The sequence below is a fragment of the Vulpes lagopus genome, chromosome 22 (assembly GCF_018345385.1).
Source record: "Vulpes lagopus strain Blue_001 chromosome 22, ASM1834538v1, whole genome shotgun sequence".
NCBI classification, from domain to species: Eukaryota; Metazoa; Chordata; class Mammalia; order Carnivora; family Canidae; genus Vulpes; species Vulpes lagopus.
The window spans coordinates 291,351-579,708 of NC_054845.1; the positions used below are offsets into that span (position 1 = coordinate 291,351).

At 38.9% G+C, this 288,358-nt stretch overlaps 7 protein-coding genes and 1 pseudogene across 20 annotated transcripts; 4 read left to right on the plus strand and 4 right to left on the minus strand.

Moving 5' to 3' along the window:
• Positions 1-35,544: 35,544 nt before the first annotated feature.
• Positions 35,545-36,543, minus strand: LOC121480807 (glycine-rich cell wall structural protein 1.0-like). Its single transcript, XM_041737727.1, has one exon. The coding sequence runs from the start codon at positions 36,541-36,543 to the stop codon at positions 35,545-35,547; it is 999 nt and encodes a 332-aa protein (XP_041593661.1).
• A 773-nt stretch (positions 36,544-37,316) lies between these two features.
• Positions 37,317-41,155, plus strand: ASDURF (ASNSD1 upstream open reading frame). Its single transcript, XM_041737246.1, has 4 exons — positions 37,317-37,449; positions 38,725-38,778; positions 40,184-40,259; positions 41,017-41,155. The coding sequence occupies exons 1-4, from the start codon at positions 37,384-37,386 to the stop codon at positions 41,085-41,087; spliced, it is 267 nt and encodes an 88-aa protein (XP_041593180.1). The 5' UTR covers positions 37,317-37,383; the 3' UTR covers positions 41,088-41,155.
• On the plus strand, positions 41,109-45,689 carry ASNSD1 (asparagine synthetase domain containing 1). Its single transcript, XM_041737245.1, has 3 exons — positions 41,109-42,560; positions 42,848-43,029; positions 45,330-45,689. Exons 1-3 carry the CDS (start codon positions 41,109-41,111, stop codon positions 45,613-45,615), a joined length of 1,920 nt encoding a protein of 639 aa, XP_041593179.1. The 3' UTR covers positions 45,616-45,689.
• Positions 45,690-50,028: 4,339 nt separating this feature from the next.
• On the plus strand, positions 50,029-99,111 carry ANKAR (ankyrin and armadillo repeat containing). Its single transcript, XM_041737360.1, has 22 exons — positions 50,029-50,629; positions 56,813-57,250; positions 59,236-59,399; positions 60,239-60,342; positions 64,853-65,033; positions 65,335-65,554; positions 70,690-70,891; positions 71,498-71,706; positions 72,638-72,742; positions 76,114-76,355; positions 77,515-77,683; positions 81,046-81,287; positions 81,663-81,816; positions 81,899-82,060; positions 84,411-84,517; positions 86,233-86,355; positions 90,038-90,196; positions 90,853-90,970; positions 93,319-93,428; positions 94,834-95,030; positions 97,014-97,060; positions 98,351-99,111. The coding sequence occupies exons 1-22, from the start codon at positions 50,029-50,031 to the stop codon at positions 98,596-98,598; spliced, it is 4,302 nt and encodes a 1,433-aa protein (XP_041593294.1). The 3' UTR covers positions 98,599-99,111.
• A 3,049-nt stretch (positions 99,112-102,160) lies between these two features.
• OSGEPL1 (O-sialoglycoprotein endopeptidase like 1) lies at positions 102,161-112,126 on the minus strand. Its single transcript, XM_041737372.1, has 7 exons — positions 111,576-112,126; positions 106,973-107,360; positions 105,971-106,175; positions 105,746-105,894; positions 104,651-104,781; positions 104,473-104,544; positions 102,161-102,615 (listed from the first exon to the last, which is right to left on the minus strand). Exons 1-7 carry the CDS (start codon positions 111,794-111,796, stop codon positions 102,537-102,539), a joined length of 1,245 nt encoding a protein of 414 aa, XP_041593306.1. The 5' UTR covers positions 111,797-112,126; the 3' UTR covers positions 102,161-102,536.
• Positions 112,127-112,578: 452 nt separating this feature from the next.
• PMS1 (PMS1 homolog 1, mismatch repair system component) lies at positions 112,579-222,369 on the plus strand. Of its 12 annotated transcripts, none has more exons than XM_041737365.1 (13): positions 112,579-112,706; positions 134,289-134,425; positions 142,992-143,174; positions 153,920-154,022; positions 161,987-162,150; positions 192,626-192,742; positions 200,766-200,888; positions 201,443-201,586; positions 201,798-202,687; positions 210,865-211,344; positions 214,634-214,764; positions 218,848-219,008; positions 222,139-222,369. In XM_041737365.1, exons 2-13 carry the CDS (start codon positions 134,294-134,296, stop codon positions 222,301-222,303), a joined length of 2,793 nt encoding a protein of 930 aa, XP_041593299.1. In that variant the 5' UTR covers positions 112,579-112,706; positions 134,289-134,293; the 3' UTR covers positions 222,304-222,369. The 12 variants fall into 12 exon arrangements, 10 of the variants coding, with proteins under 10 accessions (XP_041593299.1, XP_041593295.1, XP_041593300.1 ...); XM_041737361.1 differs by having other exon boundaries at positions 134,293-134,425; XM_041737366.1 differs by lacking the exon at positions 112,579-112,706 and adding an exon at positions 131,021-131,103 and having other exon boundaries at positions 134,293-134,425.
• On the minus strand, positions 118,028-131,598 carry ORMDL1 (ORMDL sphingolipid biosynthesis regulator 1). Of its 3 annotated transcripts, none has more exons than XR_005985038.1 (5): positions 130,836-131,598; positions 128,999-129,179; positions 124,795-124,946; positions 123,049-123,174; positions 120,934-121,063 (listed from the first exon to the last, which is right to left on the minus strand). XR_005985038.1 is itself a non-coding variant. In XM_041737374.1 (5 exons), exons 2-4 carry the CDS (start codon positions 129,170-129,172, stop codon positions 124,125-124,127), a joined length of 360 nt encoding a protein of 119 aa, XP_041593308.1. In that variant the 5' UTR covers positions 129,173-129,179; positions 130,836-131,598; the 3' UTR covers positions 123,052-123,174; positions 124,094-124,124. The 3 variants fall into 3 exon arrangements, 2 of the variants coding, with proteins under 2 accessions (XP_041593307.1, XP_041593308.1); XM_041737374.1 differs by lacking the exon at positions 120,934-121,063 and adding an exon at positions 124,094-124,158 and having other exon boundaries at positions 123,052-123,174; XM_041737373.1 differs by lacking the exon at positions 123,049-123,174 and having other exon boundaries at positions 118,028-121,063.
• LOC121480648 lies at positions 134,446-135,885 on the minus strand (annotated as a pseudogene).
• Positions 222,370-288,358: the final 65,989 nt, after the last annotated feature.

Consider the following 288,358-nt stretch of genomic DNA (forward strand, 5'->3'; position numbering starts at 1 on the left):
TCTTTTTCCTCAGCAGGGATCTCAGCCAAGAAAGAAAGAGAGAGGAAGGAGGGAAGAAGGGGAGAAGAAGGGAAGGGAAAGAGAAAAAATCTTGAAATTTAGTGTCTTTTTTTTAAGATTTTATTTATTTATTCACGATAGACATAGAGAGAGAGAGAGAGAGAGCCAGAGACACAGGCAGAGGGAGGAGCAGGCTCCATGCAGGGAGCCCGACGCGGGACTCGATCCTGGGACTATATAGGGTAAATATAAACACAAGGAAATAGTGAAAAGATATGATGAACAGACTCCAGCTTCAGAATAAAAAAAAAAAAAAACTTTACCTGTTAATGATTTTTTAAACATTTTTAATGCTTTTAGAAAAAAAATGGTTCTTCTCTACTCAAGCTAAGCAGTTAATCATATAGGTACTTCGGGGGTGTCTGTAGAGCTGACCCCTGCCAATTATCTCCCTACCTACCCCTCCCAGGCACACACACACCTGCCACAACCATAACCCCACTGAAAAGACCCATCTTAGGCAGCACACGATGTCCCTTCCCTGACCATAGTTGACTGAATCAAGGCCAATCTTCCCCCACTATACCAATCAAGTATAATCTCTCAATTCGAAGCAACAGACACTGATGTTAATTTGGCTTTAATTCATCTCTCTTTATGGACAGAATAAAGATGTTCAAACCACTAACCTGAGTACTATTCTATTACAATACAGCAAAGAAAAAAAAAAAGAAGTGGGGCTGGAGAAGGAGGAAAGGAGGAAAAAGAAACATACTCAGGACTTCCACACAGTTGGAATAAATGTGCACTAACCCTAGATATGTTCCCAAAGTGATTCAAAACATTTTGACCTATCGAAAGCCAAATCTTGTTATTGGGATTGGATATTTATAGATAGTAAAAATATATACTTCAAAGCAATTTACTGGTTTTGAAATGTCTAAAATGGTTTCAGCAGCCTCAATTAAAAAGAAATTTATACCACATCATTCAGTCGTTATGAAAGTAGCCGTGAATTTTGAATTTAAGTATGAATCAAGACAGAAAAAAAATCACTTTCTTCAGAAAATATGGAATAAAACTATTCCATAAAACTATTCCATAAAAATATGGAAGGAAATAAAGCCATTTTCAGGAATAGTTGACAATTTTTCAAATATAAAGATCCGTTAAAAGGTAATGATATAGTACATTTAACTGAGTTCTAGGTAGTCTAACATAATTACAAAAACTATGCTCATGTATTCAACACTTACAGAAATCTAGCATATTCCAGGCCTCTGCTAATCACTGAAGATACAGCGGTGAGCAAAACAGATATAACTCCCTGCCACATGGAGCTCACGTGGTTCAGGGAGAAAATAATAAACAAAATAAAATATGCGATATAGTATATTTCATGGTGATAAAAGTAATATTAAAAAATGAAATAAAGAAGGGGATTGCCAGGGAAATCCTCAATGAAAAACTTACATCTGAGTCAAGGTCTGAATGGGCCTTTACATCCATCCATGTAAACTTTTAAATTGAAGTGATACTAATTTCATGAAAACAGAAATGTGAAGGGTGCTCTTCTGAGACAAGAGCACATTCTCCACCCTTGGAGTGGGGTGCGGTCACTGGGCCTCCATCCCCTGGGCAGGTGCCTCCCATATTCCCGGGCCCTCTCAGCCAGAGTCAATACCCTTTTGTGGCCGACCTCTCTCTCCTGCGTGCAGATGTCTGTGAATACCCGGCTTTCTCCCCAGGAAAGTGCATTCTCCCTGGGTTGGCTGGGGGTTTGTTGGGGTTTGTTGTTGTTTTGGGGTCTGTCTGCCCCACATGTAACACAAGGACTTACTCATTAAAGGCGCTCAACTTTTTTTTTTTTTTTAAGTGAACAGATCCCAGGGTCCAAATAGTTGACAATAAGCATGAAGACCTGGAAGACTGAAGACCTGAAGACCTGTATCTCAACGTTGGCTGGGCTACCCATGAACCAGAGTAAGATGTTTTCCACCTTTAAGTCCTTCAAGAGCTTCTCCTGGCCAACAGGAAAGCAGTCAGGGACCCGGGGCAGGTGTTCAAGCAGCTGGCCCTGCTGGCCCCTCACCCCCAGTGCGCCCCAACTGCCCACCCGGACCTGACAACGGGCTGACTCCCTGAAACCACGTCTCTGAGCTTGCACCCGAGGTCGCGTTGGCCTCCTGGTCTGGCAAATTCCCACCCATCTTAAGAATCTGTGCTAGTTTTACTTACTCTGAAAAGCCTGCCTTTATTTCTCCAAGTAGAATCATCCTTTCCACTGAGGTCCCATTTTCTAAACCTTGGCTACAATATTCATCACAGTGTGGTACGAGCCTGTTCTCACCTGGACTCTCAGCTTGACTGAGAATTCTTTGAAGTTAGAGACCACCTTACTCACCCTTGTACCGTCAGTGGGTAGCCGCGGTCCCAGGTGTGCAGGCGTTACTCAATAAGCTTCAAATAAGTGAATTTTGAATGGATTTTAAATATTTGCTTAAGAACATTCAGCAAGATACTGGCAGGGAGAACAAAAGAAAAGTCTCTAGTGTCTTTTTTCCTAGGTATCATTTTGCACATTGAATAATATGGCTTGCATCCTAAAAGCATACAGACCCAAGCCAGACACATCATGGATTAAGAAGTGGGATCTCTGGAGTTCTGGGTGGCAAACCATGCACGTAGCCTGTGCTATTTCACATGGTATTTAAAGATTTAAAATACATTCAAGATTAGCAGTGTGAAGGGCTAAATGGAAGAATTTAAGGACCTGGTTTTGGCTGAGGATCTTTGGCATTGTCTGGAGTCCCTTTTGTTGTCACAATTTGGGGGATGGAGCTTCCAGTCTTACTGAGGAGAGGTCAGGAATGCCATAAAACATCCCACAAAGCACACTGCAGCCCCCTGCCGCAAAGTTATCTAACCCTAACTGTCAATAATGCTGAAGTTGACCTTTTACCTCAAGAAAATACAATTATTTTTTTTAAAGATTTTATTTATTGATTCATGAGAGGCACAGAGAGAGAGAGAGAGAGAGAGAGAGAGGGAGAGGGGCAGAGACCCAGGCAGAGGGAGAAGCAGGCTCCATGCAGGGAGCCCGACATGGGACTCGATCCCGGGACAGGGGTCACGCCCTGGGCTGCAGGCGATGCTGAACCGCTGGGCCACTGGGGCTGCCCCAAGAAAATACAATTATTTTACAAGTTACTGTAATGACCTTGAGAGTTATTTGGGGCTCCTCATAGGTATGACTTCTTCCCTAGTCAACTGCTAAGAATGCACAACTTCCAAGTAGAATTATAAAACCTTGTACTCTGACCTGAGAGAAATGTCAATCTCCGGGAAAAGGGAAGGGCTGGGCTTTTGTGCTCCGCATCTGATCGTGGCAATTTGAACTCTGCTAAAACAATTAGGTGATAATGATCACCATACTCAATCTCAGAAGCATTTTGATGAACTATTAATAAACATTAATTCAAGTATTAATGCTGATAAAATGGATGATGACTGCGGGGAGAATCAGGAGGCCACTGAGTAACGAGATTACCAACCTTTGTAACATTTTGGCAAATGCATACAAGGCTAAGGAGCTTAAACACAAGGAAACACGTCGAAGCAGAATCAGAAAATATAAGAGTACTCTACATGGAGACACCTAAAGGCCACTAATCGCCCAGACCCCGGAGCACGTCCACAATCTGATGAGGGCGGCGATGCCCCAACCCTACACCTACTTCACTTCAGGGACACAGGAGCGACGTGATACAAAAGCAAATTTCTCCTTCTGTCTTCGGCTCCTTATCAAATATACTTTGATTCTCCACAGGCGATCTTTACCTGGATTTGCCTTTCACATACAAAAGCTAACATTTCAAAACCTGAGCTTATCATGTTCCCATAATAAAAGGAAACTTCTGCATGTTTTCCGGTGGCGTCCCCCAAGTTCTGAGGCCTGGCCTCACAGTCCTGCTATCTTATGCGTCACGGTCTGGATTTCAGCTTCACCATCCAACTACCCTCCAGGTTTGTATCACGAAGTATCTTTTAAATTTGGTCCTTTGCTTCATTTATTCCATTTCATACCTGTCTTTCAAGCTCCTACCTTAACGCAGGTCTGTATCACTTATGCCCAGGTCTCTGTGACAACCTCAGATCGTCTTCTGCCTTTGGTGCTGGAGCCACCACCAGTGCAGTACCAGGGGCAGCTCGAGGCTGCTGTAGGCCGGGCGCCTGCCAGGGAAGGCTTGGAGTCGGGTTGCCCAGACTTCAAGCACTTGGGTATCAAAGTCATTTAATCTTTATAACAACACATTGAAGTAGCTCCTATTCTTATCCCTTTTTTCAAAATGAGAAAGTAGAGGGTGAAAATCACTTGCTGGAGGTCACACATCTACTTAGCGCCACGCCAGGGTGTGGTCCTGTCTAGTCTCTCCAACACCCCGGGCCGAGCCCTAACCACTGCACACACTGCCCATCCTCCTGGCAGGTCCTACATCCATACCATGGGGCCACACTTCCCATAACTGGATCTTATGGACTCAACTTATTTTGTCTTTCTGGGTCACATTTGCACATAAGAAGCTAGTCGTCTTTATTTTGTATACGGCAGTGAATTGTTTTTGCAATTGCCCTCGAGTAGCTTCACTTGTTTATATTTTGCTATTTCACTTGGGTTTAAGTTTTTTAAAAGCTTTGTTATTCTATATTCTTCCAAAGTACCTGGTATAACACCCATGAGTATTAAGTGCTTTAAGACTAACCTTTTAAGGGCAGCCTGGGTGACTCAGCAGTTTAGCGCTGCCTTCCGCCTGGGGTGTGATCCTGCAGACCCAGGATCAGGTCCCACGTCAGGCTCCCCGCATGGAGCCTGCTTCTCCTCTGTCTCTCATGAGTAAATAAATAAATCTTAAAAAAGAAAAAAAGACTTATTTTTTAATCACTTACATGAAAACCCTTCACATAAAAAATATAATGAATAAAGGGGAATACCTTATTTTAGATATTATGAATATAAAAAATCAAATGGAAGATTTCCTAACATAATCAAAGCAAGCCAGATTTAAAGATCCTGAAAACAGCAAAACCTTAAAGCTTCATTTGTTAATTCCAAATATAGAGGCTGACAAACCGAAGACTTTATTTTTTCCAATTAGTAAAAGTGGCCTAGTCACTTCAGAATACTGCCCTGCGTGGAGCATAAAAGCTCCCAATTCGCTCAGTTCCATATGCCACTGGAACTGTAACCTAAACTGGAAGTCATGGTGGGGGATAGTCCTCGTTCTTTGTAAAAGAGAATTTGGGCAACCGAGCTGGGGAAAGGGAGGCCAGCGTCTAGCTCTGCCCAGTACCACTGTGGCTCCTGCGTAGAAATGGTGTAAGAGCTGCAACAGGTTATTATCATAGGTCTTCTTCAGTTTGGCTCATCCATCTTCAAGAAGGGAGGCAGACAAGAGGCTTAGCCTATGAGCGCATGCAGGCTCAGGCTGGATTGCTGTTTTAGTAATTTACTATTTGCTTGTCTGTGAGCCTCGAACAGGCCTGGCTCGCAGGCACTCAATTTGTTGAATTAATTGATGGGTTCAGGAATTTATATTTGCCTTTACACAACAGTAACAACCCCAGTAAGATCTATCACATACTGGACCGACAATATAGGCAGTTAAAACCAGACTGCGTGAATCCACACGCCTGCTGTTTGTCCTTGAGAGAGTTGCTCGACTTTTTGGACTCTTGATTTCTTAACCGTAAAGTGGGCCTACTCATTTTTCTCCTTTCCCCTTTATTCCCTTTCACTATTTTTTATATTCCCCAAATGAATGAGACCATATAATGTTTTTCCTTCTCCGACTGACTTCTATATGTTGGCAAAGTGAACACCAATAAAAAATAAATTTATTAAAAAAAAGAGAAATAAATAAAGTGGGCCTAAGAAAAGTAACTACAGGACTTTTGAAAGGATTAAGGTAGAAACTAGATGTCACACACTTAGTATAATCTTATACATATTAAGTACTTTAAAAATTATAGCTATTTTTGAGTGCCTACTCTGTCGGGCATTACACCAAGGATTCTCAATCTTAGCATGATTGACATTTTGGGCCACAGAGTGCATTGTGAGGAGTTGCTCTGCGCACGTTTAGCACATGCCTGGCCTCTACCCGTCAGATGCCAGTAGCACCTCCCCAGACATGCTGAGCGACCAAAATCAGCCCTACTTGAATCTAGAACACAAAACTGAGCTTGTTACAAATATTTTATTAATTTCTCAAACTACTCTGACAAGGTGGTATGTCGATGCTATTATCTCGACAAGTAAGGAAACGGGGGAGGGGCAGGGGTGTGTTAGACGGGGGATGGGTATTAAAGAGGGCACTTGATGTGATGTATGGAAGTGATGATTCAGTATATGTAATTCACAATATGTAAGGGATGAATCATTAAATTCTACACCTGAAACAAATATTACACCGTATTTTAACTAACTAGAATTTAAATAAAATTTGAAGGAAAAAAAAAAAAAGGAATGGCCGTTCAAAGATGTTACCAATTTGCCCAAATGACCCAACCTGCTGAGATTCTGACCCCACAGAAGGGACTGCATCACGGCCCCCCTATGTAAGCGAGGCTCGTCTTCATGCCTCCCCCTTGGCTTCTCACCCACAGGGGCATGAGCTGTAGGTAGAGGTCTCGGGGGCCGTCAGAGGGTAACACTGAAGCAAAAGCGCACTTCCAAAGGCTCATGAGATGATCTCAGCCACAACCTTATCCACAACCCTCGAGCCACGGTATTTCTAGGCAGAGCAGAAAGTTTTGGGGAATCCCAGGAGTAGGTAAACAAGCAAAAAATGGCATTATTCTAAAAAAAAAAGTGTTCAAGAATGTGAACTAAATATATATATATAAGGACCTATCTTTTTTTTTATAATTTTTTTTTTTTTTTTATGATAGTCACAGAGAGAGAGAGAGGCAGAGACACAGGCAGAGGGAGAAGCAGGCTCCATGCACCGGGAGCCCGACGTGGGATTCGATCCTGGGTCTCCAGGATCGCGCCCTGGGCCAAAGTCAGGCGCCAAACCGCTGCGCCACCCAGGGATCCCAGGACCTATCTTTAATTCCCCATCTCCCTCAGCTTCCCTGGCAAGTCCCTCGGCAAGTGATACAGATGCTCTTCGTTGCTGGGAACCCCACCTTATTCCTGGCCCTCCCTACAGCCCTTGCCAAAGTGCTTCAGGGGTCCTCCCTGCACCCACTCCAGGTCATTCAGCATCCTGCTGCCCGACCGACCTCTCACAGTGACCGGCTTCACCAAGTCACTGCCCCACCAGACAAGAGCTAAAGACCCTTGTTTTCTGAAGCATCGAGTTTAAATCTCATGAACTAACATTCAGGGCTCTTGAAATGCTGTCTCTCCAGAACATGAGAGACTCCTAACTCTGTGAAACGAACTAGGGGTGGTAGAAAGGGAGGTGGGCAGGGGGTGGGGGTGACTGGGTGATGGGCACTGAGGGGGGCACTTACGGGATGAGCACCGGGTGTTATTCTATATGTTGGCAAATTGAACACCAATAAAAAATAAATTTATAAAAAAAAAAAGAGGAGAATGCTAATGGATGCTAAGAAAGGCCATCATCATACAAACCTGAGTGAACACCATCAACAAAATCTGAAAGTAAGTATAAACATAAACAAACATGATTTTAAGTTTTATATATTTTTTTAATATTTTTTTAAATTTTTATTTATTTATGATAGTCACAGAGAGAGAGAGAGAGGCAGAGACACAGGCGGAGGGAGAAGCAGGCTCCATGCACTGGGAGCCCGACGTGGGATTCGATTCCGTGTCTCCAGGATCGCGCCCCAGGCCAAAGGCAGGCGCCAAACCACTGCGCCACCCAGGGTTCCCTAAGTTTTATATTTTTTATGGTGGACAGTCATCATTTGCCCCAAGAGCCATCTGAAGCCAATAGTCCTGATTATTAAAAATCACAAAGTTGTATAAATGCTCTCCTCCTTTTCGAAAGCCATGTTCATTTTCTCTACACGAAACAGGACTGTCTGCGAAGCCTTGTACTGACAACGTAACCCAAGGAGCCAACTTTGGTTCATCAAAGTAGTGACTGAAAAAGAAAGATAAATCTTAATAAACAGGGAGGGCTAGGAACGTTCACATTTTTTTCCCTATTCAGGATAAGTGATATTTCTGATGTTCCCATGAAGCTTACACCTTAGCTTTTATCTATAAAAATTAAGAGATACCAATTACATTCCTGATCCTATGTATTCAATAAACGTTAACCAATTACAGGATGCATAGAAAAAGAAAGAAGAAAAGAAAGAAAGAAAGAAAAGAAAGAAAAGAAAGAAAAGAAAGAAAGAAAGAAAGAAAGAAAGAAAGAAAGAAAGAAAGAAAGAAAGAGGGATCCCTGGGTGGCGCAGCGGTTCGGCGCCTGCCTTTGGCCCAGGGCGCGATCCTGGAGACCCGGGATCGAATCCCACATCGGGCTCCCGGTGCATGGAGCCTGCTTCTCCCTCTGCCTATGTCTCTGCCTCTCTCTCTCTCTCTCTCTCTGTGTGTGTGACTATCATAAATAAATAAAAAAATTAAAAAAAAAAAAAAAGAAAGAAAGAAATGCTGTCTCTCTCTCTCTCATGCTGTCTCTCAAGAGCGCCACCCCCCCTGCCCCCTGCAAACTCCTCACTACCCTACCAATTGGCTGAGGGGCACTCTGGTTTCCCTGTGCCCCTCATCCTAGGCCTTCCATGTTGGGACACTCTCCCTTCTCTGGGCCTCTGTCAAAATCCCGGCCTTTGTTTTGGGGCAGCTCAGGCCAAAGCACCTCCACAAAGTATTCTCTGACAATAGCAGGTGTTGTCAAGATCCCTCTATTTACAGATGTTCACAACCCTGGCAGTCTAGCCTATAACACCTGGCACTAAATTTAACTCTGGTATCTGCTGGAGTTTCATGTTTGCCCCAGTGGTTTATAACCCCACTGTGTGCTGTTACCATATCTTAACCATACGGGCTGTGCTCAAAGAAGGCCTAAGGCCCTCAGTAAGTCCCAACAAACTGACTCAGTGGAAGCCTCCTGCCTGTAGGAATACAGGCAATCCTTCACAGAAACTCATACTCTTGATCTTATCCTGACATCTGGGGCTCCACCCTATATGAGATCACCTCTACGGTTCGCTACTTGGAGGCACAATCACCAGCACACCTGCTTCTTGCCAACTCATTTCCAGTGCAAGCTCTCTGTTGGCCCTTAGCTCTCAAGACTCCTGATCTCCTTTTCTTATCGGCACACCTTAACTTATTTCTGCATCATGGTCTTTGATGCTGTCTTTCTTCTTTGGGAGTAAACCCAAGTCACTATACTGAAGTTAGCTCTTTATGGCCTCATTCCTACACCTCTGGAAATGGAAATTATGACCTCATTTAAGCCAATAATTCCCAAACATGACTGAGACTAAGATCATTTACGGGATTATAAACCATTCTGATTCCTGGACCCTGCTCCAGACCTACTGCATCAGAATGTCCAGGATATGGGTCTAGGAATTGAAATGTTTAATATGCATCCCAGGCAATTTTTCACATCAGAGGAATTGAGGAAACGCTGATCCAAGCTACTGGGTAATGTCTTACCAAGTGATCTAATGACATCGGGCCCAATTGTCAATCAGAAATTAGGATCCTGGGGATCCCTGGGTGGCGCAGCGGTTTGGCGCCTGCCTTTGGCCCAGGGCGTGATCCTGGAGACCCGGGATCGAATCCCACGTCAGGCTCCCGGTGCATGGAGCCTGCTTCTCCCTCTGCCTGTGTCTCTGCCTCTCTCTCTCTCTCTCTCTCTCTCTCTCTCTCTGTATGACTATCATAAATAAATTTAAAAAATTAAAAAAAAAAAAAAAGAAATTAGGATCCTGCAGAAAGAAATCATTGGTTTCGGGAGCTTAGCAGCCCTCTTCCATATCAGTTTCCATTTTTCTAGCTATTCATGTGAGGAACTCTGTCCAACTAGATGGGCCGCTAATATAGATGCTATGTGACCTTGGGCGGGTCACTTAAGAACTCCGAGCTTCAGTTTCCCTTCTATCGGAAAAGGTAGGGTTGGGTTAGATCGGTGGCTCTCTTTCATGGATACACATCTGAATCAGTTCAGGAGCCATACTCTCCCCAGAGATTCTAATTTAATTGATCTAAATGATTATGTTGTTTAGTTGAGGTTAAAATAAAGTGAACTGAGTGATTCTTAAGATAGCTTCTGGCTCCGAAATAATCTGATTCAATGACTTGATCACTTTTTAATTCTTGTGTCAAGTCTCAAAATTTATTTCATGCTGTATGTAAAAACACACCAGACTCTTTCTTTATTCCACTTTTTTTCAATAACATCTTTGTTAGGTATTTGACATTCGTGTAGGAATGAGACTGAATAATTCCAACATATTCTTATGGGTTATTACTACCATGGAAAAAAATTCAGGAGTGTAATATAGTCTTTTAAAATCTGTAGGCCCAGACATGTGAAGAGCAACAACCCAACTGCTAATAAAATCAAATATCAGGGTATACCTATCATTCCTTCAGCATTTCAAGTAGTAGTTATCATTGAGTGCCTGCTGTCTACCCACCCGCATGCTGGTTACTGGGGATTTAAGAAACAGTTCAAACCCAAGTGGAAAGATCAATATCGTTCAAATATTACAAACGTGACTAGGATCACAATGGCATACCGAGAGCTCCAAGAATGCGTAAAGGGGATTTAATCTATTCCGCACAGAAAAGGCTTGAAAGAGGAAGTGAGGGTTAAGGTGAAACCTGAGAAATGAACTAGAATGCCGTGATGTGGTGAAGCAGGGTGAAAGCATGTTGAAAGGAACGCAGGTGGAAGTAGCTTAGAGTATACAAGGAACATAAAGACCAAACAGGCTGGAGCTAGTAAGCCAAGGGGAAAGTGGCACAAGTGAAGGGCCATTTGAGAGTTTAGAATTTATTCTGCAATATCAAAGTGCAAGAGTTTATAGTTTATCCTGAGAGCAAAAACTATTTCAAGAGGGGGGCTGCAGTGATTTAACTCACATCTCTGAAAGTCCCCACGGTGCTGGGAGTGCAGAAATGGCACAGACGCTTGAGTGGGGATGGAGAATACAGGCTCCTGGAGCAGTCAGGGAAAATATGATGGACTAAAGTCGAGTTTGCAGAGAGAGGGAAAGGTGAATAGATTGCAGATAGCCATCTGAGGGGACTCCGAGGGACGGTGATTGGTGAGGTGTGGGAGGTGAGGGAACCTAATGAGTCAAGGTTCCAGGCTTGAATAACTGGGTGAATGGCCATCCATTTATTGAGAGAAGGAAGCCTAGAGGAGGAGCAGGTTCAGAGAGAAACATGAGTTCAGTCTGGAACGCAGTGAGTGTGAAACACCTGTGAGTCAACCAAGTGATTTAAACGGGTCTGCAACTCAAAAGAGAGACCCGGACTAAAATTAGAAATTGAGAGCTATTAGCATTTGGATGATAACAGAAGTTACTGGAGGTGGATGAAGTCATCAACCGTGTCAGGGACTACAGCAGGTACGTGGGCAATAGATCCACTGCATTCAAGTGACTCATAGTCCAACCAATGCAAATGTAATGACCAAGGCCTAAATTTTAGCTCAACTGCCATGAAAAACTACCTTGAATATCCTAATAGGTATACTTTCCTCTGTTCTACTCCCTAGAAGTTCATCTCCCAATTCAATCCCAAACCAGAAATCCAGCTAAAAGTAGACTAGTCTATACTTTATTCTACTTAAGTGGAATACTCACCCAGAGTACCTCCTAAGCCACTAAGAGATTCCACTTAAATCTTAAAATTAAGATTTGCAAGTTGAGATACATTTATATTAAATAGCATTGAACATGAAAATCCAGGGAGCAGATTGCAGGGTTTGTGTGCTTGGTCATTCTCATGGTGATATGAACTTTACAGTTTATAGGGCTGTGATCACAAAGCCCAAGGTCTGTTAGGCCTGTGCCACATGTAAATAAGTCCACAGTCTAAGGGGTACATGGTCTGCTTTTAAAATGTACTTTGTAGCTTAAAAGAGTACTGCACCCAACGGCTAGGCTTTGTTTGAAAGTTCACTGATACCAGGAATAATTGCCAAGAAACATAATGGAGATTGACATTTCTTAGATCTGATTCTTCTAATTTTTTTTTCTTTTCTCCTTTCCTTCCTCTTTCTTCCCCCACTTGTTCCCTCCTCCCTCCCCTCTCTTTCCCTTCTTTCCTTTAATCCTCCTTCCCTTCTTTCATTTCCTCTCTTTTTTCAGTAGTCTTTCTTTCCACAAATAGTTTCTGCCTCAAAGCTTTTATGGAATGAGACAAGGCATACATATATAATCTGCACACCACCTACAACAATGTTAAGGAACAAGGCGCTTTGACAGAAGCACAGCATTGGTATCAGACACAAAAGAGACCTTCTCCAATTCACTCATTCTACAAGAAAGGGGAAACTTCTGTTCCTCTGATGTGCCTGAAAGTCACTTTACGGTTTATTTGGCCATCGTGTTGGACTTCACACAATAATGGCAGACACTCCTCTGTATTATTTTATTAAGTTGGCAGACCTAGAACTATACTGACTAACACAGCTGGCCCCTAGGCACATGGCCACTGAGATGTGCCAAGTCTTGAGATTGCTGTAAAATATACAATGGATTTTAAAGATAATATATTAAAAAGGATGTAAAATGTTTATATTAATTACATGTTTTTGAATATCCTAGGTTAAATGAAATATACTATTAAAATTAATTTTACCTTGTTTCTGTTTATTTTTTTAATGTAACTATCAGAAAATTTTCTATTAATTACATAGTTCACATTTGGTGACTCATTAAAATTCTACAGAACAGAGCTGTTCCAGAATAACAGTGCTATCTCATATAAGTTTATTTATTGGTTAGTTAATATTTCAGGCCAAATACTGAAGGTTCTTAAGCTCATCCAACACTGATAAAAAAAAAAATTCATTCACAAACAAAAATAAACAGGTGGATCACATGTCCTAGAGGGCCCATGCTGAGAATTTACTGGCCATAGCTCAACAAAACCAAAGAATTTAATGATTTGTCCAAGGTTATGTAGCTTATTAGTGCAGAGATGATACCAGGACTATTTATTTGCTCATTGACCTTTTATCATAGAACAGTTCAATGAACAAAATTGTGAAATGCTTTTCAATGGCTGCAAAACTGATTTCACTTGAATTGAACAAATATTTGAATGTCTCATAAATGCCAGGCATTGTGCTAACCAGACTAGAGGACTTTACTTTTTTTTTTTTTTTTAAGATTTTATTTATTTATTCATGAGAGACACACAGAGAGAGAAAGAGAAGCAGAGACACAGGCAGAGGGAGAAGCAGGTTCCATGCAGGGAGCCCAATAGGGAACTCGATCCCAGGTCTCCAGGATCACGTCCTGGACTGAAGGTGGCCCTAAACCGCTGAGCCACCCAGGGATTCCTACTTGTTTTTATTATTATTACTATTATTATGTTCTTAATTTTAATTTCAGTATGGTTAACCTACAGTGTTATATTAGTTTCAGGTGTACAATATAATGATTCAACAATTCTATGTATTACTCAGTGCTCATCACAGTACATGGAGTCTACAATCCCCATCACCTAGTCCACTCATCCCCACACCCGCCTCCCCTCTGGTAACCACCAGTTTGTTCTCTATAATTAAGAATTTGTCTTTTTCAGTATGGAGGTTACTCAAAAAGTTAAAACAGAGCTGCCCTACAACCCAGAAATTGCACTATTAGGTATTTATCCAACACATACAAACATAGTGATTCAAAGGGGCACCCGCACCCCAGTGTTTATAGCAGCAACGTCCACAATAGCCAAAGTAGGGAAAGAGCCCAGATGCCCACTGAGAGATGAATGGATAAAGATGCGCAGGTGTGAACATTAAAAAGTATGCAATCGGGCACCCCCGGTGGCGCAGCGGTTTAGCAAGGCCTGCAGCCCGGGGTCTGATCCTGGAGACCCAGGATCGAGTCCCGCATCAGGCTCCCTGCATGGAGCCCGCTTCTCCCTCTGCCTGTGTCTCTGCCTCTCAGTCTCTCTCTCTCTCTCAATCTGAATAAATAAATTAAAAAAAATACTTATTAAAAAAAAAAGTATGCAATCTTGCCATGTGCAACCATGTGGATGGAACTAATGGGTCCTGTGCTAAGCAAAGTAAGTTGGTCAGAGAAAGCCAAACACCGTATGATTTCACTCATATGTGGAATTTTTTTTTTAAAGAATAGTTTTTTTTTTTAATTTTTTATTTATTTATGATAGTCACACAGAGAGAGAGAGGCAGAGACACAGGCAGAGGGAGAAACAGGCTCCATGCACTGGGAGCCCGACGTGGGATTTGATCCCGGGTCTCCAGGATCGCGCCCTGGGCCAAAGGCAGGCGCCAAACCTCTGCGCCACCCAGGGATCCCTCATATGTGGAATTTAAGAAAGAAATCAGATCAACTTAAGGAAGGAAAGAAAAAGTGAAATAAGATGAAAACAGAGGAGGCAAATCATAAGAGAGGCTGAGCTCTAGGAAACAAACTGTGAGCTGCTGGGGGGTGGAGGGGCTGTAGGGTAACTGGGTGATGGGCATTAAGGAGGGCACTTTAGTAATGAGCACTGGGTGTTATATGCAACTGATGAACCGCAAAATTGTATCTCTGAAACTAATAAAACATTATAAGCAAAAAGTTTTAGGGGGCCCCTGGGTGCCTCAGTGGTTGGGCATCTGCCTTGGGCTCAGGGTGTGACCCCGGGGTCCCAGGATTGAGTCCTGCATCAGGCTCCCTATGAGCCTGCTTCTCCCTCTGCCTGTGTCTCTGTCTCTCTCTCTGTGGCTCTTACGAATAAATCGAATAAATAAACAAAACCTTTAAAAAAAATTTAGGAACCACAAAATCATCTAAATCATGTATTATTCAGTACTAATTACCCTATTTTTCAAAATGTTTAGCTAGTCCATTCAGTTTAAACCTTTATACTAAAACAATGTAATTTTAAAATAACACAAGTTTTCTAAGCCAACACTGTCAAAAAGAAATAGATGAAGCACGTAAGGTAATTTTAAGTTTTCAAATAACAATAAAAATGTAAAAAGGTAAAATTAGCTTCAATCATAATAATATACTTTGCTTAATGAACAACAGAAGAGAGTCTGTTTCTTGGTTTGTCTTTTTCCTTTGATCATTTGTTTTGTTTCTTAAATTCCACATGAATGAAATTATGTGGTATTTGTCTTTCTCTGACTGACTTATCTCACTTAGCATTATTGTTTATTTCCTTCATTGTGCAGAACTTTTTATTTTGATGTAGTCCCAACAGTTTATTTTTACTTTTATTTCCCTTGCCTCGGGAGACACATCCAGAAAAATGTTGCTAATGGTTGATGACAGAGAAATTACTGTCTGTGTTCTCTTCTAGGATTTTTATGGTTTCAGGTCTCACATTTAGAGTAATTTTGTTTTTGAGGTTTTTTTTTTTTTTCATTTAAATTCAATTTGCCAACATATTGCACATCATTAGTTTCGGATGCAGGGGGGCTCAGTGATCCCTCAGTTGCACAGAACACCCAGTGCTGGTCACATCACATGCCCACCTTCATGCCGTCACCCAGTTACCCCATCCCCCCAGCCATGTCCCCTCCACCAACCCTGTTTTCTAGAGTCTCTCATGGCTTGTGTCCCTTTCGGATTTCTTCCCATTCAGCTTTCCCTCCCTTCCCCTAGGATCCTTTGCACTAATTCTTTTTTTTTTTTTTTTTTTTTTTATGATAGAGAGAGAGAGAGAAAGAGAGAGAGGCAGAGACACAGGCAGAGGGAGAAGCAGGCTCCATGCACCGGGAGCCAGATGTGGGATTCGATCCCGGGTCTCCAGGATCGCGCCCTGGGCCAAAGGCAGGCGCCAAACCGCTGCGCCACCCAGGGATCCCATTTGCACTAATTCTTATATTTCACCAATGTATAAAACCATGTGATTGGGGATCCCTGGGTGGCTCAGCGGTTTGGCACCTTTGGCCCAGGGCGCGGTCCCAGAGTCCCGGGATCGAGTCCCGCGTCGCGCTCCTGGTATGGAGCCTGCTTCTCCTTCTGCCTGTCTCTGCCTCTCTCTCTATCATAAATAAATAAATCTTAAAAAAATAAAATAAAATAAAATAAAATAAAATAAAATAAAATAAAACCATATGATTGTCTTCCTCTGATTGAGTTATTTTGCTTGCATAATACCCTCCAGTTGCATCCACATCGGTGTAAATGGTAAGACCTCATCCTTCCCGCCGGCTGAGTGACATTCCATCGTATTCATGCCACATCTTCTCCAGCCACTCATGTCTGTGGACATCTCTGCTCTATCCATAATCCGGCTATTGTGGGCATTGGGGGGGGGGTGCCTCTTCGTACCATTATACTTATATCTTTGGGGTAAATATCAAGTAGTGCAATTGCTGGAGGAGTTTACTTTTGTGCATGTGTAAGGAAGCGGCCCAGGTTCATTCTTCGCATGCACCTGCGCGGTTTCCCCGGTGTCATTTATTGAAGAAACTGTCTTTTTTTTTCATTGAATGTTCTTTCCTCCTTTGCCAAAGATTAACTGAGCATAAAATAGTGAGTTTATTTCTGGGTTCTCTGTTTTGTTTCATTGATCTACGTGTCTGCTTTTAGACCGATACCATACTGTTTGGATTCCTACAGCTCTGCAGCACGACTTGAAGTCTGGAACTGTGATACTGGAAGGCCTACTTTTAATCACTTTAAAGTCTGAGGGGCTGAGATCCCACCTCACCCCAGTGAGAAGGGTGAGAATCAACAAGACAGGAAACCACAAGTGTTGGAGAGGATGTGGAGAAAGGGGAGCCCTCTGCACTGTTGGTGGGAATGTGGACTGGGGCAGCCACTCTGCAAAACTGTGTGGAGGTTCCTCAAAGAGTTAAAAATAGACCTGCCCTACCACCCAGCAATTGCACTGCTGGGGACTAACCCCAAAGATACAGATGCAGTGAAACGCCGGGACACTTGCACCCCGATGTTATAGCAGCAATGTCCACAATAACCACACTGTGGAAGGAGCCTCGGTGTCCATCGACAGATGACGGATAGAGAAGATGTGGTCTATGGATACAATGGAATAATCCTCAGCCATTAGAAATGTCAAATACCCACCATGTACTTCCACGTGGATGGGCCTGGAGGGGATTATGCTGAGTGAAGTCAGTCGGAGGACAATCATCACATGGTGTCCCTCATACGGGGAATATAAGAAATAGTGAAAAGGATTATAGGGAAAAAAGGGGAACTGAGTAGGGAAAAATTAGAGGGTGACAAACCATGAGGGACTAACTCTGGGAAACGAACAAGGGGCAGTAGAAGGGGAGGTGGGCGGGGGGTTGGGATGACTGGGTGACGGACACTGAGGGGGCACTGAGGGGGCACTGGGTGGGATGAGCACTGGGTGTTAGACTACATGTTGGCAAATCGAACTCCAATAAAAACAAATTTTAAAAAATAAAGTCTGAGGGACTTCCCTTGAGTTCTAAGTGAAAAACAAAATAAATTTCTTCTGCTTTCTCATATTCATGATTTAAATATGACTACATTTGGGTGGCTCAGCGGTTGAGCGTCTACCTTCGGCCCAGGGCGTGACCCTGGGGTCCAGGGATCGAGTCCCGCATTGGGCTCCCTGCAGGAGCCTGTTTCTCCCTCTGCCTGGGTCTCTGCCTCTCTCTCTGTGTCTCTCATGAATAAGTGGAATCTTTAAAAGTAAAATAAAATAAATAGGACTACATTTGTGTGGGCATGTTTTCTTAATTTCAAAAATTGAAACTGAACATTTGATCAATGTAAAAAACAAGCCATTAAAAATTCCCTGAAATGCAATTATATTTAATAAAAAAATTAACTTTGGCTTTAAAAATATGCATTAAAGCCATTACTAAATTTTTCCCAAAATAGCCTTTCTTTTTACTATAATTTAAAGCTTAAAATTGAAATGTGATATTCTATTCTTTCCTTAAAGGGTCAGATTTTTTAAAAGATTTTATTCACTGGGTGTTATTCTATATGTTGGCAAATTGAACACCAATAAAAAATAAATCAAAAAAAGATTTTATTCATTTATTTGTTATTTTAGACAGAGAAAGACTATGTGTGAGCAGCTGAAGGGGCAAAGGGAGATGGGGAAAATCTCAAGCACACTCCATGCTGAGCATGGAGGGGCTTGATCCCTGACCCCAAGATCACAACCTGAGCTGAAGTCAAGAGTCAGAAATTCAATTGAGCCTCTCAGGTGCCTTTAAAGGGCCAGATTTTTATATCTGTTGATACCATTTTATGGTCATGTGGTTTATAAGTGTTTATCTGTTACTAAACAGTAAATTTAAGTTTTATCAGGCAATTTTTCTAAATATCTTTGGTGAATTTATATTAATTGCATTTTATCCAGAGTAATTCTCAGTTGTAAGTATATTAAAGGAATTACTTTAATGACTTGCTTTAAACCTCTGGACTATTGCTTAATTTTCCAACATCTGGGAGGCCTGGGTGGCTCAGTGGTGGAGCGTCTGCCTTCAGCCCAGGGCATGACCCCGGGGTCCGAGGATCGAGTCCCATGTCGGGCTCCCCGCAGGGAGCCTGCTTCTCCCCCTGCCCCTGTCTCTGCCTCTCTCTCTGTGCGTCTCAAAAGTAAATAAAATCTTTAAAAAACAAAATTCTCCAACATCTTGGCTTTATCTGTCATTTAGGTTATCAACAAGGAAACCCATTCTTGTAAACTTGGAATAAATTCTATTTTGCTATTGTCTTCTTCCAGTTTGGTGATGGATTCAATTTGTTAATATTCAGTTAAATATTTGGATCTATAATTTTTTAAATCAGATTTTTAGTATTTAAGCCATACTAGGTTGAAAAATTTTCAAATTTACTATTGAATTACAAGTAATATTCTCTTAAAAATACTAATTGCTGGGGTGCCTGGGTGGCACAGTCAGCTAAGCACCTGACTCTGTTTCAGCTCCTGAGATCCACCCCGCATTGTTGGGCTCCTTGCTAAGCAAGGAAATCTGCTTAGGACTCTTCCTGACCTTCTCCCTCCTCCTCCACCCCCTGATCTCTCCCTCTCAAATAAAGAAGTATTTTTTAAAAATACTAATTGCCTTGCCCCTAATAGCATTGTTGTAAGGATTAAATGAATTAAAACATGTAAAGTTCTTAAATCATTGCCTGACCTATTATGTTAAGTCCCAATAAATTTAGCTGTTGTTATTTATATGCACATATTCAAATGCCGAGTATAAAAGCACATTACTTTAATTGTGTAGTTGGATTAAACTTTCCTGATTGCTTCTAAGTGGTTTCATTGGAGTAGATAAATGAGGGTTCATATAATGGTTAAGTGTCTCATATTTTGTTACTAAGAAGAAAAATTAACACTATGCATCACATTTTCCAATTATTTCATTTGGTAATAACAATAGATTATAACAGACAATTGCTCTTGAAAATACATTATAAATAAATACTTTTGTATTTCAACATCATCCTTATTACCTTCAATTTGTTATATAATTTAATTTCATATTAGAAAAACCAAGAATTCCAAAAATAGAAATGTCTGGTAAAATTATATTACCTTACCCTCTCTGCTCTAAGATCAGACCCTGAAATCGTATTACATACACATGATCCTTTCCCAGTAAGTGCAGAAATACCAGCATTCAACTGCTTTCCAGCTGCACAATAAAAGTAACAGACATGTCTGCAACTGTGTGGACTATTCTATTCCTTCTGACTTTTCTTGCCCTTCTATATATTTTTTTTTCAAACACGCTAATTATAGTAACACAGAATTTTGTTAAGAAAGCTGTTAAGTTGCTTTAAAAATCTAGGTTATATTTTCCTAGCAGTCATATTGGTATATCAAATCTACTCTGAAACATTTTGGTTGACTTGGTTGATATTTAAAAACATATCCTAAAAGTTTGTTTTAGAGACTCTAGGTTCTCTCTGGAGGACTGTTTTAATATATGCCTTCTTTCACCATGAATGTCTTTTTTCCAAATCCCCACTGCTACAAGTATAATATTCTGGTTGGTTAGTAAATAAAATTATTTATTCATACTTCTGGCAAAAAATTAATAAAGACCTATGTACCAGATAAAACAAGCAGCAGCACAGTCCCTACCCTCATGGAAGCTAAACAAGTCATTATACATATAAATGTGTAATTACCGGCTGCTATAAATGGGAAAGAAATAAAGGGAGCCTAATTTAAATCAGAAGGTCAGGAGAAATCTAACATTTAAACCCAAACCTAAAGAATGGTAATGAACACTGAAAAGAATAAAGAGGACCCTGGTCCAGAATGAAGAAAGGCCTGGGGTGCTGTGTAGCTCAGTTTGTCGTAAGAAAAAAAATACAGTTAAACAAGAATATAAAGAAGGAAATGAGTGGTGGAAGTGAGTCTACAGCCACAGGTGGGACCTTGTAAGTCACGTAAAAGATTTCTTATTTTATCAAAAGCCATTAAATGGTTTTGAACAAAAACAACAAGCCTGATGCTGATAGTTAGCAATGGCATCCATTTTCCAGTTGCACACCAAGTGCATTAAATGAATTATCTCCTTTGGTTCTCACCCAACTCTATGAAGTAGAGCTATTTTCACCTCCATTATATAGTTGAAAAAAACTGAAGTTTCAAAGGATTTGGTGATTTGTCCTGTAAAAAACCGGGGTGGAATTCAAGCCCAAGTTGAAAATAACTCATGGGGAACTTTACTACTTTATGCACCATATGTGGGTATATAGTAGTCAATGATCCCATAAATGATAAAGTAGTATTGTTCATAAAAGCAAAACATGCTGGCGAGCCTGGGTGGCTCAATCAGTTAAGCGTCAGACTCCTGACCTCAGCTCAGGTCATGATCTCAGGGGTGTGAGGTCGAGCCCCATGTCAGCTCCATGCTGGGTGTAGAGGCTGCTTACGAGTCTTTCTCTCCCTCGCCCCCTGCCCCCCACCTCTGCTTCCCCCTCTAAAAATTTAAAAATAATTTAAAAAAAAAAAAAAAAGCAAAACGTGCCTAAAATGATTAAGGAAACTGGGATTCCTGGGTGGCGCAGCGGTTTGGCACCTGCCTTTGGCCCAGGGCGCGATCCTGGGGACCCGGGATCGAATCCCACATTGGGCTCCCGGTGCATGGAGCCTGCTTCTCCCTCTGTGTCTCTGCCTCTCTCTCTCTCTCTGTGACTACCATAAATAAATAAAAATTAAAAAAAAAAAAAAAGGAAACTGTACTATGTCAATCTAGTGGCAGGCCTACAAGCAAAAAAAAACCCCATAATTGTATGACTACATATGTATATGGACATGGTTGGTACATGAAAACTCTACATTTAAATAGTTTTGTTTATAAAAGGCTAAATATAAAATAATATGTGCAAACTATCTGCAAGTACTTAACTTACATATTACATAATCATGCATACATATGCGGGCATATATAGATAGGATATATTAATTAAAATATTACGTGTTCTAAGTGTTAAATATATAAATTATTGCTTTAAATATCAAAATGAATTCTTTCTTAAATCGTACAGAGAAAATTAATAAGACATAATTCTAACAACATATTGACTATAATTGAGGGACTATTCAGTGCTGGGTTCCTCAGGATATTTTCAGTGTTTAGAAACATACTATTAAATAGGAACTATTATGCCCATTTTCCAGAGAAGACTACTTAGGTTTAAAGAGCGTAAGTAACTTGCCTAAGTTCACACGGCAAGAAAGTCAGTAGGGGTGTCGGATATAAAGTTAGGTCTTTCTGGTCCCGTAACTCCATTCGTTTCCTATGCCACACGGCCATACATGCCGCTACTTAAGTTACCCCTTTCCTATATGCTAATTTAAGGCTGTATGAAAATGCTTCTCTACCAATGTGTGCATCCCCGTTGCCTTCATACATTATGTTTATGTTATGATCTCAGTATTGCTCGCAAGAACACATCATTAGAATGTATAATCGCATGCCCTGATACGGTCATTTACAAATAAAAATAAATAATTGCTCCTGAGGAAAACAGAACTTCCTATTCCTTTGCAGTATGCCTTTGGATAAGTTACTGAATTTGAGTCGCAGATTCCTTATCTATAAAACAAACAAAATAATGTCCACCTCATTTAGACGAAATGATCTATGTTAACATGCTTGTAAACTGGAAAGTGTCTTAAAACTTACTATTATTAGGGATAGTATTTTAGTTTTCAGGATCATTATATATTGTTTCTGCAAAGATCACTCAAGTTTTCTTGGTCTCACAATTCATCTCTTCAAAACAGCATCGTAACAAAAGATAAATAAAAGACTTTGCCTAAAGAAGATATGTCAGATTCAATATATTGAATGAGAAATCACTGAAACAAATACTTTCTGGATGTATTATGCCCTCACCTAAACAATATTTACAATTTTCCAATTTTTATCCCTCTCTATATAAAAACTTTACATAATTATAGAAAGTTCCCTCAACACGGTGTTACATCTACACTAACCCATGTGTCTAGACATCCCATTGGGTGGTAAGGACCGACAGGGTTTCAGAGATAAAGCTATAAATTACTAACCAGTCGGACCTGAAATGTAAAATATTTTCAGTTTTTTTTTTCAATGAATAATTCTGCGACATTTCTTCAGGCATAGCTTTTTTATTTCCCTTTTAAATTATACCCTAAAAAGAACAGTGGTGTGTTGATGACGCTCAAAGCTGCCCCTGTGGGCTGGGAAGGAGGAGCGGGAGCCGCTCCCATTTGCTTCCTTTGCCGATTTCTGTAGCGCACATTCTTGAGCCATGGCCAGTTTCAAGCTCCAATGGCCAAAGATTGAAATGGAAACCAAAGTAAGAGCAACAATAATCATAAAGTAAAACTTAAAAGGTAAGTATATCCTGACAAAATGATATGAACCAAAAAATTCCCATGCCTTTTGGTCCTTTAATTTTGTAACTAAAAATTTAGCCTTGGGAAGAGTAGTGACTGGAGCCAGCTCAACCTGGCTGATTGTTAAATTTTCAGAACTTTTATAAGCTAGTTGTTAAACATGACCATTATTTAAAATTAATTTATGTAAATTTACAATTAAATAAATTATATTTATTTAGTGTCATCATAATACCTATTCAGTCCCTGTTTTTGTGGATTGTTTCTTTGGACTTCCTCTTTCTTTTACAGGGTTTATTGCAGAGCTGGTTTGGTGGTCACATATTCCTTCAGTTGCTGCCTGGCTTGGAAGCTCTTTATCTCTCCTGTTCTGAATAACAGCCTTGCTGGATACAGTATTCTTGGCTGCAGGTTCTTCTTATTTAGGACCCCGAATATACCCTGTAGCCCTTTCTGGCCTCCAGGTCTCTGTGCAGAGGTCTGTTACTAATCGGATATTTCTCCCCATGTAAGTTAGGGATGTCTTGTCTCTTGCTGTTTTAAGGATTTTATCTTTATCTTTGGAATTTTCAAGTTTCACTATAAATGTTGGGGTGTTGAACAGTTTTTAATGATTTTTTGGGGAGGAGACCTCTCCATCTCCTGGATTTGAATGCCTGTTTCCCTCCCCAAGTTACGGAAGTTCTCAGCGATGATTTGTTCAAATACACTTTCTGGTCCTCCGTCCCTCTTAGTGCCCTCTGGGACCCCAATTAAACATAGATTCTTCCTTCTGAGGCTGTCATTTATTTCCCTTAACCTTTCTTCATGGTCTCTTAATTGGTTTTCTCTTTTTTCCTCAGCTTCCTTCCTTGCCACCAACTTGCCTTCTATGTCACTCACTCATTCTTCTACCTCATTAACCGTCTTTGTTAGGACCTCCAATTTGGATTGCATCTCATTCAAGTGATTTTTAATTTCTGCCTGATTAGATCTAAATTCTGCAATCATGAAGTCTCTTGAATACTTTATGCTTTTTTTCCAGAGCTACCAGTAGCCTTATAATTGTGCTTCTGAATTGGCTTTCTGACATTGAACTGTAATCCAAATTCTGTAACTCTGTGGAGAGAGTACTGTTTCTGATTCTTTCTTTTGTGGTGAGTTCTTCCTTCTAGTCATTTTGCTCAGTGCAGAGTGGCTGTATGAGCGGGCTGAGTCAAGAATATCAACCATGACCTAAGTAAATTTCACCCTAGATGATTCTGATGAGATCAGAGACCAGAAAATGAAAATAAAGATCAGAAAAAAATAAAACAAAAGGACCACGGAAGTGAAAAACAAATTTTAAAACAGAGTAGTAAAAAATAAAAGACCAAGAATCCCAAAGAAGAGAAAAAAGAAGAGAAAAAAGCAAAAGTAAAGAGGAAAAAAAGAGAAGGAAAAAGGTGGAGGGACTGGGAGATGGTGGTGGTGAAGAAGCTGTATGGAGGCAGAATGTAGTCTACCTGAGGGATCCTAGAGGGTGATTCTCTTGGTTCTGAGTATGTTAAGTTCTGTGTGTTAGAAGATGCTCAGTCCCAAATTTTATATAAACCAGCCATATTTGCAGAAAGCCCCACCATTGACCACCAACACATAAACAAGATAAAAGAGGGGGGCAGAATGGAAAGGAAGAGAGAATATAATCTCACAGAACGAACCACACAATGTACCACTTGGTTCTAGGTGCATGCTGGTCATGTTCTTGAAGGTATTAACTTCTGCCCTTGTAGATAGAACACAATGAGGCAAAGAAAACAGAAAACACCAAACAAAAACCCATATCTCGTATATCTCCCAAAATTAAATTGAGTATGTTGAAGGGAATCTAGAAGTGGAAAATACATCTATGACCTGTAATTGTAGAAATATGAAAGTCAAAAAAGAAAGTAACTTTAAAATGAAGAGGTGGTTAAATATTGTAGTTAAGGTTGAAAAGAGAAAAAAAAAATGGAAAATTTTTAGTCTGATATAAAAACGAGTTGTACTGGGAAAAGGTGGGAAAAAAAAGGATGGGTGCTCTCTAGTTCTATATACTATTTTCCTTGGTCCTGAAGCTTTCCAGTGCTGCTTGGTCCAGAACTTGCTCTTCCCCTGTCCTTCCAGCTGGTCTTCTGGGGGAGGGGCTGCTGTGCTGATTCTCAGGTGTGTGTACCTGGGGAGATGCCCCCCTGCCCTGCTCTAGGTGCCGGGCCCAGTGGGAGCTGTTTGTCCTGTGAGGCCTCTGTCCCCTGCCCACCCCCACCCCCACCAGGCACACGGTGACACCAGGAGGAACCACCACACTAGCAGTGGCCAGGTCTGCAGCTCTGGAGTCAGCTCCCCCAGTAACCACCGCAGCTCCCAGGTGCTCCCAGGGCAGCAGGGGAGCTGACCTGCACAGCTTGGGGGCGCCCAGGGGCAGGAGTGTCCCCGCTGTCCTGTGCCCTCCCCGCCTCCCCCGGGCACCTGGGGGCAGGGGGTCCCGCTGTCCTGTGCCCTCCCTGCCTCCCCCAGGCACTTGGGGGCAGGGGGGGTCCCCACTGTCCTGTGCCTCCCTGCCCCACCTGTCCCTGGGGGAGTGCAGGATCAGGGGCTGTGTCTGCTCGGCGCCCTGGGATCTGGGGTCCTGTGTCACTGGACCTGCGCTCCCGGGGCCTCCTCCCCCTCAGGGATTGGGCTCAGCCCCCTCCACCCGGAGCCCCCTGCCTGACCCACCGGCTTCTCCGAGGCCCCCCGGGTACAAGCTCCAGTCCTTTACCGAGGTCGCCGGGTATGCAGTGCGCTCTCCCCGGGGCGCCCTCCTCAGTTAGTGACCCCGGGAGACTGGGGGCCTCCCTCCCCTCCTGGGGTCCTGCCCGAGCTCCCTGCTGAGCACCTTTCCATCTGGGAGGAATCTGGTGAAGATTGTTAAAGTTCCCGCTTCTGCAGGACTGGGCTTTCCTGACCCGGAGGCTCTCGCTGCCCGGCCTTAGCCTGGCTCCTGGTGGGGGGTGGGGGGGCTTCTTCACTTGATTACCCCCCCACCCCCCACCCTCCTTCTCTTGGTTCCCCCCTCCCACCCACCCCACGCTCCTCCACTTGGTTCCCCCCTCCCACTCCCACAGCAGCAGAGTGCACAAAACATACACCAGAGACACATCCTGAAACACCAGGCCCTAGGCAGTCTATGCCCTCTTCTTCATAAAGCCATTACTCTCAGGAGCAGGAAACAGAACAGGCTTTCCTAACACAGATACCTGGGCAAAATGCCAAGATGGAGGAATTCATTCCAAAAGAAGGAACAAGAAAAGGTCACAGCCAGGAATCTAATCAAAACATACATAAGTAATATGTCTGAACCAGAATTTAAAGGAATAATCATAAGGATAAAAGCTGGCCTTAAGAAAAGCACAGAAGAGGGGATCCCTGGGTGGCTCAGTGGTTTGGTGCCTGCCTTTGTCCCAGGGCTCACTCCTGGAGTACCAGGATCAAGTCCCGCGTCAGGCTCCCGGCGTGGAGCCTGCTTCTCCCTCTGCCTGTATCTCTGCCTCTCTCTCTCTTTGTGTCTATCATAAATAAATAAATAAATCTTTAAAAAAAAAAAAAAAGAAAAAGAAAAGCACAGAAGACACCAGAGAGTCCCTTACCACAGAGATAAAAGACTTAAAAACTAGTCAGACTAAAATGAAAAATGCAATACTTAAGATATAAATCAACTGGATGTAGTAGCCACAAGAATGAAAGAAGCAGAGGAATGAATAAGTGATATAGAAGATAAAATCATAGAAAATATTGAAGCTGAAAAGAAAAGGGGAAGAAAAATGTTAGATCACAAATAGAGACTTAGAAAACCTGGTGACTCCATACAGCATAATAACATTTATATCATAGGAGTCCCAGAAGACGAACAGAGGGAAAACAAGGCAAAAGGTTTATTTGAGGAAATTATAGTTGAAAACTTCCCTGATCTGGGGAAGGAAACAGACATTCAAATGCAGGTGGAACAGAGAACTACCATCAAAATCAACAAAAGCAGACCAACACCAAGACATATCATAGTTAAATTTATAAAATATAAAGAAAAAATCCTAAAAGCAGCAAGACAAGAGAAGTCTCTAATCTACAAGGGAAAACAAATAAAGTTTGCAGCCAATCTATCCACAGAAACTTGGCAGGCCAGAAGAGGGTGGCAGGATATAATCAACACATTGAATGGGAAAAATATGCAGCCAAGAATACTCTATCCAGCAAGGCTGTCATCCAGAATAGAAGGAGAGATAAAGTTTCCCAGACAAACAAAAACTAGGAGTTAATGACCACTAACCAGCCCTGCAAAAAATATTAAAGGAGAATCTTTGAGTGGGAAATAAAAACCAAAGTAACAAAGACTAGAAAGGAACAGAGAAAATCTCCAGAAACAACAACAAAACAAGCAATGACACTAAATTCATACCTATCAATAATTACTCTGAATGTAAATGCACTAAATGCTCCAATCAGAAAACATAGAGTATCAGAATGGATTAAAAAAAAGTAAGATCCATCTATATGGATCTACAAGAGACTCATTTTAGACCTAAAGACACCTGAGATTGAAACTGAGGGGACGGAGAACCATTTATCATGCAAATGGACATCAAAAGAAAGTTGGAGTAGCAATACTTATATCAGACAAAGTAGATTTTAAACCGAAGACTATAACAAGAGATGAAGAAGAGATGATTATGTCATAATAAAGGAGTCTATCCAGTAAGAATTGGAGTCTGTCCAATTATATTTATGCCCCCAAGCTGGGAGCACCCAAATATATAAAACAATAACAAACATAAAGGAGCTCATTGATAATAATACGATAATAGTAGGGGACTTTAACACACCACTTACAGCAATAGACAGATTAAGCAGAAAACCAACAAGGAACCAATGGATTTGAATCACACACTGGGCCAGATGGACTTCATAGATATATTCACAACATTTCCTCTTATAGCCGCAGAATACATATTCTTTTTGAGACATTCCCCTAAATAGATCACATGGGACATTCTCCTGAATGGATCACATATTAGGTCACAAATCACTCTACCAAAAAATTGCCTCAACAAACACCAAAAGATTGAGATCGTACCATGCATGTTTTCTAACCACACTATGAAACTTGAAGTCAACCAAAAGAAAAAATTTGGAGAGACCCCAAATACATGGAGGTTAAGGAACATCCTACTAAAGAATGAAAGGGGCAACCAGGAAATTAAAGCAGAAATGAAAAAATACATGGAAAGAAATGAAAACAAAAACACAATGGTTCAAAACCCTTGGGGAATGAAAGCAGTCATAAGAGGGAAGTATATAGGGATCCCTGGGTGGTGCAGCGGTTTGGCGCCTGCCTTTGGCCCAGGGCGCGATCCTGGAGACCCGGGATCGAGTCCCACGTCGGGCTCCCAGTGCATGAAGCCTGCTTCTCCCTCTGCCTGTGTCCTGCCTCTCTCTCTGTGTGTGTGTGTGTGTGACTATCATTAGTAAATTTAAAAAAAAAAAAAAAGAAAGAGGGAAGTATATAGCAATACAGGCCTATGTCAAGAAGCAAGAAAAATCTCAAATATGCAACTCTACCTTACACCAAAAGGAGCTAGAAAAAGAACAACAAATGAACCTGAAGCCAGGAGAAGGAAAATGATGAAGATTAGAGCAGAAATGAATGATACAGAAACAGACAAACAAAAAAACCCAGAACAGATCAATGAAGGCATCATCATAAGAAAAAGCTTCTACACAGTGAAGGAAACAGTCAACAAAACTAACAGGCAGCTGACAGAATGGGAGAAGATATTTGCAAATGACCTATCTGATAGAGGGTCAGCATCCAAAATCTATAAAGCACTTCCCAAACTCAATACCCAATAAACAAATAATTCAGTCAAGAGATGGGCAGAAGGTATGAATAGTCATTTTTTCCAAAAAAGACAACCAGATGGCTCACAGACACATGAGAAGACGCCCAACATCACTCGTCATTGGGGAAATGCAAACCAAACCCCACTGAGATCCCACCTCACACCTGTCAAGAGTAGCTAAGACAGATGTTGGTGAGGATGCGGAGAAAGGGGAGCCCTCTTGCACAGGGGTGGGAATGTGAACTGGTGCAGCCACGTTGGGACACAGTATGGAAGCTCATCAAAAGTTAAAACCAGAGCTACTCTATGATCCAGCAATCGCGCTGTTGGCGATTCACCCAAAGGACACAACAATCCCAATTTGAAGAGACACATGCACCCACTGTTTACGACAGCATTATCAACAACAGCCCAATTACGGAAAGAGCCCAAATGCCCAACAACTGATGAGAGTGGATAAAGGAAAGGTGTGTGTGTGTGTGTGTGTGTATAAGATAGAATATTGCTGAGCCATAAAAAGGAATGAAATCGTGCTGTTTGCAACAACATGGATGGAGCCAGAGTGTGCTATGCTCGCAAAATAAGTCACAGAGAAAGAGAAATACCACATGATTTCACACATATGTGGGATTTATGAAACAGATGACTATGGGTGGGGGTGGGGGGAGGCAAATCATAAAACAGCCTCTTAACTATAGGGAGCAAACTGAGGGTTGCTGTAGGGGAGGTGGCGGGGATGGATCACACGGGTTACGGGTATTAAGGAGGCTGCTTGTGATGAGCAGTGGCTGTTACACGTAAGTGATAAATCACTAAGTTATACTCCTGAAACTACTATTACACTATATGCTAACTAACTGGATTTATTTTTAAGATTTTATTTATTTATTGAAGGGGGGAGAGAGAGAGATAGAACGAGCCAGCACGTGCACGAGTTGGGGGGCGGCAGGAGAGGGCGAGGGACCCCCACGCCCCCAACTGAGCACAGAGCTCGCCCAGGGCTGGATCCCAGCACCTCGAGGTCATGACCTGCGCTGAAGTCAGATGCTTAACCGACTGAGCCACCCAGGTGCCTGACTGGAATTTAAATAAAAACTTGAAACTACCAAAAAAAAAAAAAAAAGTAAACAACAAAAAAGAAATTTTCATGCCTTGATAAAAAATTTTCTTTAGTTGAACCAAGCACTTCAATTAAACCACGTGGCTTGCCGGGAGAAAGCCCCGATACAGGGTCATGTGCGTGGGCGATTCTACTCTGAGCAAAACCACAGGCCGTTCAAACGCTAGTACCAGGCTATGAGTGTGATTTCCGTGCTCACGGCCCAGGGCCTCCTGGCTCCTCTGCCTCCTCCCTCCTCCCTCCTCCCTGGCAGATCCTTTCTTCTGCCCCAGCTTTCAAGAAGCCTCAGCCACACAAGCTTAGCTGCAGGGGCAGCCACATTCATGACAACCATCAATCTGCAAAAAACACACTTTAGTCATCCAGCAACTAATCTCAGCCTTGCATGCCCAACTCCCACTACAGAACCATGGGAGCTATGGACACGGACCACGTGTCGTGCTGTGTTGTTTCCCCGGGCAAGCCAATAACCCCATAACCCCCATAACCCCAATAACCGCAGCTCAGCAGCGCTCATAGTACTGAAACAACAGAACCGACAAGCAAACTGACATAAAGTGAACGAACTTGTTTGCTTGCTTACCCTGTGACAACACAAGGAGAGTTTTCCTGGTAGTTGCTTCACAAAGAAAGAAAAAACAACTTAAGACACCAAGGTAGAGTTACACTGTTACCATAAACAGAACTTGAGTGATAGCTTTGTAAAACTTTATTATAGCTAACAATCAGAACTAGGGTAAAAAATATCCAGCTCTAAAGAGCTCTGCAAAAAAATAAAAAATAAAAAAAAAAAAGATGAAATAAAGAGCTCTGCATTATAAGGAGGGCATCCTATGAAGAAAAAGATTTTCCAAATATATAAATATGCATCACTAACATATCATTTACACTTTATTTTTTCCTGTTGACTCACTCAGATACACATTTCTGCATGCTTTAAAAGCACCTAAATGGGGATGCCCCAGGGTGCTCAGCAGTTTAGCGCCACCTGCAGCCCGGGGCGTGACCTCGGGGCCCCGGGATCAAGTCAGGAATAAATAAAACCTTTTATAAAAATCTTTAAAAAAAATAAAGCTTCTAAATGCAAATTTGGTAACAAAGGCCCAATCACTTTAAAATTCTTCAGATATTAAGAATGTCATAACTTTATCCAATTGACTTAGCTATTCACTGGAAACTAGCTCCAGAGATGGTTATGTTTAACTTTGTTTCTTCAGTAATGTTGAACAAAACTTTTTTTTTTTTTTTTTAAATTTTTTATTTATTTATGATAGTCACAGAGAGAGAGAGAGAGAGGCAGAGACACAGGCGGAGGGAGAAGCAGGCTCCATGCACCGGGAGCCTGATGTGGGATTCGATCCCGGGTCTCCAGGATCGCGCCCTGGGCCAAAGGCAGGCGCCAAACCGCTGCGCCACCCAGGGATCCCTGAACAAAACTTTTTAAGCATACTCCTAGTCTTGAGGAATCGGATGAACATATGGCAGAAGTTATGGAAGAAGCTAAGATGATTTTAATCAACCTTTTTCTTAACTGTCAGAGACATAAAGATGCTTGGGTAGCGTAAGAAGCATCTCCCACTGCTGTCATCCGCAAGCCACATTCCCCTACAGTACAGGCAGTCCCACTAATAATGAAGTGTTCGAATCCAGTTAGTCCAAGAGCCGGGCCCAAATATAATGAGGTGTATGGAAGACCTAGGGTGGAATATCTAAAGAGGTGTTCGTTGCAGCATCCCAAAAGTGCGTGCATCCTTAAATTTTGCACCCAGGTGTCTCATGTGTCTTCCTCTTCTCCCTGCCCTGCACAAGAGCCCCAAAGTGATGCTGGCTGTAGGAGCCAAGGATGCCCTATCTCCACATTCCAGAGCTGAAACTAGTTTGCAGAACCAATCTTATCTCTGGTTGAAAGTCTTTAGTCATGTCCAGGCCAGTGCTTGGAGACTCAGTTATTTCCCTAAGTGACCAAGATCAGGCTGGTGTGCTCTCCACTAAGCTAAGACACTGCCTCCTCCGCACAATCCTGTACAATAAGACCCATATTCCCCCTTCCAGGTACCAGAGCCCTGCTAATCAATCCCAGTCCACTGTCTTGGGCTTTGTCACCTTCTCATGGAATTCCTAATGCAGCTTACCTACTTGGGTTACAGTATTACCTCCTCCTCTGTTATTTGGCTCCCGAGCGTAGCCAAGATCCCACGGCATGCGATTCTCAGTGCTGGATGATTGCTAAGATGACCTTTTAGCCTGCTAGTCCAGGCTTCTTAAAAGTCTGTGGCTGTTTGTCTTTCAACTGGCTTCCTATTAGTCCCACCTCATCACAGTGAACAGAACCATCCACTTACTGTGACAACCGAGATAACCAACGGTGTCTCCAGCCTTAGCCCTGTTGAGAATCCCTAGAAGAGAGAACATACCTTCAATGAGAAATAGGCCACACATTTTGGGGCCTGGTTCTTTCCAGTCCATTGGTTCATAAACCCTGCTTGTACCAAATTCATCTGGGGAAACTTCTAATTTACCTTTTTAACACAGATAGTGCTTACTAGGTGCCTGAAACTGTTATAAACACCTGACAAGTACTAACTCATTCAACCTTCATAACAAGCCTTTGAGTTGGGCACTATCATTTACTCCCATTCTACAGATTAGGAAACTGGGGCTTGAGAGGTTAATGACTTACCCAAAGTCACACATCTGAAAAATATAAGCCTAAATTCAGGCCTAGGAATTTTGGTTATAGGGTAAACGGTAAGCATTTTGCTATGCAGCAGACAACCGTATCCCATTCCCAAAGATTTGATCCAGTGAATCTGGAGAAAGGACTGAGAAATCTGTACGTATATGAACACAATTTTCCGATGAATTTTACATAGTTAGAAGGACACCCACCTAGGACTGCTTTGTGGGAACCACAGCACTATTCCATGCCTCATTTGGGAGAGACAATGTAGCTAGAAACAAACGTGCGTTGCAGCATACCAAGAAAGCAAGGGAAGATGGTGGTTGAGGGAACTACTCATTCAAAACTGCGGAAGGCAGGGTGCAGTATCTTGGGCTTTTATAAAATGGCCAATAGTGAATTACGTATTGTTAAACAGAATGAAATATGTTAAGGATGTAGCATGAGAGGCAGAGTATGATAGCATTAATAAACATGAAATTATCTTGTTAAGTAGGATACATGGCAGTGATGGACTTAAAGAGGGAAGGACAGCCTAGCTAGTTGTATGGTGAGCTGCAAATGTCAGGCAGGACAGATGATAGCAGGTAACCCCAAAGTGTGACTTTAAGCAATGTAGGAATTATAGTAGTTGAGGAAGGAAATAGAAGCAAGTGGATAGACATGAAAAAATAAGAAAATGTGAAACATTTCTTCCAAAACAGTTCAGCACCATACAAATATGACTATCACCACTTTGTTTAGTAGTAGGTCACCTTGAGAAATCCCCAGAAATTAAAAACAAAGACAAAAACAAAGACAAAAAACCCACCCACACACAAAATATCCAAGCCAGGTAGAGGCAAAAGCAACAACTCACCACCAAAAGGGGGCAAGCAGGTGCAGACTGGTCAGCAGTATTTCTGACCACTCAGAATGGAAGCAATCGTGGGTCAGAGTCAACTCACAGTTGAACCAGGACTCCCACTCTGCAGCCACTGCCATAGAAAGTGGAGAGCAAAGAAAACCAGTATACTGGAAGGCTCAGTCTCCAGCTTTATAGAAAAGCCTCAACTTCGCCTCCAAGCACAAGCACAAATTAAAATAATATCCCATGTGTCAGGAAAGGTGTGTTCCCCAGTTCCCATCAGCTCAGCTACATTAAACCCTAAAGGTTTTGAGGACTGGAACCAGGAAGAGAGTTAAAAGATGCAAAATTTTAGTTTTTCATTAATACAATTTTTTTTTTCATGAGACATACAGAGCAAGAGGCAGAGACACAGGCAGAGGGAGAAGCAGGCTCCTGGCAGGGAGCCCGACGCGGACCGGATCCCAGGTCTCCAGGATCACACCCTGGGCTGTAGGTGGCGCTAAACCGCTGAGCCACCCGGGCTGCCCCATTAATACAAATTTTGTAATAAAATAGTTAAAGATCATCTTGTGATAATGTACTTTGCCAAAACTCTAACATATTTCATAGTTTCTTTTCAGGTCCAGGTATTATAAACCAAGGCAAATAAAATCTACTTTCATCAAACTTTGTCCAATTTGCTGTATTTTCTCAAGTTTTGTCTGTCACTGTGCTCTTTCATGTTCTGGAATAAAGTGACATTTTACAACTTCTTCCTTGCAAAACAAGACTTAAATCCCGTTACCTTGCATTCCCTATTGTTCTTTCCCCTAATGAGATCTTAGCCACTCATTAATTAAACTTTTAATTTAATAATTTCTATTTCATAGAACTGGAAATAATTGAAAACTGTCACATGCAAACATTTTAGAAGACAAATAAAGCTCATAAGTAACATAACATAATACAACTATCTGCAGGCAGTCACATTCCTTTTACATCTTCTGAAAATGGCAAAAATGAATGTCCGTTAACGGGACCCCCCTAAAAACAGCATTCTACGGTATTTAAAAACAAGAAACAAAAGCATATAAAACTGAAATTATTCTTCTATTAAACAATGTTTCAGTATTCGAGTCTTGAAAATAAATTATCTGCTTATCTCATGATCAATCATGAATTGTCCAATTTAATATTATCTCAGGATTTTAAGTGACCTAAGGATTTTGGAGTCATGCTTAAACTTATATGATACAGAACATACTAATGTTAGTATAAGAAGTCTGAATATTTACTCATTTTAGTGGACATAACTTTACATTTTCCATAAACTTACATATTTTATAGCAGTAATGCTAGCTTATTTATCAGTAAACCAATATAAGAAGTTTAGGAACTTCATAGCAGCTAATCTCTTCATGAGAAGGCAAACCTAAATATTAAGAAACCAAATACCTGTATTTTACTTAACATGGACAAAACAGTGGAAAGACATGCAACTGCTTTTTTTCTTTCTTAAACCAAAATTATTAATCTAACCTGATTTCTCCAAAGACTCATCTTAATTATATAAACTTATATTCTTTGAATGTGTATTAACTAGCAGTTTCTGTAAGAACTTTTTTTCCTCAAAAGTCCAGCACATATCAGGTGTTAGACATTTTGAATTTTTTTTAATTGGAGGGGGTCATGCCAGGGCACCTGTATGTCTACAGAGCAATCAGACCAGTTCTTTAATTTACGAGACATAATAATGGAATTTATTAAAACCACCCAGAAGCATGAAAACATCTTACGCTGAGGCAGACAACCTGTAAAAGTCCTAAATTAGTCACTTGGACACATAGCGAGTCTGTGGCTTCAGTTTTCATCTCAATCCCGGGTTGAGAGCAAAACAAATCCCAAAACTCACTAGCCCAGAACTCAAAACTCAGTTCTCCTTCCCGGGGCACACAAAGTTAGTTAATTTGAGCTCACAGAGAACAAAGAAAGACCAAGGAACTGGATTTCTCCGTCCCTCTCCGACGAGACACTAGGTCCCCATCATCCCGGGACGCGCGCGAACCCGGGCTCGCAGTCGTCGCTGCGAGAAACGTCCAGGGAGGCGGACGAGGCGCGGGGTCCACACGGGGTCCCTTCAGGAGGTCCACTCGGGGGTCCGCTCTGCCAGCCGGCAGCCCTCGCCCCCGCCCCCGTCCGTCCCCGGCGCCCGTCCGTCCCCAGCGCCCGTCCTCCCCCCGCGCCCGTCCGTCCCCGGCGCCCGTCCTCCCCCCGCCCCCGTCCGTCCCCGGCGCCCGTCCGTCCCCGCGCCCGTCCTCCCCCCGCGCCCGTCCGTCCCCGGCGCCCGCCCTCCCCCCGCGCCCGTCCGTCCCCGGCGCCCGTCCGTCCTCGGCGCCCGTCCTCCCCCGCGCCCGTCCTCCCCCCGCGCCAGTCCGTCCCCGGCGCCCGTCCTCCCCCGCCCCCGTCCGTCCCCGGCGCCCGTCCTCCCCCCGCGCCCGTCCGTCCCCCGCCCCCGTCCGTCCCCGGCGCCCGTCCTCCCCCGGCGCCCGTCCTCCCCCCGCCCGCGTCCTCCCACCGCCCCCGTCCGTCCCCGGCGCCCGTCCTCCCCCCGCCCCCGGCCGTCCCCGGCGCCCGTCCTCCCCCCGCCCCCGTCCGTCCCCGGCGCCCGTCCTCCCCCCGCGCCCGTCCGTCCCCGGCGCCCGTCCTCCCCCCGCGCCCGTCCGTCCCCGGCGCCCGTCCTCCCCCCGCGCCCGTCCGTCCCCGGCGCCCGTCCTCCCCCCGCCCCCGTCCGTCCCCGGCGCCCGTCCTCCCCCCGCGCCCGTCCGTCCCCGGCGCCCGTCCTCCCCCCGCCCCCGTCCGTCCCCGGCGCCCGTCCGCCCCCCGCCCCCGTCCGTCCCCGGCGCCCGTCCATCCCCGGCGCCCGTCCTCCCCCCGCCCCCGTCCGTCCCCGGCGCCCGTCCTCCCCCCGCGCCCGTCCTCCCCCCACGTATGTCCTCCCCCCGCCCCGTCCTCCCCCGGCGCGCGTCCGCCCCCCGCGCCCATCAGCCGGTGCTCCCGCCCGACCGCGCTTGTAACGTCCAGTACAGGACGCCCCGTCGGTCGCGCAAGTGTAACGTGAAGCTACTTCAAAGCTTTATTCGATCCACTGATTGGAGGAATCGGGAAAACGTGGAAACCACGGGTCTACGGGGTCTCCGGAGGGCGCAGCCGTCGGGGGCGCCGATGCTCAGCCGGGGAGGGGATCCGGCCCCGGGCGCCCTGCCCCCCGCGCAGCCTGCTGCCCCCGCCGCCTCTCCTGCACTTCCCCTGCCTGAGCGCTACCAACAATATAAAATCTTAATTTAAGAAGGGGGGGCTCAGCGGTTAGCGCCGCCGGCAGCCCGGGGCGTGACCTCGGCGTTCGGGATCGAGTCCCGCGTCGGGCTTCCGCACGGCGCCTGCTTCTCCCTCCGCCTGGGTCTCTCTCTCTGTGTCTTTCATGATTAAATAAATAAAATCTTAAAAAAAAACAAACAAACAAGCCGCCCATCCCCCGGCGCTCACACCTGCTGCGGGGCGGGCACCGCGTCCACCTCCGCCGCCGCCCAGCAGGCGACCTTTCCCGCGCTCCCGCCCTCTGCGTCCCCGCAGGGGGGTGCACGTCACGCACGACCACGTAAGGCCACGAGGGCGCGCCCGCCGCAGCCGCCGTGACCCGCCAGCTCCCACCGCCGGGCCCACGCGCTCCCATGCGCACGCGCGCAACGGCCCCGTCGCCGCCGCCGGAGGGCGCGGGCGTTCCAGCCAGTGCGCAAGCGCCGCGAGGGAGCCTGCCGGGAAGGGGGCGGGTCAGGGGTGCGCAGGCGCGGAGGCGGGCGGGGGGGCGCGGCTGGCGGCGAGGAGATGCCCGGCGGGGCGCCGCGGCCCGAGGAGGGCGCCGCCGGGGGCAAGGACGAGCTCGGCAGCAGGGTGAGTGTGGGGCCCTCGGCTCTCCCGGAAGCAGGAAGGGAGACGCGGGAATTGCCCCGAGATGAGACCACGCGGCGTGGACGGAGATCGGCCGCGGCCCTTTCCCTCCGCCCTTTTCTAGCTTAGAAACCCCGCCTGCCCCAGGCCGCAGCCGCGTCTTCCGCGCGGGAGAATGCCGCGCCGCCCGCTGCCCTGCCCGAGCCGGTGGCCGGGAGCCCAGCTGGACGCCGCCGACCCCTGCTCTCCGGCAGCCCCTTCCGGGAGGCCCCCTTCCGGCAGCCCCTCCCGGAAGCCCCTCCCGGAAGCCCCTCCCGGAAGCCCCTCCCGGAAGCCCCCATCACGGGGCGCGCCCGCTGTCGGAGCCGCGAGGACCGGCCGGCTTTGGCTCTGCACCGAGCCTCCCCCCCGCCCCGTTTCCGCGTCGGAGCCCGTGGAGTCCGCGGAACGCGTGCCGGCTGCTGCTGACGCGGACGGCCGCGCTGTCGGCCCCGGGACGCGGGAATCCAGCGGGTGGCGCCTGGGCCGGGCCGGCGCGCCGGGAGCCGCTGCGGTCGCTGCCCGTGTGCTGCTTGACACTCTGAGGTGCGCCCGGGACACAGGCCAGAACACCTGCCGCGTCGTGGCCCCAAACCCCCCTTTACGGACAAGGGTCGGAGGTTGCGCTTCCGCCCAGCGGTGCCCCATCCTAGTGGCCCCAGGGCCGGCGCCGCCCTCCTGGAGGGGAGAGGGACTCAGCCGAGACGGAAGGGGGACCGCCCCGGTAGGGCTGCGGCAGGCGGGCTGCGGCTTCACGGCCGGTCCTCCACGCGGGGCTGCACCACTAGCACGGGACTCCTGAAAAGCATTGATGTTTCGTGACTTATGCTATTAAAAGAAAAGCTAAAACATAAAGGAAATAGTTGAAAACTGGTATTACTTTTGGTGCCATGTTGTCTGGTTTAAATAAAAGGTATAAACTTTGTTTAGTGCCTCGGCCTTTGCATGAGTGCTGGTTGCCAACACCAACCCCTTGTCTGGTTCTGGCGCCTTTGAGTGTAATCAGTTCCTCTCCCAACCTACTCGCACACCATACCTGCACCCCCACACCTGCACCCACACACCTGCAACCCCAGGCACTGCTGTTCAGAAACGATCTGTATACTCGCAGACTGCTCGTTTGGACAGTCAGTGAATTACAGCCCCTTATCCCATCTCTCTAGTTTTAAAGGGCCCTCAATTGAACATATTTTGCTAATCTCTGATTTAAGAGCTTTTTTTTTTTTCTTATTTCAATAGATTAAAGAACAAAAAATTGTTGTGGATGAACTTTCTAACCTGAAGAAGAACAGGGTGAGTTATTAGGGTAATTCTGAATTGTAGGTGGGAAGGTCTGGTTATATCTTATTAACTATATACTAACGTTGTAAGAATTATATGTAAGATTTGTATTTACATTAAAATATGCAAGGTTGCAGCATCTTTTTTCTAGTTACAGAGCAGAAGTGAAGTGTCCAAGATTTTATACACATATGTGGAGAGCTATGTGTTAACTATAGTTGATGGTATTTCTTACTCATCATATGTAATTTGCACTCCCTTTGAACCAAAAGATACAAATTACACAATGGTATCTTGGAGCTGTGGTCACTAATGGTATCTACTTATACTTGAGTTTGGTGTTTTCTTTTGAAATAAATAACTCTTATTTATATGAAGAAAGGAAACTATGCCTTTAAGTGAATGTGAATAATTGTTGAAAAAAATGATAAACTGCTTTCCTCTTCCCTGATTTTTTTACACAAATCTTCCAAATATTTAATGTGGTTATATTAGTGCCATTTCATTAATGCATTTATAAACAGCAAGCTACAGCTTAATGTGTATACTGTCAAAAATTACATTTTAGGGATCCCTGGGTGGTGCAGCGGTTTGGCGCCTGCCTTTGGCCCAGGGCGCGATCCTGGAGACCCGGGATCGAATCCCACGTCGGGCTCCCGGTGCATGGAGCCTGCTTCTCCCTCTGCCTGTGTTTCTGCCTCTCTCTATCTCTCTGTGACTATCATAAATAAATAAAAATTAAAAAAAAAATTACATTTTAAAGTTCAGGAAGAAATGGTTTTGAGCCCTTTAAAGCATTTGATAACTGACAGGTTGGCTAAACATTTCTGATATTGTCACTTTGGGAGTTTTAGAATTTAAGGCTATCCTGATACAAACTTTTTAGAGGGCGAGTTAGGGGAATGTATCAAAGCCTTAAAATTATGTAGCACTTTGATCCAATTCAATTTATAGGAATTGATACTTGGGAATCATGGGAGTGCACAAAGATTTAGTTGCAAAGAACTTCATTACAACATGGATTCATAAAGTTGGTAATATCTTAAATGTCTAAAACTTGATGACTTATCAAATAAACCGTAATGTTATGCCCACACAGTAATGTTGTAAAAGGATATGTAATGATAAGAAGTGTTCCCAAGATATTGTTCATTGATAAGAGCAAATAAGTCTGTATTAATAGTAAGTACCTTTTTGTTCAAGGAAACTGGTAGTTAGACATACGCAGAGAAAAAACATTTCACTTCAGTGTTAATGGTAGCAGTTTACAGACGGTAGGATAATAGGTGACTTTTATCTGTATTTGCTAAGGTATTATTCTCAATATATGTACAAGAATATAGGATAAAAGGGTTCAGAGTTTTGACATATACTTTTTAGGTCAAATCATGACATTAGCCTAAATTATGTTTTGCAGAAAGTATATAGGCAGCAACAGAACAGCAACATATTCTTTCTTGCAGACCGAACAGAAATGCTTTCTGAAAGCAAAAGTAAGTTTTTGCAATATATTATATAGAAATGCATGGAAAGTGTTTTCTAGGCTTTCTGTAGAAACTTACGGTATTGTCTAAATTATACTGTCTATATCTGAATGTTTAAATATATATCTGAAGACTGGATGGTGGTATATCAAGTCAAATTAATGCCATGCTTTGGAAAAACAGTAAAAATAAAATAAGATATATAAGTTGTATTACAAAGTCATGATTATTAATGCATTCTTCAGCATATTTGGCAGATCTAGGTACAAAAACTGCCCTACCACTTCTCCTTTTGTGATTTTGAGCCTCCAAAGTTTTTTGGGGATTTAAACAAGGAGGAATGGGATGCCGCCTGGGTGGCTCAGCGATTGAGTGTCTGCCCTCAGCCCAGGGCGTGATCCTGGAGTCCCGGATCGAGTCCCACGTCGGGCTCCCTGCGTGGAGCCTGCTTCTCCCTCTGCCTCTGCCTCTGTCTCTCTCTGTGTTTATCATGAATAAATAAATAAAATCCTTAAAAATAAATAAGCAAGAAGGAATATATGAAGTTCATAGCCTAGAGCCTGGGCCAAAATAAGCATTTAATAGACTGAAATTATTTTCCTGAAAGATAAACCTTGATCATTAGAAAGCTGTTGTAACACAGCAAATATACTTAAATGGTTTGATCTTGGTAAATAGCCTATGTTCCTATGTTGTTCTATGAATTATTAGGGAAAGGTCCAATAATTTTTATTTTATTTAATATTTCTTTTCCCCTACCCCACAGATATATTGGATGAGCTGAAAAAAGAATACCAAGAAATAGAAAACTCAGAGAAGACCAAAGTCAAGAAATAGTCAACTTGATTTCACATAAGAATGTGTGGCATTTGTTGTTCTGTGAGCTTTTCTGTTGAGAATTTCAGCAAAGATTTGAAAGAGGATTTACTGTATAGGCTTAGCCGGCGGGGACCCGACAGTAGTAAACAGTTGGTAAAGTCTAGCGTTGCCTACCAGTGTTTATTTTCTGGTCATGTCCTTCACTTAAGAGGTGTTCTGACTGCCCAGCCTGTGGAAGATGAAAGAGGCGATGTGTTCCTGTGGAATGGAGAAGTCTTTAGTGGCATAAAGATTGAAGCTGAAGAGAATGATACTCAAATCATGTTTAACTACCTTTCCTCTTGCAAGAATGAATCTGATATTTTGTCACTCTTCTCAGAAGTGCAAGGTCCTTGGTCTTTTATATACTATCAAGCATCCAGTCATTATTTGTGGTTTGGTAGGGACTTTTTTGGTCGCCGTAGCCTGCTTTGGCATTTTAATGATTTGGGCAGAAGTTTCTGCCTCTCTTCAGTTGGTGCCCAGACATCCGGACAGGTGAATCAGTGGCAAGAAGTTCCAGCCTCTGGAATTTTCAGAATTGATCTCAAGTCTACTTCCATTTCCAAATCTCTGGTTTTAAAACTGTACCCTTGGAAATCTATTTCTGGGGAGAATGTTATCAAAGAATGTGTTCATAGCCTGATTCAAATTTCAGCAAACTTGCCAACATTTGTATCAGTGGTAGCAAATGAAGCCAAACTATATCTTAAAAAACCTGTTGTTCCTTTAAATACGATGATGCCACAAGCTCCACTTGCAATTCCTTGCATTAACATCGCTGGTGTCCTACCTACAAGGGAAACACTTCAAAGGCTTCTTACTGATGGACACATGAAGGAAGTAGTTCAGCAGTTCGTTGACGTCCTGAGTGTCTCAGTAAAGAGACGGGTCTTGTGTTTACCCAGGGATGAAAACCTGACACCAAGTGAGGCTTTGAAAGCTTGTGATAGGAAAGCAAATGTTGCAATCCTGTTTTCTGGGGGTATCGATTCCATGGTTATTGCAGCCCTTGCTGACCATCACGTACCTTTAGATGAACCCATCGATCTTCTTAACGTGGCTTTCAGGACTAAAGAAAAGACCGTATTAACGGGTTTTAACAAAAAGAGGAAAAAACAGAAAAGTCATTGTGAAATACCTTCTGAAGAATCCTCTAAAAATGACGATGATAGTCCTGATAAACAGTTCTGTGTACCAGATCGTGTCACAGGAAGAGTAGGCCTGAAGGAACTGCAAGCGGCTAACCCTGCCCGGATTTGGAATTTTGTTGAAATTAATGTTTCTCTGGAAGAACTGCAAGAATTAAGAAGAACTCAAATATGCCACTTAGTCCAGCCCTTGGACACAGTGTTGGATGATAGCATTGGCTGTGCAGTCTGGTTTGCTTCTAGAGGAGTTGGTTGGTTAGTGACCCAGGATGGGGTGAGGTCCTATCAGAGCGCTGCAAAGGTAAGTCACAGTAGGTCTGCTCGGAGGAATTCTGAGACCTAATTTTGACCCTTTAAAGCTATTAGTGTGTAGATTGCAAGAATATAGCATGTTTTAATTGCGTTTATAAACTGCAGTGCAACATGTAAGACTTTTTTTAAATTGGGCATACTTTACTATTTTATGGCTTTCCTTGTATTTTGTCAGAAAATGTTACTGTTGAGATTATAACTTTTTAGGCTTTGCTTTTATTTTAGTTATTTTCTTTATCTTGTACGGAAAACGTGGATTTCTTTAAACTGTTACAGGTAGTTCTTACTGGAATTGGTGCTGATGAGCAACTTGCAGGTTATTCTCGCCATCGCATGCGCTTTCAGACACATGGGATGGAAGGATTAAATGAGGAAATTGAGATGGAACTGGGACGAATATCGTCTAGAAATCTTGGTCGTGATGACAGAGTTATTGGCGATCACGGAAAAGAAGCAAGGTAATTCTAATTATCTAAGTGCTGTGGCTAGTTTTGTCAAAACACTGCACCATAAAAGGAGATTTTTCAGTTCCTTTTCTTTGGAGACTGTTCAAATGAATAACAGCAGCACAATAGTATCTTGGCTTTGTGCTACACACCGTCCATCAGGGGGAGAGCTGCGGAGGGGCCGGGGGAGCCCTTGTTTTCCAGAACTCATTCTCTACGAAATGTCTTTCCAGTAATTTTCAAAGGTAATACACTGACGTGATTGTTCTCCATACTACAATGAAAAGGTCTATAAACCTGAGATAGAGAAATGCTGAGATGAGGTACTTAAAGGGTAAGAGCCGAGGCCTAGGAGGCCCTAGGCCGACACTTCCCCCTCCAGGGTCAGAGCACCCAGCTTTGCCTCTGGACGTTCCTGTAAGTATCGGGCCAGACTGACGTAAACGGTGGTTCCAGTACTGGATTCCCCTCTGCTGTGTGTTCTGAACTCCGTTTGTTCTGATGTTGCAGATTACCTAAAACTTTCAAAGAGATCAAGGCACTTTCATATGTATATTCTTTGTTAATTCGGGAGTTTATTTTTACCTATGCTGTATCTGATGGTGGCAGACAAGAGCTTGGAAACAACTTTTTAAATTATTGAAGATAAAGATACATTATTTAATTCTAGAAAGCAGAAGTTTGGTCAAGTATGTTAATTTATTAAGTGTTAGTTTATTACAAGCGTACAAGCATGTGGAAACCAGGAGTCCAAATAAGCATTGTGAGAACTGGGACATCGTAGTACAACTACTCCAGCACGTCACTGTTTCTTAACTCTACTTCAGCTTTTTACATCTTTTTAGTGTGTGTATATATGGTTTTTATAATGCAGTATGTAATATGTATAAATACTATAAAATATTTTCCTTTGGAGGTTATATGTATTTGAGAGAGAGAAATTCAGTCCTTTATTTCAGGTAGGTCAGAGAAAAGGGATTTTATTTTATTTAGTAAAAGCAGTTAATTCTAAAGGCCCAATATGATAATGTAAAAGTGCATATGAAGAATGTTGGAGACAGCGAATACAGAATTGTGATTTAACAAATACTATGGTAGTGGCTAGATCTGAATCAATTTATTATGTATTTTGGCATACATATTAACAGCGATTGATTGATTAGATTATCTTATATATAAAATTGTTTTTGCATTTCTTTTTAATATAATATTCCATATAACAAATGCCTTTACCCTTCCCAGACTCTATTTGAGCAAGAATAAAATGTAATGAAATAGAAACACTACAGTATTGCATTTAAAGAATTGGAGGGAGAGTTGTAAAGTATTTTAAACAAAAACTAGAATTTTGTAGGAAATTAGGGAAGCCAAGGGACAGAAAGTTGTTTTTTTTAATCTAATACTTTGTTGTGTTATAGCGTTTATCTCCATTTAAAAATGGCTTAATGTAATCAATTTTTAAAGGTTTATTTCTGAGAGTGAAAGAGAGCAAGAGTGGGAGGGGCAGAGGGAGAGGGAGAATCAAGCAGACTCGTTTGCTGCTGAGCATAGAGCCCCATGTGGGCTCAGTCCCATGACCATGAGCTCATGACCTGAGCTGAAACCAAGAGTCAGACACTTAACCGACTGTGCCACCCAGATGCCCCAACAAACTTTTTTTTAGAGATTTATTCATTTCAGAGAGAGCGTGTGTGCAGGAGCTCGAGCAGGGGGAAGGGCAGAGCAAGAAGGGAAGGAGACTCCTTGCCGAGTGCAGAGCCGGACCAGGGCTCAGTCTCCCACTGGGAGATCATGACCTGAGCCTAAGCCAAGAGTCGCACCCAACTGACTGAGCCACCCAGGCACCCCAAAACAATTTCGATACCATAAAATTTTACCATAAGTAAATGCTTTCCAACCTCAGGATTATAGAGCCCTTCTGTATTGATTTCATACCTCTCAAATCCATTTCATTTGACGTGATAAAGAGCAGACACAGCTTGAATAATTGAGTCAAGACTGTAGTTGTTTTCAAGGCATCCCCAAAGAAACCTTGTAAAACAAGGATTGTTCCTTCCCATAGGCCTGATTTATTTATTTTTTGAGGTAAAATTCATTTGGTAGCATATGTATTAAAATTAGTGGCATGAAGTAGTTGTTAATGTGATTAAATTTCACCTGTGAAGTTGTGTAAATAACCAGAATATTTTTTGAGAAAAAGTGTCATCAAAAATTAATTTGATGGTATAAATTTTAACATTGAATAAAATGCTGAAGAAACGATTATCACAATTTTTTTTCATATAGTAGTTATATTTATCTATTTATTTTAGATTTCCTTTCCTGGATGAAAATGTCGTCTCCTTTCTAAATTCCCTACCAGTTTGGAAAAAGGCAGACTTGACTTTACCCCGTGGAATTGGTGAAAAACTGATTTTGCGTCTTGCAGCAGTGGAACTTGGCTTAACAACCTGTGCTTTTCTGCCAAAACGGGCCATGCAGTTTGGATCCAGAATTGCAAAAATGGAAAAGAATAATGAAAAGGCATCTGATAAATGTGGAAGGCTCCAGGTCATTTCCTTAGAAGACCTCTCTATTGAAAAGGAGATTGAAGTGTAATATTTCACGACGTAACAGCATTTACTGAACAATGATTGTGTAAAAATAAAACACTATGCTGCTTTATTATCATATAATGTAGTGGTATTGAGGTTCATTATATGAGGGCTTACTTAGCTATATAACTTACCAATTTAGTCAAATTGACACTGGAGAAAAAGATAATACTTGAAAGAGCAACTTGGATGATTAAAGCTGTGACACAACATCCCTCTGAGCTCTTCGTGGTCGGGTCCCACCGGCAGCACTAGGAGAAGACGCCCTTTACCAGCTCTTCATGGTGGCTGTGTCCAGAAATAGCTCAATTTGTGGCTGTTGTCCGGGGCCTGGCATAAACAGGGCTCTGTTGGACAGATGAGAGCACCGAAGTTCAGAGAAGCTGTGCACTTTGCTTGAGGTTCACACTCCTGAGCGATGCCCGTCACTTCTGTTCCATCTCTTAGGCAGCTAATTTTCCCCTCTCAGAACTTCTGACTCTTAAGCGTTCTGTTCCACAAATCTCTAGTCTCCCTCCCTTTGCCCTGTTCTCAGCTCATAACCTGAGCTGCTCAGAGATTTCAGTTTTCAGGACAAGAAACCCCTCCGCTCTCCAACATCAGAACTTCTAATGTACGTGTAGGTACAGTGTCCTTTTCTCCCTTCTCGTCCTTAGAAAGGGAAATGGGTCCATCCACCCATCAGAAGGCTGTGCCTGTACCTGTTCTCTGTATCCCCACTCTTCTTGTCCTACCGGAACCTTATACTCTCCTCTCTGCAGTGTCTTCAGCCTCTTCTCTGTAGGATCCTTCCTATCATCATTTAAAGTGCTCTGGCCTAGCCAACATAGAATGCACATGCCTGGTTCTGTGTCTTCTCTGCTCATCATCTCTTGCGTCCACTCTCACTTCTCCACCTTTTCATCTCCACTCCACTCCCGCCTAATGGTAGTCCACTGAGAGCACCATACCAAGGTCACCAGAGTCTGTCCCCAATTAGGGCTGACACCCTTTCTGGATCTGGACAAACTTTGGTTCTTTTCATCTTGGCAGGAAAGCAGTTTTAGGATATTGACAAACAGAAGCCTGTCAAAGACTTTCAAGTGCCCTGAATCGATCCTCTGATAAATGCAACGTTCAAACCGTACTGAAATCTTACTGTAATAGCTTTTATCCCTTTACCTGAGGGTAGACCACTTCAAGTCTCTATGTGGCCTGAGCACCAGGTTGACATTGCTGCTATCAGGAATAGATAAACTAGGAGATTTGCCCTCCAGCCTAGATTGGAATATAATCATAATTTTTATAATAACAACATAGTTCAATACTGAAAACATCTATCATTTCTATAGTGGTGATTATGTGGCGGGCACTACTTTAGGAGCCTTACATGTAAATCCAGGACAACCGCTAGGGAATTTCCGGCAGAATCCTGCCTGCAGGTTGTCTCTTTAGTCCCCAGAGAGCCTGATTCTTTAGAACCTTCTTGCTGCTTCATCCCATGAACCCTGGGATGCAGTTCTGTGTCCGTCCTTAAACAGCTTTCCCAGATTTAAGACGCTTAGCACAAGCCATCTGGGTCCCTGAGCAAAAAACAAGCAGAAGGAGTTAGATATATTGTAAGTGCAAGCATGCAAATCTGTGAAAGAAGCTGACTTACACCCCTGCCCTGGAGCAGCAAGCATCAATTTCTGCTACTACGTCTACAGCAGCTAAAATTGTGACTTGGTTGCACCAAGAGAAATTCTGCCCCCAAATTGTCACTGAAACATCCATGTTGGTAAACTCTGGACAAGTTAAGTTACCCCCTTGACCCAGTGGCCCGATGAGACTGGGCGGTCCCTTATCGATGGAACACTTCTGGCTTCTGTGCCCAGTCTCGGTTTTCCTCCTGCCTCTTGATTGCTTTTGGTGGTTTTTGCTGGCTCCATTCTCTTCACCTGATTTTTATATACTGAATTTCTCAGGTTTCCATCCTGGGTTCCAAACTTTTCTTAACTCTTTCCCTTGGTCACTTTCCCTTTTCCGCCAGTCCTTGGCTTCACATGCCCTAAGCGTCCCCAAATGTATACACGTCCCCCTTCCTGCTGTTCCTGGCCAACACCTAAGTACTTGAGCTGGACCTGGCATCTCCACCTGGTTCTCATTGTTACCCTGAGGTCAGTCTGTCCACAGCTGAGCTAATCTTGCCCGGATTCCCCATTTCCCCTGACAAATCCGTGTCATCTGGACCACCTTTCTGAAAACACCGCACCCCCACTGGGTCTGCGGCCACCCCATCGTTTCTCCAGCCCTTCCCCGCCTGCACCTCCACGGCCACATCAGTCTGCACATCCGCTGCACCAACCGAGCCTAGACTTAGGAATGAAGTTCAGAGTCATGAGCTCAGCAACCTAGTGTTTAGAGCCGCAGGTGCCTCCACGACCCGATTTGTGCCCGGGTCTCTCGCTCTTTAAGCAGGGTTTTGTGGGGTTTCTCAGGAAGCTCCACTGTGCTCTCCGCGGGGCTCTCGTCACCCGTTTCCCGTCCCTGGAAGGCTGTTCGTGGGCCTGGCAGCCCCCTCCCCGTGGGGCCCAGTCCGCAGACCCAGCTGCCCTGGACCCTGCCGGCCTCCTGGGGAGCCACCCTTGCCGCACCTGTGTGAGCCCGTTCAGGGAACCGCCCTGCGCTCCGGGTCCCCGCGGCCCGTGCTGCCTCACAATGGGCCGCTGCGTGGACGTTCGCTGGGCTCCGGGGCGACGCGGAGGTGGGATTCGGAGCCGGGAGCCCGCACCTGTGCCCCGCACCTGCGCCCCGGGGTTGCCCTAGAGGCCAGGCGGGCCTTGAACGGTGAGGGGAGGAGACCCTGCGGGCGGGGGGCTCGGAAGGGAGGCCGCCGCCCTGTCTGCGGTGGTCCTGCCCACCCCACGCCGGCCGGGCGGTGCCCATGGGGTGGCCGGACCATCCCCGCCCCCGGGGTCCTCCTCTCTGGGGGTCCTCAGCCCCCCCCGTCCTCCCCTCCTGGGGTCCTCCCCCCACCCCCGGGGTCCTCCCATCTCGGGATCCTCAGTCATCCTCCTCCCCATCCTCCCCGCCCAGCATCTGCCCCCCCATCCTCCCCCTCCGCCCAGCATCCTACCCCCTCGTCCCTTCCCAGCATCCTCTCTCCCGGGTCCTCCCCCTCAGAGTACTCCCCCCTCATCCTCCCCTCCCAGGGTCTTCCCTCGGGTCCTCCTCTCCTGGGATCATCACCACCCAGGGTCCTCCCCGCCCAGCATCCTCCCCTCCCCAGTCCTCCCTCTGGGTCCCCCTCCGTCCTCCCCCCCTCAGCACCCTCCCCCCCGGCTCCTCCCCGCCCAGCATCCAACCCCCTCCCAGAGCCCCGGGGTCCTCCTGGAGTCCTCCCCCCGTCCCCCCCCCCCGTCCCTCCATCCCTCCCCCCTCAGCATCCTCCCCCCGTGAGTCCTCCCCACAGGTCCACCCCCCTTTACCCCCCAAACAAAAGCCTACACAAGGGATCCCTGGGTGGCGCAGCGGTTTGGCGCCTGCCTTTGGCCTGGGGCGCGATCCTGGAGACCTGGGATCCAATCCCATGTCGGGCTCCCTGCATGGAGCCTGCTTCTCCCTCTGCCTGTGTCTCTGCCTCTCTGTCTCTCTCTGTGTGACTATCATGAATAAATAAATAAAATCTTTAAAAAAAAAAAAAAAGCCTACACAAGCCCATAAATACAGGGAACAGATGGGTGGTTGCCAAAGGAGTGGGCCAGGGGGTAGGTGAGGCTTGAAGGGGGGCAAAATACAAGCCTCCAGCTGTAAGACAAATAAGTCACGGGGGCATCACATGGGGCACGGCAACTATAGTTAACAATGCTGCACTGCATTTTGAAAAGTTGCTGCAAGAGCAAATTTTAAAAGTAGGTATCACAAAAAAAAAAAAAACCCACAATTTTGTAACTATGTATGGTGACGCTGCTGGCCAGGCTTATTGTGGCGATCACTTCAAAATACGTACAGATCTTGGATCACTGTTCTGTAGACCTCAAACTACCGTTTGAATATTACACCTCAATCGTTAAAAATGTTCTTTAAAAAAATTGAAAACATGGGATCCCTGGGTGGTGCAGTGATTTACTGCTTGCCTTTGGCCCAGGGCACGATCCTGGAGACCCGGGATCGAATCCCACGTCTGGCTCCCGGCGCATGGGGCCTGCTTCTCCCTCTGCCTGTGACTCTGCCTCTCTCTCTCTCTCTGTGACTATCATAAATAAAAAAAAATAAAAAATTAAAAATTAAAAAAATTAAAAAATTGAAAACATTACACCATGAAATGACTTAATAAAGATAACGGTACAGATTTATTTCTTGACAAATCCAGCTTCGTCACCATGGCAAATTTCATTGCCTTTTCCTTTTTGTTCATTGCAGGAACTTCAGAAAGGCCACGCACAATTAACATGAAATGTTAAGATTGCCCAAAAAAGGGTTACCTAGATTTGATCAAAACCAAGATGAAGAAACCTACCTGGAAAACTTGGCAGTACAGAGAAATGCTTCTGCTTTCTTTGAAAAATATGATCGGAGTGAAGTCCAAGAATTGCTGACCACCACCCTGGTCAGCTGGTTGTCCGCCAAAGATGACGTCCGCTCTCAGTTGGACCTGCCGTGTGGAATCATGAGCCAGATGAACAATGTGGGTTTCTCCACTGCAATCCTGCTGACCCCCATGGACCCGACAGCTCTCTTGGACTACAGAGAAGTCCATCAAATCATACGGGAACTGGCCGTCGGGATTTACTGCCTGAACCAAATCCCCTCAATCAGTTTAGAAGCTAACTACGACCAGAGCTCCTCCTGCCAGTTGCCTCCAGCTTACTATGATACCCGAATTGGGCAAATTCTGATCACCGTTGACTACATGCTGAAGGCGCTGTGGCACGGGCTCTACATGCCCAAGGAAAAACGGGCCAGGTTCTCTGAGTTGTGGCGGACTGTCATGGACATTGACCCAGACGGAAAGCCGCAAACACACAAAGACATTTTTGCAGAGTTCAGTGCGGCAGGTAAGAGAATTTAACAAGCGCTATCTTTATTAGAAGCCATATTTTTAAAGTGATTTATCTTTGTCTCGGTTGGAGTTTTCAGCTGATGCCTTTTGTCTTACAGAGCCTCAGTAGGAAAATGCGAAATAGGGCCACGAGTAGAATTCGGGTGCGGAGAGAAAAGTCTCCAGACTTGCAAGCAAAGTGCCAGGTTGACGAGGCGTTGCCACTTTAGCGACCTCAAAAATGAGTGACGTGAGAGTTGCAGTCAAGGACGGACGGGCATCAGCGCTCAGATTTGGCCATTTAGTGGCATTTGTTTTAAGAAGCAGTTGTTCTTTGACGTTCACGTGCATGGCAGGAGCCAGCAATAGGTTTTAGGGAGGCTGTAATCTTGTCTGCAGCTAATAAGGCCGACGGTTTGTCCTCTGGGAATCGACCGTCGCTCGGCGTCCCCTCCCTGACTGTCCTGAGGACACATCTGTTGCCCGGGTAGCGCGTCGCTCGGCTGCGCTTGAGGAGGCTCCGGTCGGAGACAGCCTGGTGGGTCCCGCGTGGCCTCGGTGCGGTGTAAGTTCTGGCGACCTCAGGCCGAGGGGGACACGCCTAATGCTCCCCCTAATTAGCGGGTTTCCATTGGCAGGATAGAGCTGATGACGGGAACTCTTCATGGTATTTCAGGTGGAAGTGAATCATTTTTTACCTGAATTATCCATGTAAGTGGGGACAACGTGGCCTCAGGGTCCCTTGAGTCCCTTGACGTCTGGCCACTAACGCAGACTTCACTTCTTAGCTTTTCAATAAGACGCGGAACAATTATAACCACTCGATAATTAATATGGCCAGTAGGGTTAGGGAGTCTGACAGTTGCCCCACGGTCCCCCCACCCCCGGCCTCATCAGGGTCTACACACGCACATACAGGACGCACAGGCATGCTCCAAGCGGACTCTGATCTCTTCACTTTTCTAATTCTCGTTGAGCTTTTATTTCTAGCGGAGACACACAAGTCAGTCTGACGTCAAGGACCATCACACGGTCCCCTGGGGCGCACAGGTCCGGAAAAGCCGCTAACCTGCGGGCTCAGCCTGCTTCGGGCCCAAGTTGCCGGCACAGCGTAGGCGCCATTGGTGTCCTTAGGCGGCATCAAGGGGCTGGATGGGTGCCCACCTGCTCTGAAAGATTTACCTGTGTCTTCAGTCACCGGAGAGCGAGGGACAGAGCGGGATGGTGGGGCCTGCGGCGCCCGAGCCCCACGAGCCCCATGACCCTGGGTCACGGCCTGGCCGCACAAAGTGAGGTCACCCACCTGTCCCCCCACCTGGGCCCCGGGGCTCCCTGCGTCGGGCCGTGGGCTGCAGGGCTGTGTGGGGCGGGGGCTGTGTCTGGGGTGCTGTGCCCTGGGTGCTGTCCCCTCGGGTGCTGACCCCTGGGTGCCGACCCCTGGGTGCTGACCCCTGGGTGCCGAGCCTTGGGTGCTGACCCATTCGTGTTGACCCCTGGGTGCTGTCCCCTCAGGTACTGACCCCTGGGTGCTGACCCTTGGGTGCTGTCCCCTGGGTGCTGTCTCCTGGGTGCTGTCCCCTCAGGTGCTAACCTCTGGGTGCTGACCCCTGAGTGCTGACCCCTGGGTACTGACTCCTGGGTGCTGTCCCCTAGGGTGCTGACCCCTGGGTGCTGTGCCCTCGGGTGCTGACCCCTAGGTGCTGACCCCTGGGTACTGACTCCTGGGTGCTGACCCCTTGGTGCTGTGCCCTCAGGTGATAACCCCTGGGTGCTGACCCCTGGGTGCTGTGCCCTCGGGTGCTGACCTCTGGGTACTGACCCCTGGGTGCTGTGCCTTCGGGTGCTGACCTCTGGGTGCTGACCCCTGGGTACTGACTCCTGGGTGTTGTCCCCTCGGGTGCTGACCCCTGGGTGCTGTGCCCTCAGGTGCTGACCCCTGGGTGCTGTCCCCTCGGTGCTGACTCCTGGGTGCTGTGCCCTCATGTGCTGACCCCTGGGTGCTGACTCCTGGGTGCTGTCCCCTCGAGTTCTGACCCCTGGGTGCTGTCCCCTCGGGTGCTGACCCTTGGGTGCTGATCCCTGGGTGCTGTGCCCTCGGGTGCTGACCCCTGGGTGCTGATTCCTGAGTGCTGTGCCCTCAGATGCTGTCCCCTCGGGTGCTGACCCCTGGGTGCTGACCCCTGGGTGCTGACTCCTGGGTGCTGTCCCCTCGGTGCTGACTCCTGGGTGCTGTCCCCTCGGGTGCTGTCCCCTCAGGTGCTGACTCCTGGGTGCTGTCACCTTGGGTGCTGACCCCTGGGTGCTGTGCCCTCGGGTGCTGACCCCTGGGTGCTGACCCCTGGGTGCTGTCCCCTGGGTGTGGCCCCGAAGCACTAGGATCCTGGCATTTAGACCCTCCGGGGCCACTCGGGTGACATGAATCAAGCGTCTTTAAATCAAGATGTCACCTTGGCCGTTGAGGCCCCTCGGGCCCGGGGCTCATCCCTGTAGGTCGGCAGGACAGCTGAGGTGGCCGGGGTCGCCAGCCTGCCCAGCTGCTCGGCTGCTTCCGTGACCGACGCAAGGCAGGAGCTCGGTGAGGACCGAGCTCCGTGCAGGTGAAGGAGCAACAGCAGCGACAGTGGCTTCCGGGGACGTTTGAGACTTGACCATCCTGACGGAGCTGGTATTGGCTCTTGGGTCCCTGCGGCGATGGTGCTGGAAGCTCGTTCCCACCAGCGAGGCCGCCCGTGGGCGCTTCCCCCCGAGGAGCAGAACATTGCTTCGAGCTTTGGACCTTTAGGGGAAGGGCCCGAAGGAGTCTGTGTGCACCCTCGGGCGGGGGTGCGCGGGGTCCCCGCCTGGCCGAGCCCCCAGCGCCCCTGGCCGTCTGCTGACCGAGTCGATGATAAAGGGCAAGACCAGCAGGAGGTGGCAGCGGCCGGCGAGTGACTAAGAACACAGACGACGGGAGCGGGCCCACGGAACGAATCCGCGGCCGCCGGCTGGGCCTGGGGCTCCTGGTGCCATCGGGGCCACCCCAGGGACCTGTCACGGCCATGCTCCCAGTGACAGTGTCACGGTCGCAGTCTAACGGGGCGCAGGGGAGCAGGGCCACCAGGACTAAGGGGCCTGCAGGCTGTGCGAGCTCTGGCTCAGCGTGGCTCCGAGCAGTGATGGCCACGGGCAGGGCGCAGGCACCCTCCCCGCCGTCCCACGTCGCCCTAGGGCCCTGCGGCTTCCAGGGACCCCAGGCTCAGAGCTGCTCGAAGAGCTCGGGCTTCGCACAGCGCGTCACCAGACGAGACAGGGGTCAGTATTTCATGGCCAATGCCTGGGGACCCGGGCCAGGCCATCGAGGCTCAGGCTCCTGCCCGCTGCACTTGAGCGATGCCGCAAGTGTCCCCAAATGCAGCCACCCCTCCACGTGCCTGCTGAAGCCCTTCACAAGACCAGCCGCCTGGCCACGAAGACGAGCAGCACCGGGCAGGGGCTCCTCTCCTGCGGCCCTGGGAGTCCTCGCGGGCCACCACCGCCACCCAGGCCTCCAGGCCTGCCCCAGGGTCCTGTGTCACCCAGGCCTCCAGGCTCCCTCCTCGGTGTCACCCAGGCCTCCAGGCCCCCCCTTGGTACTGCACAATGATGGGAACTAACCGAGGAGAACACCCCGCAGACATTCTGGGGGACCCACGAGGCAGGAGGACTCGTGGGCTCCCCATCACTTACCGCATCGGAGCATCCCTGTGAAACCTTGCAGGCCTGAGAGCCAGGCCTGGGGACGCACCTTGACTCGGGCTGTGGCCCTTCATGCCACAGGATGCAGGAAGCAGCAGGTCTGGAGCCGTAGGGGAGCAATGTCTTCAGCCCAGGCTGCCCCCCAATTTGCACCTGAAAGGAGGGCTGAAATCGGGGTGGGTTACAGAAATGACTCCAAGGAAGGGAAGGAGGGACAGGAAGAGGTGAGTGCAGGGGGCAGCAGTCCCGGGAGCCCCGCTGAGCTTCCCCGGCTGTCTGGGGAGTCGCGTGGGGCCACCCTGAAGCTGGCGCCCAGGGGCGAGGGGGGCAGGGTGAACCCTGGCTCGGGTCCCGGGGTTGCCCGGAGCCCAGGGACTGGCGGCCCGGGAAGCCACCCAGGGATGGGGGCGGTGCGGCCCGTGGGGGCAGCACAGCGTAGGGCTGTCGGAGGCCACAGCAGGGAGCAGGCGGGGCAGGGCCAGGGGGCGGCGAGACCCCAAGGTGCCCACGCCGGGGGACGCCCGTCCTCCCAGGGCTCCAGAGGACAAGGAATCCGGCCTCCGCTGCCTGGGCAGGGCCCTGGGGGCCAGTGTCGCCCTGCAGGGACAGGCTGGTGACAAGAGGCCCGCATCGCGGCCCCCCCCCATGCCTCCTGCCCTGCTGCCTGCAGCCTGGGTCCGGAGAAGCAGAGAGAGCAGGCTTGGGGGCAGGAAGGAGGTCACGGCTCGGGCACCTCCGTGACCTTCGGGGGGGCAGAGGAGGCCTCGAGGTCAAGTCCAGGATCAGGAGGGGGGACACCCAGGGTGCCCGTCGCCGCCTCCCACCTCCACGACATCTGATTTTTAAAATTCGATCCTTTCTTGTTTTTGACTTTATTATGACTTTGCACCTATGATCTGCATGACGTGTTGTGGTCACATTTCCGTTTTTTAATGACTTTTTGTCTCTCGTGACACGAACTGTGTCATTAAGAAAATTAGCTGAGTTCTCCGATGCGGCCCCAAACTTTAGACCAGGAATCTTGAACTCCTCCCAGGAACTGACATAGGAGGCGGCGCAGCGATTCTGGGGCTCCCTGGGCCGAACCCCCGAGTGTTCAGGCACCTGCCCTCACCCCCCGCCCCCCCCGGGCCTTGGCCCTACCCTCCTCCCTTCTTCCCTCCTCCCTCCTCCCCTCCCATCCTCCTCCCTTCCCCCTCCCATCCCTCCTCCCCCACCCCCCTCTCCCTCCCATTCCTCCTCCCACACCCTCCTCTCCTCTCCTCTTCCCCCTCCCCCTCCCATCCCTCCTCCTGCACTTTCCTCCCCTCTTCCCTCCTCCCCCTCCCCTCCCTCCTCCCTCACCCTCCTCCCATCCCTCCTCCCCTCTCCCCCATCCTTCTCCCTCCCTCCTTCTTCCTCCCCTCTGCCCTCCTCCCTCCCATCTTCCTCCCTCCCAGCCTCCTCCCTTCTCCCTCCGGTCCCTCCTCCCCCATCCTCCTCCCTCCCTCCTCCCTTTCTTCCCTCCTCCCCCATCCTCCTCCCTCCCTCCTCCCTTTCTTCCCTCCTCACCCTCCACCCTCCCTTCCCTCCCTCTTCCCTCCTCACCTCAGGCTACAAAGTTCGAGAGATGTCAACAACACCTTGGTTTATGTTCAGATTTTTTTTAATTGTTAGAAATACGTTAATTTCTTTATAATTTCTTAATTTAACTTTTGCAAAAGGAAAGTGAATCATAGTGGCCATTTAAAAATCCAAGTGTATTCTAGCATTTTGCGCTTGTTTAATAGATTTGAGGAAAACAAAAAGGAAAAAGAAAGGGAGGCATATTGATGTGCCATTTACACTTTTAAGGTGTCTTGTGTTACAGACTCCAGATGTTCTACGCATTTTATGATTTTGTGCAGTTTTCTCAAGCTTAGATTAAGGGTAACCTTACATGTGTAAATGTCCTTAAAAAGACAACTTGACAACAAGGAAGTCCTTAATTTTGTCATAAATGGGAAGAAAATGAAACAGGATATTTGTCACTTATAATAGAGTAAAATCAAGTTTTAATTCTTATTTAATCACAATTAGCAGGAAAGTTCTGTATCACATATGTTTAGCTTCCAATATCAGCAAAAACAAGAAATGTGAAAATGATACTTTTTTTTTTTTTTAGCCAAGTGAGAAGCTGAATCCCTGCTTAAAGGGAGATCACATTTTTTGTTCTTCCATAGTTAGCCTGATTAAGTATGGGGCTTACATTGTTTCCATGGTACCGTATTTGTATTTCCTCCAAAGGTCATGGAAAGTTAATTCTCCAAGCGTCCATCCTTCTAACTGCTTAGCTACCACTCCTCCACATGCTATTCATCTTTAACAATTTTTTGGCATCTCACTATTCCTTTATTGTCACTTTAGTAGGATTTCAAGATGAAGCTGAGTGTTCAAACTACTCCATTTATCCAGAAGCCACATATGATGTTATCATTATCTAAAATTTTTCTTTTTTACTGTGAAGGTTTGGTTGATATTACAAAAGATCCAGACTTTAATGGAATCTATGATGAAGACATGAATGAAGATCCAACATATGATCCCAATAGCCCTGAAGAAAAGGCTGTTTTTATGAAATATGCTGAAAACATTATGCTAAAGTTGACATTCAGTACCACACAAGTTCAACAGTATGAAAATGTCTTTATATTTGAAACAGCCTATTGGCTTACTAACGCTATAAAATATAATCAGGATTATCTTGATATTTGTACCTACCAGAGGCTACAGCAAAGGTTATATCTTCAGAAAAAGGTTATTCAAAAGCACTTTGAGAAGAAAAAAGAAATCAGAAAAGGGATAGGATACCTAAAGCTAATATGTTTTCTGACTCCATTTCTACTGAGTTTAAAAAAGAAGATGAAAGTTCCATATTTAAGTAGTCTACTTCAGCCTTTTTCAGGTAAGTATATCACCAAAAATCAAATATAAAATAATTATGTATGTGTGTGTGTGTGTGTATAACATATATACATGTTAAATTTATTTTTTTACTTTGTTAATTTTTTTGTTAAATTTATATTTAAATTCAATTTTGTTTGTAGTGAGTGAGTCCAGGCATGTGATTTTGCTGTAGCCTGTTAAGAAAAACAAAATTTAATTTCTCTAAAGTAGTTTAAAATACTTGCTATATGTACTTGATATATATTTATACCAATTATATGGGCTATTAGAAGACTTAAAACAAATTCTGAAAAAAATAGGGAAATATGGCATGTTCATGATGGCACAACCTGTGAATATGTCATATCTGATCGATAAACCTACAAATTCAATGCACTTCTATGCAAAATCCCTATTGTGTTTTTCATGAAAATTTGTGAATTGACTCTGAAAGTAATATGGAGCAGCAAAGGATCACGAATGGTATTACATTTCTGAAAAAGAGATGAAAACATATTTTAAAACTTTACTAATGCGCTAGCACTGTTCTACACAAATAAACCAATGTAAGAAAATAGAGAGCAGAAATAGGACTGTACTTACGTGGACTTTGACAAGAATGTAGTGCAAACTATTCCTCCCACCCAGGTTAGCACACAATTTATATATTTTCATTGATGCCCAAACATGTAGACTTATCATGGCAGGCTTTCTATTCAGGTGGCAAGTTTTCAGTAGAAATTTTGCAAATCATGTACCGAAAATTTGTATCATGGGCATTCAAATGGTCAAAATTATTATGCTTATCTGTGTGTGAACTACTTACAAATGGGCTCATGACAATTCTCGTCCTGGGGTGCAGGTAGGAGAGCAGTATGTGTAGAACTGAAAGGTCTTTGATTAAAGAGAACGTTAGCTATATCTGTAGTGTTTTATTACTTAGATTATTGAAAGCAAATATGACTAAATGTTAATAGTTAATTCCAGGTGGTGATATTAAGGTGTTGTATTATTCATCGTAGTTTTCTGTACCTTTTACATTTCTCCAAATACATTACATACCTTACACTGATGAAACTGTATTCTGCTAATAAGTCAAAATATAGAACAAACCTAATCATTACTGGAGCTTTAGAAAATTATTTTTCTTTTTTTTTTTTTAAAAAAGAAAAGAAAAGGTGTCTTTTTTTTTCTTTCCTTTTTTTTTTTTTTTTACAAATGACTTAATCTTGTATGTAGAAAATCTTAAGAAATCTACCCAAAAAAGCTACTAGGACCAAGAAGTGAGTTTTTAGCAAGATTGCAGGATATAAAGTCAATATAAAAAAAATTTGTTTTTATACATCAGGTACAAACAATTGGAAATAACTCAGTACTGTTACAATAGCTTCCAAAATAATGAAACTTTTAGGGATAGAAAATTATTTTTCTAAAATAAATGTTATATGTGTGGTTTTATTACTTTCCAACAAAGTGAGCTAGTTATTTTTGTCAGTGAGAAATACCCACCTATTTCTTTTCTTAATGTCTCTTTTTGCCTAAATTAGGTCAGGTTAAGCTTTTATTTAGCCAAGGATTCTCTGAGGCATAGTTTGTTTTATTTTTTGTTTTTTGGGGTTTAGTCAAAAATTCTCTGAGGCATAGTTTGTTTTTTGTTTTTTGTTTTTTGTTTTTTGAGGCATAGTTTTAAACCTTTTCTGACAATTAGAGGTAAGACATTAGTCTTGAACTCACATATAAAAATCAATAAGTAGAATAATGTTTTGACCATTCTGTTAAAATGTGTATACAAACTATAGAAAATGCCCAAAATGAATGATATAAACATACTGTTGTGTTTAAGATATGCACTAAGACCATGATTCATACACTATAATTGCCAAGATTTTCACTTAATGGAGATTTTTTTTCACTTGGTTTGTGTAAATGAAAATCTAGATCTTCAAATTTTGATTGTGTATGTGTTTTCACTTTTTAAATGAAACTTTGTTTTCATTGTTGGAGATGACAAGGTCAAGACAGAGCGAGAATTGCCTCCATTTATTTATGGACGAGACTTTAAATGCCAGCACTTTCACTACAAAGAGGATCAATATTTTCATGTTCATGGAGGAATTGAATTTGATATCAGCACACCTTCAATTGAGAATGCTTTGGAAGATTTTAAGGTTTAAATTATTGTTGTTCCTGAAATTATTGTTTGTCACTTCACAATTCATTTTATCTTATTCTCCATCCAGAAAGAGTCTCTGTTGGCACAGGCACTAGGCCGGGCTCCCAATGGTTATCTTTCTAACTCACTAATTTTTTCATACATCGTGTAACATGCATGAGTTAAGTGCAACTGCATCTGAGGCATGTTAGGTGTCAGAGATAAAATGATAAATAAGCTAGGTACAACGACCTCTTCTCACCGAATTAACAGACTTTTAATCATAGTTGCCCTGGGATCCCTGGGTGGCGCAGCGGTTTGGCGCCTGCCTTTGGCCCAGGGCGCGATCCTGGAGACCCGGGATCGAATCCCACATCAGGCTCCCGGTGCATGGAGCCTGCTTCTCCCTCTGCCTATGTCTCTGCCTCTCTCTCTCTCTGTATGACTATCATAAATAAATAATAAAAAAAAATTAATCATAGTTGCCCTAAAAGTTAATCAAAAGTATCGTAGAAATCCTTCAACATTCGCTACATATTCTTCCATTTTCCTTGAGGATTAGTATTAGAAGAGAGACCCTCTAGAGTTTAGGAACAACAATCTAATCTAGAATTTAATATAAACATTATAACATTTGAGTAATTGTTGCTTTTCTACCTTCTTTACATTGTCTTTTCTTTTGTATTTTTTCCGCATTTCCGAAGGTAGGAATTGGATACATGGAGTTATCGTTATAGTCTAGTGGGATATTATACTGAAATTTATCATTTATGATATAAAATTTCATCTAAAAGAAGTCATAATTGTTTAAAGTTGTTTAAAGATATGTTTTTAGTAACGTAACTCCTATTTTAGAACAATTTAGAAAAAATACGGGATTGTGCTGCTAATACATTTGCAGAAGATTCAGGATACAAAGAATATTACTCGATACCAGTCATGGAACTTAATGGAAAAAGGTAAGGAACTTTCAGTAATTACTCACAGTAGCCACAACTTGTTGAAATCTAGGAGAAAACAAGGAAAGTGTCAAAATGCAAAGGCTAACTTAATACCTCAGCATAAGATGCTAGGACAATAACCCCCATGAATGAAATATAGACTCAACAAAATACTGAATAGCGTATTTGTTACTCATGTTCTTTGTTACATTCTGTGTAATAAGCCTTAGACGTGGGGATCAGTTCTTATGACTATCGCCGGGGTTATATGGGGATGGAGGTAAGGATCAAATCCTGTGGGCCTGCTGAAAAGCAGTGGACTCAGCACAAAGCCCTTTAGTTCCATAAAAAATATGGCTGAGAATTCTCTTCCTCTGCTGGGGCTTGTTATGTGGATCATCTTTTGAAGTTGGATGTTTCTCAAAGTTTGGAATATGGAAAGTTTGGAAGTTTGGAAATTTGGAAGTTTGGAAATACGGAAAGTGGAACTAGGGGCATTGTTATTAGAAGGTGGAGACTTGATATTTAGAAGCATATAGGAGAAGTTTCTTTTGTTTTTGGTTTTGTTTTTGTTTTAAGGCATGGAAGTGGCTCAGAGGACAGGACCAAGTCTAGAACTCTGGAGAACCGCAGCTTTTAAATGGGGCGGGGAGAAGCTGAGGAGACAGCCAAGGAGACTGAGAAGGAGTGATACAGGGAGAAGCACCAAGAAATAGGATAGAGTGGAAGCCAAATGGGGAGAATTTTTAAAATAGAGACATAGTTAAAAGCATCAAATTCAACAGAGAAAAGGGCCACGTTGACTTAAGACTAAAGAGAACACACTAAATTTGGCAATGACTTGGCAAGAGAATTAGTTCTGGTTAGAAGCTGCGTGTAGTGAGCCGAAGGGTAAAGTTGGGGAGCGAGCGTTCATGAGATGTGACGAAGTAAAGACAAAGATTATAAATTTCTCTCAAGATGCATGGCAGTGGGGAAAATACCAGAAACAAGGCAGAGGGTGAAGCAGCATAAACAATGAAAAGTAGATCTTTTCACTAATACTGCCTGGATGTGCACATGATACTAGGCCATGCCAAAGACCGTGGGGCTAATGACCTTCATGATTTTGGAGAGAATTAAGTAATAGACCCCCATGCTTTTAGAATGGACAGTTGGCATGCGTCTCTCTGGGGGTGGAAATCTCTCGCTCGGGGATCCAGCACCTGTTGACATTCTCCACGTACAACCCTTGCCAAGCTACATGGTATCATGGAAGCACTTGTGAATAATGCTCTGTTCGCCCGGGTTGTAGAGTCTGGCTGGAATGCAGAGAATCCGGTGAGGTGAAATCTGCTTGGTAAGAGGTGGGCATGGACGCAGGAATATGCTTGACAGGAGCTCACTGCCATTGACTCTAGGGGGCTCAGTCCCCTTGTTGGAATGGGGTGCCGTGGTGCAGGCAGCTCTACTTTCTGACTATGCACATTTGCTCATCAGCGTTGGTGAGTGGTCAATAGCTGGGTGTGCACTTGCGGGCTTTCAACGCCAGCAGGAGCGTGTTTCCCAGACCCAGCCGGCATGGGGAGTGGAGATCATCAGTGGTTTCCCGGTTCCTGAATCAATTCCTAGACGACTTTGAGTTTCATGATCTCCACCTCCAGTGATTCCTAAGACTCCAGGCGCTCCTGCATCAGCTCTCAGGTCCCATGAGCCAGCTGTCCTTTCCTCCTTTTCTCGTCCGATCCCCTGCTGGGCTCCTGGCGCTCAGCAGGCCCCGTGAAAGCAACTCGGCGCCACTGCAGGCACTGCTGGCTCTGTTGCTTCTGCTGGTGGGTCTGGTGTTCAGGGTTCGGGGCTGGCTCCTCCTCATGCCCGCTAAGTAGCTCGCATCAACTGTGAGGCATGTTGAAGCCAATCCAACGATTGGATTGTAAGTAAGAGTCAGAATATCTGTTCCCCAATGAAGTGGGAAGAATTTCATTCCTGATTTTTTTTATTGGCTTCAAAGAAGTGCTACCTTGAGGCCCCCCCCCTTGGTGCAAAAACAACTCTTTTGGTCATTTTGCCAACAGTTGTTCTTTTCTGTGATGCAGGGATCATTCTGTGTTGGTGCTGGACCAGCGAATAGTCTGAATGATTGAAAACATGCATCTTTAAAATCTCCCCTCTTTGATTTTAGGGGCATTGTTATTGGACTGGGCTCATGTATCTTGGTGTTTTCTTTCCTAGAACACTGTATCTCCTGGGAAACCCGTGGTCCCTTATAAAAATAGGATCAGTTCTGCTGGCCCTCCAGGCATGCCTGGGAACATCTAAATCCTAGATTCATTTTGGTTCAGGTTGGGTTCTCCTACCATACTAGAATCAAAAAGTAGGGGCCACAGTTAGATACTCAGGATTTGGCCACCTGTAAAAGTATAAGAACTCATAAATTATTAAGGTGACAATAACTGGAGCAAAAAGATTAATTTATGCCAATACTAAAATATCTTTTTTTGGAGGAGAGCGTACCAGCATTATGATACTGTTGTGAATATGAAGAGGCAGGCCGGAAATCATCTTTATGTGATGGGGTGTATCAGGGATATAGGAATGTAGAAGCTCCTTAGAAACTGGGTACAGGGACGCCTGGGTGGCTCAGTGGTTGAGCAGCTGCCTTGGGCCCAGGTCATGATCTCTGGGTCCTGGGATCGAGTCCTGCATCAGGCTCCCTGCATGGAGCCTATATCTCCCTCTGCCTGTGTCTCTGCCTCTTTCTCTGTGTCTCTCATGAATAAATAAATAAAATCTTAAAAAAAAAAATAAGAAGAGGCCGGGTACAGATTCCCAGGCAGAAGAATATGAAGGGAGTTACTTTAAAAGTGAGGCTCCCCTATGGTCCCTGCTGATGTGCAGTCCTTGGATGAGGTCTGTCTCGTAACACCTGCCATCTGAGCTTTCCATGCTTCCAGCATCATCTCTGTGTGGGCCAGCATAGGTTGTGTATCCAACTTTGGGTGGGGGGGGCTCACAAAATTCTGTGGTGAGAGATTTTCTCAGGGTATAACCACCTTCACCACCTCTTGCTTCTCCAGTTTCTAGAGTAGGGTACCCCCTCTTGGTTCTAGATGCTTGATGGGACAAGTAAATTGAATTTCTAAAAGAGGCCAACTCACATTCCATTGGTATTTGTTAAATCTGTGAGTCTGTCATTGCCCGAGCCGTGATCTAAGAGTGCAGCACTGAGTACCCGGGCCCGAGGCATAGTCAGCCACTTCCGGCCTCATAGTCACTTATCACAGCCAGAGCTAGCTCCCTGGAGCAGCACGTAAGAAGAGCTTGGGGGCCCCAGGACTCTGTGGTTGACGCCGGGGCCACTCAAAGACCAAAGGATGTCCTTTGTGTGCTCCCCTGTGCCTGCACCTCTAGAGGCAGTCTTATGGGACTTGGGGTATGTGTTTGTGGTGTCTACTCCTGGTAGCATGTAGGACACTGAGGGAAGTGGTAATTTAGTCATGCGTCATAAATCAAGCATCTAGGGATGATTCCCATGGCTCCTTAAGGCCCTAGAACCTACCACTACTGTGATTTGAAAGCCTTCAAATCTGAGTAAGAGTCAGAATATCTGTTCCTCAATTTTGGAGGCTGGGGTCTAAAAAGTTAGGCAAGTCCCCAGTGATGAAGGCGGCACGTCCACAAGTCAGGGCCCATGGGAAACATGACAAGTCCCACCACCTGGGCTGGCACTGTATCTGAAGGTGCGGGTTAAGACAGCCTTTAGTTTATATTTTTGTGGTCTAGTTTCCTTTTGGGAGGAAAGGATGGTGGACGGGAAGAGTGACAACCTCAAATAAATGTGAATAGGTCCCCAAATATGCCTCCATCCCTGCAGAGATCTATTATATTCAGAAAACTGGGATGGAAGTAAAGGTCAAGGAAGAGAGTACATTAGCCTCTGACCAGCTCATAACAGAGCATTTCCCTAAAACCTCCTTTTTCAATCAAGTGCAATTTTTTTTATTTATTTATTTTTAAATTTTTTTTTAAAAAAATTTTTATTTATTTACTCATGAGAGATACACACAGAGAGGCAGAGACACAGCCAGAGGGAGAAGCAGGCTCCATGCAGGGAGCCCGAAGCGGAACTCGATCCCAGGACCCTGGGGTCATGCCCTGAGCCAAGGGCAGAGGCTCAACTGCTGAGCCACCCAGGCACCCCTCAAGTGCAATTTATTTGTTTTTTTTTTTAATTTTATTTATTTATTTATGATAGTCGCAGAGAGAGAGAGAGATAAAGAGAGGGGGGCAGAGACATAGGCAGAGGGAGAAGCAGGCTCCATGCACCGGGAGCCCGACGTGGGATTCGATCCCGGGTCTCCAGGATCGCGCCCTGGGCCAAAGGCAAGCGCCAAACCGCTGCGCCACCCAGGGATCCCTCAAGTGCAATTTAAACTACAGTTTTATGTTTAATTGTTATAGAAAAATCCAGGTTAGTCAGCATAGGGAAAAAAGTAGCAAATGACTTCAAACACAGAAAGATTTATATTTTTTCTTTATTTTTTTATAGCTACTATGTGATCTGTTTTGAACTTGAAACCTTCTATCATCAGCTATATAAGACAAAGTGGTGGGGAGCCATAAATGAAATCGTGAATGTTCTGAAACCGAAAAGACTTCCACTAACAGATGCTCAATTACATGAACAATTTAAGAAAAAATTTGGATTCAAAAAAGCTATGAAATGCAAGGTATTTCAGTAATCATCACATAATTGGTATAGGAAGCTATTATAGATAGTATGTTATTATAGATAAGTACATGTCTCAAATTTTTTTTTTTTTTTTTTATGTCTCAAATTTTTATCTTAGGGATAAATATTAGGTTAAATAAAGTTTTCAATATGAAATAAAAATTCCACATTTTGCCTGTGTGGAGGCTATAGATTCCTGGATCATACATTTCTGGTAAGGTATATTTATTGTCATTTCCTTAAGCTAAACTTTAAGTGTATTTTGAAAAAATTTATTCTGGGCCTCTTAATAATTTTAGAGCATCCCGTTTGGTATGAAGTCTGCTGTTGAAAGAGGATTATCTGCTGTTTTCCATACATTTAGCCGTAAAACCTCAAGCTCGACCATCAATGTTTCAGATGAGGCTGGTTACACTATTTTCCATCATGCTGCTCTACACAACAGAGTCGCCGTGATATGTCAACTGTGCAACGCCAACTTCAACGTCAACCAGAGACGCTATATTATGTTTAGCCAAGGTACCACAAGGTTCTTGAAATTTAAACTGTTTTTCTTTTATTTATTACCACTATTCAGAATTAAGAATATGTGTTAATTTTAGAGCAAGATTATAATTTGGTCTTGGTACCTAGAGCAAAGTGGAGAGTTTTGTTTCTCTTATGTCAGAGGGGCTCCTTGCAGTTCTCAAAGTATCACCTATGGCTCTCCTATAGTAGTATTTATTTGTTTATTGTGTCTCCCTCACTTAAATATGAGCCCCATAAAAGGCAATGACTTGGTTTACTTTGTTTGCCACAATATCCGAGCGCCCGGAAGACAGCCCAGCATCGTAGGTGCTCAGGAAGCCGTTGTTGGGTGAACGCATGGAGGGGCGGATGCAGGGAAGCATTTGATAATCACTGTGGTAATTAATATGCAGTGATGTCCTATAGAAATTCAGAGAAAAGGTGGATAAATAGAGAACACAACAGGACATCAGTTTATTAGCCCAGAGTTCTCAACCAGGGAGTAGTTTCTTCAAAATACGTAAAATTAAATTATAATTAATAAAAAATTATCCATAATAATATTTTTTTAGATTAATGGCTCCTTTAAGGCTTAGCTTTGACTTTAAAAAACCCTTTTTTTCTGATTATTAAGTATGCATACTGATATATGCATTCACGAGAATAAATGTAACCAGTATAAAAATGATAACGTTGAAAATGAAAGCAGAAGACGTCCATAACTGAAGAAGAAAATAGAGATAAAATATCCGGAAAAGCTGATGCCTCAAGACTGGCAATAAGAAATTACAATTTTATATTTTAACTAGATTTCTTAAAAAGTTGTGTTAAATTTTCATACACCGAAACAAAATATTCTGCCTTCATCCTGTTGACTACAAATAAATTCTGTTCCCTTATCAATGTAATTAAAATGTCCTGATAGTAAGACACTTCGATTGATGACAATAGAGCACAAACTCAGTTAAATGTAGATGCAATGAGTACGCGGCTTTTTACAGACGTACCATAGTAGAAGCCGTTTTTGGTGTGAAAAAATTCATTTGTAAATTGAAGTCTCTCCTTCATCTTGTGACTGTTTGGATTTCCATTTGGTAAGAATTGGGTAGATTTTGAAGTATGGAAAATGTGCAACTCTGCCTGCAAGTCTGCGCACAGGACCGCACAGCTCAGAACCGCGCAGGCCTCGGGGGCGCCTGGGGACAGTGACCCGGGCCACCCCCACCCTCTGCGGGGTCGGCCTCACCGCCTCGCGGTCCTGGTCCAAGCGGTCCCGCCCTCGGCAGCTGGACGTGGCCGCTTGTTCCTATTCCCAGGAGTCTGTTTTGACTAATGTGGGGGAACTGCTGTACATAAATGATCATACTGCTGTTTTCCTTTAAACAGAGTCATCAAAAATGGACACGAAAAGAGAAAGAAACGGTAAGACGTAAGTAAAGTCGCTGGTGCTCGGAAAGCTTATTGCACGTGTTAAAACTCTCCTTACGCTATACAGTCTACCAAATGTCCCGTCACAGGACAATGTCACATAATGATGTTTTTGTATATATTTTGAAGTATTTTTCTGTCCATGGTTATTTATTCATATTTCTCTTACGTCTTGTTCTTTTTTTTTTACCTGTGGAATTTGTAGTTACCTCTACTATTTTTATAAAATCAGGCCCCAAAGTGGTTTTTATGCCAAAAAAAATGCAGTGACTATTATCCAGATACGCTGCCATCTAGCGACAAAAACGATCTGTGAGGTCTGAGGATGAGGCATTCTTGACTGAGCTGAGAGATGGGACCTAACTATTGAATACGGGATGAGCACTGGGTGTTATGCTATATGTTGGCAAATTGAACTCCAATTAAAAAAAAAAAAAAAAAAGGAAGAAAAAAATAAATAAATTAAACAAAAGCCTACCTAAAAAAAAAGAATATGGAGATTCAGAAAACATGTTAAAGGGCCCATCTTCCCTCTATAGATGTCTCTGAAAGACCCCCATGCCTTCATACTCTACACAGGATGATTCAAGAGGGGCTAATTTTTTTCAGGTTTTAGCCATATTTAATTGACCAGTGACAACCAGCTTCAGCTTGGTTTCTTTAGAAAAACCAGAACACACAGCCAGCAACACAGTGAACCTGACATGAAAGTCTGAATCATAGCATAATGTAGCCATTCTTCCAACTCAAGAGTTTAACTTCTTTTTTAAATTCCAGCATAGGGATCCCTGGGGGGCTCAGGGGCTAAGCGCCTGCCTTGGGCCCAGGGCATGACCGCAGGGTCCTGGGATGGAGTCCCACCTCGAGCTCCCCACAGGGAGCCTGCTTCTCCCTCTGCCTGTGTCTCCACCTCTCTCTCAGTATCTCTCATGAATAAATACATAAAATCTTTAAAAATAAATTCTAGTACGATTAATGTACAGTTTTATATTAGTTTCAGAGGTATAATACACTGATTCAGCAAGTCTATACATTACTCAGTGCTCATCATGGTCAGTGTGGTCTTTAATTCCCGTCCTCTACCTCACCCATCCACACTCCTCCCCTCCAGGAACCACCAGTTTGTTCTGAATATTTAAGAGTCTGTTTTTTTGTCTCTTTTCTTCTTTGTTTGCTTTGTTTCTTAAATTCCATATGTAAGTGAAATCATATAGTATTTGTGTTTCTCCAATCTACCTATTTCACTTCACATTATATTCTCTAGATCCATACATATTTGCAATGGCAAATGGCATTGCAATGGCAAGATTTCATTCCTTTTCATGGCTGAGTAATATTCCATTATATATATAAAATATATAATCAAATTATATTATATAATTTTATATGCATATATCACATATTTCCCCATTCTTCTATTAATGGACGCTTGGTCTGCTTCCATATGTTGGCTATTGTAAATAATGCTGCAATAGACATAGAGGTCTGTGTAGCCTTTGAATTAGGGTTTTTGAATTCTTTGGGCAAATGCCCAGCAGTGTGATAATTGTATCAGATGGTAACTCTATTTTTAATTTTTTGAGGAATGTTTCCATACAGGTTTTCACAATGGCTACACCAGTCTGCGCTCCCACCAACAGTGCATGAGGATTCTTTTTCCTCAGCCTCCACACTAATACTTGTTTCTTATGTTTTTTATTTTACTCATTCTGATAGGTATGAGGTGATACCTCATTGTGGGTGTGACTTGTATTTCTCTGATAATTAGTGACGTTGATCTCTTCATGTGTCTGTTGGCCATCTGGATGTCTTCTTTAGAGAAATGTCTGTTGGTGTCTTCTGCCCATTTTTAAATTGGATTATTTGTTTGTTGGGTGTCGAGTTTTATAAGTTTTATATATATTTTGGATATTAACTGCTTATCAGTTGTATCACTTGCAAATATCTTCTCCCGTTTAGTAGGTTGCCTTTTAGTTTTGTTGATTGTTTCTTTCACTGTGCAGAAGCTCTTTATTTTGATGTGATCCCAATAGTTCTTTTTTGCTTTTGTTTCTTTTGCCTCAGGAGACATATCTAGAAAGATGTCATTGTGGCTGATGTCAGAGCAATTACTGCCCATGAACTCTTCTAGGATTTTTATGGTTTTAGGTCTCACATTTAGATCCTTAATCCACATTGAGTTTAATTTTGTGTGTGGCATAAGAAAGTGGTCCAGGTTCATTCCTCTGCATGTTGCTGTCCAGTTTTCCCAACATGTTGAAGGGATTGTCTTTTTCCCATTGCATCTTCTTGCTAAGGAGGGATCCCTGGGTGGCGCAGTGGTTTGGCGCTTGCCTTTGGCCCAGGGTGCGATCCTGGAGACCCGGGATCGAATCCCACATCAGGCTCCCGGTGCATGGAGCCTGCTTCTCCCTCTGCCTATGTCTCTGCCTCTCTCTCTCTCTGTGACTATCATAAATAAATAAAAATTAAAAAAAAAAAGATTTACATTTTGCAATGACGGATTGAAGAGCAAGAGCAAGGTGGGAAGCTTAGCGTGGGCGGTGGAGGCAGCAGAGAAGGTTCTAGAGGTGCTTAGACTTGGTGACAGACTTGCTATGGAGGTGAAGTGAGAAGGAGATACTGGGTCCCCAGGTTGCTGGTTAGCAGAGCTGGCTGGATGCTGCCGGCCTTCGGATCTTGGCCGCAGAGGAAGAGGACCACGTTGGTAGGGAGGGAGAGACCGTTCAGTTTGGAGTGTGTTACGCTGAGGCGGTGTGGACACAGCTCGTGAGATGCTGGAGGTAAAGACGTGGAACTTGGAGAGAAACAGTAGATCTAGAGACGGAATCCTGGGAGTCATGAACTCTTAGGTGGTAGGTGAAGCCACTGCAAAGATAAAAAGGCCCAAGACACACCGTAAGGCTCACGTAGGCGTCAAGACAACGAGAAGGTTCAAAGGAGACTGTGAAGGGGTAGCCCGAGCGGTAGCAGAAAAACAGGTGGCGACATGGCATCCCACAGGCCATGGGGAAACAACTATTTTAAACAGGAAGAACCTTACTGTTGAAGGTAAGATAAGAATTGAAAACACCCACTGGAGCTAGTGACCCAGAAAGGCCTTTGTGAGCGTGTTTTTCCTTCAATTTCAGAGGATCTTCCTACTAAAAAATGCTTACATAAAATAGGATTTCCTATTTTACAAGAAACAGCTAATTTGATCGCACACTATTTTATACATGGACTTAATTTTTCATGTATGTAATAGTTTCAATGTTATTTGTTCTTAATTTATGAAGAAGAAGGGTTAAATTTTAACCGTCAGATGTCCTGAGTTAAAGGAATTCTAGAATGGCCTGAATCCATGCTTGCGGTGCTCTTCTTGGAGCTTTTATTTACTTGTTTTCTCTTCTTGGAGCTTTTACATCCCAGCACCAAGGTCTCTAGAGCCTTTATTTCATGGCACTCAGCTCTGTGGATGGATATGGAAAAGGTGTGGGGTTTTTTTATTTTTTAAGATTATTTATTTATTCATGAGAGACACAGAGAGAGAGAGACAGAGACAGAGAGAGAGAGAAAGAGAGAGAGACAGACAGACAGGCCCAGGCGGAGGGAGGAGCAGGCTCCTGCGGGGACCCCAACTCCCGCCTCCATCCCGGGTCCCCGGGGTCACGGCCTGGGCCGGAGGGGGGGGTGGGGGGTGGCCGGCCGAGCCCGGGTTCACCTGAGCGCCCCCCCAGGCCCGACGCCCCTGCACCTGGCCGCGCAGGCCTGCGCCCTGGAGGCCACCGTGTGCCTGCTGAGCTTCCGCGCAGACCTCACGCTGGCCGCCGGCCGGGGCTGGCTGCCCATCCACTTCGCCGCCTTCTACGACAACATCGGCGTGGCCGCCGCACTCTGCAGACGGGACCCGGCGCAGCTCGAGGCGGAGGCAGCCGCCGGGTGAGTCTGGGCGCCCCACGACGGGGGTTCGCGGCCCGCCCCGGGGCACCGTCCTCCTGCGCTCCTGTCCCCGGGCCCGCTCAGGCCGAGGTGCGCCCGCACCTGCTGCGGGGACACGCGAGGATGCGGCCTTGGGGGCAGCACACAGGGCCACCCACCTGCGGGGGAGCCCTCGGACCATAGGGGGACGGAGGGATAGGCGGGGGGGGGGGGGGATGCACCTGTGGGGAAGCCCTCAGACCGTAGGGGGGCGGAGGGACGCGGGGGGGGGGATGCACCTGCGGGGGAGCCCTCGGACCATAGGGGGGCAGAGGGACGCGGGGGGCGGGATGCACCTGCGGGGGAGCCCTCGGGCCGGAGCGGGGCAGAGGGATGGGCGGGGGGGGGGAATGCACCTGCGGGGGAGCCCTCGGACCGTAGGGGGGCGGAGGGACGCGCGGGGGGGGGGATGCACCTGCGGGCGAGCCCTCGGACCGGGGCGCACGGGGACAGGGTGTGGGCGGAGTGGGCGCCCCGAGGGCCGCGGGTACAGCTGCCCCGACTGCAGGGCGGCCGCCCCAGGGCCCTGGTCACTGCGGTCACCGCGGCCTGTCCCTCGCTCTTTAGGAATCAGTGCACCCCGCTGCTGCTCGCTGCCACCTCGGGGGCCCTGGACACGATCCGCTACCTGTTGTCCCTCGGTGCTAACTGGAGGAAAACCGATACTAAGGGCAATAATATAATTCACCTGTCGGTGCTCAGCTTCCACACGGAGGTCCTCAAGCACATAATAGGGCTGAGCATCCCTGAGCTCCCCGTGTGGGCGACCCTGGTCGGTGAGTACGCGGCGCGGCCCGCAGCGGCCTAGGTCACCAGCAGCCTGGGTCACCGCGGCCTGGGTCACCCCAGCCCAGGCACCTCCGGGCGCTGGGAAATAGAGGGAATACTGGACATGCCCCCGGGTCTCCAACAGTGAACTATCAGAGACGTTTTGTTAAGACCACAGATACAAATAATACGGAGCTATATTTCATGTGTACTTTTATTTCTAAATTAAAAGCAAATAATAATGACCTGGGTTATATTTTATACAATTTATTTTCAAAGGTTTTATTTATTTATTTGAGAGAGAGCATGAGAGAAAGGGAGAGAGAGAGAGAGGGAACATAAGCAAGGGGAAGGGGGAGGGGGAAGGGGGAAGCCAGCTCGTCTTGGGCAGGGAGCCTGGTGTGGAACCAACCCCAGGACCTTGGCCCAGCTGGAGACAGACACTTAGCCCACTGAGCCACCTAAGCGGCCCAACTTTCTCCAAAAGTCTGTCTATCCTCTTCTCCATCAAATAAGCAAATTTAAAAAAAAAAAACAAAACAAAACAAAACCCAAAAACAAAAACAAAAACAAAACAAGGAAAGAGGAAGGAAATTAAAACTGAAGTGAAAAAGTTTCCCTCTGGGACACCTGGGGGGCTCAGTGGTTGGGCACCTGCCTTCGGCTCCAGGAGTGACCCGGGGGTCCCGGAATCAAGTCCCATGTCGGCCTCCATGCAAGGAGCCTGCTTCTCCCTCTGCCTGGGTCTCTGCCTCTCAGGGTCTCTCAGGAATAAATAAAATCTTAAAAATATATATTAAAAAATGAAGAAAAAAAGAAAAAGATTCCCTCACATTCATTCCCTCCTAATTTAAAAGATGATGGGCATTGGTTCAGCACCTCACAGAAGGCAACTTATAAACACTTACAACATGGATTTTTCTGTTGAACATTTGCCAGAAATGTTGCAGTGTGAGAGCTATAAACGAAGGATGATGGCTGTGATGTCCTTGGAAGTAATTTGTTTAGCAAATGATGGATACTGGAAGTGTATTTTGGATGCAGGTAATAAAAAACCTATTAATTGTCTTTTGCTTACACTATTTTATGTAAGGCTATGATTATATTCAATCACTTTAAGATCTATTTTTTTAAAGATTTTATTTATTTTTTGAGAGGGAAGGAGTGAGAAAGAAAGGAGGAGAGCACAGAGGGCGAGAAAGCAACAGCCTCCCTGCTGAGCAGAGGAGCCCACACAGGCCTCAATCCCAGGACTCGGACCAGACACTTAACTAACCGAGCCACCCAGGTGCCCCTTAAAATCTATTTTTAATTGTAGAGGAAACTTTTTAGTTGATTTTAAGTTTCTATTTTTTTCTAAAATCACTTCCTTTACCTGATAAATATATTTATATTTATATTTATTAACTTATAAATATTATACATTTATATATTTTTAATTCAGGTATAGTTGACACACAATGTTATATTAGTTTTCGGGATACGACATAGTGATTCAACAATTCTGTACATTTTGCTGTGCTCCCTGTAGGTGTAGCTACCATCTGTCACCATGCAATGCTACTTTCCCCCCAATTTTTATTTAAATTTCAGTTACTTAACATAAAGTGCAGCAATGGTTTTAGGAGTAGAATTCAGTGATCGGTCACTTACATACGACACCCGGTGCTCATCATGAGCGCCCTCCTTAACCCTCACCACCCGTCTAACCCATCCCGACCTGCCTCCTCCATCACCCTTCAGTTTGTTCTCTATCAATAAGAGTCTGTTATGGTTTGCTTACCTCTCTCCTTTTTTTCTTCTCCCCTTCCTGTATGTTCACCTGATTTCTATCTTAAATTCCACATATTAGTGAAATCATATAGTATTTGTCTTTAACTGACTGACTTCACTTAGCGTAATACAGTCTAGCTGCATCCACATCATTGCAAATGGCAAGATTTTGCTCTTTTGATGGCTGAGTAATATTCCACTGTATGTATACACCACATCTTCTTCTTTTTTTAATACTGAATTTATTTTTTATTGGTGTTCAATTTGCCAACATACAGAATAACACCCAGTGCTCATCCCATCAAGTGCTCACCTCAGTGCCCATCACCCAGTCACCCCCCCGACCCCCGTCCACCTCCCTTTCCACCACCCTTAGTTCGTTTCCCAGAGTTAGGAGTCTTCCATGTTCTGTCTCCTTTTCTGATATTTCCTACCCATTTCTTCACCCTTCCCCTCTATTCCCTTTCACTATTATTTATATTCCCCAAATGAATGAGACCATATAATGTTTGTCCTTCTCCGATTGACTTATTTCACTCAGCATAATACCCTCCAGTTCCATCCACATCGAAGCAAATGTACACCACATCTTCTTTATCCACCCATCAGTCATTGGACATTTGGGGTCTTTCCGTAATTTGGCTATTGTTGATAATGCTGCTGTAAACATCAGGGGACGCGTACCCCTCTGAATCTGTATTTTTGTATCCTTTGGATAACTACCTAGTAGTGCAATTTCTGAACCATCGGGTCATTCTATTTTTAACTCTTTGAGGAACCTCCACACAGTTTTCCAGGGTGACTGCACCAGTTCACATTCCCACCAGCAGTGCAGAGGGTTCCCCTTTCTCCACATCCTGTTGTTTCTTGTGTTGTTAATTCTAATGCTGACAGGTGTGCAGTGGTAGTTCATTGTGGTTCTGATTTGCATTTCCCTGATGATGAGTGATGAGCATCTTTTAATGTGTCTGTTGGCCATCTGGATGTCTTCTCTGGGAAAATACCTCTTCATGTTGTACTTGCTGCAACTCTATTACAATAGCATTGGCTGTATTTCCTATGCCCAAACTTTTATTCATAGGATTAACTCATTCCTTAACTGGAAGTCTGTAGCTCCCATTCCCTTTCACACACACCCCCCTTTTTTTTTACCCATTCCCTCCACCTCCCTCCACTCTGGCAATCATCAGTTAGTTCTTTGTTATAGGTCTGATTCTACTTTTTGTTTAATCACTTATTTTGGTTTTTTACATTCCACATAGAAGTGAAATCATATGGTATTTGTCTTTCTCTGACAACCTCTTATTTTATTTTTCACATGGAAGTTGCACATGATCAAAACACTTTATAAATTCCACTTTTCTAAAAATTTGCAAACTTAAAAATTATATTAAATTACTTATTGTGCTACCTTTTGTATTTACTTTCACTTAGCAATTATTCTTATTCTGTATCTACACAATTTATTTTTTTAATTAAAAATAGAAGTTTCTTTGTGATGAGCATTATCATCACATGGTATTATATGGAAGTGTTGAATCACTCACTATATTGAATGCCTGAAACTAATATTATACAGTATGTTAACTAGCTGGAATTCAAATAAGAACTTTTAAAAATAGCAGTTTTTGTGTCAGCCCTGGGTTTGTAACTAGCTCTGAATTTAGAACTTAGGCTAATTGCTTGCCCTCTCTAACCCTAATTTCCTCATTAATCAAATTATTTCTTACGTCATTGGGTTGTTTTGAGAACACTATTATTCAATATAACTTTCTGAAATGATGGAAATATTTTATTTGCACTGTCAGTATGGTATCCACAGCTCTAATGTGGGTATTGGGCACACATGAAATGATCCATAAATATTTGTTGAATGAATAAATGAATGAATACAAAATATAAATTGTACCCCAAACTAACCGTTAGTGTTCCTAAAAACATGTACAAAAAGCTCTGTGTCCAAAAAATGAACCATAGATAAGTCACGAAGGAGGTTTCATTTCAGGTAGAGAAGTAAAGACCTAATTATACCCATTCTATTTTTTCCAGCATTTCTTGTGCTCTAGAGTGTTATTTTCCTTTCTTTCACATTGAACTGATACAACAAGCATCTAGCTGAAGCCAGATTCTCTATTTTTCACCAGACCCAGTGATCTCCATCCTTGAACCAATTGTAATTAGTGAAGCTAAAGTTGCCTTTTAGTAGATTCAGCACTTTTTGTCTTCAGTTGCTTGCAAAAAAAAAAAGGGGGGGGGGTAAAATATAATAAAATGCTCAAACAATTGCATAAGCACTGCCACAAAAATTGGATGAAATACCCAAACCGAACGCTGTCATATGGTAGGTAGCTCAAAGAATCTATTCCTCCATTATCTTAAGCCAGAAGTGCATGGTTCCAAGGTGGCTGGGAGTTACCAGTATGAAACACAGGCTTGTGTGCTGTGCGGAAATCCAATGTGTGAACAATGAGAACTGCCTGAATTCTAGAGAAGCCTGAAAAGTATATTCATATAGATTCAAATAATTTTGTAAATACCTCTAGAATTACTTGCTAATTGTTTACATGGCAGTGACTATCGTAATAAGTCGACTATAAATGGTTACAGATAATTCATACCTTTTCTTGATCTCTTCATTGCAGGTACCATCCCTGCCTTAATCAATCTATTAAAAGGCTCCAAAATAAAATTGCAGTGCAAAACAGTTGGGTTACTGAGTAACCTGTCGACCCGGGCCAGTGTGGTGCACGCTGTCGTGGCGGCCGGAGGCGTGCCAGCTCTCCTCGGCTTACTGGCTTCCGACGAGCCTGAGCTGCATTCTCGTTGTGCTGTCATTTTATATGACGTTGCCCAGCTGGAAAACAAGGATGTTATTGCCAGATATGTACGTTTCTTTCATAGAATATCATTTTGCCTGACAGCAATTCCTCCAGGGCAGAGGCCCTGCTGCTGAGCCAGGGGGGACACCCCCAGGGAGGAGCGCGGTTGGGGTGGCAAGGAGCAGGCCTGGTGCCATCCCTCGGGGGCCACGGTGAAGTGGCCTGGGACAGTAGCAGGGCCAGCGCAGCGCAGGGTGTCGGGTGCCTGTCCCCTTCCCCAGGGCGGCACCAGGGTGCGGGAAATGCTACCAGCATTGGCCTGTGGCTCCACAGGGGCCTTGGCCCTGGGAAACCTATCACTTGGCCAAGGCCGCCTGTCGTCTGTCTGGAGGGAGGCGTCAGTGGTCCTGTCTAGGCCACTGGCTGCAGGAGGCGCTGAGGAATGGCCAGGGAGAGCTGGTGGCTCTCCATCCTCTCTGGCTCAGCTGATCCTTCCAAACACATCTGGTCCTCATGACTCGTTCACCCTGGCCTTCCTTAAGTTTTGAGCCTTTATGTTCACTAGGCCCAGGGCCTGCTGACACCCTGGTCCCCAGTCCCACGGTGTCACTCAGGGAGGCGTGTATCTCTGTGTCTGCCCCCAAGAAGGAGGCAAGCGGCCCCTAGGACAGTGGCCATGGAGGGGCTCATCCCCGCGGGAAGCTCACCCACACTTACGGGGCCTCAGCATTACAGATGTGTCCTGCCGTTATTGAAAATGAGGCTACGTTTACCTTTCTTACAGTTTTGCATTATTTCTGTTACTGGAGAGAAAGCCATCTTTACTCCAATTAAATTAGGAAATTATATTAATATTTAAAAGTAGTTTGTGTTGCACCAATATAATTACCAATTACCAGCACAATGTCTACAATGGCAAATATTTCCAAATTGGCAGTGTATTCAATTGATCTTATTCAGTTGCTTTACTTTTTAGATATTTATCACATGTTGCAGTGAACTTGTAACCTTAACTTATTTTGGTGTAGAGGAGGCTATTTTATGCCTAAACTTGTATTAACTGTCATTTAATGTGACACCAATAGACACATTTGTTTATGGGCATTCTCTCCTACATAAGCAGATTATTATAGTAAGAAGACTATAGATTTATGTTTTTAAACAAAGATTGCATAAATCTTAAATAATTCAATTGTAATGAATTTTTTGTTTCTTTATTTTTAGAATGGAATCCCAACTCTGATAAGTCTTTTGAAGTTAAACATAGAAAATGTGCTAATAAATGTAATGAACTGTATACGGGTATTATGTATGGGAAATGAACAAAATCAAAGAGCAGTGAGAGACCATAAAGGCATCCAATATCTTATCACATTTCTGAGTTCTGAGTCAGGTGAGCCTCAATTTCTGTATTATTTCTAAGTGAGCAAGTATATCAAGTGAAGCAAATACAGGTTAGACTTGTCCTACCTGAATACATGTCCTGGATTTATCTTAGAATGGAACTAGACATATATAATATACACGAAGTATCTGGAACACTCAAGTTCAAATGCCAGGTTTATAAAAGGAATTGACTCCCAAAGCCATAGTCTAAAAAAAATTTTAATTAGATTTTTCAATAAATGGAAAAACTGGCATAAATCATGAAAATAATGTAATGTGCCCAGGGACTCGAAAAGATAACTCCTTGTGTGAATAACACATATATTGATCATTGGGAACATTTTATAAGTTACAGCAAAAACTTCAGATTTGCTGTTAGATATTGGATATCAGATTCTAGATCGTTAGGCCAATTACCACACCTGAGGTACGCATCAGCACTAAGAACAGCACAAGCTATGGGGTAACTCTTGAAGGCACAGCAAATGGTCTCTTAGGTTCTCTAAGAATTTTCTCATTTCAGTGAGCATACACATAAAAGGGTGAGTTTCAAATCCATGGTTTTCCCCAAATTTGAGGGGATAAAAAAATTGTGGAGAAGCTTTCCTATTTTTCTTCCTCCTACTTTCATCTTTCTGTCCTAGTTCTCTAGGAATAAATACAGGAAAAATGTGTTGGTTAACATGTAAGACAGGGTTATGGAAAAGGGAGTTGTTGCAGAAAGCTTTCTTTTACTTTAGAGCTTCAAAGTTAAGGAATTATCATCTTCTAAGAACCTCTCTTGTATAGGGAAGTCATTTGAAAGTCCTTTCCCTTTATTACAAATCCCTAAGGTCGTCTGCTCTAATCGGCCCTCTATCAGTAACTGTGCTCTACTTTATCTTTTTTGGTGGTGATGGTAGGTAGGCTCCATGCCCAGGTGTAGCCCAGCACAGGGCCTGGATTCAGGACCCTGAGATCAAGACCTGAGCTGAGATCAAGAGTCAGACACTTAGCCCACTGAGCCACACAGGTGCCCCTCCTTTATAATTTTTAAGAATAGCATTAGAGATAATGCACAGAATCATCCAGTCACTATGCGCTGCTACTCAGCTGAGACTAATATAAACTGTAGGTCAACTATACTTCATTAAAATAGCATTAGAGAGAGCCAGCTTTTATGCTTATTTTAGCCATAGAATTTTTACTTTTTTATAATTGTTCTTTATTGTATCGTTTGTGTTTTATCTCCTTGATTAAAATTTAAAGATGGGGGGGGTGGGGCGCCTGGGTGGCTCAGTTGGTTAAATGTCCAACTCTTGATTTCAGTTCAGGTCATAATCTTGGGGTTGTAAAATGAGCCCTGTGTCCAGTTCCATGCTGGGTGTGGAGCCAGCTTAAGGTTCTCCATTTCCCTTTGTCCACACACCCCCCCCAGCAAAAAATGTAAAGACAGGGACTAGTTTTTCCCTATCCTTTTTTTTTTTCGTCCTCCCAACCCTAGATGCTAGAACAAAGCACAAATTATGGAGGCAATTTGAATAAATAAGCAGGACATAAATTCATGAAAGAAAGCTATAGAAATAAATTGTTGAAATTGTTTCTTTGTGGGCTCTAGCCATATCTAAATGAAAGTCACTTATCCTATACTGTAATCTATATTATCTCCTCATTCCAAGGAAGATAATTTTGAAAAAAAGTTAGTTATTTTATTCTCTTCATTTATAATTTATAAATGCTTCGTTTATAATTCTAGTGCTGTAACAAATAATTCTCTTGGCTGTTAGCTGGTTGAGCTGTAGGGGATCACAAAGGAATTTTATTAAGCCCAATATTGTCTTAACCATTGTCAACCACTCTAAGATTTCATGGATTAAGGTAAAATGGCCCCAAAGCAAGAGTCACATGCAGTTTCTTGAGACTATGGATTTATTAACATCTCCTTAGTCTTGACCCCCCATCTCTAGGAGTTCCTCAACCTCTGTTGAGTTTGGTTTGTCTTAAGCCTTTGCCTCACCCATCTTTAAATCTTTAGCTGCTTATTTCACACTCTAGCACTCATGTTTGTGCCTGTGTTCATATTCTAATTCCCAGATTTCATCTCTTTTATTGCACACAATTGTCCTGCTCTGTGTTGTTAACAAAGGTCTGTATGACACCACCATGGAAACTGAAATATGTAACAGAAAGTATACAAAATGCTTTTCAAATGCAAACTATCTGAGGAAAGCTTACAGAGCACTTCATCCTTCTTAGAATGATTATTCACACATTTCAGTGCAGATGTGTTTTCTCCACACTCCCTGGGATCTTCGGTCATATTTAGTATACGCAATCACTACCTTCTAAAATCTGAAAACGTTGGAATTCTGTTCACAAGAGTTTTAGATAGGGGGCACCTGGGCAGCTCAGTAGCGAGCATCTGCCTTCGGCTCAGGTCGTGACCCCGGGGTCCCGGGATCCGAGTCCCACATCAGGCTCCCCACAGGGAGCCTGCTTCTCCTTCTGCCTGTGTCTCTGCCTCTCTTTCTGTGTCTCTCATGGATAAATAAATAAAATCTTAAAAAAAAAAAGAAAATGCTAAAAAAATAATGGAAGTATACAAATTGTTGCTAAATCCTGAGGGAGTTCTCTAACTTATTCTTACAAATTTTCTGTAAGTTTTAAAGAGAACAAATACAACTGGTTAATAAGATGTATGAAACTATTTATTCAGCAGTAATAAAAATATGAAATAAAATGAGATGATATTTTGCTTATCAAATTAGCTAAATTTATGTATTTATTCTTAATATCAATTCTTAAAAAGATACAGCAACATTGAAACTCATACTCTGATGGAAGGGTAAGATGCATTATCATTTTTGAAAAGTAATTTGCTGTGATGCATTAAATTATTCCAGTAATTCCTGGGACTCTATATTAAGGGCAAAAACAGGAAGGAAAAATAGCTTATGTGCCAGGATTTCTCCTAAACATTGTTTAAAACAGTGAAAAGTTGGAAATGATGTGTATTTTTTTTAAATGAGTGGATAAGGAAATGTAATACACTCATTAATGGAATATTTAGGAGACACTGATGTTCATAAAAATGGGAAAATGTTTTACTGGTAAATTAAAATTCAAGATAGTGTACATATAGTGCAACTATATTAAATATGTTTACAACATTACTTAAATATATCTTTTTCTTTAAAAAGTGAATGAGATTAAATGAAGTATTTATGTTTGGGTGGTGAGAATCTGGACAGTTTTATTTCTGTTTTTCTTTACTTTCTAAATTTTTTATACCGTCTGTAAGTTTGACTTTATAATATGGGAATCTAATGACAAGTTGCAATTTTATATTTTTAAAAGATTTATTTAACTGTTTCTTGAATTCATTTGAAGATGTGTTGAAAGCTGTATCTTCTGCTACAATTGCTGAGGTTGCACGTGACAATAGGAGTGTTCAGGATGCTATGGCAGCGGAAGGAGCCATCCCTCCACTGGTGGCTCTTTTTAAAGGGAAACAACTTAGTGTCCAAGTGAAGGGTGCAATGGCTGTGGAATCACTGGCAAGTTACAACCCATCTATACAGAGGGCATTTCTGGAGGAATCATTAAGTAAATATCTTTTAAAACTTCTCAAGGTAGGAATTTTATGATGACATTTTTCTTAGACAAAGTATTCAATATTGAACTTAGGTAAAGTGAAAAGGTAACTAAAACCAATTTTAGAATAAAACTTTAAAAAAAGATTTTATTTATGTATTTATTTAAGAAAGAGAGCTCGTGCATGTGGAGGGAGGGAGAGAGAGGGGAAAAGAATCTTGAGCAGATTCCATGCTGAGTGTGGAGCTCAACATGGGCTCAATCTCACAACCCAGAGATCATGATCTGAGCCAAAACCAAGAGTCGGACGCTTAAACAACTGGGCCACCCAGGGCCCCCTAGAATAAACTTTTTATAAAATATTCCTACCGTGTTCAGTCAATGCTTATTGAAAGAATGAATTTTTTTTATAGGCATTTCAAATAGATGTTAAGGAACAAGGAGCTGTAGCCCTTTGGGCCTTGGCAGGACAAACCCTGAAACAACAAAAGTATATGGCGGAACAGATTGGATACAACTTCATAATAAGCATGCTTTTGTCACCATCTGCTAAAATGCAGTATGTTGGTAAGTCATGTTCTATGCGTCGATTTGCAGTGTAGAGCAGCACATTGAAGCATCAGACCTACTTCTTGTTTTTCTTTACCAGGAGGTGAAGCAGTCATAGCCCTAAGTAAGGATAGCAGGATGCATCAAAATCAAATATGTGAAGGGAACGGAATTGCACCATTGATTCGCTTACTGAGGATTAGTAAAATAGCCGAAGGCACACTTCTGAGTGTCATCAGAGCAGTGGGGTCCATCTGTATTGGTTTGTAAATTTTTTTCGATTCTTAAAATATCGGTAAGATACTTCCCTTCCTCTCTGTCTCCATTGATAAAGCCGTAAATCATATTTAATCTATAAGAGACTTAACCTTTTTTTTTATTTCTCTAAGACCTTAATGAGTAAAAGTGGTGTAATTATGAATTTTTAAAAATCAGTTTTGCCCTTCATCTCTGGTTAAAAAGAATAATGAGGACAGTGAGCCTTGGTTATTTTGAGTTAAAGGAATCTTATTTTTTTAAGTTTAAGAGAGAAATATTTCTTCTTTCGAATCTCAAGAACTATATGTTTTATATAGAGTTTCTAATGCTGGGGCACATTTTTCAATTCCAGTCTTTTTCCATAACGATTCTTTCTTTTTATAAAGTAGCCAGTAGGTCTAGTTGTTCCTTTGTATTTCCATATAATTTAAAAAATTAATCTGTCAATTTCTGAAAAAAACTTCTATTATTTATATTGGAATTACATGAAATCTATAAATAAATTTGTGAAGAACAGACATCTCAATAATAGTAAATCTTCTGATCCATAAACACAGTATATCTCTCGACTTGTTTAGGTCTTCTTCAATATCTCTCAGCAATGACTCCTAGTTTCCAGTACACAATTCTTGTATATATTTCATCTTAGGTATTTTGTATTTTAAAACTGTGCATAATAAGTTTTGACTGAATGCTGGACATTGTGAGTTATAAACTCATCAGCACTGGATTTTATTGTTTTCCTTTAAAGGGAGGTATGCTCTGTTGTGGCATGCAGTTATCCTACTTGGGATCAGTTAAATCCTTTTGCAGCTAGTTTTCAAGCTTTATTAGGACAAGTCTAGAGCAGGGTTTTCTCTGAAACTAACTTACCTCCACTATTAAGATGATATCCTTCCGAGGACTTGATTCTTTGTATAGCGCCTTGAATTATGAGGTATCTGAACTCTGGTTACAGAACACAAGCCATTCCTAGCCCTGTGCGAGCTCTGAGAATTGTTCAGCCTACTGCTTGTGGTGGTTCTTTTCCAAACTTAATGGAGTTTCATCCTATTATTAACACATGAAGATTCAGTCAAAGATTTGAGGGTATTCTTATTGCAGTACCATCATCATTTTCCTAATCATTATCATTAAAATATTCATTTGGGGGGACCCATCTCCAGCACCTTAACCCTTGGAAATCTCCCTGCTTATTCCTTTTCCACCTGCTCTGAAGTTAGCAATCTCTTTTCTTTGCTTCAACGTATTTTTCTATACCCCTGTTAAAGCACTTATTGCTTGTGCTGAAATCATGTATTTGAGTAGTTGTTTCCCCTATAGAATATAGACTCCTTGAGGACAGAGACTCTAATTCCTCTTTTCCACTTTTTTTTTCTTTTAAAGTAGGCTCCACACCTAGTTGGGAGCCCAATGCAGGGCTTGAACTCACGACCCTGAGATCAACACCTGAGCTGAGATCAAGAGTCAGACACTTGACTGAGCCTCCCAGGCACCCTCTAATTCCTCTTTTTACCTCTACTTCTTACTTCAGTTCCTGATGAATTAGGCATTCAAAACCTGTCAGCTGAATCAAAAATATTCATGTGATCAATGTCTGTGCACACCCCTGGGTGGCCAGTGGAGGGGCGGGGGGGAGTAGGATAGGCGACAAGGAAACAAACAGGTTCTTTGCTACTTCTATTTCCTCCAGTTCCTTCAAACTTCCCCAGATGATAATAAGTGCCTTCTCTTTATTGTTCAGAAGAGAGGTCCGAACTTGTATTTATATTTAAGTATATAAACCTGCTGTGTACGTGTTGTGACTTTTGTTGGCAAAATAAGAGAATTAGAATTATTTGTACATCTACTAGACAAAGATGACAAGTTTTTATACTGAGATTAGGCCTACAATTTAAAGCTATTCTGTTATAAAGGGAGATAGTAAGATTATCTTTTTAGTATGTGTATTTAAGGAATCTACAAATTTTAACCAGGTGATTTACTCTATTTTTTTTAAAAAAATTATGTAATACAATAGTAACTATAAGCATAAGTATCTTGCAAATAATAAATTTTTAATAAATGATAGCTATTATATCACTGTTCTTTGATAGACTAACATTTCTTACTTCTTGGTTTTGTGACTATTAGAAAACCATCCACACTCCTAATAGTAATTTTTCAATGTTTATTCATTTTGCCTTTAAAAAATTAGTTCAGGTAAAATAGTGTTGATATAGCATTTCCATTTGTAATTTATTAACCGTATTATGCTAGAACACTTAACCAACCCAACATATCAAGCTGTGTTTGACTTTACCATTTCTAAGATGGAAAGAAATATTATCTTACTGATGTGTATATTCTTATAGGTGTTGCCCATACAAGTAATCCTATCAGTCAACAATTCGTTGTACAAGAAAATGCCTTCCCAGTACTTCTTCAACTACTGAGAAATCACCCTTCACCTAACATCAGGGTAGATAAAAGTCTTTAAGGGTTTTCTTTTTTCTGATATAGTAAAAATGAACAGAAATGTGACTTTCTGAGAATAATTTGTATCTTTATGTGAATTCACAAGTATAATAAAAAATTTAACATTTATTTATTTATTTTAAATATTTATTTATTTATTCATGATAGAGAGAGAGAGAGAGAGAGGCAGAGACACAGGCAGAGGGAGAAGCAGGCTCCGTGCCAGGAGCCTGACGCAGGACTGGATCCTGGGACTCCAGGATCGCGCCCTGGGCCAAAGGCAGGCGCCAAACTGCTGAGCCACCCAGGGATCCCCAAAAATTTAACATTTTAAACAGTATCCTAGAAGTTTTAAATTAAAAAGTTGCTATAAAAATGGTAAAGATAAAGTAAATTTTATTAAAATATTAAATTTTCAAATAATTAAGCCTTATGGTTTACTTGTCTAATAAATTTTATTCCTCAGATATTTGATTATTCACAGAATTTCTTCCCTACTTCCTCAGATATTGGTTGCTAAATCTGGGTGGGGATAATGAGGATGTGTGATTTATGTAGCAAAATTTCTCAAGTATAAGTGATTCCTATCAGTATTGCACTATCAGAACAGCTTTACCTTCTCCCAAGCAGCCTACGTTGGCCAGCAACAATAGTTTTCTCAATATGAATATTTTATGAGTTGTTTGAGTCATTCACTATTCTATTTACTTTTAGTAAACTGCCTTTAATAAAATGACATTCACATCTATTCAAATCCTCTACCAAAGCTTTGGAAGTTTAGGACATCTAGAGTTAGCCAGGCAGGAAATTATAACAAAATATACATTTTCTCTTCAAAATTTGCTATGAGTTTTGTTGGAAATGAGAAAACAGAAATATGTAAGTAAATACATCATTATTTCTTTTAAGGAATGTGTTATCAGAAAAGATGTCATGTAGCTTTTCTGGCTATGAAAGAGATTATTCTATCATAGGAGTTGATTAGGGAAACAAAAAGAAGGACGATAATGCTAGCAATTTTTTGGCTTGAATTGTATGTAAAAACTGACTTTCAAAGTACAAATAAATTTCATAAGACTATGGAAAATGCCATTTAAAAATATTTTTATTTTAAAACATGCAATTTCATGGCAAAACGCTTTACTTCAATTGCGTCCACCCATATTTCAGTATATATTTTCTTTTTTTTTTTAAGATTTTATTTATTTATTCATGAGAGACACAGAGAGAGAGGCAGAGAGACACAGGCAGAGGGAGAAGCAGGCTCCATGCACCGGGAGCCCGACGTGGCATTCGATCCCGGGTCTCCAGGATCGCGCCCTGGGCCAAAGGCAGGCGCCAAACCGCTGCGCCACCCAGGGATCACCCCGCCTTTTTTTTTTTTTTTTTTTTAGATGTGGAAGGGATACAACTATGCACTTAAGAGCATACCTTCTCACATTTCCAGCTGGCTCTGGTTGCTTCCCCCCAGGCCTTCCAATGGAGCTGCGTGGTTGTGCTGGCACATGGAGGAAGGATATTTTCCCAGCTTTTAAAAATTATAAGGGACATTTCTCCAGACATTATAAATGCCACTCTCTAAATATTAGAGAATTATAATCAGTGAACTATATAGTATCTTTGGATTAGTATATCCTATTTAAATGTTTATATAATGAAATATGTCATTTGATAAACCATGAATGAAAAGAAAATTAATTTCTGAAATCAATTAATTAGGTTGAAGTGGCATTTTCCTTGGCATGCATTGTCCTAAGGAATGATCTGTTACAGAATGAATTACAAGAAAACGAAGGATTTAAATATGCCGATGTCCTCTATCTTCTTCACTCACAAGATAAGGTAATATCTTCATAAAATGTTAGAGCTCATGTAGGAAGGTTCTTAGACCACATAATCAAATTACAAGTCTTTTTAACAGCAATGTTTAAATATATCACATAAGATGTAAAATCTTTTTGGTAGGTCATTAGTTTGTAATGATGAAATACTACTGTTCCATATTTTCCATAGTTGTCATATTTCTTGAAAATGTTGCAATTTGAATGCTTGAAGAACCAATAAGTCTCTTTTGTCTTGGAGGTGTTGAAACTTTTTCCTAATTTTATGAGTTTTCCAGTCTCAGTCATCCACTTCTTACCCAGTATTCTAGAGTGGTGCTTCTCAAACTATTTATGGTTAAGGAAAGCTTTTTCCCCAGCAATCTGTTATACGGAAGATAATTAAAAACAAACAAAAACTTTAACTTTTGAAATAATTTTAGATTTTCCAAAATTTGCAAAAATAGTATGGAGTGTTTCTTTTTTATTTATTTATTTATATTTTTTTAAATTGGAGTTCAATTTGCCAATATATAGCACAACACCCAGTGCTCCCCTCAGTTCCCGTCACCCAGTCACCCGTATGGAGTGTTTCTAGCATATCCTTTATCCACCGTTCCTGGATATCAGCAGGGAAATTAACATTGATACCATAACTATTAACTCATCTCCAGATTTTATCTAAACTTCACCAATTTCTTACCAATGTCCTTTTCCTCTTTCAGAATCCGATGCAAGACCTCCTATTACAGCTAGTTGTCATGTCCCTTTAGTCTCCTTCAATCTCTGAAACACCATCCTTTGTCTTTCATGACTTTATGTCTTCCATGATTTTGACATTTTTGATGAGTCCATGCCAGTTACTTTGTAGAATGTCCCTCAATTTAAATTATCTCATGTTTTCTCATGATTAAATTGAGTTGGTGTGTTTTGGCAAGAACACCACAGAAATGCTGTGGTCTTCTCCACTCACCTGCCCAGTGCATCATTTCAGGAGGTACAGGTACATGCTGCTGTTACATCTTGTAACTGGCAGTGCTAACCTTGGGTTCTTGGTTAAAGTAGTGCCTGCCATATTTCTCCACTGCAAAGTCACTGTATTTCCCTTTCTCAGTTAACAAGTTTCTCAAGGTGAGACACTTTGAGACTATGCAAATACCCTGTTTGCATGTACTTTTGCTCACCAATTTTAGTATCCGTATACGCAACAATGATTATGTGGTATTGGCCTAATGGCAATGTTAAAAAGTTGTCTTTTTTTTTTAAATCAAGTTTTTATTTAAATTCCAGTTAGTTCATACAATGTAGTATTAGTTTCAGGTGTACAATTTAATGATTCAACACTTTCACACAACACCATAGCTCATCACAAGTGCCTTCCTCAATCCCCACACCCACCGAATCCTCCCCCTACGCACTGCCCTCTGGTAACCATCAGTTTGTTCTCTATATTTAAGAGTTTGTCTTTTGGTTTTCTTCTTGCCCCACCCCTGTTTGTTTGTTTCTTAAATTCCACATATGAATGAAATCATATGGTGTCTATCTTTCTCTGACGTATTTCACTTGGCATAAAACACTCTGGCTCTGTCCACGTCATTGCAAATGGCAAGATTTCATTCTTTTTATGGCTGAGTAATATGCCATTGTGAATATAGACCATATCTTCTTTATCCACTCATTAGGTGATGGACATTTGGGCTCTTTCCATAATTTTGTTACTGTTAATAAGGCTGCTACAGACATCTTCTTCTTTGTATATTTATTAGTTGGTATTTAACTATAAGAAGAGCTGTTACTTTTGAATGCTAACTCCCAGTTTCTGCAATCCTCTTGTCAACCATTTTGTGGACTATCACTGGTCCATGGGCCACACTTTGAATAGTACTAACCCCAGAGAAATTTGATACCTTTTGTTGTCTGCAGTGCATTTAGCCATCAGGGAAGAAAATTGCCAACTATCTCTGTCAGTTCTGTTCTGGGGGACTTAGGAGGAAGAAAGGAGGACCATAAGGAGAGAAATGAACTCACTGTATTATTTTCTTAAATATAGAATTCTACTCTACTATAGTATATGAAAAGATGGAGATGTGCTGCTGTAATAATACGGGGAGTAGAGGGCAAAGAGCCTGAATTTGTGTCTGACTAACTCTCTAAGCCCCCTTTCTTCTCTGTTCATTCATTCATTTTAGTCTCATTACCCTATTCCTCAGGGACACCCTTCTCCTTTTTCTTCTACTCTTAATCATGCTCCTTTTCTTCCCAGCCTGTTCCCACCTGCTTCACCTACTGGACCCTATTTCTTTGCATATTCCTAATACTTTACTTCTTACTTTATGGCCAGGTGACTACTTTGTGTGTACATAATTTTTATTATGGAACATTTCAAACATATATAGAATAAAAGAGTAGCACAATGAACTTAAATATTCCTATGACCCAGCTTCAGCACTGGGTCAACTCACGGTCGGTCTTATTTCATCTATATACCCACTCATTCTTCCTAAATTATTTTTTTAAGATTTACTTATTTATTAGAGTGAGAGACAGGGGTCGGGGGAGCAAGAGACAGAGAGAGAATGGGAGCAAGTGTGCACATGCACAAAGAGGGGAAGGAGGCAGAGGGAGAGAATCCTTAAGCAGACTCCCTGTTGAGCACAGAGTCCCTGCAGGGCTCTCATAACACTGAGATCATGACCTGAGCCAAAATCAAGAGTCAGACGCCCAACCGACTGAGCCACCCAGGAGCCCCTCGTCGTATGTTACTTTTGAAGCAAATCTCAGGCATCATATAATTTTATTGGTAAATATTTTAGTATGTACATGTAGAGCTTTTATATAATGATTAACAGTGCAGAAGAAAACTCATTAAATTAATGGTTCTTTCTGTACGATACTGTTCAAACAAAATATTAAAAATAAGATTTAGTGACAAAATTCTTTTCGGTATTTCTGGAAGATCTACCATATTTGTTCATCTTTGGCAAATGAACTGATTCTAAGGAAGAATGGGCTTTTGCTCTGTTTACCAAGTCCAAGAATATTAAAACGTGATTTTTAAATCATCTTTCTTTTTATTTCCCCTTAGGATATAGTACGGATTTTTACAAGTGAACTTATTTTAAGAGATGATAGAGATCATCCCACAAGGCCTAAAATGTAATATATAGCATGCTATACAAGGGAAGTTCTGATTTATCAAATCTACTTTGAAATGTTGATTGAAAATAAAAATACGGGGATCCCTGGGTGGCTCAGCAGTTGAGTGCCTGCCTTCAGTCCAGGGCCTGATCCTGGAGTCCCGGGATCAAGTCCCACGTCGGGCTCCCTGCATGGAGCCTGCTTCTCCCTCTGCCTGTGTCTCTGCCTCTCTCTCTGTGTCTCATGAATAAATAAAGAAATGCATCTTTAAAAAAAAGAAAAATCGATTAAAACAAAAATATCGAGGGTTAATGAAATTATGGTATTTCTTGTTACTATTTATTTATTTTCATACTCATTAGCCTACCACAGCCCACTTCTCTATTTTATATGTTCAATAACATTCTGGGTTAGCTTTATTACCTGTTTTCCCCAATAGTGTCATATTTTACTCCCAGAGCGAAGAATGAAATATATTTAGATGGGCAACAATTTGAAATCTATTACTTTGAGTAACATAAAAAATGAACTAAGTTAAAGATAATGCATGTTTCTCCTATTTCTAGGATATTTGTTTAAGGGCAGGCTATGCATTAACCCTTTTTGCCTTCAATAATCGCCTTCAACAATACCTGATATTGGAAAGTGGAGTAATGACCATATCAATTTTTGAACCTTTTCTTGAATCAACAATTGAAACAGAGAAGGCAATGGCAGCATTTCAGGTATAAAATTGGAAGTTAAAACCTCAAATCAATAAATACGTCATTTTAGTCAAAATGGAAAAAATCAGAAAAAAATTGATCTGGAAAAGCATTTACCAATTTATAAAATTCACAGTGTTTTTCGCACCAGCCCTTTGTACTTCATAAAAATGCCATTATTTATGAGGGTATCTTCACTTATATACAATTTTAGAAGTTACATGGCACTTTTTGCCTCTGTACTTTGTCTAATGCTCCTAACAAACCTGAGAGGTTGATGAGCAGATAGTATCACTGTCGTCATCCCCATATTATGGGCAGAGAAACGGTAGATAGAACCCAAGACAAGTTTTCTAACTGCAGATCACACTGATTCTTCAAGCTATGACAACTGGATGTATCTGGGCGCTTCTTTTTCTATCCTATGACCTTTCGGAGAAGTATGTTCTGTGAGCCCATACTTCAAGGATGCAATACAGTGGCCTGCCATGTTCACCACAGTGATCAGAGTGTGACGACTACTCTAATTCAAACCCTTTCCACTTGCTTTCCTTCTAATAGATCATATTAAATTACTCCCCTTGGCTTCCAGAGAAGTACCAAAAAAACATAAAAGCGTAATTAGAGAAGCAGAATGGAAAATGTTCGATGATTCTATGCTTCTTTTTTGTTTTCAGATTATCATCTTAGCTAAAGTCATTATAGATGTGGACCATATTACGTTGTCTGCGAGAGGTGTTACTATTTTAGTTGCTAGTCTGTATTCAATTCATTCCACTACTATTGTCCTGACAGGTAAGAAATAACTAGAAGATAGCTACATAAAACGACATCTGCATAAAGCTATTTTCAAAAAAACTTGTAATCTGAACAATAATAATAAACCTGGTAATATGTCACATGGTTTGAAGAAAGAATTGGTGTAAGTCTACATGGAACAATGGGAATCTATTCTGCACTGCAAATAGAAGCAGGGTAACGCTGAACATGGACTTTTTGATTTCCTAGTTACTTTTTCAACCCCCTAATTATTTTCTTAAGAATATAAAATGAGAATTCAACTATGAGCTACTAACAACAAAATTTACACACTGATTTATAATAGTAATGGCAGACTTATACTGCTATATACCTCTGTCTGGTTTTCTTTTGATCAACTTCACATTTTGCTTAACATTGAAGAGTTCCTTATGTTGCTAGGCAATAAAGCAAAGCAAAACAGTCCAGTAGAGTTCTTGGCACATTGAATGCTACTTGTGTAACTCTATCTACTCCAGAGCTAATTTTCCAGATGAATAATAAATTAATTGACTTGATATATCGCTCTAACACAACATGAAACAGTATCAGAATGACAACCATATGGAATGACTACTACCAAAAAAGTAAATAAGGTCTTTATTTTTTAACTGAAATGAGTAACTGAAGGAAAGGAAATTATACTTGTTGCCACAGAATATTTTTGCTTGGCATGGAAGGAAAAATTCATGCAAATGAAAACTTTCTGATGGAAACTAGCTAGGAAAGAAATATGTTTAAAGCAAATTATTAAGTATATTTTTATCTAAATAGCATTCTTAATTCAAGTCATAGTAATTCTGTGACTCTGAAAAACAATTGTAGTGGGTTTAAATTTTACTCCACAAACTCTTGTGTGCAAAAATACTATCTTTTTAAAAAATTTTTTTAAAAAGATTTATTTATTTATTTATGAGAGAGAGAGAGAGAGAGAGAGAGGCAGAGACACAGGAGGAGGGAGAAGCCTGTAGGGAGCCCGACGTGGGACTCGATCCCGAGACTCCAGGATCGCACCCTGGGCCAAAGGCAGGTGCTAAATCACTGAGTCACCCAGGGATCCCTGCAAAAATACTATTTTATACTAGCTTTCAAATATTAATTTTCTCAGGTTGGTAGGAACTGAATCTCAGAAATGACTGGGCTTTCTCTGCACTCCACCACCATAGTCTGATGCATCTCGAGTCACGTACATGTCGGGTATCTTAAGCAAAGCACAATATTCGGGCCTCAGATATAATGTAAAATAAGTGGTGTGCTCAAGGTCTAAGTCGACTAGGTTCCCAAAAAGAGGCTCCAAAGGCACAGAAGTTTTGCAAGGACTAGGATTTCTGTTGCCAAGTGTCAAGTGCACCACATAACCAGTCTCCCCACATGGCTCCTGTTCCTACTATCTCCTTCTCAATCCCAGATTCTCTGCTTGCCTCCATTTGTTTCCCATTTCCTACTCATCTTTAAAGACACCTTTCTCCCTTTCACCTAAAATAATGCCCTCTATAAACATAGGCTTTAGAAAATATATGCCTGAAAAAAGGATTATTTTTAGATACTTTTTACGTTAAGACATGCAACCCATCCTTCCCCATCCTGAAACAATAAATACAAAGGCCTTGGTATGTAAAGAAGGCCAGAAAAAAATATGCAAAAAATACAGGAACAAAACCCTGATAAATATCTTAGTGAATTATCCATCCACATTTATATGAGTGGATACACTTATATTTTAAAAATATGATGCACTTATTCCAACACAGCAACAATATTGTGAAAGAATATCACATGAAAGCTCTAAAAATAAAACACATATCCAAATGAAATAGTTTTAAGTTGGTAGTTGCACTTTTAATTACTGAATTACTTTATTATTTTCAATCCCCAAACATGTCTTTTTATGGCAAAAATTTCAATGATTTTAAATTTAAGTAATACATTGCTTGGGCGTAAAATAACATTAAGATCTTAACACAAAGCAATCTGAACTACAAAAAGGACATACTAATTTTTTTTACAGTAGTACAATCATTATGTTCATAGTTATTTAAAAAAAATCCACTAAACCTCAAAACAAAATATATTCTGAAGCCATGGGGAAGAAAAGCTGATTTTCAAAATTTCCTACTGTTAAATAAAGCTAATTATATTTTACTCTTTATAACAGAAAATCAAATCAAAATTTTGGGGAAAGAATTCTACATTTCATATTATATACATGCTTTTTCTTGGCTCTTCTTCATTAAGAGAGTCTTGTGACTGGACCCTTTTAAATAATATGTGTAAATGAACAAAAGTACACGATGTCAGTTTGAACCAATCACATAACAAATGTTTTTTTCTTGTTTAATTTATAGGGAATTTAATAGCCAGCCTGGCTCATTCCAGAGCTGGTATTCCAGAAGCATTTACCACATTAGGGACAATCCAACGACTCTGCTATCATTTGTACTCAGGGAAAGAAGAGGTAAAAACAAAAGTATTCTATAATTAAATATCTTAAAAATGTAATTGCCTCCCTTTAAGGGGCTAATTTCTCTACGGGTTAGCTATGTCATATACTAGTTCGTTACTAACTCAAAATTAGATGATGTTTCTAGTACTACATCTGCCATCCGTAATTCTCATTCCCACAAAATGTGCCCATTTAACTTCAATACTTGATTCAATATACAAGTAAGTACATTGATGATATAGAAATTTGTAATTAGAATATTAATAAGTCATTTCTATGATTATTCGGAATGCATGAAAGTGGAACCCACTGGACAGCTTTCCTTATGTGGCGTATGGAGGAGGCTAGGCTGCTCCAGGAGTGGTCTGCCTCTGACTGGTGCCCCCCACTCCCTCGGGGGCAAGGCAGTGTTCCTCCAACTGCAGGGCCCACAGGAATCACCTGGAGGCCTGGTTGCACCATGGATTGCTTGGGCTCCACTCGCAGTGTTTCTGACTGAGTACACCTGACATAGACCCTAAAATGTGCATTTCTAACAAGTTCTAGAAGCTGAAGCTACTAGCACAGGGGCCACACACGGAGAACCACTGTTCAAGGATGGAGACAGATGGGCACATTCAGCAGTCACAGGCTAGCGTGGAGACCAGCGGACTGACCCTCCGGTACCCGCCTGGGCCTGGCTTACGTTCATGCGATGGCGTTTCCTAGGCTGCCACTAACAGGTTTCACAGGAGCGGCTCAGGAATACACCCGAGCTCATATGAACAACCTCATTACCTCGGGGTTACAGGCCGCGGGTATTCCCTTCAAAAAAAGGAGACATCTACTTTTTCCGGGGTCCTGTAGCTGATACTCAGGCTGGTTTCCTTATTTTTGGCAGTAGAAAACTGAATTGTTTTCCTGAGCGTCTTATTTTTAACTTATTTTTATCCTATAGTCATTTACCTGGTTTCCTATTACAATCAACTGAGCAGTTCTGAAAAATCCAGCGTCCAGGCTGCACCCCCAAATAATTAAATCAGAGTTCCCAGGGAGGGGAACCCAGGTACCCAGTAACTTCTGTGACCAGCAGGGGGATCCCATGCCCAGTCAAGCCTGAGGCCCACTGTCCTAGGTCAGGCTCAGTGCTTCTCCCTGACTGCACGTGGGAACCACCTGCAACACTTAAAAACAACACGAATGCCCCGCTTCTACCCCCAAGGAAGTCTGATTCAGTTGGTGAGCTTTTTTTTTTTTTTTTTCGTTTTCTTCCTCTTTTCTCTTTTAACTGCTGGGGATTCCAAAATGCAACTGGGACTGGGAACAACTGTGGAAATGAGGGGCAGCTGACAGCTGGGCCACACTCCGGGCGGGGCCTTTGGGAGAAGGCCTCTTGGAGGTTCAGAACACAGCTCAGCAGGAGGGTCTCTTCCTGTAGGTCCGTGCAGCCTGCTCCTGCGCCCTGGGCTACTTAACTTACAACGCAGACGCTTTCCGCCTCCTCCTCAAGGAATGCCGCAGGAGGCCCAGTCAGTTCCTCCGCCTAACAAGGAACATCAGCAGGGACGCGAGCGTTAACCCGGCCTTCCTAAGGGAGTTTCAGTGGCAGCAGCAAGTGGGACTTCCCTCCTTAAGGTACTGGGTCTCCAGCTGAGGCTGCGGGAGGGGAATCGCCACAGGGGACTTGTGAGGGAGGGAGTTGAGGGAGGATGGAAGGAGGGAGGGGAGCTATTCCTGGGAGGAGTGAACGCAGGCCTCGCCCACGAGAGGGAGAATCCATCCTGAGTGTCCACTGCCAGAGCCAGTGTGAGTTCTGACCGGCAACGGCACCGCGTGTGCAGCAGGCGTACAACCAGGGCTTGCGGATCCTGTTTGGCCAAGGTGATTCACCTTTCAAAACAGCTGTCTGGGATTCTGCTTGCCACCAGGTCTGCCCCAGGAGCCCATTTCTGGGACATACTTGAGAGGCCCAAGCCAACCAGGAAAACCACCATGACCTTGGCATCAAGAAAACTCGGGGGGTTCTGAAGACCTCTAAACTTGATTCAAAGCTAGGCCAGACTCCCGGGGTAGAAACAGGGCCAAATCAGACCTGCGGCCAGAGTTAAGGCAGAACCTGACAGGCACTTACTTCCTCATCCAGGATCTGGCGTCAGTGTTGGGGTCTCATCAGAGCCAAAGGTTCTGAATGGAGAGGAGACTCTCTAGGATGGGCGTTATGTTCTGTCTTTAGTCGATACAGCTGAACTACAAGTCTTCTCTGTAACTGCCACGATTTGTGTAGGAAACAGAACTAGTGGATGATGCAATATTTACACTCCAATAATAGAACAGGACCCAATACTGCATCATGGTTCTGTAAATCAATTTTCAATATAGAGAAAAAGGAGTCCACCTTCATTTTAATTCTTGGAAAAACTGAGAACCCAAAACGATCTGATTTTATGTAAAAGACAGGGAAATCTAAATTAAATTCCTGTAACTGGCAGTGTTAAAGATACTAGTTCAAAAAATTAATTTATGGGACGCTTGGGTGGCTCAGTGGTTGAGCACCTGCTTCCAGCCCAGGGTGTGACCCTGGGGTCCTGGGATCCCACGTTGGGCTCCCTGCAGGGAGCCTGCTTCTCCCCCTGCCTGTCTCTCATGAATAAATATTAAAAAAACCCAAAACCCAAAAAAGTAGGATAAATAATGAAAAGTATAATCTTATATAGTTGCTCCCAGACTAGCCCATATGGCAACTTTTCAGGAATTAGAGAAAGATGACCCTTTTTCAGGATACTTTACTGTCATCTGCTGGAAAATAGGTGTAATAACTATACAAATCCACAGCAACTGAAGGTGAATGGCACCCCTTGGAATTGTGAACACTCAACTTTTGGGATTGGAAAGAGTGACCAGTTATCAGTGAACTTCTAAGCATGGTTAACAGGGGTGGTGAACTGGTAACTAATAATTACTCTTATAACCAATAGAGTCATGAACTCTTCTTAGAGTATTTACATGGACTATTCCCTTTATTTTCCATGACCATTCAGTGAAGGAGTTTGATTAAGTGAAACTATGGGAAATGTGCTAAAGATGATTAAGTTTGGAAACTCTGGGATGGGTAACAATACCCTTCCACGAAATATTCCTTGATACCACTACTGGCAAGTACAGTGATTGTGGCTGGAAACATGAAAGCATTTTTTGGGTGTAAATACCACTTCTCTATTCCCATCCTCCAACCAGCCCCAAGAGCAGATTAGAAAAGTCTCTGGATATGCAAATTTTGGACTATGGAGAGAGACATAATTTTACTGGTGTTAACTGACCCTGTATGAAAGCCCTCAACCTAAATGCTAACTTTCACGTTACCCTGTGGCCATGAAATTAGCACATGGACAGTTTGAAGCCTAAGATTCATTAAAGTGGGAAACAGCAAATGTTCCTCATCAAATTAACCAGCTACACATTTGTGATACCATCTTTAATGTATTAACTTTAAGCCAGACTTAAATTTTATTTTATACACATTAGTTACGTACACTCTGTTACTCGTTGGCTTGAAACACTTTATTGGTAAACCACTGCTTTGAAAATAAAGTCTTTGTGATCAACATGTTTTCCTTTTAGTTTAGAGAGAAATGGGGGACCATCCGTAACTCCTGTCTTTAAAAAAGGTAATGGATTTTTCTTTAGTCTCTGAAGTAACTCCTAGCCCTGAAACCTTACAGTTCTGTGTTCCACTTCTAAAAATCAGAATGTAGAGGTTATCCCCTAAAAAGTTTACCCATAAATTCTGCTTCTGTCATTTTGTGTATTTAAAATATCTTCCCATTTACAAAACCATGGTAATCATTTCTTTGAAGGCCTTCTCTACTAGATCACTTGGCAGAAACCCAGTCCTCACTTGTTCTCATAAGCCATGCATAGAAATAGGTCATTATTGAAACAAGTATGGCTTAAATTACGATCTTGCTATTATTTTGTTTCACGTACAACTTGTCTTTAAATTCTTAGGGTAAAGAAGCACACTTTTCCCCAGTGATACGCTAGTTTTATATATACTTGGTAGTTGTTGGCTGAGCGATTTAGACTTGCAGGATCGGAGTACAGACCTTACAGAGTTACTCACCGTTTCCTATTAGACAGGTAATAGGGAAAACATTACTTTTTGACTTCATTTATATGCTTAGTGCTTATTCATGTGTGCTTAGTGTAGGGCCAATATCAGTCTTTTTTTTTTTTTTTTTGTATATTATCCGATAGTTAAAAGCCAAGATTTGTTTATAAGTCACAAGTGGAAAGGGAGAGAATAAAAGAGAGAACGTCACTTATTCAGGGAGTGTCTGAGGAAAGGTAGGTTTGTGGGAGGTTAAATATATGAATATCATGAGTAGAAGAATATGTTTTGTTTCTTTTTTTTTTTTGAAGAATATGTTTTACATAGCTTCTTTAGTGTAAGTTATTTACACAAAGGAATAAAGTCAGTCGTTTATTTCTTCACTTAAATATTGTTTTCTTGTTTTGTTTTTTTAACATTGATTTTTACATAGCAATCTGTGTACCATTAATGGTCTGATAATGTCTTCACAGGCTTATGATAACAAAAGAAAAAATAATGACAATATAGCAAGTTTCTGATAAAGTTTCATTTAATATAAAATGTGAGATAGTACTTTTACACTTTCTTTTGAGTGTTAAGATATCCCTTCTTTTACAAAATGACGTTGGCATTTGTTCTTTTATTAGTCCCAATTTGGCATACTAAAAAGTTGGCAACCATATATTGGCCCCCACAAATTTTGCACTCTGACGTCTTAAAAGTCTGGAAGTTATGGATCCATTCTCTTAGTATGTTTTAATGATTTGAAGAAAATAGAATTATATAGAACCAAAAGCAATGAGACTAAATCTAGGACTCTTGGGCTTAAGAAAGAGATATTTAATTGTGACTGTCTAATTTTCAGGGAAAGAGCACCAAAGAAAATTAAAACCTAAAATTCAACCAAGAGATTCTTTGACTTTAATCCCTCCTATAACTAACTTCACGGGACTCTTCAAAACAACAAAAAAGACCACTGTTTCTCACAATATTTTTTCCTTTTCTTCTGCAATTCCATCAGACATCACAGAAGTATCAAGACCAAGAATAGTGTTTTTGAACCAACTTGGGAAACATGTACAAAAAGCTAATTCAGAACCTGCAGAAGGCTAATTAAAGCATTAATATGAAAGTATGAAGGAACTCCTGAGTAATCCTTTTAAATTATTTAATAATTTATGCTTTAGTAATCTCTACAATCAATGTGGGGCTTGAACTCACAACCCCAAGATCAAGAGTCACATGCTCTCTACTGACTCAGCCAGCTGGTACCCCCAAATTTTTTACTTTTGATTTTAATCTAGTTGTAGTAAAAATATATATAACATAGCTGAATATAAGCAGTTTAAATGGAAGTTCTTGATATTGATACTTTAAAAAAATATTTTATTTATTCATGAGAGACACAGAGAGACAGAAACATAGGCAGAGGGAGAAGCAGGCTCCCTGCAGGGAGCCCGATGTGGGACTCAATCCGGGGACCCTGGGGTCTCATCCTGGGCTGAAGGCAGACGCTAAACCACTAAGCCACCCAGGTGCCCCTTGATTTTGATACTTAATAGATTTTCTCTAGCCTGTTTACTGAAGTTTAACTTTAGGTCAGAGTTATAGTTTCAAAAACTAAATACAATTTTCTTGCACTTAAAACTATTAAAATATAGCAACTGATACAAGTGGCATAAGTAGTATATCTTTATCAAGTGTTAGAAACATGTAAAATTGATACGCTGGGCTAAAGAGGCCTGATTCAAAATAGCCCACATGTTAACACTCATTGTAATACCCTGAGATATTTAATGATAAATACTACAAATGCATGAGGCTTTAAAACGCAAAATGTAGAAATGTATACTTTTAGGACTTTAAAAAAAAAAATCTGAAATCACTGCCCACCAAGTATAAAAGTATGGCTAAAACCGTGGCCACCAGTATTGACCATTCTCCATACTTGAAGTATTTTTGGTTTACAACTGGAAAGTATAATGCTCTGTGGCTTAGAATCATGTGATGTCTTTGCCCAAAGAGGACCGTTTCCAGTAAGTACAAGTTTTGATGTACATCTGCTTCTATTTTACAGCAGGTAGATTTTTTTTTTTTTAAGATTTAGGGGATCCCTGGGTGGCTCAGTGGTTCAGCGCCTGCCTTTGGCCCAGGCTGTGATCCTGGAGTCCCGGAATTGAGTCCCACATTGGGTTCCCTTCATGGAGCCTGCTTCTCCCTCTAAAATCTAAAAAAGATTTTTTAAAGATTTTATTTATTTATTCATGAGAGACACAGAGAGAGAGATAGAGAGGCAGAGACACAGGCAGAGGGAGAAGCAGGCTCCATGCCAGGAGCCCGACGTGGGACTCGACCCTGGAATCCTGGGATCACGCCCTGAGCCAATGCTGAAGCCACCCAGAAGTCCCAGGCAGGTAGATTTGATACAAAATCAAGCTGCTTCACTGTGTCCTTTAAAGCCCTCATTTTTCTCTGTCCAATTGCTCAAGTGTCTCCTTACAGTCCACCTGGGCTGCACTGAACATATATATTACCTAGCAGTTATTTTCCCTAATGTGCCTTAACACAAACAATAATGATAGTGATGATGGCAGCTACAGGAACTTAGGGCTTTCCATGCAGAGTCTGAAGCCTATGCTTTTAGCCACTGGGCAGGAAGAGACCTCTCTAATCTTAAAATTTAATTCTAATTCTGGTGGATGTGCTAATATAGGAATTATGAGTGGGGGGAATAGCTTATTCTATTTCTATCTAAGGGATACATAATGCAAATGGTAAGAAACTGAGTCATTTATTCAGCACTGTTAAGGATAAGTATTCATATTAATGGAAATATTAAGCCTCTGTAGATGTAAAACAAAACCCTCCAAACAAACAGAGTTTTGACACTGGCCTTCTGGTGGACTAAAGAACATATTTTATGAATATGTTCAGGGTTGAGTATTAGGGATTCTTTGTATTCAATAATATGAGATACTTCCTGCGTTTCTTGGCCTACCAAGGCCATCCTACCACTCCGAAAACTTAAAGTATTTTTCCTGAAGTACAGCTCCTCCAGTAAAGATTATTTTTATTACCCTACATTTTTTCTTTTTAAAAATTATGTATGAGGGGCAGCTCATACAGTGGCACAGCGGTTTAGTGCCACCTGCAGCCCAGGGCATGATCCTGGAGACCCAGGATAGAGTCCTATGTTGGGCTTCCTGCATGGAGCCTGCTTCTCCCTCTGCCTGTGTCTCTGCCTCCCCCTCTCTCTGAATAAATAAATAAATCTTAAAAAAAAACAATTATGTATGAGAAAGGCCTCAGGATAAGAGGATTTCAGCAAATTGCCTGCCTTCTACCTGTACTATTAGCTAAGTCTACGACATACGCTTGCCCACATAGAGGTCAGTATTTCTCCCTTCCTTATCCCTTCCGTATTTCTCTCTTCTTTCTCTTCCCTTATTTCTTATGGCCAGTACTGAAGGCCCACAGATGTGGGATTTTTTCTCAAATTGTTCATTTACCTGTAGTTTCTCTTATTTATAACATGAACTCAATTTTGACATGTGTGCTTGTGGTACCTGGAGCAATTTTGATACTTAAAAATTTTTGATACTTATAATTGTTAAAAAAAAATTGAGATATCATTGTATAATATTGTGATAGTGGGAAGAAATTTTGGTCAATTTCCTTCCATACTTTGAATGCACTCTGATTGTGAGAGTCACAGGAAATACTTAAATTACTTCTCTGTGAATTCACGTTCACATGATACAGAACTCAAATAAAAATGAAAAGTGTGAATTCACAAACTAATAGTTTCTTCTAAATAATATTTATAAACCAATTCTATCATAGCTATACCTCAACAGCAAAGAATACAAAGTTTTACAAATATTGTCTGTTTCTATATGTTCCCTCATATGAATATTTTCTATTTCCAAATGGATAATTACAAAGCAATACTCTATGATCACAGTTCTTTAAAAAAAAAAAAAAAAAAAGACAGTACATTCAGTTACTTTAGACAGAAAAAAAGTGATTACCTGGTATAAAGTTTCAGATTCAAAGAAAATTATCAATAAACAAAACCAAAAACCTTTACATCTCATATATTTTCATTGATTAAATACAATTTCTAAAATAATGGCTATAAATATATGTGGTCAATCATATTTCTTAAAATCTCAGATGCATTTTAAGAAATGTATAGACAGACATCCCAACTGCTCCAGGGAAGACACCTAATAACATATTTTTATAATTAATAACTTGCATTTTGTTAGAGAGTCACCTTTTGTCTTCATTTAGAATTCTCTGATTTGACATGACTTTGACTTGGCTACTTTTCTAAAATTGTTTTCTCATTAGAAAAGTCAGGCTGTTTCAAAAAATAGCTTCTACTGATAACCATCAGTTTGCCAGGTGGGGAGGGGACTAGGGTGAGCAGGTGAAATAAGTGAAGGGGATTACGAAGTACAAACTTCCCGTTATAAGTCAAGGGATGAAAAGTAGAGTCGAGGGAATAGAGTCAATAGCACTGTGGTAACTTTGCATGGTACAGATGGTGAGACTATACTTAATCATAGTGTCATAATACATATAAATGTGAGTCATTAAGTTGCACACTGTAATATAATATTGTATGTCAACTGTACTTCAATTAACTTAAAGTAAGATACATAGAATATAATCTAAAAAAAAATAGCCTTTATAATCCTAATATGAGGAAAAGAGAAAAAAAAGTCTAAGCCTGTTTAATATGGGGCCAAGATTTAGCAGAATCATTGTATATCTTCCATGGTTTTCTTTCTACTTGCCAATATCAGTACATTCTTTTCCCCACAAGATGTTTTACTTTAATTTTGATAATAAAAAAATTACACTCCCTTATAAGACTATGACATTATTAACAGTCTTTCAGAAGAGGTTAAATATCAAACATAAAAAAACAAAAGAAAGTCTTGATAAACAATTAGTATTATGTATCTTCCAAAATTTCATACACAAAAAATCACAACTTAATGTTGAAATACTACCTTAAGAGATTTTTTGAAGAACAAAAATCAAATCTCCATTTTTAACCGTGGTACTTTTATGGCGGCTTCTCCAACTTCTTCTGATATATCTACTCCAAGAGGACATCTGCATTATAACCAGATAAATCTCATTATTTCAAATACTTGCTTCCTGATCTGTTGCTAGTTCTGTAGATTATTTGCTTAGAATTCTGACAAACACTGTATGTGTCTAATGTATAATATATGATGATGGTTCTTGAACACAAATACAGCAGGAATAATAGGTGAACAGAAGGCCAGTTCCATGAACAAGAAATCTAAATTTCAGGATTTTTTTTTTTTTTTAAAGATTTTTGTTTATTTATTCATGAGACAGAGAGAGAGAGAGAGGTAGAGACACAGGCAAAAGGAGAAACAGGCTCCATGCAGGGAGCCTGACATGGGACTTGATCCTGGGTCTCCAGGAATCACATCCTGGGCTGAAGGTGGTATTAAACCGCTGAGCCACCCGGGCTGCCCTAGAATTTTTATTTTTTATTATTTTATTTTTTATTGTATTTTTTTTGTTTTCTTTTAATTTATTTAAATTTCAGGAATTTTAAAAAATACTTTGAGGTATAATTGACATGTAAACAGCTATACATCTCTAATGTATACAACTCAAGAGTTTGAGAATTAGAAGTTTTTGAAAGAAATAGTTTTACTGTTCTCATACTATGAATAAAAACTTAAAATGAAATCGAAAAATGACAAAAATGCCTTATAATTCTCTTACAAAGCTGAAAGGGTAAAAACAATTTACCATGCAGCTAATGTCAAATCTACATCTATTTCTACTTTAGAAATTCCCCTGGTTTTTATGGATTCTTCTCTGAGGTTTCAAAATCTGGCTTGCTTCCTTTCTACCTTCCTCTGTCACTCCTGGCAAGGGAGGTCTGAGATCCTACTCTCTTTCTCAGTTCTTCCTCAGTAAATAATTTTGGCCTTAGATTTCTGTTTTACAACACTGTCCAATATTAAGGCTTCAACTGGACCCTAATCTGAAAAAACCCATGGTCTTTCAGCCTCAACACTGTCACAAGAAGGCGACACCAGATCAGACAATATATTTAACCTGAGGCTAGGCCATCAATATAGGAGATTCATTCTGCCAATACTAACTAAATTCTGTTTACGGTAAGTTGTGTTTTTTTTTTTTTAAGATTTATTCATTTATTCATGAGACATACACAGAGAGGCAGAGACACAGGCAGAGGGTGAAGCAGGTTCCATGCTGGGAGCCTGATGTGGGACTTTACCCCAGGACCCCGGGATCACGGTCTGAGCCAACAGCAGATGCTCAACTGCTGAGCCACCCAGGCGTCCCTGTTTTTGAGAAGTCTTAATAAGTCTATGGTTCATGTAGCTATAGTTATGGATTAAAATGTTGAAAAATTTTAAAACATCAAATAAAATCATGTTGAAAACAGAATTACGGCAGATTATGAAACATAACCATCCTTTACTATTTTACTATTCCAGAACTAACCTAGACCAGAAATTGATAACAAATTGAAACACTGTGCTATTCTTTTGAACTCTGATCTGAGAGGAAATAAGGCTTTCAGAAAACAGGTATCTTTTGGCCCTCTTTCAGCTGCCTGTGGAGAAGCATACTCACAAAGCAGTCTCACACCTGACTGCTTTGTACACCTCTCCCTGACACTCCCCAACATGCCAGCTAGTCCTGAGATTGCTTGACATTGCAAAAGTCCAGGCCATGGACATGGTTTCTATTCTGCTACTAAATGCGGGAATTCATCACCCCTACCCGCCACCTATTTCTAACCTATGATTTGTCAAAATATTTATAATTTGATACTACAGGAGAGATATTTCTTAGAAGAAGAAATTTCATGAAAGAAATCAATGTGATCTTTCTTCAGGTCAATGAAAATCTTCTACTGCAACTTGTACAGAGATTATAAAAGATACTACGTACTTGGGTTCATAGCGGATACCTTCTGTGTTGTATAAAACGCCCACACCAGCACGCAATCTTTCAATACCATTCCTAAATAAGAATCATTAAAATAAAATAAATAGACCAACAGTTAAAAGAAGACTTAGTATGATGAAATGGCAGATGATGAGTGAAGCATATATATCCTGTGGCTCACCATGCAATCATAATGCCATTGTCAGTGCACAGTCTGGGAGGAGGACACAACAAAGTGCACTGTGTTGCGTTTGTTACAATTTCCAGAGCTTTCCTGATATAGAAGTTACTTGCAACACCTCCAGATGCAACCTGAAGGAATTGAAAAGACCAAAAGTACCAAATATTATATATGGATATGAACCAAACTGTTAGCTACACCTGGGGAAAATACCAGCATTATACAGTAAAAAAACAACACATTTTGATAGGTGTATATATGTATATAATAACAATTTGGACGAAAAGAAAATCAACAATTTCAGTATCAGCATATGATGATTGATTTATTGATTTATTTATTTAGAGGGGGGCAGGGAGGGACAGAGGGAGAGAGAAACTCCATACTGAGCATGGAGCCTAATCAGGGGTGGATCTCATGACCCTGAGATTGTGACCTAAGCTGAAACCAAGGGTAAGACATCTAACTGACTGTACCACCCAGGGACCCCTGACCACTTTCATTTTTGTACATTTTCTTTTTTTTTTCCAATTATAATAAAAGTACAATATTTCAAACCCTATTTTTATTTATAAACATTTTTCTCATTTTACATTATTCTTAAGCAATTGCCTTTGATATTCACATAATATTCCATTTTGTGAATCATTTAAATATTCTCTCATAATTTTCAAAAGGATGAATTTTAAGATAAACAGGAAGTTTACCATGGCTTTTATGCAGATTTAAGGGATTTCATCAAAAGAACATAAATTCAAAGGAAGCTAGCTTATTTTTCTAAATATAATGATAGCAGTTACTGCATTTCATTTCTTATTGTAAATCCACTTCCAAATTCAATGAGAAGATGAAGTCTTGGAGGTTTTTGCCACAAAGCCTGTACAGATGTCCCATAAAGCTGCCACACCTATATAAGAATTGGTTATTAATCTTTATTCTGTAAAATTTCATACTTTAGGGCTAGTATATGATATAAAGTTATTTTCATCCTAGAAATTAAGCTCAATTAAGCTCCTAGAAGAAAAGTTACATACTGTAAAGTATTAACCCTATTGTTAGGAGACAACTAAGCTTACCAGTACTGACTAAGCTTACCAGTACTGCGTTACTTTGAGGTAACAAGTCTCTCTGCTTACAAAACAGAATGGCACGATGTGTTCTTTTTGCAATGTGGCACGCTGTTGTGTGCTGTACTGCAGCAGCAATGTGTGCAGCTGAAGACAGGATTTGTCCCTTCTGGATCCCTGCAGAAACGAGCAGGTATTTTTAGGCACAATCCAGCATTACGTATTTTATCAACTCTATTAATTAGAAAAATACCTTCCTCTTTTTCCTTTTGTGTTATTATCCTATCAGTAACATGCTGAAGTCCAGTAAAAGAAAAATCACAATTTTTAGCTCGTTGCATGGGAGGTTTGATATCAAAATGCAGTTTATTTCCTTGTTTGGCCAAATGTTCTATAGCCTTCCCACCACTCATGGTGGAGCACTCTGGATGTTTTATCAAAGACAATCTTCTTGCTACCTATCAAAAACAAAAGTTTTTGTAATGAGTCATAAAATTGCAATTCTGAAACCAAGGTGCAAAGGAAATTAAATTTACTAAAAAACAAAAAACAAAACAAAAAACCAGAACAAATCTGGATGAGTAAGACATGGGATGCTTTTAAAATTTGGACTACAGCTGGTAGTAAGGACAGATTCTCGCTCCTTCTGACAGCCTGATCAATAGTGGCCAATCACTGCTTCCCTATCACTTCTGCTCTTCTATTGGGAACGAAAAGTAAGTTTGAAGTTCACAACGACTGCTTAATGATAAACTTCAAAGATTAGAACCTGTCAATTTCTTCTAATCATTTCAGCTGTTGGCAGTAGGATTTCTGCATATAGCAGTAGCCTCAAGGATTCATAAACAAAGGAAAAAGAAACCCGCTTGTTAGTGTGGTCAGCAATTGTGATGTTTAATCATAAAACTTTGTGCAGCTTTATAGTCTTTACGTTATCTTTATATACCCTCTTATTTCACATTTTTATAGTGCTTTACATAGCAATTTCTTTCATATATTTTTGATTAAAAACATAACTGCAAACATCTGAGCCTTTATGTACTGATGAAAACCTCTTACCATTTTATTCATAATGGGTAAGAATCTCTTATAAAACTATGTACTACTCTTTTTCTGTTTTTCTTACTGTGCATAAATTTTTCAGTCTAATATATTAATCAGAAATATTTGGATAAATGGTAGCAGTATATCTATTACTATTTAATTGAAAAAGGTACCTTAACAGAAAAGAATGGAGAAATTAATTCTTAATTACCTTGTCAAGCATGTCACCCGGTGCTATGTCCAAAGACTTTCCCAGAAGCAGAAAATCTGAAACTCCTCTAACTAATGCCAATAGACAATGGCCTCCAGAAATCAAAAGAACTAAAAAGGGAAATTCTACTTTATTTAACAACCTAATAGTAAGTGCATGAGCCTCCATATGATGAATGGGAATGAAGGGTATTTTTAACTGGTCTACTAGTCGTAAGCTAAATGATAAGCCTACTCCCAAGCTTAACGCAAGTCCTGGTTTTACAGTAGTTGCAATTGCTGAGAGTTCACTTGGAGAGATTTTACTGGTAGACAGAGCTTCTTTCACTATTCGTTGGATATTTTCTCTGTGAAGCTGCTGAGCTACTGGAGGAACAATCCCACCTGTTCTGGAAGAAATAAAAAAACTTTATAATTAAAACCTTTTATAAACTTTTTATCATTAAAGCTTTTTATAATTTTAGGATTGTGAAAATAGAGTAAGAAAAGTTTTATATCAGGGCTGAAGGCATGTTTTCAAATTAATCATTATATAGGTAAAAATGTTAGTCAAGTATATTCAAATATGTGTGCCTTATAATGCAGCTCACTATGAGAACTTAGTATGCAGTGATTAATAATGTCTGACGTTTCAAAATTGTACACAACAAATTCCTATGGATTTGTTGATGAATTAGATCACCAAAATAATCTTAAGAAGCATTCTATAGAGGATGTCTTGAACAAGGACAGGATAAAATTGGATTTTAGAAAAATTAATCTGTCTGGAGACAGGGAGATTTTTTAAAGAAGTTATTGTAAGAGTATTCGTTTACATCATAAACTGCGTGACCATGGGATGTGAAAGAAAGGAACAGAAAGCCCTGAAAACTGTTATAATGGACTGGCTGTATGAGGGAGGGGGACCAAGGCAACCAAGACCATTCAGATATTGAGCTGGAATGACTGGGAGAAAAGAAATACTAACAGAGAGAAACATAAAGTCAATTTTGTGAAGAAGATGAGTTTATTTTTAAAACACACTGCACTTGAGGTCACAGCAGGACAGTAGACAGCTTACAATCCTGAAATACAGTTTGGGAATCTACTGCTTAGGTTGATCATTTTGATTTGGGGTCCATGTAGGATAAGCAGCGAATGACTGCTCCAAATGTTGAGAGTGAAGAAGTAGGAGGCAAGGTTGCTAGCAAAAAATTTGCCAGCATGTGACTGACTTACAATCAGAGAAGCAGAGCAATAAAATATAGAGTCTGTAAGATGCACCTCTAATCTCAAAAAAATCTTCAAATATTTGATGCTGCAAGTTTTATACACAGAAATGAAAACCCTCAGTAGGAGCATTCAACTAGGACTTATTTAATAGTTATGTATTGTATCAGCCAAACAGGGAAACCATAAAACAATCTTGTTCAACACATTCATATAGTAATACTATTTTCTTTAGTTCTTTAAAAGAACTACGTAAGTTTTCTCTTCTATTGTTCAACTCTGCTAATGGCATTAAACTTTCTAATCACACACACACACACACACACACACACACACAAAAACAACTTTCTAATCACTTGGATTTCCAGCTTCATCTTCATCTCCTTTATCTCACTTTCCACAAATAAATGTATCACCATTCCCACTGCTGCTATCAAATTCAGAAGGCTCTCATCATCTCAAGTCTATTCAAAGCCTTCTAACCGCAATTCCCTAGATAGATTTTCTGATCCCTGCAGTCCATTCTATATTGTGTTGCCAGAAAGTAAAGCACAACGTAAAGCTGACCCCATAACTTGCTTACTCAAAAGCACGATCTTGACATTTGGGTGACTTTAAGTCCAAATACTTTCCTCCACTAATTCTTCCTTCACCCCACTTGCCTACCTTCCTTCCTATCTGTACCTCCTGTATGTATTTTATCTTCAAAGGATTATGCTAGCTATGCACCAGAGACAAAAGAGATGAGTAAGACCATGGCTTTATTCTCAGAAGAATTAATTTGTACACAATATGGAGAGTAGGTGATTGAGAGGCCAAAGCTAAAAAAAGGCAGGGAAACCATCTGGCCTCAAGGTAGGAGCCAAGAGTCCAGAGAAGAGACAATAAGGGCTTGAACTGGGGCACCCTGGGTGGCTTAGCACTTTAGCTCTGCCTTCAGCCCAGGGCCTGATCCTGGAGACCCGGGATCCAGTCCCACGTCGGGCTCCCTGCATGGAACCTGCTTCTCCGTCTGCCTGTGTCTTTGCCTCTCTCTGTGTCTCTCATGAATAAATAAATAACATCTTTAATAAATAAATAAGGGGAAAAGGAGAGGAATGTTTGAAGAAATATTTGGGAGGTTACTCTGACTGGATGACCGATTTGACACAGAGTATTGAGAAGGAAGTTAAAAGACTGTCCTTCAGGTTTCTGGCTTGGAAGAAAGCCCCCCCTGCCCCCCGCTGTCCTCCATTAATGCATTTCATGCTGTTTTACAAAGACATGTTCACCAATCTGCCTTCTTCACTCATTTATATCAGTAAAGAAGTACTACTGTTACCAATAATAGCTTTTTTTTGAGCTCTTGCTACTTGTCAAGGACTGCACTACACATCTTGGAAGAATTCACATTTAATTCTCACAATATTATAAGTTAGTTGTCATTACTATCCCAGTTTCAAATATAATAAGGAAACCGAGGCGCAGAAAACTGTACAAGGTCTCATGTTGACCCAGAACGTGGACCTACACTCTAAGCCACTTTACAGGGTAAGCTGCTCAGAGACAAGGATCATACATCTTAGACATATTTGTACCTCGGTGCTTCAACTGCTGCCTGGCAACTGAAGGTATTCAGTAAATGCTGAGATGAGCTGTGTAGATGGTACCATACAGTTTACTTGCCTGTGTACTCCTCTCAGGTGACCTAGGCACTAACTAAATTGAATGTCTACCTGTATTTTCTCTCCTCTTTGCCTTTGCTATGATGTCTACTCATGCTACAGTATTTTTTTTTGTCTCATTCACTGAAGGCCTACTTACACCTGCAATGTAGCACATGCTATGCTGGCTATCAGGCACACAGTAGGGATTAATAAAGATACAGCCCATCACCATGGAGTTTGGAGGCTATTGGGGTACAGACTGTACATAAGTAAACAAATGTAAAAATCATCAAAAAGATGACGAAAATAAGCAGGGTGTGGTGATACAGAACAAACATGGTGGGAATGTCGAATTTAGATAAAGTAGTCGGGGAAGGCCTTCTACACAGTTAACATTTTTATGTTCAAAGGTCCAGGACACTCAAAAACACAGAAAGAACCGTGGTAGAACAGTTACTGTTCGCACCACTTGTTATATGCTTACTTTACGCTGCCTTGTACTGCATGCTCCGCGTTCCCTTGTAGCTCTGCCTATCATTGGGCCAAACTCCTGAAGGCAAAGACTCTCCTAGTACTTCACCCTTTCACACGGCATGCAACTGCTAGAGGCCCGCTCTGTCTCTCCACGTACACTCCTCCTAACTGCAATATCCTGTATTGTTTCTATTCCCTCTCCATGACCCTATCAGGCAGGTATTATCTTTCCCACTGTACACATGTGAAAACAGAGAGGACAAGGAACTCGCCTAGCATCAGAGTCACCACCGGGTGCCTAATTCCTAACTCAAATACAGGTCTGTGATCTCAAAATACTGACCTTTTCCACTAGTCACATATTATAAATTGATGGCTCAAAGACTTATTTGATCTGCACAGCATTTTAACACACTTTGAATCAGCAACTAATCTTAAAATCTAGAGCTAGTAGTTATATTCTAGATTTCCATTTTCTCTTGGGAACACTGATGATCACGTGGCACAGGGCTGGCATTTCTGCATGGCAACAACTGGCTGCAGCTGAGCAGTTGCCTCCTCCGGGTATTTCCCTCTTTGGGTCCAGCCCACTTATTGGTGTAGCCTGACTAGAGTCCTCTGCAAACAGAGGACTTTACAAACCCTGCGCTGGCCTGTGCTTTAACACAATCGTATTTTGTTACTTATTTGAGTGCCAACATGAGTTCTATGTATAAATGTGAATAGGATTTTTTTTTTTCCCTGTGACTGACACAGTCTAGAGATAGGGTGATGTTCTCCTCGGACTTTAGTTGGGACCATGAAACCTACAGGTGGACAGAAGCAGGAAAAGCACTATTGAAGGGAAATGATGCCTAAATTGTGGGGCTGGGAATGAGCTTCGCTGTTACCGCAGGGGGGCTCAGCAAGGGCTGGGACCTCCCTGTGCAGACTTAGAAGACACTCGAGTGGCTCAGTGGTTGAGCATCTGCCTTTAGCCCAGGGCATGACCCTGGACACCCAGGATAGAGTCCCACGTTGGGCTCTCTGCATGGAGCCTGCTTCTCCCTCTGACTGTGTCTCTGACTCTCTGTGTCTCTCATGAATAAACAAAATCTTTAAAAAAAAAAGAAGCCACATCGAAGGGTTTGAGGTCTTCTACAGCAGCGACTAGAAGCCTTTCCGCAAAAGAACTCTGCTCCTGAAATTGCACTTACATATGACAAATACAAAAGAATCATTTCATTTTCCTTTTCCGCCAAAAAAATGTGAACTACCCAGGTAACGTCTACTTACTTTAAGTGGACTTCAGTCTGGGAATGTATGGCTTCTCCCCAAACCTTTCCACTTTCATCCACCACCGCAGCCGCGGTATCATCACAACTGGTCTCAATCCCCAGGATTAGTTTATGAAGAAACAGTTTTCCAGGATCAAAGCCAAAACTTCTTAAAAACTCACACATCCTGCTTCTTGACGGCTTAGGAAGAGCCGCTGCTGCCTTGTGCAACGTTAGCATACCTACCCTACAGACAACTCCTGGAAAAGAAATGAAGAAACAAACTGTCCGGAACTGACGCTGACCACCAACGCATCCAATTAAACCCGATTCTGAGAACCTGATTCTTCAATATAATAGTTTTGTAGGATTATAAGACTGTACAGAAGTCAGCAAAAACTGTTAAATGTGCACAGGTCGCTACGGCCTTTAACACGCAGTCCCGGCGCCCCCGTCCCGGCGCGAGGCCCTCCGGACGGTCGCCAAGTCCCCTCTCTAACGGCAAAGTGGGTCCATCTGCAGTTCCCACTGCTTCGCGGCGGCCACGCGCCTCAGGACGCGAGCGACGAGCGACCGGCCGGCAGACGACCGCTGCGGGGAGCGTTCCACCCGCCCAGGGCACGCCGGAACGCCCCCGAGGGGCGAAGCGCGCAGGCCGACGACCGAGCGCCCAAGGGGCGCCACAGCTCCCGCAGCTTCCGGCCCGGCCCGGAAGTGACGTCACCGGCGTCTCGGCGCGGCCGGGCCCTCGGGGCGCCGCTGCGGGGCTCGGCCCTGAGCTGCCCGGGGCGCGAGCCTGCGCTCAGGCGTCCCCTCAGGCTAGGCGGGAGCGGCCCGGCCGGGTGGCGGCAACGTCACGCGGCGGGGTCGCCTGACGCTCCCGCACTAGGTTCTAAGCACTTCGCTACGTTACGAGAGAATTTGGGTTTGCCTTCGGCCGGAATTGGGAGCCGCTGTGAGGGAAGGCTGGTGCGGATCGCCGGCTTCCGTCTCTGAGGCGCTGTGGCCGAAGCAGCTGAAGACCGCAGGGCCGGCGTGGAGGCCGCGGGACCGGAAGCGCCGCGGGACCGGAAGCGTCGCCGCTGGGGTGACGTGTGGCGCCGCCTGGTCTGTGGTTGAGGAGGCGCCGCGGCTGCGCCATCCGCCCGCCGTGAGTAGACGCCGCCGCCTGTCGTGGCCGCGCCGAGGCCCCCTTCAGCGCTTGGGTCGGTTGTGGGCCTTTGGGGTTCGCGTTTACTGCCGTGACCTTGCCGCCCTGGGCGTGGACACATTTAGCCCAGAGGCGCTCCTCGCCCGCTGGGGCGAGCCGACCCAGCCAGGAGGCCGGCCCCGTGTGCTGCCGGACGCCGTCGGGCGCTTGGTGCGAGGAGTCACGGGGACCGTCCGGGGACACGCGCCTGTGCTCGCGGCCGCCGAGGTGCTGGGGGTCCCCGGGCGGGACACATGACGGGCGGAACCGCGACCTCGGGGGACAGCTGTGCTGTACCCGCCAGGTGCCTCCCGCCACGTGCCGACCCCCCCGGGTGCCTCCCCGCCAGGTGCCCCTCCCCGCCAGGTGTCCCCCGCCTGGTGCCGCCCCGCCTGGTGCCTCCCCGCCAGGTACCGCCCCACCAGGTGCTCCCCCCCCCCTTCCGCCAGGTGCCTCCCCACCAGGTGCCTGCTGCCCTCATCTCCCGGATGAGGCAGCTGGACCACACAGCTGGATTTGCGGGCCACACAGTTCTTGGAATTTGTTTCCTCAACTTCCACAAGATAAAATAACTCCTATTTTCCCCTAGGACGTGCTGCTGACCCACAGAAGACAAAAAGAGTAAGACCCAAATGTCAAGAAAAAGTAGTTATCCTGGCTGCATGATTAGAGGTTCCTTTCTGTTAACTGCTGAAATCTAGTCTGACCGCAAAACCTCCCGCGTCAGGGATCCCCGGGGCGTGACCCGGGCGTTCCGGGATCGAGTCCCGTGTCGGGCTCCCTGCATGGAGTCTGCTCCCTCTGCCTGTGTCTCTGCCTCTCTCTCTCTCTCTCTCTCATGAATTAAACAAAACAAAACCTCCCGCCTGTGGCATTTTCCTAGTTTGAATTTCGCTGGGCAGGTGCGTCTCCACGCCCTCAGGGATCACGGGCCGCAGGACTCCTGGCGGACTCCATCCGGGCGCTCGGCTGCTGTGGCCCTAACGCTGCTCACCGGGAACCTGACCTCTAGGACACAGGAGGGAGGAGCTCCTTCTTCCTCAGGGTGATGGCACGTGAGCAGCAGAAAGAATAGGTGCCTCTACCAGGACCGCGGGTTTGGCAAGTGATGGTTTCCGTGCCCTTTACTGTTGGTGGAAAGGCGTTTATGCCGTGGCCTGACTGGGCCTTCACACGGGTCACGTCCGCGGTGTGAGTGCCACTCCTGAACGGTCCTCGAGAAATACGGCCTGACTACTGTACCTTCCCCCGGAATCCAGAATCAAAATATGCCCATCAAAATATGCCCATTTTGTCCGTGCTATTGCCTGATTCTTCATTTTTAAGTTTCAGAGGAAAATTATATGTTGAAGAATCTTTTAACACTCATTTCCTAATTACATCTTACTGAATTGGATTCTATTTTCATTTATTATTTCATTTATTACATATTGATTGGATTCTTTTTTTTAATTTTATTTACTTATGATAGTCACACAGAGAGAGAGAGAGAGAGGCAGAGACATACGCAGAGGGAGAAGCAGGCTCCATGCACCGGGAGCCCAACGTGGGATTCGATCCCCGGTCTCCAGGATCGCACCCTGGGCCAAAGGCAGGCGCCAAACCGCTGTGCCACCCAGGGATCCCTATTGATTGGATTCTTTACGAACTTCATCAGTTGTTAGAGATAAAAGTTAGGATCCACTCTCTATCTTCAAGGAACTGAGACTAACACTAGGTGATTACGATGCAGCATTATGGAAAATGTGCGCCCAGAGCGGGAAGTCCGTTGGGGAGGGTGGTGTCCTTGCCACAGAAGTACCCGGAGCCTAGCAGGACCTTGGTGTGCTTACTGTTTCAACACCTGATGTTCTAGGCTTCACGTTGGTTTGTCAGATCTGGAAGTGACTGGACTTGGGTGCTGTCACACACTCAATCTGCTCAGAAACTGCTTTGTGAAGACCATAGACTGATGTGTTAATTTATAAAAAAAAATGTAATGATGAAGGAGGTAGGTTACTTAAGTTTGCTGTCCTCACCTTCTCTGTATTGAGCAAATGACAGTGAAAGCCAGATCCAAATTATAATCAGAATTTGACAAATATGGAATGGAAGCAATAGAAATGAGTTTGGGGCTCTTAATGGTTAATATTTCAGGCCCGATGCATTTCTTTTGAGTCCCCTGTCTTACATTCTTCATGGGTTGGATTGTGCTAAAAATAGTCATTTGTCTTTCTCCTTTTTAAAGAGTTTTTTTTGCTGACAAGTAAGTATCTCTTTAGAAATCGTTTCATTAATGGTAATACAATCAGTCACGTCTCATCCTTGGAAGATATTTTGCTTTTTTTTTTTTTTTTTTACTTAGCCATTATGCTTATTTAACAAATTTATTTATTTTCAAATAAATTCAAAGGATTTATTTTACTGTTGTAAAATATATGCAACAAAATTTATCATTTTAACCATTTTTAGGTGTACGGTTCAATAGCATTAAGTATATTCACATTGTTGCGTAAACATCTTTATCAACCATCTACAAACCTTTTTCATTTTTCCCAGTTGAAATGGTACCCATTAAACACTAATTCTATATTTCCCTTCCTGCTAGCGCCTGGAAACCACCGTTAGGTCTCTGACTACTCTAGATACCTCATATAAGTGGGATAATACAATTACTTGTCCTTTTGTGACTGGGTTATTTCACATAGCATTAACGTCAAGGTTCATCCAGTGTGGTAGCATGTGTCAGAATTTCTTTTCAAGTGGAATAATAGTCTATTGTTTGTTTGTATATATGTTGTTTATCCATTCATCTGTCAATGGACACTTGAGTTGTTTCCACCTTCTAACTATTCTGAGTAATGCTCCTATAAACATAGGTCGCACAAATACCTTTTCAAATCCCTGCTTTCACTTCTTTCGGGTATATACCCAGAATTGGAATAGCTGGATCATATGGTAATTGCTTAATTTTTTGAGAAATTGCCTTACCCAGATGATCTTATTTTTCAAGTGCATGGGGGTCTATGTGTATTTTTGGCAGGGGAAGGAGGGGGTGAATCTTTTTGTTGCTCCCATATACTCCCTATGACTGTTAAGTACCATGATAGAAACATATGACTTGATAATCCATAGGAGGAACAAATGTTTCAAAACAGAATCACTGCTTCAGGTTTTCTGTAGTAGGTGATATACTGGTGTTTTCTCAGCAATGCCAGTTATATCATCTGGCCTTTCTGTTCCCATTTAAAAAATTATAACACGAATAATGAATGCTTATTTTCTTGATAATACACTCAACAGTTTTTTTTTGCAAAATCTGGACAGTTTTCAAAAAATGTCAATAGAAATGTGTAACATTTGGAAAGCCAGAAATTTTACATACTATAAAACTCCTGTCACAGTTTATATTTTAAAGAGTTCATTCTACAGTGTTAATGATATATATATATATTTATATTTATATATATATGTGTGTATATATATATAATTCATGAGAGACACAGAGAGGCAGAGACACAGGCAGAGGGAGAAGCAGACTCCATGCAGGGAGCCTGACTTGGGACTCGATCCCGGGTCTCCAGGATCACGCCCCTGGCTGAAGGCAGCAGTAAACTGCTGAGCCACCTGGGCTGCCCCTGATACAGTTTTTTTTACTATAGTTCTTATAATTGAGAATTTATTTTTATCGATATAATTATTCAGTTAAAGTGAACAATCATAGTGATAAACGTGGCCTATCTGCTAAACTTAGAATTACATAGAACTTTAGTGCTACAGGTTAAGTCATTTCCATATCATTAGTTATCAAAGGCTTGAATGAGTCAAAAAATGTAATAAATTAACAATGCTGAACATAGAATCCAAATGTATTTCTCCTAAACTGTTTTATGAAAAGATTTCAGATTATGAAAATGTCAAGAATACTATCAAATTCTGTGAACACAACACTTAAGAGAAATGTGGCCCTATACAGTTGAAGTCTTCTATGTACTGCATACCTAAGACATTCAGTATTCTAAATGAGTTTACAATTTTCATGTGTTCATTTGAAGCAAAATGAAAAATTTTAAACCCCATATAAAACTACCCGTTGAATCATTTTTTAAATAAAGATTTTATTTATTTATTTATTTATGAGAGAGAGAGAGAGAGAGAGAGAGAGAGAGAGAGAGACGCAGAGACACAGGCAGAGGGAGAAGCAGGCTCCAAGCAGGGAGCCCGACGCGGGACTCCATCCCAGATCCCAGGACCACACCCTGGACCAAAGGCAGGTGCCAAACTGCTGAGCCACCCAGGGATCCCCCCCATTGAATCATTTTTAACTGGAACTGAAATTAGGGAGTAAATTCAAAACCTGAGGCATTTCAGAACTGTTCTTTTTGACATTAGACAAAATGAAGGAGAGTTTATCTTTGCTATTCTCTTATCCGCCTTCCTTCCCTGCCCATTACTACTACAAATTTCCTTTTAGATTATTTTTAGACCTGTCTTTCCAGTACTGAGCCTGTTTACATTTCCTACCTCAACACGTAATATCCATAGTAATTGTTTTGAAAATTACTCTATCTGTCCTGTTGGAAGCATTACAAAACTACGTTGGTATACACTGGGTTGCTGCATTTGTCTTTTTCAAGATTAGCATGAGAGCATTTTGGGGTTATATTTACTGGTGACGTATTAATAAAAGATGTAATACAGGAGAAATACATTGCATGACAATAAGTTTCAACTTGAGCTAGATGAGATGTATCAATAGGCTAAAATCTAACAAGATGAGGTTCCACAGGAAAAAGAAATCTTAAACTTGGTTTAATAAATCCATTAAGTATATAGAGGGAAAGCCATCATTTAATGGCACTACATGTTGAAGAGTTGAGGTTTTAGTGATTGCAAGGTGAATCAGTGATATGTAGCTGCCAGAATAGCTAAGATACTAGGCTATATTAAAAAAAAAAAAAAAAAAGAAAAGAAAGATCCAGAACAAGGGAAGTGGTACCGTTGTAGTGACATCACCTCTTGTAGTCAGCTCTAGTGCTGTATAACAATAAACTGCAACTCAGAGTGGAATTAGTAGGAGAGATTTGAAACCATAGCGTATGGAAAATGGTGAAGACTCTGGTAATGGTTATTCAGTGCTATTGATAACAGTTTAAAAGTTGAACAGTTGAAGAGTTATATAGAATGAGGATTAGATTTTGGTTCAATGTAAAACAAGTTATAAATTCCATTACAAAAATGCAGCCTTATAAGTCTTCCTTTATTAGCACTAACACAGAACTGAATGGAGGTGTGATGGTTAATAAAAATTCAAGGTAAGGTAAGGAGTTGAAATTACATAGCCTCTAAGGTCTTTTCCAACTGTTAGCATCATATAACTCGATAAGGCTAATTCATACAGGTATTAGTTAAGGACATCTTGTTATGCCCCTTAGGATCTTTATAGTTTAGTAGACCATAGTGCCATAAACCTAAAAAATATAGTTCTATGTTTAAGAAAAAAAGGGGAGGCAGATCAAAAAGATACAGAAACCAATTTGGAAATTACCACTGGGAACTTTGACTTCCAATGGCTAAATCTGGAGAACCACTTGGAAAGACTAATAATGACAATAATGAATTGTAAACCAAAGAATAAGGTATGTGTAAGTCCAAAATAATACAAATGATTGAATATAAGGAAAAGGAAAAATCTTCCTTACAGAATTCCAATAAATGTAGGAATAGGGAAGAAGAAAACCACCATGGAACTCCATAATGGTTGCAGGGAAAATTCACCAATGAATGCTAAAATTAGTGGCACTCCTGAGCTCCTGTACATTTAGAAACTGCCATGGTTTCCTGACTTGAAAATAGGAGCCATTATAGCATAGCAATTAGTTTTGTTCGAAGTAATAGTCATTATAGATTTTATTTTTAAAAAAGTTGTTTTTTTACATTAAACTGTACAGACTTGTGAAAATTGGGAAGTTCACTTAGGTGTTAAGAACAAAAAAACATATCCCAAATTTGATCACTTCCCAACCACTCCATCAGCTATTCTCCTAGTCTGAGCTACCTCTTGCCTGTAGTAGTTTCCCAATTATTCTTCCTCCTTCCTATTCCTTTACACTTTATTCTCAACATTAGCCAGTAACCTTAAAAAAAAAAAAAATCAGATCCCTTTAATGATCTATGTAAAATTATCCAATGGCTTTGTCTAGCTTAGAAGAAAATTTGCTTATTACTTTGGCTAACAGAGGCCTATATATGATCTGGCTCTTACCTATTTCTCTGACCTCATTTGTTACCATTCTTATCCTCATTATTATTACTCCTTTCTAGTCCAAAAATCACCTTAGGAACATTAGAAGACCTAAGGTAGGCTCCCCTGCCTTTTACCTGCTTAATTTTTTTTTCCACTCATTTATCACTACATGAAATAATATGTTTTGATTCATTTTTTTTTTAACCTGTTCTCCAATTTGAATGTAAGCTTATATGGGGAAAGATTTGGTTTGTCTTACTTACGAACTGTAACCACAATACCTAAAACATACCTACACCAGAGTGAGCCCTCAAACATCTATTGAATAAATATTTTTAAAACACTGAAGGGTGGGAAGTGGGGAAAAAAGGCCTGTATTAACAGAACTTCCATCTCTGAAGTCTGTGCAAAAAATGTTAAGCCTTTAATATAAGGAAAAAGGAATATTTTCAACTACCTTAATTTTACAAATTCAGTTGCTTAAAAAAAAGCCTTGAAAAAATGACACTGCTGAGTGAATTTGGAGATTATTTGCAAGAATTTTACATGAAAGAAAAATTTTATTCAAGTACAGATTACTGGTTTAAAAAATACAAGGGAAAAGACAAACATATAAAAGCATTATTATACAACTGATTTCTAAACTCAATACTTTGGAAATACAAAACAATGATCAATACCCCTAGAAAGTCAGTTTATTGAAATAAATTGATTTTTCAGTTGGTCTGTAACTCTCTTCACTCAGGTTTACAAATACTACTGGATTTTTCAGTTTCATCCCATATCAGAACTTTGTTTTTGACATGTTTTCTTCTCAAAGTAGTATATAGTTATTTGTGGCAATTAATGTCAACTATAGGAAGATTCTCTAAGTTACAGGAATTCAATATGGTTGCGGCTTTGGAGACAGTTACCACTTGGGTTAATCTACACCAAGACTAAGACCCATGTAATGAAAGGCAAAAAAAATTAATGGGCAAAATATGGGTATTGAGAGCAGGGCGTCTAAGAAAAGACAATGTTTTCTTATACTGCAGATCTGCTAGAGAAGACTCCATTATTTACTTTGGTATTACTGCTAGAAAAGCAGTTTCTGCTAGACCACAGGTTGGCCGTATAGTTCTCCATTTTATGTTTCTTTTTCTAAACAGCAGCAGACTTTAACAATTAGACTGAACAATCAAATAAACAGACACCTTTAAATTACCATATATCTTAACTGTGAAATAAATTATTTTCTTAATTGGTTTAGCAGCCTTGTGTCTGGAAAGGCAGCAAAACCCATTCTGTTCCAAAATTAGAAGGCTGACTCAGAGGCTATTTGTAAGATAAGATGCCTGGCTGTCTTCTATCACCAGTCATGAAGGTAGGGCCTCATGAACCCAGTAATTAAATAAATGTAAAATGACCTCATCCATCAATACAATGTTGAACCAGCAAAAGCAAAAAAGTACAATCATAAAGTAGGGATTGGCCTGTATAAAACAAGAGGGAAATATCCTCTTATATGACACAAAAGGAATACATATGGTAATAAAAATTACAATAAACTTATGATTCTGGTTTACACGCATGTCTGCTTAAACTGAGTGATTGGAAATTTTCTTTTCCTAACATAATGCCCCCTCGTTATAAGCTAAGCTGGTCTTAGTGTCTTATGAATCTCTTATTCCTTGGATTTATCTACTATACCCTCACTTTACAGCCATTTAACTTATAAGCTGGGCCTGCCCAGCCTGCCTATAAAGCCTCTCTTCAGAAAGATACCACATGCATTAAACAGCGGCATCTTCTAGTAAATATCTGCACTTCAAAACAGCCTATGAAGAACCAGCAACTGGCCCTCCAATGTAAATACTTCTCATTTCACATTTTCACAGAAACAGTGCAGTTTACTAACCACTCCTTATAGAAAACTGAGTAGCTATAAAAATTTTTGTTCCATTTCAAAACACTTCAATACTTGTTAATTCCAAAGATCCGAACACCATGTAGCTGTGGCATTTTAGGAATCAGCACACTCAGGAGGGAAGCCGTGTTTAGGATGAAGTGAGTTGGATCATACTTCGTATAGAAACTTGCCAGAAAATATCTGTAGAAATAAAAATTAAAAATATAAAACACATAACATGTAAAATCTGTAAAAAAAAAAAAAAAAAAAAAAAAAAAAATTAAAGGTAAAACAAAGGTCACTAAAACATAAATACCTAAAAGCAGAATCACTTCTGAGCACTAAAACAGTTTTACAGTTTGGGGCCTGAATTAATTTGGGATTAAAAATTTTTTTTTTTCATTTGTTTTTACTGAAGTTCAATTTACCAACATACAGTATAACACCCAGTGTTCATCCCATCAAGTGCCCTTCTCAGTGGCTGTCACCCAGTCACCCCAACCCCCGGCCCACCTCCCCTTTGCAACCCTTTGTTTGTTTCCCAGAGTTAGGAGTCTTTCATGGTTTGTCTCCCTCTCTACTTTTTCCCCACTCAGTTCCCCTCCTTTTCCTTACAGTCCCTTTTACTATTATTTAAAAATAGTAGTGGAGGCATATATGCACATTTTGCATTTCTGCAACTATGTTGAATGCATTTAAAATAATGTGCTTGTGGGGCGCCTGGGTGGTGCAGTCAGTTGAGCCTCCAACTCTTGGACCAGGTCATGATCTCATAGCATGGAGTCAGCTTGGGATTCTCTCTTCCTCTTCCTCTGCCCCTCCTGCTCATGCACTCTCTCTCAAATAAATAAATCTCAAAAAAAAAAAAAAAAAAAAAAGAATACGTTTGCACTTGGCAACCTTTAAAGCAGTGGTCTTCCAAATTAGGGTTCAGACATTTTCTGAAATTTCAGGTATAGTTGTATTTGTGTGTATGTTTCTGAAGAGAAGTTCCAGTCCAAAACCTCTATCATATTCTCAAAGGGTTTTCACTAAAAGGTTAGAAGCTATGGCTATAAAGTTGTGAAAAATGGGGTGTTAGTACATTAGTACAACTCAGTATCTTTGAAAGAAAATAAATACTTGATTGCCCTTTTGATATTCTCATTTCCATACTGTAGCTGAACAAGTCGATAACCAATTCAACTGGAAAAAGGCACTGTGGTAAAATTCTAGCTGCTTGCTGTAACTGAATGTATGTACACATTCAAAGACATTCAACATCTGAGAATTTGTTTTAACAAACCTAGGTTACCTCTAGGACCATAAATCAAGTCAGAAGGTCTAGTTTTACCCAAGGGTACATCAGAGTATGGACACATCATCTGGCCACTGAGAGTATCCTAATATCAATAGGATGTAAAGACTAAAACATCATACTTCACTGGATCATAACTAAGAAGTTAGTCTGCATATGGGTATTTGTCTAATTAGTACAGTACTTCCTCTAAGTACTGTTAGTAAGTTCTAGGAAGGGGAGAAAAACGTCTTGTGTATTATGGTTAGAAAAGAACTGCTATTTTCAGGTATGGCTAAAAACATCACAGAGAGCTCTATACATGATTTTCAGAACCATCCAAATTGAGAAATTCTTTAATTTTCCACCAATTTTGCAACTATAACCAGAGAATACTTCTTGAGAATAAACCATATTCTTCAATCTTTAGTCTAAACCCTTTCTTCTAGCTTTCATATCCTTGACAACTGTTTTTACACTTCCTTCACTGGTATCACTTGCATTTAGTAAGCTCATTTGATTTCCCATAATCATTATGGGCTTAATCTGTAACCTCTTATGTTGGAAATATTCTATCTTTTTGGAATGGCCTCTCATCATACTGTAGCGTATGTCCTCCTTTATTCTTTTAATGAAAATTAACTGTATGTGTAAATTATATGAAAATTACTTGGTTCTTACACAAAAACCTACACAACCCTCCAAGGGGATGCAAAACCAAAGCAGGAACTGTGTAATGGCATTTATTTGCCAGAAAGTATACTGGAAAGAGACCTGTATTAGAAGCTAGAAGTTTAGGGTTTCATCTGGGCTCTGGACTCTAACTAGCTGCAAGATCCTGAACAAGGTAATGCATTTGAGCCTGTTTCTTTATCTAAAAATCTGGGATAACATTGCATGCCCCACCTACCTGACAAATGATGATCAAATAAGAAAATATGAAAGCACTCTGAAAAGTATCAATGCTATATAGATGGCTTTAATGTTGTCTCTTCAGTTATATATGGAATTTAATCACAGAAATTTGAAATCATACCTGTGGGTCAAAAATATATTTTTAGAAATATGGATGTACACAGGTACATCTTAGTTGACTATTTTGTGATAGCTCTTATTGAAAATTCAGGATGTCAGGTGTTTTACATTAATTATAATGCACCTCAATATTTTATAGATGAGGAAACCAAGGCTTTCAAAGAAATGGCCAAAAGTCACACAGCTACAAAGCAGTAGAGCTAAAATCCAAATGTAGGGCTGTTTAAATAACTATTATTACTGTTACTGCATTTATCTTTGCTAGATCATACAAATCATTTAGCTTTTGATGTTAATTTTATATAGGGCTGAAACAAAAATTTTAAAAATTTCCTCAAAGTGCTATCAATATAAGAAAAAAGAAACCTACCACTTTATCAATTTATTCATTTGAATATGCCTCCCTTTCTCTGCACATCTGTCTAAAATCTGCCCTCCCTTACCCAGTTTAAGGAATCCTAATGCCTCCAAGAATTCTTTCCGGTTACTCCAGACTGCACTGATTTTATCATGGATGCGTTACTACATATAAGCTACGTGGTACACAGTGTTTGATTAAGATGTATTTAAAACATCTGCTATACGTATGCAACTATACTGAGTGTGGAATTCAAAGCAATCTATGTACTTATAAATTTTTTGCAGAAACAAACCATTTACAAAACCGGAGATAATACAAAGTGGCATAAATAACAGATATGTAATAATATTAATGATGTTCAAAACAGAGCATTATTACTTAAGGTTGGGTGCTAAGGAAAAGACCTCATTGAGGAAGTAGGACTTAAATCTTGAAAAAAGAGTAAAAGAAGGATAAATTAAGAAAGGAGAAGATATTTCAGGTGGGAGAAATGATTTGAACAAAGGCATAAAAATAGGACTACACATAAGTATCAAGAAATGCTGCTTAGAAGACTTACACCAAATGGGAGTTGGGTGGCAGTAAAATATTCACATAAAGGTAGGAACCATTTTGTGGAGGGCCCTGAATATCAAATAATAGGAGGTAATATAAGGTTAGATGCTTTAAAGATAGATATTATCTAATTTATTTCTTATGACATCATATTGAGCTATGTACTATTAGCTAGAATTTCATTTATGAGCAAACCAAGCAAGCTGGGTGATAAACACAGGATTCATCCCAGGTCTGTTCTACAATGAAAACCTAACTTTTGTTGTTTATAAACTATACAGCAGTCTCTCCCAAGGAGTTTGAACATCTAAAGTGGGGTGGGGGAGGTGTGGGTCAATGAAATTCATCTGAAATTATCCAAATCCTTGTTTAGGGAGATTAATCTGAACATAAGACAAAATAAGATTATGTGTAGAAGTTTCTTGTAAGCAACTCAAAAAAAAACTAGAATACATTTTGACCTGTATATCCTAGAATGTTTAAACATACTGATGGGCACATTATACTGCCTCCATATATTATTGACTGAAGTAAAAAATGGTTTATTACCAGCCTGTCAAAGATTTTGCCTGTATTTTATGCTCTAAGGTAGCTATTTAATGGTAGAAGTTTCAACAAATACTGTTTCTAATTGAAATTCAACATAATAAAAGGACAGCTTCCTCTTATCCGATCTTCTTCATACCTAAGATTTCCATCACTTACAGAATTATTGGAGAAATTGTGAAAAACTTCCGTGAAGATGTAAACTGTACTCCATAGTCCAGTTGTTCCCAGTGAGTTAGAAGCCTTGCTTTACCCTGGTCAGGAGTTTCAAAAGGTGTTCCTTTTACTGCATGCAAAAATACATACATCCCCTGGAAAGCAAACAAGGGGACATATATTCAATATTAACATAAGCAACCAGAATGTAGGGCAAAAACTGCCATCAAAGGTACAATCAGAATGTTCAACCAATAAAGAGGGAAAGGTTTTTTGTTGCTGAGGCAAAAGCCATGATGCTACCTTGTCAACTAATTCATTCTTGAAGGATAGTAGTAGCCTATAGGCTTATATGGAATTTAATTGAAAATATTTTCATTTATAGCACAATATTTTGTTAGGATTGATTACATGTTTGTTCTCTCATTAGCCTGAATACCTCAGGAACAAGGGTTGGTACACAGCAAGTATTAAACATTAAGCCAAGATGACAGTAAGCTAAGGAATGTTTATTCTGTAAGCATAAGGAAACCATTTTCACATGGGCTTTACAGGAGACAATAAAACAGAAATGGAATACTTTTAAATTCTGAGGAGTATGTGTGATCCAAAAAAGTTAATTTCTACTCTAATCCACGCATGTATTAGAATCATTAAAGAGAAAAACCACCTCTATTTCCTTCAAAGTACATGTATCACCAGTGTTTAGAATATTCAGAGTATCAGATATCCTTTTCAGTTAAACAGAATAAAATCTTATCTATCATATATCTTCTAGCCCATTATTTTTAATAGGTTTTCTATAAAATTTAGTGATGGATGATTTATACCCCAATCAAAAGAATTGGGGAAAAAATATGTAGCTCATGGTTGGTTGTTAATATTTACTGGCTCAAACTGAAGAAAATTCTCATTCATGTTAAAAGCCAGCCTAAAAATTTCATGAAATATTAATACCTCTATTTTTTTAAAGATTACTTATTTATTTATTCATTCATAGAGACACAGAGAAAGAGAGGCAGAGACACAGGCAGAGGGAGAAGCAGGCTCCATGCAGGGAGCCTGACGTGGGACTCGATCCCAGGTCTCCAGGATCACACCCCAGGCTGCAGGCGGCGCTAAACCGCTGCGCCACGGGCGCTGCCCATATTAATACCTCTAAATGTGAAGTATAGCACTGTAAAAATGAATAAAAACAATCACTACAGATTTCTACTGTATGGTTCAGAAAGGCAAAGACAGTATTTTTTCTAACCAGGGATAACAACTAGGTCTGTTTTCTCCCATTTAAAAGCGTTTACTATGTATTTCACATTTTTAATTGGTTGAATGTAGTCTATCTTCAAAAGGAACTTAAGTTTGGAGTCACGTTAATTGCTACATCAATGGCTGGTAGTTAGGTTTTTAGTGTGGTGGACTAATAAGTCAGAAGTTTGCTTCCCAACATTTTGTCAATTACCTATGCTTTCCTCATGGCCATATACTGTGCTTCAAAATCTCAACTAACTTGAAAACATCTGGGCAAGGGGAGAGGGTGACTCTAAAGTACATTTAATACATCTGCCATTGGAGAAGGGAAAATTATGTAACAATACAGACTAATCCAGCAAACATTTATATAGATCTTCAGAGACATGAAAATAAAAAAGATAAATTCTCAATTATAAAACTATGATAAATACAGGATAAAACAATATAGCATGGGAGTTCTATAGCCTCCTAGAAAACGAGATATTTGAGTTTTCCTGGATGAGGAGAAATCAGCCTGCAGGAGAGGATGGAGGGAAAGTATTAAAAGAGTGGATAAAGAGCTTAAGCCACAGCAAAAAGATGAGGGCAAGATAATTTTCATTATTGTTAGAGCAATACTCATGTTTAGAGATACGTTGAGGTAAGATTGAGTCCTTTTCTTGCCTCTGTACTGTTATCCACTGGTCTTATATGCCACGTAAGGAACTTGTTATTTTACTATGAACATAATAGAGAATCAAAGAAGAACTTAGAGCATGATTTGAGTATATATGCACTTTGAAAATAATTCTAAAAAAAAAAAAAAGAAAATAATTCTATGCCAAGTTGGAATGGAGAACAGTAGAGGAACATCAAGGAAACCATTTGATCTACTGGAATAATCCACCTGAGAAAAAAATAAGGGTACAAATTATAGCAATGCCAGTGGGGATCAAGTTGAGAGACAGTAAAGCAGGGCTTTGACTAAATGGATATGGAATACAGAGGAAAAGGAGTTAATCTAAGAGTAGAGTGACCACGTATCCTAGATAGCATGAATGGTCCTGATTTACACCTATTTCCTTAGTTATTATTTAAGCTCCCTTTTACTCTCAAAACAGTATCAGTTTGGATAATTCATTATATGAGTTGCTTCACTTTTCACATTCAGCTATCTGGTGTGACATATTGGGCAGACAGTGGTGCCTTTAGATTAGATCAGGAACAAAGTCAGAGGAACAGGTTTTGAGTGGTAAGGGACAGATCAGGAATGAGTTCAATTTATAATTGCTTGGCTTAAGGTGCACGGTAAACTGGCAATATTAATGTGAGCATCATCATTCTACAGATAGAAACTGCAAATATGGACAGATGAAGTAATCTTAATAGCTCATACAGCATAAAAAGAGATGAAGAAAAGAGCCTTGGGGACAGCAGCATCTAGGAGAGGAAAACAAAAGGAAGAATATGCAAGAAACAGAAAAGGAAAAATCAGGGAAAAAAAAAAAAGTGATCCCATGAAAGCCAAAGGAGATTCTAGTAAAAGGGATATATTTTTTGTCAAATATTTCAGAGAAGTTACTACTTAAAAATAGCCCTATCAAAGTCCACTGCATAAAATGGACTAAATGGACATTCATATATTTTTACCACCACATTATTCTTGTCCTCCTCCAAATTCAAATACTCTTCACAAGATAGGAAAAAATAGTATTAATTAAAGAAGAAAAAAACCTATTTCCCCTGCACTTTCCTGTCTTATTGTTCCAAGTTCTTCATTTTCTGGATATCTTTCAGCAAATATGTAATTAATCTGAATTCAATTAAAAATCAACTAATGGATTTCTCACCCTTTGTTCTGCTGTCATATACTGTTAAGAAAGGTCACTATCAACGGTTTTTTAAATAGACAATTTTCAAGGCTGCATAACATGGTTAGTAGAATCAACTGAATCTCTGATACTTTTGTAGAGCTATAATACAAAAGAACCACAGGCAACATGAAAAAGCTAAGGCAACATGAAAAAGCTAAGGCACCATAAGTCCTCAATCACACGAGATATGATTAAGCTCAAAATTTCTTTTTTTTTTTTTTAAATTTTTATTTATTTATGACAGTCACACAAAGAGAGAGAGAGAGAGGCAGAGACACAGGCAGAGGGAGAAGCAGGCTCCATGCACCGGGAGCCCGACGTGGGATTCGATCCCGGGTCTCCAGGATCATGCCCTGGGCCAAAGGCAGGCGCCAAACCGCTGCGCCACCCAGGGTTCCTTAAGCTCAAAATTTCTATACTGAAGAAGGAAAGCATACTTATACAATTTAGAAAGGACTGAAGTTGTTTAAACAAGGACTGAAATCAAAGATGGTTATTAATCAAAACCCATAATTATTTCTGAAGCATTCTGGTTAATCAATATACAATAGTAGCTTGAATTAGTATCTTGTAATTTTTGCTAAAATGACCTACTATTTTCTAGATTCCATAAAGCCAAAAGGAAGAAAAAAAAAGTGTTATTTAGGAAAAAAGGCCCAATGTTTAAATATGAAGTATTAATAGAAAAAAAAAATCATCTCCCAGATTAGAAGTCTTCAAAATTGTCACATAATTTAAAAATCACTGAACTGTACTATGTCAGCAAATTTTATATTACATAGACTATGAATTCTATCTATATAATAAAACTGTTAAACTAAGACACATGTTTTTCTTTATAACATAAAGCTGTAACCTTTTAAAAATTGTTTCAATATATGTAACATAAAATGCACCACCTTAATCATTTTTTGGTGTACAGTTCAGTGGTCTTAAGTACATTCACATTGTCACGCAACTGTCACCACCATCCATTTCTAGAACTCTTTTCCTCTTGCAAACCTAAACTGTACCCATTAAACAGTAACTCCCTATTTCTTCCTCCCTGAGTCCCTAACAGGCACTAAACTTTGTAAGTGCTTAGTATAAAATGAAATGCTTACCAGATTATGTATAACATTCGTTAAGGTCCAAGCAACAGGAACACTGAAGAAGGGAATACTGAGTAGGACAATATGAAGCAAGCCAACTCCTAACCCGTATGTCAGCCACATACCCCGGCTGTTCATTACACGGGTATTTGGATTCACCTCGCTGTGAGCAACTCCAACATTCATGTTTGCTCTGTAGGAAAGAAAGGAAGTGAATCAACAATGATAGAACTGGGAACCTAAACACTCTTTATTCTGACAAAGCAAGTGCTACTAGGATCATTCTCTAGTTGTTCTGAAATAGAACACACTCACCAAAATATGCTATTTGCAGATGCTGATGAAGGTAATAAATAATCCTTAACATCTGACTTCATGGTAAGATGGACAAGACTTATTTTTATGGTTCTTATTGAAAAAATAAATTAAAATCCCTTTCTTAAAGCTTGTGTTCTACCATGTTAAGTTTTACATGAATCAGGGACAGGAAAACTCAAACTCAAAGAGAAAACCTACAATTTTCTTCTATCATGAAACCAAAGTGAAAGCTGAGGACCTAACGTACTAACAGAATAAACTAATCTATATTTAAAAAAAAAAAAAGCAAAGATGCAGCATTATTTACAACAGCCCAGATAGAGAAGCAACCTAAGTGTCCACCCACAGATGAATGGATAAAGGTGTGTGTGTGGGGGGGGGGGGGGTGTATACATATGTGGAACAGAATATTACTTAGCCATAAAAAAGAATGAAATCTTGTCATCTGCAACAAAGTGAATGGACCTAGACAGAACAGAACATTGTTATATCAGAAAAACAAATACCATATGGTTTTAAGAAACAAAATGAAGAAAAAAAAGAGATGAAAATACACTCTTACATACAGAGAACTGGTGATGGTTGCCAGAGGGGAGGCTGGTGGAGGGGATGGGTGAAATCAATAACGGGGATTAATACTGTTATCCTGACGAGCACGGAGAATTGCTGAATCCTCGTATTGCACACCTGATATTAATATGTTTGTTAAGTATACTTGAATTAAAGACAAAAACGGCAAAGTGGACCCAGCCAGTGAACTGTGAGTGGTCAGCCTCTGCCACCCAATGTCCCGTCTCCCAACAGTGGCTGGGTTCAAATCACTGCTTTTTAAATAACCCAGCCTGGGGGGAACATGGGAGGGACATGTACGTGGTCAAGGGATGCGGTTTGTTTCTCAATCTCGTGACACGATAAGGTTAAAACAGTCTTTCTTCCTTTAACCCGTCAACTCCCCTAAAACTTTGGGTTTTTTCCCAAGTGTTCCCGTTTATGAGATTCAGATGACACCACCGCCAGAACGGGTATCCGTTCCCGCCGCAATGCTGGCGTTTCCTCGGTTCTCAGAGGCCCTCGAACAAAGTGCCAGTGACCGGGGAACACCGGTCATCCCGAGAAGCCGGCGGCGAGGCCGGGGGCAGCCACGGCACGTGTGGGACGCGCACGAACGGTCTCCCCTGGAAATACGCGAGTTTCTCGTAACCGCGTCCAACAAGCGTTTCCGGGGTGAGTGCCCCAGGCCGCCGGGGATCGAACGCGCGCCACAGCGTCCGGCGGTCACGGCCGCTGACGCCAACGCGCAAGCCTCTGAACGCCGCTCGGCGTCACGCCGGTGTTCCCAGGCCGTGGCTTCCCATCTACCCCGGAGATGCCGCGGCCCGACGCTTCTCCGGCTCCTCGCCGGCTGCCGAGAAAGCTGCCCGGCTTCGAGGTCCAACTCTTCCCCCCGAGCTGGAGGCCAGGCGGTGCGGCTCCGAGGCCCCCGGGGCCGCCGCTCCCCCCAGCCGCCCCCACGCGCGCCCGGCCCACTCACCCGGAGGCCGGCCGGCACCGGAGCAGCCCCGCGGCGGCGGCGTCCCCCGAGGCCCAGCGGCTGGCGGAAGCGTCGCGGGCCCAGCGCGCCGCCCGGGCATTGGCTGCGGGCCGCGCGCAGCGCACGTTACCCGGCGGGGGGGTGGGACTAAGCGCCGCGCACCGGGGGCGGGGCCTGGGCGGGGCCTCACGGGGGCGGGGCCCAGGGGGGCCACAGCCGGGGTCGCCGCGTTGCCGGAGAGTCGCCGCCCGCCCGCGCGGGCCACAAGGTAGCGTCGTGGCCTCCCCGGCCGCCGTCCTGGCGCCCTCGCGCTCGCGGCAGCCCCTCCCGTCGGCCTGTCCGCTGTGGCGTGAGCGCGCCGCCGGCGGGCGAGAAGCCGACGGAGCCCGGCTGTGGGCGCGCGCGGGCCGCGGGCTCCGGGCAGGCCCGCGCGTCCTCCCGCCGCCGCGGGGCCGATCGTGCCGCTGCCCGCTTCCCAGAAGCCGTGGGCCGGGCGGGCCGCCCTCCCGGAAGTGAGGCCTTGCTGCGGGGCGGAGGGCCGTCGGGGAGTCCGGGGCCCCGGGGGTCGCAGGGCGGCGCACGCGGTCCCGCTCTCTCGGCGCCGAAGCGCGGTTTCCGGTGGCTGCGCGGTGCCTGCTTGTCCCCAGGGACCGTGGTGGGCCGACTCCCCGGACGGTGCCCTCAGGTGCGCCCCGCCCCCCGGAAGCGGCCCGCGTGGCCCGCCGTGCGCGTGCGGAGGACGCTGCTGTGCCCGGGCCGCGAGGTTAGCCGCAGCGCGGGGCCGGGCGGAGGGCGGGAGCCCGCGACGGCACGTGGTGGCCCCGAGTAGGGAAGACGCATCCGCGCTTGAGGTTGGCGGCCTCGGGCGACGGGTGGCCCGGGGCGGAGCGGCGTCCCGGGGCCGGCGGGAGGAGACGCCGCGGCCCTCGGCGGGCAGCCCCGAGGCGACGGGGTCGCTGGCCCGCGCGTGAGGGTGAGGCCGGGAGGCGGCGTCCCCGCGGCGGCCGTGCGTGTCTGACTAGCTTTGGGATCCTCAGCCTCTCGGTCTCGAGCCTGTAAACCCCGGAAGTCCCGTTTGTGGCGGAGGCCCGACGGGGCGCGGGGAGACGGAAGGGCTGGGACCACCCGGGGCGCGTGTGAGCGGGGTCCTGAGGGCGTTCCAGGGGCGGCACCTAGAGGGCCCCTGAGGATGAGGCAGCAAGTCCGGGCGGGGCGGGCGAGGCGGCCGGAGCAGGTCGGCGAAGCGAGGGAGCTGTGGCGGTGATGACCTGGCGGGGCGCGTCCGGGCCCAGGCCGCTTGCTCACCGACAGACCCGGGTGGCCCTGGGTCCGCGCTCCCCAGCGCCTGCCGTGACCGAGGCGCTCCAGGCCCCCGCGTTGCCGCGGAAACGCGTGGCGTGTAACCGCCCGCACCGCGGGGTACGGGTCAGGACCCGGTGCGGCAGGTCGGAAGTGACGCAGGCCGGAGCCTTAGGGATGGGGGGAGGAGGATCGGGGATCGGGATGATCGGAGGATCAGGGCCCTGCCGCAGGTGGCTTAGGCCTGAGCCCGTGTCACAGACACAGACGGGGCGCACCACGAGGAGCTAGAGGTGCGGGTTCGGCGGGGCTGCTGCCAAGGACGACGCAGGTGTTTGCTCCTAGTCACTAGGAGAAGAGCAGAATGAAGCAAAGGCACGGGGATGGCAGCAGGAAGAAAGTCTGTTTTATAAGCGTTTGTTTTTAAGTAGCCTTGACGGCGATTGTGAGAAATGCAAATTTTAGTGTGGGAAGACCGAGATCTCTTGGTGGATTGATTGATTTTTTCTTTTAAGATTTTATATATTTATTCATGAGAGACAGAGAGAGAGAGGCAGAGACACAGGCAGAGGGAGAAGCAGGCTCCATGCACCGGGAGCCCGACGACGTGGGACTCATCCCGGGTCTCCAGGGTCATGCCCTGAGCCGAAGGCAGGGGCTAACCGCTGAGCCACCCAAGCATCCCAAGATTGATTGATTTTTAAAGATTTTCTTCATTTATTTGAGACGTTGACACAAGCAGGGGGGAAGGGCAGAGGCAGAGGGAGAGGGAGAAGCAGACCGCCTGCTGAGCAGGGAGCCCCATGCGGGCTTGATCCCAGGACCTGGCCATCGTGACTTGAGCCGAAGGCGGTCCCTTCTGACTGAGCCACCCTGGCACCCCGGGAGAAAGGGGGGGCGGGGAGAGAAAGAAAAAGAAAGAGAAGATAATCATTGGGGTAATAGGGTGGATGGAAGATTTTATTTTTGCTTTGAAGGTCAAGATGTCTGAGGGGGACTGGTTAAACTAGATGAAAGGTCTTAAGAGAGGAGACCTTGACCTGAGAGTTAGGGGAAAAAGTGTGGGCAGAGGCATAAACGTTTTAAGAAACCAGAGGACATGGGGGTTGGGGGAGGTAAGAGGTATGTGAAGGTAGAGTTTGTGCTGCGGTCTGCCTTGATCTCAGAATGGGAACAAAATTAGGGATTTGAGGGAAATACAGGAGATTTTGGAAAAGAGATTATAGAGAATGAGGCAAAAATGTTGAGGGTAATGAGATTGTCTAGAAAGAGTAAAAGGTGAGATGATGCTGGGTTTCTGCTCCAAAGTTTGATCGGTGTTTTCCTTAGATCTTGGCATTCTCAAAGACAGAAAACCTCTTGAATCTAAGCCTGGTCTGATTCCAGGTCATGGGTTAACTGCTGGGATAGTGGGGATTAAAAGGTGGGTGGGGAGCCTGTTCATTTTGGAGTTTAGAGGAACCTGGTGTGGGCCAAGTATTCTGGGATCTTAAACATGTGTATGCCGTGTTATATAATAAGTTATGTTCAGTGGCCCCTGGGGGGCTCAGCGGTTGAGGGTCTGCCTTCTGCCCAGGGCGTGACCCCGGGGTCCTGGGATGGAGTGCCGCGTCAGGCTCCCTGCAGGGAACCTGCTTCTCCCTCTGCCTGTGTCTCTGCCTCTCTGTGTGTGTCCCTCATGAATGAATAAATAAAACCTTAAAAAAAAAAAAAAGACATTGTAATTCATGAAAAACATATAGATGACTAATGTTTGAGATTGCCATTAAGGTTTATCGCTGCCTGAAAATTTCCACGTCCCAAGGGGGCAGCACCACTTGGTCATTCCTACCCTGGTGGGTCATGTATTATACTCATTGGAGTTTAATAGTATAATGTTTTTCTTACTCTTCTTTATTACCATAGTATGATTTACCAGCTAACCTCTCTGTGCCTCAATCTTACAAAATGGAGGTGATAATGCCACCTACTTTAAAGAATATTATAATAAATAAATGATTTAATGCTATGTGTGCTTATAGGAGAGCCTAGCATAGTGGGAAGCTCATTAATGTGAGCTACAGTTGATCATTGTTGTCACTATCAGATCTGTTAGGAATGTTTAACAATTTTATTTTTTCGACTTAATTTTATCTTTACCTACCCTACTAAAAGCTAGAATGAAACAGTTGCCTGCAGCAACAGTGCGCCTCCTTTCAAGCTCTCAGATAATCACTTCAGTGGTCAGTGTGGTAAAAGAGCTCCTTGAAAACTCTTTGGATGCAGGTGCCACAAGCATAGATGTTAAACTGGTGAGTGTCCCTAAGAAGCCAAATACCTTTAAAGCAAAAAAGGGCTGGGCAAATTATTTCTTCTTATAACTATTACCTTTCTCTTCTTTTTTTGTATTAGTAAATTATTTTTAGGATATTGCATTTTTTGTTGTAAGAGTAAATTCTTAAAAATAAATTTTAACTTAGATCTGCACTACAGTAACACTAAAGGAAAATTTAAAAGCAAACTTATTCTTTAGGACTCCATCATACAAAATTAAAAATCTATAAAATTATAAATCTAATTTGTTATTATTTTCTACTAATTATTCTTGGTTGTTCATATTTACTTGCCTTTTGCTCATTTGCATTTTGTCTTTTCCATCTAATCTAATTTCAAAACTATATCCCGGTTGGCTCATAGTTTTCACATTAAAAAAATCTTAAATGATGTATATTAAGTCATTTGAGTTAATATGATTTATGACATTTAATGATAGTTTGTTACAGTTAGCTTGCATGTGTACCTTCCTTATTATAAACTTGCAATTGCTCCTTATAAAAACTCTTAATTACTACTATCCTTTTTTTTTTTTTAACAATAATTAAGGTTCTGATAACTTGCCCAAAGTTCTATAATTAGTACTTAGTAGTGAATCTGAGATTAGAGTTCAGGTCTTTCTGTTTCTAAAACCTATTCAAGATCGTTGCTCTGTGCTAGTGGGGGTTTTTTTGTTTTGTTTTGCTTTGTTTTTTCCTGATAAGGAAACAACTACAGAAAGCTTTTATTTGTTCAAAGTAACCAGTGCTATAGATGCAAAAAACCCCAACTCCTCCAACACTACTTCAAAACAAACATATCAAACTTGATTTTCATTAGAATATTATTTCTTCACACCAACAAATCAAAAAACAAAGACATATATAAAGCAACACAAACAATTGTTGAGCTTCATCTTCTGGACAAGAATGCCAAGTTAGTCTCTCTTCATAAAACGCAATTACAATTTGAGGACACTTCATATTTGCCTCTTTTGCCAGCACCGAGTCTGCCTCATCTGAATCTTTCCATTTCGTGAGAAACATTAATTCTCCACTGCTGTCCGTGGCACCAATTATTCACTCAGGATCAAGACTTCTGGGAAAGCCTCTTGTTTTATCAGCAGCATCTCTTTTCTTCTTTGATTTGCTATCATCAGATTCACTGTCAGATAAAGATTTTCTGTTAGTACCATCTTTTTCTTTACCAGCTTTTTGGGAATTAAGAAATGCTTCAATTAACTCTGGACAATCTAAATTTTCTTCATGTTCTCAAGTACTGTCAGCGTCTGTAAATCCCTTCCACTTCAGGAAATACTCCACCTTCCCATACTCACCCTCCTACACAGAGGTCCAGTACTTTTTCCACCACAAATTCTTCAAGCTCCACCTCTTCTACTTTTTTCTCTTTCCATTCTGTGTCTTTCCATTTTTTGCAATGTAGTTTTACTGAGGGCCATTTTTTATTGCAGACTTGAAGAGCTATTATTCACCACCTTCAAGCTACCCCAGGTCCTGGGTCTCTATGCTAGTGGTTCTAATAACATTTGGGTGCGTCAGAACACTTTATTAAAGTGTTTATTAAAACTGTTACCAGGCCCTAGAATATCAGATTTTATTTGGGGCCCAAGAATTTACATTTGTAACAGGTTTCTAGTTAATGCTGAGAACTGCTGTTCTATACCATATGAATGCTGTATTTGTTCTAAAAAAATATACATCTGGCCCTTGAACAACACAGGTTTGGATGGACTGCATGAATCCATTTTGACATGGGTTTTGTTTTTTGTTTTTGTTTTTTTGGTAAATATAGTACAAGTACTATAAATGTATTTTCTCTTTCATATGATTTCTTAATAACTTTTTATTTTAAAATGTAATTTATTGTAAGAATGTAGTATATTAATATATATAATATACACAATATGTGTTAGATGACTTTATTTGTTATTTGTAAGGTTTCTAGTCAATAGAAAACTATTAAGAGCTTACCTCATGTCATAGATACAACTCGATAACACTCACGTCAGTGTAAATAACCCAGAAAAGACCTGAAGTCTGGCAAAACAAACTCCATAGCTAAAGATAAAGAAAAGGCCACATGAAGGAGTAGAAAAGGCAGAAATGCTTTCGGGAGTGAAACAGACCATGATGGTCCATGGAGGGGAGAAAGCTGCAGGCATGGAGAGAGGAGAGAAAGACTGTATCACATTTGGGAACCTGCACAGGGAAGGTAAATCATCATAATATTTGGCTTTGAAAGCCAGAGGGATTGAATTTGATGAATTCTTAAAGCAAGCAGGTTTTGAAGCCTGGAATTTTAAAAATCAGCAGGCTCCATTCTGGGAGAACCTGGAGGGCAGGCAATAGGAAGCTGAATCCCCACCCTTAAAGAGAGCACAACAAATAGCCCTCAGTTACAGCTTAGAAGCAGCAGTTTGAAAATGGGAGGGAGAGTACTGGTTTCAGAGTGTGTCCTAGAGGGCAGGGATCACTGAGGGACTCCTCCAAGGAAAAAGGAGTGAGAAGACACCATTACTCTCCCATACCCCTGCCAGCATGAACACACAGCCACCTATAAGAATTAGCCACTGACATTTTCTTATACCAAGGCCCACCCCCCAACCCCTAACACCACACTTCCATATATCCACCCTTCCCACTTACGTATGACTCAGTCCCAGCATTTCAAGTCCACTCTGCCAGAAGACCAGGGCACATCTTCCTAATACCACATCTGCCGTCCTATGCATTTGGTGGTGCCCAATTCGGCAATGGCAGCAGGTCTCATTTTGCAGCAGACCAGCACTCATTTTATTAAAACTGCATTCCCACCCCAGCCAGGGACCAAACATCGCCCATAGTAGACAGAGTTTCTGCAGAGCACTGCAGTGAAGGGAGAAGTGGCCAGGACACAATAGCAGGGTGCATGCAACACATATAGGAGATACCCCCTGAAGTGCCAGGTTTTGGTGAACAGGGGCTGCTGCACTACTGATGCACCATACTGATGCTGATAGGACTTCTCCTTCACAAGACCGGGACTTTCAAAAGCAGGACACGTAGGTGACTTGCCAAACATACAGAAACAGAGCATTAGACACAATGAGGAGACATATATCCTGTCTCCAAATGAAATAACAGAGCCAACCACAGCAAGAAACCTAAGAGAAACATAAAAGTAATATTAAAGTAATGACCATAAAGACACTCCTTGGACTTGAGAAAAGACTGGAGCACATCAGTGAGATTAAGGATCTCACTGATCAAAGAGATGAAAAAGAACCATGTATGAAGAACACAGTAAATGAAATTTAGAATACATTAGATGGGTTGGCGAATTGAATTTAAATAAATAAAAGTGTGCTAGATGGAGTAATAGCAGGCTAGAGGATGCAGAGGAGGAAGTTAGCAAACTGGAACACAGATTAATGGGAAGTAATCAAGCTGAACGAGTGAGAGAAAAAAAACTATACAGAATGAGAACAGACTTAGGGAACTCAGCGACTCCCATCAAGCATAATAACATTTGTATTACAGGGATCCCAGAAGAAGAAGAGGGAGAGAAGGGGGAAGAAAATTTATTTAAAGAAATAACAAGGAAGCACACACCAAGACATGTAATAATTAGAGTGGCAAAAAGTAGCGATAAAGAGAATTTTAAGAGCAGTGAGAGAAGACCGTTAAATATGAAGGAAACCTCATAAGGCTATCAAGGGATCTTTCAGCAGGAACTTTGCTGGCCAAAAGGGAGTAACGCAATATATTCAAAGTCCTAAAGGGAAAAAATGTGCAGCCAAGAATATTCTATCCATCAAGGCGATCATGTAGAATAGAAGGAGAGATAGTTTCCCAAACAAAAACTAAAGGAGTTCTTGACCACTAAACCAGCCCTGTAAGAAATATTAAAGGGAACTCTTTGAGTGGAAAGGAAAGAGCAAAAGTCGGAGTAAAAAAGTAGAAAACACTAAAGCAGTAAAAATAAGTGTATCTCTAAAAATCAATCAAGGGATTTACAAAAGGAAGTAAAATATAACACCAGATACCTATATGGTAGGGAGAGAAGTAAAGAATGGCTTGAAACTTAAATCATCCACTTAATATAGACTGCTATATGTGGAGGATGTTATATACAGACCAAATGGTAACCATAAATCAAAAACCAGTAATAGATACACAAAAAATAAAGAAATCCCAGAATATCATTAAAGCCAGCATACCTGGAAAGAGAGCAAGAAGAAAGGGCCAGAGAAGAGCCATAAAAACAACCACAAAACAAGTACCAAAATAGCAATAAAGACATAGCAGTAATTATTCTGAAGGTAAATGGACTAAATGCTCCAATCAAAAGACATAGGGTAATGGAATGGATAAAAAAAACTGAAACTCTATTGAACACAGGGATGCCTGGGTGGCTCAGTGGTTGAGCGCCTGCCTTCAGCCCAGGGTGTGATCCTGGAGTCCAGGGATCGAGTCCCACGTCGGGCTCCCTACATGGAGCCTGCTTCTCCCTCTGCCTGTGTCTCTGCCTCTCTCTCTCTCTCTCTCTCTCTCATGAATAAATAAAATCTTAAAAAAAAAAAAAGACTCATCTATGATATCTACAAGAGACTCATTTCAGACCTGAAAACACCTGCAGATTGAAGGTGGGGGATAGAGAAGCATTTTTCATACAAATGTATAGCACAAGAAAGCTGGGGTAGCAATACTCATATTGGACAAAACAGATTTTAAAACAAAGGCCATAATGAGGTGCAAAGGACACTACGTAATCGTAAGGGGACAATCCACCAAGAAGACAATAATTATAAATAATTTGGAGAGCACCCAGATGCATAATAAACAGTTGATAATAAACAGAAAGGAACAAAACAATTATACAGTAATAGTAGAGAACTAAATCCCATTTACATCAGTGGACAGGTAATCCAAACAGAATCTACAAGGAAATAGTGGCTTTGAATGACACGTTGGACCAGATGGATTTAACAGATATATGTGGAATATTCCACCCTAAGACAGAATACACATTCTTTTGAAGTGCACATGGATCGTTCTCCAGAATAGATCACATATTAGGCCACAGAACAAGTCTCAACAAATTGACAGAGATCAGTCATACTCTGCATCTTTTCTGACCACAATGCAATGAAACTACATAGCAATCACAAGAAATAATCTGGAAAGAGCCCAAATACATGGAAATTAAATAATACACTACCAAGCAATGAACGGGTCAACCAAGAAATCAAACAAGGAATTAAAAAATATATGGAGACAAATGAAAATGCAGTACAAAATTTTGGGGATGCAGCAAAAATGAACCTAAGAGAGGTTTGTTGATGTTTTTAAGGTTTTATTTATTCATTCATGAGAGACACAGGCAGAGGCAGAGGGCGAAGCAGGCTCCATGCAGGGAGCCCAACGTGGGACTCGATCCTGGATCCCGGGATCACACCCTGAGCCGAAGGTAGATGCTCAACTGCTGAGCCACCCAGGCGTCCTTAAGAGAGAAGTTTATAGCGATACAGGCCCATCTCAAGCGAGAAAATACCAAATACCCTAACCTTATACCAAAAGGAGATAGAGAAAGAACAAATTCAAAACCAAGAGAAAGGAAATAATAAAAGCTAGAGCAGAAATAAATGACATAGAGACTAAAAAATTAATAGATCAGTGAAACCAGGAGCTGGTTTTTTAGAAAAGATCAACAAAAGTGTTGAACCTGTAGTCAGACTCATTAAAAAAGGACTGAAATGAAATCACAAACGAAAGAGAAGAAATAACACCACCACAGAAATAAAAAAGGATTATTTGAGAATATTACGAAAAGTTAAATGCCAACAAGTTCGACTACTTAGAAGAGATGGATAAATTCCTATAAAGGTATAAACTACCAAAAACTGAAACAGGAAGATAGAGAAAATTTGAACAGACTGATTATCAGCAACAAAATTGAATCAGTAATCAAAAAAAAATTCCCAACATTAAAAAAGAAATTACGAATGAACTGGCTTCCCAGGGGAATTTTAACAGACATTAAGGATAATATTACAAAGAGTTCAGACCTATTGTTCTCAAACTATTCTACAAAATAGAAGGGGAAGGAAAAATTTCGAATTCATTCTATGAGGCCAGCATTACCCTGATATCAAAGCCAGATAAAGACACCACTTAATTGTGGTGAGAGAACTCAGACCAATATCTCTGATGAACATTGATACAAAAATTCTCAACAGAAGATTAGCAAACTAAACCAAATAATACATTAAAAAATCATTCATGATCAAGTGAGATTCATTTCTGAGTTGCAAGGGCTTTTCAATATTTGCAAATCAGTCAACATGATACATCAATAAGAGGATATAAACCTTATGATTGTTTTGATTTTAATAGATGCAGAAAGAGCACTTGACAAAGTACAACATCTATTCATTAAAACCCTTGCCAAAGTAGATTTAGAGGGAACATACCTCGATATATGAATATATCCATATGGTATATGAATATATGAAAAATCTACGGCTAACATAGTGGTGAAAAACAGCTTTTTCCTAAGATCAGGAACAAGACAAGGCTGTCTACTCCCACCACTTATTCAACGTATTGGGATTTTTAGCTACAGCAGTCATATAGCAAAAAGAAATAAAAGGCATCCAAATTGTTTTAAAAAAAAAAGTAGAACTTTCACTTTTTGCAGATGACACGGTACTGTATATAGAAAACTCCAAAGACTTCACCAAGAAACTACTAAGATTGATAAATGAATTTAATAAGGTCACACAATACACAATCAATATACAGAAATCTGTTGCATTTCTACATACTAATAATGAAGCAGCAGAAAGAAATTTAAAAAACAATCCCATTTACAACTGCACCAAAAATAGTAAAGTACCTAGGAATAAGTTTAAAACCAAGGAGGTGAAAGACCAGTGCTCTGAAAACTGTAAAACATTGATGAAAGAGATTGAAGGTGATATAAGGAAATGGAAAGACATTCCATGCTCCTGGGTTGGGAGAACAAATATTGTTAAAATATCTATGCTACCTGAAGCCATCTACAGATTTAATGCGATCCCTGTCAAAATACCAACAGCATTTTATGCAGAACTAGAAAAAATAATCTAAATTTATATGGAACCACTAAAGATCATGAATAGCCAAAGCAAACTTGAAAAAGAAAAAACTGGAGGTATCACAATTCCAGACTTCAGGTTACATTATAAGCTATAGTAAATAAGGCAGTATGGTACTGGCAGAACAGAGAACCTAGCACTAAATCCACAATTAAATGGTTAGTTAATGTTCCACAAAAGAGTTTAAAACGTGATGGGAAAAAGACAGTCTCTTTAACAAATGGTGCTGGGAAAACTGGACAGTAACATGCAAAAGAATGAAACTAGAGCACTTTCTTAACCACATACAAAATAAACTCAAAGTAGATTAAGAACTTAAATGTGAGACCTGGAACCATAATCCTAGAAAAGCACACAGGCAGTAATTTGGCTTCGACCATACCAACATTTTTCTAGATATGTCTCCCAAGACAAGGGAAATAAAAGCAAAAATAAACTAGTGGGACTACATCACAATAAAAAGCTGCTGCACAGCAAAGGAAACAATAAAACTCCCAAGTGGGAGATCTTTGCAAATGACATTTCCAGCAAATGTTTACTATCCAAAATATATTAAGGACTGATAAAACTCACCACCATAAGACCTAAATAATCCAATTTAAAAATGCGATGTTCACATCATTCATCATCAGAGAAATGCAAATCAAAACTGCAATGAGATATTACCTCACACCTGCCAGAATGAACAAATTCTAAAAACTAAGAAGGAACAAATGTTGGCAAGGATATGGAAAAAAGGAACCCACTTGCCCTGTTGGTGGGAATGTTGGTGCAGCCGCCATGGAAAACAGTGTGGAGGTTTATCAAAAAGTTACAAATAGAACTACCTTATGATTGACTTATCACATACTGAGTAACCAAAGAAAACAAAAACAGTTACTCAAAGGGATACATGTGCCTTTGTATGTTTATAGCAGCATTATTTATAACAGCCAAATTATGGAAGCAGCTTCAAAGTACATTTATAGATGAATGGATAAAGATGTGGTGTATATTTGCGACAGAATATTATTCAAACATAAGAAAATGAAATCTTGCCAATCTTGCCATTTGCAAAAGCGTGGATGGAGCTAGAGTATATAACGCTAAGCAAAATAAGTCAGAGAAAGATAAATACTCTATGATTTCATTCATGTGGCTTTTCAGAAGCAAAACAATGAGCAAGGAAAAAAAAAAGACCAAGAAATAGACTCTTAACTACAGAGAAGAAACTGATGATTACCAGAGGGGAGGTGGCTTGGAGAAATAGGTGATGGGATTAAGAGTACACTTACCTTGTTGAGTACTGAGTAATATATTGAACTCTTAATTTCTTATTATTAAGATTATATAAAAAATAAATGACACAATTATTTTTCTGGTGTTTCTATTTCTTTGACAACAGTTTCCTGTCTTTATATACTAAAAGTTTCTTTAACTTTTTATAGGAGAACTATGGATTTGATAAAATTGAGGTACGAGACAATGGTGAGGGTATCAAGGCCATTGATGCACCTGTAATGGCAGTAAAATACTATACTTCAAAAATAAATAGTCATGAAGATCTTGAAAATTTAACAACTTATGGTTTTCGTGGAGAAGCCTTGGGATCAATTTGTTGTGTAGCTGAGGTAAGGTAATTTATATTGATTTTCATAATCACAGAGTGGTAGGTAGCATTAGGAGAAAATGAACCCAGTTTTGGCAAAGAGTGTAGAATATACATAACCCAAAATTTATCATTTAAACCATTTTTAGGTGTACAATTCACTGGCTTTAAGTGCACATAGCTGTCCATGCTGTGCATCGCCAGAACTACTTCATTCCAAACTGAAACTCTGTGCCCGTTAAACAGTTAGGTCCCCATTGTCCGTCCCCACCTCCTGTCCCTTGTAACCTCTTTGCTCCTGTCTCTGAATTTGACTAATGGAACCGTATAATATCTGTGCTTTCGCGTCAGGTTATTTCATTTAGCAAACTGTCTTCAGGGTTCCTGCTTGTTGTAACATATATCAGAATTTTCTTCCGTCCTTCCTAAGGCTGAATGATGTATAAATGTATAAATGTGTAATCATGTTTTGTTTATCCTTTTCTGTTGATGGACATTTGGGTTGTTTCCACCCTTTGGCATTTGTGAATAATGCTGCTGAGGATGTGGGTGTCCAAATGTCTATTGAAGTCTCCGCTTTTGCTTCTTCTGTGTATGTACGCAGAAGTGGAGTCGCTGGGTCGCATGGTAGTTCTGTCTGATTTTTTCAGGAAGGGCAAATTATGTTTTATAATGTTAATATTTATATATATATTTTAAAGATTTTATTTATTCATGAGAGACACAGAGAGAGAGGCAAAGACACAGGCAGAGGGAGAAGCAGGCTCATGCAGGGAGCCCGACGTGGGACTCGATCCTGGAACCCCAGGATCACGCCCTGGGCTGAAGGCAGATGCTCAACCGCTGAGCCACCCGGGCTGCCCTAATGTTGATATTTATAAAAGGAAAAAGTAGTTTAGTGACCCACTGGCTTGGGAAAAAACATATTAAATAAAATTAAATTGTAAGCTCTTCTCAGATTTTCCTATACTGAAGTGCATCATGAACCTCTCAGGTTGATGGTTTATGGTAGTAACATTTCCCTGCGTGTACTTGACAATGAAACCCTTGTATTGATAAGCATATCACTGTTTGTTGTGCTGTGTGGAACCACCCCGGAAATGCCATTCTAGTAAATACAGATAGATTGGGCTCTAGAGATGTGAATCGACTTGATCTAAACCCTAGCGAGTTAGAGGCAGACTGGGTCCCAGAACTTTGCTCTCCTGACCCTGGTTAGGTGCCTTTAATGTTTATAAACTCAGCTCAGTGCCTGACCAACTTGTTGGCATAGTACTAATTACACTTCACTGCATCTGCACTAGATTTCATAACTAGTTTGTGGCAAAGCCTGTCTAGAACCTTGATCTGCTCATTTCCATGTGTGTCACTCACTACTCTGGACTAGTTTGTGTTATACTATGTTATTCTGTGTGTTAGGCTCTGTTTTATGGTGTGATAGTATCTGTGTACCATGTGTGCCCACTGGCTATGTATCTCTGCTTCAGCTGGCCGACTATTTGGGTGAGAATGCTCAGGTACAATTAAATGATGGGACTTTACTTACGGTCCAGAAAAGTGGCATGTACATGAGCTACTGTTGCTCTCTCTTCATCCCTTCTTTGGACGTCTGTTTAGTATCTTTGTCTCCCTAGCAGTCATATACTTTCCATGCTTATTATGATCTTCCCTCTTTTCTTGTGCCCTTAGAGTGCTGGCGTAGTTTAGGTTTTCTCCATTTTTTGTGAAAAGAGTCACAGCTCAGTGTTCACTTTTCTCTTTTGGAGCTCTGTAAGGTGATACCTAAGTCACGAAGAAAAACTGTGGATAGGGGGTTGGAGATGGAGTTTAAAGTGGGAAAGTGTACTTCTAGTACAGATGTAGACTAGGGGCCCTTGTGTGTTAGGATCCAGATGTTCAGGGGTCTCCTGGGAGGCTCAGTTGGTTAAGAGTCCGACTCTTGATTTTGCCTCATCATGATCTTACTGCCTTGAGATGGAGCCCCAGCATAGGGCTCTGTGCTGAGCTGAGAGTCTGCTTCAGATTTTCTCTCCCTCTTCCTTTTCCCCCTCCCCCTCATGTGCCTGTGCACATGCATACGCTTGCATGAGCTCTCACTTTCTCATTTAAAAAAAAAAAAAGAATCCAGAGGTTCAGACACTGCTAAAGGAGAAAAGGCCTTGTCCTTCCTTAAGTGCATTCTGGTTAAAATCTTGCATACCCGGTGCTTCACTATCTGTCTGAGCACTTGCTTTATTTAGAGTTCAGTGAGTCTTCATATAGATTTTGGGGAAAAACAAGTAGAGGGTACAGCTAACTGGGCGTCACCCATCTTTCTCCCTAAAGACTGTATCTGGGAAACTACAGCCTTGGGGTCTTATAGAAAGTGTGTTTTTTAAATGGGCTCAGATTTGTGCCAGGGAACTTCTGAAGCTCCCAGTGCTAGCACATACTTTTATTGGACTCTTGGTAGCTATTTTGGAAATCATGTAATTTATTTGAGAACATAATTATTTGATTTTTTTTAGCTGTTGTCCGAACTTGGTAGTCTTTAGGATATATTTTGGAAGAGTATTGTTGAATAATATGTAGCATTTCTGGGTTTTCAAAAATTATTTTTTAAATTTGAGTGTAGTTGACACAGCAGTGTCAGATGTACAACATAGTAGTTTGACAAGTTCATACATTATGCTGTGTTCACTCCAACTGTAGCTTATGTCTTGATATATATCACTTTATAGTATCATTGACTATATTCCTTATGTTGTGTCTTTTATCCCCGTGACTTAACTCAGTTCATAATTGGAAGCCAGTATCTCCTTTCACTCAGAGGTGGAATCTACAGGGGAAAAAAACCACCCCACATAAGAATAAACCAAAAGGCATTTCTATATTTTCCATAAGATGTTCATAACCTTTCAGAACTGAAATTGGTAATTATCAGCTTTGTCTACTAGATGGCAGCACAGTACTTACTCTTTTAAAATTCATGGTAATAAGCCATATGATTTATCCAAATCTTTGCTGTAGTTCTGATTTTAAATGGCAGTTTTGCAAGTCTCTGTCTAGTGGTATTCTCTATTTGTTTCTTTCTTTGATTACTTAAGCCCTCTTGATATATTTTGTTTCATTTTTGAGGGATTCAAATGCCTTGAGTATACTTAAAATAATTTATCATAATTACAAGAGGAATAAAGGAATTGTCAAACAACCAGAATAATATAAAACTAAATGTTTTAAAAATTATGTTCAGTTTACACATTGTAATGTCAAGTGTTTATCTTACAAAATATTAGCAGCATTTTATGTAATCTCTTTTCTTGTAAATCTTTGGCCAAAGCACACGTAGATGCGTGTGTATGTTTTACATATGTGTATTCCAGGTCAAGATACATACTGTGGTGAGCCCCCGAAGGTTCTCCTATGCTGCCTCCCAATAGGTAACAGCTTTCTGACTTCTGTCAGTATATATTAGTTCCACCTGTTGTTGAACTTGATCTAAATGCAGTCTTAAAGTATATGTTATTTTGTCACAGGTTTTATGATTTGGGTTTGACTGTTTTCTGAAAACTAAAGCAGTATCAAAAAGTCTAGAACTGGAAGGGATCCTGTAGTCGTGGACCCTGGTTCACTGCTGATTCCCCTGTCGGGACTGAGTACCTGTTCCCCAAGTTGCCAAGTATTGGTGACTGACTGCCCAAAGCTTAGTCTCTGTCTGGAGATTGCCCTCACTTCAGCTGGACAGCAGCTGCATCCAGTGGCTGACTGATGAGGGGTTATAAGCGTGCTGTTCCAGTCCAGAACAACTCAGCCCTGCCATGCAGTCCAGGATGACCCCCTCCCCCCAAAGGTCAGCCGAGCCCTTGTTTGTGACTGCAGAGCCCCACTTCTCTTCTGTCCTCCCAAGGGATCTTGGGAGTGTCCCCAGGGAACTTCCTGCTCACTGGTTTCCCTCAATCTGTGCTGTGGGCCAGCCGCCGTAAAATGTAGGCCTTCTATTGTTGTCTCCTCATATTACTGATGAAGATACTTGGGTCTTGTGATGCCAAATGCCAGGACTTCGTATTCCAGCTTTGAAACATAGTCTAATAATCAGTCCGCTACTATTTAATTGTATGCAGGGTGCTGTGCTAAGTAGTTTACTTTAGAATAACTGTGCAGAGCGCAGTTAATGGAATACAAAAATTGTGACCTATTTAGGGACATATAAATGTGACAAAACCGAGAACTCAATTCCAGTATCATGAGCTTTTCACAGTAGGTCATGCTGCCTTCTTACCAGTATGGTTAGAGAGGTATATATTAGTTTAGAAATACCTCTTATTAAAATAATGAATATACTCAGGCCTTAGTGGTAAGTTCAATAGATGGTATCAAGGAGTAGTCAAGTTGAAACTTAGGTGAGAGGATTCTGAATAGTATTTCAGAAATACTGTAAGGTCAGTTAGATTTTTAAAAAAATGTTATTTAGGAATTACTGTTAATGAGTACTTTTTGGGGAGAAAAATTCATTTTTAAATTTGGTAAATATTCTTCACTCAGAACAAATTTCATATATATAGAAGTTGCATTTTTGGGGTGGCTCAGACTGTTGGTTTCAGCTCAAGTCATGTTCTCACAGCTGTGGGATGAAGCCCTGCATCGAAGTCTGTGCTCAGTGCAGTCTGCTTCAAATTATTTCTCCCTTTCTCTCTCCCTCTCACTCTCTCTCTCTCAAATAGATAAAATCTTAAAAAACAACAACAACAACAACAAAGTTGCATGTTTATTTTAAAGACTCCAATCTTTGGGCAGAGATTACATCTACATAATAAAAATTAGTGGTTTGGTTATTTTATCTGCCAGACTAACTGATGCAGATAAATTTAAAGTCATATTGATGTAAATCATCTCAGAAACAGTAGATTGATGATATGTAACTGGAATATAATTTTGTCATATTGCTAAACAGCTATCATCCAAAATTCTGATTGTTGAAATTATTTTTATTAGATTACTTTAAAGGTATTAATTTTAATTGTAAAAAGAAAAATTAAGTAGCCTCTTAGCAAAATTGGCTGGAGGAATTTAAAGCACATCTAACTCTATATTCTTTATTGATATACTTTAGAAGAATGGGCATCTTTCCTAATTTGTCAATTTTAAGATGACTTCCAGTTTTGTTTTATTTTTAGATTTTATGTATTTATTTGTTTGTTTGTTTATTTATTTGAGATAGAGAACAAGTAGGGGGAGGAGCAGAGGGAGAATCAAACTCCCCACTGAGCAGGGAGCCCAGTGTGGGGCTTGATACCAAGTCCCTGAGATCGTGACCCGAGCCCAAGGCAGACAGCCAACTGAGCCACCCAGCCACCCCTAAAATGACTTCCAGTCTTAGAATTAACTAGTACAAAGGAGTAAAATGTTTTTATACCCACGGAGTATCCTGTTGGGATTTAAAAGTGGAATTACTGCTTTCCTAATTTATAATAGATGTTATCAGACACGAATTGATATGATTTTCTTTAAAATCACATCATCAAGTGTAACTTCTCTTGAAATTTGTTATTTATAGAGCAGTGATACTGACTGGAATGAGCAAGAGATAGTGAAAATTCTGTTTTGACCTGTTTGTAAAATTTTTGTGAAGGTTTTGTATATATTCTTACCACATAATAAAACATGTAAAAAAAGTTGTATTTCTTTTAGTTTGATTTTTTACATACATTGTATTAAAAATGATCTTTTTCCCTTCCAAAGAAATGTTTAAGAAACTCATAAGATTTTTTCAACTGGATGATTTTTTTTTTTAGATTTTATTTATTTATCTTTGAAAGACACACACATACACACAGAGAGAACGAGAGAGAGAGGCAGGCAGAGACGCAGGCAGAGGGAGAAGCAGGCTCCACACAGGGAACCCGATGTGGGACTCGATTCTGGGACTCCAGGATCACACCCTGGGCCGACGGCAGGCGGCCAAATTTCTAAGCCACCCAGGGATTTCCTCAACTGGATTTTATTTTATTTCATTTTATTTTTTTAAATTTTTATTTATTTATGATAGTCACACAGAGAGAGAGAGAGAGAGAGGCAGAGACATAGGCAGAGGGAGAAGCAGTCTCCATGCACCGGGAGCCCGACGTGGGATTCGATCCCAGGTCTCCAGGATCGCGCCCTGGGCCAAAGGCAGGCGCCAAACCACTGTACCACCCAGGGATTCCCCTCAACTGGATTTTAAATAGAGGCTAAATTATACCTTAGTTTTAGGAGAAATACCAAACAGTTTTGTTCTCTTAAAATCAGAAAAACTCTGAAAAAAGAATCAGAACCCTAATTCTCATTCCCAAGTGTTTGAAAAAGAGACTTGGCCAAAGGCATAAAAAGCAGGTTAACTTTTCTGAAAGTCATTGAGGGTGATAATGATTTGAAGGTCGAATGAAATAATACATATGAAAGTATTTTTAATACAATCATGTTCCCTATAGATGAAAGTTATTTTCACTCTGGACTTGAATGTGAAAAGTAGTATGCACTTCTATCAAGTTGATAAAAATCATCAGACTTGTTCATTTCTTTGTTGGCAGGCAATATTTCACCTTACTTTTCAAAGTTTATGTAGACTACTCACCATTTTTGGGAAATCCCCTCTAATAATAGACATTCCTAGGTAAATTCCTTCTATTTCACATAAAAGGTCTTTATTCTATAGCATAAGTTCATTATTTTCTCTTGTTTTTCCCTCTGAAAAAGTGACAGAGCCATTCTCTGCATAACATTCATGTTGACTGATTCATTCATCCACCTTTTAAGTGGTTACAATGTTCTGGGTATTATTCTGATCTATCAAGTTCATTATACATAATTTTGTGATGAGATTACATGATACGCATGTTTGTTTTTGTTTTACATTCCATTAAACCTCCATGGCTTAAAGGGGGTGGAATGAGAAGCTTTGTCCTTCTGTTTTGAAATTGAAAGTTGGGACTTCCTTATTTGTGGCTGCCATAGCTGTAAAAAGGTAGGAGGAAGCCCCTAGCATCATTTTGATAGTTTCTCCCTCCTGTTCCTTAGTGTAGGGTACCTCCTGTGTTCTTTAAAGCCGTGGTGGTAGAGCTTTAATTAGAATAGGCAAAGGAGTTTTCGAAGCAGTGGGGTATCCTGCTTTCTAAGTGCAGCCTCTTCACAGGTAATAGAACTCTGTGGAAAGGAGAAAAGCCAGAGCCCAGAGTTAGTGTCTTACGGTGAATTATCCAGAAGAAGGTTCTGAAGTCAGAGCTCTTATAGTAGTGTACAAGGATGCGTAGGCAGGCATATTCACACACCGAAAGAAAAAGACACGTCAGTGATCCAGGTAAAATTAATATTTCAGCTGAATCATGAAGACCATTTACCTTAGTTTTCAGTTCTATTTCTGTGGCAAAGTATTCATCGATAAGTCAGTCAAAAAGTAAAAAACTTTAGTATAATTACCCTAAATGAATGATTTCTGCATGAATTAACAGGATGTATCCTAAGTTTTAAATTTAGTTTTATCTAAAACATTGAAAAAATTATACTTATTTAAAGTTCAAATGCTAGTATGTAATGTAACTTGGTGTTAGTATTAAAATTCCTTGAAATTCAATAACTGGACCAAAAAGTCAGTTTTTAATAATTGATATATAATCTGTAAGGTTCTCTGAGAACTTCTAAAACTTTACGTTTTAAAATAAACTCCTTTTAAAATTCTTAGAATAAATTTATTTAGTTCTCTTGACCACTAGATTGATTCTACCACAATTCATTAATGTCTCTAGTAAGAAGCACAAGTAATAATCTGTAATATTGGAGATGCATCTGATGGTAGAGTTACTACAGGCTCTAGTATGTTAGCTGCTGCTGAACTAGCACGTTCTAGGCTTGTGCCTGGTCCAAAAAAAGGTTTCCTGCCCAGGACACAGGGTCATATGATGAAATGAACTCTTGAAATACGATTCTTTCCTCTGAGGAACACATTGTATTTCATGAATTTGTGAAACATGCTTCTGTCTTATCCTTCACTGTCTTTCACAGTGAATTGCAAAGCATTTCCTATTGAAATAGATTTTCATCACACCCTACACATTCTAATTTTTAAAAAAATTAATGTTAGAAAATAATATTATATTCTATTTTTTGCTTTCTTACAAATATTGCAGTATAACCACTAAGATCCTATTTTCCATTTTAGTACATCAGTTTATTCATCTAGGTTGGAGGATGTTCATTATTAACATGTTTAAAGGATGAAGAAGCTGATAACTATAAGATGCTTTGAGAGTAGTTAAAACAAAAAGCCATGTAACCTTAATAAAGTATTGGCATCATTTTCATCTTACCATTGCCCTCCCCTTAAAGATGATATAGTTATCATTTATTCAGGACCATCTAACAAGCCACTGGCATAGTTAGTACTAGAACTCAGAGTTCTGGGGCTACTTTTGCTCCATCACACCAACTTTAGGTTAGGTGGCTAGGTGGCTAGCCCTTTGGAGAGGAGAAATAGAAATCAGTTGACCTTGGCATTTTTGAGAAGCGGTTGGATAAACGTAGGATTGTTTTTAAAGAGACAATTATAGAATAATTAAATTAGAGGCAACTAAATTTTTTGTAGTTTTTGTTTTAGGCTTGGCTAGAAAAAAATCATTACTGGACAGAACGGAGTCGGGATATAGCAGGGAAGATGAAGATTAGTTATCAGGAAAACTTTTAAAATGATATGACTTTTGAACCATGGAATATATTTTTAGAAGAAGCAGAAGAGTTCTTTAAGATTATATGGAAGCTCACAACTTTGTTTTAGATGTGGCTTTTTTTGGAGAAAGGTTTTTATAGAAATGGCAGCTTGAGGCAGTGCCCCCGGTAGGGGTTTGATGGACGTTACCCTCAGAGAGACTCTAGTAGATCATACTAGTCCGTGAGCTAGAGAAGTCATTTTGGGGTGACTGCTATTTCCTGTATGGTACCCTCGTGTTCTCTAGCCATATGGCCTACTGCAATTCAGATCACGGTTAAGATGAGGTAGCAGAACCATCGAATCTTCTGTAGATCCACCTGAATCTAGATGAGTCTCAGCAATGGAGCTGGATCTTTGTGGCTTCTTCCTAAATTACACAGTCGGCTCTGCTGAGTGCAAGAATGGCCAAGAAATACTGCTCCCAATTTTGTGTCATCGGTGCTCCCAAAATGTGTGAGGAGGCTACCTTTTTCTGAATCCACTGTGCTTTCTTAGAACATCCCCACTCCCCAAGTGTGGTATTTTCTGATAGTGGAATCATTCATTTACTATTATTTTACTCTCTTGCTAATCTCACAAAATAAGTAAACAAAAAGCTGTAGGGAAGGTTAGCTCGGAATAATGTAGACATTCTTTTTTTTTTTTTTTAATATTTCATTTATTTGAGAGAGAGAGCACAGACAGGGACAGGGGCTGAGGGAGAGGGACAAGCAGACTTGTTGCCAAGCAGGGAGCCTGAAGCTGGCGCCATCCAGAACCCTGAGATCAGAACCTGAGCTGAAGGCAGATGCTTGACGGACTGAGCCACCCAAGCACCCTGAATGTAGACTTCTTAAATTTATATTTCTGTGCCTAACATCTTAGGAGATATTTTTATGGTCAGTGAAATCCTTTCTTTTTTTTTTTTTTTTTTTTTTTTGTGAAATCCTTTCTTATACATACATGTCTTCATGCTAAAGTTTTTTCCAATTAATAGAAAATTTACATTTAAATCGTTCATAAGTTGGTTTTAAGAAAAATTATTCATAAATAAATGTGTATGATTTATATATTTTGTTCTTTTAAATCATTAGCTTGAAAGACAAGTGCAGTTTTTAAAATTTTATTTAAATTCAGTTGATCAACATATATATTATTGGCTTCAGAGGTTGAGATCAGTGATTCATCAGTCTTTTTTTTTTTTAAAGATTTTTTAAAAAATTATTTATTCATGATAGAGAGGCAGAGACACAGGCAGAGGGAGAAGCAGGCTCCATGCCAGGAGCCTGACGCGGGACTCGATTCCGGGACTCCAGGATTGCACCCTGGGCCAAAGGCAGGTGCCAAACCACTGAGCCACTCAGGGATCCCCTCATCAGTCTTAAATAATACCCAGTGTGCATCACATCACGTGCCCTCCTTAATATCCATCACTCAGTTACTCCATCCCCTCCCCTCTCCCCACTCCAGGGACCCTATTCGTTCCCTATGATTAAAAGTCTCTTATGATTTGTTTCTCTCTCTGATTTTGTCTTGTTTTATTTTTTCCTCTTTTCCCCCATGATCCTCTGTTTTGTTTTTTAAATTCCACATATGAGTGAGATCATAGGATAATTGTCTTTCACTGATTGACTTTTATTTCACTTAGCTTGAAGTGCAGGTTTATACAGAATATGAAAAGGGAGGGGATTATCTTTTTACTAAAGGATTTTTATAAAACAAGTATATGGTGTCTTTTAAAAGCAAGTTTCCCTAATGTAAATAAAATACTTGGTTTTACAGATATAAGTTATATATTACAAATAGTCATTTCAGATACTGATTTGTGTATGAGTATTTTAACTAAAGTTAAATGCTCAAAATAAAAATATTTTGCCCTGTAAAAAAAAATATATATATATATATATGGTGCCCTATTATTAGTATAATTAAGGGAATATTACAGAAGCAGTCATAAGAGCTTAACAAGTAAAACTTTTTTCAATCTTAAGTAAATGTATAATGACTATAATCTAATTTGATGATGAAACCACTGCAATACCTAAAATAATATATATTTTTTTATATTCCAGGTTTTAATAACTACAAGAACTGCTTCTGATAATTTTAGCACCCAGTATGTTTTAGATGGTAGTGGCCACATAATTTCTCAGAAACCTTCACATCTTGGTCAAGGTAAGAGAGTAGCTATGTATCTTTGCCTTTCATGTTTTGTTTATTTTTAAAATACTGTTACTGCTTAAATGCACTGCTTCAGGTTTGGTCTTGATAAAGCCTAGTTTACTTCCAAGTGAATATTCAATCTTTATGTTAGTCACCAATCTCTTAAATACTTAGAGGTGCTCTCAAGAGGAACTGTGTAAAAGACTTAGGACAAAACTATGGATTAGTTACCCTTCTGTAAAAACTGTAAGAGCAATTATTTTACTATTGTTGGATCACTAGTGTCTTCTTTATATGTGAAGGATGATATTTTATTGAAATGCCTAAAACATTGACTTGGTAATCATTGCTAATAAACCATACCATCAAGATACTATGATTAAATAAATAATTAAAATATATTTATTTATGGAAAACTTCAAATGTATGTGCAATAAAATTGTCTGCCATTGCTCAGTTTCAACAGTTGTCAACTCATTGCTAATACAGTTTCATCTAATACCCTCACCTACTTCTTCTTTCTGTATTATTTGAAGCAAATAAATATATCAATTATTGTTGTTTGTAATACGTTTCTTTTTTTTTTTTTTTTGTAATACGTTTCTTTTTTTTTTTTTTTTTTTATTTTTTTTTAAATTTTTTTTTTTTTTTTTTAAATTTTTATCTATTTATGATAGTCACACACAGAGAGAGAGAGAGAGGCAGAGACACAGGCAGAGGGAGAAGCAGGCTCCATGCACCGGGAGCCCGACGTGGGATTCGATCCCGGGTCTCCAGGATCGCGCCCTGGGCCAAAGGCAGGCGCCAAACCGCTGCGCCACCCAGGGATCCCTGTAATACGTTTCTATAGTGTTTTATACACTTGTAATTTTACCACATTTTATTTTTTTTATTTTTTTTTTATTTTACCATATTTTAAATTTTTTTTTTATTATTTATTTATGATAGTCATACAGAGAGAGAGAGAGAGAGGCAGAGACACAGGCGGAGGGAGAAGCAGGCTCCATGCACCGGGAGCCCGACGTGGGATTCGATCCCGGGTCTCCAGGATCGCGCCCTGGGCCAAAGGCAGGCGCCAAACCGCTGCGCCACCCAGGGATCCCCTATTTTACCATATTTTAATTGACATCTTATATTTTTAAGTTCTGCCACTATTATAAGGCAAAAGAAAATCTCTTACTATTATAAGGAAAAAGAAAAACTCAAGGAGTTTCATGCATCTCCCTTCATGTTTTTCATACTGCTAACTTCTCATAATGGGATGTTTAAAATTGGGAGAATGTTGAAGATATGACCTTAGAGTCATATTCAAAAGAATTATTTGATCTGAAAGGAACTTGTGTTTTTTTGTTGCTGTTTTCCCTTCTCTTCCAATTAGTATTATAAATTCATTTTTTAATTTTGTGTTTCTGTTGTAATTTATTGAAGTACTGTTTTTTTTCTGTAGTCTCCTAATTTTAACATTAAAGTATTGGATTTATATTTTTAATGATTACCATTTTTTCATTGAAATATATTGTCTTGTATCTTAATACTGATAACCAACTTCACTTTATTATTTTGTAAATCTTCAAATTAGTTACTAATTATTTATGCTTATTAAGAAATAATATTTTTATACCCACATAAAGGAAAGAGTTAATAAGAACACCTCAGAAAACACTTTTTTCTCATTTATTCAGTTAATAAAAATGAGCTCATTTAGTAGCTGTTTAATTTGATATATAATAATACTGTACATATTTCAATTAAAAATAATAATTTTTAAATTATTAAATTACAAAAATTATTTTATTAAATTATTATTTATTATATTATAATTAATTATATTATATTATATATTATAATATTATATTATGTTATAATTATATTATAAATAAATATTATTTATTATTATATTTATTAAATTATTAAATTATAAAAATTATTTTATTATTTTATATTATATTATATATTATATATTATAATATAATTATATTATAATTATATTATAAATAAATATTATTTATTATATTTATTAAGTTATTAAATTATACAAATTATTTTATAATTTTATTATTAAATTATAAAATTGATTATTTTATATATTGAAGATTAGGAAAGAGAAAGCATATTTTTTAATATGGTCCCTTTCTAGAAATGCTCTAATAACCCCAATTTTTAGGAGTTCACATTAAGAAACCATTAGGAGATATTTGAGTGGTTATCCAGTAGAGTACTTTGAAGTAATCTAGTCACCTTATAAAACTTGAATGTATTTATTTTTATCTTAGTAGTATCCAATCTAATCTGGATGGCCTGTTACTCTGTATCACTCATACTCCTCATGCTTTCCTGTGTTCATCTCCATGGGAACTGTGAGAGAGCAATATTTAAATATAGATCCCTCTGATCTTTGCCCATTTGCTGATTGATTTTTTTTCTGACCTGTCTTCTACTTTCATTGAGATTAGGTATGCGTAAAGAATTTCTGCAGCCAATAAATGAACCTTTTTATAAAAAAGCATATTCCTTTTATCTTGAGAAACAATATACTTGGAAGGTCATGTTGTAAAACTAGTAAATGCCTTTCATGATTCATTGTTATCTCCTCTAATTATAGGTGATTGGCTTGAAAAGCAACAATCAAGCTCTTGTTTCAAATTGTTATAGATGGGCATGTTATAGAAATCTGTAAACACTTTCAGAAGCCTTTTTACATTCATATTGCCCTAGTGCTGATAGTTTTTGAGTGATTAAATCACAGACTCACATTTCACCACCAGCTGTCATTCAACTTCCATTTAAATATTTTCTGTGTAAGATAAAACTACAGTACAACCATCCTAATTAAATACCTGTACATTTAGGGTTCTTGTAGATTAATTTCTGCAGTGGTATGAAAATCCTTGCTTAGCAGTTACTCCTCATGTCATCTGATTGGATAATGACACCTGGAGACAGCCTAACTGTCCCTAGATGTAGGGACAGCTTACAGCAAAATCTTTTTTAGGCATTGGAAAATCTGTTACCTCTTTAAAATATATATATTTAAAATGTTTAAAAATAGTTTACTAGCGATTCCAGTTCTGGTTTTTCTGGGTGTAGGTATTTATTTTATGGATTACTTTAGCCATTTAAAATGATATACGTGCTTAACAGTATGTCATTTTAAATTGCCCTTCTGTTCACTTCTATTTTAAGACATTTTAAAAATCAACAATGTAAAAGTAAGTCCCCAGCTTTTATCAGTAACTTACTAAATTATTTGTTTTAATCCTATCTTTTTTCTTTCACTACTTCTGTTTCTTTTACCCTAATCAGTATAAGCTTTCTAAATTGATTTACCCTCCTGGACAAGTTCTTTTAACACCTCCTAGTACTTCTGCCTTAGGAATTTCTCAGTTATCAAAAGTGGTATATTTAAACTAATCAGGGTAGTTCCCTTTCCTTACCCTGTTATTAGAGTAGAGCATCATGTTCTTTTCGAATCCCTGCTAGGTATGATTGTGCATGTATTGAAAGATTTTTTCATCTGGAGAATGAACTTTACTCACTAAATGATTTAAGAGTAGTTTAATATATTCAAGTAACTGTACCTCTTTACATTAGGAATATAAATAGCTGCATTTATAAGTGGCATAACATAGGGTCATGTAAAAATATAACAGGGAGCATACTATAGAACTGCAGTTTAATTCTGGTGTTTGTAGAATGTGCTAAAGTTAGAGAGGTGAGCCGTTCTCTTGTAAAATATGATAGTATACTAGGGCCTCCTCCCTATTGGCCAAAATGACTAGGTACTTTTATTAAGGGTACACATTTAATTTAGAAACAGCAAAGTTTTCTGTCATTAAGTTTTTGTTCAAACGTATATAATTCTTGGCTGAGTAGTAATTCTCAGTTCGCTCTGATAGAACATCTTAGCTGCTGAAGCAATTTATTAGTTAATATATGGATTAATTGTAGTGTGGTCCTTCATGTATAACATATGTTTAAAAACCAACAGGTATCTTTTCTTTTCATAAACACATTTATATTTTGCTTTTCTGATTTCTGCCTCCTTTTCTTCCCACTGTCTGTCCATAGCTACAATATATGCCATTAAATTTGTCATAGCTAGTGAAGAACACAGATGCATTAAAGGAACTCACGGAGTAGTGGAGAACACAGTTGACTGAATAACGACAGCAAAAAGAAGCTGTCGGCTGCCTAGAGGAAGGTTAGGGAGTTTTTCAGAAAAGTTATCATTTGAGTTTGAAGATGTAGGGAAGAAGGGGTGGGAGTTTAACCTTGCCACAAGAGAAGAATGATGAGGGGAAAGAGCACATACTTGTATTTTATTTTTTAATTTTTAAATTTTTATTATTTTTTAAAGATTTTATTTATTCATAAGAGACCGAGAGAGAGAGAGAGAGAGAGAGAGAGAGGCAGAGACACAGGCAGAGGGAGAAGCAGGCTCCATGCAGGGAGCCCGACGTGGGACTCGATCCCGGGTCTCCAGGATCACGCCCCGGGCCAAAGGCGGCGCTAAACTGCTGAGCCACCTGGGCTGCCCTTGTATTTTTTTTTAAACCCACTGAAGAACTATGTCACAAATAAGACAAATATGATTTCGTCCATATGTGGGATGTAAGAAACAAAACAGATGAACATAGTGGGGAAAAAAGAGAGAGGCAAGGGCACCCGGGTGGCTCAGCGGTTGAGCATCTGCCTTTGGCTCAGGTCGTGGTCCCAGAGTTCCATGATCAAGTCCCGCATCGGGATTCCCCTGCAGGGAGCCTGCCTCTCCCCCTGCCTGTGTCTCTGCCTCTCCCTGTGTCTCTCATGAATAAATAAATAAAATCTCAAAAAAGAAAGAGAGAGAGGCAAACCATAAATCAGACTCTTTACCATACAGGACAAACTGAGGGTTGCTGGAGGGGAAGTGAGTGGGTGGTTGGGTTAAATAGGTGATGGATATTAAGAAGGGCACTTGTGATGAGCACTGGGTGTTTTATGTAAGTGATGAATCACTAAATCTTAATACCTGAAACTAATATTATGCTACATGTTAACTAACTGGAATTTAAATGAAAACTTGTGGGAGGGTGTAGGAAGAATAAGTTCAAGAGAAAAATAACCCCTCCTAGACGAGAAGAGACTGGTGTGCCTACTTCTATCCCTGGGAGTATTAACTGACTTTGGGGGCATAGGTGGACAAAGGAACAAGCCTTTTGTGAGTAAGGGATCTTTTATAGGTCTAGAAGAAACCAGCTGAACTTTTAGCGGCCGTATGTGAGCTGACATGACAGATTGGAGGATGGGAATCCTCAAACACAGCGCTGGTTCACCCCAGATGCTAAATCTCATCAGGACTTCTGCTGAGTAAGAGAAGTAAAGAAAATTGGGTCTGAGCTAGAGAGACAGAGATCTTAAAGTCTTGTAGTGCTTAGATCCCAAAGCCTTGCTAGAGGAAAAGACCTGGTTCCATCCTTAAGACATTTGAAACTGAAAGTGAACTTGAGCTAAATAAAGGGACAGCTCAGCTTCAACCCAGATACATTCCTAATTTATATTGAAGAGATCCTCTTGTCACTCTAGCTGCTTGAGAGAGGAAATGAAGTGCCTTGTCTGAGGGAAATATTTACTTCAGTATTTATTTTTCATTTGTATGCAATGTCTGGCAAAAACAAAAATATTGAGCAACATAAAGGATAATGGGACCTGTAATCAAGAGAAAAAAAAAAATAGTTGAGATAAGCAAACACAAACATGATCTAGATGTTTGAATTAGCAGACAAGAACTTAAACAATTACGCTAGAGAATTTAGGGGGAAAGATTGTTAAAATTGGTAATAAGATGGAGAATTTCAGCAGAGAAATGAAACTCTAAAAAAGAACCAAGTGAAATTTCTAGAACTGAAAGTAAAAATTTGTACTTCTTTACAACCAACAGCCACTGAAAATTTTTAGGTAAAAGGCAAATATATTATTTACAGAATTAACCAGGAGAACCTTGTAACTTTTACCATAAATTATATCTTGTAAGAAATGTCCTCTTGAACTAAGTTTTGAAGGAAGGAAAGGGACTTGACATAGATTTGAGAGAGATTTTTAGTGTTGAATGGATAGGCCTAGAAGAATTAAGCACTAAGAGGTAGAAGGAAGAATCCGTTAAGTCTAGAATATCTATCTGCCTTGGGAAGGTTGGATGTCAGTGCCCATATGAGAAAGAGAATAGGTGTAAGTAGCAGACTCAAGGGGGAAAATAAAGAGTTCAGGTCTGAGCGTGGTTGGTTTGAGGGGGCTTCGGAACATCCAGTTTATATGTAACTTGAATGCCGTGGGTCCAGATATATACCTTAGTCCATTCTAAGATGCATGTTCTGTCACATTCTGACATCTTTGAAAACAAGTTGTGGCTTATAATTAATGCCCCTTCCCCAGATCCTTTTTGGACAGGGAGTTTTGTGTATTATTGGTAATTCATGTGTTGATTGCAGGAATAAACAATAGTTTCAGAAATAATTTCCTGTAAAAAACAAAAACTATATGAGACCTAAAAAGAGAAAACAGACATAAATGAAAAAAGCTGGGTCACGTACAGAGGGATTGCTATCACATGCTTCAGTTGAAATTGAAGACACCAGAGGAAATTGCCATACCTGTGGGGATAAAACAAATGTCTAAGCAGTGGCAGGCTGGTGTGACCAGTCCACGTGTTGCACAAGACTGTTGCTAAGGCATTGAATTGTATCATGATTTAATTGCCATGTTTTTCTTTTTCAGAGATTGATAAAAGTGTGGTGTTTCTTACAACTTTTATCTAAAGAGTCATTGGCATATAGGTAGTAGTTGAAGTTTTCAGCCTTTCTCATTTCATTCACAGTAAGAAATACATTGAAATAGCAACGTAGTTCATGCAAATCTAATCAAAGCAAAAAATTCTTGATTTGTGTATACCCTTAGAATGTGTGATGTACTCTGTTTTCTGTTCTTGTTTAGTCTATTTTAGACTTTATGTTACTTTTTTAAAAAGTGCTAGTTGCTATACAGCAAATCAGTAATTCTCAACCAAGGGTAATTTTGCCTCCCATGAGACATTTGGCAATGTGTGGAGACATTTTTATTTATCACGACTGGGTTGAGTACTGCTGGCATCTAGTGGGTAGAAGCCAGGGATGCAGCTACATAGCCTGCAACGCACAGGACAGCCCCCTAAACAAATGCTAGTAGTGCCAAGGTTGAAAAACTTTACATGAAATTTATTTTTGATTCCTCAGTGCTTTCTCAATGCTGGCAGTACATTTATTAGAATCACATAAGGAGATTGATATACTAAATCCAGATTAGCTGGTGACTGGTAGTTTTAAAAGTTCCTCAGTATTTGAAAAACATAAATTTATAGTACAGTCATGAGAAAATATACAGTCCTAATTTCATGTGTTGTTTTTTTTAACAAAAGCTGATTATTAAACTGATATGTAAGCAGTATAATTTTTTTTACCATTATTTAACTTTTTAAATAACTTGACTAATAAAATCCTTGTGTTAGATTATCCTGTGTTTTGAATATTTGTTGTTTAGAAGATGGTATTAAACCAGGCAGTTAGATATTATTTCAGGCAATAATTTTTTTTATGGAGTAATTACGGCTACCATATTTGCCTTATACCACCTATATGTTGTATTTCAAGGTGCAGAATAAATGTCATTCCCAGGTTGTTTGAGTATCAGCAGATTTCTTAAGATATGACATTCTAGTGAGCCCATGTTTTTCTTTTGTGGTAGAAATGAGATTATTCTTGTTTAGATTACACAGAAGAGATCATACTTAGCCAGGCCAGTCCGAGTATAAATAGAAGAGTCTAGCAAAGGATCAGCCACCTTTGGGTTCCCAGGGTTGGGAGAGGACCAGCCTTCAGTGATAGGAGGTAAATACTGGTTGTATATAGATTTGAAGATCTGTGAAGTTCTTTTCGCACCTAATATGCCTTCCTTTTATCTGCCAACAGGTACAACTGTAACTGTTTTAAAATTGTTTAAGAATCTACCTGTAAGAAAGCAGTTCTATTCAACTGCTAAAAAATGTAAAGATGAAATAAAAAAGGTCCAGGATCTCCTCATAAGCTATGGTATACTTAAACCTGAGTTAAGGATTGTGTTTATACATAACAAGGTAAGCTTTATTATGCTTCTATAAGATTTTTTAGTATGTGATGTTATAAAGGAACAATGTATTTTATCTTAATCAGTTATGTAAAGTCTTCTTGCAAAAATTTGCTCACATTTGTTTAGTTTTATCTTTATTATACAAAAAGCATCTTTACTTTATCTGATATTTAAGTGAAATCTGATTGAACCTTTCATTTCTTAATTTCTAAGATCAGTGGTTCTGCCAGTCATTCAAGAAGTGTTTGAGTACTTCCTAAATATGAAGATGAGTAAACCATGTTCTTCTCCTTTAAGGAGTTCACAATTTAGTGACATTTTTCACCCTTCATTTTATATATATATGTGTATGTATTTATTCATATATATATTTATATATTATATATTATATATTGTATAATATTATATATTTATATATTTATATTTATTTATTTATTTATTTATTTATTTTTAAGATTTAATTTACATATTCATGAGAGACACAGAGACATAGGAAGAGAGAGAAGCGGGCTCCCTGCATCACCTTCTATTATAAACTTTTTTCTTTGGAAGAATTTTTCATTTTTTTTTTAAGGAAACTACCTCATTTCTTCTCACTTTTCAAAGTGAGGATGATTAAGAAATTCTTGTTAAAAAAAAAAAAGAAATTCTTGTTGCTTGATGCGTTTTAGTGGAAAGAAAAGTTAACATATTTTCTGATTATCTGTTTTTCATAAAATTACACGTATACACTTGAAATACTTAATTAGAGGAGAGCAGAACCACACAGCAGAAGTGTGGAACCCCGATGGGGTGTTGAGACTTAACGCTTATTGAGGGCCTGTGCTGTGCTACCTCATATCCTTGCTGTATTAAACTCCTGAAATAGGGATCCCTGGGTGGTTCAGTGGTTTAGCTCCTGCCTTTGGCCCAGGGATTGATCCTGGGGTCCCGGGATCGAGTCCTGCATCAGGCTCCCCGCATGAAGCCTGCTTCTCCCTCTGCCTGCTTTTCTCTGTGTGTGTCTCTCTCTCATGGATAAATAAATAAAATCTTAAAAAAAAAAAAAAAACTCCTGTAATGCAGCAACAAATAAGTGACATAGACGTATTAATTTGCTGTTGTCCTTTGAACTAAAGTCAGAGGGGCTTAATACTTTGTGTCTCACAGCTACTGAATTATTGAGATGGGATTTGAAACTTAACATGCCTACAGAATTAGGCTCTTTACACTCTGCCCTGTTTTCCCATTTCGATGCTAGGTTACGTTTATATAGTTCTGTTCCAGGTTCCAGAACACTTGTAATAGCTTTATAAGTTAGGCAGCATCCTCGATTTGTATGAGGAACCTGAAGCTCAGAGTAATCAAAGAAATTGTTGTATATTTTACGATAATTAATAGTACGGAGGTCAGAACCCTTTTTCATCCAGTTGCCTTTCTACTCTATTCTGTTTACTTGTTATTAAGATGATTCTGTGTTAAGCCAAGCTGTGGGAGAATATTTATGATCAAAATCTCTCATCGTCTTAAAAAAACAAAAAAGAAAGAAAAACATTAAGATTAGTCAGCCACCTGTTCCTGTGGCCCGAGAGCTCAACCACATGATACCTTGAGATCTCTTCCAGCTGTACCATGCGGTGATTCCTCAGGATGTTGATGGACGGAGGCTCATCCTGTAGTATAAATAACCCCATGACCTCTTGATCCAGAGGACACTTAGCAATTAAAAGGTAAATGTGCCCAAGTTAAAAAAAGATCAAGGACAGAAGAGTCAGTGATCAGGAAGGGAAAACATGTGGAAAAAGGTAAAATATGAAGATAGGAACTATATATTTTTAAAAGAAAAACAACTATAAAGAGAAAAGTTGTGAGTATGAGAAAATAGAATAGAACAAGATTTCTGCTTCATGTAATGGAAGTGAGTATTTAAAATCAAATACATATTTTCTGAGTTTTGGATAAGTTTATGTAGATTTTCCCAACCACTATAAGATCATCAGTGTAGGAATTATCTTTTGAGAATGGAAAGTAGTATTTTCTAAAATGCTGCATTTTATTATTTTTGGAGGACAGCACATCTGAACTGATATTGAACAAACACAAGTCCCTTGATAGCCTTCAGTAATTTCAAATGCAATTCAAACCCTGGATTATGTTGAGAGTATTATACCGTGAAAGTAATGTATGATTATAAAAAATTTTATAGTAAAATTAAGTATTAGCTATTGTTACACAAGGAAATCAAGGACTAAATTAGAATAAGCAATCTGTCTTCCAGCTTTTTTTCTCTTAGTACAAATTATTGTTCCGTGCTTTTATTTCTTGCTAGTACTGTTGTGCCTCAAATGTTGAAATATATTGTTAAACCTCCCAAAATAGCAATGGCACATGTCATAAATCTCTTTGAACATTGAGTCCTGCTCCGCTCTTGGCCTTTTTCTTTTGAACATGTTTATCGTTCTTTATGTGTTTTTCTGAAGAATTTTTTGCCTTTGCCTAAAATTTAAACATGACTATATTGACATCTTCTTTTGGAATTTTTTTCTTCTTTAGAAAAAAACAATCATATTGCACATAATATGAGAAGTACTATTGCTATTTTGACATCTTGTATTAGATAGTGTTCCTTCTTTTTATGAAGGTTTAACCTGCCAAGACATTCTTTGAATACTGATAATGTTGATGTTCTTGCCAGTATGGTTATGTTAGAAAGAGGTATTTTTCTTCTTTCATCACCATGTTCCTTGAAAGCATATTGAATAATGAGACAGCCAAAGGGAAATAATTTACAAGTGGATTCAGTGACTTTATTTAAAGTAGATATTTGGAGAAATTGCTAGAGCCATTCCTTAAAAAGCACTATAGTCTTCAGCTTTCGTTATAATAACTGAATTCCTGTGAGGTCCTGCTGTGTATATTTTCACTTATAAAGTAGTTATTTCCTAAAATTAAAAGTTTTTCTCAATGTGATAATATGTGAAACTAATTTAGTATTCTAGCTCTTTGATATGTGCATGGATAGTTTGGTAGACAACTAGTTCAGAACATAATGTTAAATTGTGATTTCAAATAGGGGATACTTTCATACTTCATACTTTCTGAGTTTTGTGAATATTTTCTTCTGCCGAAAATACTATCTGTGGTTTTAAATATAGTTTTGAATTGAATTTTATCTTGATAATTAGAGGCCCACTGTATTGCAAAAGCTGACTTGAATTATACTGATACAAGGTTTTAACTGTTACGAGAGAAGTAATTTAAGGAATGACTTTCCACCTACCTACTCCACCTCCTTGTTAGAATCAGTTTATTTTTGAGGTCTGGAAGAATGACGACAATGCTTTGAAAAGTTGAGTATCTCTGGCAACAGTCAATCTGGGAAGAGGCAGGCTCTTAGCAGGGGACAGAAACCCAGTAAAGTAGCTGTGGAGATTTGGTAGTGAGTGTAGTGACTTCCTCTCTTGGCGTACTTCTCTGGCTGTCTAGGAGAGAAACTCTGGGGTAGTGCCTGAAGATTTGGGAGGAAGTGTGTGACCAAGAATAATTTTTAAAAAGTGGGGAACACATATATTAAATTATAAACTGACTATAAAAACATAGTAGCCTATAATCTGTATCCCCAACATTCATGATATTCTCTTTGTTCACTTTATTCTTTTTTGCATCTTTGGCCTTTTTTATAGCGTTAAATGTCTCAGTTTTGTTTCAGCTGTGCCATATGAGGAATCAAGAGAAAGTCCACTGTTGGACCAGCATTAAAGGGTGCCCCCCACCCCGCCCTCACGTCCCAAGCAAGGTTGTGGAGGCAGTATAGTCAACAAAAAATTCCAGTTCAGGATTGTGGTTCAGATGCCCTTTCCTTATGAAAAAATTATTCTTCTACTTCCAACCTTGAAAGTTTGGATGGGTTTTGTTTTATTTTGGTTTTTTAATTAACAACAGTGGAGCTCTATTCAAATATAGTTTTAAGCTTAGCTTGAAGCTGACTATCAATCTTGGTTGGTTGGTTAGGGTTTTGTGGGTTTTTTTGTTTTTGCTCCTTAAAATTCATGATATCTACATTTTTAAGATGTTTCTCATATTCTGTTATATTCATTTTTTTCACTTTTCACCTAATTTCTGTGAACTATTATACAGAAAAGATGAGACACAGATGTCACATTTTACTATAGTTTATTTATGATTCTGTTGTTTAGCCATTCTATTGAAGGGTCTCTGTATTCATCCCCATCCCCAGCAAGACATAGTTATAACATTGTTTGCGTGTTTCTGTTATGTCATTTTTGTTTGTTGACAGTGATTTGCATCCTGTCTCCCCTTCTCAGTAGACTCTTGTGGGAGGGAGAGCTGTGTATTCGTATTCCCCTTAATACTCAGTGCATAGTGCAGAGTAAAATACTAATGAAATAGGTGGTGCTAAAATAAAAATCACATAAATTCATAATTTTGAACACTCTGGCCTTTTAGACCTTTCTCATATTATATAAAATGAATTACTTTGAGGATTCATCCTTTTGGATTCTCAAGTGTCCTCTTTTTACAGAGTATATTCCCCCTTGTACAGATATATACTATTCTCGTCTGTTTCTTTTCCTGGCGAGTAAGTTATCGATATGTTTTCATTAGAATTAGTCCGGAAATATGTAAAGACTGCGTGGATGGGACAGTGGGGGCAAAGGTTGACAGGAACTTGGTCTTTAAGAGCCATCAATTTATGTTGTTTCTATTACCTTAGTTAAATGGAACTATGTATAATTCCTTTACGGATCCTCTAACCAAATACATCTTATATATTTACTATTTATCCCAATTTATTTCCCTAATACAGTAGACTTCTCTTCTGATTAAGATCCATAGAACTCTGCACAAACCTAGCTGTTTTTGAGCTTAGGCCTGTAAAAGTTGATACCTAAGGCCCCTTTTCAATAAATTCTTTTTTTTTTTTTAAGATTTAAAAAAAATTTTTTAATGGAGTTCTATCTGCCAACATATAACACCCAGTGCTCATCCCACCCAGTCCCCCCCGCCAAGTGCCTGTCACCCAGTCATCCCATCGCGCAGCCTACCTCCCCTTCCACTACCCCCTTGTTCGTTTCCCAGAGTTAGGAGTCTCTCATGCCTAGTCTCCCTCTCTGATATTTCCCACTCATTTTCTCTCCTTTCCCCTTCATTCCCTTTCACTACTTCTTATATTCTCCATATCAGTGAAACCATATAATGTTTGTCCTTCTCCGATTGACTTATTTCACTCAGCATAATCCCCTCCAGGTCCATCCATGTCAAAGCAGATGGTGGGTATTCATCCATCTAATGGCTAAGTAATATTCCACTGTATTCATAGACCACATCCATATCCATTCATCTTTTGATGGACATTGAGGCTCCTTCCACAGTTTGGCTTTTGTGGACATTGTTGCTAGAAACATCGGGGTGCAGGTGTCCTGCCATTTCACTGCAGGGTAAATCCCCAGCAGAGCAATTGCTGGGTCGTAGGGTGGATCTACTTTTGACTCTTTGAAGAGTCTCCACGCAGTTTTCCAGAGTGGCTGCACCAGTTCACATTCCCACCAAAGGTGCAGGAGGGTTCCCCTTTCTCCACGTCCTCTCTGACGTTTGGTGTTTCCTGTCTTGTTAATTTTCCCCATTCTCACTGGTGTGAGGTGGGATCTCATTTTGGTTTTGATTTGTATTTCCCTTATGGCCAGAGATGCGGAGCATTTTCTCATGTGCTTGTTGGCCATATCTAGGTCTTCCTCTGAGATTTCTGTTCATGTCTTGTGCCCATTTCATGATTGGATTGTTTCTTTGCTGTTGAGTTTGATAAGTTCTTTATAGATCTTGGATACTAGCCCTTTATCTGATAGGTCATTTGCAAATATCTTCTCCCATTCTGTAGGTTGTCTTGTAGTTTTGTTGACTGTTTCTTTTGCTGTGCAGAAGCTTTTTATCTTGATGAGGTCCCAATAGTTCATTTTTGCTTTAGTTTCCTTTGCCTTCATAGATGTATCTTGAAAGAAGTTGCTGTGACCAAGTTCAAAAAGGGTGTTGCCTGTTCTCCTCTAGGATTTTGATGGAATCTTGTCTCACATTTAGATCTTTCATCCATTTTGAGTTGATCTTTGTGTCTGGTGTCAGAAAATGGTCTAGTTTCATTCTTCTGCATGTGGATGTCCAATTTTCCCAGCACCATTTATTGAAGGGACTGTCCTTTTTCCAGTGCATAGTCTTTCCTCCTTCATCGAATATTAGTTGACCATAGAGTTGAGGATCCACCTCTGGATTCTCTATTCTGTTCCATTGATCTATGTGTCTGTTTTTGTGCCAGGACCACACTGTCTTGATGACCACAGCTTTGTAGTTCAACCTGAAATCTGGCATTGGGATGCCCTGAGCTATGGTTTTCTAAATATTCCCCTGGCTATTCGGAGTCTTTTCTGATTCCACACAAATTTTGAGATGATTTGTTCCAACTCTCTGAAGAAAGTCCATGGTATTTTGATAGGGATTGCATTGAAATATGTAAATTGCCCTGGGTAGCATTGACATTTTCACAATATTAATTCTTCTAATCCATGAGCATGGAATATTTTTCCATCTCTTTGTGTCTTCCTCAATTTCTTTCAGAAGTGTTCTGTAGTTTTTAGGATATAGATCCTTTACCTCTTTGGTTAGGTTTATTCTTAAGTATCTTAATGTTTTTGGGTGCAATTGTAAATGGGATTGACTCCTTAATTTCTCTTTCTTCAGTCTCATTGTTAGTGTATAGAAATGCCACTGATTTCTGGGCATTGATTTTGTATCCTGCCACACTGCCAAATTGCTGTATGAGTTCTAGCAATCTTGGGATAGAGTCTTTTGGGTTTTCTACATATAGTATCATGTCATCTGCGAAGAGGGAGAGTTTGACTTCTTCTTTGCCAATTTGAATGCCTTTTATTTCTTTTTGTCGCCTGATTGCTGAGGCTAGGATTTCCAGTACTATGTTGAATAGCAGTGGTGAGAGTGGACATCCCTGTCTTGTTCCTGATCTTAGGGGAAAGGCTCCCAGTGCTTCTCCACTGAGTATGATATTTGCTGTGGGCTTTTCATAGATGGCTTTTAAGATGTTCAGGAATGTTCCCTCTATCCCTACACTCTGAAGAGTTTTGATCAGGAATGGATGCTGTATTTTGTCAAATGCTTTCTCTGCATCTCTTGAGAGGATCATATGGTTCTTGTTTTTTCTCTTGTTGATATGACCTATCATGTTGATTGTTTTACGAGTGTTGAACCAGCCTTGCATCCGGGGATAATCCCACTGGGTCATGGTGAATAATCTTAATGTACGGTTGGATCCTCTTGGCTAGTATCTTGTTGAGAATTTTTGCATCTGTGTTCATCAGGGATATTGGTCTTTTTGGTGGGGTCTTTGGTTTTGGAATTAAGATGATGCTGGCCTCAAAGAGCAAGTTTGGAAATATTCCATCTCTTTCTATCTTTCAGAACAGCTTTAGTAGAATAGGTATTACTTCTTCTTTAAATGTTTGATAGAATTCCCCTGGGAAGCCATCTGTCCCTGGACTTTTATGTCTTGGGAGGTTTTTGATGACTGCTTCAATTTCCTCCCTGGTAATTGGCCTGTTCAGGTTTTCTACTTCTTCCTGTTCCAGTTTTGGTAGTTTGTGGTTTTCCAGAAATGCATACATTTCTTCTAGATTGCCTAATTTGTTGTTGACGTATAGCTGCTCATACTATGTTTTTAAAATTGTTTGTATTTCCTTGGTATTGGTTGTGATCTCTATTCTTTCATTGATGATTTTATTAATTTGAGTCTTTTTTCTTTTTAAGAAGGCTGGCTAGGGGTTTATCTATCTTATTAATTCTTTCCAAGAACCCACTCCTGGTTTTGTTGATGTGTTCTGCAGTTCTTCTGGTCTCTATTTCATTGAGTTACACTTGAATCTTTATTATCTTTCTTGTTCTGCTTGATGTAGGTTTTACTTGCTGGTCTTTCTCCAGTTCCTTTAGGTGCAAGGTTAGCTTGCATATTTGTTTTTTCCAATTTTTGAGGGAGGCTTGTATTGTGATGTTTTTCCCTCTTAGGCCTGCTTTTACTGTATCCCAAAGATTTTGAACCATTGTATTATCATTTTCATTAGTTTTCATGAATCTTAATTCTTCTCTAATTCCCGGGTTGACCCATTCATCTTTTCATAGGATGCTCTTTAACCTCCACGTGTTTGAGTTTCTTCCAAATTTCTTCTTGTGATTGAGTTCAAGTTTCAAAGCATTATGGTCTGAAAATATGCAGCAGACAATCCCAATCTTTTGGTATCATTTCAGACCTGATTTGTGACCCAATATGTGGTCTATTCTGGAGAAAGTTCCATGTGCACTTGAGAAGAATGTGTATTCAGTTGCATTCGGATGCAAAGTTCTGTATATATCTGTGAAATACATCTGATCCAGTGTATCATTTAAGGCCCTTCTTTCTTTGGTGATGTTGTGCTTAGAAGATCTGTCATTTGCAGAAAGTGCCGTGTGGAAGTCTCCCAGTATTAGTGTATTATTATCTAATAGGTCTTTACTTTGGTTATTAATTGATTGATATACTTGGCAGCTCCCACATTAAGGGCATAAATATTCATGATTGTTAGGTCTTCTTGTTGGATAGACCCTTTAAGTATGATATAGTGTCCCTCTTCATCTCTTACTACAGTCTTTGGGATAAACTTTAATTTATCTGATACGAGGATTGCTACCCCAGCTTTCTTTTGAAGACCCATTTTTTTTTATTTATTCATGATAGACAGAGAGAGAGAGAGAGAGAGAGAGAGAGGCAGAGACACAGGCAGAGGGAGAAGCAGGCTCCATGCCAGGAGCCCGACGCGGGACTCGATCCCGGGACTCCAGGATCGCGCCCTGGGCCAAAGGTAGGCGCCAAACTGCCGAGCCACCCAGGGATCCCCTTTTGAATACCATTTGAATGGTAAATGGTTCTCCATCCTTTCATTTTCAGGCTGGAGGTGTCCTTAGGTCCAAACTGAGTCTCTTGCAGACAGCATGTAGATGGGTCTTGCTTTTTTATCCAGTCTGAAACCCTGCGCCTTTGATGGGATCATTTAGCCCATTCATGTTCAGAGTAACTATTGAAAGATAGGAATTTAGTGTCATCATAATACCTATTCAGTCCCTGTTTTTGTGGATTATTTCTTTGCACTTCCTCTTTTACAGGGTTCCCTTTAATATTTTTTGCAGAGCCGGTTTGGTGGTCACAGATTCTTTCAGTTTCTGCCTATCTTGGAAGCTCTTTATCTTTCCTTCTATTCTTTTTGTTTTTTTTTAAAGATTATTTATTTATTTATTTATTTATTCATGAGAGACACAGGCAGAGGGACAAGCAGACTCCATGCAGGGAGCCCACCGCGCAACTCGATCTGTGTCTCCAGAATCAGGCCCTGGACTGAAGACAGCGCTAAACTGCTGAGCCACCCGGGCTGCCCTCTCTCCTATTCTGAATGAGAGCCTTGCTGGATAGAGTATTCTTGGCTGCATGTTCTTCTCATTTAGGACCCTGAATATATCCTGCCAGCCCTTTCTGGCCTGCCAGGTCTCTGTGGAGAGGTCTGCTGTTAATCTGATATTTCTCCCCATATAAGTTAAGAATCTCTTGTCTCTTGTTGCTTTAAGGATTTTCTCTTTATCTTTGGAATTTTCAAGTTTCACTATTAAATGTCGAGGTGTTGAATGGTTCTTACTCATTTGGGGAGGAGACCTCTCTATCTCCTGGATCTGAGTGCCTCTTTCCCTCCCCCAGATTAGGGAAGTTAAGTTCTCAGCTATGATTTGTTCTAATATGCTTTCTGGCCCTCTGTTCTGGAACCCCAATTATACGTAGATTCTTTCTTCTGAGCCTGTCATTTATTTCCTTTAACCTTTCCAGATGATCTCTTAATTGTTTTTCTCTTTTTTACTCAGCTTCCTTCCTTGCCATCAACTTGTCTTCTGTGTTGCTCTCTCTTTCTTCCACCTCATTAACCCTCATCGTTAGGAACTCCAGTTTGGATTGCATCTCATTTATTTTTAATTTCGGCCTGATTAAATCTAAATCTGCAGTGACAAAGTCTCTAGAGTCCTTTATGCTTTTTTCCAGAGCGACCAGTAGCTTTATAATTTCAGTAGCTTCTAAAGCTTTCTGACATCAAATTGTAATCCATATTTTGTAACTCTGTGGCAGAGAGTAGTTTCTGATTCTTTTCTGGTGAGTCCTTCCTTCTACTCATTTTGTTCAGTGCATAGTGGCTGTATGAGCAGGCTAAGTCGCAAATTTCAACCACAACCAAAGTAAATTTCACCCTAGATGATTCTTAGGAGGTCGGAGGCCAGAAAAGATTAGAACAAAATAAAACAAAAGGACCACTAAAGTGAAAAAAAAATTAAAACAAAGCAGTAAAAAATAAAAGACCAAAAAGCCCAAAGAAAGAAAAAAAAAGAAAGAGAAAAAACACTTAGTAAAGAGGAGAAAGAAAAAGAAAGGGGAGGGCGGAATGTGAAATGGTGGTAGTGAAGAAGCTGTATGGAGGGAGAATGTAGTCTACCTGAGGGATCCTAGAGGCTGATTGTCTTGGTTCTGAGTGTATTAAGTTCTGTATGCTAGAAGATGCTCAGTCCCAAATTTATATAAACCAGCAATACTTGTAGAAAGCCCCACCATTGACCACCCCTTCTCTCTACAGCATCTGGCTGTTCTCTCTTTAAATGTCAGATCAAATTCATAGGTGTTCAGGATGGTTGAAAGTTATCCAGGTAAGTTGGGGGGACCAGGTGAGTTAAGGACCTCTACTCTTCCACCATCTTGCCTACCTCTCCCATCTTGCCCCACCCTCTCAAGATTTTATTTTTAAAATTATCTGTACACACAACATGGGGTTTGAACCCCAATATGAAGAGTCATATATTCTACTGACTGAGCTAGCCAGGTGCCCTTAAAAATCTTTGATTTTTTTTTTAAATCTTTGATTTTTCAGGATGTCTACATATATCTTGAGCATTTCCATTACTTTTTTACAGAATTGAAGTTTCACATTTCTGTCACTTAGAAGTTCTAAAGAAGTGATTCATATTTCAAATCACAAAATAATAGGAATTTATACCTCCTAGATTCCTAGATATTCACATCTGGAAGAGACCACTGAAAACTTTTTTTATTCTGTCCCAGACCTTTTAGCAAGCAGAGTATTTTTATTTCGGTCCTTTCCATTTTATCTTCATGTGACCCCAAGAATTTGAGTGGATTGCCCAATAACTTGAATGTTTAATGTACTATAGATGAGCTAAAGTTCAAATCTCTTAGACTTTCTGCAACATTCATTCTCCTTTGCTATATAGCTTTTCCACAAATACTAGATGCAGAGCTTGGAGTAGGTGCTATGGAGTAATTACATGATGGCCTATGGAATAATTATGGGAGGGGAGCTTACATATAAGCTGTGAAATGATATAAGTGAAGAAGATATGAAAGTATGTGAACATTTAAATAAATGAAAAGAATAATGAGAACTTTTTAAATAATTAAATGATATTGATAAGTACTATGAAGAGTAAGAGAAGGGACAGATTACTTCAGGCTAGAATAGTCAAGGAAGACTGTTCATCCATCAGTGGATGTGTTTTGATCTGTATCTTTGTGTGGATGTTTAACAAGTGTCTTGGCTGGAGGAGGCTGGACTGAGGCTGATGCTGGGATAGATCAGTGTGTGGAAATACATTTCACCCCCATACACCAAAGTCCTCTCTTGCTCTGGACAGGTAAAACATTGCTTTACCTGTTACAAAATGTTTAGAGAACCTGCCTAAGGCCTAAGAGCTTCATGGAAATAAACTTATATCCTCTTTATAGTTGCAATTTAATTCTGTACTAAATATAGGTGGGAAGGCAGGAGACGTTCGGCAAAATCTCTGGAAAAAACCCCTATGAGTGAAGGAAAGTATATCTAATATGTAGAAGGTAAAACTTCTCCTTAGGTTTTTATTGATTAAGAGTCAGATGAGAACTCAGAGCAATGGCGTATAGATGTCCATTGGTATTTACCATTAGGGAAACTTTGCTCTGAGAACTAGACTATCCCTCTCTCCTCCATGCTTTTTTTTTTTTTTTTTCTGGTGTCAGATGGGATTCCCAGAACTCTCAATCCTGGCAAGACCCCTCTAGCCTTTCCCCTGAAAGTCTGAGTCTTGTGATTGCAAAGTGCTTTGGGACTACCAGCCCTAATCTCATCATGGTTTTTTTTTTTCTTTTGTTTGTCAGTCATCTCAAGAAGCCTGAGTCTTGGGGATCCCTGGGTGGCGCAGCAGTTTAGCGCCTGCCTTTGGCCCAGGGCGCAATCCTGGAGACCTGGGATCGAATCCCACGTTGAGCTCCCGGTGCATGGAGCCTGCTTCCCCCTCTGCCTGTGTCTCTGCCTCTCTCTCTCACTGTGTGCCTATCATAAATAAATAAATAAATAAATAAATAAATAAATAAATAAATAAGTAAGTAAGTAAGTAAGTAAGTAAGTAAGTAAGTAAGTAAAGTAAGTAAGTAAGTAAGTAAGTAAGTTGTAAGTAAGTTGTTAAAAAGAAGCCTGAGTCTTCGCAACTCATCTATTACCTCCCTGGTCTGTCTTTGTCTACAAATCATTGTTTTCTCTAACTCTGTCTCTCACATATCCCCATGTTCTGAAATGCCCCATTTCATGATTAGTCATGAGTAAAATCCCTATTTTCTTAGCCTTTTCTTTGATCTTCTTGCTGTGAAGTCTGGTTTTCTCTGAGAACACTCTATCTTCTGCAGCCCTTTCAAGTGGTGACTGATTTTTGTCATCTGTTCATCACCTCATCGTGCCTCATTCTAGCTTCTAGACCACTCCTTTTCCTCTGCAACCCAAAATCTCATTCAGATTTAAATTTCAGACCTTTAGACTCTTAGCTCACTATTACTCTGGTAATTTCAGTATCCACATAGTCCTTCCTAGTTTCTCAAATCTTTTATCTTTTCTCCAGTGATTTTTTTTTTTCCTCCACCTACCTCAGCCATTAATTCCAGTGGCTATACCATAGATCTTGTCATTGCCAAAAATTGTACTTCCTCCATAATTCCAGTGTTAAGTATTTCACTCTCTGATCCTCACCCTCTGTCTCTATAGCTTACTCCCTTCCAACAGTCCAGACTCTACTGGATCTTTGATCTATTGATCTGTCTTTTACCTGTTTCTTATCTGTGATGTTTACAGTTCTCTTCTTAAATTATAAGGGTGATAATTATCAATTGTTTTTCTCTCACTGAACTGTACATGTTTGACTAACCAAATCCTGGTTAAAGCCATCTTTTTGTCTTCTTGGTGCCTGAACCAAGCTGAGTGTGCTGGAAGAAAACACATTCATCCTGAGTAGTGTCACTATAAATTCATGATCACTACTCTCAGTGCTGCCTGGTAGTCATACTGTGTTTCTCCACTGCATTTTCTTTACTGGTCACCTACTTCAGAATGTAATGTGCATGCAGATCACCTGGGGTCTTGTTAATATGAAGATTCTTAATTAGTAGGTTAGGGGGAGCCTGAAATTCTACATTTCTAACAGGTCTCCGAGTGATGTGGTTGCTGCTGGTCCATTGAATGGTGAGGTTCCCAATGGCTCTTTGATCTCTTCTCTCCTCAGAAAGCCCACACCTTTTCCTCTGTCTTCACTGTCATCTGATCTTGCATCCTATTTTAGTGAAAAAATTGAGACAATCAAAAGAGAACTACCACAATCCACCCACCTATCTGCATTTGTGCCCATACATTCAGCCTTCCCTTCCATCACTTTGGATATACTTCCCATGTTCCTAGGAAAAGCCAATTCCTTCACTTGGGCAGTACTTGTTGAATAGTTGTCTTTATTCATTGTGTCCAGTTACTGTCCTCCCATTCCCTCTTGAACATACTTTCTCTCAGGCTTTCTCTACCAGTCTCTCAAAACTACTGTTGTCACGGTCACCATTGACTTCCACATTGCTAAATCCAGCGGTCACTTCTCAGTCCTTATCTTACTTAGCATTTGCCACAGTTGATTTTCCATACTTGAAACACTTTTTCCCTTGCCTTCTATGTCCACACACCTTGATTTTTTCCTATTTCTGTTTCTCTTTCTACTAACTGTTATCAGTCCTCTAGTTCATATCCTAATTTATAAATTTATGGTGTCCTGGAATTTACTTTTTTTTAATACAGACTGAAGACTGGGATCCCTGGGTGGCGCAGCGGTTTAGCGCCTGCCTTTGGCCCAGGGCGCGATCCTGGAGACCCAGGATCGAATCCCACATCAGGCTCCCGGTGCATGGAGCCTGCTTCTCCCTCTGCCTGTGTCTCTGCCTCTCTCTCTCTCTGTAACTATCATAAATAAAAAAAAAAAAAAAAAAATACAGACTGAAGACAGCAAGCAAATATATATTTTTTTTCATTTTCTTAGTCTATTTATTCAGTTTACTTACTTTAGATATCGTTTATATATTGATGACTCCTAAATTTTTTTTAAAGATTTATTTTTATTTATTTATGATAGACATGGAGAGAGACAGAGAGGCAGAGACACAGGCAGAGGGAGAAGCAGGCTCCACGCTGGGAGCCTCACGCGGGACTCCATCCCGGGACTCCAGGATCGTGCCTTGGGCGAAAGGCGGGCGCAAAACCACTGAGCCACCCAGGGATCCCCCAACTCCTAAATTTTTATCTCCTTTCTAAAACTCTCCCCTGAACTCCAAATTCACATCACCACCCAGAACACCTCTGCGCATTTTAGTAATAATAGACTCCTTATATTTAACATGTCAAAAACTGAGCTCTATATCTCCTCTCCTGGAATTACTTTTTCCACATCCCTTCCCATCAATACTTGAGAACTCTGTTTTTTCAGTTAATAAACCAAAGCCTTAGGATTATCCTTGATTACTGATTCTCTATCACTTTGATTCAAGAGTAAATTCTGTAGATCTACTTCTAAATATATGTAAAATCTGACTAGATTCCACTATGTCTATGACTACCACTGTGGTCCATCATCTCTCATTTGGGTTTTTGTAATAGTATCCTAATTGGATCTCCCCATTTCCTTCCTTGTTGTCTTTAGTCTATTTCCAGCCCAACAGCTAGAGTGATCTTGTAAAAATGTAAGTCAGATCATGCAACTCCTCTTTAGTGAGTTTCCATCTGGGTAACATCAAAGCCTTTATAAATGGCCTATGAATTCTATATCAGGGTCAGTAAACTTATATTTTTTAATTTTTTATTTATTTATGATAGTCACACAGAGAGAGAGAGAGGAAGAGAGGGAGAGAGGCAGAAACATAGGCAGAGGGAGAAGCAGGCTCCATGCAGGGAGCCCGACGCGGGTCTCGATCCCGGGACTCCAGGATCGCGCCCTGGGCCAAAGGCAGGCGCTAAACCGCTGCGCCACCCAGGGATCCCAACTTATTTTTTTATAAAGAGCCATATAGTAAATATTTTGGAGTTGGTGGGCTATACAGTCTTTTACACCTATTCAGTTATGCTATTGTCGCATGAAAGCAGCCATAGACAGTAAAACTTCAAAAAAAAATTTAAGACAGTAGTCTGGATTCAGCCCTTTGGACTGTAGTTTGCTTACCCCTGTTGTAGATGATCTGACCCATCACTGATGTCTGATCTCATTTATTTCTTTCCTCTTACTCACTTTGCTTCAGCTGAACTAGCCCCCTTGTTGTTCCTTGACCTTGGCAGTCATACTGTCAACTCGGGACCTTTATATTTATAGTTTCTTTGCCTGGAACATTTTTCTGTGTATCAAGCTTAATCTCATCTTTTATAAGTTCTCAGGTTTTCTTTAGTCACCCTAAAATTGCAACCATTTCTTTTGCCGTCTCCCCATTTTCCTGCTCTATTTTTCTTATTAAAACTCATCACCATCTGATATGCTATATGATGTACTTAATCTGGATTTACTGTCTCTAGAATACAATTTCCATGAGGGGAAAGGTGTTTTACTTTTGTTTCACGTCTGTATTCCTGGAGCCTACAGTAGTCTTTCCTGTAGGTGCTCAAAAAATTTGTGGTACATGAGTGTAATCAAGGGTTCAGAACATGGAAGAAAGGAGAGCTCTATCACATCGGTAGTACTAGTGCATTTTAGGTTGTGAATAATAGGTATTTAAGCACTTAAGATATTGGCAGATGTGGTCACTAAAGATTAAAGACAGCAACTGGAACAGGGGTGGCAAGATAGCAAGTTTCAGCTCTTAGACCCGAGACGCTTCCTTTTCCTTCTGGGTACTCCTAGAAAGCTCAGAAGAGGGAGGGCTGACTTTGGTCACTAGGCAAAGGTGAGTGTTACTTATTCAGTGGAGTAAACACAACCTGTAAAAGTGATCTCACCCAGGCGCCCCCCCCCGCCCCCCACTGTGGGTGAGTCATAGGGGTATTCTATTACAGTATTTGCTAATAGATTATAGAATTTGTTAATGTGGATAAATAGATCAGGATCATTCTAGGTAGAGAAATAGTGTGAACATAGAAGGTAGGAAGGAGTAGGTAAGTGCAGAAGCACAGCTAGAGGCAATTAAGTCAATTTAGGTGAATCAGGAGTAGAGGAAGATAGTGAAAAATAATTTGAGATTAGATTATAAAGGGTCTCGAATGCTAAGCTGAATCATTTTTGTTTTCCTTTTTTCATAGAAAATTAGAAGTAGAGGGGTTCCTGGGTGGCTCAGTCAGTTAAGCATCTTCCTTCGACTCAGGTCATGATTCTGGGATGGAGCCCCGTATGGAGCCCGACTGGGGCTCCCTGCATGGCAGGGAACGTGCCTCTCCCTCTTCCTCTGCTCCTCCCCCTGCTTGTGCTCTCTTGCTCGCTCTCTTTCTCTCTCTCAAATAAATATTCTTTAAAAAAAAAAAAGAAAGAAAGTTGAGAGTAGAGAAGTGACTTGATCAAGTAAACTAACAATTAATTTGGGAGTAGTGTGCACAGAATAATTCTAGGAGAGCTTTTAAGCCATAACAAAAGTCCAGGCACTGAATTAGGATAAATACATTGGACATAGGAAGCAGAGTGTGTCTGTGATAGATCCTATGAGGAAGAATCAATGAAACTGGTTGACTGTGTGGAAAATGAATAGAAAAGATTTGAGGGGGCAGCCCCAGTGGCTCAGCGGTTTAGTGCTGCCTTCAGCCCAGAGCATGATCCTGGAGACACGTGATCGAGTCCCATGTCGGGCTCCCTGCATGGAGCCTGCTTCTCCCTCTGCCTATGTCTCTGTCTCTGTCTCTCTCTCTCTCTGAATAAATAAGTAAAATCTTAAAAAAAAAAAAAAAAAAGAAAAGAAAAGATTTGAGGATACCTGATTAATTTACAGGCTGTTAGGAAAATGGTAAGACAACATCCCTTTTTTATCCCTGGATGAGTGTATCTGACTTTCACTTTTAACATGTATTTACCTTCATGTGTAATACTCTGACATAATTTTGATTTCACTCTAAAAAAAAAAAAAACTAATATAATATAATTGAACCAGAATTGAAGTTTTAAAGTGAAGTTATTGTTACCTCATCCACAGAGGTTTTGTTAACCAGTCAATGAAGAAAGAAAAGCTAATCATTTTTAGGCTGGTTATTACTTGTAAGCCTTAAATTAAGACTTACTGCTTGTTTTCTAAAAGGAGGCACAAAATTAGAAAAATATTATTATTGGGACATTTATCCTAATATAATAGGATCCATGGGAAGAGAAAGACCATCAGGAAGTACCAGGAAACCAGCTGATGGGAGTGTTGGAAGCTCAGAATCTGTAGATTTGGTTTTCTTTTCTTTTCTTTTTTTCTTTTCTTTTCTTTTCTTTTCTTTTCTTTTCTTTTCTTTTCTTTTCTTTTCTTTTCTTTTCTTTTCTTTTCTTTTCTTTTCTTTTCTTCTTTCTAAACATTATTTTGTTAAGAACACTTAACCTGAGAGCTGCCCTCTTAATGTTTTGGGTGTACAATGCAGTATTGTTGACTAGAGGTACAGTGTTGTACAGCAGATCTCTAGAAAGAACTTCTTAAATTGTTCTTACCTGAAATTTGATGCCCATTCTTTTTTCCTCCTCGCCAGCGCCCCCCCCATAACTACCATCACAATTCTTGATTCTATGAATTTAACTGTTTTAAGTACCTCATATAAATGGACTCCTGTAGTATTTGTCTTTCTGTGACTGGCTTATTTCAACTGGCATAGTATCTTCAAGATTTATCCATGTTGCTCATACATTGTAGAATTTCCTTCTTTTTTAAGGCTGAATCATATTCTATCAGATGTATATACTGTATTTTCTTTAACCATTGATCCATCAGTGGACATTTAAGTTGTTCCCACATCTTGGCTATAGTGCTGCAGTGAACCTGAGAGTGCTAATATTAATATCTTTCAGACCTTGCTTTCAGCTCCTTTGAATAAATACTCTGGCATGAGATTGGATTGCTAGATCATATGGTAGTTCTATTTTTAATATTTTGAGGTACATTCATACTATTTCCATAATATTTGCATTCCCATAAATAGTATACAAGGGTTCCAATTTCTCTACATCTTTCCCAATGTAAAAAAGACAAAAGTTTGTCTTTTTTTTTTTTTTATAATAGCCATTCTTACAAGTGTGAGGTGGTATTCTCAGTGTGGTTTTGATGTGCATTCACCTGATGATTAGTGAGATTAAGCAATTTTTCATATATCTGTTGGCCATTTGTATTTTCTTCTTTGGAGAAATGTCTGTCAAGTTCTTAGCCATTTTTTAGTTCTGTTATTAGTGTTTTAAATACTGAGTTGTTGGGACACCTGGGTGGCTCAGCAGTTAAGCGTCTGCCTTTGGCTCAGGTTGTGATCCCAGGGTTCCAGGATCGAGTTCCGCATTGGATTCCCTGCATGGAGCCTGCTTCTCCTTCTGCCTGTGTCTCTCTCTCTGTTTCTGTGTGTGCGTGTCTCTCATGAATAAATAAAATCTTTAAATACATACTTACATACATACATACTGAGTTGTAGGAATGCCTTATATACTTTGCAATGGATCATTAGATACATGGTTTGCACATATTTTCTACCATTTCATTCGTTGCCTTTTCATCTGTTGAGATAGCTTCCTTAGCTGTGAGGAAGGATTTTTAGTGCTGATGTAGTCCCTCTTGTCTGTTTTTCTTATGTTGCTTGTGCAAAAATTTTGGTTTGTTATCAGAGAAATTGCCAAGATTGGTGTCAATGACGCTTTTCTCCCATCTTCTCTTTTAGGAGTTTTACAGCTTTAGATCTTATATATAAATCTTTCATCCATTTTAAATTGATTTCTGTGTATGATGTAAGGTAAGGGTCCAGTTTCATTTTTTTGTATATGGATATTGTTTTCCCAACACTTATTAAAGAGGCTCTTCTTTACCCATTGTGTATTCTTGATGCCCTTGTCAGACATTAGTTGTTGACCGTATATGTGTGGATTTATTTCTGTACTCTCTAGTCTTTTCCATTATCCTTTGTATTTGTCTTTATGCCAATACCATACTATTTGCTTACTGTAGCTTTGTAATATATTTTGAAACTTTGTAATATATTTTGAAAACCAGTTTTGTTCTTTATCTCTGGATTGATTTGGCTCTTTGGTGGCTCCATGAATTTTAGTGTGTTTTTCTTTCTGTAAAGAATGTCATTATGATTTTTGGTGGAATTATATTGAATTTGTAGATTGCTTTGGGTAGTATGGACATTTTAACAATATTAAATCTCCTTTTTTTAATATTAAATCTTCTGACCCATAAACATAGGATGCCTTCCCATTTGTCATCTTTAATTTCTTTCATCAGTGTTTTGTAGTTTTCAGTGTACAAGTCTTTCACCTCTTTAGTTAAATTTATTGCCAAGTATTTTGTTTTATTTTATTTTTTGGTGTTCCTGTAAATGGAATTGTTTTTCTAATTGTTTTTCTCAGCTCATTGTTAGTGTATAGACACAGCTGTTTTTTGTATTTTGATTTTTTTTTTAAAGATCTTATTTATTTATTCATGAGAGGCAGAGACACAGGCAGAGGGAGAAGCAGGCTCCATGCGGGAGACCGATGTGGGACTCGATCCCAGGACCCTAGGGGTCACCCCCTGGGCTGAAGGCAGGTGCTAAACTGTTGAGCCACCCAGGGATCCCCTTGTATGTTGATTTTTGTATCCTACGACCTTACTGAATTTCTAAGCTCTAACAGTTTTTGAATGGAGTTCTCAGGGTTTTCCTCATTTATAGGATCATGTCATCTGCAAACAGGGACAATTTTGCATCTTCCTTTCTGATTTGGATACCTTTTATTTCTTTCTCTTGCCTAATTCCTTTAGCTAGAACTTTCAGTTTTGTGATGAATGGAAGTGGCAAGAATAGGTGTCCATGTCTTACTCTTGATCTTAAAGAAAATGCTTTTCAGTTGAGCATGATGGTTATAATGGAGTTTTAATAGATGACTTTTATTATGTGGTGTTACTTTCCTTCTATTCCTTTATTGTTTTTAATCATGAAAAGTGTTGAATTTTGTCAAATGCTTTTTCTGCACCTTTTGAGACAATCATGTGATTTTTATCCTTTATTTTGTTAATATAGTATATTCCCTTAATTGAAATCCATATGTTGAACTGCCCTTGCACCCTAGAGATGAATCCCATTAGTGTGTGATTTGTTTAATACTTGTTGGATTCAGTTTCTAGTGTTCTATTGAGGATTTTTGTATCTGTATTCATCAGGGATATTGGCCTGTACTTTTCTTTCTTCACAGTGTTCTTGTCTAGCTTTGGTATCAGGGTAATGCTGGAATCGTAAAATGAGTTTTGAAGCATTTCTTCTTTCAGTTTTTTTGGAAGAGTTGGGGAAGGATTTGTGTTAAGTCTTAGTTAAATGTTTAGTAGAATTCCCCAGTGAAGCCATCTGGTCCTAGGCTTTCTTAGTTGAAAGGTTTTTGATTATTGATTCAATCTCTATACTAGTTGTAACAATCTGTTCATACTTACTCGTTCTTCATAGAGGTTTGGTAGGTTGTATGTTTCTAGGAGTTGAGCCCTCTCAGTTATCCTGTTTGTTGGCTTGTAATTGTTCATATAGTCTCTCATGATTTTTTCCCCCCTGTGGTATTAGTTGAAATATCACATCATTTCTAATTTAATTTGGGTCTTTTTTTTCTTATTCTAGCCAAAAATTTGCCAATTTTGTTTCTCTTCAAAAAAACAAGTCTTAGGGATCCCTGGGTGGCGCAGCTGTTTGGCGCCTGCCTTTGGCCCGGGGCGCGATCCTGGAGACCCGGGATCGAATCCCACGTCGGGCTCCCGGTGCATGGAGCCTGCTTCTCCCTCTGCGTGTGTCTCTGCCTCTCTCTCTCTCTCACTGTGTGCCTATCATAAATAAATTAAAAAATTAAAAAAAAAACAAAACAAGTCTTAGGGTTTTTTTTTTTCCTGTTGTTTTTATGTTTTCTGTTTTATTTTGCTCTGCTCTAATCTTTATTTCCTTCCTTCTGCTAGCTTTAGCCTTAGTTTGTTGTTTTTCTAGCCCGTTGAGGTATATATTAGGTTGTTTATTTGACATCTTTTTAAATGTAGGCATTATTGTTATGGATAAACTGTACTGCTTATGCTGTATCCTGTAAGTTTTGGTATGTTGTGTTTTTGTTTATTTCAGGTATTTTCTAATATTCTTTTTGTTTCAAGACAAAAACACTGTCTCTGGGTTGTTTAAGAGTGTGTTATTTAATTTCTCCATACTGTGAATTTTTTCCACTTTTCTTCATACTGATTTCTAGTTTCATTCCACTGTGGTTAGAAAAATTCTTTGGTATGTTTCAGTCTGCTTAAATTGAAGACTTGTTTTGTCTTAACACTTGGTCTGTCCTGGAAAAGGATCTGTATGAGTTTGAAAAGAATATGTATTCTGCTGCTGTTGGGTGGATTGTTCTGTACATGCCTGTCCATCTGTAGTGTTGTTCAAGTCCTCTATTTCCTTATTAATTGATCTTCGGTCTGGATTTTCTGTCCATTATTTCTCTGAAAAGAGAACTAGAGAACCATGTGGAGGATGGAGTTGCATTTCAGGAGAGATGGTTGAGGTAGCTTCATTTAGAAGTATGAACAAATTTGGAAAAGAAAAATCTCATGAAAAACAAAATTAAGAGGTAAAGTGATCTTCTTCAGTGGGAGAACAAAGAGGAAGAGCCAAAATGAGATAGTGCTATAAAGCAGTAGTAGCTTGATTTGCACATAACCTTTTCTGTAAAGTTAAGTATGGGTGGAAGTAATGATTGCTTCAGGGTTCTAAGATGAAAGAGCTTATCAGAAAGGCCAGCCTGAAGGGTTTTCTGTAAACAATATTGAGAAGTATGGATATTCTGGAGGCAGTTATTAAATGCATCTTGGGTTCAAAAGGTTTTTCAGTGGAGGAAGCCTTAGAAATTAGTTTTTGAGAAAGATTAGTTGGGCAGAGGCATTCAAAAGCCATGCAAGATCAAAGAGTCCTCAGAGGTCAGAGAAAGCCAGTATATAAAAATAGAAAATGAGGCTGGATAGGTGCTTAGGTCTAGATTCTAAAGGACTTTGTTGTATACCTTATATGGGAGTGTGGACTTCTTGCCATGTGGCCAAAGGACGTAAGTAGTTTCTTGTTGGAGGAGGTAATCAAGAGTATGACCTCCTGTTGACCCTTGAGCTGGACCCTGAACAATCAGTAGCTCCTCAGTGGGCCCCTCCCGTTCCACCTTCCCCCAATGCCTGCCTTGCCTACCATACCCATAATGGGAGCTATTCCAAGGACATAGCCTTAAGAGAGTAAAGTGTTGTTGAGACCATATGGACATTGTATGAGACAACCCAGTTAAGGCTTTATACAGACGTTTTAAATTCGGGAGGGTAGGTGCATAGATCTACATGTCTTGCAGCCACCCAAAACCAGCCTCATGAGTCTCCTTGCTTATTAAAACCATTACCTACCAATCTGGGGCGGGCTACCTCTGTCTTTAGGATCTCTTCCTGCCTTCTGCTTACAGGGGCCGGTTTGATGTTATACTGAGGAAGCTCCTAAGGAGGTTGTGAACGAACACTTAGGAAACTAAAATAAGATAATTCTCATTGCAGTTGGAGGATGGGCCAAATTATGTTTAGTGATTATATAAGAGAGGTAGCTGGTTCAGTACTCAAGACAGTTGCAAAGCATGGAGAAAGAGGGTCTAGCAAGAAAAACATTTCTGATAAAATTAATCCAATCTTGGAAATAATCTTACTTGTTTTAAAGACCACAAGGAGTAATCTACAATCTCCTTTTGAAAGTTTGATAAAAATTAACTTTATGTTTTTAAGTTTTTATTTAAGTTTTAAAATAAACCCTACCTTTACGGGGTTCAAAAACCAAAAAGTATGAAAAGATACGGTGAAAAAATTACTCTCATTTTTGTCTCTTATCTGCCTACCTCCTGTAAGCCTCCCTGCCCGTTGGTGAAATTACTTGTTACTAATTTCTTTATAATCTTCAGGAAAACTAGTTTTGTATACTCTATTTCAAAAACTGAATATAAAATAAGAGATACTTGAGCTGAGTAAAAGTAGGGATAAGAGATATTAAATTCAGAATTGTGCTGAATAAATTTTACCAAGATAGAATCCTTTTTAAAAGTCTGAATCTGCTTAGCAAGAATCAAATCATATGAATGCTTACGATGTTAATAGAATGTGATATTCTTTTAACAATAGTAATGATATTGTAATGGAAGTAGTGAAAGCTTTTTTAAAGAAATTCAGATGTGAACTTACTAGTATATCTGTGCATATAATTTGTATGAAAGTTTGATTGCACTCTAGGCCAATATATATACTTTTTTATTACATATTCTAGGAGTCACCTGTGCTCAGGCAGTCTTAGTAGCACTGCGCTTTTTAATTAATTGTGTATCATCTTGTGCGACCTCCTCTTTCCTGCTATCACAAATTGCCTTCACGATTGAGGTTTACTAATTTAATACTGAGTATTGTCATCTAATCATTTCCTTCAAATAGTATATGTCAATGAAATAGGAAGAGTGGCAAGATATATTTGGCTAATGTCAATCAATTACTTGATGTGCATGTAATAATATATTTTTTATTGAGGTGTTTTTGCACTGTCATCATACTGACTATCATTATACTGACTAGAGTCAGATTCTTACTTGGCACATCCAGATGCTCCAACTTTGTGTGACCTAGATAGAAAACATATGGGAGTATGTGTGTGTATTTTTAGCACATGTTAAGCTTTTCAGCCTTGGGGCAAAATATATGCAAAACTTTAGGAAGTGGAAAGAAAATATCTGTTTTAGAAAATAATATAGAATTGATGGAGAAAGCAAACTAGAAACTATTTGCTGAAGTAATAAGTACAGTATTTAAAAATTAAGTTTCTTAAAATAAAGATCCTTAATTTCCACTTTTTAAAAAATTTTAATCCACTGTTTTAATAATGGGTTCTGTTTATGAAAATGAACTTTAATTACCTAAGCAATAGCAAGGATTTAACTTGTTGGCAGACCTCTGTAATCATTTATTGCTGTCCCAACTGCAGCTGATTTAGAAAATGCTCCTAAATTAGTCCCTCAATCTGATGCAGTAATTGCCTACTGTGAAATAATGTTCTAGAACCACTAGCAGTATTTATTTAAAAATGAAATTTCACATTTAATGATTCTCATGTTTGACAGCTTTTTTAGAACCCATTTCTTCAAGTGATCTTTTTATATTTCTGTGCACTAGCTACCCAAGAGGTCAGGCAGTGAAATAACATCTTTGCAGCTGCTAAGATTTATATCTTTAGGCGTTACCTGAGGCAACACTCTAATCTAAAATGTTTACATTAGAACTATCACAGGCTTTGTATCTGTATTCAGTGTAGGAAATTTTGGAATTTTAAAACGTTAGTTTTCTTGAAATATTTTCTTGACTACTTTAAATATATTTACATGTATGTATTAGAGATGTAGCATAGCTGTAAAGAGATAAACTTTTCATGAATAAATTGTTACTATTCAACTGTTAGTTGTTTAAAGTACCTGTGATATGGAAGGTATGAAGCAGGGATACTTCATTCCATACAGTTGCAGATTAATCACAACCTTACCTACTTTCTCTCTTTTGAATATTGTTCCTTAAAACACCAGCTACTAACTGGCTTAAAATAACAGCTGTAATATCAGAAGCCATCATTTCTTTGTCTTTTTACGCTCATACACACGGGAAATGCAAAGATTATATGCTGACAGTTCCTCAAAAAAGAGTTACCATATTACCCAGCAATTCCACTTCCAGGAATATACCCAAGAGAGATGGAAATGTATTTCACACAAAAACCTGTACATAAATGTTCATAGTAGTATCATTCATAATAGCTGAAAAGTGGAAACAACATAATTGAAAAGTATACCCATAAAATGGAATATTACTTAACCATTAAAAAAGGAATAAGATGCTGATACAACATGGATAAGCCTTGAAAATGTTACGTTAGATGAAAGAAACCTTTCACAAAAGACTGTAATGTATGATTTCATTTATATGAAAAACCTAAAGTAGGCAAACTTATAGAGACATAAAGTATATTAGTGGTTGTCTTGAGTGAAGGTGGCAGGGAATGGAGAGTGACTGCTAATGGGTACAGAGTTTCTCTTTGGAATGAGAAAATTGTTCTAAAATTAGTTGTGATGGTTGCATAACCCTGTAAATATACCAAAAACTATTGGCTTGTACACTTAGGATGGACAAACTGTATGGTTTATGAATTATATATCAAGCTATAATATTTTAAAAAATGAAAGAAAAACAAAGGCTGCTTTGGATTTCTTAAAGGAGTAGACAAATACTATAATTTCTAGCACATGTAGTGATATGACAACCAGCAGTCTTAATTTTTAAAAATAGATAGTTTTCAATTCTACTAGGGTTACTGTTTTCCAGAAAAATGTATTCTATAACTGTTCACTCTGTCCACAGATTGTTTATTTGGCCCCATTGGGTACCTGACCCTGTTCTTGATACCAGGGACTCAGTCACATTCCTAATTCTTTTCTTCCTCCCCACTTACAGTTACCAAGTCACATCAAGTCTGTTTCATATCCTTTAGTTTATCCCCGTGCTCGTTCCCTCTTAGCAATATGTTTGATTCTGTTACCTCGTCCAGTGAGTCACAGCCACAGTGGGTTTTTTATTTGAGGGCAAGGGGCAGAGAGAGAGAGAGAGTCTTAAGCCGTCTCTGTGCTGAGCACAGAGTCCAACGTGGGGTTCGGTCTCTGGACCCAGAGATCACGGCCCAAGCCAAAACCAAGAGTTCACACTTAACCACTGTGCCACCCAGGTATCTTTCAGCCACAGTATTAATATTAGTAAAGTACCAGAGCTTGCAAATGTTTTACCTTAAAAAAATTAGAGGAGTAATCTGTAATTGCCACTTTCACTAACTTGCATTTCATTTTGGCTTTTTGTAAGTGGAAGAAGAAGTGGTAGCATTAGAGCGAGTGTGTCAGGAATTACACACAGTCCTCGGTGTCTATGGGATGTTTTGTGAACATGAACTTCGTCCATTTTGCATGTCCTCGGTAAAAGTTGGGAATCTCTACGCTGGATTAATGCAATCACATTTTAAAATATCCATATTGCTTTAGTTTCAGTTCTCACTAACTCATTCTTATAAAAGATCTTTTTTATAAGAATATAGTTGACATGTAACATTAAGTAAATTTAAGGCATATAGCATGTTAATTTGATACATTTATATTGCCATAGTAGCAATAATTAGCATCTCTATCATAATTACCATTTCTTTTTAGTGGTTGGGGTAATTAGGTTGTAGTTTCAGGAAGTTTGATGGTTATTATACAATACTGTTGTTAATATTGACTGTATTGTGCATTAGCTCTCCAGGACTTTCTTTCTCCTCTTTGCAAGTGTGTACCCTTAAACAATATCTGTCCTGCCTCCCTATCTTCTATCCCCTAGTAATGATCGTTTTATTCTCTCATTTTTACAAGTTTATCTTTAGATTCCCCATATGAATGATATCACAGTATTTGTCTTCCTCTGACTCTTTCACATAGCATAATGTCCTTAAAATCCGAGATCTCTTTCTAGCATCCATATCTGATCAGGCATTTTCCCAATTAGCTTTTTCTCCAGTGACTCCGCATTGCATATAAAATAAACTGTAAACTTCTTACAATACGATCGGTTATTCTTGATCTTGCTCCTGTCTGTCCAGCCTCATTGCCAGCAGCGCATATTCTCTGTGCTTCCATGCCTTTGCATGTGCCCTTCCGTCCTGTCGGCACTGCCTGTCCTAGGAGTTGTAGGCGGCAGACTCCTTTCAGTTCTCACTGCACAGGCAGTCACCATGTGACATAGACTGAGTTTTCTACTACAGTGCCTCCACTGTGTTTTGTAATAGTGTTCAGCTCTTGGTTTTGCCTTGGGTCATAAGATCAAGCCCCACTTTGGGCTCCGCACTCAGCGTGGAGCCTGCTTGGGATTCCCTCTTCCTCTGCCTGTCCTCCTGCTCATCCTCTCTCTCTCTTTCAAATAAATAAATCTTAAAAAAAAAAAAAGAAGAAGAAGAAGAAATATATGCATTGAACCTAGACCTCAATTTTTTCATTGTTTATAATTTATTTTTATACATTGATTTCTTCATGTACTTTATATATTCTTTTCTAATTCAGATCACTTTGAAAGCAATACATAATAGTGAAAAGGTGAAATTTAGGATCAAACAACAGTACCTAAATTGTTTTCCTAATTCTGTCATTTTTGCTGTGTACTTTGGGCCTAATTACTGCACATCTGTATTTATGTGCATATTAATGAGTGAAAATTATTGGAAATTTAGAAATCGCTAGGTATAACAATCTGTATAATAAGATTAAGTTTAGTACTGACACTGCGCTCAAAAATATTTTGATTTTAGGATGCTAGGCTAGTAGTTCCCAATCTTTTTAGACTTCTGTTTTTCTGGTGTAGTTTCTTTGATTTGGGGACCCCAATTATTTATTTATCTTTATTTTTTTATTTTTTATTTATTTTTATTTTTTGATTTTCTTTCCTTTATTTGTTAAAAAATAGATTTTTATGGAAATAGTTCTAGGAAATATATTTATCTTTATTTTAAATGAATAGATTAAAAATAATTTTGGTTTGAGAATGCATTAGTACCCTCAAGTTAGTTGGAGAGTAGAGAGTATATCACATGGCCATGGAAGGTAACCATACATGAAAATGCATTTGTCTTTGAGAATTCCCAGTTAGGGTCTGGTGTTGGTTTTGACTTAATTACTGTCTTTGACTAGAGATGGGAGAGATGTTAGCAGAGTAAAAATATAGTGAGTTTGGAGCCAAAAAAGTTGGGCTCTTTTTTTTTTTTTTTTAAAGTTGGGCTCTTAATTATGGTTTCCTGACCTACTTAGTTTCTCTGGGTAGGTCAGTCTGTCTGAGCTTCAGTTTTTTTCTTTATAATGAGATAATAGAACTTATGTGAAATAGTTGTGAAAATTAACAGTAGTTTCTAGAATACTAGTGCCAAGTAAATTCCTCATAAATCATAAGTCCTATTTGACTAGTATTAATAAAACCCTGAGAATAGGTAAAAGGTTTTCCTGTTACACTAAATATCATGTAGTTTGTCTTGTTCAGTAGTTGTTGTATTGCATCTGTTTTCCCAAGCAGGTTCGTCTTTAAGATTGTAAAAACAAAGTGGTTTACAGATGATACACTTCAACATGCAGAGTCATTGCTAATTGCCATATCCAGAAGGCCGTTTCCCTTCACTTCTATCCTTCAGCATGCCAATTAGAGGACAACATGAATCCATTTACTTCACCTTTCTTTGTTTTTATATATAATATTGTTAGTACTTCAAACTGCTTATATAGGTTCCTGGTCATGTCAAAGGAGCTCATTTGGCCAGAATCCTTTAGTCTAGTCTGGTCTAGTCATAGTCTCTCTCTCTCACCTTCTTTACAATCAGATTTTTTTTTAATTTTTATTTATTATTTATGATAGTCACACAGAGAGAGAGAGAGAGAGAGAGAGGCAGAGGCACAGACAGAGGGAGAAGCAGGCTCCATGCACCGGGAGCCCGATGAGGGATTTGATCCCGGGTCTCCAGGATCGCGCCCTGGGCCAAAGGCAGGCGCCAAACCTCTGCGCCACCCATGGATCCCACAATCAGATATTCAAATCACTGTGCTTTCACTCAAAACAAATAACTTTTCTACATTACAAGGAAAAAAAATAAAGGAACATTCTTAACCTCTAGCCATTGAATCTACAAACCTACTTGTTTATACACCCATCTTCTTCACTACTTTTGATTCAAGTGTGTCATTTGAGACCCACCCTTGATCCACAGTTGCCTCTGGTTATTGCTCTATCTGCTTTTACTTCACAGTGAACCTTCTGAAATGCTATCTAGGTTCAGATTTTTTATGTTCTTCCTATAATTACTATTCAGTCATTAAAATTTGGCTTCGTTTGCTCTCCTTGCCTAGAACTGCTCACATCCTTCTGATTGCTAAGTCTTACTCTGGCAACATTGCTGTTCATACCTTGGTCTCTTGACATTAGTCATATATGACTACTTTCTTAAAAGTTTTTCTTGTTCTCTGCACCAGAGTGTCCTATAGCTCTAACTGCCTCTGTGACTGCCACTCCTTTTCAGTCTCTTCTTCTTCTGCAGATCCCTTGAATATTGATGTTTTCTCCTGGTCCTTTACACATTTTTCTCAGGATTTAGGAGGTGCCAGGTGAATATTTGTTGAATGAACAAATTATGTCTATATTGATGATTTCTCAAGAGATTTGACTATAATTGCATCTTGTTACCTGAACAAATTGCAGTGTATCATGCCTGATGGTGCACTTCACAAACTTTGGTCCAGTCTCTCTTTACCATGATTCTCTTAAACTACCCTAACTATATATTTCCAGTGAAAGAAATCCAAGCTCATTCAACCTTTATGTATATGAGGTTCAGTTAGTATTTTTTACTAACTTTTTATATCAGTTCAACTATTAACAGAAATCGTATAGCTTAGTTGTCCATCCTCAATAAAATTGTAATACCTTACTTAAAGTAACAATTTAATTTAAATATGCCCTGAAGGATATGCTCTATAAAGTCTAGGATTGGGCACTGTCCTTTCTGTTTGCCTAAACCATATGTTTTCATCTTTTAACAACTCTGGGAGATAAATATTCTTAGTCATCTTGTAGAGAGGAGAAAACTGAGGTTAGGGGGAAGTTAAATAAATTTTATACTATAACATGGATAGTCACTAAAACTCAGAGGCTGACTTTATAGCCCGTGCATCTTTTCTAAGTGATACTGAAAATACAAGCTGGGGATGAATGCTAAATATAGAAATCAATTGGACAGGTACTAAAGTTTAGTAAATCTAAAGTGTGATAAAAGCTACCTGTATCTTTTTGTCCCTAGGCAGTTATCTGGCAGAAGACTAGAGTATCCGATCGTCAGGTGGCTCTCCGGGCTGTTCTGGGGACCGCCGTGATGGGCAACATGGAACCGTTTCAGTACCACCCTGAAGACTCACAGGTACACAACAAAATGCTCTGTAGTGATTCTGGTTTACCAATGAAACTGTCAAACTATTTTTCTTTTGTGGGATTGAGGTGGCAAGAAGTTTTTCTTATAACATTTTAATTAAATATATGTATAGGGCTGAAAAAGAAAACATGTAAATAAAGAGTTGAACTCTTTTACCTTTGTTTTCCCTCTCCCATTCTAAATATATTTTCCAGCTTCCTTTTCTTGATCTCTCAGCTTCAGACAGTGCTTCTTGAGTTCCTATAATGCTAGATGAGGTTAAGAGCATGCCTACCCTTTTACTTGCTCTTCCTTCTCTCGATAGTGTCAGTTGTACTGTAAGTTATCAAGCTTAATAACTTTTCTTTTATAACCATTTTTAAGTCTTCCATCTTTTGTTTGAAAATTGATTATAAAAGTTGAAAACTTACATGGAGTATATTCTATGACTACAAATAATTTTAATTGCAAGCTAAGTATTGTGCTAGGATTACATTTCCTAAGAAACCATATTATGTGTCCATGCCATACAAATGAGAATATTTCTATTGTTCCAATTAAATGGAATCTACTTTCTTGTTCTCCTGTCAATTGTGCAAAGTTTGTCATATTTTTATTTGCTTTATATATGGACTATCTTACAAAGTTTTTGCTTTTTCTGGGGTTCCCTAGGTTTTGGGTTTTTTGTTTTTTCCTTTTTAAGTGAATACATTTTCTTCATCATGTCAGCAGTAAAACCTAGCTCTTTTACTTACTCTAGTTACAGCTGGTAATTCATTCTGTTCCATTTTCTTTTTCTCAAGGGGAAGGGGGTAAGGGAACGGGGGTAACTGGGTAACAGACATTAAGGAAGGTATGTGATGTAATGTTCCATTTTATTTTATTTTATTTTATTTTATGATGGTCACAGAGAGAGAGAGAGGCAGAGACATAGGCAGAGGGAGAAGCAGGCTCCATGCACCGGGAGCCCGATGTGGGATTCGATCCCGGGTCTCCAAGATCGCGCCCTGGGCCAAAGGCAGGCGCCAAACCGCTGCGCCACCCAGGGATCCCAATCCATTTTTTTTTTTTAAACATTAGATTTAGAACTTAATTTCTTATTTGGACTTATTACATGTCAGGTGTTCTGCACAGCTCCCAGTCCTGGAATGTTTTTTCATAGGAATACTAGTTGTTTCCACTATTTCATATATCTCATGCCCTCATTCTTAGTTTTAATTCTCAGTTTCTCATATATATTTTTAGTTAACTTCCACAGAAAGAGGACATGAGTGGTAGACTTTTATGTACGAGAATGATACTTTGCACTTTCTCTTGTTGACAGCCTGGTAGATCTAGAATTCTAGACTGAAAATACCGAAAATAATTTTTCGGAACTTTGAAGATGTTGTTTGAATATATCCATTGTTGCTGATGGGAAGATGAATGCATTCTAATTATTTCTTACTAGCTGATATGTATTTTTCTTTCGGAACGTTCTTAGGATGTTTCATTTCTGTTTCTCAGCTTTTCAAGAGTGTCTCTAGGTGTGTGTCTTTTATTATTCATTTGCTTATTATACTGCGTACTTGTGAGACCTTTTGAATCTGAAAGACCTTTTCAGCTCTGGGTTATATACTTTCATCTGTCATAACTTTGATCATTTTTCTCTTACTGTTTTTCTCAAGTTTTGCATCTTATCTTTTTTCTGTAAGTTTTTGGTGATATCTGACACTCTTATTCCTTCTGGATTTTTTGGAAACCTTTTTGTTTAATTTTCAAGAGCATTTTTTTTTTTTTTTTTTTTTTTTTTGTTAACAGGCTCCATGCCCTGTGCAGAGCCTGATCCCATGACCCTGAGATCATGACCTAAGCTGAAATAGGAGTTGGATGCTCAACCAACTGATCGAGCCACCCAGGCACTCCTCCAAGGGCATTTTTAAATTTTACTGCTTTTTTTTTTTTTTTACAACTTTCTATTGTTTTTTGGATACAAAATCTTGAATCTCTCTAGAGATACTAAGTTTTATTTCTATTTTTAAATTATTTGTTCTTAGATTATCTGTTTCTTAGGAGGTTGGTCTGGTTTTCCTTTTTAGGTCTTTTTCCTCCATGCCATCTTTTTCTGTGAATAGGAAGTCTAATTGGGACCTCAGTGTTTGTGGCTGGACTTACTGAGTGTCAGGCTTCACTTGAGTATTAATTAATCAAGATCCTGGTCCTGTTCCCAGAGTCTGGGGAAGTCACAAGTGCCATCATGGGGTGGTGGCTTAGCACAGGGCACCCATGCTCACTGCTCCAGTTCTCAGTAAATGCCATGTCATCTCTTTCCTTCTATCCCCCATTCCTTTCCTTTCTCTTTTTTTTCCTTCCTAGCACAAAATTAGATTAATTGTAATTAGTTCATGACAGATTATCCTTATTCAGTTTATTCATAGAAGAATCTATAAAATAGAATCTGTTTGATTTTGCTTGTCTGCTCACTTTAAGCCTGAAGGCTCTCTATTGTGTTGTACAGTTGGTTTCTCTGTTCTTCTTTTTTCATAATTTGTTGAAACCACTTTTCTGTGATCAATAGTTCTTCTATTCTCCTTGCCATATTTAGTTCTTTATTATTATCATTTTATTAGTCTTGAATGGAAGCTTGTGCTCAGTTGATGTTCTCCCTGCCTGAGGAACAGTTCGGGCCAGCCTTAGTTGCCCGCCACAGTACCTGGAGCATGGCCATGATCTGACATAGATTCTGTCTTCAGAACTCCTTTAATAGTTGTTCAGTAGTTTCAGTATACTCTAGTGCCACTTTAGACTGGTTATGGTGGCTGACTTGGGATAATAAAGGTGCTGTCTTGGGATAGTCAGTTTCCCCAGCTTCCTTGTGGCTTTGTGGGACCTTGTGGCCTACCCTGGTAACCCAGGAAGCTTGTGACAGGAGATCCAGACTTGGTATTCTCGGTATTGTGCTCCAGGTATTCTAGGTGTCATGGTTTGGTCTGAAGACCAACATCATTGGTATTAACCTGCATGCTTGTTAGAAATGAAGGATCTCAGGGCTCATCCTAGACATAGGGAATGAGAATCTGCATTTTAACAAGGTCCCCACATTCACATTCAAGTATGAAAAACACCAATTTAGATTTTGATGATGATTTCATGTGTGATTGGAACTATCCTGTTAGTCAGTTTCACAATTGGGAATTTTTTTCTGTGATCTTTATTGACGTGTTGCCAGATGTATGCTTGCCCATTGGTTCTTCAATTTTCTCTTGAGATAGAATTGTATGAGAACTGATGGTGATCTATCATAGATATCAAAACTTTTGCTGCTACCTTAATGCGGTTATCCTTGCACAGGGGAATGGAGGAATTTAGAAAGCATGTGTCGCTGAATAGTTCCAGTCTCATGGATTGTTAGAATGATAAACTTTTGAGTGTGTCTCTAGTGAGAGTGATCATCTATCCAAATCCCTCTTCTGTTTATGTGCTGCGTATCTAAATGGGTGTTGTATTTATGTTGCCAGTAGCTCCCCATCATCACTCCATGCTTTTTGGTCCTGCAAGGAGGGTTGTCCTATACCAGAGTTTCGTTGACCCCTTCTCATTCCTGGCCAAAAGCAATCCTAAGTTGTTTACCAACTGCTAATAGTTGCCCCATCTCACCACACTTCGGTCCTCATTGCATACTTTAAGTTGTGAAACTTGGCCACCAAGACCCCTCCACTGTACTGGGATGGCAGATGGATTGGTCATTGGGAACCTTGGATATAGAGAATATTTATATATCTCTTCCCATAATGTCGAGGGTTCCTTTCTTTACTATAGCCACTTCATGTTGGAGAATCTCTTAATTATGGAAAGTGATCCCAGCTCAACCACTGCTGTGTTGGCATTTATTAGGAGTTCCCCAGTGTGGCTTTGTTAGCTTAGGGAAGCACCTCAGATTTTATTTTTTCATGTTTGTTTTTTGTTTTGTTTTGTTTTTTGACATCTATCTTTTCTTGATATTTTTTTCTCTGCATTATGCCATGCTAAGTTCTGGGTGAATTCCTCGATGCTGCCTGATTTTTATTCCCAAAACTATGTATTTCCAAGATTCAGAATTTATTCATTTTCCTATTCTCTTCTAAACTTGTTTATAGCTACTAGTCTTGATTTTTTTTCATCTGGTTTTTTAAATAATGGATGTAATTTTTCTTTACTCTTTTGAAAGCACAGTACACGTAGTAATTTCAGAGTGCTTTTCATATTACTCTATCATTTCTATTTTCCTGGAAGAATATTCTCTCATTCTCTGCTGTTTTATATGCTTTGAAACTTTAATTTGCACAATCATCGTGAATGCAGGTTTTTTGTTTTTGTTATTTTGTTTTTACCCACTCCACATTCTTCCTCCCTGTGGTTTGGCAGATGCCAGCACCCTCCCGGCCTCAACTCCAAACCAGGTGCTAATATTAGTAGTTCATGCCTTTTGTCCTGCCAAGATTAAGAGACCCCTTTTCCTAGCTGACTTGGCTTAGCTTTATTCTTGGTTTTGGAGTTATCCATACTTTTTGTTGTGACCCTTGCAAGCAGTTTCATAAACAGTGGTCACAGTGTTTTTAAGCAATTTGAGAGGGAGGAAAAGGACTGTCTCAGCAGCCCATTTCATATGGAAAGACTGGTTTTAATGTCTTGCCTTGTATGTGTTCTCTGTCCCTATTTCAACATTAGAATCCAATTTCCAACTGACACAGATTATTTTTTTGAGATATAATTGATATATAACATTATTATTAATTTCAGGGGTGCAACAAAATGATTTGTTATATGTATATATTATAAAATGATCATCACAATAAGTCTAGTACATCCATCACCACACATACTTGCAAAAAACTTTTTTCTGACATAGCTAGTTTGTGATCCTAGAGCACATAGAGCTTTTGATTTCAGTCATCACTCTCATGTTTTGCATCCATAACATCTTTATTTTGTTCTACTTTTTAAAAAAAAAAAGATTTTATTCATTAGCAAGAGAGTATAAGCATCGGGGGAGGATGAGAGGGGGAGGCAGGCCGCCTGCTGAGCAGGAGCCCCTGTGGATCTTGATCCCAGGACCCTGAGCCGAAGGGAGATGCTTAACCAACTGAGCCACCCAGGCGCTCCTACGTTGTCTTACTTTTAAATGATTCACTCTTTTGAGATTTTTGTAAAAAATGATTTTTTTCTGTTGCTGTTATGTATTTGCAGTTGGGATGGGGGAGAAGGACTTTCTGCATGACCTTATTCCACTGTCCTGAGCAGTAACTTACATTATTGCTTTAGAAACATAACTTCGTGTTCTTGAGATTAACTGAAATAGGAAACTGTTAAGAGACCAGTCAGGTTTACTTCAGTAGAAATCAGAGGAGAGGAGAGGTGGTGGGTTTGACAGATTGGGTAGGTAGCAGGACTCATTATTATGCCAAAGGATATAGGAGGAGCCAGTTGTACAGCAGGGCAGCAGTGGTGTCAGGTATTTTATCAAATTTTGACTGTGATGAGAATGATAAGATTTTTGTGACAGCTAGTTAAAAATAGGGGTGAAAGAAATAGAGGCTGTACATCTGTATCTTAGTATCACTGGTATCCGTGTATAGATGTGAATGAAATTACTTGGACAGTAAAGACCAAGAAAAAAGGCTCTGATGCAGGAACTCAGGGCCATCATCATTTATAGGTGGTAAGCAAAGGAGAGAAATCAGCAAACTATACTAGAGAGGAAGTGTCAGGGAGGAAGCGGAAAGACCAAAAGAGAAGGCAGGAACAGGGTGATGCTTCCCAGATGAGAGCATTGTCATTGGTGCCTGGGTCTGCAGAGTGTCAAATAAGAGAAGACTGTGTGTCTGTTGGAGTTGGCTATTCAGGTAGTAGAAACCAGATTATGGAGGGTTGGAGATGAGGGAAGGAGGGAAGAGGTCCATTGTTGCATAGAAGTCAGGGGAGAAGTATTGCCTTCATTTTTGCTTTGCTTCCTAGGTTGAGGAACACTTAGGTACAGAATTTTGTATGGTCGAATATTTTATTTGGTTGCACTGATTTGGTATGTCTGTCTCTCTCTCTCTCCTTTTCACTGATTTGGTCTCTAACAGACATTCTCTTTCCATAACTACTCTGATTTTCATTTTTAGTGCATTGTATAAGACTTTGCTCTTTGATTTTACTTTTCCATATAACTTAAATACACTTTGTTCTTAGCCATTTTTAAAGCTCAGTATTTGGAAATGGTAATAATTATTCAGTGGATAACTAAGATGGCGTAAAAGGAAAACACTAGCAAATTACCAATCTTTGCTTCATTTTATTTTTCATTCTTACCTATTTGGGGCAATTTTAAGTCCACAAACCCAGTAAGTCTTTCAGAGACTAAACAGGTGCTTCCTGATGCTCAGCAGGCGCTTTAAGAAGGGTCTCATGTTACCTGGTAAATTATACAACCATTTCTAAATACTGTGAAGTTTTTATAGTTAAGTAGTATTTTGTAATGAATTATCCAGCTTCATTAATTTATTTTTTAAATTGGCACAGTTTGGCACTGTGACTGTAATGCACTTAGTGCTCTAAAATTGGTAATGTAGCTCCTTAAATACTTACTTCCAGGGGTTGGGCTAGCTATAGACACAGATGGCAGCCTACCCACTGTGTTGATAAAGAGCCTCATGGTTTCTGCTTTACCTAAAAATAGCATCTTCGCTGACACTCACTTTTCTAAGCCTGAGCTGAAATTTTACTATTAGTGTTTCTTAACAGGTTAATATAAACACATCTGTATCTAGCTGTTTCAGATAAGAATATAGGCTTGTATTTTAAATAACTAAGATCTTATAGTTAGTAGAGTAGAGCTAGGATTTAAATCAATTTGTCTCTGTCCCGTATTATTAACAACTCTCTATATTACCTTTAAAGGTGAAAAGTAGGAGCATTTTTCTTGGCTTCTATCTCCTCAGTCTCTCTCTTTTCTCTGGTATTTTTTCTAGGATACTTAATCATTTTCTCCTTTCTTTTCATACATTTATAAAATAGAGAAAGAGCATAAAAATAATTGGTTTGATTGTAGGAAAGTTTTCTAAACAAAAATGAAAATAAAGTACTGCAATCAGTGTCAAAGAATAAAAGATTTTTTAATTGAGAAATGAAAACCCAGTTATATTAGCTCCACAAGATAGAAACAGCCACTTCTTTATAGGAAAAGGTGGCTAAAAAGGAAAGGACGAACAGCTAAAAGAAAGTTACAATATGAAGAAGCTTTAAATGATAAAAGAAATTTTAAGAAGAAAGAAGATAGGGTTGAACGTAGAACAGTATTTATTTATACTTTATGTCCTATGACAGTAAGACATATGTCCATTCATAAAGCTTTATGAATGCCATTTTTTTTTCCCTTAAAATAGAGTTGTAGGGCAGCCTGGGTGGCTCAGTGGTTTAGCGCCGCCTTCAGCCCAGGGCGTGATCCTGGAGACCTGGGGTCGAGTCCCACGTCAGGCTCTCTGCATGGAGCCTGCTTCTCCCTCTGCCTGTGTCTGTGCCTCTCTCTCAGTCTGCATCTTTCATGAATAAATATATATTTAGGGGATCCCTGGGTGGCGCAGCGGTTTGGCGCCTGCCTTTGGCCCAGGGCGCGATCCTGGAGACCCGGGATCGAATCCCACGTCAGGCTCCCGGTGCATGGAGCCTGCTTCTCCCTCTGCCTGTGTCTCTGCCTCTTTCTCTGTGTGTCTGACTATCATAAATAAATTTAAAAAAATTTTTTTAAATAAATATATATTTAAAAAATCTTATTTTATTTATTTATTTTTTTAAATAGAGTTGTAGAGTTGTTGACTTAGAGGCCAAGAACACCAATGTAATATGCTTCAGTATTTTAGTTAAGGTTAATGTTCAAGACATGGTTATCTGCAAGTATATGACTCTTGAGACCTAAAGATGAAAAGCAATTTTATTTTTTTATACCTTTTGTATTGTATACAGCCAGACCCCTGGAACAACCTTCATTGTTGACAATGTATATTAGTTCTGTAACTATTTATTATAATTCCAGATTTATCTAAGTGGATTTCTTCCAAAGCATGATGTAGACCACTCTTCAATGAGTCTGTCAACCCCAGAAAGGAGTTTTATCTTTATAAACAATCGACCAGTACATCAAAAAGACATATTAAAGGTAATCTGTTTTAGGGGGAAAAAAAGTACTACTTGGATCAGAAATAAAAACTCTGTCATTTGTCAACTTGTTATAAGGGCTACTTCCAAGGATTTGCTCTAAAATAAAGAGAAGGAGATAAACAGATATCGTAATATTTACTAACCAGTGTACTAGGTGTCTTACTAGGACTTGACAACAATTCTGTGATGAATTATTATCCTATTTATAGTGAAGAAACTGAAATGTTAGTGAATCAATTAGCCCATTATAGCCAGAAAGTAACAGAGTTTGGGTTTGAACCCTGGACTTTGAAAACACTCATGATACTATGATCTTTTAACCATGAAGCCAGTTGCACTGGATATTTATTTTTCTTAATGAATGCTTGTGCTTCATGTAATTTCATGGCCTCTGAATGAGTATTACCATTTAGATACTGCTTTTCCTAGTAAGCTGTTAAATCCACTCAGTTTCTCAACTGACTATACTTTTTTGGTTATATTTAAGGATGGCAATACTATCTTTTATTTACACGGTATTTTTATCTTTTCTTTATTAATATATATTTCTAGCTAATCCGACATTATTACAATCTGAAGTGCCTAAAGGAAACCAGTCGTTTGTATCCCATTTTCTTTCTGAAAATTGATGTTCCTACAGCTGATGTGGATGTAAATATAACACCAGATAAAAGTCAAGTGTTAATACAGAATAAGGTAAATTTTTGGATAACAGGCGCCAAACCGCTGCGCCACCCAGGGATCCCGATAATTTTTTTTTATTTATGTTATTTACAGACTTACATAGTCCTAACCATATTCACATGGGAGAGTTGCTGCTTTATACATATTTTTTAACATTATTTTAAATCTTGCCTGTTTATTCTTTTCACAATTTTTCCTAACATTTGTTAATTTATATTTTTAGGAAGCTGTTTTAATTGCTCTTGAAAATCTGATGACGACTTGTTATGGATCACTACCTAGTACAAATTCTTATGAAAATAATAAAACAGATGTTTCCTCAGCTGACGTGGTTGTTAGTAATACAACAGAAACAGATGTGCTTTTTAATAAGATGGAATCATCTGGAAATAATTATCCAAATGTTGATACTTCAGCCATTCCTTTCCAAAATGATGTGTGTAATGATAAATCTGGGAAAAACACTAATTATTGTTTAAATAATCAGATAAATGTTGATGACCATTGTGATGATCATTTTAAGAGTGAAAATTCTAACATTGATAAGAACACTAGAAGTATATTTCAAGAGATCCCAATGAATAATTTATCATGTGAGGATGCCCAAAAGGAATGTAGTGAAACTTGTTTTGTAGTTTCTGTTAAGCATACCCAATCAGAAAATGTCAATAAAAGCAATAGAGATGAGAATAGGAAAAATGAGGAAGGAGCAGTTCCTGAGAAGCCTTTGAAAATCTCTGCAGATGACTGGAGCAAGGGAAATACACTTAAAAATTCAATGGGAGAAAACATTGAACCTGTGAAAATTTTAGTGCCTCAAGAAAGTTCAGCGTGTAAACAAAATAATAATACTTATCCAAGTCCTGAACTAAAGAATCTCAGTGAAAGTTCCTGTAGCAAAAAATCAAATGTGGTAGATAACAAATCTGGACAGCTTACAGCATATGATTTAATCAGCAGTCGAGTAGTCAAGAAACCCATGTCAGCAAGCGCCCTTTTTGTTCAAGATCATCGTGCTCAGTTTCTCACAGAAAATTCTAAGACCAGTTTGGAGGATGCAACAGTACAAATTGAAGAACTGTGGAAGACATTGAGTGAAGAGGAAAAACTGAAGTAAGTTTCCAGAGCTTGCATGTGACCTGATGCTGAGATATTTCCATTCTATATGACTCACTGGGTTAAAAAAATTTTAAACTTCTTATTTATGGAAAAGCAGAATGGAAAATGCCTTTTGGTTTGGCTAGAATACCTTTTTTGGCATCACTTTTTTATATTTAGAAGTTTTTAGTCTTTTGTTTTTTGTTTTTGGTACAAGCCTTAAACTACTTTCTTATTATTAAAATTTGAAGTGAAAGGTTTTCCATTATTCTTAATTTAAAAATACTATTTTCTTCTATTTTTTTATATTAAAGAATCTTTCTATGACAGGACTTTCTCTTTTTTAAGCTTATGTATTAGAGCAATTATAACACTGGTAGTTTTAAGAAATATCTTGATATCCTTTTTATTAAATTGGTCTCTAAGATACATAACACAATATGAAGGTTACATTATTTTTACAGATTCGGTTTAGTGGAGTCAGTACTGTCCCTATTCAGTATAAACTGAAGACTTCCTTCTAAAATATTTTATTTGTTAGCAACTTATAAACTATGGTGGGATTTTTCTGGTAGGTAAATAGGTGGTTTGATCTGCCTTTGATTAAAATAACTACACATTACTTGCCATCTTTAGATGATCTAAATAAATATTATAAAATAGTATGATGAATGTTTATAGTTGACTTAGGGCACTTATTATAAATACAAAATACTATGTCTTGAGTAATCTAGCCCATCAGAAAATGAAAAGGTGGAATTATACTTCCAATCACATATTATTATGTAGGGCATCTCAATATATGTTAAACATCTGGAAAAAAAATTAAATGTAATTTATTCACAGTTTATATTTTATGACAAACATGAATACTTGGCCGATTTTTTTAACCTTTTCATTAGCTTATTCAGTCTTATAAAGACACTATCAATTTAATAATGCCCATTATTAACAACAACAGACAAAACCTTCATAAATTAGCTTATCTCTTTACCTTTTTCCTTCTTTTATTCCTTGGTGGGGATGGTTGTGATTTTTCTTTTTTCAGGCATACACAAAAGTAGACAAAACAGTACAATGAACCCATCACCCTGTTTCACAAACCATCATCTTATGGTCAGTTGTGTTTTATCCATACCTCCAGGAACTTCACTTCCCCTTTTTACCATTATTATTCTGAAGCACATCCTAGGATAATATCATCAATTTCATAAATATTTTAGTATGCAAGGCAAAGATACTCTTAATTTAAATATAGCTGTAATACAATTGTCATAATTTTTAAAACAAGAATTCTTTAATATCATCAGATATTCAGTGTTTGAATTTCAAATTACTTTGTAAATATCAGATGTTTTAAAGTTTATTTGAATCAGGTTGCAAATAAGGTTCAGACATTGTGATTATCTTTAGTTTTATCTAAATGACATATGCATTTTAAAGATCAGTGCATTTAACTTTTAGTACAGCAAGTCCACAGGAGTTAAATTGGTCAATACCAAAAAGGTGATGAATTGAGTAATATCTGAAAAGGAGGGGAAAAGGCATCGATGTTTCCCTCTCGTGGAAGGTAGGGTCAGTGTAACAGCTTCAGATGGCTGTTCCCTTACGGCTTCACAACAGCAGATATTGTTATAGTTGACTTTTGGGGAGTGTCAGCATTGTTTCTTCTTGTAGGCCCCAAGGTGTCAAAGTATGGATTAGGGTTAATAGGCCTCAACAAATTTAATAAAAATTTGTTTATCATCAGTCAGTATTCTGGAATCCAAAATTTTCTCTATCTTCTTGCCATAAGGTAGACAAAAGAGGCAGTGTTGGTCAAGAGCAGACCTCTGAAACTGTACAGGGGTTTTAACTCCACTTTCCTTTTCTGCTAGCTTTTTGTAAAACTGTGTGGATAATATTTCCTAGGATTGAGAATTAAATAAGATATTGTGTGTTATGATGTAAGAAAGGATTAAATAATATATTGTGAGGATTAAATAAGGTGCTGTGTGTTATGATGTAAGAAAAATGACTGGCACATTGTTCATCTTAGAGTTTTTAACCTGTGAAAAGAAAATTCCTCTGTTGTGATTGACATTTTCCCCTCGCTTAGTCAAGATTCAATTTGATTTGGAGGCCAGAAATAGAAGAAAATATAGGTATTTTGGAATCAAAAAGCTTACTGTATGTCCCAAACTGTTGTGTTAGAATCTTCTGAGAAAGTAGAGCAAAAAAAATGATACTACACCCAACAGTCACACTACCGCTTTCCTGTAATATTTATGTTGGAATTCTTTCCTTGACCCTAAATTCTATAGGGAGTGCTAAGGGATATCAGAGTAGACTCCTCTTCTATGGATAATTAGTCTTTCCATCCATCCCCCCTTCACTTTTTTTTCCTGTTCTTCCTGTTTCTTCCCCTTCTTCTCCTCTTTTCCCTTCCCTTCTCCTTTTCTTTTCTTTTTTTTTTTTTAGTATTTCTTTCCTTCTCTTCTTCCCGACCCTTCCCTTTCTCCTTTACTTTTCCTTCCTTCCTTCTTTCTTCCCTCCATCCCTCCCTCTTTTCCTTCCTTCCTGTCTTCAGTTGGGAAATATTTATTAAGGGCATTCTGTATACGAGGCCCTATGTACTCAATCACTTCAGACACAGTGATAAATTTTCTCTACTCATCAATGAAGCAATGTGTGAGGAAGACACAAACACATAGTAATCATAGGAAAGGAGTTTTAAAATAAATCTAAGGAGTTATAAAAACACTTAGCAGTTGGGCTTAATCTCATCTGAGACAGGAAATGATTACCTGAGTAGGAATTAATCAGTATGGTGTAGGGAATTTTCTAGATAAAGCAGCCAGAAGGAAAATAGTGTTATTGAGGAAATAAAAGATGCCCTCTGTGACAGGAACAGAATATGAGTGAGTATATATAGGAAAGTAAGCTGAGGGAAGGCAGGACAGTTTCTGTAAGGTTCTATAAGCCATAACAAAGAGTTTGAATAAGCCCTAGGATCAGAGTTTTTCTGCCTAGAGCTTAGGGCAGTCTTTGGAGTAGGGGTACTTATTTTTTTGTTCTTCTTTTCTGGATATTTTCCTTTGGTTTCCTTCTCCTTTCCTCTAGTAGATTAGAAACCAGATTTAGGCCATGTGCCTTGGCTACTGGGGTTTCAGCCAATTGATGTTAATTAAAACTTTTCATTTGTAGTAGCTATGAACAAATACTTATTCTACTTAAAATAAGTAAGAATAATATTGTAATTGGGGTATTGAAAATGGTAAATAAACTTTATGATTACATTTAATCTTTAGTCACAAAAACTTCTTTTTTTTTACACAAACACATTTTAATTGATTACTGGTCAAATCAGAATTAATGTTTTCCATTCAGGTTACTGAATCTCTTAATGACAGTAAAGTGAAAGATAGCTGTTTTTACTTAACATTTACTTAATATTCCTTTGGACATAGCTTTTTCTGTTTCCCAAGGAACTAATAAATTGACTTCTTGAGTAAATCACAAGATTAGTACCATATGTGAAAATTTACACATTATAATTAATTACAAATGGTGACCTTTATCTCGAACTCATTATTCACCATAAGGGAAAAATCTTGAATTGGAATGTCCAAGAGCTAAAAATACTTACTTATAGTACCTACTGAAAGTAAACTATTGAAGATTGTGTGTTTTATGTAGCTAATCCAGAACTTCAGATTCTAAGTAGAAACGGGAGAAAATAATGTATAAAATTATGAATATAGCCTGGTAAGTAACCAGAGAGGCATTTTTCATCTTATTTACAGTGAAACAAGGTCTTTCTTACATTATTATCTAGCTAACATTATTTAGCAAACATGTACTGAGTACGAACTGCACAACATGCTCTGGTCGCATGTTTCTTAGTCTCAATTTTAACATTTACTACAGTTCTCCCAAGAATACAATTTTTATTTCCTAACACATAGCTATCTAAATTTCTCCCTAAGATTGTTTTGCGTATATTACCTATAATAGAATTTAGCCAGTTTCTTAAGAGTTACTTAAGATTAGAAGTGACATTAATTCTCCAGTCTCAAATTTAAAACTTCATTTAAAAATTGTTTTAGGGGATCCCTGGGTGGCTCAGTGGTTTAGCTCCTGCCTTCAGCCCAGGGTATGATCCAGGGTCCTGGAATCGAGTCCTGCATCCAGCTCCCTACAGGGAGCCTGCTTCTCCCTCTGCCTGTATCTCTGCCTCTCTCTCTCTCTCTCTCTCTCTCTCTCTCTCTTTCTGTCTCTCATGAATAAATAAAATCTTTTAAAATAATATTTTGAACATAAAATCTTTTAAAATAAAATTGGGTAAAATGTAGCATTGTAAAATACACAGATCTTAACTATATATATAGTTCAGTAGATTTTTATATGTGCACACTCATATAACCATTGTCCCCGAAGTACAGAATACTTTCTCACCCCAGAAAGCTCCCTTATGCTACCTACCAGCCAACTTCTGTTCACAGCCACTGTTTTGACTTCACCACACTACTGTGGTTTTGCTGGTGCTTAAACTTCATGTATATAAAATCATACAACGTGTACTCTTTTATGTCTAACTTCGCCTAAACAAAATATTTTGTGATTCCCATCCATGTTTGTTGAATATCTCTGATACCTATATCTCTGTATAGTTTATTCTTTGGAATTGATACATAATATTCAATTGTATAAATAAAGCAAGGTTTATTCAATCTCCAGTTGGGTGGTTTACAGTTTGGAGCTATTATGAATAAAGCTGTGTTGTTTGGTTTCTAAATACTTGGGGTATTTCTAAATATCTTACTGACATCTAATTAATTCTGTCATGGACAGGGAAAATAACTGTCAAATTCCAATCTTTTGAAATTTACTCAGAATTAAGCACAGGGTAGGATCTATCTTCACGAGTGTTCCAAGTGTATAACACCTAAAAGGAATCTGAATTCTGCAGCTGCTAAATAGTGTTCTAAAATGTCAATTTAATAAAGGTGGTTGATAGTATTCCTAAGATCTTCTATAGCTTTGCTGTTCTTTATTTTTTGGTCTAGTTCTGTCAGTTAGTGAGAGAAGGGTATTAAAGTCTCCGACTATGATTCTGGATTCATTTCTACTTTAGATCTGTAAGTTTTGATTTATGTAACTTGTAGCTTTGTTATTAGATAACGTACACATTTGTGATGGGTATACCTGCCTATTGTTAGCCCTTTCGGTCATTCTGAATTTTCCCTCTTTGTCTGTGGTATAATTTCGTTTTGAAATTGATAATTGATTTCACCTTATATTACTATAGCTATTCTTTTATATGCTTATGATTTGCATGGTGTATCTTTTTATTCTTTTACTTCCAAACTAGTATTTGTGACTAAAGTATAACTTGTAGACACACATAGCTGGATTTTACTTTTTAAATTCAGGCTGACAATCTCTGCCTCTTAGTTGAAATATTTAGTCCATGTAATGTAATAACTGATGTGTTTAGGTCTACCATTTTCTTACTGGTTTCATCTTTGTTTTGTTCCTCTGTTCCTCCTTTTTGTGGGAGACAGGCAGCCTTCTTTAGGGTTAAAAGAATATAATTTCATGTTTAGTTTTAATTCTTCTATTGGCTTTGCATAATTTTTTGCTTTGGGGCATATATTATACATCCTTAATATATCATAATCTACTTAAGAGTTAACTAGATTAACCCTATTAGGGTTCCAGGTACAGAGAATATAAGAACTTTGCAAGAATAATCCCACTTACTACCCCTGTCCTTTGTGCAATTGATGTCATATATTTTGTATCTATATACAATATAAAACTCACCTTAAAATGCTTTATTTTTGTTGTTTATTTAAATTCCATTTAGTTAACATAGTATAATATTAGTTATATCTTAGTAATTCATCACTTACATATAACACCCAGTGCTGGGATCCCTGGGTGGCGCAGCGGTTTGGCGCCTGCCTTCGGCCCAGGGTGCGATCCTGGAGACCCGGGATCGAATCCCACATCAGGCTCCCGGTGCATGGAGCCTGCTTCTCCCTCTGCCTGTGTCTCTGCCTCTCTCTTTCTCTCTGTATGACTACCATAAAAAAAAAAAAAAAAAAAAAAAAAACCACCCAGTGCTCGTCATAGCAAGTGCCCTCCTTAATACCCATCGCCCATTTAGCACATCCCACCGCCCACCACCCCTCCAGCAGCCCTCAGTTTGTTTTCTTTGGTTAAGAGTCTCTTATGGTTTGTCTCCCTCTTTTTTTTTATCCTCCCCTATGTTTGTCAGTTTTATTTCCTAAATTCCACAAGAGTGAAATCATATGGTTAAAATGCTATTTTTAAAAAATTTAAAGTTATCTTTCAAAGAAATGAAAAAATTTTTTAAGATCCATTTTTTCTATTTACCTACGTAGTTAGCATTTTTGGTGCTCATCCTTTTTTCCTATAGATCAGTTTCTATACGGTGTCAACTCTTTAATAGTGCAATTATGCTGGCAACAGATTCTAAGCTTTCTTTTATCCAAAAATGTCTATGTCATCTTCATTTTTGAAAGACATTTTTGCTTTGTATCATTGAATTCTGGATTCTGTTGGCACTTGAAAGATGTTATTTACTCTACATTACTTCTGATGAAAAATTATATCCATCATTTGTGGTATTCTTTTTTTGTAGTTCCTTTTTTGTTCCTTTCACTGATTTCAAGGATTTTGTCTGTCTTTGGTTCTAAGCAGTTTGAATCTAATATACCAGGCTGTGGATTTCTTTGTATTTATCCTGCTTGAAGTTTACTGACCTTCTTGGATCTATAAAATAATTCATGTTTTCAAATTGCCTAATTATCAGCCATAATATTTTTCAAATGTTCTTTTTTTTCTCTTCATCTTTATATTTTTCTATCTGGGACTCCAATTACATTTATGTTAGGTTGCTTGTGCCATAGGCCACTGAGGGTTTTTTTTAATCATGATTTTTCTCTATTTTTTTCAGATTGGATAATTTCTGCTCTTTCTTCAAGTCTGTTGGCCCTTTCTTTTGCCATCTCTGATCTGCTGTTAAGCCTACCCAGGGAATTTTCCATTTCAGATAATGTATTTTTTAGTTCTAGAATTCCCATTTCCATTTAGTTCCTCTTTATAATTTCCTTCCTCTGTTTAGGATCCTCTTCTGTTCTCTCATTATGATCATGTTCTCCTTTAAGGGCTTAAATATTATAAAAACCTATTTAAAAAATTTTTTTTTCAAATTCCAACATCTGAGTTATGTTGAGGTGTTTTTTCACTGACCCCTTTTTCTCTTGGCCATGACTCACATTTTCCCATTTTATTGCTTGAATGATAATATCATATAGTGGACATTGTGGGTGATATGTTGAAGAAATTCTAGATTCTGCTGCCTTCTTCTAAAAAGTATTGGTGTTTGTTCTGCCAAATATTGAAGTTACTGACAGATAACATTGAGTTTGTGGAGGCTGTTTTATACTCTCTTAGAGAGAGACTGTTTAAATTTTGCGCTTAATCTCAGGGCAGTTACTTTAGTTCTAGGACATAGTTTTTTCCTTACCCTAAGATGTAGCTCTCCTCCAGTTTTAATTTAAAGCCCAAAGTGTTTACTAAACCATCTGATTATATAGAATTCAAGCCCCAAATTCCATTTGCTCTGCAGTAGGCAGTCACTAAAATCTCTGTTTAGCTCATTTAACATTCTAGCAGTTGTTTTCCTCTAGGCTTCCATGTATGGGATTTTCTCCTTCAATTTTCAGTTGTTTTGGAAACAAGGAACTCTGTTCTGGTGATTGAAGCTAATAAGAGTGCAACTTACATAATGTAATACTAGGTGATATAAAAATAATAAAAAATTACAAACTTTTTTAAAAAAAGAGTGAAGCTTATTGGTTGAGTTCCTGGCACTCCCTTTAATGCTGGGGAGTGCCCTCTGGGTAAAAGCTATATAAATATGGATCTCTTTTTTTGAATGTTGAATCCATTCCCATATCTACCTGTTTTTTGGTTACTCTTCAGTGCTCATTTTCAATAGTTGATTTTTATATTTTGTTTGGAGTTATTCTAGTTATGTATGGGAGGGTTAATCCACTACAAGTTCCTTCATCATCAGACTTGGAATACCAGCTCTTTATTTTTCATAAAATTTACTTCAGATGGCTAATATATTTCAGATTATGACCTCATGAGTTCTATTTTTTCTTTATTCATAGATATGAAGAAAAGGCTACTAAAGATTTGGAACGATACAATAGGCAAATCAAGAGAGCCATTGAACAGGAGTCACAAATATCATTAAAAGATGGCAGAAAAAAGATAAAGCCCACCAGTGCATGGAATTTGGCACAGAAGCACAAGTTGAAAACTTCATTGTCTAATCAGCCAAAACTTGATGAGCTCTTTCAATCCCATATTGAAAAAAAAACTCAAAACATTAAAGTAGTTCAGATCCCTTTTTCTATGGAAAACTTAAAAAAAAATTTAAAAAAACATAAATTTGACTTAGAAGATAAGGAAGAACTTTGCTTGATCCACAATCTCAAGTTTCCTGATGCGTGGCTAATTACATCCAAAACAGAGGTGATGTTATTAAATCCTTACAGAGTGGAAGAAGCCCTGCTATTTAAAAGACTTATTGAGAATCATAAACTTCCTGCACAGCCCCTGGAAAAGCCAATTATATTAACAGAGAGGTATGGTGAAATAGTAGAATTCTTTTTTCAGCTCTCAACGCATTTATCAATTAATACTAGGTAGAAACTGACAGTAAAAAGTTGGAAGTGTCTTCCGATAGGGAAAAGTTTATCAAAGAATATTTTTAAAACTTGATTTTCTAATCTTTAATGGAATTGTTTTTAAATAACTGTAGAATATTCTAGATAGTTTACTTCTGCAGTTAATAACCACCAGTCTCAGTTCTCCTGTAATTTAGTGACTTGTCTCTAGGATAACTTTGAAGTTAGGTTACCATGACTCTCTCATCTCATTGTACACTTGTTAACATTTCAGACACATACCAAAATAGAATTATATAGTGAGAGCCTTTATGAACAGTTATCAAGATTTTGCCACATTTGTCTATTTGTCCTTTCAAATATATATATGTATATTATTATATATTCATGAGAGACACACAGAGAGAGGCAGAGACACAGGCAGAAGGAGAAGCAGGCTCCCTGCAGGGAGCCCAACCCAAGACTCGATTCCCAGGACCCCGGGGTCACGCCCTGAGTCAAAGGCAGATGCTCAATCACTGAGCCACCCAAGTGTCCCTCTTTCCTAGTCTTTTAGACAGTTGCCACCCAAATATCTTTCACTTTCTTTCTCTTAAAAATAACTTGCCTAACCACAATGACTTTTTCTTATTTTTCACAATATTAATTTCTTGGAAGTGTTCCTCATTGTCTCAAAATGTCTTTGTTACAGTTTTTAAATTACTAAGTTTAGTTTATATCTAAAACAAGGTCCAGGTATTAAATTTCGTCTGTCTCTTAAATCTCTTCTAAATACCACACCATTAACTTGTTGATACTAAGTCACTTATTCATTAGAATATTCTACTGTCTCCGTTTATCCCTTTGCTACTTCATGGTGGTGATCAACTTGTTTTTTCCTCTCCCATATGTAAACAGAAGTTAGCTCAGGATGGTTGAATAGATTTAGAGTCTACTCTCTGGTAAGACTGTTTAATAGGTTGTGCTATGTGCTTCATGTTTCATCACATCGAAAGGTACTTATCACTGCGTTCAGCCGTTGACAGTCTGCTCTGATACCTTAAAATTCTCTATCAACCTTTCCATTTAATGATTTCCATCAATGGTCCATTGATGATTGTTGTCTGAACTGATTCTGCTATAAATTGCAAAATGGAATATATCCCTTTTATATCCTACATGAGCAGATTGTTTTCTGTAAAAATAAATAGCTAACAACCTATTAACATTTCCCTTTTTTATATTTAATATTTCTTTTATGATCTGACACAAGAGAGAATCATATGGATGATAAAGGAGATAAAAACCTAAAATTAGAGATTGAGGGTTTATTCTCTAGGACACATCACTAGATAACTGTTTAAGAACTCCCAAGAATAAATTTTAATAAAATAAATTTTTATTTTATACAGTATATTAAAACTTGTGTTAAAAAGCCCTGCTACAGGGCACCTGGGTGGCTCAGTGGGTTAAGTGTCTGCCTTTGGCTCAGGTCATGGTCCTAGGACCCTGGGGTCAAGCTACACAATAGGCTCCCTATTGTGGGTCTGCTTCTCCCTCTTCCTGTGTGTGCACGCACTCTTCTTTCTCTCAAATAAATGAATAAAATCGTTATAAATATATTTTCTTAAAAAGCCCTGCTACGAGAAGGGAAAAACAGGGCCAGGACATAGGAAAACATTTGTCAGAGCTATCTTTTTAATTAAGGCAACAGTATTTGCATTCACCAAAATCCAGCATCTTTCATAGTATTCTCTTAAGATTGGCTTAGCAAACTGTCAAAGATTAGAAAAAGAATTAATACAGATTTGAGCTATATTAACAGTTTAAAAATCTGATAAAAAATTTGGTTCTTTCTCTCTGAAAGACCAGTGTGTTTTAGTTTTCTTCAGATAACTGAGCTGGCCTTATACACAGAGGTGACCTTCATTGTAGTGGGCTCCATCCAGCCAAGCTGAAGTGGCCAGTTGTCTTGAGACTTTTTTATCACTAAGAACCCTGCCTCTGGTCCACCTGAAAGCTTCAGGCCCAGCTGGTCCCCAGGTCTTTGAGTGGTGCTGCTCTTTTCTGGTGGGTTTAATGTTGACTTACTGATACAAACAGCTGCTGCAGCTCAGGGCTTGAGGCAAGTTCTGAGGCCTGTGCTATTACCCATCCCAGGATTGGTGTCTGCACTCACTTGTCTAGTAGGGCACTTGGGGGCAGGAAAACCTTGCCGCTCAACTTGAATCTCCCTTTGCAAGGGGAAGAAATAAAGTAAAGGAGTTGTTGCTCCCTAAAAAAAAAAAAAAACAAAATACTTTCTTTTCTTAAAAAGAGCTAGAGTGTATCTGAATTTTTAAACTTGATATACTTTTCTTAAAGATATTTGTGAACTTTCACTTATATCTTAAAAATCATTTTGTACTTATATAAATTATATGTATTTAAAGATGTTTTCCTTTGTGATATTCTGTTACTCAAAAACAAATACATTAAAAACTATTATTTGGGGCCCATACTAGCCTGACAAAGCTTTCTTATTTGAACATGGACAGCAGTAGGCTGAATTCAAAATTGTTTTTATCCTTCTTTTGGAATGTGACATGCCCACCACAATTAATGTAAGTTTTTCAAAACTAAGTCAAAGACAGGGTGATTATGACTTGGGCTCAGTTTTCTCACCATGGTTCTAATGCGGACTCTGGTGTTTTTCTCTGAATGGAGTAATTTAGGTATCTATAAAATACAAAGTAAGAGCTCAGTAATAATGACAATAGCTACTGTTTGCTGAGGATTTACCATATGATAGGAACTTTACTAAACCCTTGATCTTATCTTCATAACAATCTTATAATATAACTGGCATTATTTATAAATAAAATTTCATTTGTATTCTATAGAGAGTGCACAGTTTTTGATTTCACATTAATTTGTAATGTTCTAAAAGATAAAAACTGTCTTTTATGTCCATTCTTCCTCCTTTCTATACACTGTATATAGCAGGTTTTCTATAAGATATTACCAGAGATAAAAAAGCAAAGTTTGTTACAGCGCTACTTATATCATTTTAGTTACTGATCATTTTTAAAGGGCCTTTGTTTGTTTTTTTAGATATTGATGTACATTTTATTAAACATAACATATAATAATAATATACTATTATATGCAAACTCCTTCCTGCTTATGACCCTGCTTTAGGCCCTACTGGTTCTTTAAAGGGCCTTTGAATTAAATCTTCTTCATTTTACATATTTAATAAGTTAAAGGACCGTAATTTCTTTTACAGTCTTTTTAATGGATCTCATTATTTAGAGATGTTATGTAAAATGACCACAGATGATCAGAGATATAGTGGATCGACTTACCTGTCCGATCCTCGTCTTACAGCAAACGGTTTCAAGATAAAATGGATACCAGGTATGATGATGTGGTTTACCATTTCCTGACTAGGAAAAATAAGTCTTGTTCCAGAAGTTAGATTTGAGTTTCATATACATATTAGGGTATGGTTTTGTCTCACCAAATGTACAGTGTCAGCTATGTAACAGGCATTTCAAAAAGGTCATCTCTGTCTGAAACTAGTAAATCTGGCATCTCTTTCAGTCTGTTACCTTGCATTTGTGTTTTCATAACTGAGTAGTTTCACTGTAATTTTTAACATCTTTTGTCACAATATGCAGAGTGCCTACTTTGTTTGAATTATTGAATACTCCTTTAGATGAAAGAAATGTGTAGTACATTGGAAAGGTTTAACAAAAATGGACATCTTTTTTTTAAAGGATTTACCTATTTTGACAATTAGATTTATAGTATCAGTAATCTATTTAGAGAGTGAATGATTTGATTCCATTGCTTTGCTGAAAAGACTATGATAACACTATTTTCTTTCCATGGCAATTCACTGGGTGTAGAGAAAAGTAAATCCTTCTGAGTAGGACACTTCCATTTTCCTGGTTGGTCCCTTCTCTGTTCTTCATAACTCTCATACTTAACTGTTTTCTACCCTAACTGCCTAGGCTGGTCTTGTCCTATTACTTTCCCTTCATCTGGTATCAAGGGTCCATGAAGAGTAGGGATTCCACTGTCCCCCGTCCTGCCTGCTCCTAAATTTGTCATGACCAAGATGTAGAAAAACAAAGTTCAACCAAAACAGTGTTGAATATTTTTATAGGAATGTTTTGCTGAGACAGAAAAAGAAAATAAGTAAAATCAGTCGTACAAAACTATGAAATTAAGTATATATAAATAATGTTTTGGTACCTTACACTTTAATTTTGTTGACTTTTATTTACAGTTTTAGGAGGACATGCCCTGAACTTCTTACCTTCTATCTCAATCTTGGATATTTAGATTTGGAGTGAAGAGAGTTAGTCCAAATCTCAACTTTGCCATTTAAAAAGTGTATTCTTGGGAAAGTCAGTTGACCTCAATGCTTTCTCATATAACAACTACTAATTACTGAATAATTATGATGTACAGGGCATTAATCTAAATATTAAATGTATTAACTTATTTAATCTTCCCAGTAGCCCTATGAAGTAGGTTCTGTTACTGTCTCCATTTTAATGGTGGAAAAAGCAAGGCACAGTGAAGTTTACTTAAGGGTACCAGTTAGTAGTAGAACCAGGATTTGAACCTAAGTGCCTTTACCCTAGCTTTTAACTAATTTATTATATTGCTTCCTATAAAAATTGAGATATTTACTTAGTAAAGTTGTTGTGAGCAGTTACGGAGGTACATAAAGAAATCAGCATAGTACTTGCCAAAGGAATATTCTTTCTTCCCATTTTCCAGTACCCCTTTTTGTCATTTCTTTTAGTCCTCCCAGAAGTCTTTTCTTCCTTGAGACCTCTAGCATCATTTTAATTTAAGTGTGAAGCAAGAGGTGTGTATAGGTACATGTGTGATATTTTTTTCTTAATTTGTTTTTCTAATGTGATATTTCTGACAGGTACCATTTTTTTCATGAAAGATATTGTCACAGCAATTTTTTTTTAAGTTAGGATAAATATCCTGTCTTTTCCAAGAGCATGTTTATTTATGCATTACTCAGTAAGTTTCTGTCTGACAGATGCTTTCAGCTCTTAGCTTATGGGGTAGTGTTTTTTAAATCCTTTTGAACGCCAGGTACTTTGCATGGCACCAAAGATATAAAAATAAGAGTCATCTGCAAACTGACTTGATTTGATTGGAATTAACTTTTTTTAGATTGTTGTCAGCATTATTTATCTTACCAGTAACAGATGAAATTAGAAACTCATGTTTTCCTCTTTTAAGACTTATTTTTCCATCATTAATTTTTGTCATGTTTTTCTTAAAGACCATTTCTCCTCTTAGTGAGAGTTTGTTTTGGACTAACTTTGGAAGAGCAGTACACCAGTTGTCACAAAACATTTTTAAATGATAAAGGCATTTAAAAGAGAGGAGGAATACATTTGGCTTTGAGGGAAAAGGTTCTTAATGTGATCCTAAGGATTTTGCTTGTTAATTGGGATAGTTTTTTGTTCTACATCAATAAGAATTGCATATTTTAAGAAGTGAAAACTTGTCAAACCACTTACTCATTTGACGTTTTTCCCTGAAAACTGAGAAGCATTTCACAGAATCTTATGGAAAATTCTTAAAAGTTTATTGTTACATAGTCCCAAATGTCTGTATGTTTCCATATCAGAATTTTGTAAATGCGATTAAAATATTGAAATATTGCTCAATTCCCTCACCTTTGCCAAATACTTTGCCCATATCCACAAGTAATTCTGTGAAATGTGTATGATTTTCCAGGGCAAATGTAGTCAGTATTAGACTTTTCAGTCTAATCATACTATAAAAGGTAAAGAACCAGCAATGACGAAATCTCTGGACTGATTATTTTTGTCATTTCCTTATCTATATATATGTAAAAAGATGTGAACTATAATATTCTTCTTCCTCTTTGCCTATGTAAAGCCTGTGTCAAGTCTCATTTAAATTCCCCTGGTTGCTCAAACTCTTTTTGTCTCTCTTGATCAAACTCTGTGTTCTGTCCCTTAATGCTTGATTATAGATCTTCTGTTACTCTCCAGTTGTTTCCAGGGATGCCTGTTCTGTTTAGTGTACCACCACTGCATCTTATCCAAGCCAAGGAAGTGATATGTAACTGGAAACAGATTACTGACATCTCAGAATCTGAAACTCTTCAAGCCACATCACTCGTCTTTTTTTATTCATCTGTTGATATAGCTACCACTTACCCAACATTGAAGTTTCATTTTCTTAATTCTAGCTAACATGGTGTGGACTTCAATATTAAGAACACTGGTGCACAGATAGAGCCAGAGAAGTCAGATCTCTGCTATTTGGCAACATCTTAAAATTCATTCTAAAGCCAAATTTATCTTTTGGAATTTATGCTATTATGGATAGTTTACCCCAAAATATATCTAATCATGTAGCTGTTTTTTAGTTTTATTTTATTCACTAAATTATTTATTTTTTTATTCATGAGAGACGCAGAGAGAGAGGCAGAGACACAGGCAGAGGGAGAAGCAGGCTCCATGCAGGGAGCCCGATGTGAGACTCAATCCTGGAACTCCGGGATCATGCCCTAAGCCAAAGGCAGACGCTCAACCACTGAGCCAGTCAGGCCAGGCGTCCTAAATTACTTAAAGTCGCTTTAATAATATCAGTTTTAAATATTGTTTAACTAAAATATTTTGAGTAAACATTAGTGTTTCGTTCTTTCAAATTAGTACTTTATTAATAAGTTTCTGTAGTGGTAATCATTTTACAATATATGTGTATCAAATAAGTACTATGTACACCATAAACTTAGTGTTTATCAATTATATCTCAATAAGGCTGGAAAAATAAATTACTATGTATTTTTACAATTTGTAAGTTAAAATAATCATAGAAATAATTCCGACCTTTAAGTTAGTATTAAACTAGTAGAATAGAATTTGAATAGCACCAGTTGTTAAAACACTTAAGGCAGTTTTACTTTAATAAATATCATGGGGCTCCATTTTCTCTCCAAAGTAAGAAATGTTCTAAGCAAATGTAGAGAACAGAAGTACAATAACTGAGATTAAATGAAATGATATAAAGCACATGTGGTGTCTATGAGCACTTATGACTTAATGTGAAATCCTATGGGAAATCATTATTTGTTCTCCAACTAAGGAATAAAACTTAGTCCTGACTATATTAAATTCTTTTTTTTTTTTTTAAATTTATGATAGTCACACACAGAGAGAGAGGCAGAGACACAGGCAGAGGGAGAAGCAGGCTCCATGCACTGGGAGCCCGACGTGGGATTCGATCCTGGGTCTCCAGGATCGTGCCCTGGACTAAAGGCAGGCGCTAAACCTCTGCACCACCCAGGGATCCCCAAGACTATATTAAATTCTAAGGAAGATTCACTGTTTTAACAGTGATTTTGTTTTTAATAGATATTTTCTGGAATATAATTTAAACAAAACTAACTATATCTACATTTGGTTTTACTTATTTTTCTTTTAGGTGTTTCCATTGCTGAAGACTACTTGGAAATAGAAGAAATGGCTAATTGCCTCCCATTCTATGGAGTGACGGACTTAAAAGAAATTCTTAATGCTATATTAAACAAAAATGCAAAAGAAGTTTATGAATGTAGACCTCGAAAAGTGATAAGTTATTTAGAGGTATGCATTATTAGATTATGTAGGTTGGTTAAGTTTTAACATACTTCACTATTTCTTGGTAAGATGGTAAACTTACAAAATAGGAAAATTTCTGTAATGTTTATTATCTGTTTGCAAGAAGAAATACTACTAAAAAAAAGAAAACTCTGTTAAAAATTTCATATCATAGACTGGTTGTAGTAAACCCTATCTTGGATCCTTATTCCGCAGCATTCTGTAAGTCCTTCAAAAGTTTTGACTTGTGGAACTTTCTAGCTTATTGTGGGAGCAATTTAACATTGATCATTTCTAATGACTTAAAAGGAATCTTTTCTTGTGAAAGGGATAGTATAAACTTAAATGAAGGTTGAGGGTAGGGTTTTGTGTATTGAAACTATGTAAGATGAAATATGATTTCAAAATAACCAAGAAAGTGATTGGGATCAGATATAAATATTTTTTATTAATGTTATACCTCTCATTACATTAAATCCATTGTGGATTGATAATTAAGGAATGGAGTCTAGGAAAAAATAACTTCTACAAGATCTACAGAAATACTTCCATTTAAGGTCAAGCTGAGTAAGAAGAATTATAAGTAAATATAGGACAGTAAAGAAAATCCAGTAGGGGGCTAGATATAAAGGACAAGGGAGGAAAGAAATTTAAAAATGGGTAAGTAGTAGTATCACATCCTCTATAGGGTAATAGTTCTAGAAGACCATCAGGTATGGCTGCTAGATGGCAATGATAATAGGAAAGTGGTCCAGATGGAAAACTTGCCAATGGCTAAAGAGTGGGGCAGTGGTAAAAAAAGTGCAGGCAGCAGGTCATATGGTGGTGAAAAGAAGAAAAGAGAAATTGGCTTGTCTCTTTTGTTGGTGGAAGAGACTGACAAAAAATCGGAGAGCAGATGTTCTGAAAGAGCCAAGAAGGAAGATGGGATAACGATATTAGCTTTAGAAAGGAGAAACTGTTCTCTGTTCTCTCAATCAAGAGAAGAGAGGGTAAGTGGAAGTAAAAATATTTTGAGATAAACTTGAGAGAAGTCATGTCTGACACATTTATAAAGGTATAGAAGAAGTTAGCAAATGAGAGTCAAGGGGCTGGGGAGGTATTGGGGATTTGAGTGTAATAGAGAAGATCTGAAAGTAAGAATTATCAGTACCGTAAGAGAAGATTGAGTAGAGAGACTAAGATGTCCAAATGGCATTGAGCACTCCTAAGAGCTAACATTGGTATTGGATCCAGCCAGGACAGTTTGGTGATTTTCCAGCAGTGAATGGTACAATTTATCCAAGCGTAGGGATTAACAGGATGAATATGGTAGGACAAGGGGGTGAGTGAGCACACTGAACCCATAATGTAAATGAGAAATGGTGTTAGATCCTAGATGAATTTAAAGATGAATTAGGTTCTAGTAGGAATCAAAAAGGAATACAGGAAGCTAGTATCCTTAATGTCTTACTATTAGTACCTTAATTAGGGAAAGATGACAAGAAGGGTGCTGGTGGGGCAGAGCAATAAGGAGGGATTGAGATGGTTTAGTTGGAAAGGAGTAGGATGGTTTGAAAGATAATGGGAGAAGGAATGTGGTTAGAATAATATTAGCCTCAAGCTCTTTGAAGTACAATACTTTTTTTAATCTTTTTTTTTTTTTTTAAGATTTTTTTTTATCCATTCATGAGAGACACACAGAGAGAGGCAGAGACACAGGCAGAAGGAGAAGCAGGCTCCTCCAGGGGAATGCGATAAGGGACTTGATCCTGGGACTCCGGGACCATACCCTGAGCCAAAGAAGACGCTCAACCACTGAGCCACCCAGACGTCCCTTTTTAAAATAAATCTTTAAAGAAACCAGCTAAAGAAACCAGCTTTGCTAATACTGTTTACTCCTAAACGTTTAGATTTTCCTATCTCAGAAAACACTATTGTCATACCAAAAATGTAGACATTATTCTTGATTCTGTATCCTTCATAACCAGTTCATCAGCAAGTCTTGCCTCTACCTCCCGTTCATGTTAGGACTTTTTTTTTTTTTTTTTTTTTTTTTTTTAAGAGAAGAAGAGAGAATCTTAAGTGGGCAGGATGACCAGCATGGAGCCCAATGGGAGGCTTGATCTCATGACTCGGAGATCATGGTGAGCCAAAATCAAGAGTCAGACACTTAACTGAGCCACCCAGGTGCCCTGTTGTCAGGAGTCTTTATACCTCCCTCCACCTCCACTGCTGTCACCCTAGTCAAAAACTCACCACCTCACCAGGACTGTAGTGATTGCCTGCAGTACACCCTGCATTTCTCTTCTTGACCTGCCTCAAACCATACTTTAAATGGCGGTGCGACTGATTGTTTTAAAGTATGAGGCAAATATTAGGCTCTTGCTTTCAAACCCTCTGGTTACTTCACCGTGCATTCAGTTTAAAGCCCAAACTGAACCCTATCCTGACGGGTGATCTGGCCCCTACCTAATTCCCTTTCTTAGTTCTCTTTTCCCTTTAGTAGCTGCTATACACATACTGACCCTTCAGTTCTGTTCTACCTGAAATGCTTTTCTTTCCCCATGATCTTTACATGATTTTTTTTTATCTAAATTGAAACTTAAATGTCTCCTTGAGGAAGCTTTTCCTAACCACAAAATCAATATTACGTTGACCAGTTTAATTTTGTGCATTATTACTCATTGAAATTTTTTTGTCTTTTTTTTTTTTTTTTTTTTTTAGAGAAAGTACAAATGGGGCAGAAGGTAGTACGGGACAGAGACAGAGAGAGAGAGAGAATCCCAAGTAGGCTTCACTCCCAGTACAGAGCCCAGCCCCAGGCTTAATACCAGAATTCCATGATCCAGAGATCATGACCTGAGTTGAAATCCAGAGTTGGATGCCCAACCAGCTGAGCCACCTAGGCACCCCCAAATTTTGTCTTTTTATCTGTTTTGTTTCTCTGCACTAGACTATAAATTTCATAAGAGCAAGGATATTGTCTTACTCTCCACGGTATAAAACCTGCAACAGTGACTAACACATAATTTGTGTTTAATATCTGAGTGGATAATAAAACTATAATCTATTTTCTGTCTTCTTTCTTACCAGGAATAACATGGTGTCTGCTTCAAGGTATGTCACAGTAAAATATATGGCTTTCTCTTCACAGGGAGAAGCAGTGCGTCTGTCTAGACAGTTGCCTATGTACTTATCCAAAGAGGACGTCCAAGACATTATCTATAGAATGAAGGACCAATTTGGACATGAAATTAAAGGGTGTGTTCACGGTCGCCCATTTTTTCATCATTTAACACATCTTCCAGAAGCTACCTGATATGTTTAAGGAAATTTGTTACTATTGAAATTGATTTGGTAATAAAATGAGTCACTTTTTAAACCATTTTTGTACTATCATGTGTTATTTTATAAGTGAAGCTTCACTGACTTGTATATTGAAAAAAATTCAAAACCTTAAATAAACTAATGTCTACTATTCATTTTATTCTCAAGAACCAGCCTTCATACTAATTATTGGTTATGAACTCCAAACTGAAAATCCCTAGTATTCTTGAGTGGTTGATTTACTAAGGGCTGTGGACTGAATTGTGTCCCCAGAATTCATCTGTTGAAGTCCAAACCCCCATTGTGACGGAATTTGGAGATGGGACCTTTTTGGAGGTAATTCGGTTACATGAAGTCCTGAGGGCAAGGGCTCCCATGGTGGGATTCGTACCCTTATGAGACATCAGAGCTGCTGCTCAGTCTCTCTCCTTTTCTCCCACCAACTCCCATGTGAGGATACAGAGAGCCAGTGGCCCTTTATAATCTAGGAATAGATCTCTCAACTGACAGCAAATGTGCTGGCACCTTGATAGTGGACTTCTAGCCTCCAGAACTGTGAGAAAATAAATGTGTCAGCCACCCAGCCTTGAGTGGACTAATAGGCTGGTTCCACCTGCACAGAGAAGTCCGAGACGAGCTGGCATATGTGACAGAAGTTGTCCCTGTTGTTTAAAGTAGGCTGAAAAGACGGAGAAAGTGAGAAAATGAAGTTTAGGGGAAGAAGAAAGCTTGGCTTTCAAAATCCTGCCATTCATCTCTATTTTGGGGTAACCATTTAGTAATTGCTGTCTCGTACATGGAAATTATTGAGCATTGGGGTCAACATTTGGCAGAGAAAATGGGAAAATCCAGAGACTTAACATGAATGTTAAGATGACTGTGTGCTTTAGAAAACTAGGTCCCACACACAAAACATTTGATTTACAAAACGTTGAAACATTTTTATTGGATATATTTGTTTTATAAAGTAAGATTTGTTATACTGGATACAGTATCTCCACACTCATTACCATCTCCCATAATTCTCAAGTCTTTAACTCTTAAGACCCTTGTGTTAAGAGGTACAAACATACCAGAAATTCTGCCGTAAGCCAGGCCTTTTTTCCTGCCATCGTGATCCTCTTACCCATAACCTAAATACTGTATTTTTTCCGTTATCCCCTTTGAGAGTTTGGGGCCCGTCTCTGGGAGACATTACCGAGAGTAATACTTTTTAAAATACTGGGTAAATTGAGGAAGGAGATGCAGAAGGTGATGAAGAAGATGCAGAAGATGATGAAGTTTGCATCATACATTTGTACCAGCCCTAAGCAAGATTTAGGACTCCTTTTCTAGCTGATGAAGTCCATTGTTGTAAGGGACCCTACAACGGCTTCTAAGACAAGCTTACTTCACTGTTTCTTTGCTGCCTTCGCTTGACCCAATCAGGCTAGTAGTAGTAACGACGGTGGGTATTTACCACCCACCTGCTGGATACACTACGCACTTAGGTATCTCGTATGATCTCATTTAATCCTAACAAATTTAAGATTGTAGGTACTATTATCATTGTTCTGTGCTGCCACGAGAAATAGGCCCTAAAGCGTCATTAAGGTCAACAAAAGTATTTTGGGGAAAAGAGGACAAAACACTCCGGCGCCCCTGTAAGGAAAGAGCTCAACGTGAGCCGCAGCTGCAGCGATTTTGTAAGGCGGACTGCAGGGTGGGGTCGCGGCGGCTTCCCCGAGGCCCCGCCCCCGGCCCCCACAAGCCCTTGCAGCCGCGGCGGCCCCACAGGACAGAAGGACTGGAGCGGGCCGCAGAGACTTCTGGGAGGTGGTCTGCTAGTGGGGTCGCTGAGGCCCCGCCTCCTTCCCCTGGGCGCCGCAGAAGCCCCGCCCCGCCGAGGCCCCGCCCCCAGCCCCCACAAGCCCTTGCAGCCGCCGCAGTGACTGCGCAGAATGGCTGGAGCCGGCGACGGCGAAGCCCCAGCGCCGGGGATGGAGGTAACGGCCGCTGCAGCTCCGGGAGGGGGCCCTGGGCCGGAAGGGCGAGGGGAGGCGAGGGAGGCCGAGGGGTCCACCTGCGTGGCGCGCTTTTCTTGTGGGTCGGGGCCCAGCCGGCCCCAGGGTGGGCCCTCCGAGAGCCCGGGACCCGGCCCGGCCCGCGTGGCGGGGTGTTGCGGCCCGTCAGGGCCCCGGGGCTCCCACCCGGAGGCGGTGGCCGGGGCTCCAGCAAAAGGGTGGACGCGCCGTGTCTGTGGGGCCGCCAGGTGTCGGCCGAGGTTCGTGAGGTGAATTCGAGTCGCCGCGTTGGTCGTGGCCGGCGGCGGGGGGGCGGGGAGGGGGAGTTGGTGCCCCGGGGGTGCCCCCTGCGCCCCAGAGCCGCCGAGTCACACACACGAGCGCTTCGGGATCGGCCTCGGGCCCACGGACGAGCCGTTGCTCCGCCCCTTCTGTTCCCAACGTCCTTACGCAGAACAAAGGTAAGTCGCGGGGTTGCGAGCCCGCCTCCCCGCCCAGGCAAGAAATGACCTGCGGGCGCCTGACGCTCCTTGACGAGGACGAGCCGTGAGGGCCGCGCCGCTGCCTCCTCCGTCGGCGACCTCCGGTCGATGCCCTTCTGCCTGAACCCCTGTCATCTTGGAGATCTCCGCTGTTTCCAGCGCTCGCGGCTGCCCCGGGACGGTTTCCTCCGCGTGTTCCTCCTCAGGCCGCCACAGACGGATGTCAAGGCCGTTTGTCCAGGTTTTGAGGTCCCGTCCCCGTGGTTACCACGTGGGAGCCACCGCCCGTGCTCACACCGGAACTCCCCCGCGATCCCACACCCGCGGCTTCGAGCTCATGGTTCCCTCCTCCCTGCAGTGAAGCTGCCAACTGGACCCCCGAGTGCACCCTCGCTTCGGACTCTACTTTGGTCTCTCCCTTGTCTTGTCTTGTCTTGAGTATTCATTAGCAGGACCTGCAATAACCTCCTTTCAGCTGATCGTTACTACATTGCTCTTGACCATATTTAGTCTCCTCTGATGATGCCATTTGTCCCATAAAATCTTTGAGACTAATGGGTGTCAGGGGTGGGGCTGGGGGGGTTAGATTTCTCCTACTCTACTCAGATTGGACTAGAAACCCCTGAAACAAAGCCCTCCATGTCTGCTTCAGCCGAGCGTTCATCTCTTCGTTTATCCGGTGACATTCACGGAGTGTCACAGTGCTGAGCGCAGGCCACAAAGAAGACATTCCTTGCAGGGAAACGTGGTGAATGCGACGAGGACATGTAGTATGTGTTCTGGAAGCACAAGGAGGCACCACTCTGACTTGGGGGAACCTGTGGAAGACTCTAGAAAGCTGAGCCTTGATAAGGAATTACCTGCGAGAAGAAAGGGAAGAAGGGTATTTCAGGAAGGTGCAATAGCATGCGTCCCAGCGGTGATGAATCCAGGAATCCCGATGACTCCACGAATCCCAATGAATCCAGAAATCGACACCATTGGATCTTGAAGAGTGAATGTTGATGGGATCAGAACAGACAGTACCTTGTTCACGAAGGTCTCAGGCCACTAAGGAGTAGGGAAGTTTTATCATGAAGACTGTGGAAAGCCATTAAAGCTTTTAGGCCAGGACATAGCAGTAAGGTTTGGAAGACTCTAGCCAAGTTAAAAGCAGATAGAGGAAGTTAGCGGGTGAGGTAAGAATTCAGACAGTTTGATCCAAAGGGAAAGAGATAAAGGCTCGGTGGTAACAAATAGAATCTCTTTGACAGATATTGAGGCACCCATAGCCTTTGGGGTTTTCAGTTTAGATCCTCTGAGATGACGCTGTAATAGAATCAAAGTGGAAAAGAAGTCTCTCACTTGGCTAACTTATGGTGATAACAGGTTACTACAAGAATGGAGGCTCGTTTGCCCCGCCCCTGCTAAGAAGTCCATATATTTGCAGCTAATCCTTTTGACTTCTCACAGACTAGGAAAATCTTTCATTATCTTCTTAAATTATTAAATCAGATGTTTACGTCATAATCTAGGCTTGTATCTAGGCTTGTACCTTTTGGAAACCAGCCTAAAGTTTGTAGCTGTTCCTTAAATGTAATAGTTTTATTTATAAAAGACTTCAATATTCAGATATGATTTCCTAGATAATATTTACATTCAGATGCTTAGCAAGACAAAATAATGGCTGGCAAATTAAAAATTACCTTTAATGTTGAATTGATTTGATTTTTAACTTTCTCGTAGGCATTTTATGTTTTATAATTTAGATCATAGAAATGAGTAATGAGTTAAGAAGAAGGAAGCAAGAAATTGTGAATGGATTGAACATATTTTTGGAAGAAAATGGTATGCTCTCAAAAGTTAATTTTATTTATTTAAAAAGGACATTTTTGGTTTTAACTTTGCTTTCATTTTATCCAAAGACATTGGTGAATAACAACAAGTTAACTTGCAAGAGAGTGATGTTGTCCTGCCCAAAAATATATTTTAAGTAATTCACTAATAGTAATAGCAAAAAACATTTCCATGTGTCTTTATATATAAATAGCTAAATGTACATAAGGTACTTATCTATTTTCAAGTTCTTTGCATTTTGGGAGGTCTGTCTTCTTAGCTTCTCTCGTTCTATAAAAAATTGTCATAGTCATGTTCCCACTTACATGGTGATGATCTTTGATGTCTCAGATATAAACAAGAATTCTACTCCACACATGTAGTTTCTAACTTATCAAAGATTCTATAGGGACAGTCCAATTTTACCTATTTTTTCTGCTTAAAACCAAAATTAAATGCAGTACTTCTCTGCTTCAAAGTCGGAAGAAGGCTACTTCATGTTTTCTAGGTTTTTTCAGATGAGAGGTTTGAGGATACCCTGTGTATACTAGTGTGTGAACATGGTCAAAGTCCCCACTTACCAAAACTGTTATGTGCATATGAACTTCTTGGGCATCTTGATAAAACACGTCGGATTCAGTAGTTCTGAGGTAGGATCTGGCATTCTGCATTTCCAACATCTCTATTGGTTTGGAAACCACATTGGGTTAACAAGAGTGCACATAATCCTTTGACCAAATACTAGGTTCTTAAAATAGAATACAGATACATTTTTAATATAAACATACTGAAAATCAAATCATCAGAATTATGAGTCTGTTTATGGTTCTCTGTTGTTAGTTTTCATTGGGAAGTTATATTTGAGTTTTCCTATGGACACCATTCTTTATATAAGAAGTTGGATTTAGGGACACCTGGGTAGCTCGGTCATTTGAGCCTCTGACTTTTGATTTTGATTCAGGTCATGATCTCAGGGTTCTGAGATTGAACCCTAGAGCCCTGCATTGGGCTCCACTCAGCAGGGAATCTGCTTCTGTCCCTCTCTTTCCGCCCCTCGCATGCACTCTTTCTTTCTAAAAAATAAATAAATCTTAAAACAAAAATGTTGGATTTATTATTCTTGAGAATGTTACTGAGGTAGCCAACTCCAGAATGGCTACCATTTATTCTTACCTTCTTGTACCCCCCAGACATTCCCCCATTAAGAGGTGGAAACTTTTCCTCTACTTCCTTGAGTCTGGGCTAGTTTGTGGTCATTTTGAACATTAGATTATAACAGAAGTGACACTATATGCCTTCCATGATGAAGTCCTGGGAGCTTTGCAGCTTTCCTCCTGTCTCTCTTGAAATAATTTCTCAGGGTAAGTCAGTCACCTCGTAAGAAGCCATTCTACCTTGAGTCTCTTAAAAGAAAGCACAAGCTACCTAGGTGGAGAAAGCTGCTTGGCTACTGTTCCCAGTTGTTCAGCCATCCTGAACTCAGATGCCAGAGATCAAGGGAAGATGCCTTCAGATGACTTTAGCCTTAGTTGCCATCTGTTATGACTATGAAATACCCTCAGTGAGAGCTGCCCAGCTGAGCTCATCAATCTCCATGACCATGAAAGATAAATTGTTGAACCACTAAGTTTTGACATGATTATTATACAGAGATAGAAAAATAGAACACTTACATCATGCCAGTTTGAGAAGGTTTATTACTAAAATGTCATATGATCTTTGAGAAAATGATCACCATAAAAGTCACAAATTTATCTGAAATTTTCCTACAAAAATGTAGTCTTTTTTAATATAAATTTATGAAATGTCTAGCATTTTTTTCCTTTTTAAAAAAGAGTATTTTAGAGTGTGTGTGAGCAGAGAGGAGGGGCAAAAAGAGAGGGAGAGAAGCAGACTCCTCACTGAGTGTAGAGCCCAAGTTGGGGCTCAATTCCATGACCTGAGCTGAGATGATGACCTGAACTGAAATCAAGAAGATGGCTAACCAACTCAGCCACCCAGGAGCCCTGCATTTTATTTTCTTCTCATAACGTCTAGCATTAAAAAATTTCTTTTTAAGTTGTTTTATGATCATGCTTTTGAGACTGGAGATAATATTACATTTGAGGATTATTTGAAGATCTGATTTTCGACTCTTCCACATAATCACTAGAATGTTCTAGTCTCACCCTCCATGTTGTCATCTATCCATGGATCAAACTATGAGGGAGAAAGAGACTAATAATTTTTATTGAATATTAACTTTTGTTTTATATTTGATTCATGCTATGGTTTGTCTAGATATTGCCCTCACCCCCCACCCTCCAATAATAGTTTCTTAAGGGCAGTCTCCTCTGGGCTTTTTACCTCTTTCATAAAGAATGATTTTAGTGACACTTGAAAACTTACTCAAATTTATTCACTCCATTTTTACCAAACATCTCTCAAAAACCACAGTGGGGAATTTAAGACACGGAGAGATTCAAAATTAAATAAAGCGCAATCTCTGCCTTCAGGAAGGAAGGTTTGGTCCATTAAAGAGAGTAGTCCACAAATACCCCTGATAGAGAAGAATAAAAATGCAGAGAGGTTCAGAATAAAAGAAAGCCACACCAGAGGGGTGATCAGCTTTTGAGGAACATTGGGCAGCTGGGCTGGAGGGCTGGGAATTTTTTTGTTTGCATGTTTTTGTTCATTTTTTCACACCATTTTTAACAAAATATTTTTATATCTCTTCATCAAAGGTTATATTACGTGGAGTGTATTTTTTAAAATTTTTTATTTAATTTATTTAAACTTAAAAAACATAGTTCACCCACCCCCAGCCTCTATGACCACCAATTTACAATCTGTATCAGTTTGTTTTTTAGAGTCTACATGTAAGAGATCAGAGATTGACTATTTCCCTTGGCATCATACCCTGTAGGTCTACCTATGTTGTTGCAAATAGCAAATGTCACAAATGTTTTCTATGGCTAAATAATATTCATATATATATATGTATATATATATAGTTTTTTATCCATTCATCAGTAAGCATGTAGGTTGTTTCCATATTTTGGCTATTGTAAATAATGCTACAGTGAATATGGGGGTGCATATATCTTTTCAAACTAGTGTTTGGTGTTTTTTTTTTTATGGGTAGTGTTTTTTTTTTTTTTTTGATAAATACTTGAAATGGAGATTGATTGCTGGACCATATCATAGTTTATTTTTATTTTTTTAAGAACCCTCTATATAGTTTTACATGGTGGTATTACCGATTTACATTCCCATGAACAGTATACAAGGGTTCCCTTTTCTTCATATCCTTGCCTATGCTTATATTTCTTGTCTGTTTGACAATAACCATTCTAACGTGTGAAGTGATATGTCATTGTGGTTTTTATTTACATTTTTCTGATGATTAATGATGTTGAGCATCTTTTCATGTACATGTGAGCATTTGTGTGTCTTCTTTGGAAAAATGTCTGTTCAGGTACATTTTTTTAATTGGTTTGTTTGATTTTTTTTGAAGGAAAAGAAAGTTGAAACGGTACAGAAAGGGTGACTTGAACACTGTTTATTTCCAAAAAAGGTTTGCAGTGGATTACAATTAAAGAACAAAAATGAGATCAAAACCATTGACATAGAAAAAGACATTCAAATTAAATAGTAAAAGAAAGAGAAAGTGAAAGAATACAGAAAAAGATCAGATGAAAATGTTCTCTGGGTGGAGAGCAACAGCCAGAGTCAATAGGAAGAAAGGAAGAAGCCCTAGGTTTGGAGGGAATCTGTGCTGGATCACCACAAAGTTCTTCCTTCATTTTCTCCTTCTCACTCATACCTTATAGGATTCTCAATCCCAGTGCCTGGACAGCCGCCTCCTCCTTCTTCTTCTTCTCCTCCTTCTTCTCCTCCTTCTTCTCCTCCTTCTTCTCCTCCTCCTCCTCCTCCTCCTCCTCCTCCTTCTCCTCCTTCTTCTCCTCCTCCTCCTTCTTCTCCTCCTCCTCCTCCTCCTCCTCCTCCTTCTCCTCCTCCTTCTCCTCCTCCTCCTCCTCCTGCTCCTCCTCCTTCTTCTCCCCCTCCTCCTCCTCCTCCTCCTCCTCCTCCTCCTTCTCCTCCTCCTTCTCCTCCTCCTTCTTCTTCTCCCCCTCCTCCTCCTTCTCCCCCTCCTCCTCCTCCTCCTTCTCCTCCTCCTCCTCCTCCTCCTCCTTCTCCTCCTTCTTCTCCTCCTCCTCCTCCTCCTCCTCCTCCTCCTCCTCCTCCTCCTCCTTCTCCTCCTCCTCCTCCTTCTCCTCCTCCTCCTCCTCCTCCTCCTCCTCCTCCTCCTCCTCCTTCTCCTCCTCCTCCTCCTCCTCCTCCTCCTCCTCCTCCTTCTCCTCCTCCTCCTCCTCCTTCTTCTTCTCCCCCTCCTCCTCCTCCTCCTCCTCCTCCTTCTCCTCCTCCTCCTTCTTCTTCTCCCCCTCCTCCTCCTCCTTCCTCCTCCTCCTACCTCCTTTTTTCTTCCAAAACAGTGACGTAAATCCTAAACCCTAGCACTTGTGTTTTTAATTCATTCAATGACTTAGTATTAAAGTCACTAAGTAGTGTAATTTTTCTTATGTATAGTTTTACTTCTGCTTATCTTTCTTACCTAGCATGGTGCCTAACGCAGAAGGCAGTCTGTAATTCTCTGTATATTTGAATTATTTAGCACTTTTTCCCTTTAATTCCTAATGTGCAAATATTGACTAACCAATACTGCTCTTACTCTCCATCCAAAGGAGAGTCACAAGAAATAAGATTAGAAATTCATTTGGAAACAAATTTTCTAGAGTGCTGGATAGCAGGTTAAAGATTTTCAACATTAGTAACAGCAGCTAAAGGGTTTTAAGCAGGAAAACAACATAATCCGAACGGTGCATTAGGAATATTAGTTTAAAACATGTTGAAAATGAATTGGAAGGAATAAGGAAGGTGAGTTGAAAAAAATCACACTGCTAAAATTCCATTTGTGTTATGTCTAAGTGTCTTAGTCATCTTATGTTCATTGTGTTCATTCAACATAGAAGTTTCTTTAGAAGAGTTTGAAGAAAAATTTGACATTCTTGATGTATAAAAATATGTTATTTCTAAACTTAAATTCAGTCAAAGTAAATTTTAAAGTATATATTTTTATTTTCCATTCTAATATTTGCCGTAAAATGTGTTCATTTAGTGACTTTGGACAATGCTCAAACCATACTTAACAAGAACGTTGAGTTTATGGTGCATGTGGACAAAAAGATGCTTTAGGTTTATTTAATTTGTCTTGATTTTCATAACAGCAAATATTCTGATGTTTTGCCTGAGGGAATGTGTATATTTTGTTATCCTCTGTAGACTTTGTGGGTTCTGTGTTCTTATTGCTGTCTCTATACTTTCTCCTGCGTTCCACAGGGGCCTAAATATTTCCAGATAACCTCTTGTTTGTTCTTTCTTTCCCAACCACGAATTACACTTCCTTTTTCTTAATTTGATTGATCTTGGCCAAGTGTTAAAATGAATTAGATTGAAAGGAATTTATATCAATCTGAAGGATAAAAAGATACATTCTGTCATAAAGGGGGGGAAAACTATGATGTCAATGACTTAGGATATTTATATTTTAAGATGAATCAGTTGCCCTGAAATTAATCTCTAAATTATTTTATTTCAGGCAACCTAGGGATATACATTTTGGGGAAAAAGTGCCTACTCTCATATATGTTAAGATTGGTCCTAATATTACATTTTTCTTTTCCCCAAAGGAGGAAGAAACAAACTATAAGTGAAGATGGTAGTTCAAAAGAAGCACATGATATGTCAGTGAAATATATAAATTTCTTTAAAATTTATGACTTTTAGTCAAATATAAGACATCAGTGTCCTATATTTAAGAATCATTAGTACAGTATGATGTAAGACTATGGGCCTTGAGTTGGAAAGCTTCAGGATTAAAGTCCAGCTTTATCCTTTACGAGCTCTCTTATGATAGATTGTTAACTTCTGTGTGCCACCTCTGTGTGGAATGGGGATAGTATTTACTTTGCCAATTTTTTATAAAGACAAAATGAGGGAAAACATAAAGCAACTAGTACGATACCTAGGACACAGTAGATATTCAGTGAATACTAGTTCCCATCCCTTATCTCTTTTCACCTATTTCTTAAGAGAGTATTATAGTTAAAAAACAAAATATTTTATTTTTTTGCCCACCTGCCCCTACCTGCTTGCTTGCTTCCTTCCTTTGTTTTATTATTTTTTTTTTAAACGAAGTATTTTTAAAATGTTTAATCTGTCATTGTACACCTAACAAATATACATCATTTTTGGTAAGTTACTCATCATGACAGTATCGTAGTCATTAGATGCTGACAATAATTTGATCCTGTGAATTTACAGTTAATGTTCTACTAAGCTAAAGAAGGCTCCTATGTAGTTAAATATAATTTACTTTTTCTTTGACGCTTGCTGTAGTACATGGATATTTTTAGTCTGATTATCTCTAATTCTTCAAAGAAAAGAATATGAACATTTTGAAGTTCCAGCTCAGGCAATTCTGGAAAACTTTTTAATTTCTTTATCCTTCTCAAATTCTTCTCTTACTCCTAACTCCATTTTAGAAACAGATTGCATCAAGTCTCAATGACAAAAGTATCTTTCTAAGGCAGATCTGAAACCATTGTCACTGTAATACCTACTTGGGGTGGGTATGTTTTACATATTCCTGGGGGCAAATCAACAATTTAATTGACAAAAGCTTATTCCAGCTTCTCCTTGTTTTGAAAAACTTGATCTTTATTTCAACAAAATGCTTTAATTGGGTGACAGTGTTGAAGAATTTAGAAGTTATATTTATCCCAGAGATTTTACCACATCTTCTTTGGAACTCAGAATTGAATGAAGTAGAAAAGTGAGAGTAGGGACTAAAGCTCTCCAATGGTTTAGAGTAATAATAAAATAGTTAAAATTCATTCAAAACTTACTCTTTACTAGATACTATTCTAAGTCTTTCATATATGTTAATTCATTTAGAGAACTAGACTTTGCCTGAATTTTAAGCTCAGTTTGTAGGTGACTTGAAATGAAAATGAGGACTTCTTAAAAAAAAAAAAAAAAAAGGCATCATCACAAACCTATTTTTCCATCTGCTTCCATCTTTTCTTTGACATACACGTTGTATATAATTCATCTTCTATGTTGCCTTCCTCGTCTTTGTGTGCGCTGCTCTGCTTCTATGTTCACATCCTCTCTCTGCCTTACGTCAAAATTAATGTTAATTCTTGAGAATTAACTCTTGGTCTCCTTGAGCAAATGGAGCATTCTGTCCTTAATGTACATATTGTATGTCTTGTACATATTTTACCATCCATGCCACCTCACCTGCTTTCACATTATACACTTCTTTATATATAGTTCCTCTCTCTAAATACATACTTTTCTTCTTTTTTTTTACATGACCATACTTTTTTCCTACTGTATAAAATTGTATAGATTTCTAAATAGGTCGCTATTCTTTATTTCATATATAATTTTATAATGTATACAATATAAATTAATTATGTCTCTGTCATCCCTACTAGATTTTGACACCTGAAGGGCAAGGCCATCTTTTATCTTTTATAGGCTTTGCAATATCCTGGTACATTGGAACCTGATGTGGGACTCAATCCCGGGTCTCCAGGATCAGGCCCTGGGCTGATGGCAGATGCTAAACCGCTGAGCCACCCGGGCTGCCCACCAGGAGTGTTTTATTTTTTTTTATTTTTTTATTTTTTATTTTTTATTTTTTATTTATTTATGATAGTCACAGAGAGAGAGAGAGAGAGGCAGAGACATAGGCAGAAGGAGAAGCAGGCTCCATGCACCGGGAGCCCGATGTGGAACTCGATCCCGGGTCTCCAGGATCATGCCCTGGGCCAAAGGCAGGCGCCAAACCGCTGCGCCACCCAGGGATCCCACCAGGAGTGTTTTAGATGCTTAAATGTTTAGATGAAATAGCAGAGAACAAATTATACCAAAGCTCTGGCCTTTAGAGACCCCTTATTCTGTTCTTAATGGTTGTCTTAAGTGATGAAAACTTGCTAACCTAGCTTCTTCAAATACAGAAAATATCCATTCATGAAGCAGAGTTTTTTCTATTTTTTGTGAAGTACTTCACTTATGTTACTTTACATATTAATCTGAACTATTATATTCTAAATGTTAATCTGAATTAATGCTGTTATATTCCATTTTTTTTATAGTGTAAGAACACCTCAAAAGTGTCCCTCAGGAGTATTTCATCAATGACAGATGAAGAGGTTAGGATTAAATTAACTAAGAAGTTTGTCAATTTTTAGGGAACAAATGACAAGAAAGTAAAATTTTACCACTAATTAATTATTAATAATTTATTGGTGATTTTATTAATAATTCTATTCAATTAATAAAATAATTTTATAAGAATGCTACTGTCCTGACATTCTTTTAGAATCTCAAGTGATTTCCTTGTATTTCATACATGTCTGTGTAAATAGTATTGTATATATCACAAAATGAGAACAGCCTTAGGCTGTATGTGTATACAGTTGAGAGGGGGTTTATTTACTATTGCCTGGTGGCACTTCAGTTAGGCTGGTAGAAATTCTCTTCAACTTTATATTTATTATGGACTAATTCAGACTTACCAGAAAATAATAGACTATCTTATGCTCACCCTCTGGGCTTACTAAAGCGTATTTTCCTTAAATTCAGGGATCTAAAGTGTGGTACATGGCTCAGCAGCATTAACATCACCTGGGAGTTTATTAGAAAAGAATAAGAATAAGAATAAGAATCTCAGTACCACCCCCAGGCCCAGTCCTATTGAATCTCATCTGTATTTTGACAAAATTCCCAAGCTATTTGAAATTTTGTTGTAAATCACTTTTAAAAGGGAGCTATGTATCCAACAAAACTTCCTCCCATCTCCCATGCTATTCACCTCCCTCTCTCACAATATAGTAGCTGTTCTAAAGTTGATATATATCCTTTTTTGTCCATAGTTTAATAAATTTTTGTCACATAGGCTTGAATCCTTAATTACACACATATGCACACATACTTTTAAACTGTATATGAATCTATAAATGCAGGGTTTTTTCACTTAAAACTTTTTTTAAAGATTTTTATTTATTTATTCATGAGATAGATGTAGAGACCCAGGCAGAGGGAGAAGCAGGCTGGATCCCGGGTCTCCAGGATCACACCCTGGGCCAAAGGCAGCGCCAAACCGCTGAACCACTCGGGCTGCCCTTAAAACTGTTTTTGAAGTTTATCCATTTTAGTCCAGAAATTCTTACTTGCCCCAGTGCTACCAAGATTTTTCTCACATTTTCTTTTAACAGTGTTTCCACTTTGCTTTTCCTACTTGTCAGAGGTACCAGACAATGAAGATTATTTTATTGAGGGTATTGCAGTAGTGACAGTAATCATTAGGAACATCTCAAAAGAAAAAAAAAAGGAACATTTCAAAAGAAGGGGACTTGAATTTTATAAGGGCAGATAAACAAGGAGGTTACGATCACTGAGGAAGGGTAGGAGTGGGTCATATCTAGGAATATGTTAGAGCTGAGTAGTCCTTCATAGTTCTGGGAACACAAAAAGGTGGAGGGAGTTTTCAACTACCATTACTTTCAGGGAACACAGGGTTCAGATAAAGTTCAACATTGTTACGGTTAAAGATCGAATTCATCTAGAATTTATTTTGTATATATTCAAATATTTTTGTATCGTATAGATTATCAGTTTTCAGTTACCCTGAGATATTTATTGTTACCGAGGTACATCCTTTCTCCACTGATTTTTGAATTCCCTATTCTGTTTCACTGGTTGTCTCAGAGTTAGTACACAGTTTCTAATATAGTTTTTTTGTTTGTTTGTTTGTTTTAATGATAGTCACACAGAGAGAGAGAGAGAGAGGCAGAGACACAGGCAGAGGGAGAAACAGGCTCCATGCACCGGGAGCCCGACGTGGGACTCGATCCCGGGTCTCCAGGATCGCGCCCTGGGTCAAAGGCAGGCGCCAAACCGCTGCTCCACCCAGGGATCCCTAGTTTTTAAAAATAAATCTATTGTAAATGTTCTTGAAAAGAGTATCATTTGTTGAGCACAGATTTACACACAAACACCCTTTCATTAGGTCAGATCAAGCTCATTAATTGTGTTATTAACACAAACATCCATGAACATTTTTTATTAGTTGTTGAGTACTAAAAGAGGATGTTAAAACCTTTCACTGTGATAATGGATGCTTTCACTTCTCGTTCCAATGGAATTTTTTTGTTTGTTTTGTACTAACTTGAAAGTTATACTCTGTTTTTGTTTTGATTTATTCCTCTGAAGTGCCTAAGGATCATCCACATTGAGATATATAGTAAGCTCTGTATATGGCTCAGAACAGAGGATAGAGCTGGAAATGCAGACTTGTAATAATAATATAGGTGAAGTCTCTGATATAGAGAAGTTATTCAGAGAGCATACTAAGAGGAAGAAGATTTAGAATTGCATGTATTTATACATTTATTTGGAAAATAATAATGGAATCCTGATAGCACTATTATTTTAAGGAACAGGATGAGCCCATAAAGATTATTGAGAAGAGGCAGCCAAAGAGATTTTATCTAGGCAGGGGAGGTGAGCAATAGTGGTCTTAGAAGCCAAGGGAAATGATAATTTCAGGAAGGAGGGAAAAGTCAGTATTAAATGTTTAAGAGAGGTCAAAATAAAACAAGGATCACAAAATATTCTTTAGTTTTAGCAGTTTAGGAGATCATTGGGGAACTTACCAAGAGCATAGTCAGTAGAGCAGAAAGAAAAGGTATCTTACAGTGAGTTGAGAAGTTCATGAGGAAACAGAGAAGAGTGTACACATAAAGTATAATATAATGAGAGGGTGAAGCCAAAGTGGGATATGAAGCCAAGTGAGAATTTTTTTTTTTATTTTTTATTTTTTTTTATGATAGTCACAGAGAGAGAGAGAGAGGCAGAGACACAGGCGGAGGGAGAAGCAGGCTCCATGCACCGGGAGCCTGATGTGGGATTCGATCTCGGGTCTCCAGGATCGTGCCCTGGGCCAAAGGCAGGCGCCAAACCGCTGCGCCACCAGGGATCCTGAGAATTTTTTTTAAATACGTAAAAAAAAAAAAAAAAAAAAAACCCTTTGAACATGTTTATATATTAGAAAAGAGATGTAGAGAAGAATGGGTAAAGGTGCAGAAGAGGGAGAATCATTAATAGAATGAGATAGATATGAGATCCAACAGGATAGGGGGAAGTGAAGATAGGAGCTGATGGGAATGGAGTAGTGAGGACCACAGAGTGATGTGTATCATTCAGTACTTTGGGGAAACATTTTAATTGCTTGTAGAAGAAGAATAGATTTCAGCTGCTTTTCCTCATTTTCTTCATGTCTATCTAGCCTCTGGAGTACTTTATTTCTGGTTGTAAGGAATGGAGACTTCCTTTAGACTTCAGTCATGTAGTGTTCCAAGAAATCCGGATATTCTTCTCAATTAGGTTATGATTCAATGCCCATGTATCCATGAACATGAAAGCTATATTAGTTCTAGGTGATACCATTTATTGATTTTTCTTTGTGGAGAACTGGGGCTTATATATATATATAATATATATTAATATATTTTATATATATATTATAAACCCCTGCTTCCGAGGCTTAGGGAATCTAGCTGAGCTCCCAGTGTTTTATTATCACATATATTTCATGTCAGAACGATCTGTGTTTTACTTGGAGAATTTAATTCAGGGAATTTATAGGACTCTGTAATGTATCTACATCATATCTGCAGTGTCAGTTTTGCATATTGTACCTTTTCCAATTTGAATTTTTTTTTTAATATGGCAAGGAAAAGGAGGCAGAATAGAAGCTGGTCTGTGTTGTCTATGTCACCTTCTTCAGTTAATCATCTGAAACAAACAGACTTTTTTTTTTTTTTTTAATTTTTTTTTATTATTTATTTATGATAGTCACAGAGAGAGAGAGAGAGAGAGAGGCAGAGGGAGAAGCAGGCTCCATGCACTGGGAGCCCGACGTGGGACTCGATCCCGGGTCTCCAGGATCGCGCCCTGGACCAAAGGCAGGCGCCCAACCGCTGCGCCACCCAGGGATCCCCCCAAACAGACTTTTTTGGTTCATCTTCTTACTCTAAGCATATCTAAAAAGTTTCTTACATAGTTTTCATAAGCCAGTTTTCATTCTGAGCTAACTTCGTTGACTCAGTTATTACAGATTAGTAGTATCATTGCTGTAAATCTGAGCGATTTACAAGGTACTTTCCTATGTATCAGCTTAATCATTCTGTTTCATATTCACTGAATATGAAATATTCATATAGATTCTTGGGAAGTACTAACATGTTTCCTAAGCCACCACATTATTTATTTTCATTGAGATCATTGGTGACTGTATTGTCAGAAGTGGGATAATAAGCAGTTATTGACCATCCACTCTTGATCCATAATTTGTTCAAGGGTCTTTGACCATGGATTCAAGCCTGTTTTATAATAATTTTGATATATTTTTTCTATGGTCCAAGCTGTGTGTGTTTTCCTTTAACTATTACCCTTTCTTATCCCTGTTATCCGTGTGTCTACAGTCTTTTTTATTCATTTATTACCCTCTTGGCTATCACCTTCATTCTCTCTCCTTTCTAACCTGTTATCATAAAAGTATTATCTGTATTTGCTTCTATACTTTTTAACCACCTATTTGTTTTTTAGATTAATTTATTTGGATTGCTATTTATTTTAGATGAAGTGGAAATTCAAAACAAGGGAAAAGTTTATCTAAATTCCTACCAGACCTCATTTCTGTTCTTTTAGTCTTTTTATTTTCTGTGTACATATACAGTATTCATGAAATTAGGATAGTATTAAACATGGTAGTCTATGTCTTCCTTTACTTATCAGTAATCATGAACACATTTTCATATCAGTATTTATAGATTTGTCTCACCATCTTAATCATAGCCTAGTGTATCATATGGATTTGCTTGAACTTATTTAAGCAGTATTGAGTTGGATTTTTGTTTGCTTCCAGTTATTTCTCTACATTATAAACAATGTAGCCCACAAACATTTTTACAAAAATGTATGCCTGTTAGTTTATTTGCTTAGGATAAATTCATAAGATGTGAAATTTTTACATCTAAGAATATGACTTTTTCAAAAAGCTATTTTATATATCACCACATTTACCCCCATAAAAGATGGTGGTAGTTAACTCTCATATCAGGAATAATTGTCAGTGGAGATTTTATCACACCTTTGCCAGTACCAGTTATCTTTGCTCATCAGGCATGCAAAATACCTTCCTATTATTTTAGTATGCATTTTATTGATTACTAGTAAAGTTGAAAATATTTTCATATGTTAATTGAGCATTCTGTTTCTTCTCTTGTAAATACCCTATTCTGTTTTTTTCACCAGTTTTTTTTTTTCTATTTAGAGTATCAGTAGTTTTATTATTTGTGAAACTCCTATGTTGGAGAGAGTAAAACTTTGTTCTACATGTTGAAAACAATATTACTAGTTTATTAGGTATATTTAACTTGGTGGTGGTGTGTTTTACCATGTAGATGTTTTGGATTTTATGTAACCAAATATATTAGAGGCCTTTTTAGGGGTAGTTTTTTTTTTTCTCTTGATATCCTAATGCAAATAATCACAATTAAAAATTATATAAATTGTTATTACTTTCTTCTGATACTTAAAAATTATATTTTTAAGATTATATTTATTTGAGAGAGAAAACACAAGCAGGGGAGGGGCAGAGGGAGAGGGACAAGCAGACTCCTTGCTGAGCAGGGACCCAGATGCAGGGCTAGATCCTAGACCTTGAGAGCGGCACCTTGAGCAAAAGTCAGATGCTTAACCCACTGAGCCACCCAGGAGCCCCCTGATACTTTTACATTTTTAATGAAAATCTTTAACTATGAAAATTTATTTGGTATGAAAAGTGATATGGATATCTACTTTTTTCTAAAATGTTAGCCAGTTGTCTCTCAAACTTAATAAATAATCCATGTTTACCTGAAATGCTGTCTTGATCATATGCTAAGTTACTATGCATTCAAGCATGTTAGCTCTATACTCTTGACTAAATTCCTTAACCTCTGCACTTTTCTTTATCTAATATTTTTTGCAAGAGCTAAATATGAGTCAAATCAAATGTAAATATGAATAAAATACATATACCATTTAACATACTGACTCATACTGTATGCCCAATAAATGAATTATTGTTAATTTTTGTTATTAACATTGTTGAGTCTATTTTTTTATCAGAACCAAATTTTTTATAATTATTGCTATATAAGAAATTTTAGTATCTGATAGAGCAAACTTTCCATCTTTATGTTTCTTTGAAGCCTAGGAGATTATATTAATCATCATCTGTTACAAATCTTATCTTTCTTTACTCTTTATTCTTCACAAATTATATAGACATTTGATGTCTGAATGTTCTTAATTATTTTATCTTTTCTTTTTCCCTGAGAATTTTTACTACGTATATTATCTTTAGTTATGTTTTATTTCCAACGTTACTACAATTTCTTAAACTTATACAATAATTTTATTCATTTTCAGAATAATATGAAAATTAAGAAGTTTGGTATAATTACAAATGAAGGTTTCAGAAAATCACCGGGAAATTCTTGGTAATTCCTTGCTTTTCTAATCTAAAAAGTCTTTTTTTATAATGCAAAAATCTGAAATGTTTCTATATGATAGTCACATAGTTAGAAATTTCTCATAGAGCTTTTTCTTTTATTTTTTCCTTAAAGCTTTGTATTCAATATGTCAACTGGTATGTACTGTCACTATTAAAAGTATTGCATGGGTGCTTATAAACATGCTCTTAAAGTAAACATGTATAGGCATAAACACTTTCTGTAAGTAATAGGTATCAGAATTATCCTTTTCTAGTCAGTCATGAAAAACTCCATACTTCAGTGGGTTTTTTTTTCTTTTGCTCTCTTTTTTTTTCATGACCTAAAATTTTTGTTTGAATTTAGTTAATAGGGAGAACTAGTAATAGGAAAGCTGTCAGTTTTCCTGAATATCTTGGCAGCATGTATTTTCTTCCCTTTTCCTTGTTTTTACATTAAATAAAAAATGATTCTTTGTTAATTATCTCTTAAGGAGATAATGAGAGAAACTGAAGAGAAAGAAACTAACATTTGGGAGATGGGGAAGGGAGGAAGTAGTATGGTTTAACAGGATAGATATTAGAAGATACTGTAAAATAAGTTTTTTAAGAATCTGAATTATAAGAAAAATTGGAAACATTTATAAATGGAGGATCAACAAGTAAAAGTTGAGCAAGATAGCTGTAAACCTTATATAACTATATATTCTACTGCACAGTTTTCCTTGAAAGATCTAAAAACCTTAATACTGAATATGTTACTAGGCTTAATTTTAATTATTGTAGTAGATTATGTAGGCTGATAAAATTAATCCAAAATAATATGAACAATATGGAAAATAATATGATTGCATATATTAACTTATGATAAACACATTTATAAATTAATTTCCTAACCACTAGCCTTAGCTGAATTACTATTAAAATACTGCACAATAATTTATATACATAAAGATAATTCTTAGAGCAAAGGAAGAATATGAAGAGAAGTTTTTATCATTAAATTTTTTTATTATAGTTTGTATTAAGTGTATTGCATTCATTATATTTTAGTTCTTTAAGAATTAATAGTTAACATTAGTCCGTTATACCTTTAGAGTCAGTAAATATTTGAATGCCTTTTATATGTAAACATTAGATTAATTCAAATTATTAGAATATTCTATATTGGGAAAAGAGATGACACATTGCCTATAAAGATAGACTTCAGATGATAAGTAATAAAACTGATTATGTGTATGATTTGTACAAAGTAAACAGCATTTTATAGTCATTCTTCATATGTAAAAATTTTATATAAGCAATAGGTAGGAGTGAAAAAAGTATTCAAAATTTGCTTTCTTTGATTTATGTATAATTCTTAGTAACTTCTATAGCTTAACATAAGTTTATATATTTTGGTTGAATAGTGATTAGTATCTACATTAGGAAATACATGAGCAAATCAATAATTCTGTTGTCTTACATTTATATAGTGCTTGCTACTGTACAAATTGCCATGATATACATGTTGATGTAATTCTCACAGAAATACCATAGGTCATTAGTATTTAGTATTTTGTAGTATTTTATTTAGTATTTATTTAGTATTTGTATTATTATTAGTATTTATTATAATACATTATATTATTCTGTATTATTATGTATTATTATGTATTATGTATTATTATGTATTATAATACATTAGTATTGTATTATTATTAGTATTTATTTAGTAGTATTTATTTAGTATTTGTATTTTAGTATTTTGTCCTTGGCAGATCTCTTTACTCTTGGTTCATATCTCTTTCCACCATGCTGATATTCTACAGAGTTGCTTACAGAATTATGGTTAAAATTATACTTTTTATAAAGACAAAATATTTGTTTCTTTTAGTCATTTCTGACTACATTAAAGCTGTTAACACAGAATGGGAAAAGATGACCTAACTGGGTTCCTTAATTGAAATGCAAAAACAATTTCCTAATGAGTCATCTTGGCTATGTTGAGGATAGAACCTGTTTTTTAAAGTCACTTTGGGGAAAAGATATTTGAAAGTAAGGAATGGTTTTATAAATGGTTGTGCAGTTATTAACATCAGTGGACTTTGGCCTCTAATCCTTATATTTATACAACCTACCTTGAGAGAAAATGTGGCACAGAACAGATGATTTTGTATACTACACAAAAATACTGTTGAGAATGAAAAGACCTGTGTTCAAATTATGGCTTTGGTACTTCCTAGTTCGGTGACCTTTGGGAAGTCGTTTATCTTCTTTGAACCTCAAGTGTTCACTTAAAAAATGGGGAAAAGAATACTGCTATCGTCTGATAGAATTATTCAGATGAAACAAGATCATAGACATCAAAGCACTATAAAGGTTTTTTTCATTTATTGGTACCAAAATCTGCACTTATGTATCTCTGTCACTTTTTTATCCAAAAGAGAAGGATGAGGTTAAGTAGGCCTCTCTGATTTTAAAACTCTATCACCAATTAGGAAGATTTACAAATAAATACTTAAATTCAGGATGGAAGTTCCCAGCTAAAAGAAAATTTGATAAAGTGTTTGGTAAGAGTGAGATACATTGTGTAATACAGTTATTTTATAATTTATTTTTCCTCTAAATCTGGATTTTTAGTCTTTTGAAGCTAGGGACAGCTGCAGTTGTATTTCCTAGGAAGTCAATGGTTTATTTGCAAGTACACAGTGTCTCAGGTTTCCATTTGTATGAGGCTGCTTATAGAAATATTTTTAACTTTATTATTTTATTTTAAAAGTATGATAATGAGGATGTTTACCTCAGGGGCTAAATGAATAAAGGATATAGTGAGAATTACATAGTTAGCATGCAACTGATATTCACCATTTCCCTAACTGCCCCCACACAGCAAAATCTGAAATTCATCATTATGGGGAAAAAAATCTGTAGCAGATAAGGTAATTTTAGATTCCTGTAGTTAAAGGAAATTCTTATCTTTTGTTTTCAATGTCTAAAGTCTACAATTACTTTGAATCCTTGGCCACTATTAAAAGTTTATGTATTTATTATATTAAAAGTGCTTCCAGGGGTGCCCTGGTGGCACAGACAGCTAGCTAAGCATATGCCTTTGGCTCAGGTCATGATCCCAGCGTCCCCGGATCTAGCCCCACATTGGGCTCCCTGCTCAGTGAAGAGCCTGCTTCACCCTCTTCCTCTGCTGCTCTCCCTGCTTATGCTCTCTCTCTCGCTCGCTCTGTCAAATAAATAAAATCTTAAAAAAAATTTTTTAATTTTAAAAAATGCTTCCATACCAATCTATAGTCAATTGATAATTATTTGTTAAATTGAGTCAGTACTATATATAAACTTTCAAGCTCTCATCAGCTGTGGGAAATTGTGCTTTAATCACTTTTCATTCAGCATCTTTTTGAACAAATGGGGGCTTAAATGATCCCTTTCTAGCATTTATATTTAGTAAGAGAGTTTTTTACAGCAAAATTTGAAAATTTCTTTCCAGTATTAGGGGGGACTTTAGATACACAGTTGCCCCAAGGAAAGAAGGTAGCAATTTGGTTTTCCTTTTATATTAATTTTAGAGTGATCTATTTTTCTCCAATTTCAGTTGGATTGTAGATAAGAAGGAACAGAGTGAAAGAGCAAATGAAATTTTTCACTTTTTTTGAAATAGGTCTTCATAAGAGAGTTTGCATTTTACTTGAAATATGAATTCTCAGACCATCATATTTTCATATTTGTTTAAAATATTAAGTGTTGAATAAGTTAGGAATTATGCTGAGTTGAGAGCATAACTCATGCATATAATTTTCAGAGTCATTCCTTGAAGATAAAACTATTATCTTCATTTTCAAAGTGAGAAAATGGACATCTAAAAGATTAAGAAGCTGATTAGTATCATATAAGATATTTGAATTCATATCTTTCAATTCTGTGTGTTTAACTTTGTTAGTATGAAACTTTTTTAAATTATAAAATTAATGCTATAGAAAATTTGAAGAGTGCAGAATACAACAAAAAAATACCTATAATCTCACCATCCAGAAATAATATTTTTATATATTTCCTTCCAGTGTTTTTTATATATACTTTACATAGATGAGAATATTTGGTGTATATAATCTTATTCTTTTTTTTTTGTATGTTCAATTATATAAGCATTATCTCATGTTAAAAATAATTTTAGGTGTTGTTTTTAATAGCTATACAGTATTTCAGCATTAAAGATGATTTGTTTAAACATTTCTTTATTTCTGACCATTTCAGTTACAATTTTTTCAAATTTTTTATTCAGAGTTTCTGTATATCATTTAACATTTAAATAAACTTACAAGAATATAAGGAACCAAAAAAAAAATTTGTTAGATCCAGAATTTTTACCTTTTATGAAGATTTTAAATTACATGAAAGATTTTAATTTTATATATAAGCATGGCACTGCACTGTGCACAACTTTTAATCCCAATTACATTAATTATACATACACTAAAATGCACAAGAAAAGACTAGAGGGAATTACAGTAAAGTCTTAATAGCTGCCATCATCTTTCACCTAGGTTATTTAAAAAGCTTCCCATAGGAGTACTCAAATACATCAAATAGTTAATAACAAATACAAAAGAACTAATCAATAATAATACAGTAATAGTAGAGGACTTTAACACCCCACTTACATAATGGAGAGATCGTCTAAACAAAAATCAACAAGGAAAAAACAGCTTTGAATGATACACTGGAACAGATGGATTTAACAGATATATTCAGAACATTCCATCCTAAAACAGCAGAATTCACATTCTTTACAAGTGCTCATGGAACATTCTCCAGAATAGATTTCATATTAGCCCACAACATAAGCCTCAACAAATTTAAGATCGAAGTCATACCACACATCTTTTCTGACCACAACACTGAAACTAGAAGTAAACCACAAGCAAAATATGAAAAGACCTCAAATACATGGAGGTTACATACTATACTACTAAACAATAAATGGATCAACCGGGAAATAAAAGGAGAAATAAGAAGTACATGTAAACAAGTGAAAATGAAAACACAATGGCCCCAAATCATTGGGTTATAACAAAAGGGAAGTTTATAGCAATACAGGCCTAAAAGCAAGAAAAATCTCAAATAAGCAACCTAACTTTTCACCTAAAGAGACCAGAAAAAGAAAAACAAACAGAACCCCGAACCAGCAAAAGGAAGGAAATAATAAAGATGAGAACATAAATAAATGACATAGAAACTAAAAAAAACAGTAGAACAGATCAATGAAACCACTAGCTGATTCTTTGAAAAACTCAATAAAATTGATCACCCCAGCCAGACTTCTCAAGAAAAAAAAGTAAAGGAGTCAAATAAAATCACAAATGGGAGAGGAGGAACAATGACCAGGATAACAAATACAATTATCAGAGAATATTATGGAAAAACTATGTCAACAAGTTGGACAACCTAGAAGAAATGGATACATTTCTAGAAACATAAACAACCAAAAACCAAAACAGGCAGAAATTAAAAATTTGAAGAGACAAATAACCAGCAGAGAAAATGAATCAGTAATAAAAAATTTCTAACACAAAAGTCCAGGACCAGATGACTTCACAGGCTGTCCTGTCAAGCATTTAAGGAAGAGTTAATACTTATTCTTTTCAAGCTATTCCAAGAAATAGAAAAGGAAGGAAGGCTTCCATATTCATTTTGTGAGGCCAGCATTACCTGATACAGAACCAGATAAAGACACCACAAAAAGAAAGAGAACTATAGGCCAATATATCCCTGATGAATATAGATCTAAAAATCTTCAACAAAATACTAGCAAACCAGGTCCAGCAATACATTTAAAAAAAAAAATCATTGACCAGGATCAAATGGGATTTATTCCTGGGTTGTAATGGTGATTCAGTATTCTCAAATCAATCATTGTGATACATCACATCAATAAGAGGAAGGATAAGAACTATATGATCATTTCAATGGAAGCAGAAAAACATTTGACAAGTATTACAACATCCATTCATGATAAAAATCCTCAACAAAGTAGGTTCAAAGGAAATATACCTCAAGATAAGGCCAGACATGAAAAACCTACAGCTAACCTCATCCTTCATGAGGAAAAACAGCTTTTCCCCTATTGTCAGGAGCAAGACAAGGATGTCCACTCTCACCACTTTTATTGAGCATAGTACTAAAAGTCCTAGCCACAGCAATCAGACAACTAAAAGAAATAAAAGTCATCCAGGTTGGTAAGAAAGAAGTAAAACTTTAACTACTTGTAGATGATATAATGCAATATATAGAAAACCCAAAAGACCACCAAAAAACTGAGAAAAAAAATCTGTAAAGTCGCAGGATACAAAATCAACGTACAGAAATCTGTTGCATTCCTTTTTTTTTTTTTTCTGTAATAATTTATTTATTTTTTAGAGCCTGAGCCAGGGCAAGGGGAGGAGCAGAAGAAAAAAGGAGCAGAGGAGAAAAGAATCACAAGTGGATTCCACGCTGAATGTGGAGCCCCTCATAGGGCTCAAACTCATAACCCTGAGATCGTGGCCTAAGCCAAAACCAAGAGTCAGTCCACTGACCGAGCCACCCAGGCAGGTACCCTTCTGTTACATGTCTATGCATCCAATAATGAAGCAGCTGAAAGAGAAATTAAGAAAACAATCACATTTATAGTTGCACCAAAAATAATAAGACATCTAGGAATAAACCTAACCAAAGAGATGAAAGACCTATGCTCTGTAAACTATAAAGCATTAATGAAAGAAACTGAAGATGATACAAGGAAATGAAAAGACATTCTATGCTCAGAGACAAAATTTTTTTTTTTATTCATTCATGGGAGACAGAGAGAGAGAGGCAGAGACACAGGCAGAGGGAGAAGCAGCTCCATGCAGGGACCCCGACGTGGGACTCAATCCCAGGTCTCCAGGATCAGGCCCTGGGCTGAGGGCGGCGCTAAACCACTGAGCCACCAGGGCTGCCCGAGACTGAAATTGTTAAAATGTCTATACTGTATACAAAGCAATCTACACATTCAGTGCAATCCCTATCAAAATACCAACAGCATTTTTCACAGAACTAGAACAAACAATTCTAAAATTTGTATGAACCACAAAAGACCCAGAATAGCCAAAGCAGTCTTGAAAAGCAAAGCTGGAGGCAACCACAACTCTGGGCTTCAAAATACACTATAAATCTGTAGTGATCAAAATAGTACAGGCACAGAAATAGGCACATAGATTAATGGAACAGAATAGGAAGTCCAGAAATTAATCCATTTTACATAATCAGTTAATCTTTGACAAGGAAGGCAAGAATATCCAATGGGAAAAAGACAGTCTCCAGTAAATGGTGTTGGGAAAACAGGGCAACTACATGCAGAATAATGAAATGGGACCATTTTCTTATACCACACACAAAAATAAAATTAAAATGGATGAAGGACCTAAAATATGAGACCTGAAACCATAAAAATCCTAAAAAAGAACACAGGCTGTAATTTATCTGACATTGGCTGAAGCAATAGTTTTCTAGATCTCTCTCCAGAGACAAAGCAACAAAAGCAAAAATAAACTATTTGAACTACATCACAGTAAAAATCTTCTGCACAGCAAAGGAAACAACAAAGCTAAAAGATGACCTACTGAATGGGGGAGGATATTTGCAAATGACCTATCCTATAAGGGGTTAGTTTCCAGAATATATAAAGAACTTCTATGATCTAATACCCCCCAAAAAACCCCAAATAATCCCATAAAAATGGGCAAAAGACGTGAATAGACATTTTCCCAAAGAAGACATACAGATGGCTAACCAACAAATTAAGAGATGTGTATCACTTACCATCAGGGAAATGCAAATCAAAACTACTATGAAATTTCACCTTACACATGTCAGAATGGCTGAAATCAACACAAGAAACAACAGGTGTCAGCAAGGATATGGAGAAAAAGAAACACTCCTTCACTGTAGGTGTTTAAAAGCATGAACAGGGGCAAAGAAGGGTGCATGCTGCTGCTTAATGAAATCCAGGGCTTCCTGCGAGTAAGTACACCTGGGTGAGGTTGGCTTCTCCAGTCTTCAAGTTAATTGGAAATTCCTCATAATATCTACCCACCGTCTCCCAGTCCCTATACACAGGAATGTTGGGCCTGGCCCTGTTGTCATAAGGTCCAAAGTGACAGTTGGGAGATCCAAACCACTCATCGAATCCATGCCCAGATGCCATTTGCCCACAATCTTGCTGATGTAAAAGCCCCCTTCAGCAGTTCAGGGAGGACGTGCTCCTCATCTGAGTTGCCACACACAATCTGTGGTGTGTAGGCGTTTCTGGAGTGCCCATTGATGGTGTGGATGTCCAGTGAGCTGAGCTGCCTGTGATGGCGAGCAGAGGGGGTTGGCTGAGTAGAAGTTTGAGAAAAGCATCCCTTCTACAGCCATCTGGTACAATTCAGGGTATCTCTGGAAGGTTCTTCATATACCCCCAGGTGGCCTCACCAGAAATGCAAACTGGTACAGCCACTGTGGAAAACAGTATGGTGGTTCCTCAAAAAGTTAAAAATAGATATACCATATAATCCAGTAGTTCCACTGCTACATATTTACCCAGAGAATACAAAAACACTAATCCAAAAGGATACGCGCACCCCTTTATTTATAGCAGTGTGATTCATAATAGCCAAGATCTGGAAGCAGCCCAGGTGTCCATTGATGGATGAATGTATAAAGAAGTAATGTATGTATACAATGAATATTATTCAGCCTTAAAAAGGATGAAATCTTTCCATTTGCAAGGACATGGATGGAGCTAGAGAGTATAATGCTAAGCAAAACAAGTCCGAGAACAACAAATACCATATGATTTCAATCACATGTGGAATTTAAGAAACAAAACAAGCAAAGAGAAAAAGACAAGAAACAGGGATCCCTGGGTGGCGCAGCGGTTTGGCGCCTGCCTTTGGCCCAGGGCGCGATCCTGGAGACCCGGGATCGAATCCCACATCGGGCTCCCGGTGCATGGAGCCTGCTTCTCCCTCTGCCTGTGTCTCTGCCTCTCTCTCTCTCTCTCTGTGTGACTATCATAAATAAATAAAGAAAAAAATATTAAAAAAAAAAAAAGACAAGAAACAGATTCTAATTATGAAAAAGAAATTGATGGTTCCCAGAGGGCAGGGGGCCAAGGGGATGGATTTAAATAGGTGATGGGGATTAAGAAGTGCACTTGTGATGAGGACTGGGTGGTATATGGAATTGTTGAATTACCGTATCGTACACCTGAAACTAATATTGCACTGTTTGCTAACCGAAATTATTTTTGAAAAGCCTCTTAACTGACCTCTTAATTCCACTTTTGCTTCAGAGCAATCCTTTAACTACAGAGGTTAAGTCATTTCTCTATATACAACTTCCAGTGGCTTTGTTAGAGTAAAATCAAGAGTTCTTACCATGCCCTACAAAATTTATGTTATGAATGCCTCCCATCCCCCAACTTCCATCTCTCTGGTTTTAACATTCTATCTCTGATTCCATATTTTGTCCCTGGAGCTATTACACTGGCCCCTGATGTCCTTTCAAAGTGTCAGCCATGCTCTTTCTCCCAGGGTCTTTCCAGTTGTGTGTGTGTGTGTGTGTGTGTGTGTGTGTGTGTGTTTTTAGAATATTCTTTCTCCAGATATTTACATTGTTTATTGACTCACATAATTGAACCTCCTGCCGGAATATCCTTTTATCAGAAATTACTTCCCTAGTCAGTCATTCTATAAAACATAGCTCATTCCTCCTTTTTTATTTATTACTCTATCCTACTTATCCTACTTTATTTTTCTTTTTACTACTGACCTAATCCATGTTTAATGGTTTGTCTCTACTCACCACAATGTAAACTTTATGAAAACAGGAATTTATTTTGGTCACTACAGAATCCCAAATGCTAAAATAGGGCAAGGCATATAGTTGGCGTTCAATAATTGTTTGTTGAATGTTTTCTCTAAGTAATAGAATTTTAGGTGGGTTTAATTTTCTCCCATATACTTTTCTTTCTTTCTTTTTTTCTTTTTTCTGTTTTTTTTTTCTTTTTGCTCTATAGGGCAAATATTGTTATTACTACTTGTAGAATCTAACAACTTTAAACAAATAACAGGTTTTTGTAAAGAATCTTTTCCTATTCCAAGATCAAATATATTTTCTGTGTTTTTTTTTTCCTTTGGGGTTTTCACATCTGTCATTCATTTATCCCCCAAATCTGCCCATTTGTCTAATTTGCTTCTGAGTACATTTATACACATTATGTAGTCTATCATTTTTATTTTCTTCAAGTCACCTCAGTAGAGGCTTCTGACCTGCTCTACCCTGCTTTGTTCATTCTCTATGCCTCATACACAGCCACTTTCCAGTGATCCACCATCATCTGGGGATTCATTTTACATCTTTCTTGAGTTGAATCTGGTTTCCTGAATCCCAATGTCTTTCTCTTTCCTGTTTTATCCTTATTTTAGTGAGGCATATCCTCCAGTAGTTTCCTGAGAAATGCTACATGAGATCTAAAGCTTTTTGGACCTCGTATGTCTGAAATCACGTACATCTGATTGCTTATACGCAGCAGGATATAAGATTCTGGTGTGGAAAAAATTGTCTTACAGAACTTTAAATGCATTACTATTTTTTGGGTGTAGCTTCTAGTAGTGCTATATGATGAAGTCTTTTGATCTTTTTTGTATCTGACTTGTTTATTCTCTTTTGAAACTTGCAGTACCTTTTTGTTATCCTAACTATTCTGGAATTTCATGATAATGTGTCTTGGTGAAGATTTTATTTTATCACTGTGCTGAGTACTCCTTGAACCTTTTGAGGGATCCCTGGGTGGCGCAGCGGTTTGGCGCCTGCCTTTGGCCCAGGGCGCGATCCTGGAGACCCGGGATCGAATCCCACGTCAGGCTCCCTGCATGAAGCCTGCTTCTCCCTCTGCCTGTGTCTCTGCCTCTCTCTCTCTCTCTCTGTGACTATCATAAATAAATAAATAAATAAATAAATAAATAAATAAATAAATAAATAAAAATAAATAAAAATAAAAAGTTAGTAGTCTAACAATATTTGATAAGCCTTTTCTCCAGTTTTACTGATGGTTTTGTAACATTGTTTGGGGTTTTTTTGTTTTGATTTGTTTTTTTGCTTCAGGTTGTTTTCATTTTCAGGGCTTACTTATATTTAATTGTATTTTAAGCTATTTAAAACATTTTTAATGTTCATGATCAAAACTTAAAAGGTATATTTATGTGTTTCCCCTCCCCTCTCCTCTGCCATCCCTTTCATAATAGACATTATTATAGTCATCTGAATTAGTTTGTGTATTTCCATTGTTTCTCTTTGCAAAATATACCCTAATACGTATGTATATACATACATAAACGTAATTTATTGCTACTTTCTGAGATAAAAGGTAGCATATTTTTAAACATTTATTTATTTATTTTAGAGAGAGTGCATACACAAGTAGGGGTACAAAGGGAGAGACTCTCCAGCAGACTCTTTGCTGAGTGTGAAGTCGGCTACCATGGGGCTTGATCTCACAACCCATGAGATCATGACCTGAGCCAGAATCACAAGTCGATGCTTAACCTACTGAGCCACTCAGGTGCCCCAGTTTCATTTATTTCTGTTCTAATATTATTTCCTTCCCTCTGCTAGCTTTGGGCTTTGTTTTTTTCTAGCTCTTTTAGGTATAAGATTAAATTGTTTGAGGTTTTTCTTTTGAGATATCTTGTATTGCTTCCTGGTTCTTTTTTTGTTTAACATATTTTGGAGATCATTCCAAGTCAGAACATAGAGAGCTTACTCTTTTTAATGGCTACGTAGTAGTATATGCATATCTTACAGTTTATTCAGCTAGTATCCTAATATGGTTAATGCCTCAATGAATAACTTTAATGCATATGCTGTTTCTTATTGGTGGAGATTATATATATATATATATCAGGATAGATCCTTGAAGTAGGAATTCTAGGTTAAAGGGTAAATACATTTAAAATTTTGTTAGATATAGCCAAACTCTATCAATAGGGATTGCACCATATGCACTTCCATTAATATATGAGTGTGCTTCTTTCACAGTAGGCAATGTAAGTTCTTTTGAAGGTTTCATCTCCTTTTGTTCTTTCCAAGTTGGTCTTTCAGTTTTCAGTTCAGTCTTTTATGTTAGTGGCTTTTCTCAGATGTCTTCTGATCCTTGGCTGCCTGTTTATTATAAGAATAGTAGACCTTAAATAGCTGTTTGGGTAGGGCTTTTTTATGGAACTCTTCCTTAAATGATTATCTGTGATTATTTCTTTGGGGAACCAGGCCAAATTTTAGGTCTTTTCTTTGGGCTGGTCCTATTCTCAAGAGAAGAGTGTTTCAATTTTCTTCTTCAAGGGTAAGCCTGGCTATCAGAATTTTGGAAATGCAGTGAAGATGGGAGATATTTTTATTAAGTATGGGTGATAAGTGTTTTGGTGGGAAGAAAAAGGAGAATAATATTTTAGAAGAGTCTGTACCACCTTAGCCTTAAATTGTCATCCTATTCTGTATAGAAGATTAAAACCATATGGCAGCATGGCTTCTCTCTACCTCCAGTCCTTTAACAGTATTGGGGAAATAGTTTTGTTTTTTCTCCTTGACAATATGGTATTGCTAGCTAATGGGTGAATTTAAACCATTACATTTATTGAGATTACTGATCTATTTGGACATAATTGCCATCATCTTATTTTGTGCTTTTTGTTTTTGCTAATGCATATGTTTGTTTCCCTGAAATAATGCTTTCTGTTTGAAAGAATAAAATTTATTTTCCTCTTTTCAATCTCCCTTGGTTTGGAAGCAGTGGGTTTTATTTCTGTTTTTGTTTTTTTGTTGTTCTTTTTGTTCGTTTTTTATTTTTAATGGTTACTCTTCAATATTTAAAGTATATTCTTTTTTTATTTATTTTTATTTTTTTATTTTTTTATTTTTTATTTATTTATGATAGTCACACACACACACAGAGAGAGAGAGAGAGGCAGAGACAGTGGCAGTGGGAGAAGCAGGCTCCATGCACTGGGAGCCCGACGTGGGATTTGATCCCGGGTCTCCAGGATCGCGCCCTGGGCCAAAGGCAGGCGTTAAACCGCTGTGTTACCCAGGGATCCCATATTCTTTTTTTAATACTCAGAATGTCATTTTAAATTTATAGTTTCTTTTTTATTTAAATTCAGTTAATTAATATACAGTGTATTCATTGCAGAGGTAAGAGTTCAGTGATTCATCAGTCTTATATAACACTCAGTGCTCATTACATCACATGCCCTCCTTAATGTCCATCGCCCAGCTACCCCATCCCCTCACCCTCCCTCCCCTCCAGTAATCCTCAGTTTGTTTCCCATGATTAAGAGTCTCTTAGTTTGTCTCCCTCTTTGATTTTGTCTTGTTCTATTTTTCCCTCCCTTCCCCTATGATCCTGTTTTGTTTCTTAAATTCCGTATATGAGTGAGATCATATGATAATTATCTTTCTCTGACTTACTGTGTTTAGCATGATATTCTCTAGTTTCATCCACATCATTGCAAATGGTAAAAATAAATTGAAAGGATAGAACGTAACAAAAAAGTTTTTAAGGACTTTAAAAAGAGTTGATAAGAAATTATTTTGAAAGGGGAAGAGAAAAGAAAAATTAAAATGGAAAGACCAAAGAATCGTGGGGAAACCCCGAAGACTGTATGCTGTGTTCCCCTGGCGCTGGAGTTATGCACCTGTCAGTCAGCTGTCACCTTGGCCTTAGCTGCACGTTTTGCTGGTCTTCTGTGGGAGTGGTCTGTAGTGCAGGTCCTGTTGTCTTGGCCCAGGGGGCACCACACCACCCTTGCCAGGGGGCCCCAGTTGCTCCATGTGGCTGCTGCCCCCGGGCGGCCTCCCGCACCGCTCTGGAGGCCAGAGGGACAGCGGTGGACTCCCCCCAGGGAGTTGGGCGGGCCACCATCCTGTCTCCCTGGCCCGTCTGCGGCCCGCGCTTGCCCACCTGGGGCCCAGGGTCCTGGTGGAGTCCCTGCGCCCTGCAGCCTCCTGCAGTGTGCACCTGCACCCCTCCTGCCGGGGGAGGTTGGGGGCCTCTCACTGCAGTGCTGCCCCAAGCTGGGCGCGCACCTGGAGAGCCAGCGGTCCCCGGACCGTGCCCGGGCTCCTGGTTTGTGGCACCCCGGGCTGCAAGCCCACTCCTGGGCTCCTGACTGCAGCCGGCAGCCCTGCGTGCATGCCCGGGAGGTCTACCCCCTGGGGCCCTGCCCTCCTGTCTGCAACCCTGAGGATCCTGACACCACACTGTCCCCCCTGGGATTCCACCCCACTGGGCCACCTGAGCACCACTCAGGCTGGGGCCTCCCTCACTGCGGCACACGGAAAACTCTGCTCTTGTGCTCCACTGCTGCCTCCCTGTCCGCCAGCCTGCTAACGGAGCACCCCCTGCAGTTCATTCTCCGATGTATCACCTTGGATTCCCTCTCTGCACCTCCTGCCCTGCAACAGTTCTCTTAGAGCTCTGGTTGAGCTCACGGGTGTTCAGAATGATTGGCTGGCCATCTCACTGAATTCCTGGGATAGTGCAAACTAAGGTCTCCTACTCCACCATCTTGGAGAGTCCTCCTAAAATACATTCCTGACTGTGAACCTTTTTGCCAAAGCAGCATCTCTCTTCCCTCTGAAAAAGACAAATTTAACTTTACCCGTAGAGCTCCTAAGGCAATTTCTCATTAAAAGTATCTAGAATTTGTTTCAATAATTTTAACACAAAACATAGTAGTGTTATATTAGTTAAATAACCAAAATCATATCAGTTTCTGTGTTTACATATCAGTTATCAGTTTCCGGATCCTGAAGACCCGGCTTGTATTTTCTTAGAATTTTTTTTAAGATTTTATTTATTTATTTGATAGAGAAGAGAGCACAAGCAGAGGGAGTGGCAGGCAGAGAGAGAGGGAGAAGCAGGCCCTCTGCCAAGCAGGGAGCCTGATATGGGATCTACCCCAGGACCCTGAGATCAACGCCTAAGCTGAAGGCAGGTGGTTAACTAACTGAGCCACCCAGGAGCCCTGGAATTTGATTATCTTGATTCAAACTTGAATCTGCAAAGATAGATAGGCAATAATAGTATAGAAGGAGTGGTAGGGCCAAGTAATAATTACATAGTTTCAGTAAATAAGATAGTGTATTAATAACATGGGATTAAACAGATATCAATGGAATGGAATTGGTGATTCTCAGTTTTAACCTGTGGGAATGAAAAAGCAAGTGCTATGAATCATTGGTCAGGTAATGGATTATTCAGAACCATATTCAGGCATTACATTATTAATTTGGACAAAAAATCCTAGAATTCTATCTCATGCTATGTTTCAAAGTAAGTTAGAGGTGTATTAAATTTTATATATATAATGTCAAGCTAGAGCAAAACTAGTAGAAAATAAAAATATGTATCAAACTTTTTTTTTCTTTTTTTTTTTTTAATTTGTATTTATTTATGATAGGAACACAGTGAGAGAGAGAGAGGCAGAGACATAGGCAGAGGGAGAAGCAGGCTCCATGCACCGGGAGCCCGATGTGGGATTCGATCCTGGATCTCCAGGATCGCGCCCTGGGCCAAAGGCAGGCGCCAAACCGCTGCGCCACCCAGGGATCCCTGTATCAAACTTTTAAGAGGATTTTTAAAGTATCAATTATGGTTGAAATGAATAGGTAATAATATATAAGTACACCTTTAAAATCAAAGGGTAAAAAAAGCAAAACAAAACCAAAGGGTATATGAATGTGAAAATGTTTTGAAAAACATAAAGCCTTAGAGATGCGAATTATTTACGAGGTGTAGGTAATGTATGGAGGGGTCAGAGATAAAGCTTTGAAAGCAAATATGACAGTTATCTCCTCTGCAGAATCAGAGTGCCATCCCCATTAACTAACATACTGTGCAAAATTTGTTGAATAGATGTTAATTGAATACATTTTGAATGAGTCTCTCTGAGGCAGTTTCCTCTTTGTTATGGTAAACAATGTATTGTAGTTTTCCTAGAGCTGTCATGATTTACACTTGTCCACCTATCATAATTATTAATATCTTCTGCCTTTATTCTCAGAAATGTACCAATTTTGTCAGTAAATCACTTGGTCATCTCATTTATAAAATTTGGAAAATGCCAGTCTTATAGAGATGATTTAAAGGTTGCAAATGGGGATCCCTGGGTGGCGCAGCGGTTTGGCGCCTGCCTTTGGCCCAGGGCGCGATCCTGAAGACCCGGGATCGAATCCCACGTCGACCTCCGGTGCATGGAGCCTGCTTCTCCCTCTGCCTGTGTCTCTGCCTCTCTCTCTCTCTCTCTGTGTGTGTGACTATCATAAATAAATAAAAATTTATTTAAAAAAATAAAGGTTGCAAATGATCCATGTAAAGAGTTATATACATAATACTTAGCACACGTGGTAGATGTTCCAATAATGGTAGCTACCATAAGGAATAGCGTAGATTGCTTGTGTAAATACTGATGTTTTTCTTTCAGTTTTTAATATTGAAACTACTATCTGACAATATTTAATATTTTTTGATACCTGAATTATCTTTTATTCATAGGCAAAGAGGTCAATACCGACATGGTACGCTATAATATTAATGTACCAAAAATTATAGATATTAATGGTTATTATTATGTTTTCTATGTATCCCAGACTCTTTATGAATAACTACTGATTTCAATAGTATAGTTACAAAAATTTGGGTTTTAGAATTGTGTTAAAGGTGTTTTTTCAAATATAAAAATGGTTTCTATACCACAGGTCCAATATCTAGAATAAATGTTTTGCTTGAATTAGCCCCCCCCATGAATATATTATCCTGAAAATGGACATATTCTGAATTTAGCTTTATGATCCAAATTTTACTTATTTAAGGGCTTATCATTTGAAATGGATACCTTTGAATTATGAAATTTCACTAAATTAATATGTAAATGAAAGATATTTTAATGAGTGTAGAACAAACATTAACGTGCTATTTGTATAAAAGTCATGTTAATTTATAACTTTTCATATAAAAATGTTAATTTATTACTTTTCATATAAAAATATGTGAGAACGAGAGAATATTTTTAGGAACTAATTTATTAACAAGGTAAATGGTAACAGTTGCAGCCTTACATCAGCATTGGTTATATATTTCTTTAGTGTTCTTTGTTTTGGCTTCATATCACAAAAGTCCCGGTTCACAGTATTGTTATGCTCATCTGAGTACTCTACCGAAAGTGGACTTGAGCAGGCCAGTCTGAATTTAAGCCAAGAGCTCCATACCGAACTATACTTTCCTATATTGTACTATCATAAGAATCTGGAATGTATCAGAAATGATCAAACAAAACAAGTTTACTCCAAAGTCTGTCTCTGTTGTCCCTCCCCATCTCTCTCAATCTCTCTCTCAATCTTTCTCCATTGACACCCAAACTAATATATTGATGATCTTCCATTTTGTGTAAACATGTCATATATAGGATCTGAGTTTGTATTTTTAATTGATTTTTTAAAATCTGGAAAAATTCAAACCACACAGTCATAGAACAATTTGAAAATCCCTTTTAATTTTTAATAGGTAATATTTGGACCTCTTCTGATACTATGTGCTTAAGAATGAGATTCCAGTTCTTAAAAATTCACTTATTTACTACTTAGTTTACTATGCTGAATTAATATGCATTAGTAGTATGGATTAATATGCATTAGTAGTCTATGATTATAAATATTTATGAGTGTCTTGTGTTATTCAACTGTAACGATTGAACCATAATCATATTTCCTTTACTATTAATCAGTATTTAAGTTAATCAGTTTTGAAATCAGAAACTGAATTGTTAATATGGTAGCAATAAAGCTACTTAAGTTTGCAGTGAGAAGAGACACAGCTTTTGTTTTAGGGTGTAAAACAAGGTGATATGTAACATGTAACTTTTTAAAAGATATTTATAAGCACTGTTTTATGACTAATTTTTTCACTAGAGATTGAAGGTAATCTGACATACACTGTACATACCTCACTCTGTTTCCTTTCTAAGCCTTGTTCACATTCAAGCAAAGGAAGGGGAGAGTTCATTCCATGGCTTTAAGTTAAGCATCTAATATATCCTTCCTAAATAAAATCTCCTATGTATTACTCCACAAGGATTTACAGATTGATGCAAACTTTTATTTGAAGTTTTGAAAAACAGGGATGCCTGGGTAGCTCAGCGGTTGAGCGTCTGCCTTCAGCCCAGGTCGTGATCCTGGGGTCCCGGGATCGAGTCCCACGTCGGGCTCCCTGCATGGAGCCTGCTTCTCCCTCTGCCTCTCTCTCTCTCTCTCTCTCTCTCTCATGAATAAATAAATAAAATCTTTTTTAAAAAATGAAGTTTTGAAAAACAATGAGAAGAATTTTACTTCATCTGAAAAATATTGCATAGTAGAAGATGGAAGGAAAGCAGACTAGTTGGGCTTAATAATTAACGCCCTCAGTTTACCAGATGGGTAGCCACATCATGGTCGTAGGAATTAGAATCAATGCTTACAGATTTTTAGACGAAATTCTATAGAATAAAGAAGTTGAGCTTTGCTAGTCTTAACATACCACTTTATTCAAATCCATTTGAACATACGATTCTGATTATGTATTTGTTACTAGTTTTGGAGGAAATATATCAGTTTTTAAGATTGAACGAGGAGATACATGCAGTAAGATTATTGAATTATAAAAAAAAAGATTATTGAATTATGAAAGAGATTTAGAGAATTTATTGATTTCTTACCATCCTGAAATGTTTCAGACCACAGCTGTAACTCACTACTTTATTGTTAGATGAAGTGCAGTAGCTACTCAAGTAATGCGTAATGTAAGACCCTATGCCAGTGTTTCATGATTCTAACCATACTTATATATACTAGAAAAAGAAGAATTTAACACAAATTTGACTAAATTTATACAATATCAGTTTTTAAAATTTAGTAGTTTTTCATTGTTAGGAACACTCATCCTGTAATTCCTTTAACGGCTGATGCTTTTTAAGGCATTAAACTGTTGTTGCTACTATCTTTAATGAATTGCAAGTCATTTTGTCTGTAAGTTGCCCTTTTGTCTTATTTTTCCCTGAATTACTGGAATTAACTGCTCTAGCGAGTTTTCAAATTTCAGTTTTCTAAGGAAGTCTCTATTTTTCTTTCTACTCCTAGTTTTTCTTTTATATTTACTTCACCTGTTTCTTTTAATAATACAAATTGGTTGGTCCACCTTTCCTTATGAACACAAAAGAATGCAAAATAAATATGTATATCTGGTTATAATAAAAATTAAACAAATATAATCTTGTATGGGAAAGGAATTTAAAAATCCTTTTTTAAGGTGTGCGTTGTACTTTTGTAGTTGGTACATCACAGCATGTAATTCTATGCTATGCCAAGTAATAAACTCCTTCCTTGATAATTAAATATGATAAAGATTAAGATAGCTTGGATAAATCATTACATACAGTAATTAAATTTATAAAGCTGATAGTCTTATGAAATCTATATAATTCACAGTTTCATTATCATATGATTTGGTTTATTGACTATATACCTTGACTTAGTTTACAAACTAGAAAATCCCATGGTTATGTTTCTACGTAACATAGTTTTACCACATTATAGGCAGCGTTAAGCTTTATTAGATTCCACAGTAAAATTGATGTTTTTCTTTATTCTTTTGATATGAAATTCTGCTTCTGTTTCTTTTCAAAGCGTAAGCAGCAAACTCACAGTTTTCATTGATCATAACTTGTTTCCAGAAGAACCAGAAAAGCTTTTGTAACTAAATGACCTGCCAGAGAAACCTTTACTACAAAGCTGTAGAGTATTTTATTTGCATTTGTACCTGAGCTAACAAAGAAAAGTCTTAAAGCATTAAAATGTACCTATTTTATATGTTTTTCCTCAAGTGGTATATCTCAAAATATAGACGTAGTGTCAAGGACTCTTTAAGTATTTGTAAATGTCAGTGAGCCTCTTTTTCTTCAGAAAAATTAGCTTTTTTTTTTAATTTTTATTTTTATTTTTTAGAAAAATTAGCTTTAGCTAATTTAATAAATATGTTTATTTTAGGAAAAGAAGAGAAAGAGACTGGAACGCTTTGGACTCCTTTGATATTCTACATTAACATTTCCTCTCCAAGTGTTATATATCAAAGTAAAGATAATGGCCAAATTAAAATATTTCAGTGTTCTTTCTTATCACCAATACATCAGTATTTTCATTGACATTGAATATGTAATTGTCGCATAATGTCACTGTTATATCTTATAATATTTTAAAAGTATTTATCCAAGTGTATTAAATTACTAGAATGGAGTTCTTTTACTCGAGATACTTTTTAAAAAAGATTCCGTTTATTTATTCATGAGAGATAGAGACAGAGACACAGGCAGAGGCAGAAGCAGGCTCCCTGCGGGGCCACCCCGATGCAGGACTCGATCCTGGGACTCTGGGGTCATGCCCTGAGCCAAAGGGAAATGCTCAACCACTGAGCCACCCAGGCACCCCTACTCTAGATATTTTAAGTTGATTGTAGTATATTATGTTTTAAGAACAAACAAAAAAGCCAAAACTATATAGTTATATTTACATGGAATTCACAAATCATGGTTACTTTGACTTCCTTTAGGTGAGTTATTATTGAAGATTTATCATAAAAATATTGAATTTCCTTATGGTGACCTTGGATTAAATACATACAACTACAGATTAGCTGAATACTGGTCAAAATAAATTATAAGCTCAAGCTTCATTACATTTGTAGTTTGAACATAACAAATCTGATACAGTGTTACTTCATAATTTTGATGCTCTTCGCAGTAAATTTGATATAGAACAGTTGCTAAAGAAACCGTGTTCAAATGTGTGACCATTTTTATGGAAAACATCTGGGGTAATTATAATTAGTTCAGGATGTGTACTGTTTAAAAATAATCTTGAATTCATGGAGAAAGAAGTGTATCTTCAATGAGTAGAATAATCCAAGTTAGTATAAAAAATTCTTTAAGTTATTGGTAGCTGTGCTTAGAGTATAATTTTAGAGTATTCCAAAAGGAAATGAGTAACTTTTATGTAAAATGCCAATTTGGCACTTTACACCTGTTAGTGTGTTTCGTTTAGAACAGCTGTGTCTTTTATTATCAGTAAACAGATGCAGAAAGTAATGGAATGTTTTAAAGCAATATGTTAATCCTGTCTTCCACTACTGAACTGTCTCACAATATAGTGATTAAATATTGACTGTGCAGCTGTTGCTTACAATTATAGAATTTCTTAGTTAATTTCTCCTTCCCAGGCCCAAATGATATCTAATTTCTAATCTTAAAGTGTTCATTATGTAGTTTATTATAATTTGATTTCTAAAGATAATATATTTGATTCTTAAGGAGATAGATTCATATGTTTATAAAACTATTGTTTCTGAATTGACTAATATTCTAAGTGGCATAAATAATTTTTAAAAGTATTTTAAAAAATAAATTTGTTCCTGAATATGAAGATGATTATTTTTTTTTGAAGATGATTATTAAATGTAACAATTTCATGCTTGAAAACTGCCATCAATGAAATAAAAAGGGAATTATGGTTGTTTTATCAAATATTTATGGAGATTTGATAAGCTCCTGCAAATTATTTCAGTCTCGTGGCCCTTTTGCAAATTTAATTATGTTTTAATCCTTACATCTCACCTTGTCAGAAAAGATATTTTAGATGCCACATTAATAATTATCACTTTTATACTTAAGCAGTTGTATTAGGTAAAATTATTATTAGCTGACATTTATTGTGCTATATCTGAAAGGATTTATGCAAAGAACTCTACATGTATTATAATATTCTTACCCCTTTTTGTAGATGAGGAAGTTCAACCTTAGAAATATGATGTAAATGGACCAAGGCCTTACTACTGGGAAGTGTTGGAAGACTGTTTAAACCCAGGCATTTTCACCCTCAAGTCTCTTGTTCCCTTTTTTTTTTTTAATCTATTTATTTGAGGGGTGGCGCATGAGCAGGGGGAGGGGCAGAGGAAAAGGGAGAAGACTTGGGGGCTCCATCCCAAGACCCTGAGGTCATGGCCTGAGCCCAAGGCAGACACTTAACTGACAGCCCCAAGCTCCTGTTCTTAACAACTTTGCATTTTGCCTGTCTTTAGCATCTAATACTGACATGATATAGAAGGGAGATTATGCAGAAAATGAACTTTGTGTCCCTTTTTTGAAGCCACTATGTGCATTCCAAGTGACAGTTCTCTCGTTTAGTCCTTTTGCCTAAATTAAAAACACAACTAAAACATGCACGGAAAGATGAAGAGCTCCACTTCTTGTTATTTCACCACACGGTAACTGTGTCAGTGCTCTGCAACATCATCAGAGGTATCACAAGTATTGTCATAGTCTACACTAGAGAAGATTTTGAAATCCCTCCTTATTTTACTCTAATTGTGCTGCTTTATGGAGACAACTCCAATAATCTGTTCCCCTTCCCAAAAAGGAAAGTTTCTTTCGTTCAAGAGATTTTTAAAGAGCAACATGATGTAATTTATACCTGTTATATTATTTATACCTTAACCTACAAGTATCAATTATTGAAATTTATTAAATGTTCACTGCCAGATATCATCACTACTTCTGTACTTGTAGTTTATTTTGTCATTAGCTGTAGGAAGTATGCCATTTTATATATGAAGAAACTGTGCGTCTCTGAGATATTAAATAAATTGGTCAAGATCACAGCTAGCAAATGATATTTGTATGCATTTGATTTAAAAAAAAAAACGAAATTTAAAAATGCCCAGCTAATTATTTTTGTAGGGAGCTTTAAGATTTCCATCTCTAACAGATGGCTACTTCAATGTAGTTTCCCTTGACACTGATGAGAATGCTTATAGGATTAACTGGGATCAGTAATGTCATGAGGTATTGCTAGAAGAAACTCAATATAGCAGAAGTCCATTATAAGGCGATGTTTTAGGGGCAAAATGTTCTTGCATGAAAGTTGTCTGAAATATCAGAAGAAAAACATAAATCTTTTTGCATAGAAGAGTATAAAATGTCATTTTTCATGTTACCAGTTTTTTTTTAATTTTTTTTTTAATTTTATTTATTTATGATAGTCATACAGAGAGAAAGAGAGAGGCAGAGACACAGGCAGAGGGAGAAGCAGGCTCCATGCGCCGGGAGCCTGATGTGGGATTCGATCCCGGGTCTCCAGGATCGCGCCCTGGGCCAAAGGCAGGCGCCAAACCGCTGCGCCACCCAGGGATCCCAGTTTTTTAAATTTTTTTTTTAATTTTATTTATTTATCATGTTACCAGTTTTAAATGAATAAAGCTTTACATATTTTGCTAAATTTAATCAGCTATGCTATATTCAGTGTTGCTATTTTATTCAAATTAATTTTTGTGTCTCCATCAAAATTATATCTATTTTGAGATAATTGTAGATTTACATGCAATTTTAAGTAAAACATTACTACAGACAGTGTGCCCTTTATGCAAGTCCCCTCAATGATGGAATATTACAAAACTATACAGTACAATATCCCAGCTAGGACACTAATGTTAAAACAGTCAAGATACAGAACATTTCCATCACTACAGGGATCCCTCCTGTCAGCCTTACACAGCCACATCTACTTCCTTTCCCACTACTTTCTCTTAACTGACAACTCATCCATTCTCCATTTCTATAATTTTGTCATTTATAAGAATGTTATATAAATGGAATCCTAGAGTATGTAACCTTTTGGGAATGGCTTTTTTTCCCCCACTCAGCATAACTCTTTAGAGATTCATCCAGAGAGCTATTGCATATTTCAGTAGTCTATTATTTTTTAATACTAATATTATTTTTTACTGCTAACCATAATACATACTATTTTTCCATAGTATGGATGTGCCACTGTGTTTGTTTAACCATTCACTTATTGAAGGACATCTGGGTTTCCAAAACAGTATAAAATCTGGTTTATTCAATGGTACTAAAGTTTTATATTTTACACTTAAGTTCATGATTGATTCTGAATTAATTTTTGTATAAGATGTGAAACTTAGACTGTTTTTTAAAATTTATTTTATTTATTCATGAGAGAGAGAGAGAGAGAGGCAGAGAACAGGCAGAGGGAGAAGCAGGCTCCACGCAGGGAGCCCAATGTGGGACTCGATCCCGGGACCCTGGGGTCACACTCTGAGTCAAAGGCAGACGCTCAACCACCAAGCCCCCCAGGTGTCCCTCGGCAGATTCTTTTTGGTGGGAGTCAGGGGGAGATAATGGGCACCAAAATGAAGCAGTATCATTTGGTGAAATAAACACTTTTGTTTCATTGAATTGCTTTTGCACTTTAGTAAAACATCAGTTGGCCACTTTTGCCTAAGTGTGTTTCTAGGTTCTTATTTGTGTTCCATTGATCTCCATGTGTATTCCTCCACTAATACAAAGTCTTGATTACTATCCTATGTCATGCCTTGAAAATGGGCACTCTATTCCTCTCACTTTGTTTTTTTCAAAATTGTTTTAGCTTTTCTAGCTTCTTTACCTTCATATAAATTTTTGAATCTCACCTATATGTACAAAAATTCTTGCTGGGATTTTGATAGGAATTAAATGAAGTTTGAATATCAATGTGGAAACTGTTGAAATCTTAACTCTATTGTTTTCTAATCCATAAATACATTATATTCTCCATTTTTTTAGGATTTCTATCTCTTTTATCACTATTTTGTATTTTCAGATCCAAGTACTGTATGTCTTCTTAGATTTATACCTAAGTAATTCATTTTTCTTGAATGTTTATAAACGGTATTGTATATTCACATTTTATGTCTACATGGTCATTACACATCTATGTTTATCATGTATCCTTGCAACCTTGCTGAACTCATTAGTTCTATTTTTTTAATGGATTCCTTGAGTTTTCCTACACAGGCAATCATGTTATCTGCAAATATGGACAGCTTTCTTTTCACTTTCTATACATCTTTTTTTCTACCATTCCCCTGGCTATAACTCTCAGCCCTATATTAAGTAGGAGTAGTTTAGAGAGGATATCCCTTTACTTGTTCCCTATCTTGGGATTTCTCACTAAGTTTCTCCATTCAGTGTTACCATTAACAATAATGTTGGCTATAGGTTTTGTAGATGAAATGTCAATTGAAGAAGTCCCCTCTAATTTTTCTGAGTTGTTTTTTAAAATTATGAAGTGGAGGGATCCCTGGATGGCTCAGTGGTCTGGCGCTTGCCTTTGGCCCAGGGTGCGATCCTGGAGTCCCGGGATCGAGTCCCGCGTCAGGCTCCTGGCATGGAGCTTGCTTCTCCCTCTGCCTGTCTCTGCCTCTCTCTCTCTCTCTCTCTCTCTCTCTGTCTGTCTATCATGAATGAATAAATAAATCTTTAAAAAAATAAAAATTACAAAGTAGGTGTTGAATTTTGTCATTTATGCATTGATCATTATGATCATGTGATTTTTTTCTTTATCTTGTTAATAATGAAGGAATACATTGATTTTTCAATGTATAAACCCCATTGATCATAGTGAAAAAACCTTTTTGACATTGCTGATTTCTGTTGTTAATATTTTGTTAAGGGTGTTTGCATCTGTACTTATGGGGATATTGGTCTATAGTTTTCTTTTTATATATTGTTTTTCATTTTGGCATCAGGGTATTACTAACTTCATAAAATGAAATAGAGTGTTTCTCCTTCTTGTTTTCTGGAAAAGACTGCAAAATTTGTGTCAGTTCTTCAAGCATTTGGTAGACTCCTGGGCCTGGAGATTTATTGCACTGGGAGTTTTTTAGATGATTGGTTATTCAATCTAAGGTAATTATGATTATGTTGGATGTTATCTGTTTCATATTGAATGAGTTATGGTAGTTTGTGTTTTTTGAGATATTGCCCCATTTTATCCTGGTTGTTAGATTTATGTGTGCAGGGTTTTTTGTAATATTTTCTTATTATACTTTTGGTGCCTGCAGATCTATTAGGGTATCACTGTTTCATTTTTGATATTGGTAATATATGTTGTGTCTTTTTTTTGCTTTCTTAGTTTCATGAGAGGTCAGTTTTATTGATCTTTTTGAAGAGCCAACTTGTAATTTCTTTGATTTTTCTCTATAGGTTTTGCAGCTTTTAATATTGATGTTTTCTCTTTATTTTTAAATGCTTCCTTCTACTTGCTTTGGATTTGTTTTGATCTTTTTATGAGATCTTGAGGTAAGAACAGAATATTGATGAGAATTTTCACATGAATACACTTGATGGGTATAGTTTTTTCTGTTTTATCTGAGTCATGCATATTTTGATATGTTTTATTCCCACTTCATTCAATTTAGTGTATTTTTAAAATTTACGTTGACACTTTGTCTTTAACAAAGTTTCTAGGTGTTTGAAGATATTCCCATTATTCTAATACTTGATTTCTAGTTAGACTCCTTGGTGGTCAGAGAACATGCTCTTTTATATTTCAATTCTTTTAAGTTTTTTTAAGGTCTATTTTACAACCCAAGATATCACCTATCTTGGTACATGTTCTGTGGGCATTTGAATGGAGTGTGTATTCTGTTGTTAGGAGTGGAGTTTTCTATAAATACTTATTAGATCCTGTTTGTTGATTGTGTTGTTCAGATCTTATATCTTTCCTGATTCTCTGTCTAGTTCAGTCAATTGTTGAGAGAGTGGGTGTTGAAGTACTCCAGCTGTGTGGGTTGTCTATTTCCTCATTTTTTGGTTCTACCAGTTTTTACCTCAAATATTTCAGCTCTGCTGTTTGTTGTGTGCACATTTCAGATTGCTGTATTGTCTTAATGGATTGACTTTTTATCATCATATAACATCACTGTATTTTGTAATTTTCTGAAGTCTACTAGAGTCACACCTGCTTTTTATTGATTTGTGTTTGCATGATACATCTTTTTCTATCCTTTTATTTTCACCCTGATCATATTATTTTTTGAAGTTGAATTTCTTTTAGGCAGCATATACTTGGGTCATGTTTTTTTCATCCACTCTGCCAATCTCTCTTTTAATTAGTGTAGTAAGGCCATTTACATTTAACATAATTATGGATAGATTGGACTTAAGTCTGCCTCTTTTTTCCTGTTTAATGTGGTATTCATTTTTGTTTTATGCCTTCCAACTTTATATGGGTTACTTGAACATTTTTTTGAATTTTGATTTAATATTAGTGTTTTTGAATATCTCTCTATAGCTTTTTTAGAGTTTGCTCAGGTATTACTGTTTATATATGTGCATACACACACACTTTATTGTCTATAGCTGTTGTCATTTTACCAGTTGAAGTATAGAAACCTTACTTCCATTAATATTCTTTTATATTTTCCCATTTATAATATAATTGTCTTAAGTATTGCTCTACATACATTTAGAGACATAGTAGTTAACATTTTAATTTGTACTTCGACCATCAAATATAATTTAGAAAACTCAAGAAGTAAAGTATACTGTGTTTACCCATATGTTTTCTTGTTTATTATTCCCTTTCTGTTTAGAGGATTTCCTAGCATTTTTTTAAAGATTTTATTTATTTATTCATGACAGACACAGAGAGAGAGAGGCAGAGACACAGGCAGAGAGAGAGAAGCAAGCTCCATGCAGGGAGCCTGATGTGGGACTCGATCCCAGGACTCCAGGATCATGCCCTGGGCCAAAGGCAGGCACTAAACCGCTGAGCCACCCAGGGATCCCCTCCTATAGTTTTTTTATACACTAGATCTGCTGGTGACAAATTCTGTTAGTTTTTCTTCATCTAGGAATGTCTTGATTAATCTGCCATTTCTGATGGAATTTTAAGGGATATAGGATTCTAGGTTAACAGCTCTTTTCTTTTAGATCTTGAAAAATGTTATCCCACTTCTAGCTTTCATGGTTTCTGATGAAAAATCTACTGTCATCTAGATTGTTTCTTGCTGCTTTGAAGATTTTTTCTTTGACATTAGTTTCAGAAGTTTGACTAATATATGTATTGGTACAAATTTATTTGGGTTTATGTTTTGGGGGCTTATTCACCTTCTTGAATCTGTAAGTTTATGTTTTTCCAAAATTGGAAAGTTTTTTGCCTTTATTCGTTTGAGTACTTTTTTAGCCCCTTTCTCCTCTTCTTTTGGGACTCTGATGACATGAGTATTAGGTTTTTTGTTCTTCTTTGTATCTCCTATTTCTTTGCTGAGTTTTCTAATTTTTATTTGTTTAAAGTGTATTCTTAATTGCTCCCTGAAGCATAGATGGCCACTTTAAAATCTTTGTCAGAGAATTCTAACATCTCTATTATCTGGGCTTTGGTATCTGTTGAATGTCTTTTTCATTTGGTTTAAGATCTTCCTGGTTCTTCATATGATGAGCAACTTTATGTCAAATTTTTTTTTATTTTGTCTAGAATTACAGTATGAGACTCCAAATATTATTTAACCTATTACTTCAGTTGGTTTTCTCGAACACCTGTCCAGCAGGAGAAGGAGCCTCATTGCTGCCATGTGGGGCTACAAGTGTTTGGTTTCCCAATTGTCCTCTGTTGATTCCCAAGGACAATTGTGGGAAGGAGCTTCCCATGACAGCTGGGTAGGTATACAATTTTCATCTCCTCACAAGTCCTCCGCTGACATCCCAGGAGTAGGACCTTTAATCAGCCAGCAGGGATGAACATCCTGGCTCCCTGTTGGTCTTCTTTGACTCCAGCTCTGCAGAGTTGAGAGTTGCCTTGTTATAACATGTCATAGTAGAGGGATCCCTGAGTGGCTCAGTGGTTGAGCGCCTGCCTTTGGCTCAGGGTATGGTCCTGGGGTCCCAGATCGAGTCCCACATCAGGTTCCTTGCATGGAGCCTGCTTCTCCCTCTGCCTATGTCTCTGCCTGTCTCTGTGTCTCTCATGAAATATAAAATCTTAAAGAAAAAAAAAAACACATGTCATAGTAGAAATCTGTCAGGCTTTAGGGTGAGGGTATGGCCACAGCTTTTCTGTGATGTAGACTGGAGTAGGGCAGGTATATAAAGCTCAGGCCTAATTATAGAAGGAATAGAAGGAATAGAATACTGTGTTCAAATGAGAATCCAGCCCTAACCAACAACATGTTGATTGTAGCCTTGTAGGGGACACACCTAAGCAATGTTGGGACTCCTTGTCCTCAGAAACTATGAGATAATAAAGCTGCTAAATCTGTGGTGATTATTACACCACAAAAGATAAAAAAAGATTAAAAGACAATCCAAATAGCCATAACCACTTCCCATATATATATAATATCACCTAGCTCCTCCTCTCTCCTCAGTTCTGTTTGTTAGGAGGAATCTTTTTATCCATTGTCTTCTGTGATCCTAGGCTTTTCTATTAGAAGATTCTTGTTTGTAGCCACATTTAAAGTGTACATTAAAGAATATGCTCTCTTGTGGGATGTGCAACCACTTAGAGCCACTTTCTGCTGTTGCATTTTTGGGAGCCCATTATTTTCTTTAGGGGTCAAGATACTTTTATAAGTTTGTATGTGACTTTAAAAAAAAATTAAACTAGATATGTTCATGAGTCCATTTGTGGTCATGAACTTCTGGAATGGTTTAGGATGGTACGCTCTTTGGATTCATTCCCAAATATGCAGTATATGGTTTTCTAAACCAGAAATATAGAATGAAATTACTCAGGAACAGTGTGTATAAATGAGAAGATGATCTAGAATAGAATCTGGAGAAATATCAATAGTTAAGAAATGAGCAAAGGATATTGGAAGCAGGATGTAGAGAGATAAGAACATCAGGGGGGAAAATACACATCATTAAAATCAGGAGAAAATGTTTCAAGAAAAAAAGTCTGTATTATCAAACATTATCCAGATATTAAGAACCTAGAATTATTCATTGGATTTAGTGAAAAGTACATAAATGATCTTACTGAAAATACTTTTAGAGAAATAATGAAGACTTGATTATACTGGATTTGCATATTCTTAAAAAAGAAATCTGATTTAAAATTAGACACCTTTTCTTCCTTATTTTCCAGATTTTCTATCCAGCAACTTTTGCATTATTGGTCCTTGACATATAATTGATCACAGACAGGTGAAACAGAGAGATATTTTTTCTTGAGTATCTTCTCAAGGATGAACCCACTAAATCTTACTTTGCAGGCCTCTTCATTTTACTTGTAGGAATGGACTATATATGTCCCACATCCTCAGAAAGATGCTCAAAATGTTATTTGTGCTCTCCTGAATGACATCAACTTTTAAATATCTTTGCTGCTTTTAACATTCAGTTCTCAGGCCAAAATCTGAGCTTTATCTTCTTTCCTTCTCACTACAAAAGTTTAGAATAACTAAATACATACACTTTTGATCAAGAGTGAATATTTTGTTTTAGAGAGTTGGAGTAGTTTTTTATGAAAATCAAATTGACTGAATACTTAAACTTTAAAAACTAAGTAGAAAACCAAGTGAAACTAAGTAAATACAGAGTTAAATGGGATCTTAATAATTTTATATTTACAAATAAGTTCTGATGTTATTCAACATTGGTTTTTTGCAGCTATTTATTCTTTTCTCTTTTTTAACTTTTGAAGTAATGTTAGACTTACAAGAAAGTTGCAAAAATTTTACAATGAATTATATGCCCTTTACCCAAATACTCCGAATATTAACATTTTACCACATTTGATTTAGGTTCCTCTCACTTTTCTCTGAAACTTTTTGAAGTATTTAAGCTGCACACATGCCCCTTAACCTCTAAAAATTTCTCTATATATTTCTTAAAACTAAGGACAGCCTGGTGAACTCAATATAATTATCAAAATCAGTAAATTAACATTGATATAGTGTCATTATCTAATCTATATAGCTGTGCTGTCCAATATGATAACCACTAGCTACATGTGGCTACTTAAATTAATTAGAAATTTGTTTCTTCAGTCACACTACTTAACATTTCAGTTAGCAGTTTAGTGGCTGCCATATTGGAAAACATAGATATAGATCATTTTCATCATTGCATAAAGTTCTATTACACAGTTAATGGTCTGGAGATTCTAATCGTGCCACTTATTCCATGGATGTCTTTTATAGCAAAAGAAAAGGAGTTTTTCCAAATTTTGCTAAATATCCTATTGTTCTTACTTTGGTCCAGGATCCTTTATTGCATTTAGTTATTATGTCTCTGTTAGTCTCCTCCACTCTGAAGTAATTCCTCAGTCTTTCTCTTTATTTCATCACAAGTTGTGATCATTTTTTCTAATTCTATACAATCTACCACATTTTTTAAAAGATTTTATTTATTTATTGGAGAGAGTGATAGAGCACAAGCAGGGAGAGGCAGAGGGAGAGGGAGAAGCAGGCTCTCAGGGAGCCCAATGCAGGGCTGGATCCTAGGATACTGGGGTCATGACCCAAGCCGAAGGCAGACAGACACTCAACAGACTGAGCCACCCAGGCGCCACACAAATCTACCACATTTATTAATTGGAATTCAATTTTAAGAAGGGCCTTTCTCTTATTTATTTCTACTGGTAGGGACTCATGGATTCTTTCATTCTGTGGTTAAAATCCATTGCCATCTTTCGTTATTTGATGCTTAAATCATCCTGGGTTTGAAAAGTGAGAGGGAGCCCTTCAGGCTGATTTATATTTATACTGAATATGTCACCTAATAAAAAGGGGATTGTTTTGCAGTATTGATAAAAGGATTATGGCATTCTTTGCTGAATATCTTTAACCTATTTAAAATATCTGACTTATTAAACTATTAAAGTTCAAATATTATTCATTGTATAATTGCCTGTATCTCATATCTAAATTATCCTATATCTCACACTAATTATTGAGAGCAAAGTGTTTTCACTAGTATCCTTTGTTACTGTTAAACTTGGGCAAATATTCACTGATTTATTCACTCTTCAGTTTTGAGAAGAGTTTTCATATAACTATTTCCTTTTTTAACAGTTCTTTTTTTCTTTCAGTTTTATTGAGATAGAATTGACATACAGCAGTGTTTAAGGTGTGCAGGATAATGACTTCTACATATTGCGAAATTATTACCACAAGAAGTTTAGTTAGTTAACATCCATCATCTCATATACATACCAAAAAAGGAAAAGAAAAAATTTTTTTTCTTGAAATCTACTCTCAGCACCTTTCAAATAAGCCATACAGCAGTGTTAACTATATTAAAGTTGTACATCCCCAGTACTTACTTATAAGTGGAAGTTTGTACCTTTTAACCTCTACCTGCATCTAATTCCCCTACTTCCATGCCCTGCTAACCACAAATCTGATCTCCTGAGTTTGGGTTTTGAGGGGCTTTTATTTGTTTAGATTCTACGTAAGTGAAATCATGCAGTATTAGTCTTTCTCTGACTTATTTCACTTAAATAATGCCCTCAAATTCCATTCACGTTAGCAAAAATGGCAGGATTTCCCTCTTTTTTATGACTGGGTGTTACTCTGTTATACAAACCATTATCTGCAAAAAGCCGAGGGCAGCAAGACATAAATTTGATATTAGTGAAGGTTTAAGTTCTGGTAGGATTAAGAAGTGCCAGCATCAGAACTCGCATAGTGGGTGTCAGTGGTTGGGGAAATCCCAGAAACAATAAACAATTTGAGCATTAAAGCAGCATGAGAAACCGCCTAGGTGACACAAAGGATAGTGTTTGGAAAACCTGCTGCAGCAAGAACCAGGCTATGAATATGATATTGCTCCCAAGAAGAGTATTTCCCTGACTTCTCTTTATCTGTGATCATGGAGAATAATAGAAGAAACTCCCAGAGAGCAAAGACAGGCCGCTGGAGGATAGTGATTTTGGGAATTCTCATCGGCAAAATCTGGGCCATCAGTCCACTTAAGGAATTTAATCTACTGTCAGAGGTAGGAGGTTTGGGATTACCTGCTAAGTGGGCTTAACAACTAATATGGATTGGTGGCTATTAGTTTTCTAATTCTTTTTTCCACATAGGAGTTTAGTTATAGTTATCCTATTCGCACATCACCATTGGATATTGAGTAGGGAGGGAACAGATAATTTGTCTGTTTGTAGGTAAGACCTTGAGGAGGCACAGTCACTAAATTTTATTCTCCCTTCTTCCGTAACAGTAAAACCATAGCTGAGATATGGTTCCCTTGCAGCAAAGTGATAGTTCTGCAATGCAAAGATTTCACCAATGGAATGTGAGCAGAAGTCATATAACTTTAGATTCTTTTGCTTAAAAGAAATGCCCTGGCCCTGGGACTTTATTATTATTATATTCAATTTATTTAAACTCAAGCAAAAAAGACAATTCACCCATTCCTCCCACCACCCCTCCCCCAGACTCCACCACCACCAGTCTGTTCTCTGTGTATATTGGACGCCATATATAGGAGAGGTCAAATAGTATTTGTCTTTGTTGGGCTTGTTTCACTTAGCATAATGCCCTTGAAGGTCCATCCGTATTGTCACCAGTGGCAAGATTTCATTCTCTTTCGTGGCTGAATAATATTCTGGTGTGTGTGTACACATACACCTAAAGACACAGAAACACACGTACGTGCACACATACATACCATGATTTCCTTACCCATTCATCCATCAGTAGATACTTAGGTTGCTTCCATACCTTGGCTATTATAAATAATGCTGTAGTGAACATATCTTTTCCAGTTAGTGTTTTCATTTTCTTTGATAAATACCCAGAAGTAGAATTGTTGGATCACATGGTAGTTATATTTTAATTTTTTGAGGAGTTTCCATACTGTTTTCCATAGTGGTTGTACCAATTTACATTCCCATCAACAGTGCACAAAAGTTCCCTTTTTTCCACATCATCTCCAATACTTGTTATTTCTTGTCTTTTTGGTAATAGCCGTCCTAACAGGTGTGAGGTGATATCTCATTGTGGTTTTGATTTGCATTTCTCTGATCATTAATGATGTTGAGGATCTTTCCATGTATATGTGAGCATCTGCATGTCTTCTTTGAAAAAATATCTATTCATATGCTCTGTCCATTTTTTAATTGGATTGTTTCTTGCCACTGAGTTATGTAAGTTCTTTATTTTGGATGTTAATCTTTTATCAGATATATGATTTGAAAATGTTATCCCCATTGTTTTGATGGTTTCTTTTGCTGTGCAGAAGCTTTTTTAGTCTGTAGTAGTCCCACTTGTTTACTTTTGCATTTGTTCCTAGGATTTGGTTATTACCTTACTAATATAAGTCCTTGTGAAACAGGGTTATCATTACTTTAGAGTTGAAATTGGCAGTTTATTCAGGTATCTCTCAAAAAGATACCTAGTGTTTTGGGGGAAATATGAAGGTGAGGTCAGAGCAATTTCTTAGAAAACCAAAACTATACCCAGTGCCAAGCATTATGTTTGGCACTTAAGTTAGTGATCAATAAATATTTGTTGAATGAATGAATAATGACTGTAATAAGGACTTAACTCTCTACTGTTTGTCTTTTTTTATCTTAAATTCCTTCAGATCATGATTTAACTTAATAATTTTTCATATGTGGGCCACTTTTACTTTTAACATTTTCTGCCTACACATCTATAATTATCTATTAAAACATTCTCAAATTGTCTTCTGTGGAAAAATATGTGTGTTGCAATTTTCAAAAAGGGATGGTAATTTCATGCACAAAAGTCAGGTTGATATTTTTTCCAGCACTTTGCTCACAGAGACTTTTATATACTATTATTGTACACTGTGAATTTCTTAGAGGAAGGAGAATATTCAGTATCTTTGAAGCTTATTTAATGATAAAACCCATTTTTTCAGTTTGTTGGAGGCCATAGCGTCATAGAACACACTTCAGGAAATGTTTATCTGATCTCCAAAGTTCTGCAAGGGGATCCCTGGGTGGCGCAGTGGTTTGGCGCCTGCCTTTGGCCCAGGGCACGATCCTGGAGACCTGGGATCGAATCCCACATCGGGCTCCCAGTGCACGGAGCCTGCTTCTCCCTCTGCCTATGTCTCTGCCTCTCTCTCTCTCTCTCTCTCTCTCTCTCTCTTCCTCTCTCTCTGTGACTATCATAAATAAATAAAAATTTAATAAAAATAAAGTTCTGCTTAACTTTCTTTAGGCTAATTCCTTTGTTTTCTTTTTCTTTTTTTTTTAATTCCTTTGTTTTCTTTGTTTGTTTCTTTCATATTGTCATTTTTGGTCTACTTGATATACCCCAAGTGACTTTTCTTTCTTATTAATCCAGACAGCCTCTTTTCAGCTAAATGACATGTCTTACAAAGTCCACTGATTTTCCAAAACGCTGAGCCCATGTATTACAGATGACTTTAGGAAGATTATTCATCTGAACATTTGTCACACTTTCATCAGACAATTTAATGCATAATTTTAAAGTCATTTAGATTCTTTGTAAACCATTCTATACACCTTGGTGGGGATGTTTTGTGTTTTAATAGAAAAAGTAGTCAGAATTTTAAACATTCATGGAATGTTGAGTCAGTCTCTTAATGGCAAAATTGTACAGAGTAAGAAAAAAGTCCATAGATATAGAACCAAGAGGCATCTATATAAATAGTAATGTGAAGAAGAGTGAATTCCTTTTTAGCTGTAACATCACATTTTTTGCATGTTGCACGAATTCTTTAGCCGTTTCTAAACACATTTCCATTTACGTCATTTATAAAAACTGCCTAGCCTCATATTCTGGAAAATTGACAAAGTTATAATGAACAGATGCAGATTCCATAATTGTAATTGGCTGTTTACTCTAATGATCTGACTCATGCATCATTAATGATTTCTATTTTTCTCCATATATTACCTTACAAATATGAAAGCGTATCTTTCAGAATGAAAAACTTGATTGCTAAAAATCAGGGGTTATTACATTATAACCTATGTATTCTCCAAACACCTATATTTAAACCTAGAATTTCAACTTAGCTACCCTTTTATATATTTTTGCTTATATTTCTCTTTCATAATCTTTCTCATTTTTTTATTTCTCAGAGGAGCACACAGTTTTAAATGTAATCCTTTTTATTATATTTTTCTTATCAATGATAAGTTCTTATTTCTAAATTAGATATTATAGTATATAATTTATCTATTTTATGTTTTTTTCACAAATTCAACTTTATCTGAAGAATGAGAAATAAGTATGCAGTAGAATGCCAAACAGAAACAAAAAGATGTACTCTCATGTTAACTTGTTTTCTGATAAGATTTTAACAATAATATGGAAAGGACTTTTACTTTCCAAAGTGGAACTAATTTAAGTAAAGAACTGAAGGACTTAAAGGGACCAAAAAATCTTGTTTTAAGCATAATACACATACAATTTCAAATGAGATTAAATAAACCCCCCAAACTCCTGGACTTTGAATAATTCTTTTGACAGTTTCTGACTATTGCTGAATTTTGTTATATGAGTAGAGAACACTATATTAATGAAGGAATGGTTTTATAATTACTTTTTTTGGGGAATCATAAGTTCTTTTGTGAAAGTACCAAAATACAGAGCAAGTGTTTTGGCATATTGTTGCTTGTTGTAAGGAAGATCTAATAGCTTGTTATGGACTATTAATATGAACAGAAGTCATTTAGAGTTCAGATATGTATTTAGAACTAACATGTGGGCAAAAAGATACAAAGTGAATCAAGAAATTCTAGAAAAGATTGTTTGAAAAGGAGAAATTGCTATTTTCTGGTTAGCACTAATGAAATAAAGAAATTTAAAGTTTTCTTTATTTTGAAGAATTTTATTGAGTCTCAAATAGTAACTTAGAATTGATAGAATTAAATCAGTGAAAGTATGAAACTCTTTAGCTGAAAAAGTAGTTACATAAATATAGTTTCATTGACTAGGAAACCCAAAAAGTTACAGCTGTTTGTTATATGAGATGATTACAAACTGAACATCTGAGTTTAGTAATAAAATGTCATTTGTTAAGGCTTATAGCAAATTTAAAACAATTACATATAAATTAGTTTTCTCTGGCTTTGAAAATATCGTTACCATGCTATTTTGCATAAAGAAGAGAAAAATCTTCATATTCTAGCACTTATTGAAGAAATGTTAATAGGAATGTAAGTGAATGATTTGTTCTCTAACTTCTAATTTGTTGATTAAAAGTATGTATAATGAAAGCACATGCCAAGTAGGTTTGCAGCATGAATTTTGCAGCATATGGTAAACTAAAACCCCGTTGACCTTTTGGTCTTGTTGATCACATGCATGAAGATAATCATCTGTTAATCTCTACTAATCACTGGTACATCCTTGTACAGAAGACAGAACGGTTTTTATTTGTGCTACATTTGCTCTTTTGGAAATTGCTTTAACAAGGAATTTTTAAAAATTATTTTATATCTTAAGATTGTAAAATAATGAACATTTTATATCTAAAAGAGAATTTTAAAATAAGACTTAGAATTCTCAACCTGCGTATATCTCAATATTGTGTTTTTTTTATGAGTTTTAGATACCAGTAATAATTTTCTGAAAGACATGGATATGTCTTTTTTTTTTTTTGTAAGAAAAGGAAAACAACAGGGCTTCTCGGACTTTGATATGAATTATCTAGGGATTTTGGTAAAATCCAATTTCTGATTCAATAGTTATAGGGTATTGTTTGTTATTCTGCATTTCTAGCAAGCTTTCCACTCATAACCATTCAGCTAGTTTGAGGTCTGCAAACTTTTTCTTTAAGGGTCTTGGTAGCAAATATTTTAGACTTTGTACAATAAGGATATTACATAGGTGTTTACATAAGACAAAAAATGTATGCAAATGTTTTATTGGTGAAATTCCAAGGATACTAATAGTTATTTTTGTGGTATTTCCATATAACAAAACACTATTCAGCGATAAAAAGGAATGATCTATCAATACACACAACAGGAATGAGTCTCAAAAACATGCTGAGTAAAGAGGCCTTACACAAAAGTTATATTCTCTGAGATTCCATTTACATGAAGTTCTAGAAAATACAAACTAATCAACAGTAATAGAAAGCCAAGTTTCTCCTTTGCAGAAGGAGAAAGATACCGTGTTGTAGATCACAAGAAGGAAGAAGAGTTCCTCACTAGTGGGCTTTCCATAAAATTGATGCATTTGCAATAGAAGAAAGCCAAACCATAGCAGCATCTTGAACAAGGAGCAGGAACTCCAGGTCAACAAAGTGATGAAGAAAAATTTTTAAACTGGAGAATGATACCATTTCTAAGCAGGTTACATTAGAACAAGTTTGTTGGAAAGATTAACCTTCCATCCAGCCTCTCCTCACATGCATATGGAAGGTCTTTCCTGCCTCGGATGCACAATTATTCAAATATGTACTATGTAGGGCGCCTGGGTGGCTCAGTCCGTTGAGTGTCTGCTCAGGTCAGGATTCCAGGGTCTAAGGATGGAGCCTGCCAGGGAGCCCGCTTCTCCTCCTCCTCCTGTCACTCACCCTGCTTGTTCTTTCTCTCTCTCTCTCTTTCTGTCAAATAAATAAATAAAAATATGAATTGCATAGCAAGAAATAAGTTTATGTAGTAATCCAGTATATGGATATTTTTGTAGCTGTGTCTGTGACTGCAATGGATTTCATGAAGTAATGCAAAACAAACCCAAACACACTTCTAGGGGCAGAAGGACGGCGAGTCCTGAGAGCCATTTAGATGAAAGAAATGTTCTGTATCTTGATTGTAAGTGTAACGTTGTGCAGATGTATTATGTTTTTCAGAACTCCTTGAACTTGGGGAATCCACCTACATTTTGTGAGGATATTCAAGCAGCCCAGTGGAGAGGTCTGCGGGTTAGAGGAACTAAGGTCTATTTCCAAGAGCTGAGTGAGTGAGCCGCCCTCGAAACATATCCGCTAGCCCCACTCAAACATTCAGGTTACCCTATACCATAGCTCACAGCTTACTGCAACTTTACAAGAGTGTTGGAGCCAGAAGCATCCAACTAAGCCCTCCCAAATTCCTATTCACAGAGACTGCTAGTAAATCCTTGTTGTCTTAAGCCAAAAAGCACAGCAAAAAAACCCTCAAACCATGCATTTTAAAAGAGTTTTGCTCTAGTTTATGGTATTTAAGTTATACTTCAATAAGACAAATTTTTAAAAGCAAACTTAGGTGAGAGTCTTTGGCTAATATAATAAGTGAAATGACATTGTAAATTGTAAATCAGTATCCAAATATGTTATTACTGTTTTGAGTACTCCCTAAGGGTACTTTACATTGTAGGTGGGGCCACCTTTTATCAGGAGGTTGCTTATTCTGACCAGTATATATTTAGGATAAATATTAAGACTAAAATATTAAGACCAAAAATATGTCTAACTTCCTCAACAGAAGAGTAGGGACTTCTGAAATGTTTGCTTCAAGGATTTAAACATGCTATAGTTACTACTTGACTATCCAAAATAGAAATAGAGGCGGTATGGTGGTATAGTGTAATAAGCTTTGGACTCTTTATCAGAAAATCTGGGGTTAATTGCCACTCAGGCACTAATTCACAAAACAGTCATGGAGAAATCAGTCAGATTTCTCTGGATCTCAATTTCCTCCTTTTAAAAAATGAAGTTATTGGACTAGGTGGTTTTAAATAGCTTTAAAATCTATGATTCTATGAAGTAGGAACTTAAAGGATGATGAGAATATAGTATGTAGCATAAAAGTAGCACAAATGTAGCATTAAAAATGCTCTGCTTCTGATTTTATATGAAATGATTTTAGGTGCTATGGATCTTCCATGATAGTTCACTGTGATACTTTTCTAAATTCCTACTTTTTAAAAGAAGCATTTAAAAGAGAAGATTTTAACAACCTGACAGTGTTGCCTTGTTGGAGTACTGTATGTTGTGATGCAAAAAAGTAGAAACTAAAATGTCTATTTTCAGATATGTATCTTAAACATCATGTTTTTCCTTTTAACCTATAAAATCTTTTCAATCCAAAATTCTGGAAAAATCAGAATTTATCTTCTATTACTAGATTTTTAGTCATGAAAAATGAGTGCATATATTATGATCAAAGAGTTATTTCTTTCTTAAATCTTCAAATAGATATTTTAAAGCAAATGATTTTACACTTTTGCAAATGTTTTCATGACTAAATCTTGCATTTCATACAAGAAAGCTAGTTTGCTCTGTAACTTAGATAAGTGTAGTAATCTGTGGTCAGCACACATAAACTTTTTTTTTTAGCACACATAAACATTATTTTAAAGTACAGTTCATTATTTTCTTAATTGTGCTTTCCTACATTTACATTAGCCTATGCCTAGTGCAACTTTGGGGTCATTTGGGCCTAGAACCAAGTAACTTTGTTGTTTATCAGTTAGATATGAGTTGCTCAGACTTTCTGAACCCCATTTCTCTTTCTTTTTTTTTTAAATGGAAGAATACCTATATATGAAACTGCTGATTAGTTACGGATTAAGTGATCAAACATAACAAAAGTACCTATGAATAAGAAGCTCTTTTCTTTTGTTCCCCAAAGTTAACAAGTTAAACAATTCATCAGTTATTAGATCTAACAGTTGAACTTTTGTTTTGCCATATATGAAGAACTAGTAACAGAAAAAAGATGAGTTTGATCCTTTAGGTTTCATCCTATCCATCTGCATATGCTTTGGCTTGATGTGTTGACTATTTTCTGTATATTTTTGCACTGAATAGTTTTCAAGTGTGGATTTTTAATATTCACATTTTTTTTAAATTTTTATTTATTTATGATAGTCACAGAGAGAGAGAGAGAGGCAGAGACACAGGCAGAGGGAGAAGCAGGCTCCATGCACCGGGAGCCCGATGTGGGATTCGATCCCGGGTCTCCAGGATCGCGCCCTGGGCCAAAGGCAGGCGCCAAACTGCTGCGCCACCCAGGGATCCCTATTCACATATTTTTATAAGTATATGATTTTAAACTATTTTACTAGTGCTTAGCTCTTTTTCATTAGTCTATTATTGCTTAGTAACTAAATGTATAAAATATTTAATGAAGATGCAATGTGGCACTTTCTAGCCAGACAGCAGAGTTGGAATCCCCATACAAGCTATGTGACCTGGAGCAAGTTGCATAATCTCCGAACCTAAATTTTTTAAGAAGTTAAATAGTGATAATGATTAAGTGCTTAGGTTGGTACCTGGAAAGTGTTAAACACTGAAAAAATGTTAGTTGTATAGTGTCATCAATACTAAAAGACAATTAACAGATTTAATCCTATATAGATTTAAGTTAGCTCATTGTTGGTGATTTCTGATTGTAACCAGAGTTTTCAAATTTCTGTGAAGAATGAATCTTTTACCATTATGCAAAATGCACACTTTGTTGATGGTGGGCCAATAGTATTATCTCTATTGAAGATTACATGTTACATGAAAATATGAAACAATGAGTTTATGTTGCTGAGATTCTTGACTTGGGAAGTTACCAAATCATCATTGTTTGTTGAGTCATGCCAGACTGACTTGGTAGAAAGTTTGGATTATTGAATATTTAACATATAATAAATACTTTTGTTTACTTCCTTGGAACTTACCACAGTGGTAAATACATTGTACACAGTATATAAATATTAATCCATTAATATTATTTGCTATAAGTTGGGAAATTTTAAGACGTTTAGCGTTCTTAACTTCACCATATACCAGCAAATTAAATCCAGAAAGTTAACAGAGGAAGAAATTAATTCACAATTTATAAAATATTTTTTCCCAAGTCTCAGTTTTCACACATTCAGAAAATGAGATTCCTATCAGAAGAAGAATTATTACTTTGTCTCTGCCTCAGCTAAGAGGATGCAGGGCTTTCTGAACATCCTGTTTTCCTTTGAAGTTTAATTTTGTAAGTTTAACTCTTTAAAGTGAGTTTTTTCTTATTGTTATAGTAACATGCACTCACCACTCACCAAAAAGAAACTTTAATACAAAGAACAAAATAAAAAGTACATGTAGTTCTGCTCCCCAGCAATACCCACTATGAATATGTGTCTGTACTTTTAAGGGCTCTACTTATTTCTTATGTATTTACATATATATTTATAAATGCATATATATTCATACACATATACCCACCCCAAGAAACCTGCTAGGAACATGTCTTTCCAAGTTAATATAGTAAATCTATAGTGTCACTTAAATTATCAGTTGCCTTATATTGCCCTTTGACTTTTTCTATTAAGGTCTTTATTTTTTAGTTTACGTGTTCTTCCATATAAAACATATATAACATGTTAACATATATATAGCATATGCATAGCAAAGTACAACAACAATTTTAATTTATGATTTTTTACCGTCATATAAATTTTAAATTTTTATTCAGTGAAAGAGTTAAAAAATTTTTCTTTTAGTATACTTTCAGTGTTAAGCTTAGAAACATCTTTTCACCCCAAGATTATTTAAGTATTTCTTTATATTTTTGCTAGTTCTTTAATGGTTTCATAAAATTCTTTAATCCTTCGGTAAATGCTTACATTGAAAGGAAAAACCATGCAGTAGGGAAGTGTATCTGTAGGTAGGCCAACAAGCTATGACCTACATTTCACTATCCTAAAATATTTCCCCAAATGCCCTTCCAAATCCTGAAAGTCTAAAGTTAGAGAATCATCATATCTTAGTTTTTAATGTAACATTTGCTTAAAACAAGAAAGGGGCTTAGGTTGGTCTCTGTTTCTGCCCCTTCCCTAAGGTGGTCAGTGATACATCCTCAGAGCTTGAGCTCGTTTCTGATCAGCTTCCAAATCAGATGCCATTGGGAATTGAAAGAAAGCAATTTTTCTCCTTGAATGCCTAGATCTTAGAAATAAAAGAAGATTCTATTTTAGAATTCTAAGCCAAGAAGTTAGCTTTTCCTTTTTATCTGCTCTATTCCCTGAGGGCAGAATTTATAAATGAGAAGAAATGGGTAAAAGAAAGTTAACAATAAGGAATGAGAAGAGCAACCTTTCAGTATCTAAAACCAGCCTATTACAGTTATTTTTATGATCATTTTGAAGCAGGATATTTCCATTTGCTTAGGATGTATAACAGTAGGATGATTAATTACAGGCATGTATCTTTTAAAGAACTTTTGCCTTGAAAACAGTAGGCTGTCGAAATGGAAAGGAGGAAAATGTGGACTAAGATTAATGTCAAAACAGAGGACAAGAATGTAATACTAGCAACAGAAATGAGAAATAAGTGGTCAAGTGTCTTTGTTATCTGTGCCAGTCCTAGGAACCGTATCCTTTCTTGATGGTTTCACATTTTTGGTGCCTACTAATATGATAGCATCCCTAGCCAAAGACTTTCTGTCCTGGGTTCACTTATGACTCTGAGATAGGACATGGCAGACAGTCTGGATCTAAAAAGACATTCCCAAGGGTCTTGTCTATCTAGTTTACCAATATAATCTGGATATGTAATCGAATGCTTGGCACATAAATGCTCAAATAACAACAATAATGTTAATAAAAGCAAATGACATTATATGATTCTTACTACATTAGGCATTTTATAAGACTTTTAAATAATATTGACTCATTCGTTCCTCATAACGACCTAGGAGATAGGTATTGTTAACAACCTCATGTTTACAGTTAAGGAAATGGATGCACAGAAGGTAGGTGACTTTCCCAAAGTTTTAATGGCTAATAAACAACTGGCAGAACCCAAGATTCAAATAAGCATCTGGGTTCAGAGTCCAGCTCTTAACTATGAAGGAAGGAAGGAAGGAAGGAAGGAAGGGAGGGAGGGAGGGAGGGAAGGAAGGAAGGAAGGAAGGAAGGAAGGAAGGAAGGAAGGAAGGAAGGACACAAATGTATTACCAAAATGAAAACATTGATAGAGGGTTAGAAATTCAGGGAGATGGTTGAAAAAAGATTGCAATGTATGCTGAGACAGAGAGGTTGGGTAAAGAGGTAGTAAAATCATCAAGGTTAGAGGGAAGCCAAGAAAAAGAGAAGAAATATAGTCCACGTCAGGTATCTCTAGAAGCAAAAGGAATAATCTTCCCAGTCCTTTTCCCCTTACCTTCTTGGTATAAGCTGCTAAGAGATATACCTGCCTCATCAAATTTTATTTTGCAAATTAGAATATCAGTACACATGATTTGACCAAACTTCTTTTCTAGTTTGTTGATATATTTATGTGAGAAACCTTAGAAATATATAAACATCTGTTGCAAATAACACAGCTTTGCATCATTTTGTTATAGTGCCTAATTCAGTTCATTTAATTATCACTTTTTTGCAGACATCTGATGGCATATCTTATATTAATTGACTTGGAATATTGCAATTCTATTGACCATTAGTGACTTTTCTATTATTCAAACATTATCAACAAAAATGATCTCTGCATCCTTCTTCAGAATTAGATGATGCAGTTCTGCATTTCTGTGTATATTTATTACCAATGTATGAATTACCAATATCTTTAGACTCTAGAAGGTTTCTCTTTATAACCTATTTAGCCAGTAAATTCTTATTGGGGTGTTTAAGAACACAAAATTTATCAGAAACACTGCTATGTGCCAAAGCAGAAAGAGAAGCTTTAAAGAAGAATTCAAAGATTCATTTCTTTGCTAAATCATCCCATGGAGGGTCTTTTAAAAACTTAATCCAATGCAAGTATCTTAAAATATAAGGTAGCTTAGAAAATAAACATAGACTAACCTTAGATGTAAGTCACAGTGAATATCCCCATTAGCCATTTGCTTTGTTTTTTTGCCGAAAATTATAATTTTAATGTTATTCCAAGTTTGGATGTATAGTATGTTCACAAATGACATCTAGTCATTCGAAGCCTCTCCAGTTTGGAAATAAGATTCAGAGTCCATCTAAAGATTTTTCAAAAAATTACTTAATGATACATTTTCAACTGATAATATTTCAGAATATTTGAACTTATTTTTCTTAGCGTACTTTTAAGAGCTGTTAGAAGACCCTCAAATCTTACAATTATGTTACAAACATAATTAATCTGTGTTGCGCTCTAATAAAATCACAAATTTCATATAATTTTCACTTTAATATTTTTACAATGAGTTTAAATTCAGGTTGAAGAATATCAGACATGTTTTTCATTATAAAGGTAATTTGTGCCTATTTTATAATGTTCAGATATTACAGAAAGATTGGATGTGAAAGTAAAAAAAAAAAAAATCCCTCTATTTACCCACCTAAATTCCCATTATAAGAACTTTCTATGCTTATACATATATATCCCTTTTGGCAAATGGCATCAGCTCCATTATTAATTTACATGTTACGAATGTGTCCTTTACAATCAATACTCACCAGTATTTTATTGCAGTTAACTGATTAAGTTATAAAACTTTTCAGAAACCTGTTTTTTATTTTGTAGCTAGATCTTTCAGCAATTAAACTAATTTTTTAATATATTAGCTGCCACCAAAACCAGAAAAAAATCATTTAATTAGCCATTTTGTCTGAGCCACAATTTTTCATATGAATATCTGTTCTTTAATTTTTAAAATATATGATAGAACAACTGTGACATTTTCTCAGTTTCTATAGTACAGGTTTTTAGCTTCTGAAGTAAGGCTTTTTAATATGTGATAATAGCATGAAAATGGTTTTGAACAAGGAAAAGATGGTTTAAATAGTTCTTCGTTAAAATTAGGAACTCTTGACCAAAAGACATAAAAAGACAAGCCTTTGAGAAATGTTTGTAACATATAAGTGACAAAATGTTACTCTTTAGAATGAATAAATAACTCTTCCTTGTTAATTTGGGAAAAAGAAAAGCAACCCCAAAGGAACATGAAGAAGAAACACTTCACAAGAGGTTATCATTATGCTGTTAATCAAAAAGTTTCTCGACCTCGTTGGTAGTTAAGGAAGTGCAAATTAAAGCCACAAATTGGCACTGCTATAAACTTACAAGACTGGCTTAAATTTAAAGTCTGAGAATATCAAGTATTGACAAGGATATAGAACAACTGGAATACTTATTGCTGGTGAAAGTATAAATTGTCAACTAAATTGGAGAATAATTTGACATCATATAGTAATGTGTATATTAGATATAAATTTGACATTTATGCATGTATGTGTGTATATATGTCTAATATATCTGCATTAGAAACTCTTGAAGCAAGCGAGTTGTGCAAAATTGTTGTTAGTAACACTAGGTAACAGCAAAAACGGAACATGCCAAATGTCCATTAATAATGGGGTGGATACTATGGTACTTTTATATGATGTGATTATATACAGCAGTAAAATGCTTCTTGCAGTAACTTGGATGAATCTTAGGAACACAGTGTCGAACAAAGTGTCAGAGAATCCTTACAGCATTATTTCATTTATGTAAAGTTTAGAATAATCAAAAGTAAATAATAGTTGATTGTGGCAGCAACCTTATGTGGTAACACCTAAAGAAAAGCAAGAAAATGAAATACACAAAATTCAGGAAAGTTATTACCTCTTTCACTAAGGTGAAAGGAGAGTGAAATGAGTTCAGAAAAAGGTACAAAGAACTACAACAGTGATGTTATTCTCTTAAACTGAGAGGTGGTAGGTAAATATTTGTTTTTGTTATTCTTTATGTGTTATACTCGTGGTGAATATTTCCTATCAATATTTAATGGAAACATTAAAATAATTATATATAAAAATTTAAATTTTTAAAAGTTTAAATTACTAATAGAAATTTAGCTTTTTAATATCATCTAAAGACCTGAAAATGATCCTTCTGTAAAATGATATATATTCCCTTCCTCTGTAATACTAGCTGCATTTCATGTAGAAATAATACTCTAGAGAATGAGTTATATAGGCAACCCTTTATAATATAAGGATGTGGCTACTTCCACTGTAAGAAACATATCAAATAGACTTCATTTAACATGTTAACTTTTTCTTTGACAGTTTTCTTTTTTTTCCCCTTTGACAGTATTCTTAAATGTTCCTTTATTTACTGAACTTTTGAAAAATCAAAGAAACGTTTGTAAATTTCTCATTAGCAGTCCCAAACATGCCTTAAGTAATTTTAAGAAAATGTTTGAAAATTACTGTTCTTAAATACTGATAGTTTCCAAAGTAAATGTCATTATCGATACATTACTAGATTTTGCTGAGTAAAGCTGTTTCTACACAAAAAC

Coding starts and splice junctions, on each gene's coding strand:
- PMS1 (XM_041737365.1), top strand. CDS start 134,294: ATGAAACAGTTGCCTGCAGCAACAGTGCGCCTCCTTTCAAGCTCTCAG. Junction 134,426..142,991: donor CAAGCATAGATGTTAAACTG/GTGAGTGTCCCT, acceptor AACTTTTTATAG/GAGAACTATGGATTTGATAA. Junction 162,151..192,625: donor TTGTGTTTATACATAACAAG/GTAAGCTTTATT, acceptor TTTTGTCCCTAG/GCAGTTATCTGGCAGAAGAC.
- ASDURF (XM_041737246.1), top strand. CDS start 37,384: ATGCCCGGCGGGGCGCCGCGGCCCGAGGAGGGCGCCGCCGGGGGCAAG. Junction 37,450..38,724: donor AGGACGAGCTCGGCAGCAGG/GTGAGTGTGGGG, acceptor TTATTTCAATAG/ATTAAAGAACAAAAAATTGT. Junction 40,260..41,016: donor AATGCTTTCTGAAAGCAAAA/GTAAGTTTTTGC, acceptor CCTACCCCACAG/ATATATTGGATGAGCTGAAA.
- ANKAR (XM_041737360.1), top strand. CDS start 50,029: ATGTTAAGATTGCCCAAAAAAGGGTTACCTAGATTTGATCAAAACCAA. Junction 59,400..60,238: donor ATGCTTTGGAAGATTTTAAG/GTTTAAATTATT, acceptor CTCCTATTTTAG/AACAATTTAGAAAAAATACG. Junction 77,684..81,045: donor ATTTCTGAGTTCTGAGTCAG/GTGAGCCTCAAT, acceptor ATTCATTTGAAG/ATGTGTTGAAAGCTGTATCT.
- OSGEPL1 (XM_041737372.1), bottom strand. CDS start 111,796: ATGCTAACGTTGCACAAGGCAGCAGCGGCTCTTCCTAAGCCGTCAAGA. Junction 104,545..104,650: donor AATGGCATTATGATTGCATG/GTGAGCCACAGG, acceptor ATTCTTATTTAG/GAATGGTATTGAAAGATTGC. Junction 102,616..104,472: donor GGTATCCGCTATGAACCCAA/GTACGTAGTATC, acceptor GTTATAATGCAG/ATGTCCTCTTGGAGTAGATA.
- LOC121480807 (XM_041737727.1), bottom strand. CDS start 36,543: ATGGGCGCGGGGGGCGGACGCGCGCCGGGGGAGGACGGGGCGGGGGGA.
- ASNSD1 (XM_041737245.1), top strand. CDS start 41,109: ATGTGTGGCATTTGTTGTTCTGTGAGCTTTTCTGTTGAGAATTTCAGC. Junction 42,561..42,847: donor CCTATCAGAGCGCTGCAAAG/GTAAGTCACAGT, acceptor AAACTGTTACAG/GTAGTTCTTACTGGAATTGG. Junction 43,030..45,329: donor GATCACGGAAAAGAAGCAAG/GTAATTCTAATT, acceptor TATTTATTTTAG/ATTTCCTTTCCTGGATGAAA.
- ORMDL1 (XM_041737373.1), bottom strand. CDS start 129,172: ATGAATGTTGGAGTTGCTCACAGCGAGGTGAATCCAAATACCCGTGTA. Junction 124,947..128,998: donor CGAATGTTATACATAATCTG/GTAAGCATTTCA, acceptor TTTGCTTTCCAG/GGGATGTATGTATTTTTGCA. Junction 121,064..124,794: donor ACAATTTCTCCAATAATTCT/GTAAGTGATGGA, acceptor TTATTTCTACAG/ATATTTTCTGGCAAGTTTCT.